The sequence below is a fragment of the Natator depressus genome, chromosome 5 (genome assembly GCF_965152275.1).
Source record: "Natator depressus isolate rNatDep1 chromosome 5, rNatDep2.hap1, whole genome shotgun sequence".
Taxonomy (NCBI): Eukaryota; Metazoa; Chordata; order Testudines; family Cheloniidae; genus Natator; species Natator depressus.
This window is the reverse complement of record NC_134238.1, coordinates 97,825,497-98,113,854: the sequence shown is the minus strand read 5'-3', so window position 1 is coordinate 98,113,854 and position 288,358 is coordinate 97,825,497. Positions and strand designations below refer to the sequence as shown.

Sequence of the window (288,358 nt, the reverse complement as noted above, 5' to 3'; positions counted from 1 at the left end):
TCCCAGGTCTCAGTACCAGCTCAGTGCTCTATCCAGGAGACCAGGGGTCGTCAATTATTTTTTTTTTCTCAAGGTCTGGACTTCAGAGAAAATAATTAAAAAATAACAACAATAATGATAAAAAGATTTCGGGGTCTGTTCAAAAGCATCTGGTGGTCTGGATTTGGTCCATGTTCTGCCTATTGTACAATAGACTGTACTGCCTCTCCCATTTGCTATGGTTCAGGATGCTGTTGCATGTATTTCAACATTATACAGTCGGTGAAAATCTATTCAGAGTAAACCATTGCTTGGTACTATGTGCTCATGATGTTTTGGATTGTATTTTAGCATAAGAAAATTCTGGGCTCACTGCTAAAAATCTTATGTAATCAAAGTGGCCAAGGAGCTCTAAACTAGCACTATAAACAAATTGATAGGTTTGGTATCTTGGTCTTTAAAGTATAATGTTGTTCTTAATGTAGTGATCTCTCGGCAGTGAGTTTTTAACCTAGTCTGTCACAGTGGCTGAAAAAATTTTTCACTTTGTGAACTGTAATCAAGTGCCAGTCATAACAATTCATCTTAAAGTTTAGCACATTTTCTCACTCTACTCTTACATTAATATAAACTACTTTAAAATTTTCAGTTCCGTTTGTGTTGCATCTCTACACTGAAAAAGAATAACCTGCTTTTCCGGGCAGAGTTGAAAACGTGTAGCTATCTGGTAGTGGTTCTTCTGTAGTCATAGAAGCCAGACTAGGAGTAGCCACAAGTGCCCTCTGCAGTTCTACAGTGGCTGTTATCCCATTGACACAACAGATTATGATGTGTGATGAACAAAATCAAACATTGTACACAGAGACCTGTAATCTCTGCATGCTGTGTCTCTGCATTAAAGCTGAGTGCAGCATCAGTATGGTATGTCTTGTAGCTTGTATGTTGCACTTCTTTGGGCATTCCTGCACTAGCTAGTCCCCTAAGCAGTGCTGAAGGCTCATTCTATTGTATGCCTTCTGCCCCCCAAGTCACTATAAAAGATATTAATAAATCCATCACTTTCAATCATTAAGGCTAGACACTGTTTTACGTATAATTTGGAATGCTGTTTGCCATCAACCTGTAAAATCTATGATGTAGGGGAAGGGGGCTAAACAGCATGGTATTCTTACAAGATAATTGATAGCACCTTTCATCAGAGGATCTTAATTAATTTTACTGTGGTATGTGTTAGCCCCATTTTATGGATAGGGGAAACTGAGAGACACAGCTGACCTGCCCAAGATTATATAGGAATCTGAGGAAGAGCTGGGAATAGAACCTAGATCTTCTGGGCTAAGATTTTTAACACTAGATGCCTAAAATTAAGCTTCTAAGTCCTTATTTAGGTGCCCAAATAAGTGGTCTAATTCTCACAAGTATCCAGCTGTAACAGAATATACCCCTGTAGTCACACCCTACTCACTATTGTAATAATCTTTATACAAAGTATGCCTTGTAAGGTATCATTTGAAAACTCATGAATTGCTGGCCAATATTGTCCTGGTAAAATGTGTGTGACAACATAGTATATGAAGTTATAAGATCCCACTGTATGGTGTTGTTAACACACATTCCAAACCCCACAGCCCTACCCAAGCAGAAGTTGGCAAACAGGTCTGTCCTAAACAAAGGAATGTGTGCTCTGGTTCATTTGCATTTAAGCAGTAAACAGAGTCATCAAGCAGGAAGGGAATACAAAGGAAGTTAAAGCAGGTGAAAAAACAAGCAGGGAATATCCTTCCACATAGCCTCTTTGGCTCCTGGTTATCAGATGGAGATGTTTTTCAGGAGAGAGACTGAAACTATAAAGAGGGGGGACAAACACCCCTCGGCATCCTTCTCACTCTCTGCCCATCGCATTTACTGCACCTAAGAGACAAATGGGGAGAAGTAATTGGACGCTGGTGGAGGAATCCTGACCTAGAGAGTTTGGTCAGTAATCTGCTGGAGCATATGATGAGAAAGTTTGCATTGCAACTAAGAAAGTTTCTTAAGTAGATACTAGTAAGAGTTTTTTATCTTTTTCTTGTAACCATTTCTGACTTTGATGCATCATTACTTAAAATCTCTCTTTGTAGTTAATAAACTTGTTTTGTTGTTTTATCTAATCCAGTGTGTTCAAATTGAAGTGTCTGGGTAACCTCATTTGGGGTAATGTGTGCATATTATTCCCTTTAAAGGAATAATGGACTCAAATACAATGTATTTGTACTCTCCAAGAGAGGGTTGGGCAGTATGGGACATATATGTTTCTGGGGAAAATCTGAGACACGGAGTGTTTTGGGGTCACCCTGTGGTGATTTTTAAGGCTGGTAAGAGCTAAAGTGTAGCTGACTGGCTGCACCACACACAGAGACATAGCTGGGAGCAACTTACACGCTGAAGGCTGTTTGTGAGCAGCAAGGCATTGTAAAGGGCACCTCCAGGTTAGAGGGTAGGGATGACACAGCTACTCATTAGTCTAGATTGTACCCTGATATGTCACACTGGCATCTCTCACTGAAGTGTTCCTAGTCCCCTGATTTTACCACTATATATATCATTGCCTGGTAATCATGACATTGACATAAATATTACATGTAAAAATACATAAATATGTTTGTTGGAAAATCCAGGAAAAAGGCACAGTTCAGAAATGATAAAATACAGCATAATTCATAACATAACAAATAACCACCTGGTTTTGATTAGTACAACCAGTTGCCGGTCAATGGGGAATATTGTTTGGCAGGAGTGTGTGTGCTGATTACTACAAGATACAAATTAAAAATAATGTTAAAATGTTACAGTCTGGAGTGTTCTTGCTGAAGCTGGTGGCTGCACAATTCCTTCATTCACAGTAATATTTGATAATTTGCAGAAATAATAACGGGTTTCTCATGACCATGTGCTCCAGCAAGTCATCTCTCTAAATTGCTGCTGCACAGAATGTAGATTGTTCGCCTGTGGTCAAATTCAATGTCTGCTTTGTGTATTTAAACTAAAGAGCACAATGGGAGGTGAGGTTATGGAGAGAGTTGTTTGCACACTTGTCATATAGTTCAGTGATGTTTAATTCTCTTAGGAATGGGATTGATTTTAAAATATCACTCCTTGCAATGCCCCTGTGCACATGGAGTTGCAGCGGTGGCCTCTTCATCTTGTTTGGCATGTAAAATAATGACTAGATTGTGTAAGCTGTGGTTCACAGATATCCCTTCAGTCTCCTCTAGAACAGACAGTGAGAATGCTATACTATTATTTTGAAATGGTAGTTCTGCTCTTGCATAACCATTCCCACTGCAGTATTGCATGTAAGGGGGGGACAGGCGAGTGTTCCCACTTAATGATTTTCAGAGAGTTAGGTAACATTCCAGCAGGGCATGCTGCACTCCCTCAGAATATTCTCTCTTGCAGGTCCCCAAGGCACTGAGACCTGTGAGAGGGAGAATTAACTGTGGTGTTAGGAAGTGAGCAGGAGAAGCCCTAGGTGTGAAGCTGACAGTGGCTTATGTTTTGACTTAGTCGTGGGTCGGTGGGTGTGTTAGTTATATGATACAGAATGGATCCCATTGTGGCCGGAGAGACACTTATGGTCCTCCAGGCACTAAATTGGGGCCTTCAAGGGCAACTTGTGAGTGATATACACGTTTTCTTCCTATGTGTTAAAAATATGCTCCCTGAGACATGCCCTCAGACCGTGTGGCTTTGCTTCGGCTTTGATTTATCACTATGCGGAGACTGGGAGCACTGTTTTGCTCCACTGCTTTCTCTGCTGCACCCAGAGTAGCTTTGGTGTGAGCCAGGAGTGACCTGAGCAGTTGCTGTCCCTTCCCTGCCATTCAGGGTCAGCACATCCCCGGCACTGCAGAAGAGGGAAGAGAATGGTAGCTGTGGCTACTCCGTTGCCTGCTTACCAGCCAGGCTGAGGGAGCTCCTGGGAGAGCAAGATAGGAGCTTGACTAGCTCTGCCTGAGCTTAGGAGGGGACCTAGCAAGGGATGGCTCGCCTCCCACCCGCTACCCTCCTCCACCCAGGGTAGTCCAGGAGTGGGGAAAAGGAAGAGAAGCTGAGAGCAGCATGGGGTCTTCTCTAACTTGTGCCAGCTGGCTATGGTCCCCAAGGGACCACCTGCTGGCTGGGGATAGCTGGAGCATGCTGCATTCCTGCCCTTAACAAGCCTCATGCTCTATGCTTGCTGGGGATTGCTTACCCTCCCCTTACCACATAAATTCCTGGCAGGGGACTTGCAGATGATTTCTCTTCCTTTTACAGTACAGAAAATGAGAGAGAAGGGACGATGGGCTTCCTGAAATAAGTTTGTCCCTCAGGATGAAAAGATTGGACGTTGTTTCTATAAAATATTTGGCTGCAATTTTGCTTTGTTGTTCTGCAATGGAACGAGCTGAAGACAAGTGTGTGTTCTGAATTTAAGTCCTCATTACAAATTTTGCCCTTTCAGGGTGCTGCTGCATAGCAGTACTCTCTGTGAAGGATAGTTTAGAAAGAAGGATTTGGAGACTGAACTAGAGAAGAATTGAGTTACAAGGCTTGGTGTACAGCAGCAGTTCTCAACCAGGGATCCTTGGCTTATTGGGGGTCCGTGAGCCTTTTTGGGGGGCTGCCAAGCAGGGCCGCCCTGAGCCTGGGTACCTGGCAGCTGAAGCTTGGAGTTGTGAGCCCCGCCCTGTGGGGCTAAAGCCATGAGCCTCAGCACATCCTGCCCCCTGGGCAGAAGGCCTGAGTCCCGACTCCCCGTGGGGCAGAACCCCAGAGCTCCAGCAGAAGCTGCCCCATGGGGCTAAAGCCCCAAGCCACCCCCCACCCCATGGGGCAGAAGCCCCAAGTCCTCAAGACCCCCCCTCAGCCCTGTGGAGCAGAAGCTCCCACCTGAAGCTGAAACCCAGAGCCCTTCCTCCACCACCACCACCTGCAGCTGAAGCCTGGAGCCACCCCTGCCCCTCCCATGGCCGTGGTGTTTTTACAGTATGTTGCGGGCGGGGAGGAAAGAAAAAGGTTGAGAATCCCTGGTGTACAGGAAATCCTCCATTGTTTTCTCTGTAAGCATGTGGACACATCAAACAAAGTAATACATTGTTTGCACTTTTCTGAAGTGTTATTACATCTGTATGCTCCCTGTATTACTCAACTGCTGTCTTCTCTTCCCTTATCTGTGCATCTTATATGCACAGGAGGCCTCTCTGTCTGGGGTAGGTGTGGGGTGGAAGCAATTTTTTTTAAGCTTTAGTTCTTTGCAACCAACTTTTGCCCCATCCTCCTGGAGTTGCGTTGCTCTGGTGGTTGAATTATAGAGCTGGAGAGAGAAAATTACAGTCCCTTTTTCTGAATCAAGCCGTGTGATTTCTGCCGGAGTCCTCCCTTTCAAAGCTTCTGTACGTTCCTTTCTAGTTTCAGCAAGTTTCTGAATATACTATAGAGAAAATATGCTCTTTCACTGCATACCATACCAGCTTTAGCTTTGTGTTCTATAAACTCTGCTGGATCTACATCCTTCTCATAGATTCCAAGGCCAGAAGGGACCATTGTGATCATCTAGTCCAATGGTTCTCAGTGTTTTTGGGCTCAAAATGTTGATGCCCTGTTGCGATCCAGTAAATAGTCTTGGGGTGGAGGCCCTGATGTGGTTTCTGAGGGGTCTTGCCCAGCACTCATCCCACAGCGGCAGCTTCTGCAGGTCCTGTGCTTTGGGGTTGGCTCGGCTTGGCTCTCTGCTCCTCCAGGGTTGCAGCGCTGTTCAGGCTTGGCCCTGCCCCCCGCTCCACCCCCCAGACTTGACCAAATTTGTGTGAGTGGAGATGTGACCTGGCTTACGGGGTTGCAGTGCCGCTCACTCAAATTTGGCCTACTCAGACTGCTTTTGTCATGACGACTGGGCCACCTGGGTGGTGCTGGGGCCCCAGAAGTTGCAGTGCCTGGAGCAGGGAGGCGAGCCTAGGCAGCCCCATGGGATAGGAGCTGCCACGCAGTGCTATAACTAGGCATGGTATGGTTTTGCCACCCTTACTTCTGCGCTGCTGCTGGCAACGGCGCTGCCTTTAGAGCTGGGTGGCCAGAGAGCAGCGGCTGCTGGCCAAGCACCCAGCTCTGAAAGCAGCGCTGCAGCCAGGCAGAAGTTAAGGGTGGCAATACTATGCTTGCTGCAGGGCTTGTCTCTCTCTCTTCCCCCCCCCCCCCCCGAGCTTTGCACCCTGGGTGTCACCTTGCCCTAGTTACTGCCCTGCATCCACATGACCCTTTGAAATATTCTGGCAACCCAATTTTGGGTCCCAACACATGGGTTGAGAAACCTGTGACTTCCTGTGTAACATAGGAACAATTACGGGGAAGTTCTATGGCCTAACGCTAACCTTTTAGAAAAAATACAATCTTGTTTTAAAAATCGTTGGTAATGGAGAATCCACCAGGATCTTTGGTAAATACACCTCTACCCCGATATAACGCTGTCCTCGGGAGCCAAAAAATCTTACCACGTTATAGGTGAAACTGCGTTATATCGAACTTGCTTTGATCCATCGGCGCGCACAGCCCCGCCCCTCCCCGGAGCGCTGCTTTACCGCGTTATATCCGAATTTGTGTTATATCGGGTCGCGTTATATTGGGGTAGAGGTGTAGTTCCAATGGTTAATTTACATTCACTGTTAAAAGTTTATACCTTATTTCCAGTCTAGATTTGTCTAGCTTCAACTTCCAGCCATTGGATCATGTTATAACTTTATCTGCTCCATTGAAGAGCCCATTATTAAATATTTGTTCCCCATGTAGATATTTATAGACTGTAATCAAGTCACCCCTTAACCTTCTTTTTGTTAAGCTAAATAGATGGAACTCCTTGAGTTTATCACTATCACTATAAGGCATGTTTTTTAATCCTTTAATCATTCTTCTGGCTCTTCTCTGAACCCTCTCCAATTTATCAACATCTTTCTGGAATTGTGGACACCAGAACTGGACACATTATTTGAGCAATGGTTGCACCAGCGGCAAATATAGAGGCAGCGCTGGTGCTAGCCAGCTGGGGGCCCAAAGCAGGAATATCTTGCCCCCACCCCACATACTAATAATTAATAGGTGGCCCCCTTGAATGGCTCAATGTCCTAAGCAGTTGTTTAGTCTGCTTATGCCTAGTGCCAGCTCCATAATAGAGGTAAAATAATCTTTCTACTCCTACTCTATATTCCCTTGTTTGTGCATCTAAGGATTGCATTAGTTCTTTTGGCCACAGCATCACACTAGGAGCTTGTATTCAGATGATTATCCATCACAACCCCCAAGTCTTTTTCAGAGTCACTACTTTCCAAGATAGAGTCCCCCCATCCTGTAAGTATGGCCTACATTCTTTGTTCCTAGATGTATACATTTACAGTTAGCTGTATTAAAACCCATGTTTGCTTGTGCCCAGTTTACCTAGTGATCTAGATTGCTCTGTATCTGTGACTTGTCCTATTCATTATTTACCACTCTCCCAATTTTTGTATCATCTGAAAACTTTATCAGTGATAATTTTATGTTTCCTTTCAGGTTATTGATTAAAAATGTTAAATAGCATAAGGGGCCAAGAACAGATCTTTGTGGGACCCCACTGGAAATACACCTGCTCACTAATGATTCCCCATTTACCATTACAGTTTGAAACCTATCAGCTGGCCAGTTTTTAATCATTTCATGTGTGCCATGTTAATTTTATGTTGACTGAGGTTTTTAGTCAAAATATCATGTGATACCAAGTCAAATGGCTTAAAGACTTCTAAGTAGATTATGTCAACACTATTACCTTTATCAACCAAAATTGTAATCTCAGAAAAAAAAAAAACAAGTTAGTTTGATAGGATTTATTTTCCATAAACCCAGGTTGATTTGCATTAATTACGTTACCCTCTTTTAATTCTTCATTAATCGAGTCCTGAATCAGCCACTCCATTATCTTGCCCAGGATCAATGTCTGGCTGACAGGCCTATCATTACCTAGGTCATCTCTTTTGCCCTTAAAAAAAAAAAAAAAAAAAAGTACTTCAAGACTTATTGAAAATCCACATTAACAGTTCAGTGAGCTCATCAGCCAGCTCTTTTAAAACTCTTGGATGCAAGTTATCTGGACCTGATGATTTAAAAATGTCTAACTTTAGTAGCTTCTGTTTAACATCCTATAGAGGTACTAGTGAAGTTGAAAGGGTATTACCATCAGCATGTGATGAGACAATATTATCTGTTTCCCACACCCAGTGCAGAACAGAGAAGTGTTCAATAAATATTTGGGGTTTTTCTGCATTATTATTGAGAGTTCTACCATTCGCATCTACTAATGGACCAATACCATTCTTGGGATTCTTAAAACTCCTAATTTGTCCTGTGACAGAGTGCAGGGGGTGAACTGGTGAGCCTGCACTCTAATCATTCAGATGTTAATTAGTTCCCCTTGAGAAAGCTGATGGGGGTAATCAGACAGTTGGGCTGGCCAGCTGAATGAGAGGAGGAGCCAATTTGCCCCATCAGACCAAGGCTGATAAAGAGGCAGGAAGGACATGTCAAAGAGGAGAGAGAGGGGACTAGGGCTAGTTGAGCTCAGCAACATGGAGGCCTCAAGGGTGGGAGACCTCTGTTCCCCTCAGGTCCTGGGGAGAAGGCCAAAAAGCAGAGTTGGTGCTGTAAATAGATTGTTCACAGGGGTTGTTGTAGAAATAGTGGAGGGAAATAAATAAAATAAAAGGGTACGGTGAATGCACAACCACTGCAGTCCATACAGTTTCTGCAGGGGAGAAGGCGGGAGTGGAGCCATGCCCTGTGACAGTCCTCAGCTCTGCTGGCCATAGATTTCTCCTTGCTTGCTTTTCTTATCCTTGTACTAGCCCATTCAATTTCTGAATTAATGTAAAAGTTTACATATAAAACAGCTGTCCATGTGTAAAGCATTTTGTTTTGTTTTATTTGTGTTTGTTCTGGATGGGGAGAAAAGTAACATTTTAGATGACAAACTTTATTAGGAAGGTTTCAGAGTAGCAGCCGTGTTAGTCTGTATCCGCAAAAAGAAAAGGAGTACTTGTGGCACCTTAGAGACTCTCGAAAGCTTATGCTCAAATAAATTTGTTAGTCTCTAAGGTGCCATAAGTACTCCTTTTATTAGGAAGAAATATCAAACTTTCTACATTTAAGCAGGCATAACATACCTGTGTTTGGCACGAAAACTATAATGTTGAGATCTCTGCTGTTGCAAGATATTACTTTGTGGAAAGTGGGGCAACAGTGAATTATTTAGAAATTATTTAAAACATATATAATAAAAGATTAGACACTGTTCCAGTAACGCTATTGCCCATCTAAAAGTCTGTCTTCCAGTGTAGATCTTGAATACATAATATCCTTTTCTAGTAAAAGATTAATTCTTTTTATTAAGAGGAAAAAAGCGATCACAGATGCTAGCCACTGTGAATATGAATGGGTTGCTCAAAAATGAAGTTTTACCAGATTTATTGTAGTCATTCAGGAGGAGCTTTGAAAACATAGGGAGGTATAATGATCCAAATCAGGAAAAAGAAATCCCCAGATCAGGAACACCTGATGTGGAAGGGGAGAGGAATACATTTAATTACAGTCAGTGGATGCTATTGATGACCACACAATGTGAGTTTTGGGCAATGGGAAGGAAGTCCTGGAAACGGTGAATTTTCAGGGAGGCAGAGAAGGGGAAATGTTTTTATAGACTAGAAATGTGCCAAAACTTTTGAGTGACTGAGTCATTTAAAAAAAACCCAAAACCCATAAGCTATAAATAACCAGTCAAATTTAGATTAGGCTTAATATGATGAGTGTAAATATTCTGCTAATAATAGGGCCACAAACTTCCTATTTGACCTTTGGCAAGTCCTTTTACCTCTCTGTACCTGTTTCCCCATCTGTAGACTAGGCAATACTTCCCTAGCCAGTGGGAATGTAAATACTTCCTTACCTCCGAGCATCGTTGTACAGCTTAATTGGTTAATGTTTGTGAAATGCTCTCAGGTCATCTTTTGGGATGGCTCTAATAGTACAAAGTCCTATTATTGGCCTGGGATTTCATGAGTAGCTTCTCTGTCTCTGACTCAGCTATTCTTCCTACTTCAGTATAACCGGGGCCAGGGCTTGATGGACAGTATGTCTCTGTGCGCAGCAGTCTAATTACTTTGCAAACTTCCTTAGAAATGGGGTCACCTGATCTGAAAGGGGGCAGCATTTCTGGAGCTGGTGCATTGAATGGCTAATTCGATTCCCTCCTCCCATCGTGTGAGGCGTAAAGCGAACAATTAATTTCCCGCAGGCGGCTCTCTCTGAACTTCTAAGGGGGAAGAAGAAATGTTACAATGGGAGCTGCACAGGGTTCCACCAGGAGCAAACCAATTGGACCTGCAGGGGGGAGGGAACAGGTCTGTAACAAATATCCTCACCCATCCCTACTTCCCTTCCAGCCTGATTTCCATTCAGCTCAGGGAGGCTTCTTTTGTCCACTTCCCCATAGGGTAAAGCTGCTGTAAAACAGGGAGATGTATGTGGTGAAGCGACACCCCGTGCACAGAAAATGGTAGTGACGTACAGTATAGTGTGGTGCCCCAGGGTGGTCGCACTTGGCGATGGAAGGGCTTTTAGTTACAGTTGCATCGTGGCTCTGGGATTAACAGCACCGGCGGAGGGTGCGGGGGGTTCTGGGGGTGGGATCTCGGAGAAATTATAGCCTTAAGAGCCTGAGTTTGTTTAGCCTAATAAAGTGCAGCTAAGAGACAAGCCACCCCAAAAGGGTGGTTGGGGTGGGGTGTGTCTGCCTCTCCCCTCCCAACTGTGATACCTCCGAGATGCTGGCCAGAGGAGATCACTTGCTGGACCCTGGGCGGGAGCTCTCAGTATGGCTCGGAGTAAGTTTGCGTCTCTTTTGGGATAATTTCTCTCTCTCTCTTCCCCCCCCCCCCCTTTTAAGGGGGTTCTGTGAAGCTGTAAGGAGTTCAGGGGACTATAGCAGAGATGCTGATCTGCTCAGCCCTGCTGTAGCTGGAACTTTCTCAGTTGGCAGGCACAGTTACATCTATAGCAATAATTCTTTCAATGAATAAAAAGCTGACTATGAAGTTACTTGACTGTTGACAATGGTAATTTTTGTAACAACAATATCCTGTCTTTGTTGACATAAATGCTGCCCTGGCCCTGTTTTCCTCCCCCATTGGTGGTGAAACTCCCTTGGGGATGCATTTGCTTTGTTAATTTCATGGCGCTATAGGTTTGCATGGTGCTTTAAAGTATACAAACAGAGGAATTGTGGATATGAGAAAAAAAGTTTCCAGTTATTATGGGCCTGAAGTTAGGCTGATTTGTTCTGCTCCACCAATTGTAGATCTATATTTTCTAACTCTTTAGCAGCAGCATGGGTTAATGTTGAAGGATTATGACATTCCTGGATTTTCAGTTTAAATCAAACCCTAATGGGCTTTGTTGTAATTAACATCCTTCCTGGAATGCTCTAAAATATGTTTTGGTTTGTTTTTTTGGTCTGAGACTCAACTTCAATTGCTTGACTTCATGCATTCTATATTTTTAAACATATTTGTGCTCTGGACAAAAGTAGGTCTTTACTGGGAGTAGAGAACTACTGTACATGTAAGCCATTAACTTTAATTTTTGTTAAAAAGAAAGAAAATAATATTTGCTTTTTTTGCACTCTCCCAAACTAAAATAACTAACTTAAGTGTCATACAATTAACTTTCTTTTTTGTTTTTAGTATAAATGGACTGTGGGACTTGGGGGCTCAGGTGATTATCAGTGTGAAATACAGTTTCTTATCTCTAGTTCCCCAGTTAAAATATGACCAGGGCCACAGTAAATAAAAGTAACTTCCATATGTTGGCTTGTTTAGTGATTTCTGAAATCAGTTGGTAGTCTAAGACCATTTCCTGTATGTTTTGTGGTAGGATTTATTTTGTTTTGTTTTTAATAAGTATACAATATGTCAGTATAGTAGTGAGGACAAACATCAGCTGTCACCTGAACTATCATTTATTTTTCTTTCCTGTTTAAAATAAAATAAAAACCACCCTTGAAACATTCAAATTATATACATAAGTAATCTGTGTAATGCTGCGCTCCCATTGCTGTTACCCTATTCTCCCCATCCTACTCTCTTTGTTGTCTGCTGCACCCATTTGTTTCATCTTTCTAAATGAAGTTTGTAGTTTTGGGAGAAGAGATGATCTTTCATAATATGTCTGTACAGCACCTGTCTGTACACAATATGTCTGTACACAATCCTGATGTGGAGTCTTTGGAGGCCCACTGTAACACAAATAACTACGGTGGTTGGTACCTGTGCTGCTAGACTGAGCACAGACACACAAACCCTTGTGAAAACCGACTGATTATCTTATCCCTAGGAGTGGTCCCTCTAGGCTCGATTAGAGCTACACTGATCAAGGCGAGTGTTGAAGCTTGACCTTGCACAGCCACAGTGTCTGTTCTGGTGGCACTGGGATCTGAAATCTAGAGATTGGCATTGTATATAACAATTGCTTTCACACTTAAAATAAATAAAACCATTGTGCATATTTTTCAATGTCAAAAATGAAATTATTCCTGGAATAAGACATTCTATGGTGAGTTTCAGCTCAATAGCTCACCCTTAAATCTCAGAAAAAAGTTCTGTGATGGAAAACTTTGATTAACTGCTGTAGAGCAGTTATGAAAGCACAGCTCGATTCAGCCTGTGAGAATTCAGATTTTTTTTTTTTCATGTAAGGAAACCATTTTGCTACGTGAATTATTTTACCTAATAATACCACATGTTCAAGGTGTTAAGGGGGCCTGTGGAGTTTTGCATTAATTTAGGGAATCATGGAACAGTTTCTCTCTTTTCCAGCCACTTCAAACTATTTAGATAGCAAAATGTGACCCTAACTGGCCAACCAAGAATTTCTCTAGTGCAGATTGCAGAAGAGTTCTCAGCTGGCATAAACCCCAAATACCCAACTACTACACCAACTTCCCCCTGGTGTAGGAAACAAGTTGGGGGGCGGGGGGATCAGAGCATATCTGTGCTACACCATTTCATAACTGGCGTGGCCCCTTAGAGATCATCACCAACTAGGGTAAGTTAGAGCAGCCCCAAAACTGTTCTAATTTACATGGATGGGCTGTGGCTAGAGCAAATGCATCATGAGAATCAAGGATGTGAAACTGGCTCCCTTATGCCCATCCCACACTCAACATGAGAAGGTGTCAGTACAAGGAGGAAACTGTGCGGATATTTGTTGCAAGACTACATGTACATTGCTGACACTTATTTAACTTCTGGTGAAATTCTTCAACACTGATTAGCTGTAACTGACCAGAGTTCAGGGAGGACCAAATCTACTTCTGTTGTCCTCATATTTTCAGAGCTCAGCATGTACGAAGCTAGATTAATGATTTTAAGTGTAACTGTGAGATTTACTGGCAAATTAGGGTTTGATGGGAGAGAAAGATTAAAAGAGTTTAATAAAATGGATAAAAATTTGAGTACTGCTTTCACTGGTGGGAGTAGAATTCTGGAGCTGTTGAAGTCCGTGGCAAAACTTCCACTGACTTCAGTGGCACCAGGATTTCACCCTTTGTCTTTATTTGCACTGTGCCACAAACTTGCTTTGCCTTCAGTATCTGATGTGGAGTCAACATCAGAGGAAAATTTCATATTGTCAGGTATCCATTGAATGAAGAGGCTGTTTGAAATAGTTATGATTAGAAAGCCAGTCACTCTTTGAATACACTGCACCCTCTCTTTATTTTATATATAGCAGGAAGGGACTAGATGGCTCAGGGATACAAAGTTTCTCATCGTTCCAATCCAGCACAGCACCATAATGACTTATGGCAGACACTAAGTAATGGTGGTTGGTCTCAGTCCAACCGCAGGTTCCCATGTCACCAAACTATCGTTTTAACCAGCAGAAAGAATGGAAGGATTGAGCTACCCTCTTGCCCATTGAGGTGATTCTTTTAAAATATGTTCAGAGGCTTGTGTTTCTGTTGTCCCGTTCTGTGGACAGAGAATAAAACTTAAGTCTCCAGTGCAATCAATCTGACACCTTTCATGAGCATATTAACTTACAATATTTTAAAAACTCATTGTTAATTATGTTCCTCATCTGCTGGTTATTAACGGACAGAATAACTTTTCTCTTGAAAAAAAGGCATCATCTTTCCATTTTGTGTTCCTTAAAATAATCTAAAAAAAATGTATCTGAAATTTTGTTCTCTTAATTTCATGCATATATCTCGTCCTTTGAAGATCTTTATTTATTTATTTAAAAAAGAGAAAAGGTGGCCACAGTTCCCAGGTATTTCTAACAATGAGTCACGAGAAAAGAGAAAACAAAACAACGGAGGCACCAGAGCACTCTTCAAACATTTTCAGGTCGTTGTACATCAGTGGTAAGCCAACTTCATGCGGGTTTTATGGAAATGATATTGTAGAATTTTTTAAAATTTGCTTTCAGATTAACTGAACTGTCTTTTTGAAAAAGCTGTTCAAAATCGTAAATCACTGACAGAATTAATAGGTGGACTTACAATACAAATACATTCATTTTAAAACAGTATTTTGTAAATACTTCTTTCACCTCAGAGAAACTCAGAGTTCTGTGTTTTTTCCTACCAGCATTCATGCCCATACCTTCCACTGAATGATTTGGTATGTATGAATGATCTCTACTTATTTAGATTTATAAAATAGCAAGAAGTGTCTTTCTGAATACTTTAAAAGGTTAAAGACTTTAAAAATAAAATAAATAAAAGAGAGAGGTAATACCAAATAACCAGGCAGCACAAAACTGAGTCAATTTCTTCATCTTCCAAAAACATAACCGCTATCAATATTTGCTTCCTCAGCAGCCCTCCACAATATATGTGCCTTGCAGATATCCTGTTGATCTACAGTCAAGAAAAGAAATTAATGGCAAGGAATATCTTTTAATAGATTCTGTAGTCTTTTGCCACTAATATTGCTTTAGTTTTTCACAACTCTTGTTGGGATGGCTGACCCCTTTTTAGATTCAGTAGCTTTTTAAAAAGATAGTCTTGATCTAATGGTTTCTTGATATAGCTGCGAGAAGTGAGATGCTTATATATTATTTCATTATACTGTAGTTTAAATAATGTACATATGCAGTATATGATGTTAGTCTTCCCTTTACTCTCTCTTCTCCAGTCTGTGTTGACAAGGCATTTCAAAGGCTCTCATCTGGTAAAATGTCACTTACGAAGCTTGAGAAATGTTGTGAGTCTCTCATGTGCTTGTTAGGGGGAACACAGGTCATCTAGTTATGCTGTCATACCAGGCTTCACAAAGAGATCTGTGAGAAGTAAATTGTTGGCTTTTTTTTTTTTTTTTTTTTTTTTTGAGCTGTGCTGCTTGCTTCCAGGCTCTGCAGTTGGCTCAAATTACACCTTGTTCTCTGTTCCAAAGCTGACACTGCAAAATCTGTTGACTATTGTGAAATTATTTGTTGTCATCTAATGGCCAGGGTTCTTCTGCGTAATTCAGAATATTTATTTGAGATGGACCTATCTCAGGAGATGTGAAATATTTTGGTTCCACAATTAAATGGTTTTATGGATAACCTCAATTTCACATGCAGTAATCTAGTTGAGTTACTCTAGAGGTAAAAATAGGGACGCTTTTAGATGGTCTGCAATATCAATTTATTTTTAAACAATTATTTACATTATTACCATGACGAGAGCTCAGCAAATCAATAGTGTATGTAACAAGTACGGTTTTGCATTCAAATGTCACTGAAACCTTACATTTCTATAACTAGTTTAACACGAGCATGTGAACTATGTTTATTGTTCAGTTTATCCTAATGTTGTGATAGTGATGCTACAGTCATAGCTGAGAAGACATTTTCATTCTAATCTTCTGTTTTCAAACACTTCTAACTTTCCAAGCATGGAATTATGTATGTTCTTGGCCCAGTGTTTAATTTGTTTGGCTGCACTTCTGTTAGACCAGTTACTGAGTGATCAGATTTCTGTGTGCAAATTAGCTCAAACAGGATATATTTTTATTTTTATAATCAGCCTGCCTTGTCAAGGACTGTTGTATCAGAGATATTCCTCACTGATGATATTCTGCTTCATAGTTCTAGGGGTGGGGTTCAGGCCAGAGGATTTCATTTTTCAAAATTGTGAATAAATGCTGTACTTTTTTGGTTTGTCAAATGAAAGGCACTGTGATTTCCACTTTTCCCCAGTCATGTCATTTTATTATGCTTTTTTCCCTATTTTGCTTTTTTCACTGATTTTTGGAACCCTAACTCATGGTGAGCAGTAGTTATTCATGCCAGTAGTCCCATACTACTGGTGTGAATAGGTACTACCTGTTGTAAGTAAGGCTTAGCTAACAGTGATCGAAATCACAGCCCAGAGAAGATGATCAAACAGAAAATTAATGTAACATTCCAGTCTGAAGAGGGGCAAGAATTTTATCCTGCCTATTGGTAGTGAACTTTACCCTCTCTTGCCCTTCTCTCCAATCCCTTGAGAAGAGGGGTGGAAAATTCTTGGATTTTCCATTCTGTTACATTACTCTTATATATCGCTCTCTCGCTCTCATCCAAAAGCACTAAGGAGGCTGTTAGCAGAGTGAGCATGTCGGTGAGTTGCCCTCACAGCCTCTCATGGAATATTGCCATAAGCTCACTCAAACGGAGGCAACCCTTGAAGTGATTTATTTGTTTAGAATCCTAACTTTAAATGTGGATAAGTTTAAGGATCAACATAATTTTAAATTGGTAAACAGGATGCTCCTATGATGCTGTCTCAGAAGATTTATTTCTACATTGAGCCTTTAGTCTAGGTAAGGATAGAAATGCAGGTTCACTGCTCCAGGAGGGACCCTGGGGAGGAAATTTTAGTCATGGTTCCTTTTCTGCTCCCCTTTGCTCATGGGGGAGAAAGTTAATTTACTGCAGCCCTTTATAGGGTGTGGTTCACTTAATCCCCCTGCTCCATGGTAGCTGGCATGTTGAATAGGAGGTTGGGCAAAATCAAAGCTCCATGCCTTTCATCCTTTCTCTGTCCACCTGCTTGGGAGGAGTGCGAGTAGCCAGTATGCAGACTCTGCATTCCCAAGCCCCCCACACCTATAGCCTTGATGAGGGATAATGTGATCAAGTATGGGGTGGGCTTGGTCCCAATCTAGCTTTTAGTCGGTGCAATCTAAACCTAGTTAGTTGGTGAGTATGTGTAAAACCAGGCTCAACTTTCACCACTTTGGGAATTCTTTCTTTGTAAACATGGACCGGTTCATCAGAAGCCAGGTAGATGTTTTAGTTGATAAATGATTGAGTCAAATTCATTGCTGACTCCCCACGTGCAATCCCAGTGAAGCCAATGGGGTGACAAGTCAGTGCTGAATGTGACCCTATAACTCTATATGTGCAGAGCAAGCCCCTGAGACACCTTTGGAGGAAAAGTAGAGCTAAGTGAGAGTTTTTTGGGGGGTGGGTCTGAACTACTGACTTGATGGGCCACAGATCACAAAATCCATGTGAGATGAGGCCAAGGAAGAGATGAAAATTCAGGAAGCAGTTAAAGAGCGGCAGAGCTGATTATAGTTGCAGAATGTGCTGACCAATGGAAACTAGCAGTTTGGTAAAGAGTTTGCTAATGTATCAAACTCATACACTGACACATTCACAATTTTATCTTCTTCCTTTGCCTAGACCCCGCCTGCTGTTGCCAAGATCTAACAATTGCAGCACAAACAGTTTACAGTGGTTGATAGGATAGACAAAGAGGTCAGTGTCTGAATTCTCAAAAATAGCAGAAGTTTTTTGTGTGGCTATTGCTCTAATTCACCTCTCTGTGAGGTGACTTAGCGTACTTCCATGGGTTCATAATTATTTTAATTGGCCATGTCGAAGTACATATAAAGACATTAACAAATTCATTTGATAGTGTCAGTCAAAATGCCAAAATTATTTTTTTCCAAAGGTCTGAATTATTTGAGCAAAAGAGAGAACCTTCAAGGTTGACAAAGTTGAGACTAAAATTTTGTCTTTACCTATGCTATGTGATTGGGGTACTGCCTCGCATGTGGTATGTATCTTTTGGAGACAACTGTGTTGTGACCCTAAGTTCTGGGGTGAGTATGTAGTATTGGGAGGAAAGAGGGGTGGCGGCAGACGTTTGTCTTTGAACACTGTAAAATAAAGACTGTCCAAACCGTGTAGAATTTGAGATTGTTCGGTATGCTTTTATCAGTCAAGAAAAGAGAGCTAAACTGACTGCTTATAATCTGTTTCTTATTGCTACAGGGGAACACTTTTATAACAATAGTAATGCCTGGAAGGATATGGCCTATCATTCTTCTGTTAATAGAGCTAGAACAAAGGATAAGAGAAATGTTAATGGGAAAAGAAAATCTAATTTGGCTGAGACCAAGCTCAAAAACTGACAATTGTTTTGAATTGTCTTACATTATGACTGGATGATTAGGTATAAATGCTGACCGGGCTGGTTTTATCCTAGCAATGAATTGTGCTTAAAAAAATCAAGTTACGTATAGTACTACACCAGTACCCAACTTGTTCTTTTCGATCTAGTGGTTTTACTTCTTGGATAATAATTTAGGCCACGCAGGGTCATAGGAACTGCGTAGATGCAACTTCTGGCCAGTAGCTGATCTGTGCTAGTGCTCGCTATAGTTTTAGTGCTTAAAGTATTGGATATTGATTTGTTTGGGGAGAGGGAACGTGCATTATTTTGTTTATTATTTAAGGCATAATATAATGGTACTCTCATTGCGCAAGAAAATCTAGTTCTGGAGTCGACATCATACCAATTGAGTAAGAAGAATCTAAACTACTATTGTGGGTCATGGACACCCATGAGCTATTATATTAACTGAGGCATGTTTGTTTTTATTTATATGCAAGGATAGCATCTGTTTAAAAACCATGCTCCTGTTTGAACATGGTTACTTGTTACAAGGGCAGGTAAACATCTAAGATGTCTATGAATTAAATAGTTGTGGGGTAGAAAAGTCCTTATTTCTATCTTAGTTTTTTACTTTTGTGCACTTCTCAGTACTCTGTGCAGTCAGTCGGTTTTGCTGTTTTCCCTGAGCAGTTAGGCCCTGGTCCTGCAAACACATACTTAACTTTACATCCTGACTTAAATGGGACTACATTCCTGCTTGAAGTTAAGCTTGTGTGAAAGTGTTTGCAGGACTGGGGCCTTAAGTTGTCTTCCCATTTTTTGTGTGGGGGTCTCTTATGCAGCAACAGGGAGAGTAAAACAATGCTAAATATTAGAAAATATACTTGCGAAACCACAAGAATTGACAGGGAGATGCAGGCAGTAACTGAAACTGCTTTTACCATTTGTTTTAATTAACTAGACTTCAAGTTTATGGTGTCCTTTCAATCATGCAACCTTGTTGCAGTACGTTTAAAATGAGATTTATACTATACTATTCTGCATAAGTGGTGCAAGATGAGATAAAGGTAAGGACGAATATCAAGAAAAAGGAAACAGAAATTAACAAAGAAAAAATCCTAGATCTTCCCCCTTTTTTACTTAAGGGGCTTAATTTATTTTCCAACACACATCAGAGTGTATTTAATTTCCAGGAAATCTTTCCAGGTATCTTGAAGGTTTGCGAACTCATCATTATATTCAGAAGTGTGTTTTAAAAAAAAAAAAAGGGGGGGGGGAGAGGGGGGAACCAAGCTATTAATTTTGTCAGATCTTTAGCCGTTTGAATATTGTATTACCTGGCATGCCCAAACTCAAGAAGCAGGCACTTTATTTTCTGTGCAACTGCAACAGCATGATATAACATGACATAAATAAACATGCCCAGGATTGTAAAAATACTACTTCCTTCACAGGAGTGATCCAGTACCTCTCAGGACACTTCAGACAATCAGTTCCTGTGATGATAAGCTACCATACACAAAAGAATAAAATTTTGAAAAGGGAATGTTTTAGTTCCCAGAGGCTTATTTCTCAAGAGGAAGAAATGAGCCTCTATAAAAGATAACTAATGTAAAATATTTTGGCTCTATTTTTTAAAACAGGATATAACTTTTTATTGGCTGAAACTCTACTGCTTTTTTTAGTTGAAGTTGTTCCACGTCTAGGTTTTAAACAATTGGTTATTTCCTGTTGGGGGAAATAGAGGAACAATTCCAGCATAATTCTATAATGGTTCTTGGTTAGAGTTTTGAAGAAATACAACGCATGAGATATTAGGGGTTGACCTGCCACTGCAAAAAACTAAGCCACGTTTTTGTCATGACTTTTAAAAGTTTCCGGTAGGTGTGATCTGTGTCCATCACAGCTATATTTGGATTCAACCTGCTCCATTTTTCCAGTTTAAAATAGTCTTTTATTTATATTGACATGGGGTATTTGTTGTGCTGGTATGTGATGCACATATACACACAGTAGAATTCGGCTGTTTCGGAGGTAATCTCCATTTTCCAGTTCTTTTCGAAATAAAAATCGGACTCAGTCTTTTTTCCCCCTTCTCCTCCAAATTGGGTGCAAGAGTGTACATGGATTTCTTAACTTGAAGAACCATTGCCCAGGTATTGGCTCAGATTTTAAATGCCCAGAGTTCTGTTTTCATTGTACCTGGGGTTGCAGGCAGAAAAAAGTACCAAACTCACATTTTCATGGTAAGAATGAAGACCAAGGCCCCAGCCCTGTGAGCACTTGAATTCAGTGGGACTACTCCCATAGGTAAAGTTATTCCCTGTGTGTAAGTATTGGTAGGAATAGGGTCTCTTTCAAAAGTTGCTTTACAAGCTTACAGTTAGAAGTAGGAACGCTTTCAGGTCATGGTTTTGCGGTGGGGTGAGTTTTTTGTGTTTTTCTTTGTTTAAAGTATTGAATTCGAGTATTTAATTTAAATGTAATCCAGAGCTCAGGCTGCAGCCTGAGGCCCCCCCTCCCTGAGTCAGCTGACGCAGGCCAGCTGCATGTTTCTTTATCCCTGTGCAGACATACCCTCAGAGCCCAGGTCAACTGACTCAGTCTCGCACTATGGGGCTAAAAATACAGTGTAGATATTCGGGCTTGGGCTAGAGCCTGGGCTCTGAAACCCAGTAAGGGGAGGTTGGATCTTGGAGTGGGGTTGCCAGGCATCCAGTTTTCGACCGGAACACCCAGTCAAAAAAGTACCCTGATGGATCTGGTTAACACAGCTGAATGGGCCGTTAAAAGTCCGGTTAGCGGTGCAGTGGGGCTAAGGCAGGCTCCCTGCCTGCCCTGGCTCCGCACTGCTCCTGGAAGCGGCAGGCGTGTCTGGCTCCTAGGCACAGGGGTGGCCACAGGGGCTCTGTGCGCTGCCCTGCTCCAAGCGCCAGCTCTGCAGCTCCCATTGGCCCGGAACTGCAGCCAATGGGAGCTGCAGGGGCGGCGTCTGCAGGCAGGGGCAGCGCACAGAGCCCCTGTGGTCACCCCTGTGCCTAGGAGCTGGACATGCCTGCTGCTTCCGGGAGCCGTACGGAGCCAGGGAAGGCAGGGAGCCTGCCTTAACCACACTGGGATACCAACTGGGAGCTGTCTGTGGTAAACCCCAAAGCCCGCACCCTGAACTCCCTGCCCCAGCCCTGAGCCCCCTCCTGCACTCCAAACCCTCAGACCAGAGCCCCCTCGTACACTCCAAACCACTCATCCCTGGCCCCATCCCAGAGCCCTCACTCCTTCCCGTACCCTTGCCCCAGCCTGGAGCCCCATCCGTCACCCTGAACCCCTCTTGTTGGAGCCCACACCTCCAGCCAGAGCCCTCCCCCTCCCCCTGCATCCCTACCCCCTGTTCCCGGCTGGTGAAAGTAAGTAAGGGTTGGGGAGAGCGAGCGATGGAGGGAAGGGGGGATGGAGTGAATGGGGGCAGGGCCTTTGAGAACGGATGGGGTAAGGGCATTTGGTTTTGTGTGATTAGAAAGTTGGCACCCCTATCTTGTAGGCCAGGCTCCAGCCCAAACCCAAACATCTACACTGCTATTTTTAGCCCCATAGCTCAAGGCTGAGTCAGTTGACCCGGACTCTGAGGGTATGTCTGCACAGGGATAAAAAAACAAGCAGGTGGCCTGGGTCAGCTGACTCAGGGAGGGGAGCCTGAGACTTCCTGCCATGGGTCTTTTTTGCAGTGTAGATGTACCCTGTATGACTTACATATGTATGGCTTAGAGCCTGGGCTCCAGCCATACATAGTATGACAGACGAGAGATAAATATGGGACTTGAGAGCTTGCTGGATGAAAAGCCACTTCAAAAATGTAGGGTGGGATTTGTCTTCCAGTGGGACTAATGCTCCTAAATCCTTAGAAGCTAGTGAAAACCTCACCCTTAAATTATAGCCACTGTATTTTTGGCCCAAAAATGTGGCAAAATCTGCAGATTAGTCCAAAAAAGATGACTTTCTATTTATTTATCAATTCAGGTTAAATGTAGTCACTCTAGAATGGATAGTAAAATACTAAGTGCTCCTTTATCAATCTGGAGGAATATTAGGTAGAGAAATAAGAAGAAAAGTTCATAGATTGGCCTCTTTTTCTGACATATAGCTTGAATAATTTTATAATACGCTATTCACTCAGCTACATTTCGAGTCCACTCTGTTGCAGAGATAAGTAAGGAAAGTTATCATTGCACTAGCACCATATTGAGGTATTCTAGCCATAAATAATATGCAGAAAAATCCAAACAAAGTGTGCATTATTCTGCTCCAAATCTGCTTTGTCATTCTCTTCAATGTGTTAACCCCACCCCCACACATACACACACTTCTAGTTTCCAACATAACTCTTCATATGAGAGAGTCAGAGTGTCCTAACTTGTATAGCTGTATCATTGCACCATCTAGTGGAATATGGAGTCTATAATGTACATGCTTTGGATTGGGACATGAAGCTGTGCTGATTTATACCTGCTGAGGATCATGCCCACAGTATACAGAAGTGATGTCTAGATATCTAATGGACCATTGGAGGGATTTGGGGTTGTTTATTCGATTTTTAGGGTTTCAGCATTTAACTCTATATGTAAGATGTCTGTTGCCGCCTTACTAACATTCAGTGGGGGTGTTTTGGTTGGCTAGCTCCAGTACTAAAAGGGGAAGGGTCTATGGGAAACCAGGACCCTGAGACTGATAGTCCCCAGGAACAATGGGGAGAAGCCAATGCTCCAGGCCAGCCTGAATGACAGGGCGGGCAGGCTAATCAGGGAGTCAGGAGGCCACGAATGTCCCATCCTTTGGATGAGCTGGATTTGCTTGGGTCAGACAGAGTGGGGCCGAGCTAAGGAGAAATCAGGGGCCCACGCTAAGCTGGGGAGCAGAGCTGTGCCAGATCCAGAGGGACCAGAAAAGCAGCCCAGAGAGAGCAGACCCTGTGCTGGGAGCAGAGCTGCAGCCCCAAGGCTAGAGCCACAGCCCAGAGAGAGCAGACTTGCCCTGGGAGCGGAGCTGCAGCAACCAGAGCCAGAGGGGCCAGAAAAGGAGCCCACGAAGCAGGTCAGTGCTGGGAGCAGAGTCACAGAAGCAGCCTGCAGAGCAGACCTGTCCTGGGAGCAGAGCTGTAGCAACCAGAGGCAGAGGGGCCAAAGAAGCCGCCCAGGGAGCTGGAGGCAGAGCAGCAGCAGCAATAATGCTGAGACAGAGTGGTGGAGCTGGGGCTGGAGCAGTCCGGAGCTGGGTGCGGTGAGCAGCTGGGGAGAGCGAGGGGGACCCTGGGCAGTGGGCCCAGCACAGGGAGACGCCTCAGCCAAGAGGCTCTGCAGGCCAGGCTTGGATTGTAACCCCGACAGGGCAGGGGTGACACTGGGAAGAAGGGTCCTACCACTTAGCACCTGAGAGCGTGTGGCCACCACCACAGCAAGTGTCCAACCCACAGCATCCCTACAGCACAGCCAGGGCCTGAGAAGAAGGCCTGGGACTTACAAGGAACAGACTGTGAACTTACCTGATATTCCAGAGACACACTGTGCACCAGGTGTAGGTGGGTAGGGCTTGTCAGGGTAAAGGTTCGATAGGTCTGCTTAACAGGGGAGCCCCAGCTGCTGCTGAGGGGATGCCGCATGCTGGGTTCCTGCTTCCCCCCGCGATTCACCTATTCCCTTTTTCTGCATCTCATCCCCCTCCCCTCACTCCCACATTCCCCTCCCTCATTTCCCCCAGCCTCACCATGGGCACTCAGTGTTGCACAGAATAGAAAACAGGAAGGCTCCCAGCACACAGAAGGGGAGCACAACTGGCACTAGGAGCCAGGAGGCGGTGTTCAGCTGCAGAGGAGCCTAGATGCAGCCTCCTTCAGCTGGGCAGCTCTGCGCTTGCAGAAATTGGGCGAGGGGAAGAGTGGCAAGTAACCCTGTGTGTCCCCCCATGCCTCGTCTCTGTTTGGGGGGCAATCCCCCCCAAAACTATGCCCACAGTCCTATCCACCCCTCCTCCCCCATGCGACTTCTCTTTGCTTCTGTGCCGTTTTCTGCAGGGAAACACGGGAATTCTGCGGGCAGGAGGTTATTTTCTGCGGGCGCACAGTCATGCAGAATCCCCCCAGAAGTAAAGGGATTATGTAGTATACACAGTAATATGGAAAATTATATAAATTGCCACCTTTCATAGTATTTTCTATTTGTGATTCTTTAATTAGCTTTATTTCATGTCATTGGGGAATAATTAATTTTTTATTTTTTTTAAAAAAATCTGAAAACTACATATTTTAAAAATAAATCCAAAATCTATGGTAACATTTCAGTGTGTTTAAAAGTATTTTACTCTGTATGAGCAGTGTATCTCTAAAACCTTTTTGACACTTGGAAAACTGTAAAATTTCCCACCATTGCTAACACCACTTCTGCTTTACCCGTGTTAACGACTCTGGATGTGCAAGTATAGATGGGTAGCTGGTTGTGCCAGTCTGTTAAAGATCATATTAATGAGCCCTGCTCTGAGCAGGATTAGATGATGTTTTTTTAAATCATAAAATAGTTTTAGCAACTCTAGGAAACTTTTGCAAAATTTCCGTAGTGCTCTAAAGGCCTAAACCTGATTTATAATGGAATAGGAAATGCTTTTCCCTTTGATCCTTGTTTACACTAGGAAAGTTGGGCTTCTTAATTCTCCACCAATGTTTGCAACAGTGGAGCTGTAGTGGAAACAAGACTTGGATGTTTTTACTTCAGTATCATCTAACCCCGCTCTCAGTAGCGTGATGACCGTACCCATATCCACTAGAGCCATTGCCCTATGTGTTCCGTAGCAGTCTGGTCCTAAATTCTGCCTCTCAGTCCCTGGATTCTGTGGTATAATTCTGCAGCAAGGGGTAGAAACAACAGCAAATTTTGTGGCTCTAACTACGGTTTCCATCATGAGTCCATGTTTCTTCCTAACTTTCCTATTGTAGATACAGCCTTTCTTTGCAAAACGTGACTACGTTTGCTGCTAGAAGGGAGGGAAGAAAGCTGGGCGGCAGCATGGTCCAGTAGCTAGAGCATTGGATTGGAAATAAAGAGGCCTGCGTTCTGTTCCTGGTTCTGCCTATGAAATAGGGTGTCTCTTCACTAAGCAAAAACGTGTGTCCTTAGCTCTTTGTTCGCTTACTTGAGTTAATTAACACAAGGTAAAATCCTAGTGAAGCCAATGCAATTTTTAGTCTTCATCCATGTTAGCAAGTTGAGTTAGACTGTGGGGGAGCCTAGGAATTAACCTGACCTGCTAACTTCTGTGAAAACTACAGATTTCCTTGGAGGCACTAAGATTTTTAACTTGTGTTAGTTAACTTGAGCAAGCTAATTCAAAGAGTTAAGGACACACCTTATTTGTCTCCCTGTAAAGAGAAGTCCATCATGGCTAAATCACTCCACCTCCCTATGCCTCATTGTCTCCATTGGTAAAATGGGATTTATAATACTTTTCTTTATAAAGTGCTTTTCCATGGTGCTATATGGGACAAGTCTTTAGAAAGATTGTGCACTTGAACAAAACTCTGTGCACCAAATTACTTTCCCTGTGAAAAGCATGTCTTGTTTCTCAAGGACTGGCATTCAGTTGCTAAATGAGTGCCATATAGTGGGTGTCTATTAATACTTGTATGATAAGTAATATTTATTATTTGATTTGATTATTATTTGATTTGGGGTGATATGACATTGAGTTTACACTGCAAGTTTGTGTACCCTTGTAATACATCTGTCTGGAGAGAAAGGTAGTTCCTTGCTTTGCTTGTGTGGCAGGTAGCAGCACCAATCATGTTGCATATAGCACTGTGCCATCATTACTTGTAATACTGCCTTGTCTTCTCCCCAGTCTTCTCTGCTTCACTGGCAATAGGTTCCCCGCTACTCCTCATGCTGCTTCTCCTCAACGTCTGTGAAGTTAATCAGAATGGACCAGCAAGAGAAGAAAGGCAAGCAGTGTTCCCATTGTGATCATCCTTCGCAAGCTACTTTTATGGGTCCAGTTTGTCTCGGTTGTCCAGGAACCTCTGAGCCATTCAGCGATCCGGGACTCTGCTTCTTAATGCCTGTCAGCTGCTCTTTTGAAGGAGTTATTTCAGCAGCACAGACGTCTGCACGGGAGGTAGGAAATTCTCCTCCTATTCCTCCCTCTGCTCCAAGATTATCTGTGGAAGATGTGACCTTGCCTCCCACTTTTTTGCCAGACCGTGCCTCTCTTATCACTAAGGCATTTGTGAAGACTCCTTCTGCTTCCCAAGCACTCCCTGTCAAGATTAGCAGACCAGTGACTTTACAAAGAGCTTTCACAGCTCCACCTTACACAAAAGCAATTCCTTTTACTTCAGCTCCTACAGCTCCAAAGGAAGCGAAGATGGATGGCAGAGAGTATAGAGGATTATCAGCCATAGGGAATTCAGTGCAAGCAATGTCCCTGATACCTTTCATAAATGACTCCTTTGAGGAAGGGGAAGTGATGTCCTCTGAGCCTGAGGAAGGGCCATATGAACCACATTCATCCAGCAAATCCCTGATGGAAGTAAAGGGGAGATCCTCTACCAAGGTTACCCGAGTCTCCTCTGACTTCATTGAGGAAGGGAAACTGGTATCCTCCGAGCCTGAGGAAACACCTGGTGAAACAGACTCATCTCGAAGATTCCTGATTGAGGATCTACCCTATCTGTGCAAATATTTTATGAAGCAACTCAGGCTAAAACGTTATACCTCACGAAGTAGCTCAAGGAAATTGCCCGATCTTGTGGAGGAGAAGCAAGATGATACCATTCCCCTTCACCCATCCATCAGTGCCTTAATTAAAAACATCTGGCAGGCTCCAGATGCTCAGTTTATATTACCTCCTCATCTGGCTAAGCTTTACAAACTTCCAGCTGAGAAAGGTAAGCTGTGGACCTCTGCACCAAGAGTTGATTCAGTAATAGCATCTCTCTTCAGTAAATCTTCATGTCCTGTTGAGGGAGAAACTGTTCTCACGGACCCTTTAGAACGTAAGGTAGATGAGGCTCTTAAGAGTGCCTATGAATTTGCTACCATCCAGCTTTCAGTCTCCATTTACTCCCTGTATGCAGCTAGGTCACTGGTGGAATGGCTAAGGAAATTATTGCCCCACTCTAAGAGGCCTGTTTCTAGGTCATCTCGCAAGGTGTGCACCCTTTGTGACCTGGCATCCCGCTATCTTCATGATGCAGCCCAGGATTCCCTCCACCTGGCTGCCCATAACATAGCAACTCTCACGGTGGCTAGGAGAGCCCTCTGGCTCTGTCCCTTAACAGGTGGAGAACTTTCAGCCAGACTCAAACTTGTTGGCCTTCCTTATGATGGGGGTCATCTCTTTGGGGAAACCTTAGACCAGGCCTTAAAGGATCTTTCGAAGAGTACAGTTATACCAGGAGATCACAAAAAACCTCAGGCCTCTAATTCCTCCCGTGCCGCCAACAGGCCTAACAAGGGTGTCAGGTATCCTCTTTCCTCATATAGACCTGGCAGGTACAGATACAGGTATCCGGTAAACCAGTCTGTTCACTTCCCTGGCTACAGGGGAAGAGGTCGGATCAACGAATACCAGCCTCACCAAGAATTCTGACTATCTTTCCCCTCAACAGAGGGTGGTAACAAGGAGGAAGCTTTTGGTTTGTGTCAATCAATGGAAAGAAACTGCCTCCAACAGCAGGCTTCTCTCCTTTATTTTCTGAGACCCTCTGGGTCAAGAACTTCCACCTCTCCCTTGTATTTTCCTCTCCTCGCTGCCCCAAGTCCTGGGGAAAAGAGACATAGTCCTGCTCATTGTGCATCACCTGCAAAACATTCACATCCTCATTCCATTCCACCCAGAGAAGAGGTTCACAAGCATCTAATTTGTTTATTTAGAAGTCCGCAAGGAATCAGGGAGCAACCTTCACATCCTGAAATGAGTACCTCAGTTTGTCTCCAAAAAGAGGTCCGAACTAGAATCCACATGAACTGTGGATCACCAAGATTCTTATCTCCACATGCCATCCACTTCCTAACAGTGGCAATTTTGCCTGGGGAATTATCGCCTGCAGTAACGGACTCCTTCTTTCACCATTGCCTTGGTCCCAGGTCTCTCTGGCAAGATGAAGACTGTCTTTGCAGCCCAGCTGAGAACAGGTGGTGTGGAGCTGTTGGTATATCACTTGGAGAGTTGTTTGTTTCAGGGAGCCTTCTTACCAGTGGCTTGGGGAGTTCCAATTGTGAAGATATTTTAATATCTCATTCTGGAGGTGAACAAGTCCAAAAGTCTGCTGTCTCCTACTCAGCATATGACTTTGGGTGCCTATTTCCTGATATATGTGGGAAGAGCATCCCACTGTTTTGCAGCAGAAGCATGAAAAGTCAGGCATTTTGTATAGATGCTTTTTTGCTCTGGCGGAATCGGTCTTTCATCTCTCTTTCCCTCAGTTACTATGCTGTACAAAAGGTTTGGCAAGACCCAAGCAAACAAGGCCCCCTGTATTGTAATCACTCCCCCTGGTCATAGAATCATAGAATATCAGGGTTGGAAGGGACCCCAGAAGGTCATCTAGTCCAACCCCCTGCTCGAAGCAGGACCAATTCCCAGTTAAATCATCCCAGCCAGGGCTTTGTCAAGCCTGACCTTAAAAACCTCTAAGGAAGGAGATTCTACCACCTCCCTAGGTAACGCATTCCAGTGTTTCACCACCCTCTTAGTGAAAAAGTTTTTCCTAATATCCAATCTAAACCTCCCCCATTGCAACTTGAGACCATTACTCCTCGTTCTGTCATCTGCTACCATTGAGAACAGTCTAGAGCCATCCTCTTTGGAACCCCCTTTCAGGTAGTTGAAAGCAGCTATCAAATCCCCCCTCATTCTTCTCTTCTGCAGACTAAACAATCCCAGCTCCCTCAGCCTCTCCTCATAAGTCATGTGCTCTAGACCCCTAATCATTTTTGTTGCCCTTCGCTGGACTCTCTCCAATTTATCCACATCCTTCTTGTAGTGTGGGGCCCAAAACTGGACACAGTACTCCAGATGAGGCCTCACCAGTGTCGAATAGAGGGGAACGATCACATCCCTCGATCTGCTGGCTATGCCCCTACTTATACATCCCAAAATGCCATTGGCCTTCTTGGCAACAAGGGCACACTGTTGACTCATATCCAGCTTCTCGTCCACTGTCACCCCTAGGTCCTTTTCCGCAGAACTGCTGCCTAGCCATTCGGTCCCTAGTCTGTAGCGGTGCATTGGATTCTTCCATCCTAAGTGCAGGACCCTGCACTTATCCTTATTGAACCTCATCAGATTTCTTTTGGCCCATTCTCCAATTTGTCTAGGTCCTTCTGTATCCTATCCCTCCCCTCCAGCGTATCTACCACTCCTCCCAGTTTAGTATCATCTGCAAATTTGCTGAGAGTGCAATCCACACCATCCTCCAGATCATTTATGAAGATATTGAACAAAACCGGCCCCAGGACCGACCCCTGGGGCACTCCACTTGACACCGGCTGCCAACTAGACATGGAGCCATTTATCACTACCCGTTGAGCCCGACAATCTAGCCAGCTTTCTACCCACCTTATAGTGCATTCATCCAGCCCATACTTCTTTAACTTGTCCAAGCAGGTGTGTCTTGTAGGTCTGGTTCTACTATTGTTGGATAGATCCTGGTTCCTCCTGCAAGTTTTTAACTTCTCACGGCTAGGCACTGTCAACCTATTTCAATTTTTATTACATTTTTCCTATTTAGTATTTACTTTGTGTTTGGAATGCTGTGGACACTCAAGCTGGGGACAAGAGGAGAGCCAAGACAGGGCTACCAGTGAGTGCCAAAATCTGTGCTTCCATTTAATGGTTCCTGCTGCCTGTTGCTTGAATAAAATAAGCAACAAGACATCAGAGATACAGAAACAATATTTACAGGTGGTAAATGTTCTTCTGGATGAATTTTTATTTATTTATTTGTTTTAAATTCTGTTCCTCCAAGCTCTGCCAGATCATTTGTACTTGCCCATTTTACTTTTATTTAACTCATTCTTCTACTTAAATGGGTCTATCCATGCTTTGAATTTGGGTCTCTGATCATTCTGTATTAGTGATGTCACAGTGTTTTTACCCATCCCAAACCTGTGCCCTCTTTTTGGATTTCTTGCAACTGACCATTTTGGTTGGTGGTTATTGTTGTTGTTTTTTTTTTAATATAATGTATGGGGGTGCAGCGGAATATGTGTATTTTACTTGCTTTTGGCCTGTTTTGTTTGTTTGTTTTGTTTTTTCCAGACTTGCTGAGCATGTAACTCTTCGGTCTCAGTCCTACAAGCTACTGAGCATTCTGGCCCTGATCTAGCAAAGCACGTGGCTGCAATGGGCCTCCTTGCATGCTTAATGTTAAGAGGTTTGCCAAGTCAGGCCAGAGAGCACAGCACCTGCAGGGTGGAGCCCCCATTTTGCTGCACATTATGGATGAACAGCATTTCTTAAAAATCAGGCCAGCTTTATATTTGCTATGCTACTAGTTGTTTTGGTGGAGGAAGAACTATGAAATTTCAAAACTATTTTGTGAACTAACATTTGTTTAAAGTATGAAGTTATTTTTGAGTAACTCCACACTCCTTTGGGATGCAAAGCCAAGCTCGTTAGTCCTAGGTTCATACAAAACAACTTTCTCCTTGTTGGTGCTGAAGGAACGGTCCTTGATGTAGTAGAATGCGTTGTTGGCAGTTGTCTTGGAAGCTCAATGTTGTTTCCATTCTAGCCCTCCTGGTGAGTCCAGAGAAATATAGGAGATTACGTGGGCAAGCTTGCAAAGCAGGGCTTTGCATTAAACCTGTCCTGTGGAAAAATGACCTGATGTTTTCCAATGTTGCATGAATCTTCAGCAGTTTACAAATGTGTTCCAACACCGAAAGATGAAATATACATGTTATTTTTTGTGTGTGTGTGAACATGTTAAACTTGCCACAAATGCCTGTTTCTCTGTGTTTGACATTTAAGTTAACTTTCTGTGAAGCCTTCTTATATAAAGCTTAGGAGGAAAGATTGTAGGTATATAAATCTGCAAAAGTTTACAGCATTCACTGATAATGGACTGATAGTTTATTTTACAGTAAAGTGATCTCTTTAGGGTGTATGGCTAACTTTTTGTCCTGTTTTTATTGATTTAGTATTCAGGAAAAAACAAAACAGTATTTGCAGTCACTGAGAGACTGGCATGAGGTTCCTCTTTAATATTTTGCTCACTTTTTGTTTGCTGGAGCTAAATAAGGCCCTAATCCTGCAAGCATTTATGCATATGAGTAATTTTACATACATGAGTAATCCCTTGAGATCAGTGGGATTACTCACTTGTGTAAAGTTAGTCAGGTCCATAAGATTTTGAAGGATTGGGGCCTAAGAGTTCAGCTTTAAGATTTATTCTGGTCACAGGTTATTACTATAAAATACTACTAGCATAGTCTGACTTTTTAAATAACCACAAATGCACATCTTGTCTTAAAGTTTCTGGTATATTTATAGGAAAAAAATATCGTAAGTATTAACGATTTAGAATTAAAAAAACCTCATGCATATTAATCTGTGTTGAGACATTTAAAGTTAATTGTCTTAATTTGTTTTTTGTGTCTCATACGTGGAGCTTGCTTAGATATTAGATTTTTCTTCTTTGTGTTTTGATGTGTTACTGTGTGAAATGACAGCAGGTTTTGTTGAGTATGTAGGCCACTATTGTATTAGAATTACATAACATTGTTGAGTGGTGGAAACTGATGAAAAGACTGGGATGCACAGATTATATACCCTGCAACAATGAAGACCGCTCAAGCTCTACAGAGAATGTGGGCACATGCAGTGAAAAAGTTGAGGATTTTAAAAGGGCACGTGAGTTGGTTTTTACATTATATCTTGTCCTAAGCCCTCCCTACACTTTCACACCCAGGTATTGTTTTTTATTAAAGTGTGTGTTTGGTAACTCAGTAATAAGAAATTGTATAAATATGTGATAATTATCAGCAAGGGTTGTGTGTTCTATACACAGTGTAATTTTTATTCTAGCAAATTGTCATTCAAAATTTCCACCCTTGAATAGTTTTGTAATCAAGGGGCTACTGATCTGTCTATTCTAGCTATTAATAAGGCATCTGTCACCTTGGTATCTGAGCACCATGAATATTTAAACAAATCCTGATACTGATATTTTAGTTAGAAGTATTGTACTGGCTGAAGTCACTACGGAACTCATATTGGCTAATTACAGTAAGTTTCATTTATATAGAAAACACCACAGTTCTAGTTGAAGGAAAACCTGAGTAAACTCGCCAAATAGTTACTTTTAGTAATCTGACCAATAAATAGGGTTCTTTTGTTTTGCTTGTGCCTCTTGTCAGCAGTTCTTTCTCTGTGTGTGGGTAATGCAGTAACCATTGTGTTCCTGTGAGACTTTTTAAAAGAAACAAAAACCATAGTCTCCCTTTGCATTTCTTTACAGCTAGCCAATGACATGAAAAAGTCTCAAGAATAAAAGGTGCTTTTTTTCTTGGTGCATTTAGAGTAGAGACCCATCTTCTGCTTTAGGATACTGATTTCTAACAAAGCAGGAATTTTGCTCTTTGATAGAGGGTTAAATCCTAGTTCTGATACAGTCAGAGCTCCTCAGCTGGTGATTTGTAACATTTGTAGTCTTTCCCTCCCTCTCATTCTCCTTCTTTCCATTAATCTGTCAGTATTGGTTAGCATCTCAGCACTGGCAAGCAGCAGTACATTTTATAATGTTCAAGAGATTATTAGTTGGAGATTTAGGGCACTGCAGATGTTTTCAGGGCCTGATAAACTACCAAGGTGACCATTCAGTACTGTACATTATATAGCCTGTGTAATTTTATCAGTATGTCAAGAACTAGTTGTCCTGTCTTGGTAATAGATTTTTCCTTCCTTGATTTCTTTTCATGACCAGCTAACATATTTCTAAGCATGACTGTCCTTTTCCACTGACACTGATCTGCTCAGTCTCCACTGCTGGCAGTCTACCAGATAGCTGTGAAAAAACTTTGCTGCTGGATGTTCAGCCTCCAGAGTCTGAACAAAGTCCAGGCACTGTCCCAGTCTTAAGGTCCCTAGGCACAGTCTCAAGGTGCAGATCCTGTCTAGCACCCTGTCCTGACAGCTGTGACCAGGCGGTCCCCAGCCCAGACCCTGGAACCAGTGCTAGCCCCTCCAAATACTGCTGTATCTTTACACACCTTCTCCCAGAACTCCACCCAAAGTTTACGTTTTGAAGGGGCCCCATGGTGGGTATAGCATATAACACACAGACACTTTCCACAGAAATCTAACACAGAATTGCTCTTTATTTAATCACAAGAAATGTACAGATCTGTAATAAATAAATTAAATTAAATTAAATAAACCCTACATGCATTTCCCTACCTCCGTTTCCTCATCACTCTAGACTCTAGAGCATTCTTTGGGCTAGGCTCAGGATTCGTTCAGCGTCCTTGTGTTGTAACTCATGGCTTGTGTTCTGAAACATGGAGCCTTTTCCCTAGGTCAGCTTGCTTCCTCTGACCTTGGCCAGTCTATTCCTTTCCTCTCCATCACTCAACACCGTAATATGCCCAGGGCCGGCCTCAGAATCTTGAGGGGAGGGACAGTAAGACTATTTGAAATATACACCAAATTTAACTGACTGACTCATTTTACACTAAAAATGTTTTGGCTGTTGGTGGGAGGAGTCCTTTCAGATTTTACCACGACTAGCCCACAGCCTGTTGTTGCAGAAATTGAGCCCAGCTGCTTGTCCTTCCAATTTTAGAGATCATTTGATATCTGCTCACATTTTTAAGGCTCTCTTCAAGGGAAACTGCAGGATGGAAATGACAGCTGAGATCCCCCTGCTCCCAAGCCAGTGCTGCATATAGTTTTAAAAACCAACCAACCAAACAAACAAGAAGAGCAGAACTGAAAACGCATCAGTTCCCAAGGATTTTTTTCTGTGCAGGGTTCTCCCACATGTTGGAAGAAGGTAGAGAGAGACAACAAAGTGGCAACTAGCAGCAGAAATTTAACTGTCTAGTTCTACTGGCCAGCTGGTGACATGGGAATAGCTGGAAGCACCATTATTTGACAGATGATGATTTCACTGACCATGTGTTTCAGCAAGTAGGTTAATCTACTCAACCCAGGGCAAGAATGCTTTAATAGTAATGATTTTAACTCCATAACTCTTTCTCTGTCTCTGTCTCACTAGGCTAGATGAGAAGACAGATGTTTTAAAATATTTATTTCTATAGGTTTTAACACTACCTCCTCCCTCCATAAAACCTCTGCTTTGACTTTTATAGTGTATTTTTGTTAGTTGTAGTTCTAGATCTTGATTTGTAGGATCTACTAACTTCAGAATTAGAAAATTGAGATTATCTATCCATTTTTAGAGAGACAGTATTGGTGCATTATTAATATAAAGATGTTTGTATTGATGTATGCTAAGATGTATTTCTGTATTATAAACTGTTTGATAAGAGTAAGGAATATTTTGGGTGTTCCTTAAATAATGTTTGGAGCAGGGACTACAATCTTTTTTTCATCCAGTGACCCCCACAGTGAAACACGACCACCTAATGCAGGTATACCCAGAATCCGCTGTCTGGATTCTTTCCCTGTGATGCTTCATGGGGTCTTTGATCATCCAAGAGAACAGAAACAACTGTGTGCTTAATGGTCTGCTGCTGCAATAAAACAATGGTACTGGAAACATTGGGTACACTTCAAAATAGCTAATTAAGATGGGGATAGCCTAATAGAGGTGGACTTATTGTAGTGTTAACTATACTTCTAAAAACACTACACTTATGCACTTCCTTCCTTCACGTCTACCCCTTTCTTGATTAGTTGTTAAAGCTGGTCAAAGTTCTATTTAAACTATTTTTCTATGGAAAACTGGGGTTTTGTGTAACAGAATTTTTTGCAAAAAGTGTCTGCTTTCCATGAAACATGTCTACTTTCAGTAGACAAACTGAAGTGAACATCGTTTTTGTTCATAAACAGAAAATTTCCATTCAGAAATGCTACCTTGGTGCCCCATGGGATTGTTATTTCTTTTTTCTCTGTGGGCCAGACACACTGCAAGATTACATGTGATTCCTGTGATGCACCACAGCATCTCAGCAAGAAGGGAGACTGTTGTGCGTTATGGGAGATGTAATCCAGCCAAGTCTGTTACCCTGGCTCCCTAATATCAATGCTGAGTTTTTCTTATTTACTTAGGTTTGGATGTTTTTCTTCTTCTTCCTAAAACTTATTGCTGCTAAGTTAGCATCTTGGGGAGGGGCTTCCACTTGTAAATACTCTTTAGCACTGGAATCTTATTAACTATGATGTAGAATTCAAAGTCAGATTTCCAGTCATTTATTAGGAATGGATTCTAAATTGCCCTTGGTCTTGAATTTGCAATATTTTGTCCATTTTCAGAATCCAGACAGTTAATGGCAATATGTTGTGATTTATTTTGTATTGGCCTTGGCAGTGTTCCCTGCACAGGGTGTTACCAGAGTGTATGTACGGGTGCACACACAAAGGTGTGCATATATATATATAACCTGCTAAATTCAAAATATACATTCCCTCTCCAATTTTTTTCATTTAGTCTCATTGTCATTTGACATAAAAACAAATGTGTTCTATAGCTGACGCCATCGAATACTTAAATTAGTTGTTTCAACAGTTTCTGAAATGGAACCTTCCAGATTTTATTTTGGGGTAGTTATTTGTTTATGTTGCTTGTTGGTTAATTGCTTTTTGGTTTTGGTTTTTGTGTAACAGGCCCCAGGCATGGAAGAGCTGATATGGGAACAGTACACTGTGACCTTACAAAAGGTGAGAGCGTGTGTTTATATTTTTAGTTTTCAGATGCTCTATTGCTCCTTTTATTTTAAACATGTGCTACTACAATTTTTATTAACATATTTGGAGCTGAAACTTGGTTATTTTTGTTGACCAAAATGGATATTGCTCATCTTAAGGTTTTTTCAGTGCTGGGTAATCACAAAATTCTCATGATTTTTTAAATCTGTTTTTAAAAGACTCCATTAAAATGCCATCTTTATTACTGTTCGGTTTTGAGCAATGACGGTCTAAATGCAATATGTACCAGCCAAATAGATAAATATGTAATCGACTAAAAAACAGGATAACCCTGTTAGCAGATACAGTTACCAGGGATACTTCATAATCTCAGATGTGGAGCTGCATTGCAAATACATTGAGAAATCAATGGAAATGTATACCACTATACTGAAGAGTAGAATCTGATGTAAAAATTATTGTAATCATGATTAAGGCTGCGATTCTGTCATGGCGGTCGTGGAAGTCATGGGTTCCGTGACTTTCCACGACCTCCATGACTTCTGCAGCTGCAGTGGCTGGTGCAGCTGACCCTGGGAAGCGCTCAAGCACCAGCAGTCCTGGGGGCAGCCCAAGCAGCGGCCCCAGGGATCGCCCGAGCATCCATCCCAGGGGCGGCCCTGGGGATCGCCCAAGCAGCAACGGCCACAGGGGTGGCTGGGGCGGCGACCACAGAGGCCATCGGGAGAGCCGTCCCCAGGGGCCTCAGAGCAGTGGGCCACCAGAGGCAGTCAGCCCGCACTGCTGGAGCATGGGGGCCCAGGAGCAGAGATTTAGTAATAGGTATTTATAGTAAAAGTCATGGACAGGTCACGGGCTGTGAATTTTTGTTTATTGCCTGTGACCTGTCTATGACCTTTACTAAAAATACCCATGACTAAATCTTAGCCTTAATCATAATTATCAAATGCACGTGCTGCTATTACATGAGAGAATAGTACAACATGTACGACTCTCAATTTTCCTCTATTAAAGGCAATGTCAGATATTTCTATCTTTTGAAAACAAATTTTATTTCTGTACATTTTGGGGACTGCAAGGATGGTTCTACACACTTTTGCATTGCCTGGACATGCCAGGCCCTGGAGCAAAATAGAGCAGCTCTGATGTTCTCTCTCTGTCCTGCCTGACTCTGGCCCCCATAGGCCATTTGGATGGCCAGGGGATCAGCTAAAGGTTGCAGCTTCCTTATCCTACAATTTATTGCCTGCTCTGCTCAAATGAGGCAGAGGTCCTACAGACAACAGCCTCCTTCACAACACAACCCTGATTCGTTCACAGAGCATCATCCCTCCTGTGCACTGAATAAGGCAGGAGTCTACAAAAATAGCATGTTATCTTATAATTGAAGATTGTATCATAATACATACATGCAAGGGGGCAAATTAAGGTTGCACAGGCAGCCTTAATTCTGGTTTCCTAAATTTTGAGTGGTTGCCTTTGCAAACTTAATATTCTTTTAATGTAATTTTTTTGGGAAATAATGTATCTTATATGCAGTGACCTGCTAGTTTTCATTATCTGCTACAGAAGACTGAGCACACATCTGTATGGCCCCACAAAGGGAGTGTGTGTAGCTTTTTCGTTTCTTGGAGATGTAAAGGCAGATTTAAAATCCAGAGGACATTCCCAACCAGATCAGCAGTGGTTTCAGTTCTGAAGGGGGGGGGTTGTAACGCACGTAGACAGATTAGCAATGACTTTATCCTCATTCATGAAGAGGCAGAATAAATTACTCATGCTAAATTATTATTTTCCATGAATATAAATGTAATAATAATGTTGTGCTAATTATTATAAATGCAAAACCACTTCAAAAACCCACTCTTAAATACAATGATTAAATTCAGTCAAGAAATGCAAAAGCTGGGAATTGGACAGTAATGTTTACTTAAAAAGAAAAGGAGTACTTGTGGCACCTTAGAGACTAACCAATTTATTTGAGCATAAGCTTTTGTGAGCTACAGCTCACTTCATCAGATGCATACTGTGGAAAGTATAGAAGATCTTTTTATACACAGAAAGCATGAAAAAATGGGTGTTTACCACTACAAAAGGTATGCATCCGATGAAGTGAGCTGTAGCTCACGAAAGCTTATGCTCAAATAAATTGGTTAGTCTCTAAGGTGCCACAAGTACTCCTTTTCTTTTTGCGAATACAGACTAACACGGCTGTTACTCTGAAACCTAATGTTTACTTGGCTGCACTGCACATCCTATGTGCCTTTGATGGTACATAGTACATTTAAACTTTGTTATATCCACACTAAAGTACACATTTGACTGGAAAAACAGGAATAGAAAATATTGTAACACGCAACATGGTTTAGTTAACATTGTTCCCTTGCATTCCCTGATTTGCTGATTAAGTTACTATGTAATAAATTTGCATTTATTAAAAAAAAATGCAAAGGGCCTGATTCTTAGCTTGTGTAAATCAACACAGCTCCATTGGGCCAAGTTGTGTCAGTTTGTACCATCTAAGGCTGCTGCCCAAATGGTCTCGAGCTTGTTGAGATAACAAGCTCCATTAGTTCTCTCAGTGGATCAAGTCTTAATTCTGTGCTGTTTTTAGCTTGAGGCCTCCTGAACCTGGCCAGTGTCAACCAAGGCTCAGTGCGTCAAATCAACTTCATAAAACTATTTATTGGCCTTCCCCTGCTCCTACTGAGAGAACTGAGTTTTGCCACTGCTGTCAGTGGGAGTATGGCTAGCACAGGAAGGGCTGTGAAATACATAAATTAAACTGAAAAAAAATGAAGAGAAATTTTTTTTTTCTTCTCTAATGTTTCAGTTTGAGAACTTTGTAACAAGTAACTTTAGGTATTTTTAAAAAAAGACAGAAATGTGACTAAGTATACCAGATGATACTGGCTCTCCAGCTGTACTAAATGATCAGTCAGAATGTACACACACACACACACACACACACTCCTGAGTGTAGAGTGTGTGTGCACGCATGTGTGTATGTGTGTGTCTGTTTTTATATATATATATATATATATATAAAAATAATACACACTCTGTTGTACTTCAGGATTTATTGGTGTTCTGGTTTAGATACAAGTCTTGCTTCCTCTTTCATTGCCCCAGTATGTGCTTTTCTGGTTCACATTCAAGCATCCCAAAAGCCCCATGTTATGACAGCCTACCCTTTCTTCAGAGGCAGGTTTGGCATAGGTACCTCCATGATCTATTAATGCACTGCTTGCGGGTGGTGGATGGTGACACCAGACACTTATGAACTTAGTACACGTTTGTAGCTTTTTTTTATCAGCAACAATTTTGCATAGTCCATTTCATGAAGTAGTAATTAGAATTTAGATAGCATTGCATGTTCAGTTGTTAATTGCTAGAAAAACTGCTCCAGGGTCTTGAGCATTCACTAATCAACTGCAGCTTTCTACTTGGCAGTTAATTCAGTGTGAATTGTTAGCATTGGTGGGGGAAAAACAAGAGATCACACAGGAAACGGCTAGTCCTCTCATCATTTTTATTGGTCACAGGATGACGTGCCTGCTTGGTTTTTGACTTTCACAATGGAAACCTCAAATTGGTTACTTTGTGGATTGTTTTTTCATTCTAGTTTGTGCAACGGTACATATGAACTGCATTTTTCTATCTAAAGTGAGTGTCGCTGTGATGACAGTCTATTGGCTTAATCATAATCTCTGTCTCCATGTTGAAATGTAATAGTGTTCAGTTTTATGTATGTGTGGGGGGTATTTTTTTAGGATTCAAAAAGAGGGTTTGGGATTGCAGTTTCCGGTGGCAGAGACAACCCTCATTTTGAAAATGGTGAAACATCCATCGTTATCTCCGATGTACTCCCAGGTGGCCCAGCAGATGGATTACTTCAGTAAGTGTGCTTCCTTATATCCTCCATGACTGGAATGTTTTGCAGATAAAGGGAATGAATAAAGCCTTCATAAAGGTGCAGATTTGATTTGAGAGCCTGCCCCAGCGACTTGATCCAGGGTGTTTCTTTCTGTAGACTTCTGTGTCAACTGTCCATATTTTAAATGAAATCATACCTCTTTTTCCTTTATCTCATAAACAAGTTAATCTACTTTAACGGTGGTATATTGTATTGTTCTATACATAAGCATGTCTTATTTGTGTGTTTTTTAAGAAAAAAAAAAACTTTAGCAGGACATTACTTCTCATGGCAGCCTGCTTCACACGCACAGTGTCCTTGTTATCAGCTTTCAAATGCTGGCTATAATGTTGGCCCTTAGCACAACAATATCCGAACCCATTTGCCTCCACATCTAATATGTTTGCATGATGTCTTCCTTTAGGCATTGTCTGCACTAGATCTGTTTTCCTGACATTTTCCATTATTTATGCTGCTTGTGTAGCTCTGCCAGCCATAGGAATGTGGGGATGCTAATGTAGTCCAGCCAGCAGTGACTGCCTGTTTTAGCGACTGTATCATCTAGAACTGCTGTGACCAAGGTCAGACAACACAGAAGTTAAAATGCCAATGGCTTTATCTATGCTAGGGCGACCTACTTATGGAGCTGTAGTGGTGGGAAATTTTACAGAAAAAAGGTTTGTTGTTCACATTCCCCTAGAGATTAATCTTTTTTCCTCTGTAAAATTTACCTCTGTAATATTCACCTAGATTAGCTAGGGGTTAATGCCCAGAGTGTGACTTTTGGCTAGCACGGTTGGTTTACAACAGAAAAATCTTCTTCCAGAGTGGGCATGAGAACTGTACAATAACCTTGCCCAGAACTGTAAGCAAACAGTGCTTGACAACATTTGTGGAATGTTGTTGTGGCTATAACAGTTCAAGCCATAGCATCAGGCGGAATAAAGGCTGTAGTTCTAATGTGGCTGTGGAAACCTCTGCTGGAGGTAAAATTCTTAAAATGTGTGTCAAGGTTTTAAAAGAATGCACCCACTGACCCTTAGCAGATTTTGTAAGTTATTGTATACAGTGTTGTAGCCATGTATTCATGGACTGAATAGACACACTGGATTTATGGCTTATTACAACGACCTATAATCCACTAACACACACACACACCCAGCTGTCTTCTCCCCTTCCCCCTTTTTTTCCCCCCTATAACTGGAGGGGTGTAAATGGGCCATTTGACCTTGAATGGTACCTTGGAATGTATGCTTATGCTAAACCATCTGTTCCACCTTATATTTAGCTGTGACAGTCTGAATATCTATCCCAGACCTGAAAAAGAGCTCTCTGTAGCTCAAAAGCTTGTCTCTCTCACCAACAGAAGTTGGTCCAATAGACGATATTACCTCACCCACCTTGTCTTGTAAGTTATTGTCGATCCTACAATCAGCACATCCATCAATCACGCACAGAGGCATTTAAACCAAGAACCACAAACAATCAATGAATTGCTAAAACTGGAAGAAGTCTTCAGCATGTGGCCTTATTTAAGCTCTCCCAGTTTATATAAACTAATATGTATGTTTAAGCATAGCTTGTGTTCTGTTTTTGTTAGTGAATGCACAGGACATTCAGAACAAAAGTGGAATTCAATTTGAAAATTAAAGGATGTACCTTCTAATTGATCATGTGCTTTTTTTGTAGAGAAAATGACCGGGTGGTCATGGTTAATGGGACCCTGATGGAAAATGTTCCCCATTCTTTTGCAGTGCAGCAGTTAAGAAAAAGTGGGAAAGTGGCTGTCATTGTAAGTGAACAATTACAAATTCTTTGCATTATAGTTGTACCTATAACCCCAACCAAGATCAGTACCTACTGTGCTAGGTATAAAACCATCCCTGCCCTAAAGAGCTTGCAATTTAAATAAAAAAGCCAAAATCTGTGTGGAGAGAGGAGAATATTATCCCTGTTTTACAGATGGAGAACTGAAGCAAGCGGGGAGGGATCAGGTGACATGCCCAGTGTAACACAAGGAGCCTGTCTGTGGCAGAGCAGGAAATGAGCTTAGATCTCCTGAATCTTAGTGCAGTGTCTTAACTATATAATCAACCACAGTTAATGTTTCTGTTGTTGCCTTATTATTAGGATGGAGACAACATGCTGTACCCTGTACAAGACACACAACGTACACTCCCTTTCCAAAGAGCTTACGTCTAAACAGGCTTTGCACATGTCTTACCTCCCTTAACTGGAGAGTATTGTTTGCTTGGGCACAGCACAGTTTTTAGAAGCTTTTTAAGAAAAATTACTTTATCAACTTATGCAGTTAAAGCAATTAAAAAAAACAACAACCCACTCTTGCTCTGTTTACATGGATGAAATTAAGGGGATGTTTCTAACAACTGACATAGAATTTTAACCATATCACGTCACAGTGTTTTGAATACAAAGCTTCTTGAATAATAAGCTGCTTAGAGGCTCTTGCTTTTATGACCTAGCATTTGAGATTTTCAGCATTTGGAATATGATTTAAAATGGATGTTGAGAGAGGTGCTGGTTCTCTTCTTTTCTTTTGTTTTTGTTTTGTTTTTTTAATACAAACAGGTAGTGAAAAGACCACGGAAAGTGCAGCTCACCGCTCTAAGGAGAAGCCCCTCTCTTGACTATGATGATAGAGCTTTCGATGTACTGGATGACCAAGTAGAGTTTGATGGCAGGAGTGCTCGAAGTGGCTATAGTGATCGGAGCTGGCATAGCGGCCATGGAGGGCGCAGCCAAAGCTGGGGAAACAGCCCTGATAGGAGCTACCGAAGAGATCAAGATAGAGGGCGCAACTATAGCAGAGACCACAGCAGGGAACGCAGCTACAGCCGGGATGGACGTCGTGGCAGGAGCATCGACAGGGAGAGAAGCTTGGACCGAGAACGCAGAAGAGACCGGAGCAGGGGCAGGAGCATCGACAGGGAGAGAAGCTTGGACCGAGAACGCAGAAGAGACCGGAGCAGGGGCAGGAGCATCGACAGGGATGATAGCTATGAACGTGGCGCTGGTGACTACAGTCCAGCCAGGGATTACAGTCACAGACATCAGCCTGACCCTAGATATGACAAGGAAGCAAGGAGTCATAGTCGAGACAGACTGAATTCCCACAGCCCCTTGCCTGAACCACGACACCAACACGAGTACCCGGGACAACAGTACCAGGATAGACCTATTGGTGTTCTCCTAACAAAAAGCAAACCCAATGAAGGTAGCTGTGGCAGGAAGGGGGAAATGCTTCTGGTGAAAGGATAGATTTTTAAGGGGAAAATGCTGTTCTCCCCATTGGCTATTGGGTGGGTGGCTTTAATACTCTACATACAACCGCTTACCTACATTCCTCTTCCACTCACTTACCATTGTGTATAGATGCCATCCAGTGGTGAGCTGGAGCCGGTTCACACAGGTTCGCTGGAACCTGTGAGGGACAACTGGTTCTAAAAGGGCTTCTAAATTTAACAACCGGCCAAAAGTGGCGCCTTAGGTGCCAACTCTGTCAGTGCTCTGGGGCTGGAGCACTCATGGGGAAAATTTGGTGGGTGCAGCTCCCCGCCCCGCCCCAGCTCACCTCTGCTCCGCCTCCGCCCCTGAGTTACTCTCCGCCCCGCTCTGCTTCTCTCCCTGCCCCGACTTCCTGTGAATCAGCTGTTTACGCGGGAAGCCTGGGAGGGCTGAGAAGCAAGCGGTGGCTTCGCGCTCAGGCCCAAGGAGGCGGAGCAGAGGTGAGCTGGGGGGAGGGGGAGGGGTGCGCGCAGGGGAACTGCTCCCCACCCCAGCTCACCTCTGCCTCCCTGGGCCTGAGTGCGAAGCTGCCGCTTGCTTCTCAGCCCTCCTAGGCTTCCCGCGCAAGCAGCTGATTCGCGGGAAGCCGGGAGATGGGGGGGAGAGAAGCAGAGCAGGGCGGAGCGTAACTCGGGCGGAGGCGGAGCGGAGGTGAGCTGGGGCGGGGCGGGGAGCTGCACCCAGCAAATTTTCTCCATGGAGTCGGTGCCTAAGGCGCCAATTTTGATGTGATCAGTAGAGGGAGCAGGTGCTACCCCGCCCCTAGGAGCCAGAGGGACCTGCCGGCTGCTTCCTGGGAGCCACCCCAGGTAAGCACTGCTGGGACTCCCTACCTCGCCCCCCAGCAGGGCCCTCTGGCTCTTAGGGGCGGGGTGGGGTGGGCACCCACTACGGTGGCCCACGAGACCCTCCTGCCCGGATCCTGGGGCAGACAGGGAGGGGGGTGGGTGGGGCAGGCTCTGGGGGGTGGGCCACGATCCCCTCGTGGGGTGAGGAGGGAACTGGTTGTTAAGATTTTGGCAGCTCATCACTGGTGCCATCTACTCTTTGTCCTTGGACATGGGACTTCCTCTTTGCCTGTACCATCCACTGCTCTAGTCTCTCCAGGTCACTGTGCACTCTTGTACTTTCCTACGATGAGCTCATTACCCTTGTGTTGGAATCCACAACTTTGATCATGGTTAAGTTTACACCAAAGTTAAATTTATGCCTGGCTCTTATAGATTAAAGAGAACCTGCTGCATCCTGTCTTTTAGTGTTTGGTTTAGTTTAGGTTATTTGCTTTAGTGGAAGGCAGGCGAGGTTTCCAAAAGTGTAGTTTGGGTGAAATGCGTTGATACATGGACCTCTAATGGCTCAGGTTCTGGTTCAAACTAGAACTGGTTCATTCATCACTAGAGTAATTAACAAGTAAACTTTTAACAAAACATTGGAGGCTGCATGGTAGGGGGTGTGTGTGCGCGTGATCTTAATAGTGTTGCAAAAATACATGTTGTGCAACAAAACTATACTTTAGATTGGGTTGTGTCAGCATTTTACTTTATAAATCCTGTCTTTCTGGGATTTATAGAAATCCACTGCTTGGGGGCACTTGACATATTGCAAATCGTCTCTCCACAGGAACAAACCTGTTCTTCTAATCTGGAACACACCACTGCATCTATCTTAATAGCATTGCAGAAGGGGGGAGGCTTATGTTTTGTTTTGTTTTTATAAAAATTAATTTTGTACATGACAGGATCACTTTCATTATGAGTTTACAAAAAAAAAAAGATGCTCCCATATGTAAAGCTAATGCACATGGAGATACGTACCGTGTATGTAGAGAAAATCTGTTTAGCGACTTTGCTGAAGAAGTTTGTACATAGATAAGAGGTGGTACAAAAACACCATGACCATTCAGAGCTGTAGAAGCCTGTTTGGTGATGGGACTATACTGGCATAAAGCCAGAGGAGCCAACTCCCTCCCAATCCCCCAACATAGGGGGTGTATCTGAGGAGGGGAGGTGCCATGGCTCCACTCCTCAAATACTGTAGTCTCTTGGGGCTATGGAAAGTTATCCTGAGTTGGTGCAGCTAACATTGTGGCCATGACGAGCCACTGCCATTTGAGAGTGGGGGAACCATAAATGCCACCCTGAGATGCCCCCACTGCCTTCCCCAGCCTCCTGCACTAGCAGAATATGGCACAGGAGAGAATATGACCCATGAGGTACAAAAACCTTCATTAAAAAAGTGAAATGTGAGACTGTAGGCAGTGTAGAACTGATGTCCCATCCTTGAGTCTCACCACGTTACCTCTGCTTCTTAAGGTGCCTGATTCCCTTTTACTATAAAGTGCTGTGTTGCATGTGATTGTGGATGATGTGTACTCAGAGTAGTTATTAGATGTAAACACTTACTCGTTCTGCCAACCTACAGGCTGTGGATTTTTTTTCCTTCCTTTTCCAGAGTATGGTCTCCGACTTGGAAGTCAGATTTTCATAAAAGAAATGACCGGTACTGGCCTGGCAACTAAAGATGGTAATCTGTATGAAGGAGACATAATACTCAAGGTGTGTTGTGGACAAAGGCAGGGCCAGCTCTACAATTTTTGCCTCCTCAAGCAAAAAAAATTTTGGCAGCCCCGCTTTTTTCTCAAGCCCCCCGGCCCCGCCTCCTCCCCCGGGCATGCCGCATTTCCCCCCTCCCCCTTATTGCTTCCTGCGGCTCCCCACCCCAATCCTCCGCCCTAGCTCACCTCCGCTCTGCCTGCTCCCCGGAACACGCCACCGCTCCGCTTCTCCCCCCTCCCTCTCAGGCGAGGGAGGGGCAACATGTTCAGGGGAGCAGGCGGAGCGGAGGTGAGCGAGGGTGGGGGGGAGCACAGGAAGTAACGGGGGGGGGGTAGAAGAACCGCTCCCCGCTCCAGCTCACCTCCGCTCCACCACCGCTGCCTCCCCCGACCGCGCTGCCGCTCGACTTCTCTGTCCCGGCAAGCCTGGGAGGGAGGGGGGAGAAGCGGAGCGGCGGCGCGCTCAGGGAGCAGGCGGAGGCGAGCTGGGGCGGCGGGGGCACATTTCTAGGGGGCGGCAGGGCCGGCGCCGGAATGCCGTCCTTAGAAATGTGCTGCCCCAAGCACCTGCTTGTTTTGCTGGTGCCTAGAGCCGGCCCTGGACAAAGGCATGCTGAAGCTGTGTACATTTATTACAATGTTTCTTTCTGTGCTGAGGTGTGTGTTTCTTTGTTTGTTTGTTTTTTGTTTTTAATTTGAAAACCTAATTAGAAAATCTGCTCACTGGAAAGGGGATGAGCAGGTTTGAGCTTTGAGATGACTTCTTATTGCCATTTGTGTTCTTAATTTTTTGCTTTTAATAGTACTTCTGCCTTATATGTACAGATTAATGGTACAGTAACAGAGAATATGTCGCTAACTGATGCCCGAAAATTGATTGAGAAATCACGAGGAAAACTCCAGTTGGTAGTCCTGAGGGACAGAAAACAGACACTGCTCAACATCCCTTCGTTGCATGACAGTGACTCAGAAATAGAAGGTGAGGCGTCTTAGGGCCAAAAGGTAATGTCAGTTCTACTCCCTGTATAGACAGAAAGTGAAGCTGTTTATATAAAGTGTTTCTCATAGGATGGTGGTAATGCAAGTAACATATTTGATTGATACCTATATTGCAGCTATTCTTTAGAAAGACAAAGAAGCAGCAAACCCTTTTCCTTTGGTGTAGGAAGAACCTTCAGTCACTCAGCAGGCCTTGTGTCATTCAGTGACCTTTCTAGCTGATTCATGAGTAATGTTGACTAAACAAAGCAAAGTCCAACTCCCCGTGGCTAGAAGGAAAGTCATTTTAATGCAAGGCCCAAATCATGACAATGGTGGGATGAGCTCAGTTTCATTTCACTCTAAGGACATTTCCGCTCTTTCCAATATTCCAGGGAAGGAGACAGAATTATGCAATCAGCGGTTAGTTTAGCCTTCTCCTACCAACTTCTTCAATCGTTTTCATATGAATAGTCCCTTTCAGCATAACCTGCATTGGGAAAAGTGCTGGTGCCTCACTGGAAACATGATGCTGTTAATTGATTCAGGAAGTGTGTTTCTGGTGTGAGAATATTCAGTGCAACTTCTTGGAGCTTTTCCTGCTGAGAATGGGTCATGGCTTGAATTTGTGGGCTACACGGAAAATTGTTTGCTTCTTTCTTAAGGACATTTAATAGCTCAGCTTCATGTTGTTTTAACAGTGAACCCTCTGGACTTTCAAAGGAGAAATTGGGAAGGGCAATGACAGACAAGCCATTTTCTTTTTATTTAATCTTTTACTATGCAAGATTCAGTTGCAGTTCTTGGCAACCACCTTCTCTTCTTCATTTTACAGTTCTCTCATTTCTATAACAATAAAAATAGGCCTCTGTGTGGTGTGTTTTTCTGGCGAGAGCTCAAACCTGTGGGATGTTAATACTAGTTGGGAAAAGTTTACACTTGCTTTTGATGCTCCTTGGAATGTCTTTCTGGATGTTACAAAACCTTCCTGAAAAATTTTGTGGGAGACACAGGCTCTGAGAGGGGCAGGTCACTTTTCTTAGCCCCAGGCAAATCTTTTTTCCAGAGCGGGGATAGTTTATAAATATTTTGTATCTTGAGATTATTGCAAGTAAGTAGGTGTGGATAAATGTGCAATGAAATGGAAGACAAATCTCTTAAACAGACTTACCATAACTGTTCTCTCAATAGATATTTCTGAAATTGAGTCAAACCGATCAAGCTCCCCTCAAGATGACCAAAAATTACATCACTCTGATTTCGACTCTCATTCCTCCAATGAAAAACTAAAGGAAAAGCCAAAGTAGGAAGTGTTACTCTTCTTTTTCTTACTAAAGAAGACATTTTTAATGTGTACCAAATTTTGTTTTAATGTTCTCAATTTGTTGTTCTTTCTGTTAAGTACAAAAGAGGATCCACCCAACAGGTTGTCCAGGATGGGAGCAATGCCCACGCCTTTTAAATCAACCAGTGATATAGCTGCTGCTGCTGCTGTCATGATCACCGACACAAACAAAGAACCAAAGTACAAAGATGACCCGCCAGGTCAGAGCTACAAATGTCCCATTTGAGATGTTTTTTCCCTCCAAACAAAACCCATTAGCTGCGAGAGGAGAGAATTCCAAGGGGTATAAACCCTCATGCTTCAGAATTAAGCCAAGCACTAACTGGAGGGAGTTAGGAAGAAACTTTTTCTATGGCTCCCCAGATTATTCCATAATTGTCTACTACAGGGTTTCTTGCACCTTACTCATCTGGTACTAGCCACTGTCAGAGATGGGATGCTAGACTAGATGGAACACTGGTCTGATCTGGTATGGCAGTTCCTGTGCAGAGCAGCCTGCAGTTCTTCTTATCTATAATAAAGAACTAAATAACCAAGTCCTTATTCCATTGAAAAGAGAGGACAGGAGAGAGCTAAAGATAAAGCACGAAGGTTAAATGTACGTTGAGTGCTCTTATCCGCAAAAGTGAATCTATACAATTGTACTGACAAAATCCTGGCTTTGTTATCTCCCAGGAAGGTAGGGTCTGAAGGCATCTATCATCCACATCTTCCCCAGCTGATTGACAATTGGCACAAATTGGCTCGAAGGGAATTCATATCCAGCCTTCTTGGCTGGAATAGACTGACTGGCCTTTGGGCAGACCTTAAAAGAGGACAATTGGAGCAAGAGATTGAATATCAGATTCCTGACAAAAAGAAAATTGGAGAGGAAAAAACCATTTGACAAGGATTACATAATTGGGAGATGAGCCTGAAATCATAAGTTAATTTACTGCCTTGACATTTGTTCTTTAGTTACTTTTTAGTTTTGGATACTGCAGTCAGAGTGCCTTGTGCTTTAGGCTGCAGATCTGCACTCTTTGCTGGCATACATGATATTGTTGTAACTGCTGCCTGTAACTGAAAACCTTTCATTCTTTTATGTCTTGTTTGTCCAGTTAGATAACTTTATGGTTTTTACACACAGTGTCTCAACCAAAAGTAACCCCAAGAACCTTTCTTCGGCCTAGTCCTGAAGATGAAGCAATATACGGGTATGCTTTCAACACCTGGTTTTTCTCACCGTCTATCCATATTGCTTTTTTTGTTTTCTTGGGCTGGTTTCTTCATCAGTGGTTTTCCCCTATACAGTCCTATGCCAAGAAAAGATAACTTGGGTTCTGTATTAAATAGCTGACTGACAACATTTAGGATGAACTTAGTTTTTAAAAAGGAGGCCTAATGTATATGCACAAGACTGCAGGCCCCCTACATTTGTATGTACAGTCTCTGATTTCATAGTCAGACTGGTTCTAAATGCAGATTGCTAGTTAAATACCCACCTTTGCAATTTGCAGGCACAAACACAGTAATTGCACTTGCAAATGTAGGTATGTATCTTTATGCATGGTTCTTGGCTCTCCTCTATTTTAATCTATGGTCTCTACATTTCTCTTTGCATCTTAGATTTTTGGATATTAATCTATATAAAGGGCATTGATAGCTTTGAAAAGGATAAAACGTTAGAGGCTGAATTATCATAAAGTAAGGCCTAAGGTCTGGGTGTGGGGTTTTGTGTGTGTGCCTGCCTGCCTGCCTGCTTTTGCGCACACCCATTCCACAGTTGTATATACACAAGCTGGAGATTTTTGCAGCTAAATGTCTATTTTCTCAATCCCTAGTTTGTGTAATGAATGCAGCTGTGGAATCTGCACACTGAAAAGCAGGAACAAAATGTCTGTGGACCTAGGACCTAATTTTTTAAATGTGATAATGTTGACCTCTAGAGCTTTGACTGTCTAGAGTCTGATATTTGAAATCACTAAGGTGCTTTATAAGAATACAATCTGGATGCTTTCTTTATATAAATTATTAAATGGGGAAATGGGCTGGTGTTGGGGAAACAGTAATAAATCAGTTGGAGATCTGGATTGAAGGGGTGAACCCTAAAGAAGGGGAACTGAAGATCTGTTTGTTCCAAACTTCCAGTAGAGAGTCAGGTTTAAAGATCTGAGAACTGATTAACTTCTGAAAGGCTGTCTCGGGGTCAAGTCCTGTGTATTGTAGATATGGATAATGGGTACAAATTGATATGTCAGTGTTTAGTTCTGGTTCAGTTAAAGAGAATTTATGGGACAGGCTCTAACTGGTATGTTGAGCGAATGATAACAGAAAGGCAGTGCCCTCCAAGTATATGAAGGTCATCCAGGCATACAGCATTTCTGGCAGAGAAAAAGCTGAACTTACTCCAGTACTTGCTGTCTCCTTGGAACAAGAGAGGTTTGATTCAACTTACCAACTGGGCATTCTTGACACTCTGCCCACAGAAGAAAGTCTGAAGACTTCCATGTTATCCGACTCTCCTATTAACTACCTGATAGATTATTACACTGCATTCTGCGTAATGTAGAGAGGGGGAAAAAATCTGAGTGTGATTACTCATAATTCATTTAAACTGGTATATTTTAAAAACAGCTCTTCATGTGAGGCAGATGGCCCAGTGGTTAGGGTTCTAGCTAACGACTGGGGAGACCTGGGTTCAATTCCCAGTTATGTCACAGACTTTCTCTGTGGCCTTGGGCAAGTCACTTAGCCTCTCTTTACCTCAGTTCCCCATCTGTGCAAGGGGGATAATAGCATTACCCTACCTCACAGGGGTATTGTGAGGAGACATACATGAAAGACTAAGAGATTCTCACATAGTACAGTGATGGGCCATATAAGTACCATAGAGAGATTGACAGCAAGCATACTTAAGTTTACTTCCTACAAATGATTCATGTCATATGCATAATCTTTGGCCTGACTTTTTCTCTTTCTGCATGTGAATACTCTAGTCCTAATACGAAGATGGTAAAATTCAAGAAAGGAGACAGTGTGGGTCTACGGCTGGCAGGTGGGAATGATGTAGGGATATTTGTTGCTGGAATTCAAGAAGGCACTTCAGCTGACCAGGAAGGGCTACAGGAAGGAGATCAGATTCTTAAGGTATCCATGTAAATGTTCAGCCCTGCAACTAAAACTGCTTGTTCCTTGATACCATGTGAAAGAAATCGCTTTCTTTACTTTCATCAATATGAAAAAACCATAAATCCATACAACTTTATTCCTAGGGACAAGGTCACTGTTCCTAGAGCATGATTTTTTTTATCTGAATTCTTAAATTTTGACATCTGCTGTTGAAATTTATTAAGATTCAATAGGAGAAGTAGTTGGTTGAAATGTTACATGACACAAATGCCCCAAGATGGAAGTGGATACACTCACTAGTGACTCCTCCAGCTGAGAAAACAGACCATGGAGCATGAGACCAGAGTATCTTCCCCTCTCTCCCACCCATCATTTAGCTTTTGTCCCTCTATGACCTGATTATTTTCTCCCTTCCTTTACTCACATTTTAGTGAATAAAAGGTGATAGATGTTATTTTATCAAAACTCCTTAGGTTTCCCTCCTTGTTGTTGTTGTTGTTTTTGTTTTTGTTGTTTTTCTACCCAAAAAATCTCTTCTGAGACTGTGGCTCTCCTCTTTCTGTCTATCATGTCCTCCTCCTGAGTTTTCTCTCCTGTCTAAATCAGTTGGGCCTGATCCCAAAGCACTCTGAAGTCAATAAAGATTCTAACTGATTTCCATGGGGTCTGTCTCAGTCCCATAGTCCCCTGCTTCTCATGTTTTCATTTCTCCAACTGCTTGCTGGCCTGAACAGGTTTTGAAATAATTCCTTTTCTGAAGCACTGATTCTCCTTCCCTGTCTCATTTTTCTCTCTCAGCTTTCCTTCTGCAAATAGACCCTGACTGGCCCAAAGACCTTGCACTGGGAGCCACTGCACTCCAGTACAGCTCTTCCCCTAGTGCCTCAGAGTTGGTCCAAGGGAGTGAACATCACTTCTATGTCCAGATAAACAGCCGAGACACACATGGAAAAGGGGGTAGGGTGAGTGCAGTTGAGAGGCAACCACAGAAAGATGTGCTCACAACGCTAGGTGACCAGGATGCTGGATGATATTGAAACTAGGGTACAATCCTGTGATGAATTATAACCATCTGGAGCATACCAGTGCATCAGATTACTTGAAGTTCCTTGATTACTTAGCACAACAGTATACTTAGAATACGTGGGATTTTAACTACAGAACAGCATAATATGTGGAAACAGATATATCCTTACCTGGAAATGGACCTTTTCTTATGTGCCCTGGCCATCTGTGCACATGTTCAGGCATTTTGTAGCCCTTCACAGAGTGCCCTCAACATCAGGGTACTTTCAGAATGTTACTCGTAGTTATAGGTAATCCATCTTCTACATACCTATAATGTCCATTGGCATAAACCAATGAACCTCTGTATTGATGATGATATTTTTTTTTTTTAAAACCATAATAAAACAGCCTTTTCCTTTCCTCTTTTAGGGCTTTATTACACTAATAAAACATTTATTTTGCATCAGGTAAACATGCAGGATTTTAGAGGCATTGTGCGGGAGGATGCTGTTCTCTACCTGTTAGAAATTCCCAAAGGAGAAACTGTGACCATTTTGGCTCAGAGCAAATATGAAGGTAGGCACCTGGTACCAAAAGTGTGACAATGTTTGTTATGATTCAGTGTGACAGGCACTGAAAAGAACAGTAGGCCTTTCAACTCAGCTGTGTTTTGCTGGGGACATCACAAATGCTCTTTCTCATACTCACTTTTCAAAACACTTTTTAATTGCCCTCATTTTAAGTATTGTAGAAAATTATTGCTTTTGTGTCCAGCTGACTCCCATCCTGGACATGTGGAGGAGGAGAGGTGGGCTGGCTGCTTCACCATTCAGCTGGTCAGAGAAGAGCCCTGCTCCTCTACTCATCCACCCAGCCTGTAATAAGCACCTCTTGCTAGCTCTGAACCTCTGCCATTTAGTTCTTGTCCCCCATACCCAGTCGCTTCTACCTTCAGCAGCCAAGATGCTGCTCCTTGCTGCCTTCCCCTTCAGTCATGGGATCTGTAGGGGGATTGTTGTCAGATGTCAGCAATACAGGGCTTTTATCCATGAGGCAATAAGGAGCAAATACAAATGTTTGCTTGTTTGGTTTTAGATATAACCGCGCGCGTGTGTGTGTACTAGAACACTTAGTAATGTACACAATATTTTAAAATTGGAAATGTAGGGAGACCTGGGAAAGCTGACAGGGCTGCATGAGGAATCTGAGTTCAAATATCCAGTTCCCTGTGCTGGCAGTGGTTGGGAATGCTATGGATGCAAACCCCGAGGCAGGAAAAACAGTTTTGTGTTGCTCTGCAGTGCAGCGCACCTCTCACTTCCATTGGCTGACTGAACCAATGATGTTGACAAGTTCCAGAGTGAATCAGATGGAATGAAGGGCAGAGGTGGAGGAGCTTTTAGGGAATAAAAGGGCGGGCAGGCATAGGGAACATGCCAGTTCACCTTTTCTTTCCCATGCTGGGGGCGAAGGGAAGAAATTTCAAAGTTTTGTGACTAGAATAACAGCTTAATCTCTCCTTCACTAACCTTACACTATTTAAGGTAGTAGGCTTGAAGAGCAGGTGAGTAAAACACCACCCACAGCAACTATGTCAGAGCAAGGTATGGGACATCTATTTAGCAAAGTTAAACTAAATGATGTCTTCTCTTCCAGTGTATAGAGACATAATGGCCTGTGGCAGAGGAGATTCATTTTTTATAAGGAGTCACTTTGAATGTGAGAAGGAATCTCCACAGAGTTTAGCATTCACCAGAGGGGAGATCTTCCGAGTAGTTGATACACTGTACGACGGCAAACTGGGTAACTGGCTGGCTGTGAGAATTGGAAATGAACTGGAAAAGGGCATCATTCCAAATAAAAGCAGGTACATTGATTTCCCACCTGCCCACCCAATGTTTAAAATAAGAGATTCTCACCCTATTCACCGTTCACATAACCCATTTGGGAGAGGAAGGAGGGGAAAAGAACATGGACACCGTCCATCCCTCAAGCAATCACATTCATAACAATAGTGTGTGTGTAAAATTAACTTTTAAAACTGTGGAATTAGTCGGTAACAGCTGAGCAAAGATGACCTTGTAGCGAAGATACTGCACTCAGACCTGTGAGATCTGGGTTCTAATCCCAGTTCTGCTGTAGACTTCCTGTGAGATCTTGGACTAGGCGTGTACTTTTTCAATGCCTTAGTTCTCCATCTGAAAAATAGGAATAATACTTTCCTACCTCAAATGAGAGAGGAGAGGGTAAGATAAATGAATTAGCATATGTGAGCCACTCGGGAATTACAGTGATGAGTTGTCATAAATATAAAGGGAACCTTCCTGTATACAGTACTATAAAATCCCTCCTGGCCAGAGGCACAAAATCCTTTTACCTGTAAAGGGTTAAGAAGCTCAGGTAACCTGGCTGGTACCTGACCAAAAGGACCAATAAGGGGACAAGATACTTTCAAATCTCGGGGGTTTCGTCTGTCTGTTCTGTGAATGCTTGCCGGACACAGATCAAGGAAGCAAGCAATCCAACTCCATTAGAATTAGTAAGTACTAGCAAGGGAATGTGTTAGTTTATTTTTGTTTTGGCTTATGATTTTCTCTGTGCTGAGAGGAAGGTGTATTCCTGTTTTGGTTTTTTTTTGTTTGTTTTTTTTTTTTGTAACTTTAAAGTTTGGCCCAGAGGGAAATCCTCTGTGTTTTTGAATCTGATTGCCCTGTAAGATTATCTTCCATTCTAATTTTACAGAGGTGCTTCTTTTACTTTTTTCTTTCTAATAAAGTTCTGTTTCTTTTAGAATCTGACTGGTTTTTTTTGTTTTGTTTGTTTGTTTTGGTGTCCTAAAAAAACCCCAAGGTTGGTCTGTGCTCATCTTGTTTATTCTCAAGCCTCCCCAGGAAAGGGGGTGTGGGGGCTTGGGGGGATATTATGGGGGAGTAGGAACTCCAAGTGATCCTTTCCCTGAGTTTGTCTAAATCACTTAGTGGTGGCAGCGTTATCTAATCCAAGGTACAAGGGAGAATTTGTGCCTTGGGGAGTTTTTAACCTAAGCTGCTAGAAATAAGCTTAGGGGGTCTTTCATGTAGGTCTGTACCCTAGAGTTCAGAGTGGGGAGGGAACCCTGACATGAGTGCTCTGGAAAAAGCCTCTAATACTTTTCTGTATAGCTACATGTTCTTAGGGAACGTGTGTTTTCATGTCTTGACAATTTTAATTGTATTCTTGGAAGTACTGAGGGTGACTGAACTGTTGTGGGAAGTTTTTGGCTAAATTTGCTTTTACAAACTCCAGTTAATTCAGACAGATTTTTTAAAAGTGCTTGGTTATCTGGTGTGCTTTTAATGAAGAATTGCAGAGTGCAGCAAAGTCGTATCTAAGTGATATTTCTTTCAATATAGTCGCAGTTTTATTTTAAGAAAAAATCTTCAATTCTCCTATACAAAAGTTCCTAAAGTTATATGACTTTACAGTGTACTTCCATGATGTCCTGCTTGGTTTTCCTTTCCTATGTGGTGCACCTTAGTCTATTCCTTGTTATACTGAACTGATTAAGGGGGCTTTACCTTTTGGACTCAATTTAAGATATCTGAGGAAGAGATGATGGAGAGCGGGAGGTGGTCTTTAAGCAATTTGCCCATCATTTCATGATGGGTTGCTTCCTCTCTTTCCATCTCCACATACACCGCTTTTTCCTTGAGCAGCTACTTGGCATACATTATGTTTGTCATTTGCCTTAGCAGCCAGAGGATTGATTCATGCACAATAAACCTTGCAGTTGAGGCAAGTCAGAGCATCTCTCTGATATTAATTTTGTCTGCTTCAAGGCAAGAATCCCTGGATACCCCTCCAGATTGCCTACCTGCCGAGTTATCCATTGTAGTTACAAATTCATATCCTGGATTCTGCTGAGGTTCTTCCTTTACTGTGGCATGTTTTCCCTTTGATTGCATTTTTCAAATGGATTCCATGCTGTTCCTTTCAGAGCTGAGCAGATGGCCAGTGTTCAGAATGCCCAGAGAGATGGCTCGAGTGACAGGGCAGATTTCTGGAGAATGCGTGGCCAACGATCTGGAATGAAAAAGAATCTGAGAAAGAGTCGTGAAGATCTGACAGCGATTGCATCTGTTAGCACAAAGTTCCCGGCCTATGAGCGAGTTCTGCTGCGAGAGGGTGAGTGGAACTTTACAGAACTGAGCACCTATTCACATCTTGCTGTTATTGCCCAAGTGTTACTGTCATTTATGTGGCAACTTAAGTGTCGCCACCCGTCTTGGGTTCTAGGCTAAATGAAAAGTATAACAGAAAATGGTAACATGCTAATCTCCTGGTCAAGATTCTAACTTCTGAGCACTGTTCCCTCTAAGCTGTGCGCATGTGCGCGCGCACAGATCCTAAACCCTATGCACATGGCAAAAATTTGCACAGAAGCACAACAATTTGCACCGAAGAAATTTTTTGCGCACACGGCCTGTCAAAAATTTGAGGGAGCATTGCTTCTGAATGCAGCTGTTCTCTGCTCTAAAAAGTGTCACTGCAAACACTGCTTCTTGGAAGTCCATGTTTGTCTCTTCTTCACTTCTACATCAAATTTGTTCACTTCACAAGTAAAGAGATGTTTTGTTTTTGGTATTTTTTGGCCAGCCTTGCAAACATAACCTAGGATATGAAAATCTAGCTGTGTTCTTTCTGGCTCATTCATAGACACCTGTAATAATGATTCTTTAGGGCAAATGCAACCCTCAGTTACACTGGTGTAATCCCATTGCTTTTATTAATAGAGTTGCCTGGATGTAACAGAGGGAAGAATTTTTGTCCCTGTAATAATTCTCCTGATGTTACATGAGTCAGGATAGTTTCCATTCTCCTGCGTTGTGTTGGTTCTATTGGGCTAAGAGGAATAAAAAGTAGTAAAAACACTTTCAGGGGACACCGAGCACAATATGGCCCTCTCCCACTGGCTTACAAGGACCATTATGTTACTTGCATTGGCCTCAGAATAAGAACATTCTCTCCACTCTTTGCCACTGTAAAGTGCTCTGACCCTGCAAATGCTTAAGCATGTTTGTAACTTTAATCATCAGAGTAGTCTCACTGCATTTAGTGTGGCTTCGAGAGCTTGTCGTTTACTGCAGGGCAGACTAGGGAAATTGTACTATACATCCTCAAATGGCAGAGTCTGCTCAGCTGTTCTTGATTCTGAATAATGAGAAGGACTATCTACGTGTTTCTTATTTCCATTCTTCTCCCTTCCAACTTTTTATAAGTGTGGGTGGGGGAAACAACCCTCTCACTTTTCCCCATTGGTAAGTCATACATGAATTCCCTTCACATTAGGAAGGGTCCTGCATGAATCACTGGGAACCAAAAGATGGGAGGGGAGGGCTGAGTAGGGGTGGGGGGGGGTGTAAAATGTATAATATGGAGCTTACAGATACTTCCAGGATATTAGTCTTAAAGATTAAATTGAGCTTTTTCTGCATGTTTGTTTCAATATGTATTGCCATGGTGATTTTATATGTAAAGACCTTCTGTCTAAATATTTTTTTCTTCAGCTGGTTTTAAGAGACCTGTGGTGATATTTGGCCCCATTGCAGATCTAGCGATGGAAAAGCTGTCAAACGACTTCCCTGATCTGTATCAAACTGCCAGTAAGTCATTCATTACTTTTTCTTCAGCAGTTCGGCTCTTCAGCATTGAATTTTGGGGGAAGGGTAATTTGAACAGTCATTTCACAACTGGAAAAACCATCTGTTGTCCTTGCAGAGACAGAACCCAAAGATGCAGGTTCAGAGAAGTTAACTGGTGTGGTGCGTTTGAACACTGTGAGGCAAATTATTGAGCAGGTAAAGTATTTCTGTTTGAAAAACATTTGCTATCGGAAGCAGACTTTGTTTATTTATTTATTTATTTATTTTGTTCCTAAAAACTTGGAGAAAGAATTCTAACATATTAATATGCAAGAAAATAAATGTGTTAATGTGCATTTGAAATAAAGGCAGAACTGTGGGGAAACTGGATCACCATTCTTACTTGATTCTTGTTTTTCTCATTTCAGTAATTTCCTGTGAATATGTACTTCAGAGACAACATTAGAGAGGAGCCCACTTATGTTAGCCATGAATTTGGCCCTGTATTAATCCAATTAAAATGTTCAGATTTTTAAAAAAGCTATTTGTGGACCTGCCTAAGTTTAAACCACACCAGGATCCAGTGCTTGAACAGAGCTGGAATGTTCCAGAATGTCATCCTGGCTCTACTGTATGTATGGGTACATCTACACTGCAAGTGAAGTGTAATTGTAGAGCAGGTAGGCATTTTCACACTAGCTTTAACCTAGCTAGAATGGGTAACAAGAGTAGTGAAGATGTGACGGCCCCAGTACAAACCTGCTGAGGACTCTGGTTATGTACGTGAGTTGATAGTCCAGGCTGAAGTCTGTGCCGCCACACGTTCGCAACTGTTGTTAGCCATGCCAACTGGATTAAAGCTAAAGGGGGGTATGCAATACACTTCGTTTGTGGTGGAGACATACCCTATAACTGCCAGGGCCACCTTTACCTTCATCCTAAGCTCCAACTGCAGTCGTGTCCATTAAAAAGTCAATATTTGACAATAGTTACTACCTATGTATTTGAAATAGGAAATAGCTATGGTAACTGTGTGAAATGTCAGCAAATGCTGACTTTTTAAAGATTACCACTGGAACTCCAAAGTCCAAGGATGGCAACCAGGAAGCCTGAGGGAGAGAGAACCTGTGTAGGCAAAAGAAATATGTGCCGAGGTGAAAACATGACCCCATTGCAGTCTATGGCAAAACTCCCATTGACTTAAGTGGGGCCAGAATTTCACCCGAGAAGCCTTTCCCAGAGTGTAGTTTGCATGGGATGAGGCCTACGGAGGATATTTGCTTTAAGTTTTGGCAGTATAGTAGGAGGCTGTAACTAGTGGGAAGTGTGAGCTGTGTCCTGGCTTTTCACGCCACATGAATAGCAGCCCAAAGACTGGGAAAATAATTGTGGTGAGGGAAGGTGATGAGTGGGCAGGGGCACGGTAAAGAGATAGGCAGGGTGGGAAAAGAAAAGAAAATCTCTATGCAAATAAAAGGAAGATAATGAAAACAAGAGTGAAGGGAATAAAGAAATGGGAAACAGAGTAAGAAAGGTGCACACAATGTCAGAGTTAGTATATTTGTATCTGAGTTATAGATTCCAAGGCCAGAAGGGACCACTGTGATAATCTAGACTGACTTCCTGTCTTATGCAGGCCATAGAACTTGCACAAAATATCAGCTCTTTTGGATGTTTCTAATCTTGATTTAAAAATGGTCAATGATGGAGAATCCACCATGACCCTTGGTAAATTGTTCCAATGGTTAATTACTCTCATTGTTCAGACTGTATGTAAGATATACATTTTTAATTTATTTAGCTTCAACTTTCAGCCATTGGATCGTGTTATACCTTTCTCTGCTACATTTAATTGCCCAATATTAAATACCATGTTCATATATGGTTTTATTTGAATGTCCAAAAAATGTCGGTGAAAGGAGAGGGGAGGTCCCCATTGTAGTCCCAGCATGTGGTGGGATTTTGGGGAGAGATTTGGGCCCCTTATGGCCCTGGTTGGGAGGGCCATAACTGGCCTTTTTTGTTTTCCCAGCTCTTTCGTTTTCCAACTACAGCATTGACTTGGGCCTTGCTGCTAATAAAGGCTCTTTTCCAGACAACATTCTGGTTGTGCATTCAAATCTGTAGGCTCTACAGCTTTAGTCATTCTAATAATGTCAGACCATCTGCACCATCTCCCCAGCAGGAGGTTTTCCATTATCTTCATATCCTCTTCTTGTTAACAGAATAAACATGCTTTGTTGGATGTGACTCCTAAAGCGGTGGATCTGTTGAACTATACCCAGTGGTTCCCAATTGTAGTATTCTTCAACCCAGACAGTAAACAGGGTGTGAAAACTATGAGACAAAGGCTAAGTCCCACATCTAACAAGAGTTCCCGGAAACTTTACGATCAAGCAAATAAGCTGAAGAAGACTTGCTCCTATCTTTTTACAGGTAAGCAAGAATATATTTCTCTTCCGAAACAGTGGTGGATGTAGGAGGAAGAATGTGTGTGTTTGAGAAACTAAATTAATACTGTTCAGAGTAAGAGATCATCTTGTACAGTAACTTGTGGTCTTGTGAAAACCCTTCCTAGACAATTAGGAGTTCACTGTCTTGATGTATTTCATTATAAAGAAATGTTCATATTGAACCTTACTACTGTAATAAAACTATTGCTGAAAAAAAGTGAATAATTAAAGGGCTGGCATTTATTCAGCCCTTTTTTTCCCCACAAGCCAACAAAAATGCAAACATTGTCCTTTAGAAAGTGGTCTAGTAAAAATGACCATATAATTTTCTTGCATTGCCCAAAAGATTGGATAAAGTAGGTGCACTGAGATTTTAGAATGAATAGAAAAAATATATGAAAACACTAATGCATATTTTTATTTAAAATGACTACAGCTACCATCAATTTGAATTCAGCCAATGATAGCTGGTACGGCAGCCTCAAAGATGCAATTCAGCAACAGCAAGTTGAAGCAGTATGGGTATCGGAAGGAAAGGTATGTGGTCAAACAGCTCATACTGTACGTGCTAAATTGCCCTTCAGAGTGGTCAGATGGCAGCTCATCATCCTAAATACTAAACACATGTGTGTATTGAAAAGTTATACTAATCTGAAATCTTTGCAGTGGGTAACTAAGACAGAAAAATAGTACAGGATAAAAGTTTCTTTCTTATTTTTTTTTTTAATAACTTGATCGTGTTGCTCCTGTTATTAAAACCAAGGCATATAACTGCTGCTAGGGCATATATATTAATTTTTTATTGGAGCTATTTTCACGTTCCTGGGAGATCTAGAATTCTTGCAGTTTCATGTTGTTCTGTTTCTTAGGTGTTGTATACAATAAATTTTACTGCAAACTAAAATGGGGCATGAAGTCAAATCTAATCCTTCCACTTTTATAGATGGAAGGAATGGATGATGACATGGAAGATCGCATGTCATACCTAACAGCTATGGGTGCTGACTACCTGAGCTGTGACAGCCGCTTGATCAGTGACTTGGAAGACACAGATGGAGAAGGAGGTGCATACACGGACAATGAGCTTGATGAGCCATCAGATGAACCAAGTGTTTCCTCTATTAGCCGGTCTTCTGAGCCTGTGCAGCATGAGGAGGTAAAATATTTGGACTGTTGGCAAGACAGTTGACTTCCTGAAAGTCATGTGTGTTGTAAAGTGGTAATAGAAAATGTCCCTTGTAATTGGTGCCCGAGAAAAGTATATGATTCCAGCTGCAGCATTATGCTAACTCTGGTACAGAATTATAAAGTCATATTAGTTCTAGCATAAAAATTAAGCTGCTTGCCTAACTCTCTAGTTTCATTGATAGTGTCATCTGGAGTGCAGATATTAACTTTTACAGTGATAGTGGTCATGCCATTGCCAGTAATGTGACTACTGGTAATTGGCCCACAAGGCTAGGGTTAAAACAAGTCAAGAATTACTTGAATATTCTTGTGATTAACTTCTTATATTTTTGTAGAGTATAAGAAAACCCAGCCCAGAACCAAAAGGTCAAATGAGAAGGGCTGGTAGCAGAGAGATACTTAGAGATCCTAGCCCACCTCCAGCATTCAAGCCCGAGCCACCTAAGGTAATTTGTGGAAATCAATTTGAAGATAGAGTTCATCTTTCTAAAGAACCCACTTGGTGCTATACATCATGGGCTATGTTTCTTCTATTAGGGTAACCCGCTGTTGGAAGCTAAAATGCAATTTGGGAGGAGGAAGGCAGGGGAATTGACAAAGAGGATTGTGAGCTGTCGGAAGAGCTTTGCAGCTAGTTGGGAAGGGAATTCTTGAGATTTAGAAGTGGTACCATGTGTTTCGTTAGAGGGTTTGGTGACTAGCTGGAAAACTACCCATTTCTCTCCTGATCTCTTCCCCAGGGGAATTCTGGCATTCTTGCTCCCTTACCACGCCCAAAACAAAGATCTTCCTGAATGTCTCACCTGGGGAGAAGTTCAGACACACCTTAAATCATCCCTCCTTTGTAATTTTAATAAGCTGTCTGCTGGGAGCTGGTTCAAAATGGCAGCGGAATGGCAGGAAATCCTCTTGGCTTTTTTATTTTTACCTTTTAAGTAGTAGTGCCAAACTGTGCTCCAGTGTCACTTCAAGAAAGGTGTTGCAGCTATTAATGAAATCCTGTGTTCAACCCTCTGACTTTCTTCATGGACACCAGCATTGGTTTGCATTATGCAAAATACACCAACTAGACAGTTAAACGACCATCCTTTCAAATATGCCTTGGCAATAGAGGTTGGGCTGGGTAGCAGTACATGTAAATGAAATGATGATTGCAGGGAGAATAGGCATGTGTCCTGTGTAATAGTTTCAGCTTGGAAGAATATTCTCCTCCATATAATCCAGAAAAACCTTGTGCTGTTTCTTCCTGTTCTTTCTCTTTTCGTTCCAGAAATCTTTAAAGAATTAAATAGACTGGTCAGATTTTACTGCTCATTATAACATTGCATACAATGTAAGACTTAATGTGACTAATTGTGTCCCTATTCAAGTCAGTGACCAATATACCTAAATACTCAGTGCTCTGATCCCTTATGAACAAAGATGGGCAATACAAAAATGCACAAGCAATATAACCAACTTCAGCATCTTTAGATTAATATTTTCATTTGAAGTTGCTGCTATGTGTAAACTTCAGTGTGTTCTTAATACCTACAGAGTAAACTACAAAACAAAGAGGATGTTTATGACTTTCCCAAGAACTATGAATCCAAACCAAATAGCTCTAGCATTGTCAGCAATGAGACTTCCACCATATTATCCAAGGCAGCAGCACCTCCTGTTTCTGTGAAACCTGCGTTTGGGCGTCCTATACTGAAGACATCTCAGCCAGCAGTTCCAGCTGCAGAGGAGGAGGAAAAGGCAGAGGAAGATGTAAATGGACAAGAGAGTGCTCCGAAATCGGTACTGGGGAAAGTTAAAATATTTGAGAAGATGGATCACAAGGCAAGGTTGCAAAGAATACAGGAGCTACAAGAGGCACAGAATGCCAGGGTAGGTAGCGACCTACTTTTTCAGTCTGTCCTGTATATTTGTTTAGATATAATAATACAAACACACATTCTGTGCTAAAAGCACCCTCAATGTGGAATTTAAAAAATCATTAAAAAGAAAAACAGCAGCACATTTCTCCCTCTCCTTCCAATCTATCATTATACCAATTAGCAGTCAGCATACACATTAGGAATCAAAATTGCCCTCAACATCACATTATTCCTATAAATATATATATAGTTTTATTTTGGGAAGGAGTAGGTATGGGGGATACGGATATAGAATATGTTCTACTAAGCGGTTTCCTATAGTAGCTACTATAGGTTAATGGCTTTGTTCTTTTTTTTATTTCTGTTGTTTTGGCAGTACAGTGTTTTACTTTTAAATTAAAAACTATCTCATTGTGGGAGTAGGAAATAAGACCAGTCATCCATTTGTATTTTAGTTCCTTTACAGAGGAACTGAGCTACATTGCTCAGTCTAAGATCTCCTGACTGTATAAACTGAAAGGCTTTTTTTTTTTTCCTTCTGCTCTTTTTAAAGCTGGAAATGGCCCAGAAACACCCAGATATCTATGCTGTCCCAATCAAAACACAGAAGCCAGACCAGAACTGGCCCCAGCCCATGAGGTAAGACAGATCCATTTGAAAATACTCTTCTGGTCTATATTTACTACACCAGCAAGAGCAACCTGATTATGCAGCTCTTACTCATGCAAGTAGTGCCATCAAGCCCTGACACTGCCAAATTTACACGGTGTCAAAGATGAGAGGCTGTAGGGCTGACCTGCCTTGACAGTAGTCACTTCTGTAAGACTTCCTTTCAGAATCTTTCCTTTATATCTTTTTCAGACTGGTCCATACTGCTGCGCTTGAATTACTCAGAGAGAATCACACAGATTTCATATATTACTAAGAGATTCATGGCGCCAATTCATTTTGTGTCTCATAATTAGATGTACGCACAGGATCACTTGTACTTCAAACCTTCAAAGTTGTCCCTTATGTGTCAGAGATTGGATTGTTGTTGTGCTATACTAATCAATATTTGAAAGTGGTTTGACAACTTTCATGGCTTAGAGTGGAACTTCTTGGGGTATAAGGTAGTACTCAACGTCAGTAAGGGTGGTAAAGTCTGATTTTACACAGTCCATTATTATATGCATTTTATGGGTGAGGAAAATGGGGTTAAGTTACTTGCCCAATGGGAGACAGTGAGTCAGTACAGAGTCAGGAGAAGAACTATGGGACTGATCTGAAGTTAATGGGAGTGTTTCCATTGAGTCCAGTGAGTTATGGGTTAGTTCCCAGATATCCAGTCTTGGTGCCTTAAACACTTTACTGTGCTTATTCACTAGTATGACTTGGATAGTCGCCCAAGCAAAATCTTGCAACAAACAATTTGAAGGCTCTGTTTTGATTTGGAAATCTTCTAGTTCTCTCGCCCTTCTCATTTGTATCTCTTTTGGAGATGGGGAAGGCCTAATGAGTTGTGAGGTTTTTTCTTTTCCTTTTTTTTTTTTTACAGTCAGCTCCTTTGGTGGATTAAAGTATAATCAAATTGGGAAGGCCCCAAAACAGTCACTGCAGCATTTCCTTGATGAATTTATTATTGCAAAGCTATAGGAATTATAAGCTTATGGCATCTTTGGTTGTGTTTTTAGGGAGAGTAAAATATTTAGTTTAGCCAAATATGAAGATAAAAGAAACAAGCAACTGATAATTTAAAATGAGTATTCATAGGAAGTGTAATTAAATTGGGTAAATCAACACTATTAAACAGCATCGCTGCTTTATTCTAAGTCATTCAGGATCTTAAAATGCTTCCTCTTGCTAGTGCTCAGTATGATATCAATAGAATGATAGCTGCTGAAAATCAGTGAAATCCCCCTCCTTTCCTATGTAGAAAATTATTAACATGTGCTGTGTAGTGCTGTTTATATTCTATATAAATAATTAGCTTTATAATCTATATAACTTTTTTCAAACCACTTAAAAACATAGCATATAATTGGCATGTCCTCATATCTTCATGAACAGTTTGCAGTTGATTACAGGTTTGTGTTCTTCCACTTTTCAGAACAGAAATTGCTGACATCTTTACTCTCTTGTTTTTTGCTGTGCTAGTTGCAGACCTCCAGAGCCTCAGAAACCCCCTGCCAGGACTTACCTAGAAAATCGAGGAAGTTATGGCAGTGATGCAGAGGAGGAAGACTACCGTCGGCAGGTATCAGACCATTCCAAGCGCGGCTATTATGGACAGCCATCCAGATATAGGGACACAGAATTATAGACTCACTAGCACATACATCTGTAATACTGTTTTCAGACTCTTTTCCTTCAACAGCCAAAATAGAGCTCTGGTTAGTTATAAAGTTATATTTTTGTTGGAGGTCATAGGGTGCTCTACATGAACTTGGACATATCCACACACTGGAACTGGAGGACTTACTTTTTGAGACTATTTGTTTTGAGTATCTAAGAAAAGAAATCACTTTTGCCTGAATGTTGTTGCCTGTTTTATAAGGACCAATACCCATTCAAAAGCTTGTATTAATTCTTGGTATTTTCATAGTTTAATGTTTGTTAAAAAATTTAAACTTTTTTCCTCTCACTTAAAACTGCCTTTTTAGACTGTTCCGCTGTTATGAAAATGTGATCAAAGACATAACACTTTTTAATGCAAGAGAACTAAATTCAAGAAAGAACTGTAAGTGCCTTTAACAAGAAGTGTCTTAGATTGTTCATATTGATACCTGATACTTGTGCAAAGCCATAATTTACTAAAGGGTGTTTTACTCTGTTGCCTAACTTTTGTATCCATTTCATGGCTATAATTTTCCCGGCATGTTATTTTTCTAAGCTAATAGATCAGTGTTCTGCTTTTCATAAATATTGACTGCACAGGGGATAGGTGTGTACCTTTGTAGACTAGCTGGTATGAAGCCAGGAAGGGTTGAAATTGAGAAAATGATGTAGAAATTCAATTAATTATGTCTTTAAATTGATATGGACCACAAAATAATAAATGGATATATTCTAGACAGAAATCTCACCTATCTTTTTTATTTCAAGAAGTAAATATTTTGGTAACGCCTTGTATTTTTATTAACTATTGCATTTAAGGTGCTTGTTTGTTTTACGGCCTAGTCTTGCACTATTGAATTTAGGGGAGGTTTGCTGTTAATGTCATTGGAAGCAGATTTAGCCCCCATTGGGAGCCTCAGAACACTAAACAAAACCAATCTTCAACATGCTGAATCTGGAAAGAAGATACAGTGCTACAGTGAGACTTTAAATACGTAGCACTTGAACCTTAGGGCATTTTATTTCTCTCTCTGCTCCACTGGAAAAAAAAAATGCTTAGAGGGATAATAGAGAAGTTTCTTGTTTTATAAAATTTTCACTTACCCATAGAAAATGGTCTAATTTAAAACACACCAAAATATAACTTCCATAGTGTTTTGTTAGGCATGGCATTTCACACAGTAGAATTTCACTACTTTACTAAGGGAATAGATCAAAACAATCTTAGGTGGGTTGTGGAGGAGGGTTTACTATGTAGCTCAAAACTTGAAAGAAAAAAAAACCATTGCCAATGGTGAGTTAGTAAACTCTTCTGCATAATTAAATGCTTCCATTTAAAGATTTGAGCTGGTCTAGGCTTTTATAACAGTCATTGTACTTGAACACCTTGCATAACTATCAGTTCACTGGTTATAGTCCCTCATGTGATCTAATTTAGTTTAGTCCCCTTTTCTTAGGCGGAGGAATCCCATAAATATTAGTGAAGTCATTCTGAGTCTGAAGTCAAAAGGCCTTGGTCCTTTGTTTTATACAGGCTGGGAGACCCCAAAAGTATGTGGCACCATATACATCCTCACACAATAACAGCCCAGCCCTGTTAGTACAGTGTTCTTTAAATTATTTATATATAATTTACAAAAAAATTACATTAAAAGAATGTTAAGGCTGCAAAGTCAAGCACTCAAAAGTTAGCATATGTCATATTTGTGGTTGCCTGTGTAACTTAATTCACCTCCCCCTTGTGTGTATGTATTATGAGACCACCTTTAATTACATGATTGCATACTACTTTTTCCACAGGACTCCTGCCTTAGTCAGTGCACATGGTGTATAGTGCTCACTGAATGAGTAGTTATTCAATATTTATTTTTATCCTAATCATTCAGTGTGTCGCTCCAGGCCTTGTATGACCCTACCATTTATTTACTTTAATATTGGATTCAATTTAGTTTTCATTGCCTCAGATTCAGTGTGCTGTGAATCTTGTATGGGTGACCAGTAACTGAGGTGTAGAAGCTGACCGAGGAGCACAGAAGGCCTTCATAGCTGAGTAAGGGTCCATTAAGTCTTTTGGTGCCTAGAAAGATGAGGTAATTTGGTGTTTTGGTACCCAGGAGACATTTGAGGGTCACGTACCAAGCGGGGAATACATTTCCGCTTTCCCTCCCTCCTTTCATTTCAGCTTGGAAAAGAGATGACTGGGGGTGGGGGGATATGATAGAGGTCTATACAATCATGACTGGTATGAAGAAAGTAAATAAGGAAGTGTTGTTTACTCCTCATACCACAAGAACTAGGGGTTACCCAATGAAATTAATAGGCAGCAGATTTAAAACAAACAAAAGGAAGTACTACTTCACACAATGCGCAGTCAACCTGTGGAACTCTTTGCCAGGGGATGTTGCGAAGGCCAAAACTATAACAACAGTTCAAAAAAAAACCAAAAAAAAAAAACTAGATAAGTTCATGGAGGATGGGTCCATCAATGGCTATTAGCCAGGAGGGCCAGGGATGGTGTCCCTAGCCTCTGTTTGCCAGAAACTGGGAGTAGATGACAGGAGATGGATCACTCAGTTGCCTGTTCTGTTGATTCCCTCTGAAGCACCTGGCATTGGCAGAAGACAGGATACTGGGCTAGATGCACCATGGGTCTGACTGAATGTGGCTGTTCTTATGGAAGGGACAGAGATGGCAGAAAATTTGAGGTGTGGAGGATTATGGGATTTGAATTCGTTATTCTCCACCCCAGCAATTGGCTGCCCCACTGTACCCCCCACCTCAAGATCTGCCATTATATCCAGAAACAATGGGTAATCAGATGAGCTTAACGTTTTGGCTAAAATGATATCGGTAAAACATTTACTGTTGACTTTAAATTGTCGTTAGACTTTGGTCTTAACAATCCACTGAGATAAATGGAGCAGGTCAGATCTCTCGGAGCATTGTTTCAGGCACTCTGCAGATTCAGTTTCTACTTTGATCCATCAGTTTCTGGTTGGTTTATGTTCTGAACATTTTTTTCCTGTAACAGTGAGGGATATAGACTTAATTTTTTTAATTACAGTTTCAGTTCAGGAGCAGAGTTATTCAGTAGGTTAAGCAGCATTGAATTTGATCCACTAGTTTCAACGGAGGTGGAGTTGGTGTAACTGAGGTCAGAATTGACTCTGTTTTTAGTTAAAAGCTATTTAGTTCCAGGGTGTGAGATTCAGTGACATACCTCAGTGAGAGAATGTTAATGTAAGAGCTCAACTGTTTGTTGGCACAATGGGGCTCAACTACTGTATAGATGGAGAGCTTTTGCAAGAATTATGATAGATATTGTGAGCCTCAGTATATTGGATCATCTTTTGTTAAATACATAATTGCTATTTAATGTGCTTTTCTTTTACTCTAGCCAACATTTAAACTGGAAAATCCTAGCTGTTGCAAACTATGCACCACTTATCTCTATTTTTTTCAGGGTCCTGCTTATCTCAGCAGCTGCTTTAGATTCTTAGAAGGTTAGCGAAATTAAGGGGGAGAGAAGTGTCAAATGATGACCTTGAAAAATCCTACAATGCCTTCAAAAAAAACTGTTAGAAATTTTTTCCCCCACATTCCATTTGACTCTCTTTTTTCACCTCCCTCTCCAGTTAGGCTATTGGATTGCTAGATTAGTAAAAATTATTAAATATTTTCTGATTCCACCTGTTCTGTACAAAGGCTTTTAACTGATTTTAATTTTTTTAATTGTTTACCTGAAACTTCTAATAAGTAACACATTTTGGCCTGAAAAGGTGAAGATTATGTGCTAAATTTGTGGGAATAATTAAGAGAGAATGCATTAAGAGGAGTCTGAAGCAGAAACAGGAAGAATACATGGAAACAGGTATTCCTTTCTTCAAACAAGAATTGCTATTGTTATGGCTCATATAGTTGCCCTGAATGCATAACTAGACTTTTTTGAATGCCATGCAACAGCAAAATGATTGAGGCATCTTAACTATGCCTTGATATTTTTGTGATATGGAGAAAAAACAGTGTCAATTTTACTTTAGCATAATCAAGAAGATAGCTCTCGTATTGTCTGCAGGACACTACTCCAGCCAGATGATTCTTATCACAGACTGAGATATCTTTGGCAGTATGCAGGTAGATTAAGTAGTAATTCTCTTATTATTAACATGGAATGACTATAGTTCAGTTTGAAGATGGTGCTTTAATTCTAAACCCCAAATTTTAATTTTATTTCTGAGTTACTCAGAAATTACCCTTAAGAGCTAGTTTCACATGCCTGATAAACATCCATTTTTAAAAAAGGGGAGGAGGGGAACATTTAACAATTTAACACAGTTTTTATAATGAGGCAACTGTACTCCAAGGAGTGCTCCAGTGGATTATGGCTGCTTCTAATAGGCAGCCAAGCAAGTCTGCTTCCTGCCTCGGCCCCCAGCTTCATGAGCTGGAGCCATGGGGTCCCTCTTAAGTCAGGATGTCCCAGGTTTCCTTGTAAAACTTACCTAGGTGAAACCCAGACTGGTTCAATTGCCAACTTTTAGCTGGGCGCTCAAACTTTGCAATCGTCCTTTTGATTCCCTGGTTGTCTCTGCTGCATCCACATTTTTTGGCCAGCAGCTATGTGCCACCTTCTGTTTGGCCAATCAGGCAGCTAATCCTTGTACTTAGCTCTCCCCCCACCAGCGGTGAGATCTCTCATAGAGGGGGTCAGGGAGGAGTCCAGGGCAGGGAGCACTGATAACTAAGCCAGGAGGGGAAGGAGAGAAGGGAGTAGGGTAGAGTCACTTTATCACTTATACCACAACTTCTGAGCAGGGAGCACAGCCCAGTCTGTGTGAGAGGTTATTGGGAAGGCAGGAGGAGAACTGGGGGACTGGAAGCATGGATCAATGGGGGAGGGTAGAGAGGAAGAAATGAAGGGCTGAGGTAGGGGAAAGAGAGACTTAGGGGGAATTTGGGAAATTAAGGGCTGGTCTACACTACGGGGGCAGGGGATCAATCTAAGTTACACAACTTCAGCTATGTGAATAACATAACTGAAGTCGACGTACTTAGATCTACTTACTGCGGTGTCTTCACTGCGGTTTGTCAACGGGAGCCACTCTCCCATCAATTTTCCCCTTGCACTTCTCATTGAGGTGGAGTACCCGAGTCGACGCTAGAGCCATCGGCAGTTGATTTATCACGTCTATACTAGACTCAATAAATCAATCCCCCAGCTGAATTGATCGCTGCTAGTCGATCCGGTCGGTAGCGTACACAAGCCCTACCACACTGGGGAAGGAAAGAATTGATGAGAAAGGAAACACTGACTTGGAGAGGAGGGAGAGGAAAGGAGAGAAATGACAGAATGGCAGGGAGAGTTATAAATTTGTCTGGGGGTAATTGATGGATTTGGTTAGTGGGATGCCCAGTTTGGCTCTTGAAAATTTGCATTAAAATCATACATAAATGTATGCATTTTTCCAGGCTTTTAGTTGCACCATTGTAGGCAGATCTAATGACTTTGCAGACTTCCATAAAATGATTAATGGCTCAGGGTTTAAGGCTAAGCTATTTCAAGGGATGTCCTTGCTGATCATTTTGTCCAAGAGATAATCAATATCATCCTATTTAGGTAGAGAAGCACACTTAGCTCACTGCTTCGTTCAGGAGCAGTGGTAACAGAAAGAATTGAAGAAGAGTATAAAATGGCTGGAAACTGGAGCCTTCTGATTTCCTCACCAGGCCTTACATATGCACCTACAACATCACTGCATGTTATGACAGACAATACATTTGTACGTTTTGTGCACAAGGTTATCTGTTTGACTTGCAAAATATTTATGTGCAAACTTGGACACCAGTGTTCCAAATTTAGCCCACATAGTACAGATATAATTGAATGTTGTTTGCTCCATTTGCTAAAACAGCAGGGTTAAAGGACAAGTTAAGCACTCCTTGTTCAGGTGATATTCCCATTGTAGTCAATTATGAGTCTTATGAACTGAATAGGGCTGTAATCATAAAGTTGAATCCTGCAGATCAAGTAAAGGCTGAAGAAGGCCCTGAATGTAACAGAAGAGGTGCAGTCTATTACTAGATGCAGGGCCTTGCACAGCAAGGGTCTTTGGGGAAGAATGTATTCAAAATCTGCTAATTCACTAGGGAGAGGATTGTCTCCCAGACCATTTGGATTACTGTATATTTTGCTCAGTATAACAATGGACTCTGGAGGCCTCTGCTGTCTCAAAAGTATTAAAACATCTCAAAAAAATAGAGACGACTCTACTTTTCAGAATAGTAGAAAGTACATTTAAAAAGTTAGGTTTTGTTTTAATAATTAACCACACTTTCTGCAGATAGAACAAAGGTGTCCCACTTCTCTCCCTCCACCCCCCACCCCGCTTTTTTTTTTTTTTTGGACTGCATATATCAATCCAAGTATGGAAAGTGAATTAATTAGCCTGGAAAACATTACTTGTACCGACGAAGACAAAAGTAAGCAGCTGAGACTGAGTGAAATTTATCAGATTAATAGTGGAAAAACTAAAACTAGATGCCCCAAAACAGCTGCATAATACTAGTGAGCCTTATTTAATTATATTTATTTGTTTGGCATAATGGAATCACATAATTATTTAAAAAAAAAAAAAAACAAACCTCAGTACAACTCACAGACACACTAACTGGAAGTGTTATTCTGTAATAACAAGACTGGATATGGTATTCAAGGCCCAATCGGCAAACCCTTACTACTGGGCCTAGCACTTACTGCTGTGAGTAACCCATTGAAATCAGTGAGACGATCCATTTTAGTAAGCACTGTGCCTGGTTGTCTTTGTAGTGTCAGATGCTAAGGTGATTAATGGTATAATAAATATTGATACATATATAATAAATATCAAGGATCTGATGCAGAGCATTCCCAAATCTCAGCGAAGTCAAACACTACTCAAAAATAACTATGTTTATAGGATTTTGAAATCAATGGGGGTTGTGTGACCTTGAAGGGTTACCCTTGATAAGAGCCTGTTTTTCTCCTAGCTATACTAGATGGTTGTGACACTAAGCAATTCTGTATTCACACCCTGCACACTGTTGTAATACTTTGTGCAAAATATGCCTTGTGAGGTATCACTGGAAAACTAATAACTCACTAATAATTAATTTTCTTCCATGATGTATGTATGTGGTGGGTATTAAGAGTTATGAATATGCTAGAATTATGACTAGCGTGTGTGTAAAGCGGGTATGTCCAGGTAATTGTTAAACAGGTCTGTCCTACACAAAGGAATCTGTGTTTACCTCAATTTACAAATTAGCAATAAACAGGACCATCAAGACAGCAAGGAGAGGAGATGGCAGGAAACTTAAAAGTTTGCATTTCAGCAAACACAAGGAGAAAGAGCATGGAGCTTCCTTCACCACCAGACTCCATGCCACCTTCCTGACAGCTTGAATAAACTTTACTTTGACGGGTACCCTCAGAAGAATCCATTTCAAAGGTCTGTTGGTCTACTGCTCTGAACCTCAAGAGATAAGCAATGAATCAACTTATTGTATACAATATTACTATATTATAAGAGTGCATAGAGTTAGGACTTTTCTGAAAGCTTATGACCCACTAGTGATTGGTCTAATTGTGAAATGTATGTATAAACATTATATGAGGTAATATGGATACTTAATGATATTGTGTTTTAAAGTCTGTAGCCAAACAGAGAAGAACAGCTTTCCTCCCAGACAGGAGGGAAGCTAGCTATTGACCTGTCTGTTGTGGAAATTAAGCGTGGAGCAACCAAAACAATGGAAGCCCTATTTAAATACAAAGGGATGGGAAGACCAGCATGAGGCCATCCTGCCTCTTCAAACAAAGTCAATGAACTTTGCAAGATATAAGCAAAGACAGAAGCCATCTTTGGCACCCATCACTAGACAGACACAAGGGAACAGAGCTCTTGTAAGCTGAGAAAGATGGGTCCTTCAACCAAGGACGGGTCAAAGTCTCTGGAAACTGAAGGCAGGTGAGAAACCATTTTAAACAATGCCTGTACCGTGCTAGATTAAGTTTTAAATGCATGTTTTCACTTTAATTTGCTTGTAACCATTTCTAACTTTATTCCCTTTTCTTGGCATCACTTAGCCTATGTCCTATTGGTAGTAAATGTATTTTATTTTTACTATAAGCCAACTCAGAGCTGTGCTTAAATGAAAGGGTATATTTACCCGTTAAGTCAATAAGCTGTGATGTGCTTTTGTGTCTTTAGAGGAACAAACAGACTACATCATTTCTGCGAACTGCCCAGGAGGGGGCAGGACATTACAAAGCACATGGTTTCGGGGAAATTCAGGACTGGGAGTGTACTGGGGTCACCTTGCTCGTTATAGCCAAAGCTAGTAGAAGCCTGAATGGGGGTGTAGACAGGCAGCTGGGGTCAGAACTGCTGTACCAGGGCTGCCTAGCACACAGATACTGTGTGACTTTTATGCTTGTTGACTGACTGTGAGCATCCCAGGCTGTGAGCTACAGCAGCAAAGCATTGCTAGGCAGCCAGGCTTGCAGGGCAAGTGGTAACATAATGCCTCACTGGTCTGGATTGTACTCCACACTGTCACAGCAGTGATGCAGCATTTTTCATCTTCAAAGGACTTTACAATCACTTAAAATGATCATCCTGAAGAGTCATACCTAGTATGAAAATTAATTCTTTTCTCTCCAGGGCATGCCCCCGAGCTCACAAGATCTCCCAGCTTTTTTTCTTTTACTTCCCTTTAAAGCTATTGAATTGCAATAATTATGGAAGCCTGGCTGTCACTCCCTCTAGAGTAGTGGTTCTCAACCTATTTACCATTGTGGGCCGCGTATGCAGCTCTCTCTGTGTTATGTGGGCCACATCCACACAATATATATTAGGGGTAGGCAACCTATGGCACATGCGCCAAAGGCGGCACGCGAGCTGATTTTCAGCGGCACTCACACTGCCCGGGTCCTGGACACCGGTCTGGGGGGCTCTGCATTTTAATTTAATTTTAAATGAAGCTTCTTAAACATTTTAAAAACCTTATTTACTTTACATACAACAATAGTTTAGTTATATATTATAGACTTATAGAAAGAGACCTAAAAATGTTAAAAATGTATTACTGGCACGCAAAACCTTAAATTAGAGTGAATAAATGAACACTCAGCACACTACTTCTGAAAGGTTGCCGACCCCTGATAAATATATATATCAGGGGTCAGCAACCTATAACACACACACACACCACACCTGTGTAGCCCTTAGGACGTCACAGGGGTTGCAGCTGTTTGCTGTGGGCCACGGGTTGAGAACTACTGCTCTAGAGCCTGTACATGGTGCTCTGCAAATTGCCCAGGGAATCACTCTGGATGCTTATAAAACTTCTTGAACGTAAAGTTGAATTCAGTGCAGTAAAACTATCTGTTTCAGTCTTATGCCCTAATCCTGAAACTGTCTTCATGCAAGTAGACCTCTGTGCCCATGCAGGATCATGACCGAACTACACACGGAAACACTTTATTAAATCAAAGTTCTGATTCCAAGAATGAAGGCCAAGATTAAGAATATAAGAATGGCCATCCTGGGTCAGACCAAAGGTCCATCTAGCCCAGTATCCTGTCTTCCGACAATGGCCAATGATCCAGCCTGTCACCCATTCCCAGCTTCTGGCAAATGGAGGCTAGGGACACCATCCTTGCCCATCCTGACTACTAGCTATTGATGGACCTATCCTCCATGAATTTATCTAGTTCTTTTTATGAACCCTGTTATGGTTTTGGCCTTCACAGCATCCTCTGGCAAGGAGTTCCATAGGTTGACTGTGCGTTGTGTGAAAAAAATACTTTGTTTGTTTTTAAACCTGCTGCCTATTAATTTCATTTGGTGAGCCCTAGTTCTTGTGTTATGAGAAGGAGTAAATAACACTTCCTTATTTACTTTCTCCACATCACTCAATTTTATAGACTTCTATCATATCCCCCCTTAGTAGTCTCTTTTCCAAGCTGAAAAGTCCCGGTCTTATTAATCTCTCCTTATAGGGAAGTCGTTCCATACCCCTAATAATTTTTGTTGCCCTTTTCTGAACTTTTTCCAATTCCAATATCTCTTTTTTGAGATGGGGTGACCACATCTGCACACCATATTCAAGATGTGGGCATGCCATGGATTTATATAAAGGCAGTATGATATTTTCTGTCTTATTATCTATCCCTTTCTTAATGATTCCCAAGCTTCGGTTTGCTTTTTTGACTGTCGCTGCACATTGAGTGGATGTTTCAAGAGAACTATCCACAATGACTCCAAGATCTCTTTCTTGAGTGGTAACAGCTAATTTAGACCCCATCATTTTATATGTATAGTTGGGATTATGTTTTCCAATGTGCATTACTTTGCATTTATCAACACTGAATTTCATCTGCCATTTTGTTGCCCAGTTATCCAGTTTTGTGAGATCCTTTTGTAGCTCTGCGCAGTCTGCTTGGGACTTAGCCCTGGTCTACACGGGGGGGGGGGGGTTCCGACCTAAGATACGCCGACTTCAGCTACGCAAATAGTGTAGCTGAAGTCAGCATATCTTAGGTCAACTTAACTGTCCATGAGGACGGCAGTGAGTCGACTGCTGCCACTCCCCCGTCGACTCTGCTTCCGCCTCTCACGAACTGGAGTTCCGGAGTCGACGGAGAGCGTGTTTGGGGATTGATTTATAGCATCTAGACGAGATGCTATAAATCAATCCGGTGGGTAGTGAAGACCTGCCCTAGCTATCTTGAGTAGTTTTGTATCAGCTGCAAATTGACACCTCACTGTTTACCCATTTTTGCAGATCATTTAAGAATATGTTGAATAGGACTAGTCCCAGTACAGACTCCTGGGGGACACCACTATTTACCCCTCTCCATTCTGAAAACTGACCTTTTATTCCTACCCTTTGTTTCCTATCTTTTAACCAGTTACCAATCCATGAGAGGACCTTCCCTCTTATTCCATGACAGCTTACTTTGTTTCGAAGCCTTTTGTGAAGGACCTTGTCAAAGGCTTTCTGAAAATCTACGTAAAATCTTAAGATTTTCAAAAGTGACTAGTGATTCAGGGTACTTCATTTTTGGAGTTCCCAACTAGACACCTTAAAGAGCCCTGAATTTCAGTAGGTACTGAGCACCCACCCTCTGAAAATTAGGCCCCTTTAATGTCTCTCTCAGTGGGCACCCAAAAATGAAAGCACTCACATATGCTGTATCTTATTTAGTTTTGAGATGCAACATTTGAGATATTCCATCCCCGCGGCCTCCTGAGATCAGTCTTCACTGCTATGGTATCTGACCTGAGTTTCCTTTGTGGACTCCATTTCTGGACTAAAGGAGAACGGAGATGCTCCAAAGGTGCACTGAGTTCAGAGGGGCTACATGTAGGCACAGGGCTTTGCCCATCCAGAAAAACTTGCATGATTGAGGTCTAAGATGATAGATGATTTGTCCAAACTCTCACAGCAGATCAGGGAGGGAAGTGAGATGTTTTGATTTCAAATCCTTTTTTTCAAGTCCCTAGACACCACGTTTTTCCTATATATTACGTCAGTTGTCATTTAGTTTTCAATTTTTTAAAAAAAAGGGAGGGAAAGTGTGCTTTTAGAAAAGCCTCAGATCAGGGCAGGGTCTCTCTGAAACTGTTCCATGCTTACATTTGATTTACATAAGGGATTGTAATGAAACAATGTTATAATTGTTAATGAAGTTTTGTATCTTAATTTTTTTATACAGACCCAAAGTTGTTCTTGCTTTAGAAATGTTTGATGTGTATGTTCTAATGTGGTGGTATGAAGGAATATATTTAATGGTTTACTTATTATGAGCATGATGCTTTATGTAAAATGTTATGCATTCTTTAATTGCATAGTAAGGGTGCCAGAATGTGGTCATGGTGAAATAAATCTGCTCTTGAAAGAGAGATTATATCAGCATGTAACTCTTAGTGTAGGCGTACCTTTTGTCTCAAGAAAACATAACCAGTATCATGGCAGATTGACCTAACTCAGTTCTTTTTAAAAAGAAGTAAGATATACTGGTTTAAGTTGAACAAACTCTGTTTGTTCCAGGACTTACATTTGGCCATAATGTTGGGTCTTCTCAACAAATCCTCCCCTAATTTCTCTGGAAAACAGAGGTTTTAAACTCACATTGAAGTTGGGGAAAAGTCTAGGAAAAAGTTGAGATTAAACAATGATTACTTCTATAAACTAAGAGTTAAGAAGAAATATTTTTAAGCAGAGTATTAAAAATGAGGAAATATTTGTAAAATGTATTAATGTTTACTGTCAACTAATGCCTTTATTTAGAGGTGAAAACTTCTTGTTCTTATCCTTAATAATTAGCACAAACTTGTGCAGTTTTTTCTTTGCTTTGTAAATTGCGTATTTTCTTAACTGCAAATATTTCACTTCTCACTGTAAACATTCTTCACTTAGTTGGTGTTATTTCAGCAACTACATTGGCTAGAAACCTAGAACCAAAGATGTTATAACTCAAGTATCAAATGAAGAAAATAATAAACTGTTTGAATATGTTGTATATAACTTTAAGTAGGGAATTTGGGAGAGGGGGCATACTTATACATCTTACTCCACAAGACTTAGAAAGAGGCAAGATGTACCCTGAAGAATAGTTTAAAAGAAAAGCCTACCCTTTTGAAAGACTAGATCAGTAAAATAAGCTTCTAAAGTACTATACTGTATCTAAAGATCCAAAGGATAGTGTGCTTAGACCATCTATTTATGGCACTTGCATAGCCCCATTACTGTAGTATCTGAGTACCTCCCAATCTTTTATTTATCCTCTCAACATTCTCTGTGGTAGGGAAATACAGTTATCCCTATTTTACAGATGGGGAACTGATGCACGGAAAGACTCAAAGGATGTGTACACTGCAAAGAAAAATCCATGGCACCTAGTCTCAGAGTCCAGGTCAATTGGCTTGGACTCAGGCTGTGGGGCTAAAAATAGCAGTGTAGACATTCCTGCTTGGTTTAGAACCCAGTCTCTGAAAACTGGTAAAGGGGGAGGGTCTTGAATCATGGGCAGGAATGTCTGTACTGCTATTTTTAGCCCTGCAGCCCAAGCCCTGCAAGCCCCAGTCAATTCACCTGGGCTCTGAGACTTGGAACCATAGGTTTTTCTTTGATGTGCAGACATACCCTAAGGAACCTGCCCAAGGTCACAGGAAGTCTGTGGTGGAGCTGGAAATTTAATCCAGGCTAGAACTCTAACCATTGGCTAGAACTCTAACCAGGCTAGAACTTGGTGGTTGGTTGTTTTTTGGTGGTGGTAGGTAGGTATATTTATTCAAAATTGCTCATTGCTTGTGCAAATAGTGTAGAATTAAAATTATATTTTAAAAAAATGAACTAAATAAGAGCTTTAAAGGTAAAACCTTAGTGGTTGCAAGAGCCATTTCTGGCTAGGACAGAAGGTCATACATTTCCTTTGTCAATAAATGTATTAATCCTTTTGCATAAGCAAAATCCTTTTTCTCCAATTCAGCAAAACATTTAAACATGTGCTTTCCTAGGGCTAGCTTCACTAACTGGAGAAATAGTGAAACCAGACCATAAGACTTGCCAATGAGAAAGTGTAGGTTTGCATAGGCCCTTCCTCAGAGTCCTGTCAGTAGAGGCTGCTGAGGGGTGCACTACATCAGCACATCCTACCCACTTTTGCCTCCTCACCAGTACTGTTTATTTTGAAAGCAATGGTAATATGGTCTGTGTTAAAGGAGGAAGTTAGATATTTATACCCCTAAACTCCTTTCTCAGAAAGACCTTCTGCCCATCAGAGCATTTCTGCCAAGCAGAAACTGGTGCAGACCTGTGTGAATTTAGCCTGCCAGTTGTGCAGAAGCTCATTTGGAATAATATACATACCTTGCTGATTATGGCAGCTGTAAGTAATGCAACTGTCCCATCATCTGATAATAAATTGAGTGTGGTAGTGGTTGGTGGGGGTGTTTTCTAAATTACACAAGTATGTCAAGCTAGGGACCTATCTTTATAGTTCTGTAATGTGACGGACTCACTTGTAATGCTGTATATATAAATAGCTAATGGTGCCATAAGGTTTGATAATCAACCCTGTGTCAGCAAGGCAACTTAACCTCCTGACTCATGTAGTCATTCCAGTTGTACACAATTTTTGCTTAGTTAACACTCACACAATAGCCTCACAACAAGGCAAGGCAGCATATAAATGTCTTCCTTCATTACCGATCAACACATTACACTGGAATGTGGGTATAGTGATGTTTCCACTGTAAAGAAACCACTACCATCTCTTCTATTTTCCACTGCAAAAATGTATAGTCATATTCATCATTGTCTAAATATAGCCTCAATCATAAAAAATGTAATTTTTCTTTTGATAATAATGTATTGTGGTCATCTGAAGAATACAGCAGTAAAATGCTTGTTTTCTGGAGGTAATTACTTGATAAATATTAGAACACAGGCTATACAGTGCAATATCTATCCCACCTGCAACTGAATCTCTTGGTTATCTTCCAAGTAGGGAGACAACACACTGACATTTCTAGGGTTTAGTGTTTGGGGTAGCAGAGAATTTGCTTCCATGATAAAAAAACCTCTAGCAATCATTTCCTCATTTAGTGTAGGAGTTTTTAAATGTAAAGTACTAATGATGTGCAATTTAGTGCAGCCCAATCAAAGCTTTGCACAAACTCCTCCCCACACCCACAATTATGATGTATAAAAATGGGATAAAAAGTCATCCTGAATATATTATGCCATTATATGTCTGGCTGTATTTAGATTATCATCTTCAGTTCTGGTCCCGTTTCAGAAAACATGTAGCAGAAATAAAACTGAACTAGAAATAGCTGACAAAAATGATTAAAGGGACAGAATGTCTTTCATACCATAAGAGACTGAAAACAGTGGGTGTGCTTAGAGAGTTTGGACTGGAAATTGCTTGTTGGGGACCCTGCAGAATACTGCTCTCCTAAGCACTGAAAGCCCCACAATGGGTGGTGGGACTGGAGGAGCTGTGGTGGCTGGCACCCTGCTATTCTATTCACTCCCCCAAGACTCGGGCAGCGCTGGGAGTGTGATCACCCTGCAACCTCTCCCCAAAAATACGAACAAGCACGTTATCACATCACTACCACTATCCTGAGCAACAGAAGACAGGGACAGAGAAGACTTCAAAAGCCATAAAGGGGGAAGAAGAAGAAAGATCCTCATTCCAAGCTGACTAAAGCTCCTGCCTAACTCTCCAATGGGACCAAAGATACCAAGTTGCCAATAATTACTCCAAAACAGCCAGGAGGAGAGGGGGAATAATCAAACTTTGTACCTTCTGTAGGCCAAGCTCACTGCACACACATCAAGGGCTTCTTGTGTGCCACCCTCCCTGTTCCCTTCTATTTCAGGGATTCCCTCCAATATACCCCCCCCCCCATCCCCATGAAGGGGTCTGTTGCAAAATCTAGTGTTGGCATGTTTCAGAAATCAGGGCTCCTTTACCCAGAATTACTGGTCCTCTGCCCTCCATTTACCTCTGTCTGGAGTAGCATCCAGCCCAGCTAGGCCAGGAGGACAGTGGCTATGTATTTACTGTTACTTCTTCCCTATCCCACCTCACAACAAAGGCACTTTGATACCACAGTGATGAAAACTGGATGGATGGATGGCAGTGGTTTAATATGCAACTAAAATCTTGCCTGTGTTAGACATATCTAAAGTTTTTAAACTAGGAATTCAAACACTGGTCTTGAACAAATGAAATCACTGGAGAAACCACAGAGTGGGCAGGTAAAGCCATTTTAAATCCAGTACATTATGATCTTTACATGCTGCTGTTAATTGACTTTGTTGGAACATTTACATGTTTATTTTGCCTACCTACTTTCAGATGAACCCAGTTTCAACTGCAGTCATTCTACCTCTTGAAATGAATCTCAGTTAAATAGTCACCTGACCTCTCTAGGGCTCCTAGGTGCTGGATACCTTTAGAAATGGAGATAAAACCAAAACGGCCAAGCAGAACCACTCTTTTGACCTTGGGAATGGAGTCCATATCACTTAAAAGGTTTATATCAGTTTATAATTGCTGGTTTTTGCTTTTACTCTTTGCTCTATACCTGGTTTTCCCGCTCTGTCCCTCGATAAAATGCCCAGTAGAAACAAAATATTTTTGCAATGCTGCCAACAATTTCTGTTCCCTGCTATATTCCTGTGCAAGCATTCCGTCTCTTTCTTTAATTAAAAACAAAAAACCACAGGGGTGAGGAGGGAAAAGAGATTCAGCTATTCAAACTTTAGCGAGATTTCTTGAGACATTTTCTCCTTTCACTTGCACCGATGAAAATCTGGAGTAACTCAATTGACTTCAGGGGAGTTTCTCCAGATTTACATTGATCAGAGAACAGAATTTGGCCCAGGCTTGTAGGTCAAAAGCAGGAGCTGATAGTTGATGATGGCAATAACATTTCAAGAGAAGAAAAAAAAGACTGGTGGCTGGGTCTGTAATGTCATACCATAACTACTTGAGCAGCACAGAGGCCTACAACTGTATATGGAGGGCATGGATGGGGCAGCAGCAGGGAATGTGACTTACCCTTCGAAACAGCTCTTTAAAAATAGTTTAAGAGGGTTGATTTTAACACCCTGCCTACCCTACAAAACAACAGTTATGGCAAAGTGTGTTATAGCATAGCTTACTCATTGACACCAGGGTTTAAACATGGTTACAAACTGTTGAGGCGGGGGGGGCGTGGTGTTATAACCCGTGTAGACAGAACTATTTTATAAAATTGTTTGACCACAAACATGTTACACAACTTTGTTCAAACATATTTTTGTAATATTGATGGGGCCTTAAAAGGCACCAAGTAAAAAGAAAAGGAACAGGGGCAGGACACTTGAATTTTAGAAGACCAGTTAGAATTACCTAATCAGAAAGCAGAGGATGGGGAAGCAATTCCTACCGAAGGTGATGTGGGGAAGACATAGGTGACTCCATCCTGAAAGGAAACTTTCAGGGTCTTCCACAATTCTTAAGGTTTTCTCCTCCATAGCTTTTGTTTAATTTTATTCATAAGTTTTGGAGAATACTGAATATTTATGACTCAAAATTTCACTAGATCAGTAAAAAAAAGTGGGGAAAAAAATCCACCAGTGATTCTGTCACTAACTCACCATTGACAGCAGAGAAGCTAATCCAGAATTCTACTGCATGGGAGGGCTGGTATAGCTTCTAGCCTGCCAGCATCTGTTAGGGTGATAATTATGATTGCAGTGAATTAGTAGCAGTGAGTTTCTCTCGCTCCTTCCATTAGGGTCAGTGTTCAGTCCTTCCAAAATTGACACGTGAAGTGGAAAGAAGCAGAACGAAAAAGATATTAAATAAACACACTTCTGTCATGAGTCAGCAGAAGTCTATTGTGAGAGAGCCTCCAACAATGCAGCAGTTAATCAATGAATGTTACAGCAGAAAAGTTCAGTGTGAACCTAAGCCATGTGGAATAAAAACAGAGATGAAAGAAATGGTGCTGCTTTTGCAAACTTAAAAAATTCCATCTGTTCACTAGCAGCAATTAGTTTATGGGCAACAATGTATTTTTCACCCTGGGTACAATCTTTAAGTTATTTTACTTGCCATTTTCCTTAGATTGTCCACCAATGTAAAAATTTTTTCCCACTTAGCATTTCCCCCCTCCTTTTACCCTCCACAGCCATAAGTACTCTCACACACATACCTTCTGCACTTGGTTTTTAAATTGTTGCTCAGATCTACTTGGTAATTAAGGATTTGTTATTAGATGAAGAATTTGTATTGTACATTAGCACTTACGCAGTAGATAACACTTTCAAAGTATTGTACAAACACTGGACTAGATCCCCAATGGGTGTGAATCAGCACAGCTCCATGAGGTTCTACTGAGGATCTAGCTTCTTAACTAATTAATCCACCTGACACCCTGTAAGAGAGGTAAGTGATTGTTATCATTCTATAGATGGGGAAACAAAGAAAGGTGAAGCTGTTCATACAAGTCGTCAGTAGCAGAGCTGGAACTGGAACTTTGAATCTACTGATTCCCACTCCTCTGCTTTACCTCAAGACCACACTGCCTCAACAGTAAAATAACCTGAATCTTAGTCACTGCATAACAGCAGTAAAATATGAAATATTTCATGTACCAAAAAACCCTCAGACAGGTAGGCAGGAATTTTATATCTCTTAAGTATCCTGAAAAATAACCACAGAAGAGCATGACAGGTTGTCCCATTAGAAATAAAAGCAGCAAGATTAGCATGGCACTTCTAACGTTAGCTCTTCTAGTGCCTGCTGCTAGTCATTAGAAAGTGTTACCAGAATTTGACATCTATCATTGATAACAAGAACAAAGAAACTGGTGTACTAGATCAGACTCATGGTCCATCTAGTCCAGTAACATGTCTTCAAGAGGCCTGCACTAGAGGCTTCAGAGGAAGGTGCAAGAAACCTCACAATAGGTAGATGTGCGATAATCTGCTCTACTAGTTAGAGGTTAGCTTAAACCCTGAATCTTGCAGACAAGGTCTTACTTGTCTGTCGAAGAGACAACTCAAGCACCAAGATGTAACAGAAGCGACAGCAGTAGGGTTGAACTGCCTGACTTAAGGGCCAGGATTTTAAAAATGGGCACCTAAATGTAGTCTCCTAATTCTGTATTTAGGAATCTAAATAAGATGCTTGACTTTCAAAAATGCTGAATACCCAGTAGTTTCCCATTGTTAATTTTGCACAACACTTTTGAAAACTAGGCCACTTATTTAGGTGTGTAAATATGGACAACGGAAAGTAATATTAGGCACCCATTTTAAAAATAAAAAAGCTTATCCAAGTCATGAAAATGATGAATCAAAGGTCTTGTTCACTCTTTGTACATTTGTAAAGGCACTTAGATGTCACAGGGATGACCGTGGTATATCTAGAGAGATTAGACAGCATAATTCTGAAGAGTTTGGATTGCAAATGTAACCCCAAGCAAAAATCACTTTGTGTTAGTTATCCATTCATCTGCTCTTCCATGAGGTGCTATATTGTTGAACTAAAATGGAGAATGTAGCTGTAAAGGCAGCTAGCTTCCTCTCTCAAAGATGGTGGGGAGACAGAGAGAAAGGCTGCTCAGACGATTCTCAGGGAGATGGGTATGTAATAGCTTTGGGCCTAGAAACTGAGGTGGAATTGTTGTGTTTGGATGAGCTGCAGTGGTTTATGTTGTGTGTGTGTATGGAGAAGTAAACGTTGCGTTAGACCAAAAAGTAATTTTCTGTTTTAACCTATATTTTGATTATATAGACTTTTGTAATTATGCCACTATGGCCCTGTTATATTTGGTATGGTTTTGTGTGTGATAGTGCCCACATAATCCATGGCATAAAGATTAACCTAGCCAGATCCCACTGCAGTAAGGTTATAATGTACTCTTTTCAAGAAGGGCTAGGGGATCTTTAATTTCCAGCTGGACAACCCACAGAAAGAGGCAGAAAAGGCTCTCATCCAAAGGGCACCACCTCTAATGCTGCAGCTCCTCCCCTCTTTGCTGCTACTACATTGCAGTGTCAGCATCAGGTCTGCACCAAAGTCCTAGCTGAGTGTTGAACCTACAATTTTATTCTGCAAAGGGATAAGGGCTGCCAAAAGAACCAATGACACCTTTGTAGTGGTATGTTTTTCTATCTAGCTAACAGCTATATTTTTCATTACTGAGATTATCTATTTTTCTAAATCATGTTCAGACATGCCCAACATGTTCAAATTGTAGTGACTGAACTGGAAAAGCAGCACACAGGCCTAAACCTACTCTTATCCCACATTTCAACAAGCTGAACAGAAGAACAAACATAGTCTGAGCAGTGGCACACTGAAGCTACGACACACAAAGGAGATACTGAAGGTATTTCACTTGAAAGATAAATTTCCCTACCCTGATCCTTATTCAGGCAGCATTACATAGTATGTGTACACACACACACACCCTCTGCCAAACCTCCTCCTCCTCTTGGGAAGAAAGCCAACAATGCGAAATGCAATCCAGTTGCTTCCCCCATCCCTCCTCCCAAGGGGAGTTATTTTAAAACTTCAAGCTCACAGTGTAACACTGACCAAAAGGGGCGGGGGGGGGGAGGGAGAGCAAGGGCCTGTGGGGTTTAACACAGAGAAACAAGGAGGAAAAAAATAGTAGAGAAGAAATAATGTTGGACAACAAAAGGGAAAGGCTAATGCTAACCAGTCATCAGTGTCACTGCACAGAAGCAGAGTGGTTTAGTGGGAGGAGGAGTGGTTAGGGAAGGGGTTGCAAGCAGTAGCAGTAAATGGGTTAGTTTGAGAGGAAGCAGACAGTATAGGTTGAACCTCTCTAATCCAACACTCCCTGGTCTGGCAACATCCGTGCCGACTCCATGGGTGCTTCGGGGCTGTAGTACCCACAGGGAAAAATTAGTGGGTGCCAAGCTCTCCCCCGTCCCCCTCCCCCCATGCCTCTCATGCGCCAGTGGCTCGAGGACCTGGGGCCAACGGCTGGGAACCCAGGTGAGTGGCTAGCAGCTGGGACCTGGGGCCAGCATTGGAGCCCCCAGGCAGGGGGCCAGCGACCTTGCACCAGGGAGCCACGCTGGGTGCAAAGCCTGGGGGTGCTGCAGCACCCCCCCTACCCCTACTTCCCTCACCTATGGAGACCCGCTGGCACTCTGCACTGACCTCCCATGGTTCGGCAAATTCTCTGGTTCAGCACTGGTCAGGTCCTGAGGGTGCCGGACTAGAGAGGTTCAACCTGTAGTAGAAGGTAAGGGGCAGGTTAGAGATGGGGTTGGCTGCAATGGCAGCAGAGTGATTGGAGAACAGGGTAAGGAAGGACTTGGCACCAGCACCTGAACGTGGTTTGGTACACCATTAAAGAGGAGTTTGGTGGTCAGGCGGGGTTTGGCAGTGGCAGCGGAGTGCTTTCTTTGGCAGAGTGTTTGGCATGGCAGAGTGGACAGGGACAGGTTAAGCACTGGCAGCAGGGAATAGTTTGGGGGTGGGGTCTAGGGAGAGATTTGACACTAGGAGGAGAGTGGTTAAGCCTGAGGTGTGGGCTGGCATAGGCATGGGGGGGGCTAGAAAAGTGGTTTGAGAGAGATTAAGGGGGTGGCCTGGCACAGAAGGCTAGCCTAGGAGGTTTAAGGGTGGGGGAGGGGGGTTAGCATGGAAAGTTCAAGGGGGTGGCACAGAACGGGTACCACGGAGGGATTAAGGGGGGTTAGCACAGGGATTAAGGAGGTTTTGGAGAGTGGCTCAGGGAGTGGCAGGGAGTTAAAGGGGCATTTGGGGGGTAGTCCAGGGCAGGTAAGGGGACGGTATGGGGAGTAAGGCTAGCCTGGGGTGGTTAAGGGGGTGGTGGAGGGGGGTTAAGGGGGCATTTGGGGCTAGCCCGAGAGGGTTAAGGGGGCGGCAGGTGGGAGGGTTAAGATGGTGTTTGGGGGCTAGTCCAGGATGGTTAAGGGGGTGGTGGAGAGAGGTTAAATGGGTGTTTGGGGGCTAGCCCATGGTGGTTAAGGGGATGGTGGGGGATAAGGAGGTGTTTGGGGGCTAGCCCAGGTTGATTAAGTTGGTGACAGAAGGGTGAAGGGGGCATTTGGGGGCTAGCCTGGGAGGGATAAGGGGGTAGTGGGTGGGAAGGTTAAGGGGGTGTTTGGGGGCCAGCCCTGGGTGGCTAAGGGAGTGACGGAGGGGGGTTAAGGTGGCATTTGGGGACTAGCCCAGGAGGGTTAAGGGGGGAGTGTAGGGCCTAGCCCACAGTGGTTAAGGTGGCAGGGGGGTATTAAGGGGGCATTTGGGGGCCAGCCAGGGCGATTAAGGGGATGTTTGGGAGCCAGTCCAGCACAGTTAAAGAGGCACGGGGCAGTTGGGGGCTAGCCCGGGAGGGCTAAGAAGAGGGCAGTGTGGGGACTAGCCCAGGGTGGTTAGGGTGGAGTTTGGGAGCCCGTCCAAGATAGTTAAGGGGCGGGGGGGTATTAGGGGGGCGTTTGGGGACTCGCCCAGGAGGATTAAAGGGGAAGTGTGGGGGGCCAGCCCTGGGCCGTTAAGGGGGCAGAGGGGTATTAACGGGGCGGGAGAGCCAGCCCGGGGGGGTTAAGGGGGCAGTGTGGGGGGGGGGGGCAGCCCGGGGCGGTTAAGGGGGCGGCCCAGGGGAGCCTGAGCACTGGCGGCAGCAGCAGCGCGCCGTGGGGAAGGGCTTGGCAGCGGCAGGAGGGAAGCAGCTCGCGGTGCCTGCCCCCGCGCCGCCCGCCGCCGGCGGAGCGCCCACACTCCGCTCCTGCCCTCGGAGCGGCGCGGCCGCCGCCCCCCATGTCGCTGCCTGTGGTGCTGCCGGGCTCCTGCTGCCCCATGGCCGGGCTCTCCGCGGCGCTTCAGGCAGCGGCTCCCGGCCCCCTCACCTCTGCGGCCCCGCCGCTGCAGCCTCTCCGGCGCTTCCAGCACTATCGGCCTCCCCCGGCGGCGCTCTCCCCTCTGGCCGCCCGCCGGGCCGCCGCAGGCGGGGCCCCCGGGCTGTTGCCGGCCAGACCGCTGCTGTCCCTGGGGCTGCTGCAGCTCATCCTGGGCTGCTGCATGGTGGCGCTGAGCTTCGGGGCGCTGTCCCTCAGCGGCTCCCCGCAGGTGAAGAACTCCTGCCCCTTCTGGGCTGGCTCCTCGGTAAGTGGCCCAGGGAGCTGGGGGCAGCAACAGCTGCTATTGACACAGCCATGGGACGGGACAGCGGAGCCTGGCTAATCTATTAGATATCATATATGTGATTGCTCTAATCTATTATCTATCTAGCCAGTCTATTACCTATCACATGTCTGATCAGGCTAATCTGTTATCTGTCTAGCCACTCTGTCAGCTATCAAGTCTGATCGCTTTAATCTATTATCTATCTAGCCAATCTTTTAGCTATCCTATCTGATCTTCTGATCTATGATCCATCTAGCTAATCTATTAGCTATCACATATCTGATCGCTCTAATCTATGATCTATCTAGCTACTCTATAAACCCTCACATGTCTAATCTGTTATGTATCAGAGCCATCTAGCTATTAGCTACCACATTTGATCCATCTAGCTAATCTCTTAGCTATTACATGTCAGAACAATCTAAGCAAAATATTCTCTCGCTAGCTAATCTATTAGCTAACATATTTTGGGGGAAATTCTATGGCCTGTGTTACACAGGAGGTCAGACTAGATGATCACAATGGCCCCTTCTGGCCTTGGAATCTATGAATCTATATATCTGTCTAATGTCTCCATCTATGTAGCTCTCTATGGCAGAGACTGTGTCTTCTAGTTGTTTTGTAAAGTGCCTCAGACATTTTAGGCACATCATACATAATAATAATTAATTGTCTGTTACTGCTAACATTCATAGGGTGTAAGGCTTTTCAGCATAAATGTTGGATTTAAGGGATTAGCTCCTCTCTTTTATTGTAGAAGATTTATTGAATTTAACAAGACTTGCAAAGTGTGATCTCAGGCCCTAATCCTACAAGGAGCTTTACATAGCCAGACCCTTGCAATGCCTTATTGACTCTTACCGTGTTCCAAATGGGTGCAGGGATCTTCCCACACAGAGCTTCTTGAAAGATTGGGGCCTAGGTGATTAGAGCAGGGAAATGGTAGTCAGGATGCTTGGGTTCTATTCTAGTTCTGCTTCTGACTTGCAGTGTGACATTCAGCAAGCCACGTAATCTCGCTATGTGTCGGTTTCCCTGTCTGTAAAATAGGAAGATTAATAATTCCTTACCTCAGAGGTGTGTCATCAAGAGTGTTCATTAATGTTTGTAAAGCACTTTGAAATCTTCAGGTAAAGGTGCTATAGATATGCTAAGTATAAAATTACTTTTATAACAAATTACACCCTTCATTGACAATTTACAATTCAGTTATCAGAAGCTATATATTTTTATTTGTTCAGTAAAGAAGCTAGAACACTATTTTGTCCTGCAGAAATAATAAATAGTAATATAAATAATATTTAATACTGTTGTCTATAGATCTTTCTTTAGTAGCAGCACAAATTCTAACAAATAGATTATTACAGAAAAATAAACAAATATAAAGAGGAGGCCAAATTGACATTTTATAGCTGATTATTTTAAATGTTTTTCCTTATAAAATCTTAATCAGTCTATCAAACCTTGTATACAATAAGAAACAACACTTCCCACCTGTAATAGTATATGCACATATTGCATGCAGCATTTTCCTGCATTTTAATACTGCTACTTTGATAAGACTGGAGAAATAAATAGTGATATTCCTAGAAAAACTGCAAGGGGGAGAGAATTAGGATTTTATTATGGACAGTAAGGCAAGTTATTACTGCTATTGATTTCTATTTAAACTTCACTTTTTCTGTGCAAGTGTTTTTAATTAGCAATTTGTACTAGGGCATGAAAGCCCATATTGTAAGTATTACATGTAAAGGAACAGAGACAAGTTTACTGTGGAAACCTGATGAAGATCCCTTCAACTCTAACCTTCCCATATACATGTATGTGTAGTCTTTCACATGTTTACCCCTGTAGGTATTCACAGCCTTAGACCCTGCAGTAAGGAAACAAATGCACTCTCCATGCTCACTACACCTCCTTTTAAACACCCATAACTTTATTAATATAGTTCAAAACCAGATTGCTTCAAACATGGCTAAAACAGTGTCCCACTTAGGACTGCATATATATCAAGCTTGCACTTATATAACAAATTAAGTTTTGAATTATTCTAGTGCAGAATAAATATGTGATCCATTGCTCAGTGGAAAAATGCCTTTTCCCTCGTGTTCCTACAGCTCCAAAACAACATTACATTCGACTATGAAATTACCCAAAATCATTGTTTCAGGGCTGGCAGCAGGCATGAGAAATTTTATCCCAAAGATAATTCTTTAAAAAAGTCATAAGCAACTACAGTTAGGGAGTTAGGATGTGGATGCCTTCTCATCTGTGACTATAACATTCTAATCATGATGCTTTATTAAACCACAGCCCAGGAAAATTATGAGTAAGGCTATTTAATCAGATGCTTCAAAGTTGTAATAGACATTAAACCAATCATTCAATCTTTACTAAGGCAAAACACCCGTTGACATTGTGACAGATATGGCAATTTCCTGCAATATCCCGGACAAACCTGAATGATTTAAGTTATGTATCACTGTGGGTCAAATATTGTATGTACTTTCATGAGGAAGGTGGACCACAGGCCTCCAGGAACTAAAAATAGTGGGAGCAAATTCACTCTGGTTGTAACATCTCCTGAGAATTACAACCACCTGGAAAGGTTTGTATATAGGGATTCAAACTGGATTCTCTTGAGAAAGGACTTTTGGATAAATAGCCTGAATTTAAACTGACTCAGGGCCTGCTTTCTGATCCAGCAAGTGGACAGGACCTTCTGTTCAAGGGAGGCCCCAATCCTTCCTGGGAAGGGTTGGAAGGACTTGACCTGTTCATATGTATGCTTGTTGTAAGCCAAGGCAGTTATGAACTTGTAATCACAGAAAAGTCCCTTGGTGGGTTTGCAGGACTGTCTCCTACTAGAGTCCTTGCTGGGGTTGTAGTAATCTCTGATAAGGTTATTAGCATGTGTGTAGGTTCTTTTATTGTTTTAATATGTTTTCTCTACTATGCTTTCACCTTGAGAATAAATGTGCTTGCTTAGGAAAAGCTGTGTGGTGCCTTAAAACTGTGGGCAATTCTGCTGTTCGTAGCATCTGAAGAGAAAAGCAAAGCAGGCATACTTAAGCAGTCTGACTTTCTGGGAAATTCACAGGTTTCAGAGTAGCAGCCGTGTTAGTCTGTATTCGCAAAAAGAAAAGGAGTACTAGTGGCACCTTAGAGACTAACCAATTTATTTGAGCATAAGCTTTCGTGATTCACAGTGTAGGCAGGGAACCGTGCAGCCTCGAAATACTCGAGTCAGAAAGGAGTGAGATGTGTGTCTCTACCCTAGAGAGATATCGGCTGCGGAACCAGGACCCTAAAAGTAGATGCTCTTGCTGGACCATGGATGGTAATACAGGTTCAGTTGCCCTGAACTGTGACAGACATCGGTGATGTGCTTTAATTATATCATCACATGATTATTTTGCACTTAGATAATTCACAAACTATTTTGTTACAAAAATGCAAAGTTATGTATGTAGTTTTGAAAGAGGAATGGTAATGTCAATGGGGGTTTTGGCCAAATCATGTATGCACACGTGCTAGGCCAGATTCATCACCAGACCAGAAGTCATTGGAGTTATAGAAGGGATTTACTTATTTAAAAATGCTAATGGATGCAGATTTGCTCTAGCCTACCCTTTTCTGGTGCAGGCTATCATCTTGAAGTTCTATGTTCATTAACCTAGTCACATTGGCCCAGATCCTCAAAGGAATTTAGGCTTCTAGCTTCTATTGATTTCAATAGGAGATAGGAGCCTAAAATACTTTGAAGATGTGGGCCATTAACTGTAAATTGCAGCAAGTTTCTGTTGTCTACAGGGCACAGCCGAAGATCTGTTCTGCCCTAAGTTTCCCCCACACACATCTACCCACACCCCTGATAATATGTCATTAAAATGTGTTGTCCTCTCAGTTCTACAGCAGGATTTATTCCTGATCTGACTGAATGGAACAAGCTATGTATATATGTGTCTATAAATTTTAGCCATAGTTCCTTCAGAGGTGCTCTCTTGATTGAAATACTGAATTAAATGGTAAAATAAGGCAACATAATACAAACATTTCTTTGTCTTTTGGCTCCCCTCCAGCAAAACGATTGAACATGACCATAACTTTGAAGATAATGGGATTACCCACATATTTAAAATTATACATGTGTGTAAGCGGCTTGCTGGATAGGGGTCTAAGTTAGTGGAAATGTTGCTTTGTAGTTCGCTGAGGAGGTTGAGTTTACTGAAAATTTAGGAAAAAATGTTGTGTACATTTCTGGAAAGTTGTGTATATGGACTAAAAAATAAAAAGAAGGACAATGAGAAAAAATCTGATTACATTATTAGGTAAGACATTATTATAAGTGAAGTGTCTTATCAACATTGGCTCTGATTCTCCACCCATTTATGGCAGGGTCACACTGGTATATTTCTACTGAAGTCAGTGGAGTTACTCCTATGTGAGAGGAGAGTCAGACCCATTCTCTTAAACAAGGAATTCCTTCTAGAACCCTAAAGTTAACAGCGTCTTTCAGTGTATTAGTGTTGGGTGATGAGGGCTGTAATGGGGCTCTGCCAATATGGCGGTTCAGTCTTGCATAATCGTTTTTTTGTTCTTGCAGGTGATCTTGTCGGGAATCATAGGATTAACTACGTGGAAGAGACCAGTGGTACTTTTGGTATGTATCTGCTAAAATGTGTTGTAAGGGAAATGTCACAAGATGCTCTTGATATAACAGAGATACTGATAACGAGGTTAATTTCCTTCCCCTTTAAAAAATGCTGGAATTATTGAATGCATGATCAATGCACACAAAGGGGTATATTATTCTCTCTGTGCACACAGCTCTTGTTAGCAGGAATAGGAGTTACGGGACTCTACTGAGAGGAAGCAATACTATTGTAATTTTTATAGAGCTTTTCACATTCATGTAGGTATTTCCTAACAAGAAGTTATAGGTTTAGAATAACCATTCAAATCTTTGTATCCCGTGTTGTTTCCTGGCCCTATATTTTTTCCACTCTGCTTTGTCAGCACTCCAGCAGAGTATATCATTTGTCATTTGTGGGTAATGCTATTCAAGTTTCCGTAAAGGGAGTGGTTTCAGGACTGATCACTCAGCTGTAATATACCGGTGACTACTACTACAGCAGAGAGGTCACCCTAAGTACTACTGTCTTATATAATCCGATTTTGTTCTGCTACAGATATTTAAGAAATTAAGATATCACACTCTTTTGACAGAAGTAAATAAATGTACAGGGTATGTAAGCTGTACCTAGATATAATAACTCAAGTGCTCTTTGTGTCTGTGGGTCTTGATGTCTCAGGGGCCTGGAAATGGGATATGAAGCCTTTCATCACTAGATCGCTGTTTCAGCTCTGTTTCAGGACAAGAGTAACCAAAAGTGCCACGTGACACTTTTTTGGTGGGCTGTGTAAAGTGGGGTGGTCTCAGTCCAGCTCCGTTGGTGTCTAGGAAGACAGGCCAAGGACTGAATAGGTATGTAGAGTGAGTTACTTTCTCACATTGGTGGGACAGTGTGTAACTTGCTCTGCTACTGTCTAGGTCGTACCAGTTCTGTGAATAAATAGAGAAGTTCAGTATCCAGGGCTCTCAATCTGGCAGTTTACACACGCACTAAATTTGTTTAAAAATAAATATAAATACCATCTGTCTTTAAAAAAACAACAAGGATTCCGGTGGCACCTTAAAGACTAACAGATTTATTTGAGCATAAGCTTTCGTGGGTAAAAACCCCACTTGAAAAAGTGGCGTTTTTACCCATGAAAGCTTATGCTCAAATAAATCTGTTAGTCTTTAAGGTGCCACCGGAATCCTTGTTGTTTCTGTGGCTGCATACTAACACGGCCACCCCGTGATACTTGACATCTGTCTTTAAGAATTTCAGTGCTGTAAGGAGCTTGGTGTTTCTGTATCTGAAAAAAATGATTGCAGCAGTTGAGGTCTACTACAGCTCCTTATTATCTCCTTCTCTTCTACTGTCTAATCCTTCTTTCACATTCTCCTTTCTATAGCTTACATGGATGATTTCTTGTTGTACCTGAGCACTGAATCAGCACATTTACCCTTTTATTTACATTCATAACAAGTATGGCTCTTCAGTATTTTTCATTTTTGTATATGTGTATGTTTTATTGAAGTGTGATCTCCTCCCCTCTCCCCAAGATCCAGGACAGACAGTTAATGGTTCAAAAAGAATCAACATTCATACCATATGGGTTCTTTAGTGCAGATGGATTGATTTCATACATTGTCAGTAGATAGTTTTTGGATTGGACACCAGTACCATTCCAGAAATCAGGACAGTCTCAGGTATATGCTTTGAATTGCCAGGGGTTGTATTGCATCACCAGTTTATGTTAGCATTTGAACCATGTATGTGAAAAGATTTGGGACAGTGTGGAATAGTTATAACATTAGTTGTTGTTGGGCTAATGATGATCATTATTCTTACTTCTATAGCTGTGTCAACATTAAAACCCTCTCTCATGCACATGAGCTAAAAGCTTATTATCATCTTTCTTTTTATGCATAACTATGCTTCGAGCTGCTATTTCTTCAGATAATACTCTACCATTTTAAATGCTTTTAAAATTCTCTCTTCTTCCTGAAAAACAAGTGCTGCAGTTGTCTTGAAGCTTCCAAACCAAATGTTAAAGGTGATGAAATTGTTTAATTTGATGTACTGGTAGATTAGAAGCTCTCAAATGTAGTAATTAAAAATTGTCCAAAGAGCTATTTGGGCTTATTCTTTTCATATTAATAAAATAAATCTTTATTTCCTACTGACTGCTTGTATTATTCTGCTTCTGCAGCTCGTTATCACTTAGCCATATTTAGGCAATCTTATAAAGCAGCACACATTTTTCCTAACTCTCCTTTCTATACACACGTTTAGGTAAATGTCACTGCCTCGGTGTTTTATTTGTATGTGACCAAATGAGGATAAATTTGACACAGGTTTCTTAGGCCCCATCTATACTATAAACAGAACTGTGAGGGGTACCCTGTGTGACAGGGTGGCTTATCCTAGGGGCTGGAAAGCCTGGTGCTAAGACAACTTGATCACAGAATGAGCCCCACCTGCGGGAAAACAGACAACTTGCCACAAAGAGCAGAAGGTGAATACAATAATGGGAAGGAGAGCTAGGCTTAAGTGATGATAATGAGCTGGAGTGAGAGCTAGGTAGGAAACTTGGAGCAGGAAGGAAAGCTTTCCAGGCAGGGAGGCCTGGGAAGAGACCTTGACTAACCCGGGAAGTGATTGCGAGACCCAGAAGAGATCTTAAGAGGCTAGGTAGGAAGTTGCGCAGGGGAAAACTGGTGCACAGGTAAAGGAACACCTATCTGGTCAGTACAGGGCCCTGGGCTAGAATCCAGCATAGAAGGTGGTACTGTGTTTCCCTACCAGCCCCAAAGAAGGGGGTGTACAAGCCCACTGCAAGGGATATTGAGCCCATCAAGGGAGCTAAAGGCTAAGCCAAAGACAGGTTGAGGAATTGCTCAGATTGGGTGGAAGGATTTTGTTTCTGTTAAAGACATTTTTAGACTTTTAAGTTTGGACAGTGGTGACCCCAGAATGGGTAGACTTAAGATGGTAACCTGGCTGGAGGGCTGAGTTACTGACAGAGAAACTCCCACTGTGCTGTAGTGACCATTGGCAGGGGGTGCTGACCCAGGGACAGAGCTGCTATGCCATGCCTGGCCATGAGGGAATACCTAGTGCTGAGTGAACTGATTTACATTCAGTTACAAATTGGCAGCACAGTTGTCCCATCCCCCTCCCCCATTCCACTGTTTAGATGGGAGCTGCTTGTGATCCTGAATCATGGAGATCGCGATACAACCCAAGCTTTAGCACAGATGGGGAACATAGTAAAAGAATAAATAAAAAGCTAGCTCCCATACACACTACAACTATGTTGTAACTGCGTTCCTGGAGATGGGCCTATTTGTAGAGTAGGCAAGGCCTTCAATGGTATATCAGCGAGGATGCTTTGGTAGTCTGAAACATACTGTGATTTTAGCTTCAAGTCTTTCAGTTCTTAGGCTCAGTCACCAAACATCTTTGCAATTCAGTTTTTAGCATTTGACGAGTGGTTTTCCTGTTTTGTGGGGGGGGTATTTCCCCCAAAGTTGGCAGGAGATGTTGGCTTCCACAGTACTGAGTTAGGCATCGCTCACATCTTTATGGAAACTATTCCTTCCTGTCATGAGCTTCTTCCTCCCATGAGCTCTTACATTTGACCTTTAACTGAAGTGTTTTTTTCTAAAATCACATCAGTGGCTCAACTGGTTTGGTAACAGACAAGCAATGTGGTCAACACCCATCTCTAACGCATCACACTGGTCGCAGCAACAAGGTCCTCTGTCCTTACGTGCGCGCGCACTCTCTCTCTCTCTCTTTACTGCTTATGTTTAGCCAGTGGTTTTTTATCTATGGCCCATAGACCAATGGTGCTTTATGCAGCACTTTCAAATGATCCCTGTAGCTGTCTGTGTCCTATTGGTGAAAGCATCTATCCATTTTCAAGCAGTGATGCATAGTGTTAGTTGCAGTCCTGTCCAGGATGCTTTCTAAGACTTTTCCTTGGCTTGTCGAGCAACTACAATAAACTGCTAAAATCACACACATCTCTGCATACTATGTGGCTGCTTTGTCAATCTTATTGTTTCGATTTTCTCTCAAGGAAAAAACAAGCCTGTGTTCAAATATACAGATGACACTGCAATTGGAGGGATTACAGACACATGAGAGGACAGAACCAAACTGCTAAGTGACCTGGAAAGATTAGAGCTGCAGGCAATGGAGGGAGATTCAGTAAAAATAAATATTAAGTCCTATGCCCAGGGAGAAGAAATTAACAGTATAGATGCAAACTGGGTGGCTGTAACTGATCCAGGCAACTCCACCAAACACATTACGGTTCTTCTAAAAAATGACTGTAAAAATGGCATTGTATGCTACTGTATGTAGTGCCAGTCAGTGATTTCCATTTCAGATGTGCTCAGCTTTAGAATCATAGAATATCAGGGTTGGAAGGGACCTCAGGAGGTCATCTAGTCCAACCCCCTGCTCAAAGCAGGACCAATCCCCAATTAAATCATCCCAGCCAGGGCTTTGTCAAGCCTGACCTTAAAAACTTCTAAGGAAGGAGATTCTACCACCTCCCTAGGTAACACATTCCAGTGTTTCACCACCCTCCTAGTGAAAAAGTTTTTCCTAATATCCAACCTAAACCTCCCCCACTGCAACTTGAGACCATTACTCCTTGTCCTGTCATCTTCTACCACTGAGAATAGTCTAGAACCATCCTCTTTGGAACCACCTCTCAGGTAGTTGAAAGCAGCTATCAAATCCCCCCTCATTCTTCTCTTCTGCAGACTAAACAATCCCAGTTCCCTCAGCCTCTCCTCATAAGTCATGTGTTCCAGACCCCTAATCATTTTGTTGCCCTTCGCTGGACTCTCTCCAATTTATCCACAACCTTCTTGTAGTGTGGGGCCCAAAACTGGACACAGTACTCAGATGAGGCCTCACCAATGTCGAATAGAGGGGAACGATCACGTCCCTCGATCTGCTCGCTATGCCCCTACTTATACAGAGGTCCTTGATTCCCTGCTTGCTCACCTGCTGAGGCAGGGGCTGCTGGAGACCTAACTGGAGGGATGAGCAGTGAAAATGGAAGCTATGGACATAGGCCCCAATCCTGCAAATGCCTATGCAAGCACTTAACTTTTAAGCAGGAGTAGGTGCTCAGACTTAAGCATATGTGTAAATATTTGTAGTACTGGGGGAAAGGGTGAAGTGTGTTTGTGCTCTGTGTTCATCTGCATTTAGGAAGCAGATATTACTAAATTAGGTCAGTAAAAATCTGACTCCTTCCTGCTCTGCCATCCAGAATGCCTATTGATATCAAAGGGAGTTAGGTTCATATAAAAGCTGCAGGACTGATTCCTATGTGCAATAATAAATATAATTTAGATGTATGACACACTAAAATATTTTACATGTAGTTTGAACTTATTTTTATATACTCAAATTATTCCACACTTAAAAAAAATACCCTTCACCAATTGATTTTAGGAGTCTGGCTACTGCATCTAAAATATGGCATAATATTGCTTTTAAAATAAATTATTTATTTTATACTTCTGAATTGTGGGGTTATGGCCTTATCTTGTAAGTTATTTCTGTTACTTGGCCTCTTCCTGCTCTTGTTGAAGCCAGTGGCCAAACTCACATTGACTTCAGTGACAGCAGGACCGGCCTCATTGGCTGAGAGAATTTAGATCCATCCTGTGTGTGTATGTTCTTTTTTGCTGGAAAAATCATTCAACCAAGGCCTTAATATAATGCATTTTATTTTCATATAGTCTAATTCATGCAAAAGTACCACAACACTTTTCACAGCTTTGTACAATCCATACATATCTAGTACTAAAAGGATTAAGGGCAGTAGACCAAACTGGGCATGCAGCTGACGCCAGAATTTGGCATGTTTCTATTTTTATCACTGCAGTTCAAACTTGGTCCCTATGTATTTTGACTTTTAAAATAGCTTGTTTATCTTCAACAGTGTTTTCCATATGTTAACTCTCCTTTATTCAAATAAATTTGCCTTCTCTGACTGCAGAGAAAGGGGGACTACCTGGGTTTGATTCATAGCCCTACTTACCCTTGTGTACTGAGATCCAGTTAGCCCATATAAAGGGCTTCTTTCTTCCTTGGGTAGATGCATAGTCCAAGTTAAATTTAGCAGTAAACAGTCATAGAATAATTTGCTTGAAAATTGTAATCAATTAGTTAAGTGTCTTGGCACTTTCAAAAATTTGCTCCGACCCACCTTTAACCCAAGTCAAATTATGGTCATGTACTAAGCCAAGAAGTAATTAAGAAGTGAGGGTACATTTCAAATGTCTTTCTGGAACTTATCAATCAAACTTCACTATCTTCAAGATTAAAATGTTTCTTGATGCTCCTTCTCACCAAGAGATGCTCATTCATCTGAAAAAGAAAAACAAAAAAACATCTTGGACATTGGCTTTTGGAGTGCACCCTTTTTGTTGTGCTTGCAAAATGGATGGAGCATTACAGTGAGTAATATACACCAAGCTCTGCAGGGAGCAGGAGGAGGTGAATGGAGTTGCTTCCTCTCTGGACCAGCTTTGATAAACTCTTATTTCTACATGCAGGTGACTATGTTAGTGAACGTCATAGTTCCAGCCCGGATAAACTGAACGCCTCACTGTAACAGATTGGGTACAGTAGCTAGTTTCTATAGTCATAAGAAGATTCTATGCACGTAACAAAACCCAGACCAGAGCTGTCTCCATGTAAACTAGGATTTACTGAGAAGACTTTCCAAAGTACATGCTGGTATGCTTTTTTTGTATATGTAAAAGAGTAAGATTTCTCTCTTTGACTGATCCTTAATTATTATTTTTAACTTCTGTATTTCACTACTCCTTCTGAAACTGGAAACCTGCATTTGAAACTAGGAGGAAAGGGTTAAGCTTTTACTGACTAAGATTTGATGGATTCCATGCAGAATAAGCAATTGAGTACTAATGTATCCTTGGCATTGTCCGTGTCGAAGTTAAGGTCACTGAAGACAATGAATCCTGGCAGATTCCAGTACCATGCTGAAAAGCCGGTCCATTAGTTGCTCCAGGAAATTGGCATGGTTTTCATCTGAGGCCTGTAGATCACTGGGAATGTTTTTGTTTGTGGGGTAGAATATCTGCTGTATCTGAGCTTGAAGAAGAAAATGAATTCTGTTTCACCTCCTCTTTTCTCCTTTTGACCTTGCCCTGAGGTCTTTCATGGCTTGTCACCATGGGCAAGTAACGTCATCCCTCAGGGCCTCAGTTTCCCCATCTGTTAAAAGGGAATAATGATACTTGCCTCCCTTTGTAAAGTGTCTTGAGATTTATGGCTGAAAAGTGATACTTGGGTGCTAACTATTATTATTTCTTTAAGAAACCTTAATTCTTGATTTTTGGAGATTTTTCCTTGAAGCATATGTCATTTGTTTCTTTTTTTTTTTTTTAATAAAAGCAATTGAACCTGAATGACCTCACTTTAGATGGACACATTTCACAAAAAGGTTCTTAAGTGACACCGCTTCCACTTTCTTTTTTTTTAACTTGCTGTAGATCACCCCATTTTAAGGGATAGTTTTATTTGGCATTTTCCCTCTTTTCTGTGTGTGTGTATATTTGACAGCACTCTGGGTTAGAAGCACAAAGGGCACTTAGACTCAGTGTTGTAATGCTTAACTTTTAGGTGCCCTGCTACCTAGTGGAATCTGCAGTCCTGAGTTAGGTGCCCAGGCTGCCTAGAGAATGCATGGGGAGAGTTAGCTGCCTAAGAATAGGATTCACAGAAGCCTGTGAGTTGGGTGTGGGTTCGCCTAAGCTAGCCAATAGGAAGTGCTGAAGAGAGGAGTGTACCTAAGCCCCACATTTCAAAGGGCCTGAGGTACTTAAATCCAGGTTGGAGTGAGACACCTATCTCTGCTTGAGATTCACAGCCATGAAGCCTCTCCTGGAGTAAGGTGCCAAAACCCTTTCTTGCTAAAAACAATAGGTGGTGGTGCCCTCCTCCTTGTAGCTTTTAGCCCAATGGTCAGCGTAATGACCCAGGATGTGCAAGACCCAGACAGACCTGCCCCAGAACACCCTATAGCCCTGTGGTCAGGGCACTCACCTGCAAAGTGGGAGACATGCATTTAAATCCCTGTTCCACATTAGGCAGAGGGGGAAACCAAATACATGTCTCCTACATCCTGGGTAAATGCTCTAACCACTGGGATAAAGGTTATAAGTGGAGTGGCTGCAGCACCACCACCACCACCTCCTCTGGCTGTTTTGTTTGGGGCCTGATTTGTTAGGCAGCCTCTGAGCATGTCTACTGTATCAGGTCTTGCAGGTGAAGTAGGTGAGGCGATGCCTAGTTTGAGGATCCCATAGGGGCTTAGGTGTGAGCGAGGTGTCTGGACTGAGGTGGCTGTGCTTATGTCCCAGGGTAGATTTTTAGGTGCTTAAGGGACTTTATCTCTGGAAACTTAAGAGCCTAGGGACTTTAGGAGCTTACAGGGTTAGGTGGCAGCAGAGCAGGGATTTTGAGGGTCTAAATATTGGATTAGAATGGCATTAGGTAACTAAATTCTTTTTTGGAACAACCCTTTTTTGTAGAGTCACTTTGTTTTCCCAGTGTAATGAGTCAGTTTTGCTTCGTGTCTGTGTGTGTTTCACATAGCAACAGTGGAATGAAAAATAGGAAAATTCAAATGTAATACTATAAAAATTGGCAGGCGGTCTCAAGGGCAGGTATTTTACATGGAACTACTTTTAACTCGTTTATTAAATTGGCTAGGTTTCCAGTGTTCCTGTAGCAACTGGAATTTAAAAGCATATTTTGTATAAGATGACTGTGTTTTTCATGTTCTCTGATTCAGTTTTGAGTTGAGGTAATTTGGGTAACCTTGATGAATGTATAGGAAGTGGGTATTGATTCAACACAGCTCTTAGTAATGAGTTAGTTACAAGTAATGTTTAAATCAATTCAGTATTGGGGTGGAAAACAAATAGATGATTTTTTCTTATGTTCTTATGATGGTTTTACAGATCAGAAGCATTGTCTGTTATGTGAATGGAGGGATTCTATTTTTGGTAGTAGAGGGGAAATAAAATATTAGAATTGAAATTTTTTGAATGTGTCTGTTTCCTAGTTGTATTTGCCCTGCAAAACAGTTTTGAAAATTGCCCGTGTTGAATAAATGGTGCTGCAAGATGTTTCCGCCTCAAATTTCCTAATGATCCAGTTGTGTTGAGAGGCTAATCTAAAATGGAAGTTGGGAACTCTACAAATCACTGCAGGAACATCCTTCAACTAGTCAGGGTGCTGGCCTTCTAGGGCTTTTAGACAATTTGCAGGAATCAACTGAAAATATCTCTCTCTCTCACCAGTAGAAAAATAACCTTTTAAAACTGGTTCAAAAGCTCTTTCAGCTCTTTTAAATTGCACTAAACACCAAAGTAACTAACTATTTCTTGCAGTGCTAATAAGAGAATATTACTGTACCTATAGGTCTCTGTACTTGACCTGCAGGGCATATAGTCTGCTGCTGTACAGACTCTGAGGAAAAAGGGGTAGACAACAAGTTTTGCACAAAGTTCGTGTCCAAAATAATTGACAAGGTCAGTCCTTTTTGACAAGAAAGCAGGGATGAAATCCTAGCCCCACTGAAGTCAATGGGAGTTTTGCCCTTGACTTCAATATGGCCAGGATTAGTTCACTTATTAGTTCACTATAGTTCACTTCATTATCTTTTTTCCATTGCTGTTAACTATGTTTTTCTGTTTCAGGTTAACCTGTTTGTTTTGCTGTCTGTTGTCTGTGTTCTCTTGAACCTGGCTGGATTTATTCTAGGATGTCAAGGCGCTCAGTTTGTGTCCAGTGTACCAAGATGTGATCTGGTGAGCAGACTTGGTAACTCCTTGACTACATATCACATACTGCAGCTGGCATTGCTGGATTTCTAAGTGTGCTGATAGATTAATCTATGCAGCAAATCAAGATGTTGTGAAGTGCAACCACAGAATAGCAAAAATAAAAATAATACATATTGACTTAAACTTTGATTCAGCAAAACACTTAAGCATATGCTTAACTTTAACCATGTGACATATTTCCTTATAGCATGGAATACAGCCATTCCAAGTGAGATTAATACATGCAGCAATTCACAAGCTTTTCACAGAGTCTAAACACTAAATTCGTTCTTATAAAACATACCTATTTTGACCAAAACTAACATACAGGTGAGCTGTTTTGGTTTCCAGCTACGAGTTTGTTAGTTCTTAGCCAGCACCTACGGCTTTGGCCAGAGCTGGCACTTGGTTTACCAGTGTCACAATATCACTGGGTAGAGCTCTTTAAAACTAGTTTAAAATAAATAAAATTGGCTATTGAAAAGTCTCAGACACAAATCTTAATAGCTATAGGACTAGGGGAAATATTTAAAAGTGTGTTGTTGAAACAGTCGTTGCATTGGCCACATCAGGGCTGCCATGCATGCATATGATCCAAGTTCAGGCTGTTGGTCCCTGGGCTGGTCGTGCTGAGGAGGCACTGTGCTCAGTCCTTAGGCAATAGGATGCCCCTTGCTCTTTAGCAAACCCCTGTGGCTGGCCCAGAAGTGGCTTTCTTGGACACAGTAGGAGCCATGTCCTGCCTTTTACAGCCTGAAGTACAAGTTGATTCAACATGGAGCTGGTCAGTCACATTTAGAAGCGAATGTGGGAAGGAATCCCAGAGATACCTCTGCCTCTGAAATGTTGGTGAACAGCACATCCTGACAGGCTGATATACTTATTTTATATAGTGGATAACAGCACGATTGTGATAAAGGGTTTGTTTTATTATCTGGAGAGAATATGCAGTCTGAGAAGCATGAAAGAGCAATCAGGCCTAATTCTTATAAACTAGGAAAATCATATTTAATTAAGATGATGTACAAGACAGTGTTCTTTTTTCAGTTCATTACACTTAGTAGAACTCATAAAAATAAAATATTAAAAGGTGAGACCAAATAAACTACATATTAATAATTGACTTGTTTTACCAGATACTCAGAACAATGACTATAAAAGGGGGGAGCATTCTGTAGAAAGATGGGGAGAAGGCAAAAGAGCTCTCTGTAATGTAAAGAAACAGCAAAATGATCTAAACTAAACTGAAGTGTATGGGACAGTGGAGATCCCACAGATTTGATAGGTGTTGATATGTTGGGACTTATGAAGATTTTGATCCCCCGCCTGCCCTAGATTTTATTAACAACATATAATCCTTTACTTCACAGGAAGCCAATGTAGCTTCCAGAACATATCAGTTGGAGTAATGATATCAGATTCTGGTGCTTACAAGCAGTTTGGCAGTCAAAGTCTGCACAAGTCCCAACCTATTGAGAGAGATATTGGAGAGGAGGAGAATAATTCAGACAAGAAATTTTAAATGCTTTATTGAGAATCTCAGTGCTCATCTCTTCAAGAAACCATAGGCTGCAGCTCAGAAATGTCCTGGACATAAGATAACTATATGATCTGGTACACATGGGGAAATACCTCTAAAGTTGTGACTGGGGAGAGTTAGGCAGTTAATTAAAAGTATTGAAGAGAGCTGCCTATATAAATTTGTACTTGGAAATTGAGGTGACAAAATGAACCTGAAAGTTCCAAACACAATTATGGAGCACAGGTATAATCTTACTGAGTTGTCAAGGAAAGAAATATTTTTCTTGGTGTCCGAAACATTTATTATTGGTGTAGTGTTGTGCTAATGACCGCCCAATGGGAGCGTATACTACAGATACAAAATATGGATTACATGTTAGTTTAAAAAAAAGACTAGCTGCTCCAAAAGTAAACCTGCTAGTGCAGAATCAAAGGAGATCATTCAGATATTGATGTGATTGTGAAGAATAAGACCGTGATTAAATATAAATTCAAAAGACTTCATTGATAAATTCAAAGATATCTTTAGTTAAGAGAGAAACAAATATATCTAATGTGATGGTAATGGAACAAATAAATCACTGGCATACTGAACTATGCAGATTTGATTTTGTATGCATATGATTAGGTAAGTCAGATATATTGTAGAGCATATCCAGCTGTGTATTAGACATGAAGATGTGTTGTGGGAAATTGCTCAGTAAATTAAATCATAATTCACATTATTTTTCTTACTGTTCAAGGTGGACCTGGGTGAAAGCAAAATTTGTTTCTGCTGTGAAGAATTTCACCCAGCCAAATGCACAGAGAAAGAGAATGCATTGAAGCTGTACCCAGTCCAGTCATGTAGCGCCGTTCACCTTCTACTCAAGGTACTGTGAAAGCAACACCAAAGAACTAATGCTTCGAGAATCTTTACATCCCAGGGAGAAAATACAATATTAAAGTGTATTGGCGTTTGCCATGTAGCAATTCCCATTGACTTCCAGCCCATTTCCTTGCCCAGGAACTGTTCTGGCTCCAGTGTAGTTTGTTCTTGATCTGCAGACTATGCTGGTGACAAGCACCTCCTCCTCTCTCCTGGTTCTTGGACTAGTTAGGAAAGCATGTGAGTTCCTAGCCCAAGGAACGAGGGAAGGGTTCCCACAGCAAGTTGGTGAGAAGGGTCAGGACTCCTGCTTGGAGAAGATTTGACCCTCTTTTCAGCAACCTGAAACTCCTCTGATTTCCCCCTCCCCTTCATTCTGTGCCCCCTAGTGGATCCTAATAAACCCTTAGAAATTAGCCAGATCCCACAGATCATCTGGAAGATTGAGTCAAAATATAGATTGCAAATATTATTACTGTCATCCTCCTCCTTCGACTTTCACAGATGTTTGATGTATAACTTTCATAATCTTTTTGCTCTTCAGAAAGTTCTCTTTGCTCTGTGTGCCCTCAATGCTCTGACAACCACAGTATGCTTGGTAGCAGCTGCCCTGCGTTACTTGCAGATATTTGCAACAAGAAGATCCTGCATAGTAAGTGAGTGCAAGGCACTATCTAATAAAATACAGTAGTAATGATCATAGAGCTGCAGAACCAGTAGCCAGATCTTCTATATAATCTGTTCATGCTTATTTGTACATTATACCACGTAGAGAAGTTTGTTGGTTAACAGAGATTGTGTTTGATTAGGATGAATCTCAGGTGTCTGTAGAGGAAGTTGAAGAACAAGGCCGCATTTCAGATCCTGAGGACTTTATACCACCTGTGCCACCTCCATCATATTTTGCTACGTTCTACTCTTGCACACCCAGAATGAATCGCAGGTAAAAAGCACGAAACCATCGTCTTTTCTACGTGTCTCTTATGGCAGGGGTTCTCAACCTTTTTCTTTCTGAGCCCCCGCCCCACCCCAACATGCTATAAAAACTCCCGGGCCCAGCGGAGGGTGAGGGGGGCTCAGGGTTCCTGGCTTAAGCCACCGGGTGCATGGGAGCCTCCAGGCTTTAGCCACAGACTGGACGGCTCAGGACTCCAGACTGCAGGCCAGGGGGGAGGGGACAGCTCTGGGCTCCGGGCTTCTGCCCCATGGCTCCAATCCCAACTTTAGCCCCACAGGGAGTGCTGTGGCTCCCAGCTTCAGTCCCATTGAGAGCGCTGGGGCTAAGGGCTATGGGCTTCAGCCCTAGAGCTCCATTCCTGGTTTCAGCCCCACGGGAGTGCCAGGGCTTGGGGCACCGGGCTTCAGCACTGTGCCTCCTCTCCTGGCTTCAGTTCTGCTGGGACACCAGGGCTCGGGGCTTTAGTCCTGCAGGGATCCTGAGGCTCGGGATGCTGGGCTTCGGCCATATGGCTCCTCTCCTAGCTTCAGCCCCACAGGGAGTGCTGGGACTCAGGGCTTCAGCCCCATTAGGGGTGTTGTACTCGGTACTTTAGTGCTAGGGGGAGTGCTGGGGCTCGGGGCTTCCCATGGCGCCGCTCATGGTTTCAGCACCTTAGGGACGCTGGGGCACTGGGCTTCAGCCATGGGGCCCTGCAGCTCCCTCAAACTGGCTGGGGGGCTGCAGACCCTTGGTTGAGAACCGCTGTCTTATGGAACACTGCTTAACCTCATCTTCTCAAAGACATTTCTTGCTGTAACTCACTGTACAGTACTGCCATGCTTTTGAAAGGATGGATGATGTAGGGCAATATAGCTACTGTAATTCCAGCTTGGCCTGAGGGCATAAATTTGCAGTTTTCATCTAAGTGTCTGCAAGCGCTTGTCTCAAAGTAAGAGAAATACTGTAATCTGACATTATTGAGAATATCTGTGATGATGTGTAGATTCTTAATTGAGCCAGGCCAGACTGAGAGCTAGACCCAACTGCTTTGCACCACTCCTGATGCACAGAGTAGCCTTAAAGACAGCTCAGCTGGTCAGCATTGATATCCACCTTCACAGCTCCCCCTTGTGCAGGGAATATGACTAGGGAAAAGTCCCCTTGTATTCTGGTGATCTCTGGCTGCCAGAACTGTCCCCGTTGGGGGGTCACTACAGCTGGTATATACTAAAGTAGCCCTAAGACCACTTCACTGGAGAATTAACTAGCATGATTGACACCCAGGCCTGAGTACCTGGGTTAGCCTAGCCTAGCCTAGCCTAGCCTGGGTGTGACCTACAGTGCCAAGCCCTACCTGCGTTATTGGGCCCACACTGGTTCATAGAATCATAGAATATCAGGGTTGGAAGGGACCTCAGGAGGTCATCTAGTCCACCCCCCTGCCTGCTCAAAGCAGGACCAATCCCCAATTTTTGCCCCAGATCCCTAAATGGTCCCCTCAAGGATTGAACTCACACACCCTGGGTTTAGCAGGCCAATGCTCAAACCACTGAGCTATCCGTCCGTCCGCCCTCCACCCCGGTTTTGCATTCACTTGTTTGTCTCTGGGCCTTCTGGGGTGATAGCTCATAGATTTCAGTGCTGCAGTAAGATGAATCACTCCATTCTTGCTAATGAATTGTGGGAGAACTTATCTGTCCTTCTAGGCCCACGGATGGAATTGTGTGAAGGCTTAGGAGGGCTATCAGCACAACAGTGGTTTAGCCTGCATCCTCCCTGCATAGTGCACAGGTTGCCAGCCACAGCGAAAGCAGCATTTGGGCTTTAGCCTATAGCTTCAGATGAGCCAGCTAGCCCAGAATAAAAGCACCACCAAACTTGGGAGAAAGGGCTTTTTGTGTGGACAGGAGGGGGTTAGCAGCAAACCCTGAGTAAGAGCCTAGCTTAACTCTGCTATGAAGACTCACCCTACATTGGCTGGACCAGAGCCTGGCAGCGTGAGGATCAGAGAGTTGCAAAGGTACCAATATAGCCCCTTTCCCAAGATGTGCCAGGCACCAAATGGACAATTCTGAGGACCTGTGAGAAGAGCATGGCCTGAGGCCTGCTGTAGGCCATAGAGATAGAGACTAGTCATCTCAGTTCAGTGGAGGGCTTTGCATTTTATTGCCTGCACAGCACCTTTCCCAAGCACAAAGAGAGGATTTCAGTTTCCAGGGCTGCCAAACTTAGATAAAGAGACAGTCTCTGCCCTGAAGGGTTTATAATATAAAAGACCCAAACAGACTAAGGGAACACGGATCTAACATACAGTCAGAAGAAAATGATGTAGAACTGGAACAACCTTGTTAGATACATCTTTTGTTGTTGTTGCGCTTTCTTGTTGGTTTAATTATTTATTGAGGGTAGAGGTAGGGTGAGGGGAAATGGCAGACATGGAGGAGTTAGTACCAGGGAGTAGGAGAAGGAAGGAAGGGGAAGAGGAACAGTCGTACCTCATCACCTGCCTATCCATGTTCATTAGGCAGGGTTTAGAAGGCATTACAGCAAAGGTGAGTCTTAAGGAGGATAAAAGGAGTAGCTGTGTGGCTTTTACCAGGGAGTTTTCCCATGGGTAAATGTCAGAAAGAGAAAATAGGAAGGTGTTCTTTAGTATGTTCGCTTCAGATCCATAAGAATATAAATTGTCTCTTTCACAAAAGTGTGTTAAAAATCATGTAGTAAATCCAGCAAGTTTCAGTTTTGTTTGTAGGTTTCAGGTTTCCACCCCAGAGGCCAGTTTATGCTTCTTATTGTAGGATTGGGGCCATAATCTCGCTGTGCCTCAGTTTCCTTTCTGTAAAATAGGGACAGTAATACTTCCATTCTCCCACCGTTTGTTGTCTTAGATAGTAAGCTCTTCAGGGCAAGAGCTGTCTCTCTCTGTACATACAGCACCTGCTACAATGGGGTACAATGTTGTTTGAGGCCTGTAGCCATTACTGTAATACAAATAATAGATATCCTAGGTGTTTAAAAAAAAAAAACCCCACCTGTGAATATTTGTAATAGTCACAGATTTAGAATATGGAAAAAATTCCTCTCCAAATTGCAGCAGTTTAAGATAGATCACAGTATGGCACTAAAGGATAGAGTACTGCTGGAGATGTTGTCTGTGAGATGATAGATATAACCAAGGCCGTGACTCTTGCAGCTATTAAAGATCCTATGGGATGATCCCATGTACTTTTCACAACTGGGTGTATATTAACTCTTGTGTCTTCTGCAAAAGCAAACTAGGTTAATTAATTCTTAGAAGAAATTAGGGCAGGCCCTAAAATAGCAGTTTCTGGCACCAGTATTCAGTTGAACATTTCCAGGCAGAGCTTCAGATCCTTCAGTCCCAAAATAGTGAGGTTTTATTTTTTGTCATTCTACAGTAAGGATTTTCATTAGGTAAATAAAATATTCTTATTGCTATTAATCTGTTCTAGAGATGGGCTTCAGGCTAGCAGAGAATGGAAATGTAATTACATGTCTTGCTGATGAAAAGGGTGATTCTGTGGTGTTACAAGGGCTGTTTTCAGTTATGGTGTATTTTTGATGGTGTAGTGAGCTCAGAAGTAGAAAGCAACAGACAGATTTAATTTCCTCTCTTGGGAGACTGGGAAACATGACTCTCCTTAGATCAGATCCACAGTGTCCAGCAATGTGTGATTTAGATTTGACCTGACCTTTTCTCCTCCATTACCCCGTCCCTCCCCCTGCTTGCGTATTGAATGCCAAGTAGGTTCAGTGACCTGCTTTTCTATCCTGGAACTACAGTGGGTTCAGCTTCCAAAACCAGATCAGCCTTGTTCAGAAGTGAATAGATTGGGAGCTACCTCCAGGCGATGTAAATGCCATCAGTGAAGCACATTTGGGGAACTTCCAAAACGGAGATACTCTAATATAAAGGAAACATTGCAGAGACCAAAATGCATGCCAAGGACGCATTTCGAATGAGCACACATCCTCCTCCACCCTTCAAATTGCAGAGCCAAATCCATTGTTGTTGAAGCCAGTGGATTTTTGTTTGTTTGTACATCCATGCGATGTGCTCTCCCTGAAACCTTTTTAATTTCTTATTTAATGCCAGACACAGACAAGAAACTAGCATTAGAGATGCGGTATGTTTTACTTCTACCTGTAATCTTGTTGTTTTACAAGGAAGCAGACATAGTAATTAAGTAATTTTTCAAGATTAGCATAATAGCAGTAACTGTTGTAGATTAGATGGGACCTTCCACAGGAAGAATATGGTAGAAAGTAAACACCCAGATGATATTTTTCTGGGTGTGCACTTAGGGGCTGGACGGAGTTCTTGCTCAGGGGGCCATTAACTCCATTGATATTTGGCTCTAAATTTTATTTGGGGGTTGGAGGGATTCCCCACAATGAAGAGCTGGTTATTTAAAAAAAAAAACCCCTCTGATATTAAAAACCCATCATGCATTTTCAAACCTCAGTCCACGTCCTGGTGACTGATGTTATTTTCATGGTCACTGGACTTGCTACCATCATCAAATCTAAAGAGATTCTGGGAAGTCAACGTCCCAGTGACATGGTTCAACTGAGAGTTTGACAACGCCACCCTCAGGTTTGGTTTTGCAGATCTTGAACATGCAGCCAGCGTGAGTTAAAGGTCACTAGAGAGATGACAGTCCCTGGCTTTTTAGAGCAGTGGTTCTCAACCTTTCCAGACTACTATATCCCTTTCAGGAGTCTGATTTGTCTTGCATACCCCAAGTTTTACCTCACTTAAAAATTACTTGCTTACAAAATCAGACATAAAAATACAAAAGTCACAGCACACTATTACTGAAAAATTGCTGACTTTCTCATTTTTACCATATAATTATAAAATACATTGATTGGAATATAAATATTGTACTTGCATTTCAGTGTGATACTTGAGCCTGTTTTTCACTTGTGAGCCTTGTCTGAAGTCCAAGCCTTGCCACCTGGGGCTAAAGCATGTCACTTAGCTTTGTGTGGCACCCTGTGGCGTGGGGCCTTGGGCAGTTGCCCTGCTTGCCACTCCCTAATGATGACCCTGCACTTATGACCCCCTCCAAACCTGTCCCATGACCCCTTCTGAGAGCTGCAATCCTCAGGTTGAGCAACACTGATCTAGATAAATTGAGTACCCCCTGGAAGACCTCTGATTACCCCTTGTTGAGAACCACTGACCTATGGTGCTTTAGTCATCAGCCATGCTCTAAGAGGAAAGCATATAACCATGGCAGTAGAATCCACAAACTTATAAATGAGGCAAAGAATTGCTTGAAACGGATGGCACTTGGCCACTGCATGAACAATGATGTTCTCCCAGAAGATGAGCTGAGACTCATCTTAGAGAAAGCTCAAATATTCAGTGAAGCATTTGAAGATGTGGAGAAGGCACACAGAAAAGAGAATTGAAGCACAGAATGGTCTGGCAGCACCCAATCACTCCATCATTATTTGCTAGAGCTTGTTTAGAGCTCTTCTCACTCTGCCCCTCTCTCCCCAGGAGCACAGGATGTAAGGGGAGCTCCAGAATGCCTCTCACAAACCTATTTGGACAACCCAACCCTCAATCTCAGGGCTCTGTGTCTAGGGCATGAATTGAGACTGCTTGTTCTCAATTCCCCACCCTGGTTTTGGGTGTTAGGCTCTGGCATGAACTGATGGTGTCTATTCTGCATTCCCCACCCTGATCTCAGTGCTTGTGGCATTCACAAAACATGCCCGTTCTCAGGGACTTACCAATGTGTCTGTGGTATCTGAACTGAACAGCCCCTCTTTGGTCTTAGGCTTGTTTGCCTGAGTCATGCTCGTTCTCATCCCCCTTACAGTCACAGTGCTGTTTGCCTGTAATATGGACCAAGTAGACCCGGTCTCAACTCTTCTGTCTCAGCACTAAGGGACTTAGGTGGGATCCTGACATTTGTGCTGCCCCAATTCATAGTTAAATATAATGGAACAGCTCCAATAGGAAGGACTGAGGACACATTCTGTTCAAATGAAATGCCTTTGCCTGCATGTAATTTAGCTTTGCATGGCCCCCTGTGGCATGGGGCCCTGAGCAGTTGCTCTACTTGTCACCCCTACTGCCAGCACTGCACTTGCAACCCCCCCCAAACCTAGCCCATGATTCCCCACTGGGGGTTGCAACCTCCAGGTTGAGAAACACTGATCTAGATGAGTTGAGTACCCCCTGGAAGACCTTTGAGTACATGGCTGAGAACCTCTGTTTTCGAGGAAGGAGATGACAAAGGTTGCAAACCTTTTTGCTCTAAAGCCACAACCAATACAGAACTATGTCATAGTCTGGGAGCAGTGTACCGGCCCTAATGACCATACAAAAAAAAGTCCTGGGGCCAGTACACTATTATTTTTCTACCCTCATGTAGTCCGTACTCAGAAACCACTGCCTTGTGAGTTTTAGTGTAAGATTTTACTGCAAATGAACATCTTAATCTGTAAATGTCTTCCACCCTTGATGCTCTCACTGAGATAGTCTGATGGCTTCTCCAACTCACTAAAATCTTGGGACAAGCCCTGTGACGACAGGCATTTGTACTGTGATGCAGATGCTGGTAAAGGAGAATAGAAGGAATCTCTCTTGATGGACAGGGAAATATTGCCTTGAATAGAAGGTTGGATGAATAGTGATCCTAGTTTCTCACTTAAACTGATACAAATTCCATGAGTCACTACTACATGAATTCCTCTTACCACCATAAAAATAGAGCATGGAAATAAAAAATCATGAACAAACTAAAGAACAAACAAAGAGAACCTGCCCCCCAGCACTCATGGGAACTGCTTAAGTATTAAACAGACGAACTCCTTTTTTTTTTTAAATGCTTTTTTAATCCTATGTCCCCAAGTAAAATTTAACATAATGTTGAATCCAAGACTCTATATTAGCAAATGCTATAGGAGCACCTTCGCTAGATAAGATTAGATTAGTTTCAGAAGAAAACTGAAAGGTTCAGTAAGGCCTTTCCTTACATGAAGTAAATATACAGGGGACACATGTTCCATTATCATGGGTGATATTAAAACACCAGATTCAGTGTACATATGGAATACCTGAGAATTGCACAGTGATCATGTAAAATTAGCCTCTTAATGTTCCCTTCCATTGTTTAACATAATGACAACTCATTATTTTTAGGGATGGCTGTAGTAGTTTGGTTAAAATGAGAACCAGCTTGAACTTCATGCTTTTCCCCAAAGTGAACTGATCCCAAACTTTTTTAGTTTTATAAAGGTTTGGCAAAGGGGCCACCTTGCTTTTCTTTCCCTGCTTCCCACTCTATCTCCTTGACCAACTAAGGAATCACCAACTGATTCCTAAGTTTCTTTCTCCTCCCATGTTGCAAGCAGCTGACTATGTTCCTCTTTTCCCCTCTGCAACTCTTTTTAGGCATTTCCATTCCTGCTCCAATTCATCTGGATTTCCTCAATAACACTTTCACAGGCATTTCTCATCCCCCACCTGTCCCACAACCCACTGCTGCCTCCCCCCCTCCGCCCCCCCCCCCCGCAACACGCTCCCAACATTCAGGGTGAAATGTGTCAAACATACAGATATATCTCTGCCATAGTCAGCTAGAGCAGCTCAAGCCACAAAGTTTGGACTGGATCTGGAGGGCTCCGGTTTTGTTTTAGGCACAAACTCTATTGTCCACACACCATATAGGGGATGCTTGTTGAATTCCTTTTTTTTTTTTTTTTGGTGATATAAAATTATGTTCCCACAATCTGGAAATAGAAAATGTGAATAGCAGTTGGAGGTCAGTGAAAATGAGGGTTTTAGTGGAGATTTCAAAACCCAGTGACTCTCAAAGTCAGTCCTTAGTGCTTTGTGAGGAAACAGCCCTTGAGATGTCAGTCACTAATGTTTGTTTATTCAGATGTTAAATGTGGCAGGATAATAACCTGCAATCAAAAGTAACATTTACAACCACAGACTCAGCAGACATAGAAAACAGAGCTCCACTCCCTTATCCTGGATTAGATATCTCTAAGGGAAATGTAGGAGGGAAGGGCTGATAGAGATTTCTGTTGTAATGTTGGGTTACTGGGATCTCCTTGCATCAAAGACTCAACAGTGAGCTAATAGGATTCATCAATCATATCTGCGTCTATTCACTGACTAAAGTGTCAGGGACTAACTTTTCAAAAGTAGACTCTAAGCTTGGTGCCAGTTTCTGTGTGCCTGTATTTAGATAATCTAAGGCATGTGGTCATGAGCACCTCTAAGAGTTGCTGAACTCCCACTGACTTCAGTTAGAATTAAATTCAGATCACAGATATCTAATTTTGGCTGCCCCCATTTTTGGATGCCCAACCTGAGAGGATTATTTTTGAATGTTTATATCCAAAACTCTCATATCTGGATGAACTGGATTCAGTATTAAACTGAGAGGGATTCTCTTGGGGCAGTCTCTTCTTTGGCTGTTTCAAAGTCCTTGTGAAGATTCTGGAGAGATGAATCCAAGATGTTTGTTTCCCATGGCATTCTGGAAAAAGCTTTTGCTGGTCTCTGCGTTCATGAACTTTTACTGTGAGCCTGCACAGCAGAATCAATGAAATTCTCTAGCTAATCGTATCTTTTTGCAGGTAGAAAGCTGCCTGGAGGAGGAGAATAATACAAAATTATTTTTCCTAGGATGCTTGGATCAGATGTTATTCCATTGCCACATATTTATGGAGCTAGAATTAAAGGAGTTGAAGTGTTCTGTCCTTTGGATCCCCCTCCTCCATATGAAGCTGTGGTGAGCCAGATCAGTCGTGAGCAGGTACAGTCCATGGGATTCTAGCAACCTTTCTTTACTACAGAGATAAGATTGAACTGAGAGCTAGAAGAACTGAACTTGTACATCTAGTACGGCAGGATAGTACCTTTGGGTTACACAATCCTGTATCACTGCAAACATCAGTAGATAAAGTCTACCGGACTCACTTTTGCAGATAGTGGGAAATCCAGCAGAGGCATTTTCCTCATTTGGATTCTTAAGCATTTGTGGGGGGCATTTTTTAAGAGCAAGTAAAACTGGATACAACTTTGAAATGGATCATTCCTAAACATGAATCCATTAGCCTTTCACATATTTCTCCTCATTGCTGTTAGCATGTTTGATAGTGACAGCAGCTGTTTTCATGTAAAGCAGGGTATGCTGCTCACAGCCCTCCTCCTCATCTTATAATGAAACAAAGTCCACCTCTTCTTGTAGCTCCTTTTTAGGTAAATATAACTCTGCAGCCATTCGGGGCGGTCTTCTGTAATGCAACCACCAGGCTAAGGAAAGGATTTGCCTTGTGGAGGAATGAATTAAACTGATCTTGGAGTGTTCAGCACTAGTAATTGAATGTGATTGTTCCTGACACTTGTACCACTACTCGTGCAAATAGTGATCAGCAAACAGACCTACTGGCCCTCTGCTTGTACATGCAGAGTACCGCAGAAACAGTGAAGTCATGGCTGGAGAGGAGCAGAAGTGGAGATGGGAGTTTGAGCTCTGCTGCGTGATCCCACTTCCTCCAGAGCCTTTGGAGGCCCTACCACAGGGTTGAAGCACCAGGGGGTTTCTGGGGGGTGGAGTGGGGAGGAGCTTCTCTGCACAACATTCCCTCTCGCTAATTAGGGGATACCAATGGTTGCCACTGCTTGAAACAGTAGTAACTCAGGTTCCACACCAGCAACCTTCCCGCTAAAAAATTGTATGCACAAGCATGGCAGTATACCAAGAGGGAAAGGGCCTAAAGGGCAGCATGGTGGGACAGCTCCTCAGTGGGAACAGGTAGTTTTTTCCCTGGAGATCCATGGGACTGGGAGTCCTCACCCCACAGCCTCACTGCTGGCCTAAATTCTTCCCACATGAAAATGTTTCAAGGAAGCTCTGCAAGGTATAATCTGATCCTAAAATAGCTGTATAATAATATTGTCTGAACTGGACAATGGATGTCATTTGTAAAAATGTATCAGTCTGGTTGTTGCAGAGAAATACGTACATACAGTATGTGGTTATTTTTATAAAGCATTGCTGTGCACTGTTAAGCTATAGTGATTTTACTGTGGTAGATGCTGATGTCTCTACATGGTAAATGTTTGTAAAGTGCAAAGGGAACTTTTCAAAGGAAAGAGATTAAAATTTTTTACCATTGCTAATTTTGTATGCCAGGGAGGTGCATTCCAAATTCCAGATATGGCAGAAGCTGTCGTTGGCCCACCAGAACCAAACGATACACAAGTCTCCCAAGGTAACTGAGGACGACCTTAGACTGGTAGAACCGTTTTAAGTAATCTAAACGATCTAGCCCAGAGTTTCACACCAAAACTAATTGAACACAGCCACAGCAATATCTTGCTATGTGCTTATTGCTTTGAGGATGGGCACAGATTTACAAGCCTACAGATATAGAATGGCACATAATAATTAATATTCTTTAAAATGCAGGCAAGTTACCTGTTATCCACACACTAGAGGGTGAGCCAGGATTAGCAATTGAATTAGAAAACAATGTGGTGGAAAAGCATTTTCCTTTTTTATAAATATCTAGCTTCGGTGTTCCCCTGTCTGTGCCATGGCATGGGTGGTGTCCGGATACTGCTGTGGTATGTATAGCCCATTGTGGCTCATTACAGTGCAGTGTCTCTAAACTGGGACTTCCTCTCTGGCTTGGCCTGCACTGGAAAAATGACCCATTGCTGACAATGAGCATTAGCAAGGGGTGCAGCTGCACTGGTGCTGAACATGGCTGGACCACCAGTGTAGGCCAGGACAAACTCTATTCAACACTGTTTTAGAAAACCGTGGTTGAGAGTTGTTCGAAGTAGGTTTTAACCTCGTTTTACTAAACCAACTCTGGATGTGGTTTCTCTTGGTCTAACTTGCAGTTAAACCACATTCAGTACCAGTTCATCTACACCCTTGCTGACATCCATTCAGCAGTGGGAAATTTTTCCAATGCAGCTCAGCTTTATGGTGTCAACCTCTACGTTGCTTTGTCTCTTTAACCCACCATTATAATGCAGATTATATTTTGTGCAGAAGATGGTTGCACATTCAAGCAGTCTGTGGGCCCATCTACATTAGTCACAATAATACCAAGGAACCCATTTGAAACACAGATCCATTGTGTTGCATAGAGGAGACCTGTGTTAAAGCATTGGACGTGAGAATGACTGATGGCAAGTTTAAAAAATATTTCATTAAAAAAAAAAAGTCCAAAACATCTACCACGTATTATGGGGAGCAGACACATAACATCCCGACAAGAGTTGCTGAGATACCATGGTGCTGAAGCAGTATAAAACTTAGACCAATAGGTGCTACCCACCCATCTGTCATTAAGAGGTTAAATCAGATGAAAAAGTACTGCCAACTAGCTGCTTTTTGTTTCATTCAGAGATTTATATTTTTAGTGTTCCTCCTGTCATAAACAGGTACTGAAGGGAATAATAAGACCATAATTGACTATAAGATCAGTCTAAACTGTAGTTTTGTCTCCTTGTTTAAATATTCACACCGTAGTGGTCTTAAAAGTCACTGGTAGGATGAATGGGAAGCAAAGCAAAAGGAATCTTTATTATTTTTAAGAAGTGTGACTGAGGAAAAAGTAGGATATTGTTTGGAGGGGGGGAATCTAGGTCAAAGTTGAAGCCACACCCAAATTGCAAATATGAAAGTTAACTGTTTATGTGTTGGGGGGTGGGGGCGCGAGGAAATAAACCAAGCATTAATAGCTCCTTAGTTGGAATCATGAATACTGTAATAAAAGTTCATTGTGAGCAAGTGGTGACCAAAAAAAAAAAAAAAGGTTGATTCCCTTAAATCTGTACTTCTGTGTGATTATTTTTCTCAGATTTCCTCATCATCACAGAATCAGAGGACTGGAAGGGACCTCAAGAGGTCTTCTAGTCCAGTCCCCTGCACTCAAGGCAGGACTAAGTATTATCTAGACATAAATGTACCAGTCAGTCTGGAACCCCTGAAAACGAGCACTTAAGCTCTTCTAAGACATGCTGTGTAGCAGTGAGATGAACAGAGAGAAATACAAAAGACTGGTAGTGAATGTATGAGGCTAAATCCTGAGGTACTTACATAGGCAAACTACTGTTGCTTCCCAATGGCATGTTGCCTGAGTACAAACTGAGTGAGGATCTTGGTACTTCATTGCATTATGAGCAACCAAGCTCTGAGAACAGAGCACAAGAAGGCTATAGTATAGGTAAGGCCAAGATTATGTCAGTCACAGACATTGTGGAATCCGTGACGTTCAGCGACTTTGTGACTCTGGGGGGCCCCACAGCTGACCAGCCTCTGCCAGCAGTGGGGGACCCTGCAGCAGCCCAGCATCTGCGAGTGGCAGGACCCTTCACAACTGACCGGCTGCTGTCGACCCCTGAGCTGCCCAGCCGCCACTGCTGGCCGGGGTCCCCCCTGCAGCGGCTCAGCCGTCGCAGCAGCCAGCCAGCCCCCTGCAGCCACCCCCTGCAGCTCCCAGCCAGTGGCAGCAGAGGGACCCCAGAACTGCTCAGTAGCCGTGGTGCCCCCCCCCACCTTCGCAGCTCCCCAGCTGCCGCTGCCACTGGCAGGGGGTCCCTCTGCAGCTGCTCAGCAGCCGTGAGCAGCTGACGGCGGCAACGGAAGGGATCCCAGAGCTTCTCAGTGGCCGTGGCCTTCCCCCACCCCGCATGTCCCCAGCCCCCGCAGCTGGCAGGGCTCCCCCACCCCGCAGATGCAAGCAGCTCTTCCCCCTCCCTCCCAATGCAGCTCCCAGCTGCCAGCAGCTGCAGCAGGGGGACCCTGGAGCTGCTCAGTGGCCAGGGCTGGGGGGGCCCCCTGCAGCTCCCCTGCCACTGCGGTGGTGGGGGACTCCCCTCCCTCTGGCAGCTCCCAGCCCTGCAGGGTGGTAGAGGACCCCTCCCAGCCACTGGGCAATGGGGTCCCTGCCACTCCCAGATGCTGCAGGGGCGGGGACAGGATGCTGGACCCTCCTCCCTCACCATTTTGTCAAGGATATTTTTATTAAAAGTCAGGGACAGGTCACAGCTTCCGTGATTTTATTTTGGTTTGTTTTTTGTTTATTGCCCATGACCCAGCCATGACTTTTACTAAAAATACTCATGACAAAATCATAGCCTTAAGTATAGGCAATTGGTATACATAACATGAAAGATCATTCTGTGTGTTGCCTGCAATGTCTCCAGAAAAGAAGCTGTAATCAATTTCTTGATAATATTTCAAATCCACTTTGTAAGACCCACTACATCTGTAGTCACATGGACATGTTCTAATATGCACGGTTCTGTGATTAATAAAGAGTCTCAGCCATTTAAACCTCAGAATGTCTTTAAGTTCTTATACTACAGGAAACTGAGCCACAGATCAAAGGTATTTAGGCACATAACTCCCATAACTCTGCATAAATACCAGGATCTGTGCCTGCCTGTCTTGGTAAAGAAAGGTGTCAATTCCACTGGCAGGAGCCTGTGCTTTTAGGGTAAAGTTTCTTCTCTTTATTGTTGTGCAGACGGAGGAAGATGTAATATAATGAGGTTTGCTAGTTTCACGAAAGAATCTGAGTGGAATGATTTTGTGTGATCTCTCAGTTGTCGGAGGAGAACAAATAGACATAATGCTGCATTTACACCTGGCTTACTGTAGCAGCTTCCAGAATAAACCCAGCAGTCAGAAAAGTGGGTGGTACTGGCAGGGAAGAGGGCCTGGTAAAGGCAGTTGGGGCATGTGCTAATTCAGTGCATTCCTTTGGTGGTAGTCACCAGCAAGATTGATTTCTCCCTTCCCCTTTCAGCTATGGAGTCCCTGGTGGAAATAGTTACCCACCCCTAGCAGAGCCTCTGAGGGAGGCAGCAGTGAAGCATCACCAGATGGTGCAGCAGAGATCTGTAGGCCAGCTAGTGAGTATTTGGCCCATAGGGCCTGAGACTCCTCCTCCTGAAATAAATGGGAGTTTTCCAATTGATAGCAGCGAGAGCAGGCTCAAGCCCTTTACTGACAGCTGATGACATGTGGCAGTTACCCTTCATCACCATATAATCCTAGAAGCAAGTATACTTCTGCTGTCATCCCCACTTCTAGCTCCTGTAATCTTTTACCTTGGGAATTTAAAAGGTTGAAACTAAGATTACAGATAACTAGAGATCAGAGAGTCACTAGACCAAATTAATCTCTGCTTTTATTTAAAACACATTTCACTGCAGTACTGCTCTTGTAAATTGCAGGATCATTAGTGTACTGTAATACGCAAAGGTTATTGTAACTCCACTGGCTTCAGTTCAGTTACACCGGGGAGGGGCTTGGCTCTTTGATCCTACACCATTTCCTGATTCTTTTTCTGTTATAGTTTGTTATTGTGTTGGCTCTTGCTTTTGAGCTGTCCCCCACTCCAACTTTCCAGGTTGATAACTGCTTTTATGTGCTTCACCTCATCGCTTCCTCTTGTTATCTGGATTTCCTAGGCTGCGATCAAGTACCAGACCAGATGCTCCAGTCAACAAATAAAAACAAACCCCTGGGATATGCGTTTTCAGTGATTTCAATCTCTGTGGCTTTTCTATTAGCAAGACAAAGTGATGAACCACCGTTTCTCAGGTTCTAAAAAAGAGATTTACTCTCTTCCCCCACACAGACAAGAATATGTTGTTTCCTTGCAAGGTACCAATTGCTGACAGAGATGGTTACAAAATGAACATCCAGGAAAAATATCCAGCTGCATCCTCTTTCAAATTGTCTGCAACATAATAAATTGCACCACTTGCTGTCACCATCATATGGTCTGTATTATAGTGGCATCTGAGTCCATGGAGCAGGGGGCCTGATGTTTGATTAGAAGGAAAGAAAATGAATGAACAGAAATATTTTCCTGGGCTCTCTGTATCTTAACTAAGGAGAATATGAAACTGGATCTTAAAATATAGCAAACTGGTGTGCAAATGGCTGGCTTATAAATACAAATCTGTAAACATAAGTATTAGGTTCTCTGGTTTCCCACAATACCACATCAAGTGCCATCATACTCAGGTATAGCCACCGAAATACAGGACTTCAGCTAAGTATTTTATTTCTCTCTCTAAGAAGGTGTGAATCTTGGTATGTTCCAGGGGTGCTGAACAGTTTGTTCTGGTCTAAACTTTCAGTTAAACAATTTGGCAGCAGTTCAGCTGTGCCCATTGGTGAGTTTGACTGGTTGTAAGAAGTGGGTCTTTTTTTGACAAGGCCTGTGAGGAAGATTTTTTAGAGATGTACAGGCTTCGGAATTTTTTTTTCTTTCAAGCCTTGCAACTTCCATTGAGCTCAATGGCAATCACGAATGTGACCCTTAAGTGCAAGTTTAATCTGTTATTGGCTGGAGGATATTGCATAATTGGTTTATTCTGCGTTGTTTTCCTTCATCTTTACCTGCAGTCGGTGGGGATAGTCCTGACTCTTCCAGTAGAGAGAGCCTTTCAACTTCAAATCTGAGCTCAGTGCCTGCAGAACAAAAGCCTGCATGCAAGAGAGCCTTCAACCCTCTGAGGAAGAGATCAAAAAGTGATCCTGTGCTACACGGCTTGCCACCTAGAGGTGATCAATTTTCTATATCAACACTATCATACATTGCACTCGATTTCTTAAGTCTGTGTTTGTCAGACGATGCCAGTGCCTTGAATTTGATATAGCAATCTGGCAGATGTTGACTGTATCATATAGAGGCTTTGGGGAGACCCCAAGAAAACAAGTGTCTGAGTTAAGAGCAAACATGTACACACCCTTCCAAAGACATGTATTAGCACTTTTAGCTTCTACATCTGGTTGGTTGGGTTGGTTTTTTTTTTTTTTTTGGTAGTTGTAGCTACTAGTAAAAAAGGAGAAAAAATACTGGGTGGTTTTCCCCTTTCAGTGTATTTATTTTTCACTTAAGTGATATTTGCATCTAATGAGCATGTTCTGTCCTGCGCACTTTGTTTCACAGGGATGTCAGCACTTTCTGAGCCACCATCTCCTGCCCACTTACTCTTCCCCACTTTGTAATCTCAGAACCCTTTCATTAACAGCATCTACATTCTCACTGGTCCAAGACCCACGTCTAGATTTCCGCTTAGGAGCAGTAGGCACATGCCTAGGGGCGCCGGCGCTCTAGGGGTTCCTAAATGTTACAAATGGGTTAAAAGTTTCATTTTTTAAGGAAAATATGAAGGTCAGCTGTAGGCGGGGGGGGGAGGCGCTGAAGATGCTGTGCCTAGGGGTGTGTAAGGTGTAAATCCAGCCCTGTCCAAACCTAAGGAGACATGTTTCCATGCGGACATCTGCTACAGGACTGGGTGCTCTGGGATATGCTGGCTACAGCTCATTCCCCTCTGCAGTTCTAAAAATCCCCACCAGGGCCGATGCAAGGATATTTTGCACCCTAGGCAAAACTTCTACCTTGCGCCCCCCCTCCCCCTCCCCTCGACAACCTCCCAAAACTAGTAAACTTAAACAGCGTGTCAGAACGGGTAACAGCTGTTGCCATGTTTCTTTTTTACCTTTAAGGTGTTTCAATTGCCTCTGATGGTGTCCCATTCAAAGTCTTACTGTTGTGTAAAGCTAAACAATTGAGCCTTCTATTGCATCACCAGCCAGGTTAGGCAGGGTGACAAATCCCCCTTGCTCCAAATGGCCATTACCCCCTGGTGACTAATTTCTACTCCAAGTCTATAAAGCAGACTTTTAAGGTAAATACATTATTCCTTCAATATTACCTATGCACACATTTCACAAAGATTCTCACTCTTGACAAGTTACCAGCCTTGTGTAGATGCCTTCCAAGTTCCTCTTTGTGGGTAAGTGTCCTGTAAGACACGTGTGGGGTGCCGTGAGTTTGTCAGGCCTGTGGTGACAGCTGTTTGTGAAGATCAGGGGGCCCTTTGCCAAGGGGTGCTGGTGTCACAGTGAGCTTGGGGTGGCTGACCATGTGGGGCAGGGCACAGAGGCTGGTGGGGCAAGTAACACCCACTGGGCTGGGGGGCAGGCGCAGAGGCAGGTACCTGTCAGTCTCCAGCGCTCGGGCCACACCAGGGCCAGCAGCCTCTGCACCTCGGAGTCTCCCCCGCTTGCCCGGGGGCCACTCCTCCTCTCAGGCTCCCCGGCCGCTGCTGCCACGGCCACCTGGGAGGAGGCGGGCGGGGGGCGCCGCCGCGAAGGAGACACAAGGGGCCGGGCACAGTAGCAGCGCAGCCTCTCCTGCCCCATGGTGGGCTACACTCCCCGCCTGCCCCTGCTGCTGCGGAGGCTGCTGCCGCCCTGGGCTCAGGCGGCCCGGCTCCCCCCGAGCGGCACCCAGTTCCTGCTGCTTTCGGCCAGCAGGTGCAGGGCCCCAGCCAAGCCCGGCCCCTTGTGTCTCCTCTGCGGCGGCACTTAGTTCGCCTAGTGGTTACACCGGCCCTGATCCCCACTAACTACAGCCTCCCAACTTTCAGTCGGGGTTGCTGGAATTCTACCAGGAGCTGCTGATGCATATTAAATTCTCAGAAAATAAATGATGTGTGGGTTTTAATAATGGCTGCTTGCTTAGGATAATAAAATAAGTGCAATTTCTGTCTGTCTTTAGCAGTGAAGGAACCTGTCACTGTGTCGTACTTACCAGTCTATATAGCATTCAGCATATTCTCATCTGATCATCTCCCCCCCCCCCCCCCCCCGACCCCCAGGTTCATGTTCTTCTCCTGCATGCATTTTTTCCATTCCGTCTTTTTTCCTCCTCCCCTTCTTTCACAGTGCTCCTGAAGCAATGGTTAAATGGCATGAAACACTCATCTATTACTGGCAGATTAGATATGGTGGAAGCAGGGGATGCTCTGTGCTGCACATAAAAGCCGCTTTTAAGCACTTAAAAACATGCCATCAAGAACCCAGTTTGTAATTGTTTCTATACAATGTGGCCTTGAACCACCTGAAAGTGAAATACTTAGCTGCTGCAGAGATGGAAGTCAGCTACCAAACTAACTAGGGAAGTCACTTCCGTGTAGTTTGAGCTCCCTTGATGAGAGGTACCGGAGTTCCTCCTGGAATTATTATTATCCCTGGCATAATGCTTGCATTACAGAGTTACCTTATTAACCTGTGGGTGCTTTTCTCATAACCAAAACACAGTAGTAGCAATTTTTATTTACACAATATGCCTCAGAATAGATTTTTTTAATCAGAATACAGTGGGAGTGGGGGAAAAATCAGTGGTACTTATGTTAGAAAGGGGAACTACTATTCACAAATTATGAAAATCACTGTAGTTTAGAAGGGATCATACAGGCCCTGAACAGTACTTAGACCCCATGAAGGACCTTTGGTGTAGAGCAGTGGTTCTTAAACTTTTGTACTGGTGACCCCTTTCACATAGCAAGCTTCTGAGTGCGACACCCCCCTTCTAAATTAAAAACACTTTTTTATATACTTAACACCATTATAAATGCTGGAGGCAAAGCGGGGTTTGGGGTGGAGGCTGACAGCTTGCAACCCCACCCCCACCCCCCTGTAATAACCTCACAACCCCGTGAGGGTTCCCGACCCCCCGTTTGAGAACCCCCGGTGTAGAGGTTCTCTCTAATGTGCACTCTCTACTGGCGTAAATTTGACACAAAGCACCAATATTTATCTGGGGTGGAGGGGGGAATTGATGCTTATTACCACTGGTGCTAGCATGGCAATAATTAAATTGCACTGGTTACCACAATGTCACATTTATTTGTGCAGCGTATCAGTGTTGAATTACTGTCAGTGCTGACATCTCATTTTGACATTGTTTTTTCAACTGCTCAGATAAAGTAAATGGGCTTTGATTATTTTGTTTTTGTTTTTGCCTTCAGGTCCGGTACTAAGCTGTGAAGCTGCAACTCAGACTGAATTAAAACCAAAACTGGCCACTGTCATTTTGAGAAAGGGTTTGAGAGTAAGAGCTTTGAGAGCAAGGCCCCGGTCTTTGGTAGACTACAAGTCATACATAGACACTAAGCTGCTTGTGGCAAGGTTCCTAGAGCAGTCCTCCTGCAGTATGACCCCTGACATACACGAACTGGTGGAAAACATCAAATCTGTTTTAAAGTCGGACGAAGAACACATGGAGGAAGCCATCACCAGCGCCAGCTTCCTGGAGCAGGTAGCTTATTATTATTGTTGCGATGAACTGGAGACCTAAATATTTCCTCACTTTGTTAATTGGCTTCTCTAGCATACAAACAAACCACTGGTACAGTTTACAGCTGCACTCTGGATAGCAGCAAGAGTCAGCGTTTGACCTCTAGCAGGGTTTGCTGGTATGTCAGGTTGGTTCTGGGAAAGAATGAGAAGCCAAGCAGTGATGTATCTGAAATACATTTGCAAAACACAGAGCTAACCAAGATTCAGGGAAGGGGAAGTGGAACAAGAAAACATTTTTCAAAATAGTGTGAACACCATGCATACATAAAATTAAGAGGCAGATGAATATTAGCCTCCTCCCCACCTGCAAAAACAGGGCAAAATCCCTTGTGGCAGAAACATGGACTACAAAGTGACATGAGAATATTATACTTCACACAGAAGAAAGGTTGTAGAAGATTATAAAACAGAGTAAATTGAAATTATAATTTATTACCCCATCGCAAAAAACAAACAAAAAAAAACCCAGTGTGGTATGTGTCCAGAGCTAATTAAATTTAGTGAAGATATAAAAATGTTAATTACTGCCACCATCTAAGAATATAACTAAAATATCTGTTACCTTCAGGTTTTACAAGTTACTGTAAAATAGCTAAGCCTCTTGGTTTCTCTATAATCAGTTGTTTCTAGTGCGAGCTTTCTGCTACACCTTCTTAAAACTCCAGTGCTATTTTTAAAGCCAATGGGCTAATTCAGTCTTGATCACATTGACTTTATTTGTATTTTACAACTCAGCTGCAAATCCCATTATGCAAAAATAAGTCTGCATTCTAAAAAGAGGCCCAGACTCATCCTTATTTCCCCAAGTCCTCAACCAGGGCTGGAACTGTCAGCAGCTTTCCAAAATTATTAGTATTTATCTGTATTACCATAGCCCCTAGAAGTCTGAGTCATGGCCCAGGACCCCACTGTGCTAGGTGCCGTACAAACGCAGAACAAAAAGACAGTCCCTGCCCCGAAGAGCTTACAATCTAAGTGTAAGGCAAGAGCCAACAGGTGGATACCAACAGATAGGGGAGTACAAGGAAACAATGAGCCAATATTGGGCAGTATGGTAAGCAGTGCGTTCTGCACACCAACAACTTTACCACTGTCAAGCTTTTTTTATAACTATCACAGAAAAGGAGAGTTTTAAGGAGGGTTTGGACTCTACTGCTCAGCCTCTATCAGAGGACCAAAACAGCCTCCTAGAGAGGGAGACTTGTAAGCAAACCCCCTTACTTTCCAAAGCAGTCACTGCTCTGCTGTCCCAGTTTTAGATAATATAGGGTAGTAGTCTGCTCCTCTGGTGAACTCCCCAAGGTGGTTTGGCCTGGTTCCGCCCTACCAGTTACAGCCCTTACAGGGCAGGTATATGTGGCACTCCTTTCTGAGTTCCAAGGCTGCCAGGAAACAGCAAAGACTGTTGCTGAGCGTATAGTTCAGACTCACTGATCCACCGCATAGAAGGCTAACTCCCCCCAGTCACTGAGAGAAGAGGGATGCTGCAGGTCTGTGAAACAGAGCCTGTGAGAAACATAATAGGGTAGCTATCAAATCATCGTCCTCCTCCTCCCCTCCCCCCTGAAACTGTGCACATGAATCTGTACTAGTCCAATATCAACAATCAGCACACTTTAGTTTCAAAAGACATGCTGACAAGGCACAATGGAGTCATAACAAAATGTCTAGGGCCAAGAAAGGCATAAAACAATCTCCTGACTCCCTGGCTTCTGCCTCAAGACTATCTTTCTTTTCCTCTATCCTTTATTCTCAGGGAAGAAGCTGTGTGTTGTAACTTCTAGCAATCAGGTAGAGGATTACTCAAGAAATACATGATATAAAAACCCTACCAGAAGCGACCTCTCTCTGTTATTTATCCAGGGAATCTTGAACCAAATACAAAGTAACCTAGAGGAAAAGCAGACAGTGTGGAACACATCCTTATAGTAACAGGAAGAGCACCCAGAAATTTTTCTTATAATTTGATATAATCCACATATAGGCCAGACACTCTCATGAAATGTCTTGGGTACCCTGGAGACACAGAATGTTCAGGCGGGTGGATCTACCGCACAAGTGATTCTTTATTAAAATGGTGGAAAAGTCAATGGTTATAAGAAAAGGAGTACTTGTGGCACCTTAGAGACTAACCAACTATGGTTATAGTTCACACAGGGTTTATGCAACTCTTTGGTTTGCCTGGATTCTTGCCCCCAGCATTTCGCTTTGTGTTTTAGGATCAAAGGAACTGTGTGAGATTTCCCTAGCTTCATGTTGAAGCTGATACATGGCTGATGGTTTCACCGAGAGCCATAACCTTGCCCAAGTTCAAGGAAAGGTTTGAGAAACTCTGCAGAAGTAACCAAAATTGTGAAACTAGGCAGTTTTCTTTACAAAGGTTTCTTGCAGCTTTGGTCTTTACATAAAAATGGGTCTTTCAGATCAGAGCAGCCTTCTCAGAGCTGGTCTGAAGGATAGCTGGTATAGAGTGATAGCTTTTGTAAGAAGGGAAGGCTAGAAATAGTGAAAAATGGGAAATAATCACTCTTGGACCATTACTGAACATTATCTTGCACTTTGGGTGAGCTAATATCAGAAGGACACCTATGTTTAGAAAAAATTTTGGGGGGGAGACCAGGAGTGAAAATGCACTAATCCTGCACACATGCTGTGGGAAGTGGGGAGGAAGATGTTCCCACCCCAGATGGCCCACGCCCCATCAGTGATTGGGCCTATGTACGCCTTTCAATGTTGTACCTGCCATATCATGATATACATTAATGAACTGTCAGCAAGTCTGGCATAGAATCAGAACTGGAATGGACCTTGAGAGGTCATCTAGTCCAGTCCCCTGCACTCAAGGCAGGAACAAGTATTATCTAGACCAGGGGTCGGCAACCTGCGGCACGTGTGCCGATTTTTACTGGCACACTGCTGCCAGCCGGGGTCCCGGCCGCCGCCCCGGCTCAGCCTGCTACCGGCCTGGGTGAACGGAACCCCAGGCCAACAGTGGGCTGAGCAGTGCCAGCTGCCGGGACCCCGGCTGGCAGGAGCCGGCGGACGGAGCCCACTGCCAGTCTGGGGTTCTGTCTGCCAGTGCAGTGTATTAAATTTCTCCCCGTAGGAACGTGCTACTTGCGGAGCACCAGGACTGGCAGTCGTAAGTAGTATACCGTACGTAGCACATTCCTGTGGGGAGCAATTTAATACACTACACCCAGCCCCGCTCAGCCCACTGGTGGTCTAGAATTCTCAAAATATGTTCTCTCACCCCTTATCAAAAATTACACTACAATTAGCTTAAAAACTTAAACTTAAAAACTTTGTGTATTACAGTAATCGTTAAAAAGTGTATAATGTTAATAAATACATAGGTTTGATGAAACAAAGTAGTTGTACTTATGTGCCTGTGCTTAATTTGTGTTTTCGATGATTTACCTTCTGAAAAAATCTTGCATGTCTCGCACCCCCCAGAAAGGGCATCTCGCACCCCCAGGGGATGCGTGCACCCCAGGTTAAGAACCACTACACTAAACTGATAAGATCTGCATTTTAATTTAATTTTAAATGAAGCTTCTTAAACATTTTTAAAACCTTGTTTACTTTATATACATATATATAGTTTATATACATATATATAGTTTAGTTACATAATATAGACTCATAGAGAGAGACCTTCTAAAAACATTAAAACGTATTACTGGCATGCAAAACCTTAAATTAGAGTGAATAAATGAAGAATCGGCACACCACTTCTGAAAGGTTGCCGACCCCGATCTACACTATCCCTAACAGGTGTTTGTCCAGCCTGGTCTTAAATATCCCCAATGATGGAGATTCCACAACCTCCCGAGGCAATTTATTCCAGTGCTTAACCACTCGGACAGTTAGGAAGTTTTTCATAATGTCCAACCTAAACTGCTCTTGCTTCAAATTAAGCCCATTGCTTTTTGTCCTATCCTCAGAGGTTAAGAAGAACAATTTTCCTCCGTCCTCCTTGTAACAACCTTTTACGTACTTGAAAAGTACATGTGGTTATCCGAGAAATATTAGTGAAAGCTGCAGCTTCCTACCCCCAGGAAGTTGGGCCAGGGGTGACTTCAGTAGAATATATTTTAAAAAGCAACAACTGAGAAGCCAAAAGAAATGAAGTTTAACTTTTTTCCATTTCTTTGAAGGTTATGACTCCAGCTCAGCCATCGACATCAAGGACACATAAACTCCCGTTTAGAAGACACCCAGGGCTGCTGCACCTGGAGAGCTGTGGAGATCTGAGTACTTTCACTACATCAGAAAACCAGGTAGCAGAGAGGAGAACCCAGAGACTAGAGCACGAACGGCCCCATAGTCTCATTGGAGTTGTACGGGAAACTGTGCTCTGATTTGGTCTTGTTGCTTATCTGAGTTCCTGGGTGCGACAAACCAACAGGGCTGGAAAATCATCTCTGACAAGCAGGTTGATGAGACTATCACGAATAAATTTTTTCATGCTTTTGGAACCCCCCCCCCCGGAGACTCTTTGACAAAGTTAATTCTATAAAACTTTTCTCTTTGTTGTTCTGGTTCCCAGCTGGCTTTAAAACAAGGATATCCAGGTGCAATTAGTATATTCCCGGATCATTGTTTTGGTGCACTGTTGTAGTTTTTCAGTTCTTGGAATTGATTCATTCTTGTTACTAAATCACATGTTATACAGTGGATAAAGTTGAATGACTATACCTTGACTTTCAAGGTAGGCATGGTTATGCATAAATTCATTCATTTTTGTCTTATTGGGGCATATGGGCCAAATTCTAATCTCATGTCTGTATAAAACCATTGAAATCAATGGAACAGCTCCTCAATTGAGTTCAGCTGAGCTATGCCAATGTATACGTGCAGTGATACGGCCCTATGGATTTACTCCATACTACAGCTGTGCAAATACTGCAGAACAGTATATACTTTCACAAGTAGCTTTGGTGAAAGTGTTTTGTGCTGCCATCTTGAAAACTCTTTGTGGGCTTGGGTATCAGTCATTTAGTCAGGGAACTGAAATACTATCCTGGGCTTTTGGTGACCTCAGTCACACAACACAAATAGTGAATTAGGAACAGCAAATACTCAAAGCACAGTGAACAGTTCATGAGCAATCCACGAGCTGAAATACACTGGCATCAAATATTTGTCATTCTGAATAATGTACAAATTCATGAGTCGGTCTGTTGTTTGCAGATGAGTGGAAAAGGCACTAAATTTGTAAAATTGCTGACTACTAATAGTTTGGCAAATTCTATTGCATTTATGCTGGTAACTGAGAACAGAATTTAGCCCCATTTCTCTATTGTAGAAGGATACAGATCATGATCCAAAGCCCTCTACAGCCACGGGGAGTCTTTTTCCATTGGCTTTAATGGGCTTTGGGTCAGGCTCATTGTTTGTAGCATTAAGGCTATTTATAGCAGCTTCCTGTATTGCAGCAAGATACAAGTTGTCCTTTAAGTCAGATGAAATATTCCTGCTGTTAAAGCTTTACTTAGGGTAACTATTAAATCACTTTCCTTGGGAAAAACTAAAAGCTGTACACTGTAAGTTCTAATTAAGCTTGATTAGAAGAAAGAGTTGAATCAGTTTATTCTTGCTTGAAGGAAGAGAAATAAAGTGTTTAATTTGTATATCTGGAATCCAATGTTTTTTGTTTTGTTTACACAGCTTGTTCATGCTAATGTTGATCACTAGCTAGAACATTCTGCTTGGGGAAAGCAGCTGATGCACTTAGGCAGATCCCTGCATCCATCTGAAGCTCAGAGCAGGAGCAGCATCTACCTTTTTAATAATAATTATCAAGCAGTAAAACTGTGTCCTTGATTTTGCTGTGGGAAGATATAGTCGTCAATGGAACAAATTATCCCCACCACACCCCAACAGCTGTAGAACCAATCAATTATGAGCACCTTGGAAGCAATTGTCTAGTGTCAAAGTCATAATTGTTAGGTCATTAATCACTTAACTTTGCCCCAAGCAGTTCACTTGTAAATGATTAGCATCACTCATCGTGTTTCATAGAGATGTGTATGTACTGGAGCACCTGGGCTTCAAGGGAAATTTCTGATTACCATAAGAGTGCCTTCCAGGAGTAAGACCTTTGAACCATTTTGAATGGAATATTTTTTTAATAGGCTCGGTTAGCTTCAGTACTGCAAGGTGACAAGGATTGGTAGCAAGGAAGGAAACACCACAAATGCAGTTTGATAGAAGTGTGGCCTGCTTTATTCAGCCAAAAGAAAATACAATGTAGGTGTGGTGGCAATTAACCTCTCATGGTTTATGGCTTCTTTTTTGTGACTTCCTTGACACATAATAGCTCAGGGTCAATTCTGCCCTCTTATCCCTTCAGGGAGGGGGGAATAGATTGGGAAGTCCTTAACACCTGCACTTTGCATAGCTGGCTGAATGAGAGGGTAGGAGGAGTTGTCTGAAGAGCAAAGATGGAGCCAGAGACTATCTACAAATCTACCACCCAACCCCCTCTGCATAGGAGTGATGGAAGGAAATAGAATTGAAGCTCCGAGGTAGTTTTGACCATCGTGCACTGCAAGTTGAGGAACAACCTGTCCCCCTGAATACTGCAGAACCTCACTGCACCAAACTTTGGACAGGGAGCAGAATTTGGCCACCAGTAAATTCCTGAGGGTAATGACTTACTAGACCAACTGTCCTACGCAGTGACAGCAAATTCACCTGTGGTAGGTCACATGTGCTGTAGCAAAAGCTTTAAAGAAATATGGGAATCATTCAATCTCTCTCCCATTTCCCTAACTAAAATATGTTGGTCACGGAGAATAAGCAAAGGTTTTCACCTCATCTGCCAAAGAGAAAGTCATAGCATGATAGCAGTGGAATAGGGGCCTTCTTAGGAGAACAAGGCATTGAACGGGGGAGTTTTGTACGTAACCAGAGTCTGATGTCTTGGGCATAAATGGTTGATGACAAGCAAGTCAAATATCTTCCAGCCAGTTTTGAGAAAGCTGCCCCGAGCTGCGTTTTCATCATCTTACAATGTTTCACATGCTCAGAAGAATTAGGCTAGCACTCTACTAGAACGAGAGATTGTCTCAGATTTAATGGCACTTGCTTACATGGGGCCAGATCAGTCTTGTTGCTCCTGTGTACTCGGGGGCTGAATTTGGTTCTCTAATGTGGGGAATCCTATCATCTGCAGCTAACGTTCCATATGGACTGAAGGTTAAAATGTGTGTGTATATGCTAGAGAGGATGCACCTTTAATGCCAAACTGTCAGTAGGCCTGCTGCAGACTGACCACTCAAGTGTTTTTCAGAAACTTGCTTAGAGAAGTATAGTCTTGTCAGTTTTTTTTTTTTTTTTTGGGGGGGGGGGGGGAGAGAAATAAAAAGCACCTAACTCACTAGCTTTACTAACATGACCTTCATCATCCATGTTGGAATCCAGTGACAGTTGGGAGTCAGATATCCTCTCCTGGGATTGAAGTTGGAAATATCCATGAATCTTAATAATTTCTACAGCAAATGTAGCTTGAAGGCAGAATGGGAGGCTTTGGGCTGTGTGGCAGGAGTAATTTGTCTTGAAACAAAGCTTGTCAGGTTGAAGTTCTGATACATCCCTTCCCTATAGATCAGTCCCTGGCTACAGTGGCTGGTCATCTTTAATAGCTATAGCAAGGTAGCGTGTCTCCCTGAACAGCAGTGTCAGCCTTACACATTATTACATGCCACACCATAATGTGTCAGCCATTGAACAGGAAAGTAAGAGTCTAATCCTGATCTCTGGATTCAGACAACTAAAATCAGTTACCACACAGTTAAACTGGTGCAGCTGGGAGCAGGGTCTCGCTCTGCTACAGCAGTCACCAGTACCGTTACCATGGCACTGGGCCCAGAGTCAGAAGGGGCCCCGGCCAGCCCTATCTCCCGGCCAGCTGAACAAGCCAGGAAAGCTGCCCCAACCCCTGCTCTGCCCCAGCCCCACCCCTTTCCCTGCAAACACCCTCCCCTAAGCTACGCGGCCCGGCACTCACCAGCCTGCTCCACGCAGCCGGCTCCTAGCTGGGAGCCAGGACCCAGCAGAGCAGAGCAGAGCAGGCTGGGGCCAGGTCACTCCATTTCCCGCCACCCAGCCCTGAAATCACCGGACGCCAGGAAGTGAAGCCATGGGATGGGGAAGAGAAGTGGGCAGGGAAAGGGTCATGGGATGGGGAAAAGAAGGGGCTAGGGGAACTTGGAGCCCAGCACGTGGCATCCCCTTGGCAAAAGCTGGGGCTCCCGTTAAGCAGGCCCATCGAACCCTCACCCTGACAAGCCCCACCTCCCCTCCATCTGTACCACCCTGCTGACCTCCCCCAGACACCCTTCCCACTGAACCCCTGCACCTGGACCCCCCACCCAAATGAACCCAAGCCCCAAACAACTTCACCTGGATCCCATGCAGTGTCCCATTGCCCCTGGGACCCCCACAATGAGCTTCTGTGCATCCAGATCTCCCAGGGAACCACCCGCACCCAGCTTACCCCACCCTAAGTCCCTCTGCACTTGGATCCTGCTGCCGAGCTGAGCCTGCTCATCCGGGGGGTGGTTAGGGGCGGGGGTCCCAGGAGGGGGCAGTCGGAGGACAAGGAGCAGGGGGGGTTGGATGGGGGTGGAGTCCCTGAGGGCACGGTTTGGGGGGATGGGGTCCCAGGAGGGAGCGGTCAGGGGACAAGGAGAGGGAGGGTTCTGAGGGGGGCAGTCAGGGGGTGGGAAGTGGGAGGGGGTGGATGGGGGGCAGGGGCCAGGCTGTTTGGGGAGGCACAGCCTTCCCTACCCAGCCCTCCATACAGTTTCGCACCCCAGTGTGGCCCTCGGGCCAAAAAGTTTGCCCACCCCTGGCCTAGACCAAACAAATTAGTCCAGTGTTGCCAACTCTCATGATTTTGTCATGAGTCTCATGATAATTATTGTTTTCCTTAAAGCTCCAGCTCCTGGAGTCAAGTGGACATGCTGATTTCAGCCTTCATTCTTAAAGAAAAATTAAGTTTCTAGCCCTCGTGGCTGTAGAGAAAGCTTCAAAGTGTGACCCCCCACGCACCCTAAAGACTCAAAAAGCAGATAGCAAATAAACACGAAATCTATTATTTTTACATAATTTCATGATTTTAAAGCCAATCTCATGATTTTTAAACATTTAGGGTTGGTAATAGTATAATACACAACCTATTTTATTATTATTTCCATTATGGTAGCACCTAGGCACCCCATTAAATGGTGGGGCCCCTTTGCGCTAGGTGCTGTACCAACATAAAAAAGGTAATTCGTCATCTCTCAGTTATAGACTTCAAACAAAAGACTTGACAGTCCATCGCAAAGTGGATTTGGGTTTAGAATGTTCCCCTCTAGCAGCATCTATGGTACCCTGTGTCTCCGCCAGCCCATAAGGCATTAGAACGAATACAGAAATTGGAGCCTGCAATCCTTTCCTTTTTCCTAGATTTGCTTACATGGAGTCTCACGCAGATCTAAGCCAGCAGGTATTCCATCTGCACAACAGCGAACATTCTTAGAACTTATACTATGCTATTTACGTTCAACTTCCTTTGCAAATATTAGCTAAAAGTTACTCACCTACCCTTGTCTCAGGGGTGTTCTGAATTATCTGCATTTTCCAAATGGGAAAACAGGCAGAGAAGTTAAGTGTCTTACCCAAACCTAGAGAGGGAGTCAGTATCTGAGTTGGAATTGGATACCAGAAGTTCCTGTTTCACAATCCCATGTGCAAAACACTGAAAGATGCCAATCACAGTAGTTTAGCTAGGCTATGTCAAAGTCCACTGAAGTTAATGGTAAGTAATTCCCAGGATTCTTCCGCCAAATAATCAGTACCACGTCTTTTCCTCAAATCCTTTGACTACATCCCAAATAGCCACAATTTTTCAACTATAGTTGCCAGCAGTTTAGTAAAGTTCATTTCCTAATTCTCTTTAGCCAGACACCTCCTTACCTGCTTTTAATCAACAACCACATTGATTAAGCTTTAATTCCTAATTCTCCACTACACCCTTTTTTCTCCATTTTGGTTGGAAAAGACAGATTTTTTTTTTAAAAAGGAAAAACCAAAGATTGCGCTTCCCCAGAACAATCAATACATATTAAAGCCACCAGATAGCAGAAATCCTACTAAAACAGTGTACACAATTTATTAATTATCAGGGAGAAGAGACTCACTTTTCCAAACTCTCTCTAGCACATTGTTCTGTCCAACATTTATAGATAAATCCTAAAATGGAAGGTCATGAAACTATAAGAATAGGTTTATTGAAGACCAACCAGATGATGTAGCATGTTAAGAGAAGGTGGAAAAGAGGTGAGCTACAGCTAGAGAGAATAAAGAGTCAAAGGGACACTTGAGATGAGAAGGCTGGATCAGCTGCTTGTTTCTCTTTCTCAGGTTTCGGAAGTGACATTCATTTAACTACCTTTGCAGAAATTCTAAAATACTCATGGATTTCAAGAGCTCCAAACTGTCCAACAGCTAACTTCAATCATACAGTTCTGCCCCATCATTAGCTGCCAGATGAAGTACTTAGTGAAAACAGATCAATGTTTATCACCTTAGATTTTTTGTATCCTACCTTTACTACTGCATATGGGCCAAGAGGAGGAAACAGTGCAGCTGTTGGCATAGAGAAAAACTTCAAGAAGTTTTTGGGTTTTTTAAAACTTTTTCCAGGCGAGGGTTATACAAACCTTGCATATGCTAAACTTCATTTTATGAGTCTGATCTGAATCTGCCAATGCCGCCTTGCTTTAACCTCTCCCAGACCAGGCTTCTGTAACCACAGTTAATAGCTCTTTTGAGTTTAAGAAAGTTAACCTCATACACACATTTTTCTTATAGCCTGGCTGAAGCTACAGATGTGCCTCTCTGTGACCACAAGGGGGCATTCATTGAAGTGGTCAAATCAGTGCCCTTTTCAGAATTGGAGCAGTTTTCCTCAACATTTCTGCAAAATCAAAATGAAAAAAAAAAAAACAAACACACAAAAAAACCAAAACCAACCGAACAAAAAACTACAATCCCCCTTCCCAGCCCCCCAATAAAATAAAGCAGCAGTTGGAAAAATGGGCATTTGTTTGGGTGAGGGTGTAATTGGATGCTATATTTACACAGAAACGTTTCAGCTATTCAAGTGGGTATGGCCTCCTCTCCTCCTCCTACCACCTGAGGGGGACGGAGAGATCTAGAATGCCCGTTCTCCCCAGATTTTCCCACTCCCATAGGATGGAGCAGAAAGCCCTGTCAGCACTGACCCACCCCTGCACTCCACACACAGAGTGAGAATAAATGCAAAGGAGGCGATGATCTCCTCGGCTTCTCCCCTTAGCTGGCAAGGCAGAGGCATTTGTCTAAGTTCCTTAGATGTGAAGGGGGAGTAACAAAGTGTCCTTCCCCCAAGGACTGAAGTGGAGGGAATACAAGGAACATGGCGAGACAAGGAAAAGAGCAACAATAAAAGGGGAGGGGAGAAAAAGAGAGGAAAAGTGGAGAAAGGCCGAGGAAGCGTACAGCTAGGGAGGGATCAGGGAGCATTGGAATGAGAAAGAAGATGGGAACTGGCAGAAAAACCACACACACCTTAACGTTCAGCCACTCGCCTGAGCCATGTGTAACATATCTCACCTGAGCTAGTAACAGCCGGACCTGGCTGTGCATTAAGGTATATTAAAGAGAACACAGCTCTTGTATGACAGAGGACCTGTAGTCAGGCCAAATGTGGTGCAAACTCTGACCTGCTAGTAGCAGCCCTGCAACCTACTGTGGACCAGGCATGCATGACGTGGTCAGAAAAAACTGTAGTCTAATGCAACTGTACACTACAGAAAAGCAATGGAACCAAGGGAAACAAAGGGTGTTGAATATTGAGAAAGATTCCCCCAGTTACCCTAGGCAGTAAGGAAAAAAGGGCTAAAGAGCCACTAAGGAGCTAACTGTGGCTACACAAATATTAAAAACAGACTACAAAGAATTGTTCTCTTTAGCCCACACACTCCTGCAGCATCGTGACTGCAAGATGCGTCACCCATGGGAATTATACCAGCATGTTGGGGTAATCCTGCTGTTTTGATGGACCCCATTTGGGCTTCAGTTAGGGTCTGCTCCTGCAGTCAGTTTGTCCTATTGAGTTCAGTAAGAGCAGGCCCTTATCGCGCCATGGCAGATGCCTCCCAGGAGTTCTGTTCGGGCAAGGGGAGGTGGGGGTGGGGTTCTGACATCTTCATGGTTGCCTCTGACCAAGCATAACAGACTACTTCACTTTACTGAGTGAACCCTGACAATCTACTCAGCCCCGGTACAAGAAACAAACAGAGACAGCCCCTGTCCTGTGAGGAGAATGCAAAATGTCAGTACAACTTACATTTTACACCCTTGCACCCCTTAGCTTGGGTTGCTGCTACCTAAACAGACAGTTCAGCAATGCAGCAGCTAGTGGCCAAAAGGTGAAAGCTGCAAGCTAGGCCGTCTATTGCAGCCTTTGCTGCACAAGACCAACCTTGCCATAGCACTCTCGAGAGTCCTTGGATGAGCCAGACGACATATGGCTCATTCCCTACGTGCACAACAGCATCCCAGCACAATTCAGCTTACATGGTAAGGACTAATGTGATTAGCACTAGAAAGAGAGAGAACTGAAGTTAAATTCAGAGAGCCCAGGGTAATAACATATTTTTAATAGCTTTAAAACATCCCAGTGCAAGACAGGAGGAGAACATAAGAGTTTTGGTGCTGAAGTAAATAAAAAAAACCTACCCAAAATATTCTTGTTATGACAAAAGATCTTTCATGTATCAGTGTTACAGCTCAGAAAGGGAGACGGTGTGCTGCAGGAAGTAGTGCATAGGACTGGGAGGGGATTCTACTACTAACTCTCTGTGTGACCTTGGGTAAATTGCTTCACCTCTCTCTCCCGCAATTTCCCCATCTGCAGCAAGGTGCTCAGATATGAGTGCTCCAGTGATGAGTACAGCATAAAGGTTATTGCAGAGACAGAACAGAAATATTAGTACAAATCATTCATGCATAGTTTGGCGGAACCTGAGAGGAAGCATTTTTATAGACTTTGGGTTTCACTATTCCAAATGAGGAATTCGGGAGATATGGGTGGTTCCCAGAAAAGGAGTTGTATTAGTTTGTCAACAAAGCTGACTGAGACAGGGGTGTCCACAAAAGACAGAGGAACTGATTTTTCCCATTTGCAGTGTAAAGTATACTATAGAGGCACAAGAGTTAAGGTTGAATTGAGTTTTACACTTAGAGCAGCACTGAAACTCTTTATATCTTTCATACATAACAATGTATCTTCCCCCAAGTGTACAGCACTTGCAGTCTGTGCATTGAGTGAATTTTCTAAGAATTTACAAGTATAGTTGTTAATGAGTTAAAATGGGTCCTTTTATCTCCTATCAGCCTAGACCAGTGGTTCTCAAACTTTTTTTTTCCGCAGATCACTTGAAAATTGCTGAGGGTCTCAGCGGACCACTTAATGATCTTTCCAAATGTGGTTTGTACCATTAGCTATTGTAAAGCGCTTTGGATAAAAGTACTATATAAAAACCCCAATAATAATTAACTTTTTTTGTTCTACAAATAAAAGCGCACAACTCATATTTTAATATCAGTAGTCTTACCTTTCTAATGCGATGGATGTGCCCTCTCCCCCCTGCTGCGGCAGCCCCCGAGCTCGGACTGGGAACGAAGGGGGTCTCTCCCTCACTCCCCTGCTGCGGCAGCCCCCGAGCTGAGGCTGGAAGGAGGGGGGTCTCTCCCCCACCACAGCAGCCACAGAGCTGAGGCTGGGAAGGAGGGCCATCTCTCCCCAGCAGCTGCAGCCCTGGAGCTGGGGAAAGACGCCTCTTTCTCTGGCTGCCGCAGCCCTGCACATCCCAAATTCCCCCACCCCCTCTTCTCACCCCACTGCCCCCTCCCACCTGTCCCCTATTCCTCCCAAGGCCACTACCTCACCTTACATGTGCATCTTCTCCAGGGTCCAGGCACTTAATTAGTGGAGCCACGCCTGCACGGTTCCACTAGTTAGGTGGGTGGCCCTTCATTCTCTCATGTGCGGCCACCCAGGGACACACCTTAGAGGGAACTATCCGCAGACCACCTGAATGGAGCTCGTGGACCACTGGTGGTCCGCGGACCACACTCTGAGAACCTGTGGCCTAGGGCATTGCCATCTTCCCTGAGGGCAGCCCACAGCCTAAGTTCAATTGAGAATAAGAAATCGTGGCCATTTTGAAAGAGGGCAGTTCTTTTTGAGTTTCTCTGAAAGAAGAGATTTTATGTGGAACAAGAAAAATTCTAAAGTGTCTTTAAAAATCAACATTACGTACTCTGGGAGTATGAACACTAAAACAGATTAATCATACAGTTATTGCAATTGCGTCACTATAACGGTGTCAAGGGTCTTGGGTGCCTAACTGTGCATTTCTATACCTTACATGTTTTCGTTTCTTTTAAGTTTAACTTTAACTCTGAATTTCTGGGTTTATAACGCTTGTGTTTGGGATAATGACAGCAGGTCTGGAATGTATTTTTCCCTAAATTACTGAAATATACTCTCAACCTCAATCCAGTTTTATACTTTTTGCCTTTGAATAAAAGATTTTTTTATATGGGACTGTTGCTAGTGGAAATGGAATTTGGATGGCATGCAGCTAAAAAAGTAACACCACAAAGATGCCTGCAAAGGACGTAAAAGGTGCAAGATCCAAGTTTTTCCATCAGAAAATTAATAAAAAGATTAGAGAAAGCTACAGAAGTTCCAAAACCTGGCGACAACTCACCTGATGAGTTTCATAGCAGCACTGATGGTTATAAATACTGGACATTGTAAGGAGGCTTGAATGCAATGGCTCTAGTAGATGGCTCTTGGCTTCAGAATAACAAAAATCTCAGTGAAGTAGAATACTATGTGAAATGAGATCATTTCAATCTGTCCTTCAGTCCATGAGACGTAAATACTCTTACCCGGAACGTTGGCTGTCCGATTCTTTGGTTTCTTAGGAAGCACTGTCTTTCTCCAGAAAAGTCAGACAGCTTCATGGATAATCTCTTTATACATAATCCTATTTGCGGCAGAACAATCTTATCAGTAGCCCACTCTGCAGTCAACAAAAATTCCTTGGATCCCTCACATGAATGGCTCTCAGCTGCACATAAATAGATGACCTAATAAAGTTGCCGGTCTCTCCTGAAATCAATGAAGTCTGTTTTCTACAGCCCTTGCAGTATCTCAAAAGGAACAAGTACTATCTGCAGAGGATGCCTATCCACAAACAAGTCAAGCAGCCTGCACGACTACTTGTGTCAGGTATAAAAGTGAAATGTATTCCTAACTGCGTAAACTGGCCCTTTGCAACTCGTATGTAAAAATCATGAGATATCATACTAGCAAGTTAATGAGGTTTAGGAATATTAAATAACACTGTGAGTTTTCAATTTTACAACTTAAAGGAAATGTTCCTTCGCTTCCAGTACCAAATATGTATAGTCACAAACCAAAAAAATCGTTATTATGATGGATTTAAGTTTGTAAATATCAATGTTTTTAAAAAAGGGATTCATGCATCCGATGAAGTGAGCTGTAGCTCACGAAAGCTTATGCTCAAATAAATTTGTTAGTCTCTAAGGTGCCACAAGTCCTCCTTTTCTTTTTGCGGATACAGACTAACACGGCTGCTACTCTGAAACCTGTCATTAGAAAGTTGTAATTTGACTAAATACAGCCTGGAAGTATGCCATGTCTTAGCTCTGCTCTTTTGTCACACCCATCCTCCTTTTACTGGTGGGAGATTACTCTTGCTCCAATTATCACACAAAAGAAAGGTAAAATGTTCCCCCCCTTGCATATGTGAACTAAAATACTACTGGTTTTTGTCATACGATATAACCAGCAGGCTCCCTTCCGTCCTATATCAGGTACAGTGGTATCTCAGGCTCATCTAGATTGTTGCAAGGTATTGAAATGTCTGTCACCTGTGTTGGATGTACATAGTAAAAACTGACTGCTAGCTTGGGTGAGGCCTCTGGCCACAGCAGAGAGGGTGAATAAGATAAAGAGTGGGATCTCCAGTCCACAGAGTAGTGGACGGGAGAAGAAATCTTCTGTGGCCCATATGAGGAAGGTAACGTGAGGTGTTGTGGCCTATATCCAATACAGGTAAAGGCAAGGTTAGACTTCCACATTAACATTAGTGAATCAATGTCTGAAGTTGCAAAGTCAATTTTTCTTCTACAGTCTCTCTGGTGTATAATACTTCTGCAGATTCAAGTTCTCATTAGAATTTGTTACACACAAAAAGTTCTTTGAAGACTTAGGGCTTGTCTACATTTAAAATGCTACAGTGGCACAGATGTGACACTATAGCTCTTCAGTGTAGACACTACCTGTGCTGACTGGATTCTCCTGTCATCAGCATGGGTAATCCACCTTCCATCGAACTAGTGTTGTCTACACAGGGATTTAGGTCACCTTAACTACACTGCTCAGGGGTGGGGATCAAGCACGCCCCCCAAAAATATTCATTCAATATTGGTGGTCACATCAGCAAACTCTCAGACCTGCCCAATTTGTTTTTGTTTTTTATTGTTGCAAATCTTACCGACATTAGCGCTCCATTAAATAAAGGAATGTAGCACAGTAAATACATCACAACAAAACAGCTGGCTAAAAAAAAAAAAACAAAAAACAATCAAACCACTGGAGCTGCGTTACAGACAGAGGGTCAGAGACCTGTGACAAAAAAAGTCAGAGGAATTACATTCAATAGATGTGCAGTATCAACATTCCAGGCTCACATATATTTATATATATATTTATATTTATATATAGAGATCAAGTTTAGTGTTTACAAAGAACAATATTGTTACAAATACAATACTATACTTTTCCCAACGCTTTACAATAATTTCTATTCACCCTCTTTACAGAACAATAGTAAAACTTCATATTCTAAGTACTGTGCTAAATATATACAAGAAATCTCACCCACACCGCCATCTTCATAAACAGATTTAATTTAGAAAATTAAAAAAAAATCTGCATTCAAGAAATACAAACCAAGCCTTAAATTATAAACAGATTCAAACGAGTAAGTGTGAAACCTACCAATAAAAAAATAAAAGGACATTTCATCCTTAATGTAAACACTGAAAAGTTAGTAATATTGTACTAAACAGTGAAGGGACAGCTTTGCAGGACCTTCATGGAAGAGAAGGAATGTAAAATGGTGGGTTATTCCTTTCAACCCATGGACAGTTTCACTCATCTAAAATACTAACATAAACAGCTGGTCTAACACCTTTTAAACATCAATGGAAAAAACAACAGACTACAGAGGTGTCAACTCTCCCTTTTGAGTTCACTGTATTTCTGAAACACGCTTTCCCTTTCCAGACTAAGCTTGTGGGACTGTTTACATTAGGAGCACACACCCTGTCTGTCCCTGTTCAGAAATCACAATGCATCTGTTGTAATAGAACAATTCACATTCTCAGTGAGGCTCCAATCCGGCACTCACACGTGCAGTCCCAATGAAGTCAATGGGTCACTCAGGTGCCTAAAGTTAAGCACACATGCGTTTGCAGGATAGGGCCCTTAGTTTCTAAGGATCAGTCACTGTTACAGCCCTATAGTCATTTGCATACTGAGGGCTTGGTCCATCTTCCGCTGAAGTCGATGGAAAGATTCCTCAATGGGAGTTGACTAGAGCCACAAAAGCAGAAAATTAATATGGGAGTTAAAGCTGGGAACCAGCAGTGTGGTAAGTATGTCTGCAAGAGTAGCTTTCCACACAGGTAATTTATGGAAAGGCTGCACTGTATATAATCTTCTAAATGACACGTGGTATATATCATATTTACATATATTACTATACATATGGGAAGTTATGAAAAAAAATTGTTCCTATGACCTTTATAAACCAGATGCCTGACAATAAAAACTCTACTCACAAGTAATTCACAATCTATTTGTATCTGTCTGATGGCAGAGTAAATACTAATCTGGATTAACACCACCATGCCCTTGTAAAGTTTGTTATTCCACAGATTGGGATTTGATTACCTAACAACAAGAACTGCTGTACGTCAAATAATTGTACAGTACTCATATTCATTTACTACAACAGCTTACTCACCATTCCACTATCTCCCTCAAATAGTTCCAGTATTTGCTGCCAGTTGAAATAAAAAGTTTATCTTCTTTCTCTCCACTCAGTCCATTGTTTTTGAAGGGAAAATTGGGCCCCTGATCACAGATGGAACTAAGTGATCAGACAAAGGCAGAGTTTTCACAGCTCACTTATTAACGGAAATGCACACACATGTATATCTAATCTATGAAATCTCTGGAGACAATTCCAAAGTCATCTCCAGTCTGCAACCACAGTGCTTATATTGCACAGTCCATCCCTCATTAAATGAGAGACTGATGTTAATGGCTATCACCCCCCCCCCGCTCCCCCCCCCCCCAAAAGAATGAGATTTTTGTTTTGTCCTGCTCCAGTATTTTCATTACATTAAATCTTTGTGTCGTAATAAGATGCAGCAAAAGCTGCTACTTTTGATAAATTTAAAGGCATCCGACTGGTCAAAATTCACAGTTATATATGAGTTTAAATGTGAGTACACAGGACTAATGGAACACAACTACTGTACATGAATAGAGAGGTCTCTCCTTCTGGAGAGAGGAGAGTCACTACTACTATTACTATCTTCTTCCCCTCCTCCCCCCGCTCCACTCTCCAAAATTTATAGATAGGCAAATCCTTGATATCATGCACCCCACCACAACATTTCTGAACCCTCTTCTTCATTGTACAAGTACATAAAAACCCTTTAGTGTCCTACAAATGGAGAACCATCGATTAACTTTTATATATATATACTTTACAAATAAATTAATTTCTCCTCACTCCCATCCGACCTCCCCCACTGTTATCCAGATCATGAGCAAAAGAAAAAAAAAGTAAACAGTCTTTGGACCAAAGATATGTTAATACTGGCTCAGAGTAATAAAACTACTTACAACTGTATGTAGACCTATTTTTGTTCAAATTTCATAAATATCAAGCACATAGTTTTAAATATATATATATATACACACACACACACACACCCCACACTCACCAATGAGAAATTGTGTATTTAAGAGTTTTAAAAATTTAGATTTTCAGCAAAAGCCCCCAAAATATAATTCCTGCTGTATATTTACAGGCCACTTCACATTCTCCTACCTCTGAGTAGGGAGGGGGATATAAAAGATATCCTACATCTAAAAATGAGGAAAGATTTTTTGGGTGGGGAAAAAAAGACTCTCATACCTGGGAGACCAAATGGTGAAAGTACCTCCTCTAGTATGCGCTAGTGAGGACAATGACACACTTACGCATTTCAGCAACATACAAACCACCTTTGAGATTACATGATCCTGAAGAATAAACATTAAAGACAATTAAAAGGTGCGCATTTGAATTATGAGTTTTACCACAACATCACTTACTCATTAACTCATTCTTCATATGCTTTTAACATCTCCTTTAGGGCAAAACTATCCCCTTGGTTCTCTGCTCTCCCTGTGTATGTTGAACTCTTTCTTGGTAATGTTACGCTCAGCGTGCACAGAGAGAACAGTATAATGGAGTCAAAAATCTTCTATGTTGAGTCCAAGAGGAGAACTTTACCCTGTGGTTTGATCTGTTTGTAAAGCAAGCTTTCTAATTTAGCAATACTTAATGTATTTGTGTTGTCGAGTTATGGCCATAGAAATACGACTGATGACGGAGCTTGAAGAAGTGCAATCAGTCCTTTGTTAAACTAGCTGTGAATAACTAATTTTTCTATTCTGTGAGGAATTACATAAAGCTTAACTTGTAAAAAGATGCAACAAAAAAAAGTCTAATAGAAATTTTTTTCCCTGTACACAGCAAAATGTTGGAGAGAGAGAGGAGAGAGAGAGAGAGAGAGAGAGAGGAGGAGAGAGAGATGTCTCTGCAGACACAAAAATGCAGTACTAGAAACACAACCACTGACGAGGAGAAACATCCTCCATGCATGTTGTGAAGGTGAGGTATCGGCCTTAGATGTAAACTGGCTGCTCCTGAGCAGTCAACAATCTGTACATGGCCGCTGGCATGGTCTTCATATGAATCTGGGTGGAAACAAAACAAATCAGTCAATGCTCCTCATAGACATGATGCAACGCTTTGGAAATAAAAGGGTTTGTGTGCTTTCATGCTTAGAGGGTATGTATGTGTAAGGGAGAAAGTGGCCCAAGACGAGGAGAAGGAAGTAGCTGCAGTGACATAGTACAGGGGAAAGATGTAACCAGTGAGTTTTCATGCCTCTGCTAAGGTTTATTGCAGCGCAATGCTGAGAGGTGTTGAGTTCTTGCAAACCTTGCTTAGGTTAACAGAAACTGGGCACTCAGCACCCCTCACGCAGGCTTTCTATTAAAAACTATGAAATCACTTTAACAATAAAGCCTGGTTTATCCTTTTCTCATTTCCAGTATTTATATTTGGCTGGTGGTAGGCAGCGAGAGGCAATGGTGCTGAAATGTGTAATATCATCCATCCAGTTCCTACCTCACCAACAGCATTTGAGAGAATGTGAACGATCTTTTCATGGGGTGTTGCTACAACGCTCTGTCCGTTGATTTCAATGATCCGATGGCCCACTCGTACTCCTCCTCGCTCTGCTATACCTCCTCTCATAAGGCTACAGATCTTGAAAGGAACGGACAAAGTTATCAATGCTAAGAATGTTAAATTGTAAAACAACAGAGGTTTGTTCACAAATGACAAACTCAACATTTAAATAAACCAGTCTCCAAAGTGTAAAAGAGTTCTTTTTTAAAATACAGTGAAACACAAATCAGGGTAAAATGGACTAGAGTAACTGTTACAAAGTCAGTACTTGGCTTATAAAACATAATGAACACCACCTCCTCTAGGTGCATAAAAAACAAACAAAATAATTTGGCCATTGAAAATTACTAGTATTAACCCTTTGGACACTGGCATTTTGAAAATTTAGGAGATTGCATAGGTCCATAGTCTCTAAAGGATTTAGAATATATGCCTTTGACTTTCTCTGATTGTAAAGAAGACTCTTTCTTATAAGACCTTTAATGGCTCAGTTAGATATACGACTAATGTAGCCTGTGAACAACTTGCCCCTTTTGGTTCTTTAGCTTAAAATCTCTCTCCTATTCCTACGGTTGACTTTATACTCTAATATGACAAAGTATCTTTTCCTGCTTTTGACTTGGAAAGGAGGATCAGCCATAGGGGAGGTAATAAATTTTCTGATAAGTCAGTTTTTATGTCTTACAGTCAGAATGTGTGCATAGCCATTGATGAGCCGAGAGGTTTGCAAAAAAATTTCACAGCTATAAAAAGCAACACAGTAGAAACCCAAGGATTGTGAAAGCTACTTACGATCCCATTCTGTACACTGAAACCCAGCTGATATCGGAGGTCAGGTCTTCTGATCAAGACAGTAGTTACTGGAGGACATCTCACTATATTCAGTTTAATCCGGGCCTGGTTTTTCAAACCCTTTAAAAAAATATATATATACACCATGACAACTATGGGTGCAGGTGGGCTGAGACAGCTGAAAACTGGCACTGAAATAAAACAATAGTTTGAATGCTAACTTGGAAATAATACTGAGCAAGCAGTTTGCTATGTATTCATCATTACAAAGTCGGATTCCTAATAAGTACCAGATACAAGCAATATGACAACCTGTTAACTGAATGATGCAATGTCAACCTCTAGTTGTCAACATTTTGACATGGTCATTTTAAACTGCCAAGAAATTAGATTCCTGTGGGCAATTTCTTTATTTTGGAACACAGAACGTTGTTCTACAGAAAGCTGGGGGGGGGGGGGGGGGGAGGAGGTGAAGAAGTAGGTCTGTGCAATTAAACTGAAAACTGTCACATATTTTGTTGTAAAAATAAAGTCTTAAATATGCACTTAAAATGGCTGCAAACAGGTACCTTTCCTGGATATGCGCATTCAATTCTGTAATGCAAAAGGCAGAACTTACTTAAGTCCTGCCCACTGAATGCTTGTATAAGCAACGCTCAGAGACTCCCTCATTCTAAACTGAGAATATCACATTCAACCTGTAATCCTGGTTAACCACAACAAAGCACTATCAAAATAGAAGATGACTGCATATGTCTGACCCTTACATGGTTTGAAGTTCTCACCACTCTTTCCTATAGACCAACCCACCTAATCTTCTCAGTCTATCTTTTTTTTCCTGTAAAGTGTCCATAACGGAACATACATTTCTCTACACTAGAATACAGTGTAAACGTCCAGGCAATACACAGACAACCTCCAACAATCACAATTCCCCCCCAAAAAAGAAAAGCTGTGTTAATGCCTGAGAAACCTGTGGCTACTTTTAACATTCCAGTATCTGTCTGATTTACTCAAAGAGTAAAATCCTGGTCCCATTAAAGTCAATGGAAGCTTTGCAATTGAATTCAATGGGACTAGGGTGTTACTCATAGTCTGAAAAGATTTCCTGATCTGTACAGGGAGTTATACTAAAGTTCCCAAGCTTTCAAATGTTTTTTTCTTGCTGATTTTGTAGGACCTCTCTCTACAAGACCCAGTACTTCTGTGTTTGTGCCATTCTGCTGGGGCAAATAGCTTTAGAACAACCCCAGAGTGCATGGCAGTCCATTACCAAGCAAGTAGAGAAGCCAAAAATGAGGAGGAAATCTTCATTCACCTATCTGTAGGGGGAAAAGGTTGAAGTGGCGTGGGATAGCAAGGGAAGGGAGGGAGGACAAATCTGAACTGAATCAACCAGCTTCCCTTCAGCACCCAGGTTAGTTTGGAAGTCAGTCCATGCCTTTGTTCTAATAGAGAAGATGCCCGAAGCCAACCTGCTAAGTCTAAGACGTTTTTGTTAATTGATCCTTATTGATCTACAGACATAACCCACTGTTCTTTTTAAGGGGAAGTAACCAAAGTATCCCTGTTGGGCTAATGGTGTTCATACTTACTGTTTCTACTAGTATGCAGATGCAATCAAGTGCAATTTAAAACGGCCTCTTAAACTTCTCTCTCCTTTAATGGAGGAAAGAAACTGGCTATATTAAATTTGATTCTAAGTAAGGAAGGGGGTGCTTACTTGGGAGCTTATGTTAAGTACAGATCCATTCAACCCTCTCACCCATCGCCCCAAGAGGGTCTATTTGCCTGACAACTATGTCTAACTGCCTATTTATATTTATGGCAGTTGTATGCACCCACTCAGGGGTGGGAGGACAAACCATGAGGAAAGAGTGCCAAAGCATTTCATTTCTTTGGTCTCTGCATAGCACTGCACTCAGCATGGCTTGTTAATCAAGGCAACACAGGCTGGCTATAAGTGAGCATGCTGCTTTGGGAACCAAAGCAAATGAGATTATGAAGTGAGAAGAGGCAGTTCCACAGCCAGCTGGCTCTCAGCAAAACACAAGGCCCACTGTATTTTTTGCTCTACTTCATTCCATTTACTTCCATGTATTTTATTTACTGTCTGCGATGCATACACTAATCACAATCAGTGATCATCGACATACCATAGAGCAATCAGCCTTTATGGACTAAATACATAGAAACAAGCAAATAGTAAGTATCCAGTTTGCATTCATTTGTGCCAAGTATGTCTGTTTGCAACTCCAAGTGTGCACTGCACATGTATTTTTGTATGCTCCTTTTTAAAAGAAAGAAACACGGGCTCCTAGTGAGCAATTTCTAAATTTTACAGAAATAATGCAACCCTTAAACATAGTCAGTTCATAATATTTTATATGTCGGGAATCCATGCCAATAGGAATAGAAAAAGTGCTATACTAGATTAGTCCAGGGGTCCATGCACACCAGATGCTTGAGAAAAAGGTGAAAGCAACATAAGACATGGAATAGCCATTGCAAACAGGAAGTTTCTTCCTAATCCCGTCAGTTAGCACTTAGTTTATGGTTGATTAGTATGAAGGTTTGGATCCCTCATTTAAAAAAAAAATCCTCTATAATTGTGAGTATTCTCATTATTCACAAACATCCAATTGTTTGTACAGTAGCCTGGTTCATAGCATGCTAAGGAATTTTTGCAATGGTAAGATCTTTGCACATTCTCTGAATATCTATTTTGGCCGATAATATACATACTGCTGGCCATTAATCTTGTCCTTCCAAGGAGGAGATGACCCATACGTTTGCAATGGTTTAGAGCAATCTAGCTGGATCTGTTCATACATTAGTTCTGAATCACATGCAATATATATAATATACATCTTTTTTTGCATGTGATTCAGAACTGATGTATGAACAGCTCCAGATAAGTTTGCTGAAAAGAACTGCAATCTATGGGTCATCGTCTCATTGGAAGGACAAGATTAAAGGCCAGCAGTCCCCATGACAACAGCCAAATGTGGCAACAAAAACGGGACCGAAGCATGTGTGTCAGAATGAGATCTCCATAGCAACGAGATAGTGGCGGTGCTCTTGTTGGAGAAGCAACCAGGGAGATTCTCAAGACACCATCGCAGCCGTCCATTTGGAAGGACTCTGGAAGAGGAGGAGTGCGCTGAAGCAGACATTCTATATGCCAGGCCTGCAAATAATTACACTTTTGGAAATAACTGGTGTGGGATGGGGAACAAGCAGAACAAAAGTGAGAACAGTAAGAGGTCTGGTAACAAAATAGCTGGTTCAGGTTGGTGTAATTGGAATTCCTTAACAATTGCACCTCTCTATGCCAGCTACAGACCCTTGCCCTCGAGGTAGGCATTTAGCCCCAGGAAACACAAGGCTATTTTTGCTGTCACCCCCTTTCCTTTCAGGTGGGAGGAGACTTAGTTTTCAGCTGTGATCTCCTTAGTTGCCTCAACATCAGCAGAGGCTAAATCAAGCCCTGGCTTCCATCTTGGTGAGATCCTCCTAATTTTGGGCTTCCAGGGGGAAGGATGCAGCCAGTTTCTCTTGCTCCAATCTTCCTCCATCTGCAGGTTAGATCTTCAATCTGAAAGCGTCATGAATATGCCAGCATAATCCTGGGCTGAATTTGTCCTAATCATTAAGAAACAGTCTGAGCTTGGAATATGTAATTACATTTAAAGAGGGCCTGGGTAAAGGGAATAAAGCAGCTATAACATCAAGTTTCTAGGTATCCAAGGTAAAAAGCAACAGAAAGTTGATTTATTAGACATACGTTTTTTTCAGGAAACCAGGCTGCTTTTACCACGGTTGACTGTATTGCACTCAGACAAGGAGTAATGGTCAGAACACATTAAATGTTCACGTGCTAGGCTGAGTATTTTCAGATACACATATTTTAAATCTTTGTAGCAATTTTTTAGTTCAAGTGCTAAGAAACCAACCACAGCCTACACACAATTTGGAAGGGGCACATAGACATTTATTTTGTGAACTACTAGACAAAATAATTTTATTTCAAAACAATCTAAAGAAAATCTCCTGGCAAGAACTCAGCAAAAAGGAGTATAAAAATCCAACTTTACTCTGCATTTTGCTGGGTTGTTTTACGAAGAATTTATAGATGTCAGATGTATCATTTCAGTATGTGACCTACAAACCATGTAGTGCAGCAAGTTGTAGGGTAGCTATTTGTTTCAATTTAGTTGTGCCTTTGACATTCTCAATGGATGCAGTATTTTCTTTCCATGAAACAGAAATGATTAAATACCCGTTCTCTTATAAATTGCAGCTACTCGAGAAGTTCTTCTTTTCCACTTGACATGCCTGCTTTTTGCAATCACATACTCATGTAAATTAGAGGAAACTTGTCCCAATTAAATGTCCCATAGCGTTACTAGGTTGAAATAAAAATGTACATTTCAAAATATTCACAAGTTAACGCCATGATCATGTAGAAGACAAACATGTTTTATAGTTTAAAAATATAAATTATCCAGTTACTACATTTGTTTTATCAGTCTTAGCACTCTGGGTCAAATTCCAAGATCCTTTTCTTCAGTCCTTACTGAAGCTAGGCTCCAGTTGACTTCAATGGAAGTTTTGCTCAAGACTGAGATATGGCTTCAAGATCTGTCCCTTTTTCTCTGAATAGTTTTGCACTTTGTGAATGATGAAACACAAAGTAAGGCCAGGGTGGCAAAGATGGTCTTGTGGTTAAGGCCCAGGACTGTGGGGGATCCAAGCTTCTATTCTCAGCTCACCATAGACATCTTGTGTGAACTTACGCAAGTCAAAGCTCTGCATTTTCATTTCACCCTCTGTAAAATGGGGATGATATTAATATTTCCCATCTCACAGGGGCCTACAAGGCTTTATTAATTAGACTTTGCAAAGTGCTTTGAGATCATTGGATACAAATTGCTATACAAATGCAAATTATGAGTGTTTTTAGAGAACGTCTTTAATATACATCTTTATTGTCTTCTGCTATTCCCATACAGTTTTTAAATGTGTAACATTTAAGAACATTCCCTGTACCTTTATAATACTCTGGCATGTTGAGAGTGGTAAGCCGACTAAGCTGGTACCATTAATTGACATGATCTGATCCCCTATGTTCAGCTTTCCCGACTTCTCTGCTGGTCCTCCATGCATCATGTTGGCTATAATAACTGTGGGCAAGATGGATCCCCAGCCAGATTCCACAATCACGACACCTAGAATTTCTCCCTTTTGCTTTTCAATGTAAACCTGAATTAGGAGATAGAAATATCGTTTCAAACTGATATTATTCTCAGCTACAGAATACAGCCCGTGTGGACACATACATAAATATCAGGGGTGGGCAAACTACAGCCCAGGGGCCGCATCCGGCCCTTCAGACATTGTAATCCAGCCCTTGAGCTCCCATCAGCGAGAGGGGCTTGTCCCACTCCAGCTAGGGAACAGGGTCGGGGGCTTGCCCCGCTCTGCGTGTGCCATGGCTCCACGCGGCTCCCGGAAGCAGCAGCATGTCCCTCCTCTGGCTCCTATGCGTAGGAGCAGCCAGGGGGCTCCGCACACTGCCCCCACTCCAAGCACTGCCCCCACAGCTCCCTTTGGCAGGGAACTACGGCCAATGGGAGTTGCAGGGGCGGCACCTATGGACAGGGCAGTGCGCAGAGCCGCCTGGCTGCGCCTCCACATAGGAGCCAGAGTGGGAACATGCTTCCGGGACCTGTTTGAGATAAGTGCCACTCGGAGCCTGCAACCCGACTCCCTCCCACACTCCAACCCTGTGCCCCAGCCTTGATCTCCCTCCTGCCCTCTGAACCCCTCGGTCCCAGCCCGGAACACCCTCATGCACCCTCAACCCCTCATCTCCAGCCCCATCCCAGAGCCCGCACCCCCAGCCAGAACCCTCTGCCCCCCCCCACACCCCAACCCTCTGCCCCGCCCAGAGCCCCCTCCCACATCCTGAACTCCTCATTTCTGGTTCCATCCCAGAGCCCGCATCCCCCTTCCGTACCCCAACCCCCAATTTTGTGAGCATTCATGGCCCACCATACAATTTCCATACCCAGATGTGGCCCTCGGTTCAAAAAGTTTGCCTACCCCTGATACGCATAGACACCAATACAGAAACACACACAACCTCTCTGTCTCTTTCTCACTCCAAGGCAAAAACAATGAAACAGATGTGTTAACAAATTTCTAATTTATTTCTAGCGTGAAATAAGTCAACATATTAATGATCAGCTAGTGACTCACCCCTCCAGCAGAACCTGCAGCGACTCAACCCTCTGGCGTGCTGCAGCAGCCTATTCCCCGCCAGGGCCCAGATCAGATAGCCCCAAGGCACAGGTATTTCAGCTTCACAGCAAGTTAGTCAAGCCTGCCCTTGATCCTATCCTATGCTGGTTCCTGCCCCCTGCTTTGTCCGTGCCCTGTCCTGAGGCTGCTCCAGCTCGCTCCTGACCCTGCTCTAGCCCTGCCCCCGACTCCTGACCCCCAGGTCCCTGGACTGACTCCACCCAGCTTCAATCTTTGGCCTGCTTCCTGACTCTGAGTACGATCCTGATTTGGCTTGTCTATGGACTCTGACCCATGGACTGTCTCCAGTTTCAGCGCTGTCCTCAGCTCTTTCCCGACCCTACGACCAGCTTCGACCACCACTCCAGCCACCAGGTCTGACCACGTAGACCCCAGGGCCTCACAGGAGGTGGTGGTGATGGGGTGGTGCAGGCAGGACTACAACAGTGAGAATGTGCTGGAGACTGGATTACATACCCTATACACTGCAATGGTACACTGGTTCATCTTTATTAATAAAACAAGCAAAAAAAATACACTGCTTTAAAACAAACCTGGAGACAAATGTGTTCACCAACCCTAATGTCTCCATAAAAGGTATATTATTTGTTAAATCAACAGCTTGTTTTAAGTTCCTTTTACTGATGTGCAGTGTCCCACGTATTTGAAAATTGTTTGGTAAAACAGCACAGAACAGATGGCAAATCACTGTAACACTGATGAACTGACGGGTTCCCTGTTCACTCTTCAAACAGAATTGCCACTGAGTGTCTTACCAGGGAGAAGAGTGCTCCAGGCTGACCTGAAGAAAGTCATTTATGGGAAACGCTAATGGCTTTCTAATTGCTCCCAGTATTAGCTTGCATTTGGGACAGACCAGCCTAATGCTACTATAATCAGAAGACTGGTACATACGTCTTTGCAGTTTTCAGACTTGGAAAAGTGAATGAGGTCATCATTGTACATGTCTTGGGTGTTGAGCAGGTCACTGTACTCCTTCTGGCTCAGGTCTTCTGGATTTATTCCATTTGCCCTCAGGAATTCCTGGTAGGCCACACTAAATGCTTGACCTATGGATTGTGCAATCAGCTGTGCCTGCAGCAGTTCCCCCCAAAAAGGAAAGGAAAATATCAAATACATAGCATTGCTGATGGTCTTGTTCGCTGACGCTTGAAGTTATGATCATGCTGAAAATAGTTCCCCCATATTAATAAGCCACTTCAATCAATTCCAGTTTTTTTTCCTTTAATATCGTTTATAACACTAAAGACCAGGTTCCAACTTGTCCTGTATTAGTTTATTTTGATTTCTGTGTGAATAAAAAGAACCTCTATCCCAAGCTCTAGGCACTGGACAAAAATTACACACACACACACACAAGCAACAACAAAAAATCCCCAACAATCTTATCCTCGACCGATATGATTATTTAACTCAGCAAAGCAACATGTTACAACTGAAAAGGAAGAGTAGTGGGCTTTCCTTTCACTGATGAGAACTGCTGAAGTAAACACAAAGAAATCCTTCCTTCATTGTTTGACAATTAGGCTGGAGAACAAGAACACTATATTACATTAGCTGTCTTGGATGCCTATTGGGTAACACAGATAATAACCGGGCTCTCTGCCCTTTAGCCACAAGCAGTATCATCATTCTCTTACAAGCCAGCATTACCTGAACACACCTATAGGAAAAATATGACTCTTAAAAGAATATTTGTTCCTCTTTTTTTCTTTTGAAGTCACCCTGCTTATATTTATATCTGCTACCTATTGTCCATCTGATAAAGACTGACTATGTTACACTACTCTCAAACCGGTGCAGATCTCATTGATGACAACAGATGATCACTGGCACTTAAGAGGATGTGGTCACAATTACACACACGTGCGCGCGCACACACACACATATGTTGGGCCACATTTTCATAAGAGTTCAACTCTCATTTAAGCACCAAAATAAATGGATAGATTTTGGGCACTGAGCTCTTTTGAAAATCTGGCCCCAACTGTAGATGCTGAGTAGTTAGGAATCTAGCACTGAGATCTTTTGAAAATTTGTTCCATTATCAATAGTTTAGTCTCCATTGCTTAAAATATCTTATTAGAAACCCAAAAATAAACTCTTTCCCTATCGATTGTCCTTTCCCATTTAAGTATTTAACTCCCCATCTTCCTGTGTTTAATGGAGCTGAAATTAAAACACCACTTTAATTGTTTGGGCACAGAGTTCGTAGACCATAGCACTATAATTTGGAAGAAATTATGTTAGTTAATTGCTCCTGCAGAAGCAGCAGAAAGAGTCACATAGTTTCTTGTGATTGTTGCTTGAACATGTCAGTCTCTCTAGGATTTGCACATTATATTCCTCAACAGATTAGGGCAATTTAAAGCAGGGACAAGTTTTGGCCAGCATCCCAGTGTTTGATGATGTAATGATTGCCAGTTAGCTGTTGGGTAGAGTAAGATCATTCTAAAACTAAACGCTTATGGGGCTACCTAACTGTCCTTCTGGAGAAGAGAAAATGAGATTATAATACACACAAACAGACACAAGATTAAGATAATATACCCTGTGGAGCATCAGGGCTCTTTACTTCTAACAGATAAAGTTGCGATTTTTTGCTAGCTCTGTATTTTTTCCAGTTTATTTTGAATTCTTAATCAGAACTTTTGCAGAATGGTTGAAATAATGTCATGTAACCCAAAACTGTTGATCATGTCTCCTCAAATGTCTCAAAATACTGTCAGACCACCTGACTGACTGCTGATAGGTTTTTCATCTCCTGACATTTAGGACTTTCCAAGCCAACATTTACTCATGGGGGGGATGATCATGATCTGCATTAATGTGACCTAATTAAACCTCATTAGGTGACACTTGTGACTTCAGAAGGGGAGTGCCCCATTCTGATTTGCCAACAAACTCCTAAAAAGTAGCTCTGAGGGGTAGCAGTCAGCCTTGTCATCACCACCTTCATAAGCTGAAGGAAAAGAAAACTGCTTCTGTCCTCTTGCCATGTGATGCCACCATGCCTGATAAAGAGACCTATGCTTCTTCCGCCCTCAGTTGGTCAATGTGGGTTACAAGTCTAGAAATGCTCAACATCTATGTTTTTGACATCTATAAGCAAGCAGCCTATAACCAGCCAGCAAGTCCAATTGACAACCAGATGAGCCGAGAAAGCCACTGACTGAACTTTTTTCAACCATATACCAGTTTCCTGGAGTTGAAGGAAATCACAAGAGTCACAACAGCCATCCTGTATAAGTATCACCTTTGTTTGTTTTCTTTTTCCGATTTTCATTAGTAGAGGAATGCCTCTACCTCAGCATTCTTGCACTTGTCTTTCTTTTTAACTCTAGCAGGTGACTGGTAGCAGGTCTGTGCATGTGGACAGAACCCACAGAATTTATCTGAGAGTGGTGCCTATGGAATAGTTTCTCAAAGACCTAAAAACAGACCTTGGTTTAAATAACTTCGCTGTCTAAAAGATCTCACACACATACATTTTATGTGTTGGGAGGTGTGTTATTTTCACCTAAATGTAACCAGCTGTGTTATTCTGAATTGTTTTGGAAAGTCTCCTATAAACCTATGTTCAGGGGGCAGGGAAAATAAATAGATCATCACCTAACCACTCATCATTTGGGCATGCTACGTTAACTAGCAGAAGAGCTGTGGTCTAAACATTAAATTTCAATGTAGGCGTGATCTGACACTCCCTGTAGCAATCATCTGACTGAAATAAGTTTATCAGTTACCACTGAAATTGAAAATACCTTATTATTCTGCAGGCTGACAGCTAAACAAGATATACTGACTTCCCATATTCCTAGATAAAGTTCACAAAATCGTTATCTTATTCAGCATTAACGTGATAACAAGATTAATTTATTATTTGATATTAATAAATTTTATTTTAAATTTGATTTGCCCATGTGTTTAATTTTATTTTACATTTTTTCTTTAGTTATTTAGCTTAGTTAAAAAAATTACATAAAATTGGAGAATTGTGTGGACTGATGTATCTTCCCCAGATGTTAGGGCCTAGAACAGCGAGGACACAATGGTAGATAACAGAGACAACTTAGTATGCCACCTAGTGGTGGATCACAGAACCTGCCTTCTACAGTCCTCACAGTGTCATGAACCCAGTTTAATTGGCTAACTTAAAATGGGTTTACAGATGCTTTGCATCTTTCAAAGCAGCGTAAAGCACAATGTTGACTCTGGTCCTGAATCTACAAATTCAACTGAGATTTTCAAAAACTGAAGAAGTATGGACAAGGTATATACCCTGCCACTACAGGTGTCTGCTTGGAGGTATCTGCATGCAGGCCACTTCAGAAGTATACATATATATTACATCACTGAATGGGTTTCCTAAAATGCTTTCAGCGTATCCCTTCCAACTGCAGCATCCTCAAGGACAGGAAAGGCCTAGCTGCATAATCCTTATGACATGCATTTATGATCCTAGCAGCAATGTTCATGGGTACAAGTCCCCCTGGAAACAAGTTACTGTGACGGATGCTGACTCTCAGGGGCAGATACTCAGCTGGTGAAACTAGCTGTGACAGCAGCCAATATTTGAGGCTCTGCCCCTCAATGTCTGTTAAAGGTATTACATTAAGAACAAAACTAAAACACATAAAATGAAAATCTGTGTTTCTAAATGCAGTTTCTTATTTAATAATGACAACCAACCAAAAAGGACCCAATATGCAAAAGGCAGAAAAGTTCCTCTTTTTAGACGAATTCTTTTTATGTAACTAAAAATCAAACAGGACCATCAACCACAGACTTCAATCCTATCCTGACAAATGGGTATCATATTCTCAAGCATAACAAAGTAATGAAATAAAATAGCTCCTTACATCCTCAGATTCAAAGACATGGCAAATCATTTTGTATTGCCTCTTCCCATCCTGAGAGGGGTGAGATGCCTCCACATTGTCCTGGGAATTAGATCGAGGCATTCGCCGCCGAGCCATCAGCACAACGATATTTCCTATATCAGCAATGTAGGAAATGGTCCTCAGAGGATGATCCATCATAGTTTCCTGAGGAAGAGAAATCCTGAGATCAGTGCTCGCTTTGAGCAAATGCTTAGCATGGTTTTGGCATCATGTAAATAGATACTAACAATGTAAGAACAACTGGCAGTAAATATACAAACACAGGCTAACTTTATGTATTCTGTATGAAAAGATGTGAAAGAAAAGGGAACCAGCAGTGTCAGTTCCACCAAATGAACTGAAATTCCCATTAAGAAAAAATTAATGGCTATTATATTTACTGGGTAAAAGAACTCCAAATACAAAGACCCAGATCAGAGGGTTTGAACATGCACTACACAGAGGATTAAGGACTTGGAATTAGCTACCTCAGCCAAACTCTCTAAGCATTATAGTGAAAAATATCTGAGACACACTGAGAACAGACATATTAATGGCACTAGACTATCTGAAATGCTGTACTGTGATACCTTTCAATAACAGTTCAATAGAGAGTGAACCACTACTACAATATTGACAAGGTCCAACCCTGACAAGGGCTCATCTTTGCCTATACCTGTGTATCTGCATTCAACACTTTTATTCTCTGCGTAGAGATAAAGAGGTCCACCTCAGTCATGGGCTGAGATTCACCTTCTGGGGCCTGCAAATAAAATGGATTAGAGTCAGCAAATGCATCAGAGAACAGCCTTAATAATGATGTTAGATCACAAACAGGGGCGCATCAAGACACAGTCACCAGAACAGCAATGCAAAACAGAGTATTAAATTGCAGAAGCTAAAGATAAACACAAAGATATGGAAACTATATATAGGGATGAAAGTGTGTTAGATTCAGTATTATTTATAAAACTGTTAATTCCATTCAAACTCCCTACCCTCTTTCTGATCAAATGAAGTTATAACCCACTGCAGCACGAACTGTATAATCATTCCATGGAAATCAAAATGATTTTCATTTTAACATGAATGCCACATTAAAAAAGGCTTTTTGCATGAGCAATGTACAGGACTAAGGGCAATTCTTGCCTGCAGGATTTCTACAGGATTCTAATTATTACAGTGACTGCTCAGGCTAGTGAGAAAAAATGTACACATCAGATGCAGATTAAGCAATTATAATGCAGTTCTGGTAAGAGGGTCTTTACGGTCAGACAACAGAATATTAAAGCACTAACCCACTCCAGAAGATGTACATTTGTAAACATATAGAGCAAATGCTTGCACTTTAAAATGCATCAGATTTGTTCCACGACACCTAAGAACTCCATGAACAAAATTGACTCATATTTTAGTAATCTCAGTGTATAAAGTGAGTGTACATATGTAAACTTTTTTTTTTTTTGCATCCAGCAATTTGACACATCTGTAAGTTAACCAAAAATAGTCTTTAGAAAGGGATAAAATAAGAGTCATTTCTTTTTAATATGCCATTTTATAGAATTAAAACCTTTACCATGTCATTCCTGTTTATTTGGTAGGTATTTCTGGGTTCGGTCTGTTTACATTTGATAAATCCAATATTTACCCTCGTTCTAACATGAAATGGCTAATGATAAGCAACAAAAAATGGCCAACCAGGCAACTGATCTTTGGGAAATGTCAACTTGTGTGGTGACTCTGAAATAAACCTGAACAAAAACTTGCTGGATGCAGAAAATAAAAACACAAAATCAAAAGTAAGAAAGGCAAAAAATAGAATAAAAATAAAAATAAACAGGCATAACATCAAGCTGATGGAGGTTGTACTGCACCTTCTTCCTGCTTTTGGCTAATTTCTGGGCCATCTGCTTAGCATGGAATAAACAGAGATAGGAGAATGGTTAGAGAAGAATTTGCAGAGACTCAAGTCAAGCAGGGATTTACACACTAATGTCCAGGATTTGTCTAGTAACTGGTCTAGGTTAGTCTCTGCTTGGATTTCTCTCTTTCGTTCTGGTTAAAAAAGAGTTTCACGTTTAACACAATAGGTTTTAAAAAGTAAACCTGCACCAGAAAAGAGAGAGAAAGAATACGGATTAGTTTTATTTAATTTAAAAAAAAAAAGACAGCTAAGTTTAAAAACATAGGGCAAGATTCTGCTCTCATTTACATTCGTACAAATCACTCGTTGCTCTTTTCAAATCATTGGAGTTACACAAGTGCAGAACTGGTGTAAGTGAGAGAAGAATCAGAACCTTAATATTCAAACTCTCTCAGATCTTAAGGTCTTAGATTCAGGTTACTTAACAATTTTGCATGTACGCACAGACTTATAAAGGGAAAAAATGTCAAAAATGTTAAATGATCCTAAAAAAACCAAAATGACAAAAACATTTAAACAAACAACCCATCTGCCCCAATGCATACACACCCATGTGCTTACTAAGTTTAGACTCAGGCATTTGGGGACCACAATTCCCCATGCCAATTGCACAAGGACATTTTCCATGCCTCTCGCATATACCCAAACATCTTCCCTGGGTAGGGGTGCGTACTCTCCAGATGATCCACCTGTAAATGGGCTGCTGTCGTGGAGCTTTTTACTGTATTACTATGTAAGTGTTCAATATCAAAAGAGATTCTATCGGCTACCAATGAGAGACAGCGATAATCATAATTCTTGTCACTCCATTATCAAGCACTTATAAATCTTCTGCAAATAACTCCAGATGTAGTTTAAAAAAAAAAATCCACAGACTTTGGTGACTTTTCTTGTGGACTTGCTTATTGGACAAGTATGATACTCACCTTGCTGGTAGACTTCCATTTTAGTTCCAGTAGTAACATGTAATTAACTTAATGTGTGTGCTGTGTGGTCAATTATGCCAGGCTTTATCTATAAATACATTACTAATAGCTATTAGGCCCACAGAACAGGAACCTGGAATCACAGATGCACTGAACATTGGTCACCGGTGCTCACACATTAATTCTGCAGGTTGTGCTTTAAACCAATCTGAAAGTAGCAGTTGATACTGAAATGTTGCTCTTTAGTTACAAACAAAATCAGACGTTTCAGCATCACTTGCAGTAACCCTTTACCAATTATAAAACATATTCAAGTCTGGTAAATGTAAACTACTGCTAGTGGCAATGTGAACAGGATCATGCTGAAATCTTTACACTAAAGTATGGTCACTGGCATTCAGAGAAAATAAAACTACTCTGAAATAGTAACAGCTGCATAAATAAAAAAAAACCTTAAAATAATGCCTCAAGTTGGCATATTTTTCTAACCGTGTTCAAAAACATAGCTTCTCTGCAGTCAAAATTTTTCAATACTGCAGGGCACTAGGTCTCACAAAAGGAGTATGTCTGTCACAAAGGGAAATGAAAAAAAAAACTGCTTGAGTCAGAACTAGGTAATGCAGATATGGTACGTGAAAGGTGAGCCAGAGCAACCTCTTCTGTAGTTTGTGATTCTGTTCTTGACTTAATGGGAGCAGAATCAGGACCGCTGTCTTATTTGACCTTCTTGGAATACTATTTTCAAACATTTAACAAAACCCTAATGTAATGGCTTAGAATACACATTCATGTTTAAGAAATGATTAACACTCCAGAGAAGGTGAACATGAAAGGGGCTGGAATCTGTAGCTGTTAAATAAAGGGAAAAAGTCCATGAAAACGTAACACCAATATGCCTTTTATGCAAGAAACAGTATCAGACAAGCTCAGTCATACTATACAAATAATTCTAGCTACATTAGTCAAGCGGTTCTTTTCACACCATTATGAGTAAAATATAAGACAACCTTAGTTTAAACTTAATATTCTTTAGTAAATACACTGAAGACAGACAAGTCCTAAGTATTTCATTTGATTGAGATGTATTTGGTCTATCTATGATTTGTTTACAATTTAAAAAAAAATTCATTACCATTATTTTTTAAAAGAAAGAGACATTTTGCTGCTATATTGACTACCAATATCTGTACACATTTTAATAAACACTGTATCTATTGCAGATTGTTAATTATTTGTGACAGAGACTGCATCTTCTTATGTCTTGTAAGCACACTGATGGCACCTAAATAATAATAATGGGTAGGCTTTTAAACAATCCTCGGATATGGATTGTGTCAATGCCTTTCAGTAATGGGGTCAACTGGTATTCAAAAAAGTGCAGGCCTCCTACACAGATCAAATCTGCTGGTGAAATCTAAATTAATCACTGTTTTTTCTCCAGGCTGTGAGATTCATCCTCTTATTCCAGATGTTAACAACAATTAAAATCTGCTTAGGTTGGGAGGATGGCTAGCTCCGGAGATTAGTAGAGACTAACAGAGCCTTTCAACTCTTAGGTCGCACAGTCAATTCTATCTCATTCTGGTAATGAATGAAAGTCTTGGCTAACAAAGGCCAAATCCTGAATACACCACCTGCTGTAGTTTTAGTTCTGTGAATAGCTCTCATTGACTACTAGTAAGGTTTTACATAACTGGACCTTTAGATTCAGAGGTCAACAAAATTATTACTTGATGGTCTCACCCAGTTCAGTGGACAGCTGTCTACGTCACAAAAACCACCATCTTGCTGAAACTACCTTTGTGGCAGTCTCAGCAAAGAATTAATAATTCTCAGCATTTATATAATGCATCTTAGCCTCAAAGTGATGTGCAAACTAATGAACAGAGTGAAATTCATCCTTGTGCAGAGGGCCCACACAAGATCTGGTTTAAGAGTAGCAGCCGTGTTAGTCTGTATCCACAAAAAAAAACAACAACCCAGGAGTACTTGTGGCACCTTAGAGACTAATGAATTTATTAGAGCATAAGCTTTCGTGGACTACAGCCCACTTCATCGGATGCATTGAATGGAACATATAGTAAGGATATATATATATACACATACACACACACATATACAGAGAAGGTGGAATTTGCCATACAAACTGTAAGAGGCTAATTAATTAAGATGAGCTATTATTAGCAGAAGAAAAACCACTTTTGTAGTGATAATCAAGATGGCTCATTTAGACAGTTGACAAGAAGGTGTGAGGATACTTAACGTGTGGAAATAGATTCAATATGTGTAATGACCCAGCCCTCCCAGTCTCTATTCAAACCCAAGTTAATGGTATCTAGTTTGCATATTAATTCAAGCTCAGCAGTTTCTCGTTGGAGTCTGTTTCTGAAGCTTTTCTGTTGCAGAATTGCCATCCTTAAGTCTTTTACTGAGTGGCCAGAGAGGCTGAAGTGTTCTCCTACCGGTTTTTGAATGTTATGATTCCTGATGTCAGATTTTTGTCCATTTATTTTTTTACAAAGGTCTGGGTATCACTTAAGTTCCATCCAAGCTCTATTTTGAGGGCTTAAGTTGTGCATAGGCCTGGTACATGAAGATGAATTTTCCCCACAGGGACTGAACTGACCTATCATCACTAGAAGTGGTTCTCCCAGGTCAGGATAACAAGGGGAAGTTTTCACTGTACCAGCTCACATTCCATCTACCTACTCAAGCATCTATGCTGTGCTCACCACTTGTATCAGAGCCCCTCATGTTGCCTTTGTACTATGAATAAACAGACTTTGTTCTCCAGAGTTGTCTCCCCATTACCTTTCATTAATACTAAATATACTTTTAAAATAATTTTTGTTCTAAAAATCTCCCCTAGTCAACCAGATGGTCAAATGGATGACTTCAGTGTAATTCCTGTTCTTTATATCTAGACAGAGGTTTTCTGTATTATTAAAGATACTCTATGAATCCATATTTCATTCTGTGTAACCATAAGATGATGGACTATTGCTTGACAAGAGTAAATGGAAAAGTGCCTTTAAGTGTAAAATAGGAACAACCTCACCAGGTCACCAATGTTAAGATGAATATCTTTAAAGCAATGCAATGGTATAACCTGACTGAACTTAGCAGGGAAAAAGCCTGGGGGGAAATTATTTCTATATATAACAAGAAAGGTACATGAGCAAAGCAGAACTGTGTCTGAGATCTGCAAAATCTATCTAAGGACAAGCTGAGAAAATGTGTGGTCAAAAGCCATCTCTCTCTACTACAGGAAAACTTTATCAATGGTCATTAAACAAAAAAGAACATTTTCAGACCTGGGATCCTGAAGCAAGGCACTGACTTCAATGGGAGCTCCATGAGCTCAGCACCTTTGAAAAATCAGGCCGTTTATTTATGTTCCTAGCTTCAGGCACTTGAGTTTTTAAAAAAATAGCCTATCAATTCACAGTTTTTGTTACACTTTTTAACAGGAAAAGACATCAGGAGATTCTGGATGTAGGTTAACTACAGGATGTTCAAAATGCATTTGCCTTTCTACTTTAATCAAATCTTTAAAAAGCTGTTTTGTCTGTCTGGTATCGGTGTGTGCACATAACACTTTACTGCACTAAACCTGTCAGTGCTATAAAAGGAACGAGGAGCAGGACACACACTAACAATAGTTTCTAAATGACGCTTCAAAATTTTGGGCCAAATCCTTCCATGACCACAAAAGAAATGGGCAGCAGAGATTCAGGTGGGTCATCTGTCACAGAGAATCTACAAACGAGCCAGGATTTCATGGCAAGAGCCAGGGAAGATAAAATATTTCTAAGGAATCTCAGACCCAAACTACTTAGGGCTTTATATAGATTAACATCACCACTTTAAATTTCACCTAGAAATAAAAAGGGAGCCAGAGTAGCCATACGGGCGCTGGTGCAATATGTTCCCTGCAGGTCAGTCCTCTGTACAAGTAGCCAATAGTTCCTGAAATTTACTTCAAGGCTTGTCAAAGTTCCCATGGTCCCATGTTAAAGTCTTAAGTGAGTCTTAAATGGAATGAGAGCCTTTATGTGGGCCTCTACACTGGAGCAAATGTCACCAAAGTGAGTAACTGTGTGCCTTGCCTTGTTTACTTGTTGGCATACAAACACCGGGCCTGGTGTTCACCATGGGCAAGCCAAATAGGTACCTCAGTACCAAGTGGGTTGTATCGGGTATTGGGCAGAATTTAGCCATAGTTAATACTGTATTTTAATTATGAATAAGAACACCAGGAAACAAATATATCTACAGAACTATTTATTTAAAAATGACAACCACTAATAAATGTAATATTTTTACATTTCATAAATTAGCTATAATACACAACTTAAGAACTAGGGAATAAAAAAAACACACTGTGGAGAAGGAACTATGTTAACTTTGAAACTGTACAATGAGATGCTGGTACGGAATAAGTATGGTTAGGCATGGGACAAAGGCCAAAAATAAGATAAGCCACTGGCTGAACAGAGACACATAGGCATGAACTCCTGAACAGAAGCTCCATCCAGACTTCTTGTTTGGAACTCTGGAGGGTTTTGAATTTGAAGGGTGGCCATCTGGCTCCTGGGAAAAGGGGAGCAGGATCAGAGAGGAGACTGGGGAGCTAGATTGTGGATTTTGAAGAGATCCTCAAGGTCCTCAAAATACAGTTAAGAAAAGCAGCCAAGATTGTCCAGTATTTGCGGGCAAGTGTCCTGAGAGGAAGGTTAGAGGAGAAAAAGGACCATACCAGCAACCCAGACACATCACTGTTGAACAAGGAGTGACACTTCCATTCATGAATTGCAGTAAAAATATAATGTTTCTCAGGGTGGGAAGGAATAAGAATGATGCTCTGAATGAAAGTTTCTGCAATGACAAAGTATTCTGAAAAATCAGATCCTAAGGCATCTTAAATTGGACATCCACAATTAGTGAATACTTATGACCTTAATCACTCTGTGCTTCACGTCCCCATCTGTAAAATGGGAATAATACCTCCCCTTCATCTCGCAGAGGTGTTTTGAATTAAATAATGTTTGTGAAGCACTAAGATACTGTATGGATCAGTGCCATGGAAAAATCTATGAGGAAATTAATTCTGTCTTCAGAGAAAGATTTGAATAGTATACAGTAAATAAGGCCTAGGGCCATATAATGAACAACAAGAAAAAAACAAAATACTGAATAGCTGCTCATTAAGTGCATACCATTCAAACTGAACACTGGATGAGGCAGGGGTCCTGTGGAAAAAGTAATATGTGATCATATAAATAAAGACTGAATCATAATGCATACACAAAAGGGTGGCAAATAAAGGTTGCACAGATAATCTTATTTCTGGCAATTCCTAACTTTTGAGTGCTTACTTTTGCAACCTTAATAATGTTCTTTTAACATAGTTTGTGTGTATAATGTCCTAGGTTTATAAAAAAGCAAAACTGAAAAGAAAAAAAAAAAAAGAGAGGGAAATTCCATCATGCAAGGTTGAACCTTTTGATCCACCACACAGACCTCTGCCACTTTTGTACATGGAGTAACAGATAACAGCAGCAATTTGTCATCCTCTATGTAGACTAGTGCTAGAGGGGGATTAGAGACACACTTTTTCAGCGGGTTTCACAGAGATTTGCTCACAGCAGAGGAACAGCAAGACTCAGGAAACGACAGTTACCTTTTTCTCGTAACTGGTGTTCTTCGAGATTTGTTGCTCATATCCATTCCATTCTAGGTGTGTAAGCTTGCCAATGCACCGGTGCCAGAAGTTTTCCCCTCAGTGGTATCTGTAGCGGACTGGCTCTGGCGCCCTCTGAAGTGGCATGCATATGCCACGGTATAAGGGGCACTGCTGGCTCCCCCCACCCTCAGGTTCTTCTTGCTGGGAACTCCGACAGTGGGGAAGGAGGGCGGGTTATGGAATGGACATGAGCAACACATCTCAAAGAACACCAGTTATGAGAAAAAGGTAACTGTCTTTTCTTCTTTGAGTGCTTGCTCATATCCATTCCATTCTAGGGGACTCCCAATCAGTACCGCCAGAGGTGGGTAGGAGTTCACGGACATGTAGACTGCAACACAGCCCTGCTGAACCCAGCATCGTCTCTGGCCTACTGGGTGATGGCATAATGAATGGTAAACATGTGCACTGAAGACCACGTTGCTGCCCTGCAGATGTCCTGGATAGAGACATGGGCTAGGAAGGCTGCCGAGGATGCTTGCGCTCTGGTAGAGTGGGCTTTCACAATCCACAGCGGTTGGGCCTGAGCCAGCTCATAGCAGGTACATATGCAAGAGGTGATCCAGTTTAAGATCCTCTGAGAGGATACAGGAAGGCCTTTCATTCTTTCCACTACTGCTACGAAGAGCTGAGTCGATCTGTGGAAAGGTTTGGTGTGCTCCAGATAGAAAGCCAGCACACGTCGAACATCCAACGCAGGAAGCCGCCTCTCCTGGCAAGAGACTGCGGATTAAGACAGAACACTGGGAGGATATCGTCCTGGTTGATGTGGAAGGAGGACATCACCTTGGGCAGAAAGGCTGGATAGGGCCACAGTTGAACCTTGTTTTTGTAAAAACAGTATATGGTGACTCCAATGTGAGGGCCCATAGTTTGGAGACCCTCGCTGAGGTAATGACCACCAGAAAAGCCACCTTCCACAGAGAGGAAGCATGAGGCCAAAGGTTCAAAGGGGTGAGCCTTGAGAGGACCAGGTTATAATCCCATTGGGCAACCAGGTCTCCGATCGGCGGGAAGAGCCTTTCCAGGCCCTTCAGGAACCTGACCATCATGTCATGTGAAAACACCGACCGACCTTGAACATGTCAGTGGAATGCTGCCATGTGAAGCTTGATGGAGGAGAAAGTGAGGCCCTGATTCTTCAACTGGAGCAGGTAATCCAGGATGGATTGGAGAGATGACTAGGTTGGACAGATACCCCACTCCACCGCCCAACAGGAGAACCACTTCCATTTAACCTGGTATGTCGCTCTAGTTGAGGGCTTCCTACTTTCCAAGAGAATCTGCAGCACCTGACTGGAGCAGGCTTGCTTCTCTGGGTTAGCCATGCAGCAGCCAAGCCATGAGGTAAAGCAGGGTGAGGTCTGGGTGCAGGAGCCAACTGTGGTCCTGAGACAGGGGATCCAGGTATTTGGGCAGTAGCCCCGGGGTGGCTATGGCTAGGTCCATAAGCGTCCCATGCCAGTGTTGGCGAGGCCACGCCAGGGCCACCACGATGACACGAGCCTTGTCCCTCTTGATCTTTTGACAGGACTTTGCTGATAAGAAGGATTGGTGGAAAAGCACACCGCAGATCCCCTGCCCATGCCAGGCTTGGGCATGCTCCATTGCTCAGTGGAGTCTCATCAGCAATAGGAACCGTGAGAAGGTGAAGCATGCTCAATCAGGACAAAATCTTCTGAAATTGTAGCTGTTAAAATCAAAGCCTCTACTGAGCATGTGTGAACTTTTCAAAGGCTTATAACTTGGCCCTATTTGGGAGGACTTTCATAGAGATGGCAAAAGGCTCATGCTGAACAGAAAGGCCACTGTTCTGCCAAATTTCAAGTCCCTACTCTCAAGCATGAGCAGGGACACTAGAGCTTCTCAAAGAGAAGTCACCAGAATTTTTTAACATGACCACAACAACATATTTTTCCCTAGCTTCATTCTCAGAAATGATCAAAACAGTTTTTGCTGAAGTTTTCCAGAAAAAAATTCAGCTTGAGGCAGAATTTCAGCCCAACTGAGTAAATCTTGGCAAAATTAGAAGCAACTAAAAACAGAGTCTTATTGTGGGAAGTGTTGGGCAACCTTAATAACAAGTGGCACTACCAGCCCCATTTACAATGTTATCAAACACAGCCTGTATTGGGTGTTCATTATTTTGGATACCAGCGACCTGTGAACGTTTTGATATTGAACTGATGAAAATATATTTTCTGATCAGATATTTGGCAACTGAATTATTGTAAGCAATATGAAATACCATTATGCAGCAGTGGAAAAAGTGTCTCTCAAAACTACAGCATCCTTTTAGAAAAGTATTTAAGAAACAAAGCACGGCACAATACACATACACACCCACACACGTGAAACTTAAGATCATACCCAGTGCTGACAATGCAGACTAGTACTAGAAGGGTCCTGCACTTTCAGAACTACCTTCCTTAGAATGAGACAATCAACTGTCCATCTCAGGTGGCCAAGTGGAAATTAAAGAATTTATGGCATCTTCAGTTTCAAATTAGAGAATAAGCCTGGTGACCTGGCCAATATTTATTCTTTCACCATAGGTTCTGAATGTCCAAGGTTTAATGTCCGAGGTTGCATGAACTATTTCTTACAGCATTCTGGCTGCTGTGATTGCCTACATGTGAAGTGGTCTGAAAACGGGTGTTAAAGTAGCATAACTTTCACCGAATGCCAAATTAGAGCATGGGCAAAAGAAGCATACACAGTATAAAATTTCCAGCTAAACCTATTTTCTCACATCTTACATCTATGATATAACTTACACCACCATTTAGATCACCATAAGCTTTGATGACTAGACTATGAAAGGCGTATTGAACCAAATTATCCAGTGAATCCTCCTTCTCGCTCAAGTCCCAAGACCAGACTAAACAGATCAGATGAATCTCTTTCAGAAGAAAGGATAAACTGGCACCTAACCTTTGAAACAATATGTAACAATAAGGGAGGAATACCTGGGTAAGCATGCAACACCTGTATCTACAGTTTGAAAACACCAAATCACATGAACAGCAAGATACATTCCTCACCTTGATTCTGCTAACAGCTTCCTGAGCCTGCATCATTCGCACATTCTTGGAGGGAGTTTTGTCAGAAAGGAGTTGAGTGGAGCCAAGGTAATTTGCAGCAAAAATAATTCCATCAATTAAGTCTTCAGGATCACAGGGTCCAGGAACTATAACACAGAAAACCAATTGCTGAGCAAAATTATGTTTCACCATGGAGAGAAATAGCACTTGCACTACTTAGCCTGCATCTGATGGCTATAAATGCTGCTCTGAGCGACTTAGAGGTAGCATGATGCCAGGACAACCAACACATTCAATCAAGGCAAACAAAAACACTGAGCAAAGTACTTTCAACATCTCTACAGTAGAAATCGCAATTGCTCATCCAACCTGCCTCCCACAATAGTTTGCTCCATGAGACAAGGTTAACTAGAGCAAAATAAACAATGTATTTTCATTCCTACAAAAAATACAAAGCGTTTTCATTTCTCTCTCTCTCTCTACATCCAACATCCTTATGTTTTTGACTAAGATAATCATATCTTATCATATCTTTAGCTAGAGTCTAAAATAAAAAGAACAATAGGAACATAAACTCAGTATCAACCAACAGCACCTCTATTATTCAAGCACGGACCATTATTGGAATGATGAGCAGTGGAATCTCCTCAGAGCATTTTATAGGTATGATTTTTTCCCCCAGAGTGGAGTTAAAATCGGTCACATCACATTGAAAAGTATATAGTTTTATGCCAGACCTACTCACAAAAGCCACACGGGGGAATTGATCTCTTCAGGAGGGATAATTTTGATTTAGATAAAGAAACTCTCCGTGCTTTAGGCTCTGAATCTAGATGTGCCAAGTCAGGGATTTATGCTTGGGCTAATATATACTATTGACTTGGTCCTGCAAGTTGCCATGAAACCTCAACTCCCATTGGTGTCAGTGCAAGCTTATGATGCTGATCAGGAGGCACTCAGTTCCTTGCAGGACGAGTCCCTATAATATCTACATGATCTACGGTTTTTCAGACTGATCACTTTAAAATTGAAGCAATATTCTCCCCTTGGACATTTCATCTACTAGGAACTGGATTTTTCTCTTTAATCTCTTTGATCTCGAAGGTAGCTTCATGTAACACACTGCTTATCGGTATGCAAGAAAGAAAAATCTGGTTTCAAATTTAATTAAAATATACATAGCATTTACTTTTGCGAGAATTCATTTTTGCATAATTATCAACATTTTATTGTCATAAAATTTAAAGTAGTAACATTTTATTTTTCTTATGAATATGAAAAAACCCACTCTGAGGACTTACAGTATCTACCTCAAAGACTGAATCAGGTTTCTGAAATTCTGTAAAATGTATTTCTATTGTACAGCCTTCCAAATACAACGTATTGGAAAACAATCCAAGGAATCCCAAGACAGAAATCTGAGGTTGGCTTCAACTCTCATCTTTATATAAATCAAAAGGCCAACTGCAAGAGTTTTAAGGACAAAGTAGCAAAATTAACTTAGAATTTCCCTGCTTGTTCCATGCCTTCATTACCTTTATATTATTTATGTTTAATGGCATGCAGCTGAATATTTATGTGTACACACAGAACATACAAGTATGAATGTGCTTATGTTAATTCTAGTGATGGGTGAACCTCTTATATATAATTTTAAAAAAATTATTTATCCACTGGGACAGGTACAGCATGGGCAATGGACATTCCCCACCACCACCACAGCCCTGCCAATAAAGCTCAAGCCTGGAGAGACCATTGATGTTTTTAATTTATTTTAAAGCCAAAAGGGACCATTATGATCATCTAGTCTGACCTCCATCCTTCGTCATCAGAGGGTAGTTCAGCCTCCATGCACATCCAGTGTGTTGTGAATTCCAAGAAAGGTGCTATGGATTACTGAAAATTCCAGTGGTGCCTTATGTGATGTTGTCACCCATCCCTTAGGAACTGGGCTGGGACCACTAATGAAACATTACAAAATAAAAGATAATTACGCTTTTCTAACTTCCAAAAAAATAGTTCTGGGGTTTGGTTCAAGTTCTGGATTGGTTCATATTTGATCTAACTTCCAAAAAAATAGTTCTGGGGTTTGGTTCAAGTTCTGGATTGGTTCATATTTGATCTAACTTCCAAAAAAATAGTTCTGGGGTTTGGTTCAAGTTCTGGATTGGTTCATATTTGATCTAAACAAGTTCACCCAGCCCTAGTTAACATTTACCTTCACAGTCCATAGACTTCTTGCATTTTTACTTGTACAAAAGAATTCTATTATAATATGGACAGCGTTATACTTTCAAAATTATATTTTTCACTGCTTACCTTCAACATAGGTTGGGAATGAAGCCAAACTTTTTCTGGACTGTAATTAAGACAAACAGGATTTCAAACAGCACAAAGCATGCTCAAATATGCATTAAAAATCGTTCCATGCAAAAACAACAAAAACCAATAAAACCCCAAAACATAGTGACAGTTAATTAGCAAAGGACAACTGACAGCTTATTAGGAAAAATTTTAAATATCAGCAATTATTAAGGAGTTATTATCCTGAAGTGTAGTCTACATCATTATCATTTTCATATATTAAGCAGTTCTACCCGGAGTCTGGTACTCGACAGCACATTTCTGAGTGCCAAGAGGTGCTCTGATCTATATACGAACAACAGGAATAGTGCCTAATAAATCACATTTTTAACTACTTGGAATTCCAAATTAAAAATAATAATCTGGGAATATTTAAAAGGACTTGCAATATTATCAAAAAGAACAGGCGTACTTGTGGCACCTTAGAGGCTAACAAATTTATTAGAGCATAAGCTTTCGTGAGCTACAGCTCACTTCATTGGATGCACAGAATGGAACATATATATATATATATATATATATATATATATATATATATATATATACATACATACATATATATACACACATACACACACACACACACACACACACACAGAGATAAGTTGGAAGTTACCATACAAACTGTGAGAGGCTAATTAGTTAAGATGAGCTATTATCAGCAGGAGGAAAAAAAAACACTTTTGTAGTGATAATCAAGATGGCTCATTTAGACAGTTGACAAGAAGATGTGAGGATACTTAGCTTAAGGAAATAGATTCAATATGTGTAATGACCCAGCCACTCCCAGTCTCTATTCAAACCCAAGTTAATGGTATCTAGTTTGCATATTAATTCAACCTCAGCAGTTTCTCATTGGAGTCTGGTTTTGAAGCTTTTCTGTTGCAAAATTGCCACCTTTACATCTTCTACTGAGTTGCCACAGAGGTTGAAGTGTTCTCCTACCAGTTTTTGAATGTTATGATTCCTGATGTCAGATTTGTGTCCATTTATTCTTTTGCATAGAGATTGTCCGGTTTGGCCAATGTACATGGCAGAGGGGCATTTCGATTTATAACTTCTAGAAAAAAGCCCAATGAAAGGCTTCATACACCTACCAGCTCTAACTGCAGTAATACTCATCATTTAGTTACACTTAGAAATAAGCCTAGCTGAGGATATTTGTTAAAGGCAATTTCTATGTCAGAAGTATGTAGGGTATATAGTGCACTGCAACATGTGCTGCTATTACATATAAAGAAAAGGAGTACTTGTGGCACCTTAGAGACTAACCAATTTATTTGAGCATAAGCTTTCGTGAGCTAGAGCTCACTTCATCGGATGCATTCAGTGGAAAATACAGTGGGGAGATTTATATACACAGAGAACATGAAACAATGGGGGTTACCATACACACTGTAACGAGAGTGATCACCTAAGGTGAGCTATTACCAGCAGGAGAGCTGGTTCCCCCCTACCCCCTCCCCCGCTGGTAATAGCTCACCTTAAGTGATCACTCTCGTTACAGTGTGTATGGTAACCCCCATTGTTTCATGTTCTCTGTGTATATAAATCTCCCCACTGTATTTTCCACTGAATGCATCCGATGAAGTGAGCAGTAGCTCACAAAAGCTTATGCTCAAATAAATTTGTTAGTCTCTAAGGTGTCACAAGTACGCCTTTTCTTTTTGCGAATACAGATTAACATGGCTGTTACTCTGAAACCTCCTATTACATATGTTTGTGACAAGAATTCTAGAGAAACCAAGGATTACAAGATGTTGATATGCCTAACCCTAATTCCACAATGAAGTACATCAGCATTCACTCCACTGATTTCTCAATAGAATTATACCAGTGGAAAATCAGTGAGAGCTCAGGATCAAGCCCAATATCTCATATGAGGTGCAAGTACTTTTGAATGTTCACTTACAGTACATAGGAAATTTATTATCCCTTTTTATGCTGAGCAATTTACCCGGTATTATATGTATATAAAAATGTAAACCAAGCTCTCAGTCAGGCAATTGCACCTAAGTGGCAAGAAGATGGACTAAAGGACCCAGTAAATCTTTTCCATTTCTTACTACATAGATTCTCTGAGTAGTAGTATTTTACAGTTTATTACACTGGGCTTGTTATAAAAACAGCTGTTGTGGCAGAAAAAAAGTTAATCAGGGCATGATATAAGGATATCAGGGCAACATTGAAATACTTGCTTTCTTCCTCTGAGAGATAAAGCCAACAGAGGACAAAGTTGTCACTGAATAATGGCCTCCTGCTGCTAAACACATTTAAGGAAAATTAAGTGTTGGGAAACATTTATTGTCAAAGCAGGAGAGGTTGCCCTGAGATCATCCTGTCTATTACAATGACTATTTTTTATTAAACCCATGATAGATGTTGATTTTGATAATTTTATCTGATTGCTGTCAGTGCAGTACACAACAGCTTGACTGGCTGCATTCTGACAGGTACAGAGACAGACCGATTGTGTGGTTCAGAAAACAACAAGCTTATCCATGCAAGTGCAGTTTTAGTGTATATATTTTTCTAATTAACAGACTCAAGGGCTCGACTGACTGTCTGAAGTTTTATTTAGTTAGTTTTAACTTTAATCAATTCATGTTGGTAAGCCATCGGGGAATCTGATTGCCCCGCAGAGTTTCCTTTTGGGATAAAGTTGAGTAAACAAACATCAAATTAAATGTCTAACACATTTATTAACTGCAACAACGTTAAAATTAAAAAATAAAATAAAAAAATCTTTAATTCTAGTAGTTTTATTTGGGAATCTTTTGGTACTAGAAATAACAGGCGGCATCACCTGATGTCACTTCAACACAGAAATATGTATCTTTAAATCCTGGTGTAGAAAATATAATTTCATAAAAGAACTAGGTACTGTTCGTTGGATTAATCTTTTTGTCTGTTCAACAAAACATTAGATTTCTTTAAAATTAAGGTTTTGTTCAGACATACAACTATTTCCCATAAGCAAAGAGGTTTACTCTTACTATTGCTATTTGTAAGGGATGTACAGAAGAATGCAACGCTGATTTAAAAAAAAAAAATCTGTACTTTAATGAAAGCCAAAGACTATAATGAGCAAAGAGTATCACAGATCAAAGCACAAAACTAACACTCTCAAAGACTTTGGTATAGCTTTAAACCTTCTGAAAGCCATCACCTCCCAAAATGTAAATAAAGATTTAAAAAATATAATTCATAAATCATAGGCCTATCCTTTTTCTTTGTCAAATTTGAAACAAAGAAAAGATGGATATGACTATTATTACTTGGAATTTCAATTCTCAGCCAGTTTCTATATCTGTAGAAAACTGACCAGTTCATAGACACTACAATACAAATTGATAGTTAGATGGTACCTGCTTTCTACAATTGAAGTTTTTCTTTGTTTGCACTGTATTTATTAAAGTTAGAAATTAAAAAACGAAGATAACTGCAATTTTTCTGTTCGTATAGTTCCCCAGGCACAGTATGCAAAGACTAAATACACATGATAAATTTTCCACATTCTCAGTTGTCCCATTGACACAAACAGGACTATTCACAGTTTGTAAAGTTAACCATGTACAGGTTAGTCTTCGCATGATAAAGGCACTTTTGAGGGTCCAATGTCAGGAACTCCTGGATTCTATTCCCAGTCCTGCCACTGAATCACTGCCTGCACTTGGGCAAATCACTTCACGCTTCAGCGATTCTACTTCCCTGCTGATGAAACAGGGAGCAACACCAATAGGAACAGTGCTGTATTAATATGTATTTATTTTGGCAGGCCTATCATCCTGACTAAGACCATGCCTACACTTATATGCTTATAGAGGCACCGATGTACCAGTTCAGCTGTAAGATCATTCGTGTAGCGGCGATATGCCGACGGGAGAGCTCTCCTGTCAACATAACAAAAACCAGTTCAACGAGCAGCATTAGCTATGTCGGCGGGAGAGCGTCTCCCTTTGACATAGTGCTGTGCACATGAGCGCTTATGCCAGCAAAATTTATGTCGCTCAGGGGGTGTGTCTTTTTCACACCCCATGAGCGACAAAAGTTCTGCTGACATAAGCGCTAGTGTAGACATGGCGTAAGAAATGTAACCTCCTTTGTAGCAGGACACTCTGTAAAGAGAGGGAAAAGAAAATATTGCCTCCTCTTGCCCCAGTACAGAGGGGACATTGGCTGCTCTTAAATAAATCAACTCTCCAAAGCCTGTTACACAAACATCACTGCAGAAAAGAAAAAAAAAAAAAGCCATCAGAAACAGCGGTGTTAAATTAAGGTTTCAATCAGAGACACATAACATGAGGGAGAACAAAACAATAACTTATGCCAGTTTTGTTTTTTTCATATACAAGGAGGGGGAAGAAGAAGAAGATAAAAAGACATGAGCAGTAAGTGGAACAGGACTGTCTCTCTTAAAAAGACCGCACTCTACCTCTTTATTAGTGGAGGGTTCTGCTGTACCACAGACATCTTGGTGATGTTGCCTACTTGACGATTCAGCACCACGGGGTGAAGAGGAATCAGGAGATGGAGACTAGATATGGTAAGAAAAGAGAATTAAATAAAAAAACTGAGTGACCATTGTAGAAATCTCACTCTGTTTTATTTGGAAGTGGGAATAAGGGATTAAAGATGAAAAACATAACAGCAGCCAAACACTGTTTACATTGTTACAGCCTCTGTTTCGTATGGTAATGAACATGCAGAACTCTCAGTATGCCACTGTTTTTTACCTCAATAGTTATGTTTATGGGGAAAATTAAATATTTTATTTGTCCATAAACTACAAAAGTTGAAAATTGAACTAAAATTAAATCCAGGGTAAATAACATTCACCAAAAAAGGATGACATGAAAACATAATTTTGGAAGCTGAAGGGGAAGGGAAATTATGATGTTTGGCATGAACATTTGTGACTTGCATTTGATTTTTCTTGTCAGCCATTCAATTAAGTTGCAATTACAGCACATCTCCCCACACAAGTAGTGTATGCAAACAAACTATCCAATTCGCTTATTGAAGGCTGCAAACAATTCAGCCTAATATTTTGAAAAGAAAAAAAAAACAAGAAAAAAATGCATGAAGTCAAGATGGAAATTGTTACGAGAGAGGAGTGAAGAAACCCTGAGGGCCTGATCAGAAAGTGGGGGTGCAACTTTAGTAAGGTTATTCATCTTGAACTTATAAGTAGCAAATTTAAAGAGTCAGATACTGAGTCCTAATCTGCCCCTTTAAGAAGCAGGTGTATGTACAATTGCGCAGGAGCGATTTGCCAGAAGGGTTGGCCTCAACTGAACAGAAGCAGGCTTCCATGGTTGCTTCTAACCATTTTTCAATTGCCTTAAGAAACTAAATAAAATAATAATAAATAATAATAAGGCTGTCAATTAATCACAGTTCTCATGCGATTAACTAAAAAAAATTCATCACGATTAAAAAAATTAATCGTGATTAATCGCAGTTTTAATCACCCTGTTAAACAATAGAATACCAATTGAAATTTATTAACTACTTTTGGATGTTTTTCTACATTTTTAAATATATTGATTTAAATTACAACACAGAATACAAGTGTACAGTGCTCACTTTATATGATTTTTATTACAAATATTTGCACTGTAAAAATGATAAACAAAAGAAATAGTATTTTTCAATTCCCCTAATACAAGTACTGTAGTGCAATCTCTTTATCGTGAAAGTGCAACTTACAAATGTAGATATTTTTTGTTACATAACTGAACTCAAAAACAAAACAATGTAAAACTTTAGAGCCTAAAAATCCACTCAGTCCTACTTCTTATTCAGCCAATTGCTAAGACAAACAAGTTTATTTATATTTATGGGATATAATGCTGCAGGCTTCTTATTTCCAATGTCACCTGAAATTGAGAACAGGCATTCGCATGGCACTTTTGTAGCCGGCATTTAAAGGTATTTATGTGTCAGATATGCTAAACATTCATATGCCCCTTCATGCTTTAGCTACAATTCCAGAGGATATGCTTCCATGCTGATGATGCTCATTAAAAATATAATGCATTACTTAAATTTTGACTGAACTCCTTGGGGGTGAACAGTATATCTCCTGCTCTGTTTTATCCGCATTCTGCCATGTATTTCATATTATAGCAATCTCGGATGATGACCCAGCACATGTTCATTTTAAGAACACTTGCACTGCAGATCTGACAAAACGCCAAGAAGATACCAATGTGAGATTTCTAAAGATAGCTGCAGCACTCAACTCAAGGTTTAAGAATCTGAAGTGCCTTCCATAATCTGAGAGGGACAAGGTGTGGCGCATGCTTTCAGAACTCTTAAAAGAGAAACACTCAGATGTGGAAACTACAGAACCCGAACCATCAAAAAAGAAAATCAACCTTCTGATGGTGGCATCTGACTCAGATGATGAAAGCGAATGTGCATCGGTACGCACTGCTTTGGATCGTTATTGAGCAGAACCCATCACCAGCATGGAGCATGTCCTCTGGAATGGTGGCTGAAGATGGTGGAAGACAAATCTTTTGCGAATCTGGCACGTAAATATCTTGCAACACTAGCTACACCAGTGCCATGCGAACATCTGTTCTCACTTTCGGTGACATTGTAAACAAGAAGAGGGCAGCATTATCTCCTGAAAATGTAAACAAACTAGTTTGTCTGGGTGACTCACTGAACAAGAAGTAGGACTGAGTGGATGGTAGGCTCTAAAAGTTTTCAGGGTGAATAAAAAAAATCAATGATTAAAAAAAATTTATTTTTTAATTTAAATCTGATTTTTTTTGATAAAATGCTTTTTGAGGAAAAAAACCTATCTAAAGATAAAGATACATTATAGCTCAAAGATATCTCATCATGGAATAGGGATTATAAATTCTAATTCTATAGTATGAGACAATATATTCATGTAACGTTTAAGAAAAGTTTTGTAAATGAGTTCCAATAGTTCATGGATTACGGACTCAATCTTATGGGGCTCCAGGGGCTTCTGTATAGATTATTTAGGTTAATCTTTCTATCTACCCAATGGGACTCAGTGCTCAGTCTGGAAGATACCATCAGAGATTCTTAGTTTTGCAGTTCTCAAACAGTGGATTTGTGTCTCCAGAGATAACATGCTTGTTAACAGCAAAAATGTTTTTAAATAAATAATATATAGAGGTGAGAAATAACAGACCTCAACCCTATTGTCTCTTTGCAAATTAGTGTACACACAGTCAATTCCTTACCTGTCTCTAAAGGTGCAAAGTTTCAAAAAGTTCAACGAACAGAAGATTGATGGGGGCGGAATAGATCTGGACAAGGAGAAGAAGTCTGGAGATAAATGTGAGAAGGGAGGGACAGGCAGTAGAAACAAAAGTGAAACTGTTTGAGCAGCATATTCCAGAAGTCTTGAGGTCTTTCTGAGTGTAGCCTTCATTGATTTGAGATCTACCATACCATTCTCTCACTAAAAGGGAAAACCTATAATGGCAGCGGGCTGTAAAAGAGACCCAGTTTGTGAATAAGAACCATTCAAGAAATGTATGTTTTTGCTGATGATGTTTTAAAGAAAGTCAAACCAGTGAACTGGTGGAAGTCACGTAAGCACTTGGATTCAGAGGCTGTTGAAGTGATAATCTCACTTTTAACAGCAGTAGCTTCTTCTGCTGGTCTAGTAGAAAGAATATTTTCTTCCTTTGGACGAATTCATTCCAAATGGAGAAATCGTTTGAGTCCTGAAAAAGCAGGAAAGCTGGTTTTTCTTTTCCAGATTATTAACAAACAAGAAAATGAAGGTGAAGACAACTGAGTTAGCTGCAGAAGCCAATATTTTAAGTTTCGCATGTTGACCTGGCTGACATAGTCGATTTAATTTTTTTTTTAATATTTCATTTAACTATTTTAGTTAAAAACAATTTTAACAAAAACCAACCTGATTTTAAAAAACCTGAATGTTTAACTAAATTCAAAAATTCATATGCTTGTTTTGTTATGTTTGCTGTTGAAGAAAAAAAATCCAGAATACATAATGTTGTTGTTTCAGTTAAATAAAACAATTTAAATGTCTGCCTGGTGATGTTTTCCTCCTAATACAGCAAGGTAAGAAAATCCTCCAAATATTAATGATTAACCTGTTGAATTGGAGATATTGGGAGGTGAACTGACTTCATAAATATCTGCTTCTATTACCTTTGGTAAATGAAATAACCAAACAATCATTCATTTTCTGATATAGCTGTAAATTAATCTCAAAAGTTTTCAAAATAAATCACTTAAAAATGTATAGTGTGTACCTTCTAAAAATGAAACCTACATCTATCTCTGAGTTGTGAAGAATATGTATTAAGGTTAAAACAACTAACAAGAATGCACTTTTATGTAGAAATCCACAATTAAATTGAGTCTTCCTGACTAGTGATTTAAATCAATTTGATTTAAATCAAATCCACCCTTAAAGTTTTACATTGCATTAAAAATAAAACAGTTTTTTTTGTACATAATTCTACATTTGTAAATTCAACTTTCATGATAGAGATTGCACTACAGTATTTGTATAAGGTGAACTGAAAAATACTATTTCTTTTGTTTTTTTACAGCGCAAACATTTGTAATAAAAAATAAATATAAAGTGAACACTGTCCACTTTGTATTCTGTGTTGTAATTGAAATTAATATATTTGAAAATGTAGAAAAATCCCCAAATATTTAAATAAACGGTATTCTATTATTGTTTAATCACAATTAATCACGATTAATTTTAATTGCTTGACAGCCCTAACAAATAAATAATAAATAATAACAATACTGTCATTTATTTATTATTTTTATTGTAGTAGCACTTTGGAGCCCCAGCCACAGACCAGGACCACATAGTGCTAGGCGCTGTACAAACACCGGAAGAAAGAGGCCCTGTCCCAAATGTTACCTCCGTATTTGTAGTATTGTCTAGACCACAAGTTTTCTAATTTTCTTTTCTTTTCACATTGTGGATCCATCCTTAATGGAGAAACAGTCTCATGGACCACCTTACCTCCCAATCATTAATCACGGGGACTTCTTCTTGCTCTCAGTTATGGTCATGTAACCGGCATGTGCCAGCCACCAACAGCAACTGCTTACATGGGAAAGTAATATTAGGTAACCAGTTGTTGTATTTTAACTCTTTTCAGTGTGATGCTGGTGAAGAGAACAGCAAAGAGAACCAACATGATGTGATCAACCATCTCTGTGGACCATGGTTTGGGAACCATTATCCTACCTAAAAGGGAGTAACCGGGAGCACTGCTAATACTGAAGAAGCCATATCTAGTTCTCTAAGGCAAAACTGGAAAGGATTTTAGGACAACTACTATACTGGAAATACAAAGGGTGGAATCAATGGGGTTGATTAAAATGGAATTGTATTAAGTTGTAAGTGAGCACAGAATTTGATCCATAGAGCCCTAATTTCAAAAGCACCTTCAGATGTACTTACAAAATAAGTTTTCACAGGTACAATAGCGTGGCTATATAGGTAAGATTCTCCTCACACAGTTATGCAAGTCGGGTTCTGAGCAAACACTGGAATCTTACACAGTCCCCTCTAAAACACAGACACACACACACACACATATACATACATTTGGGTCCTTACATAACTTTATCAGCCCATTCAAGTTTGCCACATTGAGCAGGCAACACCAGATATTTAACACATTTGATCACTAGTTTCCTAACTTTTAAAAAAAACAAAACAAAACAAAAAAGACCTTCCCCACTGCTTGCTTCTTCTTTGGGCCAACCAATGTCTTTACACTGTGACAGGGCTAGGCTCTGTTTAGGGGCAGCCATATCTCTAACCAACCTGGCTCTTTTCACTGGAATCCTCATTTCGGAGACACTGTCGGACTCTGCAGAGGAACTTGAATGGATTCCCTCTGCCTCCAAATGAGATGAAACTTGGTTTCCAGAACTATGTTATGAAAAGGGAGTTCTTACACAAGCAGTAGGTTCTTACAACATTTCTTGTTTTCATATTAGCCTTAAGGACAACTCAAAGGCACCCATGCAGATCCTGGGCTACAAGGTCTAACCTCTTATCTCTCTCTCTCACACACACACACACACTCCTAAAACATTAGTACAAGTCATACACACACCCAATAAGAGGACAGAATTAGAGGTCCTACCAAATATTGTGGTATAAAAAATAAGCTTCTGCTATTTTCCCCTCACAGGTGAGCAATAAAGCACCAGGAACCACTAACTAAAAACACCCCTTCGTTAAGATCTTCACTAGGTAGGGACAGGATGGTATTTACCAGGTATTTACCAAAGGCAGTATTTACCAGGCAGTATTCTATGATTTTTTCACCATTCCGTGAAAATCTAGTTAGTCCCAGTTTAAAGGCATTTTCTATTTTAAAAACTGTTTCATTAATGCATACCACATTACACTTAGTTTTAGTTACATATTCAAATTGTAGTTACATAAGGCAATAGATTCATAGATTTTATTTGAACAACCCTAAATTGAAGTAAAACTGCAGTGGGTGTAATACTTATATATGTAATTATAATACTGAACACTGGAATGTTTGTGTAAATTTTGGTTGGATATTTTCTCATAGAACCTACACGTCAGGATTAATTTCAATTTTTAATATTATACAAACAAAAGTCTGATTGTATGAAAATGACAATAATTCATTGTTGTAGACTTGAAGCATTAAACAATCAGAAGCAGGCAGAGTTGCAGACAATTAGTCCAGGTCCATTTGCCTATGCAGCATTCTACAACAGAAAACCAACTTAGATGTAGCAGATAGACCAAGCGTGTTCCTCAGTTCTGAATGGATGTAACCAAAGTTTGAAAAGATTCATTCTATGCTAACTTGCTGGACATGGATGCAATTAATTTCCCCAGTTTCCCGGTTTTAACTAGGTTTAAGCCGGTATTTACCAGCGCCCTCTGTAAATTAGTTTGTCCCAGGAAACTGCCAACCCTGCTGCTAGGTAAGCCAGAAGTCCTTGACTTCACATCCACTAAATCTTGCTCCAGAAAGTTGACTGTACAGTAGAAACTTTTATTATGAGTTAAAGTATGGACTAGGAAGCGGGAGACAGGTGAAGAGTCTTTCTAAAAATGGACACCAAGAGCGGTGGAAGATACTTGAGCCTTCAGGCTGAAGTATTCTCGGCTATGCAGCTCTGCTACCATGGTTTGAGGGGGGAAAATCTTCCCCTACCCAAGAAAGCTCCCCAGCGTTCAGACAAGTTACATGGGGAGAGAGTTACATAGATAGTTAAGAGTCGTACACTAAGTCAGGAAATGCAAAAGTTACAGTTCCACTGGTTAACTCAGCTGTGTTGTTTTTCCATTCCTGTTTTTCTAACTAAACTTTACTGTTTCTGTTTTTATTTGTGTTAAAACAACATAGCCGGTGTGCAATGCTGCCAGGCTAACAATGGTGCTAGTGGTAGTTTTGTGTGAGCAAATAATGTAGGAGTGAGTCTTAAAACAAAAAACCAAACCAAACAAAGACACTTAGAGCAGATTAAGCATTGAATGTTGTCCCCAAAATAGTTCTTTAAAATGCTGTCAAGGCATGCTCAATTAGAGATAAATAAATAAGCCTAGTTGTTAGTGTATCATCCACATGTAGGAGTTCAGACATGTTAAAATTTTTTGTGCTGTTGCTCCAGTAGTTATCGGCATTACAAACCCGTGTGGGTGAACGCATACTAAACTACGCACATCTAAAAAGTACTGGAATTATTCATCTATTAAAGACCACATAAATGCCTTCTATTTGGAACGTTTGCATTCTTACTGTAAGATTTTTTCTATGATGATGACTGCAGTCTGACTGAAAACACTACAAGAAATTTATTAAAAGAGCAGACTGCATGCAATATACAGCTTGCTCTACTGTATGCAACGTTAGGTACCCCCAAACAGCGCCTGTATAGAGGTGAAGGGAAGTTCAGTCTAGGAGAGACTCATACATATTTGGCTTATTTAGCATCACAAAGCAAAAGGTACAATGCGCAATACGGTGTGCAACTTACAATATATAGGTAGCTCACATGCTAGGACAAAAAAAAAAGAGATTCAATAAGAAATAGCAGGAAGGGCAGTTTGCTCAGCTTCTTCCAAGTGATATCTTTTATAACATATGATTTAAAAAGAATGTGTGGTAGCACTGTTCTTATAATCTTGAAACTAGTTAAGAAGCCTGAACCAAACTCTGGCAAGACAAACTATACACGTGTCCCCTGATCTATTGTACCAACGTTAATGTTCATTAGAATTGTGAATGGCTGTATAAAAGGGAGTAACATGAAAAAAAGGGAGCAGCATCCCCACTTCTCTTCCTTCCTTTTCCACCTACCTGTCTTTTCTGATATTCAGCCTGGTACATCCAGAAATTCTCCATTAAGTTTTTGGTGTTGTCCAGGTGTAACTAAAGCATCCTCCACTTAAAACCTGAGAATAAGCTAGTGCTTCACTGTTATTTTGTGCTTGGGTTTAATAATGAAACTGGTAATAGGAGATGCGACAGCATTGCATTGTGTCACACCTATCCAGCTTAACCTGCTATGTAACTGAATATCCTGTGAAGACCTACATCAGGAATACTGGAGCTTCTTTTGTCACAGCGAACTGTTCTTGTTTTAGAAAAGTGGTGTTGTTTACCCATTCTTAGCAGCAGTATACCTAGAGATTTCATAAACAGCTTATTAGCACTGTCACACACAGGTTTGGGGGGGGTGGAGAATCCACAAATATTTGATCAAAGCAAAATTCAGTAGTGCCATTTGAATCAAGGGTCAACTTTTCTATGTCTAAGTCTCCAAGGGGGTTAGATGAAACCTGCTAGGTCTCAGCTTGCATTTTCTTTGCACTTATATTTTTTGGAGTGGGCCTTTGACTCTCTAGAAAAAACCTCACTCACTTCTGCCATATTGCCTATGGGCAGTAAATTAATAATTTTTCTCTCTCACCCCAACACCCTGAACAGAACCCTAAAGATATGTACCTGCCTCATAAGGGTAACCATATGATCTTATTATTGGAACCCTGGCTCTTCCTCAACTTCTCCCTCATCTATCTGTTACAATGTATGGAAATTAGATTGGAAGAGCTTTGGGGCAGAAACTTTTCCTCTTATTTGTTCTGTAAAGCACCTAGGACAGTTGAGTGTTATACAAAAAATAAATAGGGTACCAATAGCAATGTTAACTCAGTTTTGTTGTGCATCCTGTAACATTGTACAGAATATATTTAATGTCAAATCACTGGGTGCTGTCATAACTTAAATAAGAATAATGTTGATTTTACAGTGAGAAAAGTGTAGTTTTTCCACTTCTCTTCTCACTAATGTAAAACAGCTGAAGAGCTTTTGCTTGAACTTTCCCAAAACAAGAAGAATCCCTTTTGGGCAGACAGTAATCATGAAAATTTCAGCCCAAAATGTGAACACTTTGGAAAGTTACAAGTATGTGGAATATGGGGATTATTATGGAAACTGGTAGTCAGAGACATCAGACACTACAACAGCTCCCCTTCTTCCCCCAGTACAGGCAGAACAGTTCAGTCTAATACTCTGATCTGGCCAAATGTGAGTCTCTTTGCTGAGACTGCCAACAAGGGGTCAGTTAATCTCCACTGTGATTTGTGCCCTGCCCATTAAAAACTACACTAAAACCATTCATTTCACACAGACCAGGATACAGGTGTTAAGATGGTGAAAACCTCCTATCAGGACTGGATTGGAGATTGAAACCTATCAGTGAAAAGTTCCTTATTCCATAACTCATCCTCAGTATGCATTTTAGATGGTTTTGTTTTACTACGTTAAGGTAATGATATTGTTAAAAGGCAGCTACGACAACACCACTAACAAACATGTACACATGTATTAAGATGTATACTTTACTTATATATGTTGTAGAGTTTCTCCAGGAAATAATTTATCCTCCAATAAATCCGACCCAAGATATTACAAGAAAGGTCCCTTGTCTCCAGCTCCAAGTGTATATCTCTTCAGAAATCTTCAGAGATAATTACACACACTTGGCAGGTACTGACTGTTTACATTCATTAAATCCTCAAACCACGTTAATACATTATTACTGAATTTTAAACAGTCATACATCAGGAAATGCAAAGTTTGGGCCTATTCAGCAATGGTAGCTCTGGCTCCTTGTGGAGAAGTACTCTTGTATTACAATGCATGTTGTAGATTTTTATACCCACATATATATTGTTTTTGGGGCAGGCAACATGTACCTGTGTACAATACTGTGTACCTATGTATATATTTTAAATATCAGTAACGATAATAAAATAGTACAGTATGTACAATATGGCTCAGTTATGGCAGGTATAGGAATCAGCATTCTGTGTTTCCTGACTTTGGTCCTTTTGAATTTTTATTCATACTTTTGCCTTAAGAGTATTTTGTATTTAACTTTCTTGTTTTAAAAACGATAATAGAAAAGGAAAGAAAAAAGATACATCTGTGCCTGTATCTGAATATTCAGATAGTGCTTGCATTTTCAAAGACATGCACTGCTGGATGCACTCTCAATGGCTCCTCCCGCATGTGCTAAGGAGCAGGCACATAGGCTTAGACATTAAAATAAAGATATAGGGCAAACCAAATTTTCAGAAATCTGTCCTTGCTGAAAACTGCCTATAACAACCTACCAAATACGTGCAACTGGCCTGCACAGAACACTCCTAAAACTAGTTGTGCAAACACATTTTCAGGTATAATTTTGACCTGAATTCTGAGAGTTTGCCCCAGTAAGTTTGGTGGGAATAATCACAATGAAATAAATGCAGCTGTACCTGTTGTTGCAGATGCTCTCTATGCAGAACTTCCTCCACTGACTTCAAAAGGACAGGGGTGGATTATCCAATGGGCCCAGGGGCCCTGGCCAATTGGGGGCTCTGGAAAAATGGGCATTGCAGCAGAAATCCACTGTGGGGTGGCGGAAGGCTGGAGTCTTGGTAGAAGCTTCAGGGAGGGCAGGGGAAGCCCCAGTGCCCTGACCCCAGTACTCAGCAGAAGCCCCAGCACCCGGACCCCCCCGCAGCAGTCTTGGGACTGGATGAGATCTCGCTCCCTGCTATGGCCTCAGGGCTGGAGGAGCTCTCACTCCCCGCTGCGGCCCCAGGGTCATGGCAGGGGGATAGAACGTCTCCAGTCTTGGGGTCACAGTGGGGGCGGGGGAGAACCATGGACTAAACGGGGGCAAGGCCAAGGGGGAAGGGGCAGAATGGGGTGGGACAGTAGGTGGAAGGGGTGGGGCGGGGCTACAATTCTGTCACCAGCTCCTCCCTCCCCCCACTTGCTCTGTCCCAGGGTCCCAGGAGACCTTAATCCACCTCTGAAAAGGAGTTCTTGTGCAGAGTACAACACCACCACTGCATGCACAGGTTCCACTCGTTCAAATCTGAAGGATTTTCTTTGCAAGCACAAAGGCTAGAAACGTCCCTTTAAAAATTAAACCTCAGATTCTACAGAATCCGTGTTTCTTCTGCAAACAAATAAATACATTAAGAGGGTCAGATCTAGCCAGCGGACTGGGTGCTTCACACCAAAAGCTGGCATTGCAGAATTCCTGGAAACTGGCTCAGTTCTGGCTATTTATCTCTCTCATTATGTGAGATTTTCCTCCACTCTTAATGTCTGTAACCTGAGTTTAACTTGTCTTTGAATCTCAACGGCCGCACACCATGTGTCAATCTGAAGCAATAACTTCAGTTCTTCTCCATGTCTTCAGGAGACTTTCTTCATAACGGTAAGCATCACAGGCAGTGCTCTGGTTTACAATGAAGAAAAATCACTCCCAGTTGCCTTTATCTTTCCAGAAATTATTTAAAAACTGAATAAACACACAAAAATGATTCACAGGCTTCTGAATCAAATATTCACCATAATTTAACTATCCTGAGCTGTTTTAGGGAGCGTGTGTGTCTTCCAACACTATAATTGATAAACATCTCCCTTCTCCTACATGGTTGATGAATCAGCATAAAGCCTTCTGCCCTTGCAATTAAAATGTTCATGGTTACTGGGCCTGCTGTATAATTTCAAGACTTCATAATATCTAGAGGCCACCCACTGAAGACTTGACTTCTCAAATCAGTTCCAAAAAGCAGCTTTAAAGCCTTTGCTTAGAAAAGAAAGCACTAACAATAGCACATGAATATAGTCAGTCACTTTTCCTTCTGTCTTTCAAAGTTCAGTCAGTACCTGAAACCTGCTTAAATTATTTAAAACAGACTTCTCTATTTCCTCATTAATAATAGACTACTCCTGCTGTGGAAAACCTGAAACATGTTTTCATCTCTGTGAAGCTGCTCCAGTGTTGGCGTTACCAGAACTAACAAAAACCAGTGACACAGAAATTTAAGGTTTAAACAAAACGTCTATGACCCAGAACCAGAAAGACATGAAACACTGCAGCTCAGCTCCCCTGTATGTGAAAGGCTGGTCTTCAAAGGCTGGACTGGTTTTGTGAAGCAGAATCTATCCATCTGTGTAATTTACCATTATAACAAAACCAATATTCATTTCAGAGTAGTCCTCACTGTCTGAACATGGCATACAAAGGAAAAAGTCTCATGAATGCAGACTTTGGACACCAGTGATTGAGATGTCTGAGAAACTGAAGATTTGGAATCACAACAGCCAAAAATGCTTCACTGTCAACAATACTTGAGTTACTGGTCTACGATGCACTATGGACGTGTGACTGAGGTGGAAGAGAGCAATCCCCTCTTCCTAGAGCTGAACATGAGGGCCTCAGTCAGACACTAATCATCGTTTCTTACCTCCAGTGACAAGAGGCAGAGAGGGCAGCATGCTCCTCTTCTCTGGCCAAGAGGAGACAGAGGTGCTCTTCTGGAAGGAAACAACCTGCCAACCTATATGTGTCAGAGTGACAGATGCATTCTCTGACCTTCTGCAGCAGGATCCAGTAAACTCACTGCCCTCCAACTGAGGATCCTGTTACTACTTTGGATTTTAAGATGTGCTATGGGGTCTTCCACACAAATTACACACCGGAGTGGCTGAATTTTAAAATCCCTCGTATGCAAGATCACAGCCTACTACTCTTCAAATGGTCCACATTTGCCCTCTGAGATCCATGCACTGAGGGGACCCTCGAGACACAGTTGTCCCCCGTTATTGTGCAGAGGAGCAGAGTCAGTTGTCTCTGTGACACCTCCCTTACCATAGCCAGATAGGGGAGTCCCTGACAGCTTGGCTCCATTGGAGAGACACTGCCAGGGAACTTTGGGATAGAATGGGTCTGTAGGGGTCCACAGCAGCACACAGGCCTCTGCACAGATGGCCCTGGCATCCTACCAATCTACATGTATCTCTGGGGATCTACAAGGACTGAGGCAGTACCCATCGCTCACTCTCACCCCTCTGATAATATACATGTTAGTGTCTTCACGAGCAAATGCGTGTGGAGATTTTCTCCTTTAGAGTCCCCTGCCACGGGTTTTACTGCAGAAGGGGATGATCTGCACCTACAAGACGAGGCATTCTGAGCAAGAAACCTAACTCTGCTGCTCCATGGTATTCTCCATGAAGTGTCTCAGTTACTCGGCGTCACAGCTGCAGTGACTGTGCAGGTTCAAGAAGAAAAAAAAAAGGGGGTTAAACAGGAGGCACCTATAGAGCTCTGTCTAGCAATCAGATATGGCTGTACATTCTAAAGAAAATTTAAGGATTTCTGCTAATAGAAGCAAGAAAGATACTGAAATTGCCAAACACGCAAGCACTGATACCAGGGAAATCCTACTGCATGTCTTTTGAGGTCCAAAGACAAAGGTGCGTGAAAAGCCAAAAGATGTGCTGTTCTAACTACCTGATTTGCACCTGAAAATCCAAGTCTTGGGGCTGCACCAGACATTGGACATCCAGAAGTGCAGATCGATTCGCGTGCACGTGCATGTGTGAAAATTTAGCTCGTTGTACTTAAATTTAATGGAGCCAAATTCTGGGCCCACTTGCTGTGGAAGCACACTGAAGTTAATGGGATTGCACAGGGCGTGTATCAGCACACAGTTTGGTTCACTCCTTCTTAAGTGGAAATTTGGGTATTTTATTCATTTTTTTATTCACTGCTGATAGGTATAAATGTTAAGTTTGAAACAAAAAAATCTTTTCCCTCCTCTCTACATCACATGAGCATAACAGCTAGTTACTGTAGGGTTGCTCATAAGAGCTGGACTGCTGGCACTTTTATTCTGTTTTTCATATATAACATTAAGCATTTGTTTTGGGAAAAATACATATGAATGAATGGAACTTGCTACCAGATTTAACCCTGAGTATCCTGAAGACAAGCACACATATCCATAATTGGTCCTTCCTTCCTCTATCCCTCTACTAGCTGCTTATCCTTTCCATTACTTCACATAATCTCCATCCCTCTTCCCAACTGCTGGCTAGTTCCCCACTCTAAGCACCCCAATGTGAGCCAGCATCTTATCTCTGCTGCTGAACCCTTCTACTTTATCCCCTACAAAGCATCCAATCTTAACACTATCATCCAAATGCTCAGCACTACAGGGTGACATTTACTTTCCCTTGCCACTAAAAAAAAAAAAAAAAAAAAAAAGCAAAACCTGCTATATTTAATACCGTCACCTGCAGATCATTCTGCTGTCTCCATGGCTTTATCACCTCTCAGAGAACTGCTTGCTAAGTGACACAAGTCTATTACTCTAATCCTAAGGTTTGGTCAGTATTTGGTTAACATCACAAAAGGATTACAAACATTTTACAAGAAAGAGTAATTTTGGAAATGAAAGCTGATTTCTACAGGAGCTGTGAGGGAAAACAGATCATTTGTAGGACACACTTGAAAAGAATGTAATATAATAAGGGCCTGATTTGCTGGAGTGCTGACCATGGTCAGAGTACTAAGATTTTCAGTACTTCTGAAAATCAGTCTAAGTAAAATAAAACCTCCATTAATCAAATCCCCTCTTAGTTGAAAACCACAGTTACAGATTAAATTGAGTTACATTTTTGAAATGCATCAGTTATATTGAAAAACCCCTAATTTTTCCAAAATCTTGTTTGTCTGGGAAAAAAATTCTATGGTCTTATAAATAGGGTTCTACAGTATTTTTATTGTAAGAATTGATCCACTTAGTGAAGGCAATACCATTTTGTTCAGCAAGCTGCTAAGCAGTTCAATCCACCCTCTGTTAAAGAAGATGGATTTACTCAGACTTCTGTGTGTGCCAAGTGATACCTGAGTGAAGCATCACAAGCACTGCAAGAAGTAGCAACTATTGTTACTGAAAAAAAATCCAACCCCCATTCTCATCTCTTCAAGTGGGACGTACATCTTTCAGTTTGCCACAGATCTTCTACATTGCTAGTTTGAATCACTCTTTCTGCTTCTCAGAATTTAGGCTGCCTGAAAGCCTATCAACATCTAGTTGTCATATGAGCTTCGGCTTCTATCAGCATCATTTATTATTTGTATTACAGCAGCACCAAAAGACACCAATGAGGAACAGGGCCCCATTGTGCTAGGTGCTGTACAAACACAAAGCAAAAGATGGCCCCTACCCCAAAAAGCTCAGTCTAACGAACTGTAATATCAGTTGCAAATAAGGACCTAGAGAAACACCTGCTTTCATCACTATACAAGCGCACCACATTAGGATCCACAAGTGCAACATACATGGTCCAGATCTGCAAAGTGCTGAGGATCCTCATGAGAAACGCAGTCAAATGGAGCATAGCAAGCTCAGCACCTATTACGAAGAACTCAGCCCCTTTCAGGATCCCTTCAACTTAATGTGTTTGAGGCCATCATCGGTATTTTAGGATAGTGAACCTGAAGCCATTAGAAAAACAAGGAGTATTTTGTGTGACTGCTGTCATGGCAGATAGAAAACACAAAGAATCTATTGCTCAAAAGCTGTAATGAGATGATGCATGGACTAATGAGAGAAAAATAATCATGATTTTTTTGATGATTTAAAAACTCACATCATAAAAAATAAACTAGTGTTTTACAACACATGCCAGAATGAGTCACCTTAGCTCTTATGTATCCAGATATCACAATTCTAGTGTCATATGCCGATTGATGGACAATGACACACTCTATCAAGCATTACAGGCTTGATTTTAGAGGTGCTGAGCAGCCACAGCTCCCAATGCCCTGTTCCTTTTAAGAAAGAGATACACAGATATAACTTTAAGAGTTTCCATGACTGTATGTGGAATCCATATGTACAAAGCTAGAACACACTTGTAAGACCAGGATGTTAACATGGAATTATCTTTATTTTAGGCAGCAGTTGCCAAATCCTGCTTCTACCTTTCCTTAAGCAAGTAGTCCCCCTGCAGGCAATGAGACCGCAAGCAGGAATGAGATTACCAGTATCTGACTCTATACTGGGATAATATAAATTAATTATTGCAATTAATCTTCTTTGTTACATTGGCATTACGTGATGTGACATGGTCCAGCTCGCAATTCACTTACAAGTTAAAAGTTTCCGGATTTCTGACGGTCTTCCAAGAAAGAACACCACCACGAAGGCTACTTATCTTGGCCAGATCACATCCCTTTTTCATATTCCAAACTCCATGCTGATATTACAGCAAGGCTGAGGTGTTCAGGGTTTAACGGATGGAAGCATGTAAGGCCATTAATATTTAATTTTTATTTAAACTGGAAGCTAGAAGATTAAACTATACATGGTTTTACCACCAAAAGAAGCAGACACCAAGAAAGGATTCCATAGGAATTAAAGAGAATTGACACACACACACAGTTTTAGGCCACATTCATCCCTGGGATAAAACTTGGCTGACATTAACTGTATTACTTCAGGGATGACTTTAGCCTACTGATTTTATCAACTGGCCCCCTCCATTTCAGGCATACATTTTAATAAGATTAAAAGTTGCTTCCAAAACTATTAAAATAAGAGGAAAATACAGAGAAGCCATAAATTTAACACAGACAACTAACTGTACATGGCAACGAGTATAAGCTGAGCAGTTCTGGGCTGATTCTGATGCAAGTTGGGTACGTTGTCTAAAGATAAAGTAGATCAAACCCTGTAATAGACTGTACACTTTAAGAAATAACCTTTAACATATAGTTCAAACATGAGGGTGATTCGATTTTACAATTAAACTAACAGTGTTGTAAATTTGCACTTTCTTGTAGTTGGCAAGCCCATAACTGATGGGAGCCTGCAGAATCTGATAGCCCGAGATAAACTGAATGGTAGCCATTCTAACCAATCAGTTAGTCAACGAATGTTGGAAAAATGTAATATCACTTGTTTCTGCAAGAGAGCAATCAAACCTTTTGTGGCAAATTCATCTCTGGTGTAACTTTACTGATGTCTGTGGCGTTTCACGAAGGATTAACATGGCCCATCGATAAGACATAGGTCCACTGGAAGCTAGAAGATTAAACTATACATGGTTTTACCACCAAAAGAAGCAGACACCACTCCTTTAAAAATACAGAATTAAAATAGGTAAAGCTTTAAATACTTAACAGGAACAGAATGAGCCATACAAGCATAGTGTACCTTACCATGGGTGTGAGAGAGTGCATGTGTGCGTGCGTGTACACAAGAGAGAGAGACAGACATATGTATGTTGTGTACTCCTCATTCCTTCACTTGTAGCAAGTAAGCTAATAGCTTCATATACTTACATCTCCATCTAGTGGCCTCTGATCATCACAATCCCTGGTTGGGCTGATGTCCTGTCTCATCACCCAGATGGGTTCTTTTGGTTCATCTGGGGTGTAAGGAGAACGAATGGTCCTTGTCTTCACTTCCTCAATAGCCTCTTTAATATCTTTAATAGCCAGAGATATCGCATCCCTTTTTTCCTTGCTGTATCTCTGCACGGACTCTCCTGAGTTGACTGTGGGCTTGGAGCCAGCTGGGAGCTGACCATTGCTCTCGAGAGTCCCACTACCGGGAGTATGGGCACATTCCAAGTTCTGTTCTGCTTCTGGCATATCTTCAGCGGCCTTGTCCAGGCTCTGAGAACTCATGCTCTGTTTGACCTCAGCCACAATTTGATCAATATCTTCCTCTTGTTCGTAACTATCCATCCTTGGATAGGGAGCAAATTCCGCCTCCTTCTCAGGGCTGTCAGACTCTCCATCGGACCGTTCATCGTAGTGGTGAAGGCGGGCACCCAGAGCTTCCTTGCGATAGTTGTCAGCTTCCTCCCTCTCCTGCTCATAGAGCCGTAGACCCTCCCTGACATCCAGGTCAGGTGTATCTCCTATCTCCTCATACACGTGCTCCTGCAGTCCATAGTCAGCGTAGGGCTCAGCATACTGTTCGTCCTCCCCTCGGTGGAAGAGCCCGTGAGTGTAGACATATCCCGAGTAGGCAGCATTCATGGCTTCCTCGTGTTCAATGGAGTGAAAGTGTAAGTGGTTAGGTAGAGTTCGGGTCTGAAGGGCCTCAGCATGCTCTGCCTCGGCATTTTCTGTGTACTCTTCAGATTCAGGTCTATACTGCACTGCATAGGCGCTCTCATCCTCATTTTCCTGAACTCTGTCTGTGTCATAGCCATCCTCTGCTGTGGCTATGACATCCCCTTCAGCAGTATCAGTGTGATTGTGGAAGCCACTCTCAGTACTGGCTGACCGAGCCAGCATCCCCTCCTCCTCCTGCCCAGACTGTCCTTCTTGGCTGCCATTGGCATGTCTCGGGTAATAAGCAGCATACTGCTGCTGCTCCTCCTCCACCTCAGAGTGCTCCAGGTCAGCCTCCACTGACTCGTTCACCTCTCCGTTCGCTGGCTCGTCATTCACCTTCCCCTCAGGTGGTCCCTCCAAATGGTTCATGGCCAGGTCTGGAATGTAGGCCACTTATTCTATTGACATTTTGTCTACCGAGGCTGGAAAGAAAGAAGAAAAGAAAGTTGATTATACAGTACCACGGTGATTACAAAGTCATGTGATTTGATATATAATGTTGTGGCAACAAAAGGCATCTCTTCTTCTCCAGCAGACACATACACGGCCTTCTTGGCTCCAGAGTCAGTGGATGGTAATGCAGACGGTCTACACCAGCATCATACACCTGAACTGTGGTTCATGACCCCAGGGGAACTGTAGAATTTACATTTTTATAGATGTATTCTATGGGAAAGAATTTCATCTCAGATACACCACTGTAAAAATTTATTAATTCTAGTTATTGCAATGTAATTACATTGGTGCAAGTCTGCAGTATCTGAAACCAAAATCTGACCCTTCAGATGCAAAAATGGGAAGTTTTCTGTTTTTATTACATATAGCACCGAAGCACAGCTCTATCTTCTGTGTTCTGTTAGACGAACAAATTCTATCGTTGTTCAAAGAGTGAGAGCATGCGCTCACAGCGTACGTAGCACACTGGCAGTCAGCATGTTTGCCAGCTCTCCCAATGTTTTGTCTCAATTTTATGTGGGTTTTTTAGGAATTTTTTTAAGACTGCACTTGATCTGCTGCTGTCCTGTAGCTTTCTTGTCAACTTTTGCTCATATTCCATATGGCTGCCATCTCCCACTGCTTTCAACAGGAGAGAAACAAGGCTGTCTTCAGTGAAGATTGCTGGCCCCTGTTCTCAATACATGGTGTGAGTGACAGCGAGGGGACAGGGAAGTACTGTAAGTGTGTAGGATGTGGTGATCTGGACAGTGATGGGATAGCAGGAGGGTAGGGCAATGTGAAAGGCAGAAGAGAAAGAGAGATGAACAGGGAAATGTGGGGAGGAGAAGGACAGTGAGAACAGCAAGAAGGCAGAGGAACATGAGGAGGCATAGAGGGAGGAAGTCTAACAAGAAACAAAATATTATGGGGAGCAAAGACAGAAAATATGAGGGGGCAGAAGTATGAAAAGAAAGGGAGGAAAAATGTGAGGGACATTTGAATCTAAGGGGCAGATGGATGAAAGAGGAGACTGAAGTAGAATATGTACAAGGGAAGAGGGCAGGAGGGTGAGAGAGAGCATCAGGGGACAGAGAAGCATGAGAATGATAGGGGAAGAGGATGAGGAGAAAAAGAATGACCATTCCTCCAACTCAGAGTTTAGAAAAGTTGCTTGTGATGGTGAGAGCCAAGGCTCAGCAGCCTCGAGCGCCACTTTCGGTTCATGTCTTATGTTCCTAAAAGCTCATGCTCCAGAGCTTCAGCCAACCGCCTGCAGGGGTCAAGAATAGATTTCCGCCCTCCCGCACCCTCAGTGTATTCTGGGGTTTTTTTGGTCGCCTTCCTCTGAAGCATCCAATATGGCCTTGGCTGGAGATGGGACATTGGATGGGGTGGGCCAGTGTTCTGAGGTGGGACCAAGCATTCTCTCTCTCAGGTGCTGGCTGGCTGGTTCTTGTTCACATGCTCATGGTCTAACCGATCATCATATGTGAGGTTGGGAAGCAATTTTCCCCAGGTCTGATTGACAGTGACCTTGGATTTGGATTTTTGTGTGTGCCTTTTTCTGCAGCATGGTATGTGGGTCACTTGCCGATGTTAATCTAACTTAATTAATTCCTTCTCATTGCAGGGGCCTTAGGCACTGGTGCACCTCAGTCCCTCCTATTCTCTCCCTATGGTACAGAACAGTGTTGTCTCCTGTAGGCTGTAATACTTGGTCTAATTTTGGTTATTGGGTTTAGTGTACAGGTGTTTGGTGGTGGTGGCCTGTGATATACATGAGATCTGATCTGGAGGTCCCTTCTGGCCTTAAACTCTATGACACTATGAGAGGGGTAAGTGGGGTCCCTGTCCTGGTTAGGAGTTAAGGAGCTTAAAACTCAGAAGGCAGACCAAAAGACAAAGCAATATTTTTCAGTATGATTCATGATCTTTAAGCATTTTGTAACTGGCAATATTTCACCAGATGCTGGCCCCTGCCGCGACCAGTCTGGCAGCATAAGCCAGCTTTGTGGCTCGTTTAGTTAGCTCTCAATGATTCATGGCCCTATGCCAGCCCATCCACCATTTCTCTGGCCTGGTGGCATTTTGGGCAGCTCTTGTGGCCACAGGGGAAATTGGAGCAGTTAACTTGTGCTAGCGTATAAAAGGGCCCCCAAACCAGTCCCAGAAATGGAAAGGCATAAAGGGAGCATATCACCTTTGAACACCATTCTCTCTCCCTTGGGTGCTGTACCAAGCAGAGCCCAGTGAGTCAAACCAAATGGGGACTGTGGCAATGTAAACAACACAAGGATTCTGCTACACTGCAGTATTCTAGTCTCAGTGTATTTTCTAAAATAAGGAGTGGTCTTAATTAAATCCATAACCATGACACTTGCCATATGAAGCCATACATCACATTTTCATTTCATGGATTATTTTTGTGCCAAACGCACACAATCACATAATTACTAGAGAGGCCCGCAAATAAATAATAAATAACTATTCAGAGCCCAGAAAAGGGGAGGGGGAGGGGAGGAGAGGAAGACGCTCACAAGAATGCAGCCTAAGGGGGAAAGATGCCCATTAGCCAGAACATTTGTAATTTGAAGGTACTATAAATGTGTGTCAGATATCAATAAAAATATTTCACACACATATAATGTAGAATTTGTGCCAAATGTACTGAAGCCGGTGCATGTGTCTCAAAGTGGGAACCTAAAAGATAAGGCACCCAAAAAATTAGCCATTTGAAAAAGAATCTTGGCCCTGATCTTCGGACAGACTTTCTACCACCAGAGTTTATGCCAGTGTAAGGCCTGAGCGAATCTAGCATGTTGTCTTCAGCCTCCAATGTGTGTTGCTTCTACTTTAAAGAATAAGTTTAATGTTAAGTTATAATATAATTGCAAACTAATTGTTAAATAGCAATTTGTAAAGAAATCATGTGAAACGTGGTTGAGCAGGTGAAGATACCACATACAAAAATAACCCCATTTCGTCCAAAAGAATTTTAAACACAGCAGAAAAAGAAAAATACACCACGCAAGACACTTTTTCATTAGAAATATTAGAAAATGCAGGAGTGTTAGTCAAAAGTATGTGAACAAGAATCCTCCAGTGGCAAAGGAATGTATTTTCCATGTATGATTTCTATGAATCTAGGACAGAAAAATCTGTAAAACACAGAGAATTAGATCCACATTAGTCAAGGAAACGTGAAATTGATAATGGACATCTTTCCGTCTTAACCATGGATACAAAATAACTCTAATGAAACTGCTTCACGCTTTTGAAAATATCACCTGAAGTTTTAACCTAACTCTGCTCTTTTTGAGTCAATGGAACAACTGTCACTTATTTCAATGGGAACAGAGGAAGGCCAACACTAAGTGGTTTTGAAAACACCCCCCTTAATCTGTAGATTTCAAAGTGCTTTAACAAATGTGAGTATGTCATACAGAAAAAGTTAGTGAATTAGGTCCCTTTTTCATCTACTCCTGTTTCAAGTGGAGTAGATCAAAGCTCACTAGGAAACTTTTAGTGTGCAACAGAAGGATCCAGATGGACAGTTAGTGCACGGCCGACTAACGCAAGGTAGACTTACTCCCAGTTTGCTGCATGCTGTTTGTCTACACAGGCCCTCAGACAATATCTAATAACTGACTTCCATTTTAAATGCACACAGTCCAAATCAATTTCAATATTCTGGGGTACACCAGACAGAATCACTGACAGGTGCAGCTATAAGAAACAGCAATTATTTAAAAAATACAAAATATCACTTGAAATGTTGTTATAGGCCATTCTGAGGCCCCAAAATTTTGCTTTTGTGAAATGGAGATTTCTGAAGTGAAGCTTGTGAAACTGTGTTTTGATATAAAAAATCGATCTTCAGAATAAAATTTCATATGTTGAAATTTTGAAAGCTTTCATTTCACGCAAACATATGACTGTTTTTGACTGAAAGTGATTTTTCGCTCAAAAACGGTCCCATTTTCACTGAAAAACTCATGGCATTTATTGATTTTATTTGCTTTGCAAAATTATCTCAGTTTTCCCCAAGTAAAAAGAAATATGGAAACCACAAACGTAAAGCTTTTTAAAATTTAATCGTGAATATTTCACAGGGTCTTACTGACAAAAACAGCAGCTTGGGAGTAACATTTTCAAAAATAAGTAAGTTACTTCGGAGCTCAAGCCTCACTGGCTTTCAGTGCGACTTAGGCTTCTAAGTCACTTAGGCCCTTTTGAAAATGTTACCCTAGGTCCTTAGCTCAGAACTTAATTCAAGCCAACACAGAAAGTCACTTTTGGTGGCTAGAGGGCACAGTGAATAATCAGATTTCTGGTGCCAGCAACAAGTTTCTCCCCATGCTGATACAAGCCGTTCTGATTGTTCTCATTAGGTTCCCACAAGAAAAAAACTTCACCTCCAGACACCCACTTTAAGTGAAATGCCACAGTGTTACAGGACAGGAGAGAAGAGAAGCAACAGAGGTCCCACGGCCCTGGAAATAAAGACATGCTATACTCCTGAAAAATGCAACAGTCTCACATTAATTACCCAGAGGAGCAGCTGTGCTCTAATAATCAGGTGCATATGGGAAAGTGCTTCCTAAGCACTCCTAGCTCTGCACTCAAACCCTGATGGATGGATTTGTCTCCGTAACAGAGAAATCAGAGTTTGATTGCTGGTGCAACTGGTTTCTCACTGAAGGTTAAGCTATGTTCTCAACTGTAAAACGAAAAAATTAACGAATAAATCTCTACACATTTTTAAAGCATTTGGATGTTTCAAAGAGAGATTGTGATAAAACTCCAGTTTAGCGCTCTGCTATTTTATATAAAAGAATTTAAAAAAAAAAACAAAAACAACAGCATTGATACACTTAAAACTAAAGGGTGTGCTGTCATCTCAATTCAAGGTAACGTCAATCAAAATGCTAATGACAGCAACAAATGAACCGAGAAAAGAACAGAACCCCAAATGGCCACGTAAAAATATTTCAATACCTGCATTTTTAATCCTTTCTTCCATCACACACACAAACAAGTGGCATAGAAGCATTTTGCTCTATAGTAAACATGGCTTTCCTTCAATTCAGGATTACTTTCATGAGAGCTCTCAGTTTGATATTTAAAACAGCCCTTTTTCGCTCGTTTGAAGCTACACTGAATCTGCCCATACATCCTCCCTCTCATGAGGATAGTTATTGATTAAATGGAATCAAGAATTTATACACCCGCTCCCATGTGCTCCCCCCACTGTGAATGATGAAAAACTACCTGGGTTCAGTGCATTGAGGTTTTGCATATTAATAAGCTTGTTTCCACCACAGATATTCACATGCTTGTATTATTAAATGTTTTCACTTGTAGCACAGAAAATGTAATCATTCAATGGACCTATTTCTCAATGTGTCTCACAGGAGAAGTGGTTTAGTGCACTAGCCTGGCTGAGTTTGCAGGTAAATAGGACTTTGGTATTTCTAAGATTAGCTCCTTTTAGTGCATATTTATCCAGAACCACAAATCACGCTATCCCAGGAAGGACCCTGGACTGGAAGAGCATGGATGTTAGAACTCAGGAGCAAGGTAAATTCGCCCAGATGCCCAGGGAATTTTGCAAAGCAGCTGCCTGATTTCTGCTAGGCTCCAGCAGTATCATCAGTCCTTCACTTTCATAAGCAACAAAATTCATCATCTTCCACAAAAGACAGATATTTTGAAAAAAGGATCAGTTTCTTCAACAAGACAGTTTTACATTGTATTATGCCCTTTAGTGCAATGGAAGTTTTACTTATATAATTTGCTTTAAAAAAAACAACCAAAAAAAAACCTGTTTATTTTTTAACCAGGAATGTAGCTATTTAAAAGTATGTCAGTGTGTTTCATCACCTCTGGAGAACACAAAATATTTCTTTAACAGGACTATTCCTTCAATGAGTTTTTTTTTTACTTTCCTTTCCTTTTTCAAAAGGGGGTTCACTTGTATTTATCACCAAAATGAAGGTAATTCACTGGCTGAGAATTTTATAGTATCTGCAATGACTCCTTTGATGGAATTCTAATGAGTTTTTCCTCTACTGTTGGGTAACCTCTCTCTCACCTCAAATGACTACCTATTTGGGAAACCTGATTGCTTTCTCCTTCTGTGTGACAGGTCAATAAGACGATAAAAGGGATCACTTCCCAAAGATACCTGAAGTAAGCCTGTGGAAATTTGACCCCATTCACCATGTGTCAAAAACATAGCAACCTAGAAATGCATCCACCATAATAATTATTCCATTTTAAAAACTTAGTTTGAGAACATTGAGGCTGCACAGTTATGCACCTAAAGGTCAGAAAATGATAAAGTAAAGTAAAGGTTGCACATGCAAAATTTAAGTGGCTGTGCACATAAAGTTTTCCACAAGAGCTGGGGAGCGCCTGGAACATGTTAAATCCAGAACTTATATTTCTCTACATTGTGGAAAACCTAAGGCAGGGCACAAAGTTTTCTGTGCTAACCAGTCTTCTGCCTCAATGGCTCCCACCCAAATCCACTAGCTTCCCTCAGTTCCTGGGGCTCAATCTCCTCTTTTCTGTTTTTTTCCCCATCAGCTTCTCTTCTGGACCGGAGTAGAGGAAGAGCTTAAACCATTCCCTCCCCACTGATGAGTAGGAAAACTTTATTGGGTCACTGTCATCAATTGCTGCAGAATGTAAGTTTCAATTGGAAAAATAAAAAAAAAAAGTTTCTGTGGACTCTGACACAATGACAAATAAATGGGGAACAAGAAAAGGAGAAACAGGTGCAGGAAAGGAGGAAACACACACTGAAAACAAGGCAGGTAGAGATGTACCAAGATCAGTTATAGGGAAAAGAAAAGAATTAAAAATGGAGTAGAGAAAGAAAGGGAAGAAAAGGTGAAAAAAAAGGAAAAGAGATGTCGTAAGTTAGATTTTAAGTATGTATTAAATAGAAGGTTAATTGACTGTTATAATTAAATGCACTAACACAAAAGTAATACAGAACTGGTTTATGCCTTAAAAATTGCAGAGGGCTTGCTGGCACATGTACATTTAATCATGACTATCAGGTTTAGACCATAGGCTAGTAGGTAAATTATTCATGTCCTGTGCAGGAACCCTCTTTTCCAAAGGCTGAAACAGTGAAATCCTGGCCCTTTTAAAGTTTTGCCACTGACATCAATAGGGTCAGGATTTCACACAGAGGCTAAGTGACTCCTTGACTCAGATCATATGCACCACAGACTTCCTTAGCTGTGAACTTTACAAGCATAGGAAGACCCCACTCAAAATGTACTATGCACACATTGAGAGTGGTTTTCACTAGTCATAACTGAAATCAAAACCAGTTTTCATCAGAGCACTTAAAGGTGGTACTTCTCAGTGAATGCTGTTTTCCTGCCAAATTTCAGTTTTTATCCTCAGTGATTTGGGGCTGCAAAGCTCTTGATAAGATTATGGAAAAAGTGCATTTTCTTATACACTCAGCTCACTCAAAAACAGGTGACCTATTTTTGCTCAGAACTTTCTGAGAAGAGTCATCTTTGGGCAAGCACTGAAAATGTCATTAAATTATAATGAAAAGAGGCAGGAACCAATTACGCAACCTTAACTACAGAGGTTATTCCCACTATTATCTGTGCATGCATGCGTGTGTATAAAATATGTACTTGCTGTCAATGTTATTCCTTCATGAATCCTAAAACAAATAAAAAAACCACCTGTAATTTTTTTTAAAACAGAGAGCACTTTAAATGCACATAACCCTGCGCATTAATTTTCCTGACACATTTACCAATTATAAGACAGCTCTGCCCTCCTCCTACTAGACTCTGCAGTCATAATGTTAATCCTGACTGACCTCAGTCATTGCACACTTTCCATGGAAACCGAAGGGTGTTGCAACACCTAGTGAGAGTGGTATAATGGTCCTTATCTGAGACAGCATTACTGCCAAAATCGGACTCTGATGACTAGTACACGATCAGTGTTTTGGCAAAGCTCTCATTAACTTCAATGGGACCATGTTTTCACTTCATGTCTTAACTTCACAGGGAGGCAGGGACACACACACACACACACCTCTGAATACACAAAAAGGAGACAAAATTTGGCAGTGGAATATTCAAAAGATATATGGACGAATGATCCTTCAAATAGCGAGCTATTTGAATGAATCCATACAGGCCTAAATTGGTACATGCATGAGAGAAAAGCATAGCAAAATCTGGCCGTTCCCACAGGAAGGTAAGCTGGTATCTGGGCCTAGTTAATGACTGGTAATTTCCACATAGATAATATGGTATACACTGTATTCATAGCTACTGAGATCAATATACAATAACAAGAAAGTGAATTGTACCGGCTGCACTGAATTGGGAGTGAATTGAACTATTTGTAACATACATGTAAATGTTTCAAAACACAAACTGCACTTAAAATTCCATTTCCCCACTCATTCTAAGTCTATTTTGACTGTAACCAGGGTATAAAATTCCATGGTGGGAAAGGTTACTTCCAGTGATAAGATTTAGCAGCAGAGTCCCTAGAGAACGTGTCACATGCTAACCCTTAATTAAAGGGAATTTAAATTGAATTCCAGGCTTCAAATTTAAAAATGACTGCTTAGACCTACTCCTAAAGTCTTGTTTTGTTTGTTATAATGCTCGTTCAAATGAAAACAGCATGAGTCACCCATCCCTGCTCTGTAGTGCAGAATTGTCAGGATTACATCTGCGGTGGATAATGCAGTTCCTGGGTTTCATCATGTTTGTACCAACTAGCATTTTTCACAATCGGTTTAAGTTTTACACATTTGCTGGTACTTCAGCCTGCATGCTGATCTGTTTGACAATCCAGACTCGCCCTTGTTGTTACAGTTCAAACGTATGCTCATAAATGCATCTACTGCATCTGATAATCTGCTTAAATTATTTAGAGAAAGTTTAGAAAATACTGGTTTGTTTGAGCAATTTCTCTCTACCTTTGTAAAGTGCAAGCAAAACACCATGAGGTAGAAAGGGAAGATATATTAAAATCACAGCCATTTTCAAATGTAACAGCTTATTAGAAAGATAGACTTTTCAATGCCTACACAGTTCAACCCTAGCCCCTTTTAATATGAATTTAGAGCAGGTGAAAGGAACCAGATTGGCAACGCCGACTTCACAAGGCAGTATATCAACTTTTAGACATTTAATCATTTTGCAAACCAGCTGTAAGCCTGTGATCAAAAAGAGGCAGCTAAATAAAATGTCCAAAACAGCTGATGCTGGTACAAGTTTGCCAGATCTGAGTAGCTGATTAAACTGTATGCTATGCCAGTGCTTTTTCAGCAGTAAGGTTGCTAGTGAGAGTCAACATCAGAGACAGGCGCTACATTTTCTATTTTTGCTGTTTTTTTTTCTCCTTTTTTGTGTGTGTGTCTTATTTTGTCTTTTTAGGAAACGGGACTGGACTTCAATGACAGCTCCAGAACATCTCAAATTACTGTCAATTTGGGGGGGGGGGGTGAGGGGGAATAAGTTGTTACCAACTTCAGTACCATCTAAGACATTGTCAAAGAAGGGATTTTTTTCCTTCTAAAATCTCTCCTGCTAAATGGAAAAGGAACAAGGGATGTTGTTAAAATGAAAGCCTTAATCTGAGCAATAACTATGTTAATGTTATAAAGAAAATAGTATAAAGTTGAATACAATTGGGGTGATCAGTAATAGTTGTGTTCTGTACTTTAAAACAGAGGAAATAAAGGACAATAAGAGGCGAGTGAGGGGATTTCAAGGTTGGAGGAGACTGGAGAAAATAGAAAGGAGAAGGGGAAGAGCCTTTAAGAGTTTTCTGTAAACCCTCTCCTCCCCCTAACTCAAATGATCAGATGGCAATCCATCCCTAACAGAGAGCCTCAAGGTCCCATTGGTGGAGAATGTACCTTGTTTGGACTGCAAGAGAAGCAGTCCAAGTGCTTATGGGGAGCGTACAGGGGTTTGGGGTTCAGCAGAGCACAGTCGTTTGGGGATTGTTTTACATATTATGCTGGTAGTTCATCTGTGGATTTAGAGTAAGGGTAATGCAGAAGAGAGGAAGGAAATTTGGAGGCAAAGGAAGATTAATACAAAAATTACATATGAAAGTTTACAAACAGAAACCAAGCCATATTTTGGTTCAGCTAAAACGAGAAAAAGAGAGTGGGCATAATATTTGCTAAACATGTACCTTTTGACAAACATAAATTTAAGGCTAAGGAGAGACAATTTGTATTACTGAAGGGCACAATTGCCGAGTTATTAACAACAGTTGGCTCAGTGCATGCTCCCAACCAAACACAAAACACTTTTTGAAGGACTTCTTTACAGCACTGCAACGCTTTGGGAAAGGGAAAATTATACTTAGAGGAGACTTCAGTTGCACACCAACTCCTTACTGGGACAGATAAAAAAAAGACATGGGAGATAGGGAAGCAGGTGCAGCATTGACTTCTCTGTGCCAACAATTCAACCTCTCAGATTGCAGGAGAGAACTACACCCTGAGGAAAGAGATCACACATTTTATTCATACCCTCATCAGTTATATACTAGAATAGATTTAAAGCTGATCTCTAAATCCTTAATGAAGCAGACAGGATCTGCAGAAATTGGCACTATTACAATGTCAGATCACGCACCAGTGGAAGTAATATTCGATAGCTGGGTTGGGTCCCAAAGATTACTTTACTGGAAAATGAAAACATGGTTACTAACCTTCCGTAACTGTTGTTCTTTGAGATGTGTTGCTCATGTCCATTCCATATTAGGTGTGTATGCTCACCGAAAGTTTTTGCCTCGGTACTATCTGTAGAGGACTGGCTCTGGCACCCTCTGGAGTGGCACGCCACCCTCCACCCAGTTCCTTCTTGCCAGAACTCCGACAGAGAGGAAGGAGGGCTGGTCATGAAATGGACCTGAGCAACAATCTCAAAGAACAACAGTTACGGAAGATAAGTAACCATTTTTCTTCTTCGAGTGCTTGCTCATGTCCATTCTATGTTAGGTGACTCCCAAGCTGTATCTCCGGAGGCAGGTAGGAGTTCATGGATGTGTTGATTACAACACAGCTCTGCCAAAGCCAGCATCATCCCTGGCCTGTTCGGTGATGGCGTAGTGGATCATGAAGGTGTGCACCGACAACCACATTGCAGCCCTGCAGATATCCTAGATAGGGACTTATGCCAGGAAGGCTGCTGACGACGCCTGAGCTCTAGTTGAATGGGCCGTCACTATTGGTTGAGGTACAACCTATGCCAACTGGTAGCAAGTACAAATGCTGGTAGTAATCCAAGATGAAAGCATCTGAGAGCCTGTCTGACTTCCAAGGTGTGCAAACTTCTCTCCTCGTTGGACGCATGAGGCTTTGGGCAGAACACCAGAAAGAAAATGTCCTGGTTAACATGGAAAGGCAACATCACCTTTGGCAGGAAGACAGGGTGGAGACACAACTGAACCTTGTCCTTGTAGAACACCATGTACGGGGGCGCCGACGTGAGGACTTTAATCTCAAAGACTTGCCTTGCTGAAATGATAGATCAGAAAAGCAACCTTCCACAACAGATGTGAAAGAGAACAGGAGGCCAGAGGCTCAAAGGGAGGGCCAGTGAGCCTAGAGAGGACTAGGTTAAGGTCCCATTGGGGCACCAGATCCCAGACCAGTGGGAGAAAGCCTTTCAAGGCCCTTAAGAAACCTGATCATCATTTCATGTGCAATTACCGATCTGCCCTGGACTTGGGGATGAAAGGCAGAGATGGCTGCCAGGTGCACCTTGATCAAGGCGAAGACTAGGTCCTGACGTTTCAAGTGAAGCAGGCAGTCCAGAATGGACTGCAGAGAAGACTGAGATGGGGAGATCCTCCACTCCAAAGCCCAGCAGGAGAAGCGCTTCCACTTTGACAGGTAAGTCACTCTAGTGGAGGGTTTTCTACTCTCCAACAGAATGCGCTGAACTTGACCAGAGCAGGCCTGCTAGTCTGGGTTCAGCCATGCAGCATCCATGCTCTGAGGTGGAGAGAGGTGAGGTTCCCGTGATCAAGAGAGAGTAGATCTGAGCATCTGGGAGGTATCCACGGGGGTGCTGCTGCCAACTCCATGAGCATGCTGAATCAATGCTGGCAAGACCATGCTGGGGCAATCATAACGACATTGGCTTTGTCCCTTTTGATTTTTAGGAGGGTCGGCAGGAAGGTATATATCAGGTCGTCTGCCCAAGACCAGAGAAAAGCATCGGAGAGCGATCCGCTGTCAAGCCTTTGGAAGGAGCAGAACCAGTGGCACTTCTTGTTCCGTCTGGTGGCAAAGAGGTCAACTTGGGGCGTTCCCCCCCTCTGGAAGATCATTCTGGGGACCTCTAAGTGGAGGGACCACTCGTGGGGAGAACAGAATGACCTGCTGAGGCGATCCGCCAGTGTGTTTCGAACACCAGGGAGATGTAGAGCCTCGATATGTATGGCGTGCAGGATACAGAATTCCCACAGCCGGAGGGCTTCCAGACAGAGGGCTGAGGACCATGCTCCTCCTTACCTGTTGACATAGACTATAGAAGCCATATTATGTGTCCCTCCTGATGGGATAGTTGCAGGAGGAACACTTCGCAAGCCAAATGGATGACCCTGAGCTCCCTTACATTGATATGCAGCAGGGTGGATTTCATTTAAATCAAATTGATTTAAATCACTAGTCAGGAAGATTCAATTTAATCACGGATTTCTACATAAAAGTGCATTCTTGTTGATTGTTATAACCTTAATACATATTCTTCACAACTCAGAGATAGATGTAGGTTTCATTTTTAGAAGGTACACACTATACATTTTTAAACAGTGATTTGTTTTGAAAACTTTTCAGATTTGTTTTACAGCTATATCAGAAAATGAATGATTGTTTGGTTATTTCATTTACCAAAGGTAATTGAAGCAGATATTTATGAAATCAGTTCACCTCCCAATATCTCCAATTCAACAGGTTAATCACTAATATCTGGAGGATTCTCTTGCCATGCTGTATTAGGAGGAGAACATCATCATTTAAATTGGTTTTATTTAACTAAAACAACAACATTATGTATTCTGGATTTTTTTTCTTCAACAGGAAACATATAATATTTTAACAAAACAAGCTTATGAATTTCTGAACTTAAATATACAAGTTTTTTAAAATCAAGTTTGTTTTTGCTAAAATTGTTTTAACTAAAATAGTTAAATGAAATTTAAAAACAAAAAACAAAACAAAAAAAAATTAAATCGACTATGTCAGCCAGGTCAACACAAGAAACTTAAAATATTGGCTTCTGCAGCTAACGCCGTCGTCTTCACCTTCATTTTCCTGTTTGTCAATAATCTGGAAAAGAAAAACCAGCTTTCCTGCTTTTTCAAGTCCCAAACGATTTCTCAATTTGGAATGAATTAGACCAAAGGAAGAAAATATTCTTTCTACACTGGCAGATGAAGGTACTGCTGTTAAAAGTGAGATTATCACTTCAACAGTCTCTGAATCCAAGTGCTTAAGTGACTTCCACCAGTTCACTGGTGTGACTTTCTTTAAAACATCATCAGCAACCATATATTTCTTGAATGGTTCACTTTTAGCTCTGAACTTTATTATAGTTGGCAATATGGAGGAATGATTGCTGGATGTCCATGTCATAGCCAACTCCTCTTCGTCAGCAATTAAGGTTTGACCCTGGTACCGAGTACTGAGAATATTTGCAAGAAAATGAGCTGGAGATAGTGCCTGTCCCATTTGTTTTCTTAATGCTTGTAATTTAACTCTCTCATTGCATATTTCTCTTTTTAAGATCTCACTCAGTTCCTTCCAAATTTCAACAGCATCAGCAATAAAACCGCTATTTCCCTGCATTTTGTTCAAGGCTACAGAAATAGGCTTCAGGGTACTCAGCATGTGTTCAGCATTTCTCTTAAGCCCAATGTTAAGAACTCTGGCTGTGACAGAGCCATCTATTTTTTCATGATTTTGTTCACAAACTGTCATCAGATTAGGCCAGTTCTTGATACAATGCTCAAAACAGTCCACTACTAAGTTCCATCGCATGTCTTGTGGGAGAATTAGCTTGGTTCCTCCCACTTTTTCCAGAGCAGCGGCTGCAAAGTGGTTGTTATGGATGTATTTTGCAATTTCAACAACATTAGCCTTTATTTCTGGAACACCGAAGTTTTTGGCTAGGAGGTGCATCAAATGAGCACTGCGACCGTACGTTGTTAGCTTGGGACTCTCTTCTAAATAATTTCTTCTCATCTTGGATACATTTGGAGCATTGTCTGTGACCAAGCTGCGTACTAGAGACATTTGAATTTTTTTTCACAGTTTGCTATAGCTTTTACTGCTACTTCTTGGAACTGTTCTGCTCTGTGTGCATTTCCTGATATATCAGTTTTTCTGTAAGGAAGACATTCCCTTCTTCTGTTGTCACACAAGCACATACAACAGGATCATTGTGGACATTGCTCCACCCATCAAGACTCAGGTTAACAATTTCACCCTCTAGACCTTTTGCACACTGCTCAATTTCTCTTTCATATACTTTATCCAGCAATTTGCCTGCAATATCTGCTTTGCTGGGTGGACTGTATCCTGGTCTTAATGACTGACCCATGTAAATGAAGTGTGGGTTCTCAATCATACGGAAAAGAGAGTTTGTGGCATTAACAAACCAGACAGTTTTTCATCAGTTTTTCTTATCACAAACTTATCTATGGTTGTTTCTGGATGATGGAGGGTTTTTTTTTTCTTTTTGCTACAGGTGATAGATATACTGTGGTTATGTGAGATACATGATGTGACTGAAACATGATCCTTGACAGATAACTCTGAAACTATAGAAATTGATGGCGATCTTGAAGGTAGATAAATCTTCAGAATCCTGTATGTTGAGGATGGATTCTCCTAAACAAAATAAGTCAATGCAGTTATTTAATTATTACCATACTGCTCATTTAGTATTACTCATTGCATTCACTGACACTCAGCAATACTTAGAGGTGAAATTGTAAAAGGAAGATCTACCTATTTCAGCTATTTATTTTTTATCACAACTGCATCTAAAATGATAGTACCATAGAGTAACAACTATATATTTTGCTCAAACATGAGAATTCATGAATAGCCCAGAAGACAGACAGGCAGGCCTTAAGAAAGAAGTATGAAATAAAAAAAGTTTACCAACCTGAAGATCCTGCATGTTCAGACATGTTTCTTTCATTATCTTCAATGCAACTTCGTCCTGAGAAAGAACACAGAGCTTGGCAGATTGGCAATGGTATACCTAGAGCTCTGAGATCCCAAAGATCGGTGCCATGAGTCTGGTGATCTGCTTCTCAGCACCAGGTGACCGGTCTCAAGGTCCCGGGGATAGGCATCCTGGTCCCGGTGGACTTCATTACCCTGAAGAGTGATGCTCCCGCTCTGGCGACTGGTGCAATGATTCCAGAGACTGGTGGCATGCTACGACTCTGCGCTGACCATGGGAAGAGCGATGCCACACCTCGGGGGACTGGTGCCAAGAGTCTGGTGAAAGGTGCCAGGAACTCAGATCAGTATGGGCAGATCGGAAGTGCATCCCCAGGGATCGCTGCTTCGACATCAACCCCAGTGCATGAACCCCAGTGCCGGCTTCCCTCTAGAGATGACTATGTCTTGATGGGGTGTCAGTGGCACTGGCAAAGACATGATGTCTTTTGCAGTCTGGAAGGCCTCCGGCATGGATGGCACCTCCAGGTGCCAGGGACCTTTGCCACTACCCGAAGTGGTTGGTGGGTCCCAACGAGGGCTGGATAACTTAGCCAGCAATGGAGGTGCCTGGTTGGGCTCCGGAGATGTACTGTCTTGCACAGGCCTATGCTGCTCTCCAGACGGGGGATGCCCTCTCCCGGTGTACTTCCTTTGCTTTTTAGCAGGTACAGGGGACTGGGATCAGCTTCGGGAGGCCGGTGCCAGAAGTGCATTTCGAACCGATGCCACTGTGCTCAGAGCAGAGTCCCATCTCGGCGGCTCGGAGACTAGTGCGAGGGCCAACTCCATGAGGACAACTCTTGGTCTTATAACCAGCTCCTTTTTAGTTCTTGGCTTCAAGCTCTTGCAGATGTGACACTTATTGCTAGTGTGGGTTTCCCCCAGACACTTCAAGCAACTTTGATGAACGACAGGAAGAACTACTGGGTAGGAGCACATGCCGAAGCAAGGAGATGGTCCCGCACCGTCACTGGCGGTAAGAAGGAACTGAAGGGGGAAAGGGGGTCGCCCCTTATACCAGCGCATATGCGCACCACTCCAGAGGGTGCCAGAGCTGGTCCCCTACAGATACCACTGAGGGAAAAACTTCCAGCACTGGTGCACGTGGTGAACACACACACCTAACATGGAATGGACATGAACAAGCACTCGTAGAACCACCGTTTCCTTCTCCAAGACAAAGACCAGGTGGGTTGCAGCAGTTAAGAAAGCATTGTTCAATACTTACAGTTCAATGATACAGACAAACTTCTCTAGAAGGCAGGGAAAGCAGTATTTGGGGGTAAGTTGATGAGCAGAGCCTTTCAATTGAAAAAAGAAAGCTCAAGAATAAATAGAACTAGAACAGGAGATAATACAGGTTCAGAAAAAATATCGACAATTAACTAATATTAGAGAGGAAGTTGAACATGTTGATAACAAACGCCACCGAAAAAGCCCTTACAGGTAACAAAGCAGAAGTTTTAGGAAAAAGGAACTGAAAGTGATAGGCTATTGGTTTGAAAGCTTAAAGAGATTCAAGAGCTATGTACTATTCCACCAATTAAAAATAATCAGCAAAAGATACATGCCCTAATGAAGTATGTGCTACTTTTGCTACTTATTACAAAAATCTCTCTCTACCTCAGATTCTGCAAGCTCTGAAGTTATTCAAAAATATGTGGAAGGAGCAGACTGGCCAAAGATAAGCAAAACTGATAAAGAAACTTTAGATAAAGAAATAACAGAAGAAGAAATCCTAGAGGCAATAGGAGGTATGAAAAATGGTAAAACTCTAGCATCCGATGGCTTTTCAACTGAATTTTACAAGCTATTTAAGGAGGTATCAGTGAGTCCCTTGAGAGGTTCCGTCAATGCTATCTAGTAGGGGAGGAACTTCCATAACCTATCAAAGAAGTTACTACTATTGTTCCCCCCTAAAGATGGAAAAAAACCTTACATTATGCAGTTCCTACAGGCCCATATCTGTGTTGACAGTATTTTAGCAAAAACACTAGCTAGCCGATTACAGTCTACGCTCTCAGCTTATATAAATTCAGATCAAACCGGATTCATTAAGGATAGACAAATGTCAGACAATATTTGGAGAGTAATTGGAATCATTCAGATAAAAAAAAAGCTCAATTTCTCTTGTTATCAATAGGCGCAGAGAAAACCTTTGATAGAATAGAGCATAGCTTTTGGTTTCTAGTCCTGTCCCATATGGACTTTGGCCCCCTGTTCCTTAAATGGATAACCGCGCTTCACACCAGCCCAAAAGCAGCTGTACAAATTAGTGGGGTTAAATCTCCCCTTTCTGAATTACGCAGGCTGGGATGTCCATTGTCTCCTTTACTTTTTGCACTAGTCATGGAGCCTTTTGCATAGAGGAAGAATGGATTCATCAAAAGAATAAAACTATCAGGAACACATCAGAAAATAGCATTATATGCAGATGACATACTATTATTTTCATCTAAATCAGATATTTCCCTAAAATTAATTTGTAAAGAAATCCAAGACTTTGGGAAAGCATCTGGATTCGCACTAAATTATGCCAAATGTGAAATGCTAGCTTTGCCAGACTCTGAAAAGTCACTCCTCCAGAAAACATCTGGATACAAATGAGTGACAAATTCCATAAAGATACCTGGGAATTCAAATCTCAAACAGCCTAGAAGAGTTCTATGATTTAAGTGTCAAATCACTAATTCAGCAAATGAAAAAAAGATGTGGCATGCTGGGGGAGGTAAGCAATATTTGGTTGGGAAGAATAGCCACAGTCAAAACAAATATTCTTGCCAATCATGTCTTTCTTGTTTCAAAATCTTTGTGTGAGTATCCCAGATAAAATCCTGGAAGGAATACAGGACATGTTGTTAGATATTATAACGAATAAACAAAGACCAAGAGAGTGAGAGCAGATACTTTGTACAGATCCATTAAACAGCGTGGACTACCTGTTCAAAATATTCTATGGTAATATCAAGCCAGCCAGCTCAAAGCAGTAGCGGATATAACCCAGCCAAACACTGGGTCTTTATTGAACAAGAAAATTGCCACAGTGTAAACACTGCTAGACGACCATGGACGATTTAAAAAAAAAAAAAAATCACGCCCTCCAGAAATATATGCACATCCTTTAGCAAAGACTATGCTATGCATTTGGGATAGAACTAGAGATACGGTCAGTTCTTTTCCCTCACCAACAATACCCATTGCAAATAATCCAGATCTTAACCCAAATCACAAACCAGAGAGCTTCAAAGATTGGGAGAGCTATGGAATACACATGGCTGGTCAGCTATTCAGTAAAGAAGCTTTTCTGGAGATCAAAACTAACTTTAACTGGCCCACTCTCTCTTAGTACCAGTACTTTCAAGTCAGACACTATGTTTCTCAACTTTCTAGCAAACTTGCTTTACACAGCAAGCTAACCTTAACAGAAGCAACGGCATCTGGCCAATTAGAAAACAAAACAATTATAATGAATTTACATCAATCTTTGCAGATAGCTTTCCTAACAAAAGAGCGTCCAAAATAGCGGGAAAGCTGTGGATGTGATATATCTTGACTTTAGCAAAGCTTTAGATACTGTCTCCCACAGTATTCTTACCAGCAAGTTAAAAAAGTATGGACTGGATGAATGGACTATAAGGTTGATAGAAAGCTGGCTAGATTATCGGGCTTAACGGGTAGTGAACAATGCTTTGATGTACAGGGCTCAACGGGTAGTGAACAATGACACTCGATCAAGCGGAGTGTCCCAGAGGTCAGTCCTGGGGCCAGTTTTGTTCAACATCTTTATCAATGACCTGGATGATGGGATTAATTGCACCCTCAGCAAGTTCGCAGATGACACTCAACTGGGGGTAGAGGTAGATAAGCTGGAGGGTAGGGATAGGGTCCAGAGTGATCTAGACAAATTGGAGGATTGGGCCAAAAGAAATCTGATGAGGTTCAACAAGGACAAGTGCAGAGTCTTGCACTTAGGAAGAAAGAATCCCGTGCACCGCTACAGACTGGGGACCGACTGGTTAAGGAGCAGTTCTGCAGAAAAGAACCTGGGATTACAGTGGACAAGAAGCTGGATATGAGTCAGCAGTGTGCCCTCTCTGCCAAGAAGGCCAACGGCATATTGGGCTGTATTAGTAGCAGCACGGCCAACAGATCGAGGGAAGTGATTATTCCCCTCTATTCGGCACTGGTGAGGCCACACCTGGAGTACGGCGTCCAGTTTTGGTCCCCCCACTACAGAAGGGATATGGACAAATTGGAGAGAGTCCAACGGAGGGCAACGAAAATTATATTGGGGCTGGGACACATGATTTACGAGGAGAGGATGAGGGAACTGGGGTTATTTAGTCTGCAGAAGAGAAGAATTAGGGGGGATTTGATAGCAGCCTTCAGCTACCTGAAGCAGGGTTCCAAAGAGGATGGAGCTAGGCTGTTCTCAGTGGTGGCAGATGACAGAACAAGAAGCAATGGTCTCAAGTTGCAGTGGGGGAAGTCTAGGTTGGATATTAGGAAACACAGTTTCACTAGGAGGGTGGTGAAGCACTGGAACTGGTTACCTAGGGAGGTGGTGGAATCTCCATCCTTAGAGGTTTTTAAGGCCTGGCTTGACAAAGCATTGGCTGGGATGATTTAGTTAGGGTTGGTCCTGCTTTGAACAGGGGGTTAGACTAGATGACCTCCTGAGGTCTCTTCCAACCCTAATAGTCTATGATTCTATGATATATGACACGCCGGGAAAAGGACATGGATAAACAAATTACCCCAGTGAAATGGGGTTTGATCTGGAAAAAAGAGAGGACCAGACAACCTCACAATAAAAGAAAATTTCTTTAACACACTGTTTCAATAGTACCTCACATCAGACAGGATAAATGTCGGAGAATTTGTGTTGAAAGAGAAGATTTTATGCATACATGGCGGACATGTCCAGTCATTAGAGAGTACTAAGATGCAATCCATAACCAAATATCACAAACTGTTGGATATTTATTATCAAATGATTCTTTGGTAATCCTCCTGGGGCTTCCTAGTAGAAATGGTTACAGGAAAGGAAGAATTAATCTCTCATCTGCTAGTAGCTGCTCAATTATTGGTAACCTGCCACTGGAAAAATGCAGACTTTTTAATGGTGACCACTGTATGCAAAGGATAGTGCCTCCATATATTAATAATAATGAAATACAACCACCACATACATTCATATTGGTTAAAATTGTAATTCCTTCACCCCCATGCCTCTCCACATAAATAATATGCTGGAGAACACTGAGCTCTAAGCTATTCTAAAAGAAACTCTCCACTTTCATTTAGGTGACATTAATGGTGGTGAAAGGTGTTTTAGTGAAAGCCCTGGACAGCGAAGTCCTGTTTCTACAGGAAAAGTGCAGGCCACAGCTATGTAGTTTTCTTCATGTTGACCCAACCATGTACATCAACCCTGATCTGGAGTGATAAGAAGAACTGTCTCCTATCTCCATTCTAAGTCTCTGATTTTTCTTCCAAATCTACCCATAAGACTTCGGTTAGCATCAAAAGTGGAGGCAGACTTATTTGGTCATCTGTCCACTTGGACAGAGACTCTGCCAACTGCATCCATGTCTACCATTGAACAGTCATCATCCAGCAATGATTTTTGGTCACAACTGAACTGGACTACAATTCATCCAGTGACGAATCTATGAGAAACTCTATGTTCTATTATCAAATCCCTGAGCCACTCAGTTCTCCCAATTCTGTACCTTTAACAAATTACACGGAGAACGGAAACCCTAAATCAGTAAATAGCGTTAGGGAAAAAATACACACACACACACACACACACACACTCTTTCCACAAAAACTGTCTCATTTTTTGACCAGTTCTATTTGTCAACAGCCAGAGGGAAAGCATGTCTCCCAGGAGTACTCTCTCAGCAAGGGAAATAAAACAATCCTCCAAGCTGAAAAGTAACATCTGAATAGACAACTTGGCTAAAGCACTATAAAAAAGGAATTTCTCCATAAACAACACAGGCCAGTTGGTTTCTTTAAAAACACCTTCCTCCACTGGTGACTAACCAAGTGCAGGAGGCACCAGAACACAGTTAGTTTTAAGGACATTCTCTCAAAAACATGCAAACCTTGACAGCATCCACACCACAATCTGTACTAGATACAGAATGTGATAATCTGGTGTCATAAGTGACAAAGACAGATAGCCCTTTGGATGCTGCTAAGACCAAGTCCATAAGCAAAGAAAGCTCTGCCAAAATATGTAGAAAGAACTTCAGCAGGTGAGTAGTAGAGTGGAAAATTACAATATTAGACTGATCAGGGTCCCTGGGTTGAATGGAATAAGTGGCTCAATGCCATTCTTTGAAAGCTGAATACCTTACATTTTGCAATTGGGTACAGAGTAGACAATCAAATATACCTACATGTGAATGAGGGAGAGCAAACATGCAATGCAGGGTTAAAAGAATCTTAAGGAGGAGTTCAGGAATTCATTTTTATTTTGTCAGAGACAAAATTTGTGACAATGAAATAATTTTAGCAGTTGTTAGGCAAGTGATACCTTCTGTACAAAATGCGACTGAGTCTTAGCTTTCCCAAAACTTAAATTCAGGACACAGGCAAAAAGGAGTGAAACTGACCCTGTTAGGAAAGCCTTAGAAGACAGGAACATTGAAACACCAATACATTTCCTTGATATACTCTGGGTCAGACATTCTGTAAAAGAACACCTCTTTTAGGATATTGGTTGAGCATGCGAACTTCATACTAAGTTTAATAAGAGGGGATATCACAAGGATTCAGACGATTATAAAGGCAATTAAGATCTGATTCTCCTCTCACACCAGTTTAACACTGATTTAATGCCACTAATTAGAGTGGAGTTATTCTTGAATTATTCTGATGAAGCCAATTAAGAAAAGACAAATATAGAACTTCTTTATCTTTTGTGTTTTAGTAAATAGTTAAAATGTCCTATTGCCCGGAAATTCTAATACTCAGATCTACAGAAAAAGACTTTACAACATAATATAACCTTCATCTATGTACTGATACGTATGTGACTGCACTTATCCAAGCCATAAAACAAGCCCAAACTCTTAAAGACACTCAACATAAAGAATATTAAAAAAAACAAAATAAAGCCCATTTCAAGGACTTGCTTAAAGCCCAGAAAAACAAGCACCTCAAAATAAAAGTCCAGCCACTCTTATTTTAATTATGTTTACACTTAAGCACATACTCATAAACACCGTTTTTGCTAATGACTCTTTCTAGAAAGGCCTGAAAGGGCTATGTATGTAGGAGTGTGGAAAATAAAATTATATGGGAAAGAAACTGATTAGGGACAAACAAATCATTTCCTTCCCTTTCTCCCTCCCCCTTCAAACAACAAAAGTAACATTTCCTTGTTGTCACAGTTAGAGCTCCTTTTCAAGGATCTGACATATGCTTGGATTTATGTTGCCGAGACCCAGGTTTTAACACTATACGATTTCTCTCTTACGTCAGTGCCAATAAGACTCAAAGGTCTGAGCGTGTCTCATCCACTGAAACAACATAGGCAAATGAGAGCATTTACGTTTAGATATTTTTAACCCTTGAAGAGAAAAGATTAGAACTCCGAACTGGAGCCCCAGTCTCTTTATGTAGCTCAATATGTTCATGAACAAAATCTCTCCATTAAAAGCCCAACTAACAACAAAATTAGATTTATAAAAATCGTGTTTTAATAACTACTTTACAGTAGCTTCAAACTCCAAGCTTTCTAGAATTCAGCATTGTTGAGAAGATCTGATTCTGCCTACATAAACTCTCACTCTTAGTGCCCGCCCCCCGGAAGGAACAAAGAATGGGGAACAAAACACTATATGCAAAAAAGGGAGAAGGGAGAAGATCAGACTAAAAGGAAGTTACAACGTCTAGCTCCTCTTTATAGTCTCCCCCGCTATTCTTATTGCTGTATTTTATAGTCGAATTTTAGCTGTTATTTCTTTATTTCAGATACACCAATCCAGGTCTAAGGGGATCTGCAGATCAATCTTCTATAACCTCTTCCATCTCAAAGACAAGCTGCTGACTCAGTCTGCATTAGAAACCCCAGATGTGCTGACTGGTTCATGTGACTAACCAAACACTTAAAATGGACTTGATCTCCCCTACTAAACGACAGTTGCACCCCATTCTCAGCTTTGGGGAGAACACACCCACTATAAGCCATGTACAATCTTCCCAAAATGCCATATGAAGTGGTCAGGAAAGAAATTAGCAGCTGAATACGCACTTCATCCATTTCTGCCACAATCTGGCAGCGTAGCTGTCATTTGCAGCATCAGACGCGATGCACCAGCCACCAGTGCACCTAGGATTTTGAACTGCAGGTCAGCAGCGGCAATCATGTTTCACCTTCATGTACCACATTTTTGCTTGACCCAGGCACCAAACAATAGGATTTTCCCTCAGCGGTTTACTAACAATTAATTTCAGCATCCTGAGTGTAATTCCACAGGTGAAAGGCACATAAACAGGTTCATTTTCAGAACTGATTAGGAGAGGAGACAGAGTTCTTCAAACAAGGACGGAAGTCAATAGATGGGCACATCATCTTTCTCTCACAATAAGGAGGATCTTGATCCAGATCTCTTTTTCAATACAAAAACCAGTCAATTTTCTGTTGGTGGAATTGGTTGCTCAGACACAGCTAAACACCAAATCTGTTCTCTCTCTGTAATTAAAACCTTAATGAAGACTGGCATTTTCCACATTTGCAGCTTATAACAGAACCGAACGGTATTACTGAACGTGCTGTGCACAGTCAGGGCACCAGATTCATCGCATAGATACCACAGTTTCTTCAAAAGCAGATAGATCAGAGGGAGGGGCTGACAGGTTAATTTGCTCGCGCCCCCCTGGCCCCGCCCCAACTCGACCCCTTCCACGCCCCCATTCCAACCCCTTCGCCAAAGTCCCCGCCCCAACTCCGCCCCCTCCCTGCCCCATTGGACCTCTTCCCCAAATCCCCACCCTGGTCCCACCTCCTCCCCGAGCCCGCGTTCCCCCTCCCTCCCAGCCGCGCGAAACAGCTGTTTCACAGCGCAAGCACTGGGAGCTAGGGGGAAAAAGTGGGCACTCCCTCGAATGATCAACATTCACTCTCTTTCTTGAATGATCAACTCTTCTTTGGGGAAAAATAATAATGGCAAAATCCTGGACGTTTTTAAATATTTAAAAATTTCTCCCAGACGGTGATTTAAGAACCAAAAAGCCAGACATGTCCGGGAAAATACAGACATATGGTAACCCTAATGTTAGAGAAGCCTCTGGCTGCTCTAACTTGTGCTAGGAGCCAATCGAACCCCAGAATCAAATGACAGAAATTCACCTATTCCCCACCCCCCACATATCACCTGAGGATCTTGTCCAGCGTGTCAGGATTTCACTGGATGTGCACATACATACATAGAAGTATCACGAAATTTTAGATTAAGCAAATAGGAGATTGTTGAATATGATTAGACTTGGAAGAATTTGATTTTTAGTTGGTCAATGTTGGTAAATGGGCACACACAAACTGACGAAAAATATTTCCATTGATGATAAAAGAAATTCACAGATAGGCATAGTAAGAAAAATGCTGCTTGAGATCTTATTAGAGTTTGATTTAAGGATATTTTCTTTGTATAATTTGACATGTGATGCTGACAATTTGTGTTTTAATGGTTATAAAGCTTTCACTTTTTGAATCTCAATGTCTATTGTCATTAAATAATTATTGCCTGCCATTTTCAGCCTCACAGCGGGAGCCTGAGTCAGTTGACCAAGGCTCTGAGACTCGTTGCTGCAGGGTTTGTTTGTTTTTTATCCTGAGACAAAAAAGGTTTATAAGGTCATCTCCCTGAAAATGCAGGATTCTTTCCTGCAAGACATGTTCCTAGGTTTTCTCCAGGCTAGTTTTAATAATTTTGCACAACTCTGAAAATGTAAATAGATTTCAACTTTTTAAAAGTTTAAGAACAAACAATATTATCCATCAAAATTATTTTAAAAAAACAAAAACTATGAAATAACAGTCTGCCAAACCTAAATATGATCAAGGTACACACAGAAGGAGCTACCGCTCCAAATTATGAAATTCTGAAAGAAACACAGGCGTGGCAGTGAACAGAAAATTAGACACAAATTTGCAGAAGTAATATTTTCCCTTCTCTCTATGTCACGATCTTTAATTTCTGTTAGCAGGACAATGTGCATTATAAAAACACCTTTATAACAATTTTTAATTTTTACTAAACCTTGAGGTGGACAGTTATAAGGCAAAATATATTTCAAGTGTGAACTTAAATGTTGAATAATATAACCTTGAAATGCTTTACTATTTAACATTAACACCTACATATTTAAATAATTTAAAGAAGATAATTGTTTACCTTTTTCCTGCTTTTTTGGTTGCAGAAAGGTTCAGAATCAATAGCTACTTTCACAGATCCTCAACAATTATTAATGAGTAGGGCCCTACCATGTAGGGCTATGAAAAACACGTCACAGACCGTGAAATCTGGTCTTTTGTGTGCTTTTACCCAATACTGTAGGGGTTTCACGGGGGAGATCAGCATTTCTCAAATTGGGAGTCCTGACCCAAAAGGGAGTTACAAAGGGGTCAGTTGTAAGGGGAGGGGTTCAATGGTTATTTGCGGGGGGGGAGAGGGGGTTGCAGTATTGCCACCCTTACTTCTGTGCTGCCTTCAGAGCTGGGTGGCCGGAGAGCGGTAGCTGCTGGCAGCACAGAAGTAAAAGTGGCAACACCATACCATGCCATCCTTACTTCTGCACTGCTGCTTGCAGCGGCTCTGCCTGAAGGCAGCGCTGTCCCCAGCAGCAGCACAGAAGGAAGGGTAGCTGTACCACAACAATATCCCCCCAACAATAACCTTGCGACCCACAACTCCTTTTAGGATCAGGACCCCTATAATTACAACACCATGAGATTTCAGATTTAAATAGCTGAAATCATGAAATTTATTATTTTAAAAATCCTACGACCGTGAAATTGACCAAAATGGACCATGAATTTGGTGGGCCCTATTAATAAGCAAACATTTTAAAAGAAACCCGTGACCCTTTTTTTCCCTCCAGGAACTGAAAATCTTAATTACTTTGCTTTATTATGTTTCATAAAGAGAAAAAGAAGAAGCCTCTTAACAAGGTTCCATTGAGTCTGGATGAAACGGATATTATGGAACTAGAGAATGGTAAATTTAAGACATTTCACTTCTCTTTTTGTTCTTTTTCCAAGAAAGGATAGCCCTTTCTACCATGCCTCCTTTCTTTCAGTCTCTAAGCTTAAACACTGTTGAAACTTTAAATTTGTATTCTCTAGTGGCATTTAAACTCACATGAAAAGCCATGCCTGGCCTCTTCTCTGTATTATATGCAAATCTACCATTCACCCTCTCTTTTAAACATTTAACCTTTGTCCAAGTGTGACTTTATAAAAATTCTTTCATCTGATTCCACCTCTCAGTCTTCTTCCAGTGTATTAAAGCACCTACTCTTTTATTTTTTAATGTTAAGGCAAAATTAATGGGGATGTGATGTATGCCCTATGGAAAACTGCTCTTCAATTTATACAGGGATACCATTAAGAGGTTTCTACAGAAATTAAATAGGTTTCTATAGAAGCTGCTCCAAAAAGCTATGAATGCAGAAAGGAATTATGTATTTTCTATGGCTCTTTAACCAACCTAGAGAATTGACTAGAGATTATATCCCTGCTCTCGAATATTATGGTTTGGTTTAAAATTTCTGTAGAAAGGTTACCATTCCTTATTAAATTCTGCAAGTCTTTTCTGTAAGTGTCACGCTTATGAGCATAAAAGGGCAACTGTTAGAATTAGACAGTGAGCCAAATTTTCGAAGGGCAACCAGGACACAATTTGTACACGTACAAGAGTTGCTTGTGCAATTTTTGAGCTCAAAATAAAATAGAGTTTATATTTTGAAAATGTAGCCCAATGTGGCAGGCAGATGTTTCAGAGACTTCCCCACTACCCTACACTGCTCTGTTAATGCACAACAGTCATGACCTGGGAACACTCCTGCTATTTCAGCCACATACACTAAGCAGAGACTTTTCGATTTTGATAATTTATGAGCAATCCAGCAGTATGGAAAAGCTAGGCTTACAAGGAAGATTGGATAATGTGCACCCAATATTAGCAACTGACTATTTCCTTCTGCAGTCCAGAACCAATGAAAGAGGATGTTCATAATTGACATTTACAGAAATAAGATAGGAAGAAAAAAATAAATAATATTTGAGGCAGACATGTTTTTGTGTCTGTTGAAATTGTTAACTGAATCCTTCCAACTCCAATTATATTTCTTTCACTGCCTTCAGTATTTTCCAACCAGAAGCCTGCAATATTCCATTAACCACATTCAAAAGGGGCCATAGCATTAACAGGTTCTTTTTATTAGAACTGTGCCAGCATAATATTTTATTTATGGTTGAGAAGGCACTTTCATTATTTACTTTATGAACAAAATTACCTTTTGAGCTGAAAGCTCTTATTAACTGAAAGGTAAGCTTTAGTGTGCATGTATGCACACAGAGATTTTAAGGCCAGAAGGGACCATTACAGTCATCTAGTCTGACCTTCCACATAATACAGGACAAAGAATTTTACCCAATAATTCCTGAATTGAGCCCATGTTTAACGAGAGCATATTTTTTAGAAAAAAATCCAGTTTTGAGTGCAAGACTCCACATGATACAGAATTTATCACACCCCTTGGTCAGATATGGACAAATTACCTTCACTGTTGAAAACAGCCTCACCCAAAAAGTTCTTGAGCTCAATGGACGTTGGATCCGCCCCATAGTTAGGCTTCTGCTGAGAAAGCTGAACGTGGGAAACCTAAGTGCTTCTCACTCTTTAGGAAAATTTTAAGACACATTTGTGTGTTTAGAATATTCAAAACCAGCTTCCTTTTTAGAAGGCGTAAATTGCTTGGCTTTGGTACTGAATACTTCTGCAGACCTTTCTACAGGACTAGGCATGCAGAAGTTTGAAGAATCAGGCCCCTAGTTCTCCATGGTAATAATTGCCTTTGAACTATTGGAGGAAATGTTTTAGAAATAACTGTGTGTTAGAAAATTCTTTCACAGTACATGCATATGACCCTACATTGTTTGTAATTTGCCCTTTTTAAAGGGTCTGATCCTTAAAACTTTTAGCAGCAAGCATGGACTGCAAGTCCCTCAAGACAGGTATTGTCTCTTTGTGGAGTGTTTGTAGAGCCCCTGACACAAAGAATCCGTGGCCTAGAACTAGGCTACGGCAAAACAAATAATAAACACACCACCACCATCACCACAACACAGTGCTTCCTCACAGTGAGACAATTAATGGACAGTAAGCACTACACTCACAGGCAGGGATTTCCCTACACCCCTCCTGAATTTCCCCGATACCCGCCCCCCCAGTGGTCAACCATTACATGCAGTTGCCAATTTAGTCATTGGTTGGAAATTTGAATTGAAATTGAAACATTAAAATGCTTAATAAATTAATAAAACATTTAATAGCATATGCAGTGTATGATAAAATACTTGTACCTGAGAAAACATAATGGGTTTGAAAAGTATGAACAAAGACTAGTTTCCTCCTTATGACAATGTCAGCGCATTTGTTTTGGCTATATTGGCCAACCTAATAATTTCAAATTATGATTTATAAGCAAGGCCTGAGTGAGCTCTCCCTTGACAGCTAGTGATGAGCTAGGGGGTGGATGGAAAGGCTTCAGGACCAGACTGTATTTACATGAACACACCTACTCTACCTAGGTATCCAGCGGACAGAACTGTGTTGGCCAAGTGTTGGGTTACAAATCACTTTAGTATTGAATATGGGGGTCATGAAATGTTATCTTTATTGCATGAGTAAAGGGCAGCAGAACTGTGCTTAGCCTGCTGTAATGAGGGGGTCTCTCTCAGTGGTTAATTTGTGCTAGGGATTGCCAGGGCTGAGCCCCAGCACCTCTAGGCTTGGCAATTCATAGCCCTGAAGCCTCTGGGCTTCCCACATCAGTTATGCAAGTAACAGACTTGCTTGAGCCCTGGCATCTCTTTCATTACAAATTATGCACTGGTCACCCTCAACTGAACTGCATTCCCTAAGCAGGAGGTTCAGATGCCAGATCCTAGTGGAGAAAGAGAGAGAGGTGTTTTGCTTGGTGGTGTGGGCTCGGCCTAAGAGGCACTGGCACTATTTGACCTGCCACTCTCCCCTGTTAAAAGATAGAGCTGATAGGCTCCATAGAGAGTCTTTTAGTTTAAGTGACCACTGGAGCTGAAATCACTGATCATCTGGTCTAAGTGCTTAGACCTACTGCGGGACAATTTTTCTGTGGAAGAGACAGCCCAGCCTGCACTAGCAGTGAGGGACCCCCACTGAGAGCTGAAATCACTGAAAGCTCAGTGGAACTTCGAGAGACCGACTCGCAGAGGTCACCGTGGCAAATGGCTGCAGAAGGTGACATTGCAGGGCCATTGGGGATGGAGCAGTGGAGTGAACGGTGGCACAATGAACAACAGCCAGAGCGAATGGCCAGAGGAAGCGGTGGGGGTGCTGGAAGAATGAGCAAGGTGCCTTCTCCTCCCCCAGCACTCAGGGTGGGAGGTGAACTCATGTGAAAGCTGTGACATTGCACTCCATATGCCTTATGAAAATATGCTTATGAATGTGAATATGATGTAACTGGAATATGCTTTATGCAAAAAATGTCTTATAAGGTATCATTACAAAGCTTATACTCTACTGAGTGTGTTTGCATATATTATTTTTAAGTCTGGAGTCAGGAGAATGAGATATAAACTTGTATTACTGATGTAAACATATTCAGTGGAAGCCATTAAGGGTGCTTCAGAATCAATGAACTGTAAAGGGCTCTGTTTGCTTGCAAACCTTCCTGTGTACATGTAGGCCAGGGTCTCAAAGGACATGTGCTGGAGAGGTAACCTGCTGAGCTGTTTTTGGTTAAAGTCTGCAGCTTTGCAAGCATGGTCCAGAGCCTGAGTTGGTGTTGCAGCAGGCTAGCGTGTCTGGCTCAACAAGGCAGGGTTCTGGAGTCCCAAGCTGGCAGGGAAAATGGGCTCAGAGGTAATTTCAGCACATCAGGTGACAGTCCCAAGGCAGTCTCTGTGACCGAACTGGTCACAAAAGCATCTCTGTACTCTGGGTCTCCACTGACCGAGGACAACAACTATGAGTGGGGTGCAGTGGAGGGAGAAGAGAACAACAGATTAAAGGAATATTTGTTTGTTGGACTATATTTTGACTTCACTCCAGAATGCTAGATTTGTGACTGAGAAACATATATAAATATATGTTTCCTAATAGACCAACATTTTAAAAATGCATTATTTGCCAAGGTCGTTATCTCACATCATCGCTATCTCGAGAGGTCGTTAATTTGGGGAGTTTCTGTACTACACTTTATTATAATTTAATTTTTACATAAGAACCACCATACTGGATCAGACCAATGGTCCATCTATCACAGTATCCTGTCTTCTGACAGTGGCCAATGCCAGGTGCTTCAGAGGGAACAAGCAATCATCGAGTGATCCATACTTTGTCGTCCACTCCCAGCTCCTAGTGAACAGAGGCTACGGACACTCAGAGCATAGTGTTGCATCCCTGCTCATCTTGGCTAATAGCCAGTGATGGACCAAACCTCCATGAACTTATCTAGTTCTTTTTTTAACCCCGCTATAATTTTGGCCTTCACAACATCCCTGGCAAAAAGTTCCACGGCTTGACTATGTGTTATGTGAAGAAATACTTCCTTTCGTTTTAAACCTGCTGCCTATTAATTTAATTGGGTGACCCCTAGTTCTTGTGTTAAGTGAAGGGGTAAATAAAATTTCCTTATTCACTTTCTCCACACCAGTCAAGATTTTATAGGCCTCTATCATATCCTCTCCGAGTCGTCTCTTTTCCAAGCTGAAAAGTCCCACTCTTTTTAATCTCTCCACTTGTACTCCACTATGTTCCATATCCCTGATCATATTTGTTGCCCTTCTCTGTACCTTTTCCAATTTCAATATATATTTTTTTGAGATGGGGTGACCAGAACTGCATGCAGTATTCAAGATGTGGGCATATCATGGATTTATACAGTAAATGTGGAGGAGCTTGGTTTGCCAAACTGACAACCTACATGAAAAGACTGCAAGACACCATGCCTCTGGACTGCATCGACACAAAGAAAGCCTTATAAACCAGTCACTGTCAAAGCCAATTTTAGAAGTACTTAATGAGGCTGTTAAGAATGCTAGAGAGACAACACAGTTTATGTGAACCAACATGGCTGTTGCATCATACCTTCTATTTAAGCAAGAGATACCACACACTACAAACTGTAGGCCAATGTTAAGTGCATTGTCACTTGTTAATCCTGAAGTTGGACACTGGTTCTGAACAAGACTGGCAAATGCTCATTATCTTTCTGCAAAAAAAATCAGCTGACTGGCTAGAAGCATGCGGTTCAACAGTGAAAGACTCAGTAGTTGAAAAAGTTAAGAACTGCATTCAAAAAATGTGAATACCTGGCTAAATAGGCATCAGATATTAAGTCATTGCGTACATTATCTTGTAGGCTAGTAGACGTATTCTAGATGTTCAGGTTATAGATGACACACCAGCTGCATCTGTGACATCTTAGAAGAGCTAAATGCTTATAAACTGAACCCCAAACAGATGGCTGCTTGTGCATTTGATGGAGCTGCAAACTTCTCTCAAAGAAGAGTATAACTCTAATCTCTTCTATACACACTGCAGAGGCCATCTACTCCAACTAGCACTAATATGAGCTGCAGAATCTTCAAAAGACATTAAAAAGCCATAAATGTAATGGCTGTTATACTCTTTTTTTCAGAAAGAGTCCAAAAGGACTGAATGTCTTGGAAAAAAATAGAAGATATTTTTAGTTCAAATTAGTCCAACCTGGGAAAACCTGCTGGCTTTTCTCATGAGCGATCCTTGGCTGTTGTCTTAAAATTACTGCAACCATCATTACTGGCTTTGGAAAGTATCTACGGAGATAGGCCAGCTCTAACTAGTGCAGCTGGCAGACTACTTTTGCTACTGAGTTCAGAGAAGACTATTGCCATTCCCTCTCTTGTAAGTCTACTGTTGAAACCACTTGGGTCATTAAACAATACCATCCAGGAATCTGCTACAACAGTAGTAGATCTTTGTCCAGCAACAGAAGCTACTCTTGGATCAATCAATCAGAGAGATATCCATTGAAAACATACTGGAAGAAGCAAAGACTTCACTATAGAAGTTGACTAATAAAGGTATTTATACTGAATCCTTAAGTGAAGAGGACAAGAAAGTGTTTGTTAAGCCAGCTGAAAAAGTACACTGACTTGATTCTTACAAAAATACAACAGAGATTTCTGGCTTCTACTCAACCTCTACGTAGCTTTTACAGACACCTGTCTTATAAAACACCTACAGTTGAGAGGAGTGAGGTAATACCAGCAATGAGGCTGCTATGTGATCAGGACAGAACAGAGAATTATGAACCCAGAGTGGAATATCACATGACAAACGTACGAAGATTTAACTTCAACTTCTTCTTCTTCATCACCACTAGTGGCTCGACCCAATCTTTGTGCTGTTTCCTAAGATGAAAGAAGTAGGAATTCATCTCTTGCCACTCCCAGTCACAACTGCTACAGTTGAGCATTCTTTTTCCTTATTGAACAGAATTTTTGTTGTACCAATAAATTAAAAACCAGCAGGATCTTATTAAAGGGAAAAAGGCAAAATACCACATTTATTGTGAATACAGAAAGAATCATAGTGAACAGTTAGTTACAGCTATAACATTCCATTCAATCTCATATTTATTCATACATTCATTCACACACACACACACACACACACAGGTTCTGCAAGGTTGTTATCATAGTTACCAGCCTTAGAGTTGCTCATGCCAAGCCACTGGCCAGGTGGCCTGGACATGAGGAGGGAGCAGGGCCTTGTCAGACGCTCATCTGATGCTCCTGGAAGTTGGTTTGCAGAATCAGACCCCAAAGTTCTCACTTTTTAGAGTCTATTTTTATAGGAATTTCTTCCTATGCCAGTCTATGGGAATTGCTTCATCATGCTGTTGCTGAATCAATCAGCAGATAGCACATTCCTGACGGCTCCAAGAAGTTATCTTGTTTTTTGGTTCTCCCATTCTTGAGGCTGTTGGGTGGATTCCAGTCTGCCCTCCGGGGGTCCTCTGGTTATTTCCACTTGACGCCTTCTTCAGCCGATGGACACTGGATTCTTAGGCTGGCACCTCCCTGATCATTCAGTTATTATCCACACCAAGCATCCATCCACATACATCCTCTATCTCTATTTTAATCACAATTGTTAATACAACAAAAGGGCGGGGAGTCTCTGGGTGCTGTTTCTGTTGTTAGAGTATTGCTTTGAGTCTCTGTGAATTGCTTTGAGAACAGACTCTGTCTTAGAATGTACTAACACAATTAGCAGCTTGCAAGTTTCACACATGGAGGGAGAGAAACAGTACCAAAAACCAAGAGACCTCTTAATTAGTAATACCCTGGAATTTAAACTATGGGGAATCAAACTCATTTGTGATTTTAATACAAAACTTCTTTAATATGATCCAACATTTTCAGGTCTGAACGAAGTCGCCTTCTGCCTGATCGGGAGCATATCATGAAGGACTGGAAGTAATGGACACACAAGAAGCCACCAAATATGAATGCACTGCATTCAAGAAGTTCAATAACAGAGTTGTTCAAAATTACAACAAGAAAACAAGAAGGATGTAGATGAAGTGCTTCACAGTAGGCTTGAGTAGCCAACTTTAATTTCTGTGAGGATTTTAAAACACGAGTTATATATTTAATAAAATGGTCGTGAAACATTTTTCAGTTTTTACTATGATGCCATACACCCTACCTTTGCCTGCATGGTCTCAACCCTCGTCGGCCCTCACCCCCATCTGTGTATACTCGAATACTCCCCCCCAATTTCATTTCTTGGGGAAAACACTACAAGAAAGTGTTCTTAGGAGTAGGAGATTGAACGTAGATTGTCCTTTTTCATTTGTCAAACACTGCCAATTCTGCATTTGCAAAGGGGCTAAAACTGAAATAGATCTGTTTTTTTCTTTCCCTTGTTTGCACACAAGTATCCAGCACATGTTAAAAATGTTAAAAATACCAGCACAGCTCTGTAGATGCAATTTGTTAGTTAACTGGCACTCGCTCTGCTGGCTGCTCTATGTAGTAGACCACAACACACTGTAAGCTTTCCCTATATAGATAATGGCTGTATTTTAAATTCTTCATTGACAGAAGAAGGGGGTTCTTTTTAAATTGGATGTTTACAGTGCAGAAGCACTGGAAAGACAAATTAAATACATCTGGCCAGAAGCTATCTAAGAGTCTCCCTTTAATTTCAGTAACAAGTTGGATTCTCAAACTATTTTTCCTTTATTCCTTTCTGATGTTTCCTCCTTACTTACCATGACAACACCTGAACAGCAAAACCAATGTCAGTATTTTCACACTTAAGAAGCACAACAGTGCTGCTCAGTCTATACCTTTCCTTTCTAGGCACTCCATGCACATGACATTGGGTCTTTAGCCTGTACTGACCCTGGGGCCTGCAAAACAGCCTGCTTTTACTTTTCAAAGAACATTACAGGAAATAGATGTCCAATACTGAAATTTGGGTATTATGAACATCACAGTAACTCATCAACCTTTAGGTATGCAATGTGCAGATGTTATGCTGCCTCTTAAGCAATGAAAATAGCTACAGCAATTCATCATGCCAGGATCCCACAGGCTCCACTGATTCCTTATTTGTTGCAGGATACAATGCAAGGTTCTGGTTGTCAGAGCTGACACTAGGCATGAGCAGAATAAGCAATTACTTAGGGTCCCCTATTAATATGTTTTGGAGGGAATATTCCTGTGTAGGGCCCCCAGTGGGCTAGCACCAGGAGTGCTGGTTGTAATCTCTAAAAGCCTTTTTGGGCCATGACAGGGCCATTTTAAAAATGCCTCTCCATCCCTCTAAGATAGTTGTGATCAACAGGAATGCTAACACTGACAGTCCAGTCTTAAGCTCTTGTGAGCAAGGGGAAGAGCATCCTTGAACTTGAATTCCTTACTGGGAAAACCAAATTAAACCTGATTGATTTCACAGCACTGTGGAAAACCCATCACTTCCAAAAAACCGCTGGCCAATAATGAACATGGAAGAACTAATTAAAATCATAACTAACACCCACAAAACACAACACGAGTACTTGCAGCTGAACCTAGGAATTGGTGAAGACTACTAAGCTGCATTGCAGTCAAATCTAATATTTTAGTCATTGATTTTTACATTTGGCAACTGGACAGGATGACTAATCAGGAGCATTCTCAGAGATGCCTAAAATAGACAGATATGCCACGCCACCAGGATACCATGAGGTTCAGTCACCAACTGCTAGTGAACACACTCGTGACACATTCTACTCCCACTGAAATCAACATAAAAACTGCAGATGTCAGTGGAAGCAACATCCTGCCCACAATTCACAATCTCTCTCAACTCTTACAGAACCCCAGCTTTTAACTAGCTTAGATAATAATGCAAGCACTTCAAATATATTTACTAATTAATTCATACTTGCATCCTCCAATGATATAGGTTATCCTCATTTTACAGATGGGGAAAAAGGAGGTACAAAGAGGCACCAAATGACTTGCTCAGTGCCATATGGTGGGAACCAGTGGCACAGCTGGTATACAACTAGGGAGTTCCTGACTCGGCCCAATCCTGCCATCGGTGCACTTCATCACATTGTTCTCTTCTTTTACTTCAATCATTAACTCTTACAATCCCATCAGAACAATATTACATAAATTAAGGCATTATTTTTTTCACCCAAATTCTATACAGAATCTTTTCTTTGACTTATGTTTTTAATTCTTTAAATCCTTAGTCAGGATTACTGATGTAGTTTTGGGAAAGCAAGGAGGGGAAATTTCCTTACAGATATACAGTAGCCTACTACTTGTCTCATAAAATCCCAGACAAAGATGTGAAAGAAATTAATTGAGAAGTCTTCCCTCGGTAATCACAGAGGAGGGGCAGGATGGTCATTCCCTGCTAAGGAAAACTCAACCTCCTACTTCTCCACAGTTTTCAGATCTTGAGGCAGAAAGAAAAAAAATTGGAAGAAATTCCCATCACTCCAATGATGTCATTTTCTTTCCTTTTCATGGTACCAAATGCCAGAGGATAGAAAGAGAAAGGCAGGCATCTGAAGAAATGCACCATATCCAACATAGTCATGCTCACCTTTGAACTAACTGCATAGCTTCTTCCGGCACTTCAGACCCACACACAGCATTCGGTGGGGAGAAAGGCTCTTGTCACTTCTGCAGCACTGTGCCAAAATCAAATTATTTCCATTATGTCATCATCAGACAAAACTATTTCATTCGTGAAACTTCAGCTCTTTCTTTAAGTATTTTTCCTTTTATTCATCTATCAGTATTTTCTGTCTTTTCTCTTTGTTACTAAGGCAACAGCTGCATGAAAACAGAATCTGTGTGTTGTAAAAATTCACAACTCAATAATCTACGTGGGATGTCACAAAGAGGCTGTATATTCAGATGTAGATCATACAGGAGCAGATGAGTGCTTAAAGCAAAAATCTCTCAATATTGTCTCAAGCAACTTTATGAAAAATGTGCATACTGTATCAAAAATATCAAAGAATATAGGCAGAAATGAATGGTCTCTAAGTCACATAGGCCAAATTCATAGGTCAGTAAAGCACAAAATTTCCTAGAATACATCAGCAGGGGCTTAAACACAGGACCAGTTACTTTATAGCACTGTGTGATTTTGGGGGGGAGGGTAGGGGCAGGGCACTCTATGTGGGTCTTTGAATCATTATTTACCAACTAGTGCAAACATCTTCCTTAAGCGAAGTAAAAACTCAGTTGTTGCCAGCCAGGGTTATAATATTGTTTGACCAGCCAGGATGAACAAGACCAGTGTTCTTGTCTTAAGGGCCAAATCCTGAAGTTCTTTATTAGTTTTTTACTTAGCCTCTGACCTTGAGTAGGGACTGAGTAAAAAGTGAGCAGGATCTCAGAATTTGGGCCCTATCTGGGATTAAGCATTTTTCAAAAGCTCTCATAACATTGTATGACTCCATGCACACTAGCTGTTCAAATTGTGTGATAAACTGTATGGCAATGTATGTGATAAGCATGACAGCTAAACATACCTGAAAGCCCAATGTAGACAGGACCTTAAAACTTATTAAGGATGGAACATGAAGAGGACAGCAAAACTCTGATGCACTGCTTTAAATTCAATTTAGTAGAAACTGCAGATGGTTCCCTGTCTTGGTTATTCCCAAACAGGCAGAAGTAAAGACCGCTGCAACTACTGGTGGTTCTCAGGCTGATGAATAACAGTCAATGTGAAGAAAGAAAATCTCTAGATAATCAATTTATTTCTGGTGAAGCTGTGTTTCCTGAATGGTAATTCCAATAATCAAAGGAGAAGATACTCCGTGTCAATCTAAAACCATTTATTTGATCTTTAAAAATTGTTATTTTCCTTTGTTGAGAACTTTTATTTATACGGACACATTGCATGCTACCTCATACCAGGTTTCAACACAGACTGTCAACATGATGGTTGAATCCATGGTAACTATGAACACAAAACCATGTTCCAACCAGGACCATATTTGAAAATGTCTTCAAACACAGTTCCAAGCCTCAGTGTGAATCTGGGCAACAAGTCTAAGCTAATTTAGAGGCAAACAAAAAATCCATTGTTGGATATAAAGTGGTTAATGTAATACCACAATAAAATACAAACACATCATCTGCTCTTGGCAGATGTTGGGAAGACACTAATCAATCCATATGACATTAGAAATCTATTTTAACGAATGAAATGAGAGAAGAGTCCCAACAGCACAACCTGTCTTTATAGATCAGAAAGAGAGTGTGCAGACCAACCTGAGGGCCAGATCTTACCATCCCACAGACCAGCCATCTCAAGAGAGATAGAGATCTCAAAATTTTCCTGTAAACACTCTCATTATGGGGGAGGAATTTTGGAGGGTGAAGAAACAGCATGGGGTGGAGATGCCAAATTCAAGAGATCCCTAGAATCCACAGGAAAAGGAACTATATATTGTCCTGCTCTTCTGATCTCTTGGCTATTCCTGGAAAGGCCTTGCCACACTTATGCCTTCATGGAGTAGAAAGTTCCCAGCAAGAGTTAATGCTGCTCACAGCCCCAGCTGTGTGAAGTTATTGCGGAAGTGGCAGGTTTGAAACCACTTTCCCCCACTGTTCCTTCCAGGCCTTTTCCATCCTGTGTCAGTCTTCTTTGCTCCCTTGTACGTCTCGCATCAGAGAGGAGGATATGGCACCAGGTTTTTGCAGTTTCTCTTGCATACTGCCAGAGTAGACAAAGGAGGTGTAGTGATTATTAAACCAAGACTGTCTGGAAGCATGCAGCAATACTTTGCATCAGAGGTATCATCTGAGGTGCAAAGTCATAGAGGAGAAGGCAAATTAGCACACAGACTGAGAATTCTCTCCAGAGAAAAGAGTGTAAAGGTACATGAAAATACTACAGGCTTGAAAGAGGTTACATACAGGAACTTGCACAGATCAGTACAGGGATCACAGTTTTTTATCAAGTATATGGGAGGCACAGCAGAACAAGTAAAAGAAACATTGCAGAAAGAAGGATATGTGAATAGCCGGGTTAACAAATTAAAGACAACTTTAATGCAGATAAAACACAGGATAAACTCAGGAGCAAAAACCAAAAGGAGGGCATCTGCATTGCATGAAAAGTTGCTACTATGGATTTGAGTCATTATAGAAATCCCTTTGTTTCATGAATATACAGCTGTGAGGAGGCAGGCTTACAGGACACAGAGCTGCTTCTTTGTTCTAGAATATTTAACTCTTTGTTGTTTGGGAATCAGACTTCAGGGAAAAATTATTGGCACATAGCAGGAGGAATGTCAAGCCCACAATGCAGGTAATGAAATATGGTGAGAAGCTAAAAGCCTTATTTACAATATTTCATAAATAAGACGTTTGTAAAACTGACAGTGATAGAAGAAGCAAGGAGAAGGGTCTGGCATTGTGTATAAACACATTTTGTAAAGAGAGGTTCATACAGAAAGCTATGCAAATTAAGATATTATGGTTTACAGTAAACAAAAACAGCCAACCTATAATCTCTATTCAAGATATACCAATGCAGACAAAATCACCTGTCAAGATCAAAATCAAAAACAATAATCCACATTTACTGCACATGCTCAAACCAAAGAAAATATGAAAGTGGAAAAAAGAATTAGTTCAGACCCCAAAATAAACTGTAACATTTAAATGAACACAAAAAACAAATAACATCAAAAAGGCTCAGAGCACTGAAGATCTGATGGTGTCTTTGGCTCTAAGCCATCACCAGCATGCTTTAATCCCTACTTCATAAAATCCATATACAACAGAACCTCAGAGCTATGAACCCCTTGGGAATACAGGTTGCTCATAACTCTGAAATGTTCGTAACTCTACACAAAACATTACTGTTGTTCTTTCAAAAGTTTACAACTGAACATTGACTTAATACAGCTTTGAAATTTTACTATGCAGAAGAAAAATGCTGCTTTTAGCCATCTTAATTTAAATGAAACAAGCACAGAAAGTTTCCTTACCTTGTCAAATCTTTTTTTTTTTTTTTTTGGTAGTTTACGTTTAACACAATACTGTACTTGTATTGGCTTTTTTATTTATTTGTGTATTTTTGTCTCTGCTGCTCCCTGATTGCATATTTCCAATTCCAAATGAGGTGTTGTTGACTGGTCAGTTTGTAACTCTGGTGTTCATAACTCTGAGGTTCTACTGTAGGTCCTACAAGGGCAAATTTCCTCAATGACATTCTATATCATCACATCCCAGTTTTCCACATCTCAGGCTGGTTCTTGAATTTTAGCAAATTCAGATGTAGCTTCACTGAACAAAGGAAGACTGGTGGTTTAAAATCCTTCCCTTCCTTCAACCCTATAATTTCTTATTACCACCATCCCAAATACAATTAAACCCTTTGCTGTTTGTTCTGCTGACATGGACCCATACTCATTTAAAATTAAAAACATTGATTTCCCTTTTCTTGCCAGTCAGTGATACTCCTGACTTTTGGCCAGGTATAAGTGGTGTAAATTTCGCATTTAATGGGCAGGATTTTTTCTGTGTGTCAGATTTTAGGGGCAGTAAATGAAGAAGCTACAGCAACAGCTTACACGGAAAAATATGTAAGTCTTTCATACATTTTCTGTTGTCTCTAATGCAATACAGCAACCGGGGACAGCCAACCTCCTGTGAGCAGCCTACTCCCTGCAGACCAGGGTGGATAAAAATCAATGATTTAAAAGAAAAAAAAAAAACTGATTTTTTTTGATAAAATGCTTTTTGAGGAAAAAACCTATCTAAAGATAGCTTTAATTAAGATACATTATAGCTCAAAAAAAGAGATCTCATTATGGAATACGGATTATAAATTCTAATTTTATAGTATGAGACAATATAGTCATGTAATATTTAAGAAACACTTTGTAAATGAGTTCCAACAGTTCATGGATTAGGGACCCAATTTTATGGGGTTCCAGGGGCTTCTGTATAGATTATTTAGGTTAATCTTTCTATCTAGGCAATGGGACTCAGTGCTCAGTCTAGAAGATACCATCAGAGATGCTTAGTTTTGCAGTTCTCAAACAGCAGATTTGGGTCTCCAGAGAGAACATGTTTGTTAACAGCAAAAATGTTTTTAAATAAATAAATAAATGTATAAAGGTGAGAAATAACAGACCTCAACCTTATTGTCCCTCTGCAAATTACTGTACACAGAGTCAATCCCTTACCTCTCTCTAAAAGTGGAAAGTTTCAAAAAGTTCAATAAATAGAAGATTGTTGGGGGCAGAACAGATCCGGGCAAGAAGAAGTCTGGAGATAAATGGGTGAAGGGAGGGACAGGCAGTAGAAACAAAAGTGAAAAACTGTTTGAGCAGCATATTCCGTAAGTCTTGAGGTCTTTCTGAGTATAGCCTTCATTGATTTGAGATCTACCATACCATTCTCTCACTAAAAGGGAAAACCTGTAATGGCAGCAGGCCCTAAAAGAGACCCAGTTTGGGAATATTTTAATGAAGTTCCTCTACCTGCGGGTAAAACAGGCATGCATGCAAAATGCAAACAATGCAACAAAGAAATGCAAGGCCTGGTTGCCCGAATGAAACATCATGAGAAATGTTTCTTCTCAGGAGGAAGCTGCATTGAAGATAATGAAAGCTGCGTCTGAACATGCAGGATCTTCAGGTTGGTAAACCTTTTTTATTCCATACTTCTTTCTTAAGGCCTGCTTGTCATTCTTCTGGGCTATTCATGAATTCTCATGTTTGAGCAAAATATATAGTTGTTACTATCATTTTAGATGCAGTTGTGATAAAAAATAAATAGATGAAATAGGCAGATCTTCCTTTTACAATTTCACCTCTAAGTACTGCTGAGTGTCAGCGAATGCAATGAGTAATACTAAATGAGCAGTATGGTAATAATAATTAAATAACTGCATTGACTTATTTTGTTTAGGAGAATCCATCCTCAACATACAGGATTCTGAAGATTATCCACCTTGAAGATCGCCATCAATTTCTATAGTTTCAGAGTTATCTGCCAAGGATCATGTTTCAGTCACACCATGTATTTCACATAACCACAGTATATCACCTGTAGCAAAAAGAAAAAAAAACCCTCCATCATCCAGAAACAACCATAGATAAGTTTGTGATAAGAAAAACTGTCTGGTTTGTTAATGCCACAAACTCTCTTTTCCGTATGATTGAGAACCCACACTTCATTTACATGGGTCAGTCATTAAGACCAGGATACAGTCCACCCAACAGAACAGATATTGCAGGCAAATTGCTGGATTAAGCGTATGAAAGAGAAATTGAGCAGTGTGCAAAAGGTCTAGAGGGTGAAATTGTTAACCTGAGTCTTGATGGGTGGAGCAATGTCCACAATGATCCTGTTGTATGTGCTTGTGTGACAACAGAAGAAGGGAATGTCTTCCTTACAAAAAAACTGATACATCAGGAAATGCACACAGAGCAGAACAGTTCCAAGAAGTAGCAGTAAAAGCTATAGCAAACTGAAAAAAAATTCAAATGTCTAATACGCAGCTTGGTCACAGACAATGCTCCAAATGTATCCAAGATGAGAAGAAATTATTTAGAAGAGAGTCCCAAGCTAACAACGTACGGTCGCAGTGCTCATTTGATGCACCTCCTAGCCAAAAACTTCGGTGTTCCAGAAATAAAGGCTAATGTTGTTGAAATTGCAAAATACATCCATAACAACCACTTTGCAGCCGCTGCTCTGGAAAAAGTGGGAGGAACCAAGCTAATTCTCCCACAAGACATGCGATGGAACTCAGTAGTGGACTGTTTTGAGCATTGTATCAAGAACTGGCCTAATCTGATGAAATGTATAGTGTGTACCTTCTAAAAATAAAACCTACACCTATTTCTGAGTTGTGAAGAATATATATTAAGGTTATAACAACCAACAAGAATGCACTTTTATGTAGAAATCCATGATTAAATCGAGTCTTCCTGACTAGTGATTTAAATAGTGATTTAAATCAAATCCACCCTGATTAGAATGTAGAATTGTTGTTAGAGCCAAGTTTGACCTAGCTACTTTACCATGTCTCTTTAATAAAACTTAACCATCCAATCTTTTGCTAGATGAATCTTGCCTTTTATTTAAGTGATAAAACCTGATAAGAATAATACAATTTCTGTCAATTACTAAGCAGCTTATATACCAGAGTCCAGTCCAGTTTATGTAATAAGACCAATATTTTTGTGAATTAGTTGTTACATTATCAGTCACTAAGCCAGTCAGAAAGCTACTTTTCATTAACGCTACAGTGAACAGCTGTCACTCTGCTGCACCAGAAACCATGTTAAAGCTTCATATAAACATGAGCCATCTGATGCACTGAAATAAAATCACTAATAAAATCTTGAAAAATAGACAATGCCCACACTGAAAATTAACACCTCAGCTTCTCGTGCATTTTCAAACAGCTTACACCTTGGCCTTCATTTAACAATGAGACCATTATTCTGGAGCAATTTTATATTTCAGTGACATCATTGCTAGAGCCCTGCGCAGATAAAAAATTTGCAGTCCACAAAAGTGGTCCGTGGATCTCCACATCCACAGATGCAGATATTTGCAGGTATAAAGCAAATATGTACAGATTTGCAGGGCTCTAATTATTGCTTCAGTAACGTGCAGCTGCCAAAACGTAAGTTCTGAGACACCTTATTCAGAATTATACCCTTACAACAGTTGTGGTCCATGTACGATTTCTTCAATGAGCTCTGCGTGGAGGATCCCTGCACTAGTGCAAAGCCCCACTAACTTCAGTGGGGTTCCATGTGGGCACAGCAGCCTGTCAGGGCAGAGCTCATTGCAGGACCAGGGCTCAGGTCTCCACAGCATAAGTTTGCAGACGAATGAAGAAACTCAAGCCAGTGTCCAGTAAATCTGAAGAGCGTCGATTGAAATTCAATTATCTTTGTGTTATCAGTCACAACATGGGATAGGTAACATTTTCAAAAGCACCTAAGTCATTTAGGACCCTAAAGCTATGTCTACACTGCAATAGGGGGACTACGGAGGTGTGAATTGCAGGGTGCACCGAAGTGCTGCACTGTAACTGCTCCATGTGTACACGACTGGCATGCACTACAACACAGAAGAGTTACAGCGCAGCACTTTGATGCGCAATGCAATTCACACTCCCTTAGTCCATACTGTGGGGCCATGTGGACAAGCCCTAAGCCCTACTTTCAAAGGCAATAAGCAGATATAGAATTACTTGGCTACTGGGACTGCTGCATGTATTAATTAACGAATTTTGGAATCAACTTTGAAGACGAAACACAAAATTTGTATAAGGTATTCTTAATGACATAGTATTTTCCCCATGAAATAAGACTGGGGAAGAGGAAGGGAAGCAGTTAATCTGAAACAAACCAATATAACCAGAAGGAAGAGTCACACCATTATTTCCTAAGACTATTTCATTTTTGCAGCAGGGACAAAGTGACTTAAAAGAAGACAGTCTGCTTGAATTTTCAGTTTCGGAATAACAAGATGCCATCTCCCTAACACCAATCCTCTTCTGAAGGCAGTCAGGAATTTGTTGGAAATTTATTCTTGGCATATAAGAAAAGCTTGACTACAATAACAGTAATAATTAAACACCATTCAAGCACCTTAATTATGTGTGATGTAAATTTTTTCACTGCTAGTTAGACACATCATGGTTGATGGAGACACTTTGATGTCTATATATAGAGACCATGAATTTAACTATAAAACATTCTGTCAAATTCTGTGTCTTTTGTTGTTTTGGCGGGTTTCTTTATTTTTGTTTTAAAAAAACATGGACATCTCCTTGAAATCTTGTATGTTTATAAAGTCATGAGAGATGTCAAATGGAAAACAATAATCAGGAGAAAGTTATATGTTGTGATTGCAGAGCTGAACACCTCCTAAGTGTCATTATTTTTGAGACCTTGGAGCAAGTTGTAGTGGTATCACTGTTCCTTCTTTAAAAACAACGAGGAGTTCTTGTGGCACCTTAAAGACTAACAAATTTATTTGGGCATAAGCTTTCGCGGGCTATAACCCACTTCATCAGATGCATGGAGTGGAACACACAGTAAGCAGGTATAAATATACAGCACATTAAAAGATGGGAGTTGCCTTACCAAGTGGTGGGTCAGTGCTAACGAGGCCAATTCAATTAGGGTGGATGTGGCCCATTCCCAACAGTTGACAAGAAGGGGTGAATATCAACAGAGGGAAAATTACTTTTTGCAGTGACCCAGCCACTCCCAGTTTTTATTCAGGCATAATTTGATGGTTTCAAGTTTGCAAATTAATTCCAGTTTTGCAGTTTCTCATTGAAGTCTGTTGTTGAAGTTTTTTTGTTGAAGAATGGCGACTTTTAAGTCTGTTATTTAGTATCCAGGGAGATTGAAGTGCTCCCCTACTGGTTTTTGAATGTTACAATTCTTGATGTCTGATTTGTGTTCATTTATTCTTTTGCATAGAGACTGTCCAATTTGGCCAATGTACATGGCAGAGGGGCATTGCTGCACATGATGGCATATCTCACACTGGTAGATGTGCAGGTGTCGTTTATGTGGCCACACTCATTGGGTAAACGACAAGGTTTCTATGTTCATAGGGCTCCTGGCTATTTCACTGGACCAAATGCAACCCTGATGTAACTCCACAGAAAGGAAAATACAGCAAGTCTCAGGAAGGGCACGTTGGTATAAACGCAATTTTTTATATATTATGGGAAAGATTTTCAAAGGTTGAAAGGGCAATTAGGCATTTAATTCCCACTGAAAGCCAATGGGAACTGGGCATCTAAATCATATTTATGCCTTTGAAAATTTACTCCATATTAGGTCCAAATTTTTGGTTTGGCAAGTGTCCTACCCATATCCCTTGACATTACCAACACCCTCTTAGAATGGCTGAACCAGGCATCTCTTAGGCTCCAATAATGCACTGAGATCCCTCACTGGCAGTCCCCACAACTTATTCAAAGCCCTACTAAATTTCATGCCAGCTCTGTCTGAGTGGAGAAACCTGTTTGTACAGAACTCATTGCAGGATCAGGGCATCTGAGTTCCATTAAGAATATCAGTTGTTAGATAAAATGTAGGTGGGACTTTGCCAGTAAACTATCTATAAATTGTATTATTTTTGGAAGCTAAGAGAAGTGATCACTTCTTTTATATAAACACACAGATTTTGCTTGTGAAATGTTACTGATATGAAAATATTTTTATTCTTGGATTAAAAGATTTAAACAGTATTTTTAGTTGGGAGAAAAAAAAGCAGCATTCAATTTCACTGTACTAAAAATAATTAAGATGAATCTCATTCTCAAAAAATATACTACACAGAACCAATGTACCCTATGCTGACATCTCCAGTAAGGGATCAGGGTTTCTTTTTAATAAACACTATAGTTTTAGTGCAGTGGTCCCCAAACTGTGGGGCATGCCCCTTAGGGGTGTGGAGGAACATTCGGGCGGGTGTGGTGGGACCTGGGCCAGCCCCCACCGGGGTGGGGAGGAAGCACCACCCAGCCCTGCTCTGCCCCCAGCTCTGCCCCCCGACCACAGCTCCTGGGGGGAGGAAGGGTAGACAAATTCCATTATGGGTAAGGGGGGTCGGTGTGTGTGTGTGACATAAAATGTTTGGGGACTACTGTTTTAGTGGCTAGTACTTCTGAATCTCCAGTGAATACAAGATATTTCCATAAAAAATAGCAATAGAAGGCTGCTCTGTTCTGAAGGCATACAAGCCAACATAGGGCCAGACCCAAAACCCGCTAAGGCTCTGACTTTTGCCCTGCAACTACTAGGCATTGAAAAACTCCCAGCATGTGGAGTAGCCAAAGGTTTGGGTCCCAAATGTGATGCTATGCAAGGTGACTTGATGTTTTAAAAGCCACACACTACGCATTTTTTCCTTTAGAAAATTACTTTGGAAAATGCTAACACAATCCAGACGAGACTCCTTTATTAAATTGGTGTCAATAACGGTGATCTATTAAGACTAATAGTCTATTTAATTTGAATAGGGTAACAAACAAGGAGAAAAGATGATGAGATTGAGATTCCAGTCATAGGATTTGCTTTAAACATCTTGAATAGGGGGAAAAATAGTTTTCAAGACATGGGACTTCCCAACCCCAAAAATCTCACTAACATTTTAGTTGCCAAGCACCAGAGGCCCATTTTACAATTTGAAGGTTATCAGTCCCAGTGTCACCTACTTTAAGAAAAACCTAATTTTTTAATCCTTTTCTTTGGATCCTGAAAAATCTATCACTCTCTTTCCAAATAAGGTCTACAGATAAAAATCTATTTCCCAGATACTTGACATAATCCCAGGACACTGGGTTTCTGCATAGCTGCATATGCCTGCCCCCATTCTTTGTCAACAGGCAAAGTAGAAACTTGTACTAAATTTCTCTCTCTGACATCATATTTCCTACCGTGCAAAGTGATTAATACCAGATGTAGGTACCTGCTGAAGGTAATGTGACAACTCAAGGAGCAAGCCAATAGTCAAAGCCAATAACCAAAGAAGTAATTTGCCTGGTAAGTCTAACATCAAATTAGTTGAAACAATAGTAAAGAATAAAATGGTCAGACACAGAGAAGAACATACCTTGTTGTGCAAAAGTCAGCATGGTTTCTGTAAAGGGAGATCATGTCTTACTCATCTATTAGAGTTCTTTGTGGGGGGTCAACAAACATGGGGACAAGGGGGATCTACTGGACGTAGTGTACTTCGATTTCCAGAAAGCCTTTGACAAGGTCGCTCACCAAAGGCTCTTACGTAAATTAAGTTGTCATGGGATAAGAGGGAAGATCCTTTTATGGATTCAGAACTGGTTAAAAAACAGGGAACAAAGGGTAGGAATAAATACTAAATTTTCAGAATGGAGAAGGGTAACCAGTGGTGTTCCCCAAGGGTCAGTCCTACGATCAATCCTATTCAACTTATTCATAAATGATCTGGAGAAAGGTGAGGTGGCAAAGTTTGCAGATGATACTAAACTGCTCAAGATAGTTAAGACCAAAGCAGATGGTGAAGAACTTCAAAAAGATCTCACAAAACTAAGTGACTGGGCAACAAAATGGCAAATGAAATTTAATGTGGATAAATGTAAAGTAATGCACATTGGAAAAAATAACCCCAACTATACATATAATATGACAGGGGCTAATTTAGCTACAACTAATCAGGAGAAAGATCTTGGAGTTATCGTGGATAGTTCTCTGAAGATGTCCACACAGTGTGCAGCGGCAGTCAAAAATGCAAACGGGATGTTAGGAATCATTAAAAAAGGGATAGAGAATAAGACGGAGAATATCTTATTGCCCTTATATAAATCCATGGTAAGCCCACGTCTTGAATACTGCGTACAGATGTGATCCTCTCATCTCAAAAAAGATATACTGGCATTAGAAAAGGTTCAGAAAAGGGCAACCAAAATGATTAGGGGTTTGGAATGGGTCCCATATGAGGAGAGATTAAAAAGGCTAGGACTTTTCAGGTTGGAAAAGAGGAGACTAAGGGGGGATATGATAGAGGTACATAAAATCATGAGTGGTATGGAGAAAGTGAATAAGGAAAAGTTTTTTACTTGTTCCCACAATATAAGAACTAGGGACCACCAAATGAAATTAATGGGTAGCAAGTTTAAAACAAAAAAAGGAAGCTCTTCTTCACTCAGCGCACGGTTAACCTGTGGAACTCCTTGCCTGAGGAGGCTGTGAAGGCTAGGACTATAACAGGGTTTAAAAGAGAACTGGATAAATTCATGGAGGTTAAGTCCATTAATGGCTATTAGCCGGGATGGGTAAGGAATGGTGTCCTTAGCCTCTGTTTGTCAGAGGGTGGAGATGGATGGCAGGAGAGATCACTTAATCATTACCTGTTAGGTTCACCCCCTCTGGGGCACCTGGCATTGGCCACCAATGGTAGACAGGATACTGGACTGGATGGATTTAGGTTAGATATTAGGAAAAAACTTTCTAATTATAACGATAGTTAAGTATTGGGAAAAGTTTCCAAGGGAGGTTGTGGAACTGCTGTCATTGGAGGTTTTTAAGAACAGACTGGAAAAACATCTGTCAGGGAGGGTCTAAGTTAACTTGGTTCTGCCTCAGTGCAGGAGGCAGGACTAGATGACCTCTCCAGCCCTACAATTTTTAGGATTCTATGATTCTACTGATGTTGAATTTCCAATGGTCATTCACTTCATCTGCATAACTGTGTGTTAGGCTTCTATTCTTTGTGAAAACTAAAAGTATCTCATTTGAAACACTTCCATAATTTTAACTCCATGATCCTCCTGTAAGTTAAAACAACCCTGACACCCAGTTGGAGGCAAGATGTCTCAATACCCAACTTGGGAAACACTGAAGTTCAGCATCTAGAATTGCTGAGAGATACTAAGCATATTGGTTATGAATTAACTCTAAGACAGTCCAACACTACAGAGATGGGCTCAGTTTAAGAACCTGAGTAGAATAGAGCATGTAATTTGTGTCTGAAAACCAGCACTCAAAACAACGCAATTCACTCTCACTTTCTGCACGCACAATTTCCATTTGGGTTCTCTCACGGAAGCTATTATGAAACAGCTAAATGAAATGAAATTTTTTTTAAACTTCTATTTGTGACGTGAATTGAAATATACTGTGATTCTTTACTACTCAGGGATCTGACAGTATTTTGCACTGAACCCAACCTTTTGTAAAATTCTTCATTTCCTCTGTGAATCACCCTGGACATTTTCTGTAATACACAATCATCAAGGAGCAGAAGGTGAGCGCAGAACAGAGCTTTGTAGCGGCACCTGAGTCAGTGAGTGACAGTGAAAACAGCCTGCAAAGGTTTTTATTTTAAGGCTACATTTTGGGGTTTTGACATTTTAATTTGTAGGAATCTATGCTTTAGTCTTAAACTAAATCACACAACCTGAAGGATTCACAAACAACTGTGAAAAAAAGCCAAAAATCACAACCCACTGACAGGTTTCAGAGTAACAGCCGTGTTAGTCTGTATTTGCAAAAAGAAAAGGAGTACTTGTGGCACCCTAGAGACTAACCAATTTATTTGAGCATAAGCTTTCATGAGCTACAACTCACTTCATCGGATGAAGTGAGCTGTAGCTCATGAAAGCTTATGCTCAAATAAATCGGTTAGTCTGTAAGGTACCACAAGTACTCCTTTTCTTTTTGCAAACCCACTGACAGCAAGCCTGTCCTCTCCCAATCATGCGCCATGTTTCACACCTACACACCAGACTACTTACTTAATAGCCATATTGTATCTGTGTCAGGTGAAAACACTATGTGGAGAAGTGAAACTGACTTAGGCTCCCGCAGGGAAGCTCACATAGTTTCATAATGTCCTGGAATTTCATATTTAGATGAAAAACATATGAAGTTGCATCTCCCTAGAGCCTAGGAATATGAGGACGTTTGTATGTGTTATGTTTTCTAGCCAATATAAAAGATGCCTAGCATTCATGAATTAGGCTACAGATAGCAGTTATTTGTACTGTGTATTAGGGTCTAAAATTTACCTATGGAGGGCTTAAAATTTCCACTATTAATCATAACAGACTTTTTTCCAGGATCCTCAAGTACTTTTGACATGTATGCATGTGTCCTAACTTGCATCTTGGGTATTTCTAAGGCACTTAACATAGTATCTGGGGGCTTGTACATATGTTTAAGTCGCTCAGCAGTGTAAATAAGCCACCCCCGTGAGTGTTGCAAGTTACACCACGCTAAGCGCCAGTATGGACAGCGCTATGTCAGCAGGAGAGCTTCTCCTGCCAACATACCTACCACCTCTTGCATAGGTGGTTTTACTAAGCCAGCAGGAGAGCTCTCTCCCATTGGCATAGAGCATCTTCACCAGACATGCTGCAGCCACGCCGCTCTAGTGCTTCTAGTGTAGACTAGCCCTAAGTTCTCTGTTGCAGATCAGCAGGAGACAGGCACAAGTCTTGGGCAGAGGAAGCTGCTATTCTCTCAAATCCCGATGTTATTTCGGTCTTTTGTGCTAGGCATGTGCAAACAGGGTGACCAGATGTCCCAATTTTATAGGGACAGGCCCGAAATTTGGGGCTTTGTCTGATATAGACACTTATTACCCCCCACCCCTTGTCCCAATTTTTCACACTTGCTGTCTGGTCACCCTATGTGCAAATCACATATCCCAATCAAGTCCATATGGAGGAAAAAACATCGATCAGGAAGACAAAGCGACCAAGAGTTATGCAGTTAGTGATAAATAAGATAGCAACATAGATAGCAGTCCTGTGAACATGCTGTAAAATATTTTGGATTATTATTCATACATTGTAACAAATGGGCTGAATTCAACCCTGCTGTAACTTCACTCAAGTCAATGGAGTTACAACAGGGATTAATTTAATCCAGTGACTATAAACATATGACTCGATAAATCCATAATTAGGTTTGCAATACTGATTATGTGGCAGTTGTTACTCTAAGGGTAAAATATGTTTCTGTTTGGTGTGTTTTGTAGTATTCTTTCCTCAAATGTATTGCTCAACTATAAATCAACTATGTAGATCACATACTAAATTGTTCTTGGGAATCCCCTGGAAATCTAGTGGAGAATGTAAAGTAACTCCTGTAAGAAAGTATTACCATTCATTTAAATCTGAATAAACCGTGATCTGAGGTCAGCAAGATTTCTAGAGACAGCTTTGGGCATAAAATGTCCTGACTCACAGTGTGCAATTTAGAGGCAATAATGAGACTGAAAATTAGTTTCCTAACTGGGTCCTAGGTCTCGTGAGTTCCTACAGCGTTTCTCAAACACAGCCTCTCCTAGATTTAGCACCCTCTGCTCTTTTTACCTTGCAGAGCATTCCCACCACACTTCATTCTAGGGACAGTCAACTCCCTTCCCTAATGGAGTTCACCCAAACTTCTCACTAGGCATAAGCACTGAAGAAGAAATTTAAAACAGAATAAAAACTGGTCAACTTTTTTCCGCCAAAAAAATAAAAAAGCAGGTAAAGAAGCAGAAACAGTGGTTGCTACAATACCCAGGACAAACATACTATCTTCTATTACACAAGCAGGGAAAAGTCTAGAAGTGTAAATAAACTAATCAATCTTTAAAATAAATCCATCCCTCAACCAGAAGGAGAATGATAGAATTAATTTTGGACACTAATTATCCTTGAAAGATCACAGAAGAAGAATAAAAATGAATAAAGTTATATTGGCAAAGCTTTCACACTATTTAAAAAAAAACGCTCTTGAATTACATGATCTCTTCACCTTTATCCTGTGTTTCAAAGTCAACCCTTCAATTCACCATCAACATTATCTTAAACTAGTTAACATCTCTCTAGCTTTATAACAACAACCTTTAAAAACATTAAGTCCTATCAATGTAGGGCATAAGTAAATTCACACAAATTAGATCTGGCCAAATTTGAGAAATCCTATCCTTTAAAACCTCACAAATGCAAATATTTTTGTTTATTATCATAAAGAGAGGATTTGTTACTTTAGTACATAGGAACATTGTTAGGGGGCTTATTCCTTCACCCACTTACTTCCCTGGTCCTTCTCGCATGAACAGAGAGCAACAATACCCGAAGTCCAAAGGTGCAAACAATTTGATGTTTATTGGGGTGAACTTCAAGCAAGCATGATTCTAGTTTCCGTCTTTAGTGTCCCCCTTCCCAGCTCTGACACCACAGAGCCTTACACCTGTGTCCCTGTTCCCATTCCTGCCCTTAGCCAAACATGATTCCAATTTCCTTACCCCTATTCCCTGTTCCCATTTCCCCCACACCCACTCACTTCCTGATTGACTGCAGACTATATAGTAAAACTTGAGTTCTGCTCACTATACTTTAACCAATCATTTTCCTGAAATTTAACTAACCAATCCTAACATATTGTAACATGATTATGTAACCAATTATATCCCACCACCTTAATTAGTTTACACCCAGCAAAATTAATTATACAGCAGACAGGAACAATCACAGAACCAGACAGAGATTATACAGACAAACAATAGCAAAGTGGGAACTATAATGACAAAACAATACAGAAGTGAGGATTTCACATCCCAGTATTGATAAGTGAGTTCTTGCCAGACAGGATGCTATCAAACTAAGTTTCCTTTTACATTTTCTAGGCACTTCCCTTTCTCTGGAGGTGACAGGCATTATCAGGACAGGATTGTATTCCTAACTGCCCAATAGCACCTTCTTTCAAATGTGACCAGTTTGGAATGTGAGGCTGTGACCGGTTGCTTCCCAGCTTATGGCTGCCTCTGCTGCTTAGCCAGAGGCCTTAGCCTAAGACCAAGGCCTGAGCCTGTCACAGTGAGAGAAGGCCCTTACACCAGCAGACAGTGATTTTGATTCTTTCTTTTATACCCCTAACTAGCCAAGTGATAAGAATACATCTAAATTCTTAAGAGTACAGGCCTGAATATCTATATCCTAACAAAAATTATACAGAAAACAAACACTAATTTATAACTGCTAGCAATACCATCATTAAGCAACCATCCATCAGGACTTATCTGTCAAGGTGAGGCAAAAACATGCATCTTGCATGTGTGTTCTGGTGGTTAATTCAGACTCTGACAGATTATCTGAGGGAGCATGTTACACAGGTGGGGATCCTCCACTAAGTATACCGTGGGTGAAATCCTGGACTCATTCAAGTAAGAGGCAAGACTCCCATTAACATCAGTGAGGCCCGGATTTCATTCCTTGGCCCTAGCTCTCAAGAACAGACACCTAGGAATGGTCACCAAATATAGATTTGTTGATCATAGTTTACAGAGAGTTGTCTCTCTACAGTAACCAGGTCCCAGACTACACAGGTCTATACATTTGACAAAAAACAACCTGAACTACACCTGGAAGTAGATGGGAAGATAGTGCAGTGCACGGAACACACGTGTAACATGTTGATACCAACCTGCTCAATCGGTGAGATGTTACTTGTGAGCTACTTGTGTAGCAACCTTGTGTGCTAGCTGAAACTTCGGAGCAGTTTAAAGGTATCCCCAAGATTAATGAATTAACATAGTCCAACATGAAGGTCATAAAGTTGTGGATGATTGCAGTAAGGAATGCTTTAGCAAAGGAAAGCCTCAACCTCTTTGTTAAGTACGGATGAAAACAAAATCTAAATAGAGCATATCAAAACGTTTCAGATTTTCAAATTTAATGAAAGGCACTTTTTAAAACAACATTTTCTTCAAAAATTCTTTTTTGACCAGCTCTAGGTACAAGCCACTGCTGCTGCCTAGTACTCCAACAATAGCTGCAAGTCCAAAAGCCGCCTGAGAATGCAAATTTATTTGATAAGGGGTGGCACATCAATACTATCAATGCTTTCTTCTCCCTGCCAAAATTGTTCTCATCTTATCGGTTCATTTGCTGCCTGGATGGTTGAAAAAGGAGACAGAGCTGAGCAATATCAGCAAGCTAATGGTGAAGTAGCCCCTAAATGCATCATAATCCTCACTGTACAGGAGGGATGTGGGACTGAAAACTTAATCAAGAGTAACCCTCAGGATGAATGAGCAGTACCCAACACCACCTTTCCAGAAAAGACGACGCCAATCCACCCTTTCCAAATCCGAACAGGGAATTCAGCAAGACCCCTTGGTAAATGGTATTAAAGGCTTCCCATATCATGCTGATAGGCCCAATACAATCAAAAATCATAGACCTCTAAGCTTTGACTGCTGCCAGAAGATCAATTGTATTAATGTAGTCTCCATATCGTACTACGCCTCAAACAAGACTAATAGGGGTCTAGGAATGGTACCTGACAAATGGCAAGTGGTAACTGACAAGGTCATTAACAACAAATGAGGGTTTATTGAGATGACCTATTCACCACTTGGGTAAGAACAATGGGACACAGCAGCCATTTTGAATAAAGAGGGTGGTAAAGAAGGGCGGAAATCTACAGGTAAACCCAAGTCTTTCTGAGATCACATGCAGTTTCTTTGTTCTAGATTCATGATGATGTTGCAAAAGTTGGCAAGTTATAGTGTGGATTCACCAAGCTGCTCACCATAGACTTCAGAATGCCTACCCCATTTCGTTGACTGCTGCAATAGAATTAATACTGAATAATTAAGGATTTGTAATCACAATTGCTCATTAACCACTTTTATTGGAACAAGGGCCTGCTCCTGCTCACATATAAGTCAAGGGAAAAATTCCTATTGACTTAACTGGGTACAGGGGATCTTGCCCAATATGTGTGAGCTAGCAGATAGCAATACTGCTTGCAGTGGTAATGCTGTCCTATCCTTTTTATCCTGAGGATACACAACAGTCTATAAATGCAAAAACAAAAACAAATCACACCTCTTAAAGAACATTAAGGATGTGATGCAAACCAAACTCATGAAAAAACAAAAATTAAGTCTTAAACTCTGCCCTTAATCTGCCCTGTTGTAACTAGATATCACAGCACTTGGTATAGATCAGACACTGAACTGAAAATTCTGCATTGCCTGTGCAAAACAGGTCAAGACAAAGATGGCACAGAAAGCTAAAAGGTCAAAGTTTCCAGTATAAGTTTCCAGTATAAATATATTTCTATGTTTAAATTACTTCCTCTAAGAAAAATCTTAGGACAGAATTCTTGTAAATTTCACTTTAGAGTTTACATAGAACAGAGAGGCCAGGCGCAGGGAGCAGGAAATGCTGTCATGTATTGTATGAAAGGGGCATTCATGCTGAAATAATATTCATTAGTCTGTTATTCTAGGGTGAAAACAATGTTGGCAATAAGATGAATATTGTGAATAAACTGATGTACAGTATTTACTGGACTACCAACCTTGATAGTGAGTTCTGGATTGCCAACTCCATAAAGTAAATAAAATGCAATATAAGCTTATGAGGGGAAGGGGGAAAGACACATGAAGAGCAAAGATGGAACAGATGCAGAAACATGAAGAAGCCCAATCATAGCTGCTCTGGAATGAAACTTGCAGAGACATCCCTCTTGCCCAGAGTGGTACCCAGGTGTAAATGCAGAAGATAAAGGTAAGGTTTATGGAGCTGGATGATGGATACCATGCATCCCATCTGGCACTGTGCCCAGCCCAGCAATTCCCTTCAACTCCATCCAGTCTCCCTCAACATGAACACCACATGTTCAGAAAGGGCTCTGCTAGGTTCTGTGGAGGGAGAGTGCCATGAAGGTAGCAGAGCCTCCCTTAGACACAGAAGAGGAAAGATTTGCCTGTGAAGAACTCCTCTGCACAAGGATCAGGTGAGAACAATCTGACCCAGCAGCAGATAGCCCAGTGATTTACCAAGTTCCATCATCGGGCTTGGTGTGGTACAACCTGAGGAAGACATGGTCACTGCCAAAGAAGCTCACAATCTAAGTCCAAAGTCAGTAAAGCTGGCACACACTGTGGTGCAGGTCAGAAAGGTACAGTAGCACAATCTCCATTATGCTGAGATGATTGCTGGAGACTGATGCAGCTCAGCAAGCCAGTGGCACAAGCCATGAAGGGGGCACAGTCAGAGACTGTACAGACTTAGGAATTTCACTGGGTCATTCACAGTGAGTGATGGGAGCAGACAAAGTGCTCTCCCTCCAGTGGGAGTCAGAGGAGAGGGCAGTGATGGCTCACATCCTTGGAGTAAAGGTGCAATTAACCACACTCTGAGCCAGATCTTCTGAATCTGAATTCCATCTTAAAGATTTTGATCACTTCTGATTCTGGCCTGGTATAATATTAAAGGGGAGTTATCAAAAATCTGCTGCTTTATACTCCTGCATGCTCATTTTCTGCATGACTGTTTCATTAGAGAAATACAAGAAAAACAAAAAGGGGTTGGATACTTGAAGTCAATGGAGCTCATCCAATTTTAAACCAATGTAACCGAGATCAGAATTTCACCCATTGCTTTGACACAGCTATGATGGATCTGGGACAGCGGAGGATAAACAATATGGGTGCTGAGAGCAGAGGCACCTCAGTCAACTATACAGCATGTTAGGTTATTTGCACACCTTAACCTTACTGATTAAAAGGTTAATTAAAGAGATTTTGTAAAAATGCCAAGCTTGCACTGTTTAAGATGTATGCTGCATTCTGCAAATGATGAGACATCTTACTTTAGAAGCCATTTCTTTCATAAACTACTTCACGGTGTGGCTTTAAATTGAGGATGGCTTCTACTACAGTTCATTATTTCCCAGCTGAAGCTTATAGAGAAACAGCAATGGTACCAAACAAGGGCAAACTGTGTTAAAAACTGTCGGCTAAATGTGGGGCAATTTCATGAAAGCAAGTTTCTAAATAAATAAATGCAATATGGATAGACTTAAAAAGGGACAATTAGTTGATAGCAATTCCTTCCCCATTGACTTGTCATGGCCACCAGTCGGAGTACAAGGTGGGCCAAGGAACAGGACTAAAGATGCACTCCCTGTAATAAACATAGAGGATTTGGCTATCTGACAGCCTTATACAATTGCAGGTTTTTACAGTGTTATATTTTACTGGGTAATGTCTTGTCCGGGAAAGATATAGGGTACATTTTCAGAGACCCCTCTACTTGCCCTCCACATGTGCATTCAAATTTGAACACAGAGTTTGGGAGACTGGTGACTGAAAATTTACCCTGCACTATAAGGAAATGGAAGTTACACTAGTCCAAGTTTTAGGGCTTGCCAAATTAAATCCCAAACCTATACTAAAAAAGTCCTGCTAGTTAAAGCAACCAGCAACAACTGTAAAGGTCCAGGTGGGGAGGGATAGCTCAGTGGTTTGAGCATTGGCCTGCTAAACCCAGGGTTGTGAGTTCAATCCTTGAGGGGGCCATTTAGGGATCTGGGGCAAAAATTGGGGATTGGTCCTGCTTTGAGCAGGGGGTTGAACTAGATGACCTCCTGCGGTCCCTTCCAACCCTGATATTCTATGATTCTATGATCAGCAGGGCTAGAAACAAATCCTGAAAAAGAGAGAAAAAGGTGGGTCTTCTAGTTTTCTAACTGTATATAGCGTTTGCTGCCAGTCATGAAGATCTTAGCTTACAACCTGCTAATTTAAAAAATTTTGATCAGGGTGGATTGATTTAAATCAAGGCAATTTAAATCATGATTTAAATGACCAAGTGGAAAGCCTCCATATAAAACACTGATTTTAATAAATTTTTCCATTTATACTTCAAAGTACATTCTATATAATATAGTATAACTATTAAAACATGTTGATTTACAACTAAATAGAGCCTTTATACTAGATTTGGTACATCTTTTTGCTACGTATGAGGGTACACTATAACTACATACATTTATTTAAGCAATTATATAGCTTAATATTTTCAGATTCTTATTAATTGTACATTTTAGTATGTTAGAAAATGGTGAATTATATACTGCTAATTTACTAAATAATTAACTTTTATTCATGATCTGTTTCAAGCTGCATTAGGGTGGTAACTGGAATTTAATTAAATACACAAAACAGCATATAAAATTTATTTTTATTAAACAAAACAATCTTAAATGTTTTGGATACATAAAAAACTATTCTCACCAAAACATGTTCCACATTACAACTACATGACAAGTTTAGGCCTTAACATATTTTGTACTGAATTCAGATTTCATTTTAAACTGATTTATTTTTAAAAAGAAAAATGTGTAATTTAAATAACAAAATCAAAAATATTGCATTTTTAATTTTTTTTAAATCATCAATTTTTATCCACCCTGATTTTGATTAAATTCTTGTCTCTATCTCCCATTTCCATCATGATTTTAGCAACCAATGTAACCAACTACTAGAGTTAGAAACTAATGCGTTAGTTTAGGCCACTGAAAGGCCAACAATCCAGCAATTCACATTCAGGAGATGCTACATAACTTCACTGGGTCCGATGCAAAGAAAATGCCGAACTTGAAGAAAAAAAAATGAAGCCCAATATTTTTTCAATATAAAACTTTAACGGGCTCAAATTTTAAATTTAATGTGAGTGTAACAGTTACACTTCTACCTTAGCTCTTGACCCCAGTTAAACAGTCTCATGCTATATCTGAGATTATAAACAGTTCCATTTCCACATTTGAGAGCTGTTACACACACATACAATGAGATTATAGGGAGCAAATATCACAGTACATAAAAGTAAGAGATGAAAAAGTTATCCAGTCCATTCCTCTGCCAAATGTACAATTATCCCCCTACAATATGTTTTATATGACTTAATTCTGCCTAGTTAAATGTGCCAACTGACCATGCTTCCAGAACTTCATTATGTCACAGCCTAACAGATCTCACTTATAAGAACTGCACACTAATACCACTGCCCCTGCCCAACAGACAGCATTTTCTCTTTCGTAATTACATCCACTGTCTCCTAGGCACCTCTATGCAGGACAAATGTAGCCACTCTAAATAGGAAAAAAGAAAAGGAGTACTTGTGGCACCTTAGACTAACAAATTTATTTGAGCATAAGCTTTCGTGAGCTACAGCTCACTTCATCGGATGCATTCAGTGGAAAATACAGTGGGAGATTTATATACACAGAGAACATGAAACAATGGGTGTTACCATACACACTGTAACGAGAGTGATCAGGTAAGGTGAGCTATTACCAGCAGGAGAGCGGGGAGAGGGGACCTTTTGTAGTGATAATCAAGGTGGGCCATTTCCAGCAGTTGACAAGAATGTCTGAGGAACAGTGGGGGGTGGGGGCGGGGAATAAACATGGGGAAATAGTTTTACTTTGTGTAATGACCCATCCACTCCCAGTCTCTATTCAAGCCTAAGTTAATTGTATCCAGTTTGCAAATTAATTCCAATTCAGCAGTCTCTTGTTGAAATCTGTTTTTGAAGTTTTTTTGTTGAAGTATTGCCACTTTTAGGTCTGTAATCCAGTGACCAAAGAGATTGAAGTGTTCTCCAACTGGTTTTTGAATATTATAATTCTTGACATCTGATTTGTGTCCATTTATTCTTTTACATAGAGACTGTCCAGTTTGACCAATGTACATGGCAGAGGGGCACTGCTGGCACATGATGGCATATATCACATTGGTAGATGTGCAGGTGAACGAGCCTCTGATAGCGTGGCTGATGTGATTAGGCCCTATGATGATGTCCCCTGAATAGATATAGTGGACACAGTTGGCAACGAGCTTTGTTGCAAGGATAGGTTCCTGGGTTAGTGGTTCTGTTGTGTGGTGTGTGGTTCCTGGTGAGTATTTGCTTCAGGTTGGGGGGCTGTCTGTAAGCAAGGACTGGCCTGTCTCCCAAGATCTGTGAGAGTGATGGGTCGTCCTTCAGGATAGGTTGTAGATCCTTGATGATACGTTGGAGAGGTTTTAGTTGGGGCCTGAAGGTGATGGCTAGTGGCGTTCTGTTATTTTCTTTGTTGGGCCTGCAGTTGTCACAGAGTCCCTGGGCGATGCTCTGGAACTGCTCCCTACGAAGCCAGTCAGGACTCTGGGGAAGTCTCCTTTCTGCGAGCAGACTGTCTTCAGGACACACAGCTCACACAACTTCCACCTTCCTGGGTCTGACCTCGGAGCATTCAGCATCCTCTGCCCCTCCATGCACTTCCCACAGCAAGTCCGCCCAGGTGGGGTCCTGGGGAAGCCAGAGGGTCCTGCACCCCAACTTCTCAGTCAGACGTGTCTCTCAGCCAGCCAGTAAAACAGAAGGTTTATTAGACAACAGAAACTTGGTCTAAACCAGAGCTTGTAGGTGCACTGAACAGGACCCCTCAGCTGGGTCAATTTTGGGAGGCAGTGAGCCAGACAACCCCGTCTGCACTTCACTCCTCATCCCCAGCCAGCCCCAAACTGGATGGAGATAATCAGAGAGTGGCCTGTTCCCCAGACCAAGAAACAGGTCAAGGCCTTTATTGGGATGGCTGGGTACTACTGGAGGTTTGTACCCCACTTGAGCTCCCTAGCTGCCCCCATCACTGAGCTATGTAAGAAGGGGAAGCCAGACGAGCTGGTCTGGACCGAGCAGTGCCAGAGGGCTCTCTGTGCATTGAAGGAGGCTCTAATCCAGGGCCCGGTAAATCTGGTAAACCCCAACTTTGTCAAGGCCTTTATAGTGTTCACCGACACCTCAGACACAGGGCTGGGTGCGGGGCTGATGCAAGCCAATGCTAAAGAATGGGAGAGATGCTGGGGCATCCATGGAAACGTTGGTGGGGTCGAACTTCCCCAGGTCACTGGCTAAAGTGACCTCGCTCAGTTTGGTCTCGAAGGGGGGAGAGATGTGATGAAGCGGGACTGTTCTTAGTGTTTCCTCTGAATATTGTTCGGGTGCCTCAGTTTCCCCTACGCAGTTCTTAAGTATCTAGGTGGTGGGATAAGGGTGTATGATCGTTGCAGAGCCCTAAAGGGCAGGTATGTGCAGGGGTCTGGACACAGAGAATGGCCGACACTCTGTTTCCTGGCAACTGATGGCCTGGCCCTTCCCCCCTGCAAGGTGAGAGCTAAAGGGTTGGAGAACAAAGGAATCCGGTGACCTCCTGGCCCGGGAAAGGGACAAAGCCCAGAGGAGGAGGGGCTGGAGAGGGGGCAGCCCAGCACCCTCTTCACCTGGGATACGTACTGTTCACTTAGGGTATGTCTACACTACGGAATAAGGTCGAATTTATAGAAGTCGGTTTTTTAGAAATCGGTTTTATATATTCGAGTGTGTGTGTCCCCACAGAAGTGCATTAAGTGCATTAACTCGGCGGAGTGCTTCCACAGTACCGAGGCTAGAGTCGACTTCCGGAGCGTTACACTGTGGGTAGCTATCCCACAGTTCCCGCAGTCTCCGCTGCCCATTGGAATTCTGGGTTGAGATCCCAATGCCTGATGGGGCTGAAACATTGTCGCGGGTGGTTCTGGGTACATATCGTCAGTCCCCCCCTTCCCTCCGTGAAAGCAAGGGCAGACAATTGTTTCGCGCCTTTTTTCCTGAGTTACCTGTGCGGACACCATACCACCGCAAGCATGGAGCCCGCTCAGGTAACCGTCACCGTATGTCTCCTGGGTGCTGGCAGACGCGGCACGGCATTGCTACACAGTAGCAGCAACCCATTCCCTTCTGGCAGCAGACGGTACAATACGACTGGTAGCCGTCCTCGTCATGTCCGAGGTACTCCTGGTCGCCTGTGTGAGGTCGATCAGGAGCGCCTGGGCAGACATGGGCGCAGGGACTAAATTTTTAGTGACTTGACCAGGTCATTCTCTTTAGTCCGGCAGTCAGTCCTATTGAACCGTCTTATGGTGAGCAGGCAGGCAATATGTCCTTCTGCACCGTCTGCTGCCAGCCAAAGATGTAAAAGATAGATGGAGTGGATCAAAACAAGAAATAGACCAGATTTGTTTTGTACTCGTTTGCCTCCTCCCCTGTCTAGGGGAATCATTCCTCTAGGTCACACTGCAGTCACTCACAGAGAAGGTGCAGCGAGGTAGATCTAGCCATGTATCAATCAGAGGCCAGGCTAACCTCCTTGTTCCAATAAGAACAATAACTTAGGTGCACCATTTCTTATTGGAACCCTCCGTGAAGTCAACCCTGTAAGCCGTGTCCTCAGTCGCCCCTCCCTGCGTCAGAGCAACGGCAAACAATCGTGCATCTGAGTTGAGTGTGCTGTCCAGAGCAGTCACAACGGAGCACTCTGATTGGGCTAAAACATTGTCGCGGGTGGTTCTGGGTACATATTGTCCGGCCCCCGTTCCCTCCCTCCCTCCGTGAAGGCAAGGGCAGACAATTGTTTCGCGCCTTTTTTCCTGAGTTACCTGTGTGGACGCCATACCACCGCAAGCATGGAGCCCGCTCAGGTAACCGTCACCGTATGTCTCCTGGGTGCTGGCAGACGCGGTACGGCATTGCTACACAGTAGCAGCAACCCATTGCCTTCTGACAGCAGACGGTGCAGTATGACTGGTAGCCGTCCTCGTCATGTCCGAGGTGCTCCTGCCCACGTCGGCTGGGAGCGCCTGGGCAGACATGGGCGCAGGGACTAAATTTTTGGTGACTTGACCAGGTCATTCTCTTTAGTCCTGCAGTCAGTCGTATTGAACCGTCTAATGGTGAGCAGGCAGGCAATACGGATTGCTAGCAGTCGTATTGTACCATCTTATGCCGGGCAGGCAAGAGATGACGATGGCTAGCAATCGTACTGTGCCATCTTCTGCCAGGCAGGCAAGAGATGAGGATGGCTAGCAGTCGTACTGTACCATCGTCTGCCGAGCAGCCATGAGATGTGGATGGCTTGCAGTCCTTCTGCACCGTCTGCTGCCAGCCAAAGATGTAAAAGATAGATGGAGTGGATCAAAACAAGAAATAGACCAGATTTGTTTTGTACTCATTTGCCTCCTCCCCTGTCTAGGGGACTCATTCCTCTAGGTCACACTGCAGTCACTCACAGAGAAGGTGCTGCGAGGTAGATCTAGCCATGTATCAATCAGAGGCCAGGCTAACCTCCTTGTTCCAATAAGAACAATAACTTAGGTGCACCATTTCTTATTGGAACCCTCCGTGAAGTCCTGCCTGAACTACTCCTTGATGTAAAGCCACCCCCTTTGTGGATTTTAGCCTCCTGAAGCCAACCCTGTAAGCCGTGTCGTCAGTCGCCCCTCCCTCCGTCAGAGCAACGGCAGACAATCATTCCGCGCCTTTTTTCTGTGCGGACGCCATACCAAGGCAAGCATGGAGGCCGCTCAGCTCACTTTGGCAATTAGGAGCACATTAAACACCACACGCATTATCCAGCAGTATATGCAGCACCAGAACCTGGCAAAGCACTACCAGGCGAGGAGGCGACGTCAGCGCGGTCACGTGAGTGATCAGGACATGGACACAGATTTCTCTGAAAGCATGGGCCCTGCCAATGCATGCATAATGGTGCTAATGGGGCAGGTTCATGCTGTGGAACGCCGATTCTGGGCTCGGGAAACAAGTACAGACTGGTGGGACCGCATAGTGTTGCAGGTCTGGGACGATTCCCAGTGGCTGCGAAACTTTCGCATGCGTAAGGGCACTTTCATGGAAATTTGTGACTTGCTTTCCCCTGCCCTGAAGCGCATGAATACCAAGATGAGAGCAGCCCTCACAGTTGAGAAGCGAGTGGCGATAGCCCTGTGGAAGCTTGCAACGCCAGACAGCTACCGGTCAGTTGGGAATCAATTTGGAGTGGGCAAATCTACTGCTGGGGCTGCTGTGATGCAAGTAGCCCACGCAATCAAAGATCTGCTGATATCAAGGGTAGTGACCCTGGGAAATGTGCAGGTCATAGTGGATGGCTTTGCTGCAATGGGATTCCCTAACTGTGGTGGGGCCATAGACGGAACCCATATCCCTATCTTGGCACCGGAGCACCAAGCCGGCGAGTACATAAACCGCAAGGGGTACTTTTCAATAGTGCTGCAAGCTCTGGTGGATCACAAGGGACGTTTCACCAACATCAACGTGGGATGGCCGGGAAAGGTACATGACGCTCGCATCTTCAGGAACTCTGGTCTGTTTCAAAAGCTTCAAGAAGGGACTTTATTCCCAGACCAGAAAATAACTGTTGGTGATGTTGAAATGCCTATATGTATCCTTGGGGACCCAGCCTACCCCTTAATGCCATGGCTCATGAAGCCGTACACAGGCAGCCTGGACAGCAGTCAGGAGCTGTTCAACTACAGGCTGAGCAAGTGCAGAATGGTGGTAGAATGTGCATTTGGACGTTTAAAGGCGCGCTGGCGCAGTTTACTGACTCGCTTAGACCTCAGCGAAACCAATATTCCCACTGTTATTACTGCTTGCTGTGTGCTCCACAATATCTGTGAGAGTAAGGGGGAGACGTTTATGGCGGGGTGGGAGGTTGAGGCAAATCGCCTGGCTGCTGGTTACGCGCAGCCAGACACCAGGGCGGTTAGAAGAGCACAGGAGGGTGCGGTACGCATCAGAGAGGCTTTGAAAACCAGTTTCATGACTGGCCAGGCTACGGTGTGAAAGTTCTGTTTGTTTCTCCTTGATGAAACCCCCCGCCCCTTGGTTCACTCTACTTCCTTGTAAGCTAACCACCCTCCCCTCCTCCCTTTGATCACCTCTTGCAGAGGCAATAAAGTCATTGTTGCTTCACATTCATGCATTCTTTATTCATTCATCACACAAATAGGGGGATGACTACCAAGGTAGCCCAGGAGGGGTGGTGGAGGAGGGAAGGACAATGCCACACAGCACTTTAAAAGTTTACAACTTCAAAATTTATTGAATGACAGCCTTCTTTTTTTGGGGCAATCCTCTGTGGTGGAGTGGCTGGTTGGCCGGTGGCCACCCCACCGCGTTCTTGGGCGTCTGGGTGTGGAGGCTATGGAACTTGGGGAGGAGGGCGGTTGGTTACACAGGGGCTGTAGTGGCAGTCTGTGCTCCAGCTGCCTTTGCTGCAGCTCAACCATACACTGGAGCATACTGGTTTGGTCCTCCAGCAGCCTCAGCATTGAATCCTGCCTCCTCTCATCACGCTGTCGCCACATTCGAGCTTCAGCCCTCTCTTCAGCCCGCCACTTACTCTCTTCAGCCCGCCACCTCTCCTCCTGGTCATTTTGTGCTTTCCTGCACTCTGACATTATTTGCCTCCACGCATTCGTCTGTGCTCTGTCAGTGTGGGAGGACAGCATGAGCTCGGAGAACATTTCATCTCGAGTGCGTTCTTTTTTTTCTTTCTAATCTTCACTAGCCTCTGGGAAGGAGAAGATCCTGTGATCATTGAAACACATGCAGCTGGTGGAGAAAAGAAAAGGGACAGCGGTATTTAAAAAGACACATTTTATAAAACACTGGCTACACTCTTTCAGGGTAAACCTTGCTGTTAACATTACATACATAGCACATGTGCTTTCGTTACAAGGTCGCATTTTGCCTCCCCCCACCGCGTGGCTACCCCCTCAACCCTTTCCCCTCCCTGTGGCTAACAGCGGGGAACATTTCTGTTCAGCCGCAGGCAAACAGCCCAGCAGGAATGGGCTCCTCTGAGTGTCCCCTGAAGAAAAGCACCCTATTTCAACCAGGTGACCATGGATTATATCTCACTCTCCTGAGGATAACACACGAACGGATGTTGCTTGAACGCCAGCAAACATACACTGCAATGCTTTGTTGTACAATGATTCCCGAGTACGTGTTACTGGCCTGGAGTGGTAAAGTGTCCTACCATGAAGGACGCAATAAGTCTGCCCTCCCCAGAAACCTTTTGCAAAGACTTTGGGAGTATATCCAGGGGAGCCGCGAATGCCAGGGCAAAGTAATCCTTTCACATGCTTGCTTTTAAACCATGTATAGTATTTTAAAAGGTACACTCACCGGAGGTCCCTTCTCCGCCTGCTGGGTCCAGGAGGCAGCCTTGGGTGGGTTCGGGGGGTACTGGCTCCAGGTCCAGGGTGAGAAACAGTTCCTGGCTGTCGGGAAAACCGGTTTCTCCGCTTGCTTGCTGTGAGCTATCTACAACCTCATCATCAATCATCATCATCATCTTCTTCGTCCCCAAAACCTGCTTCCGTATTGCCTCCATCTCCATTGAAGGAGTCAAACAACACGGCTGGGGTAGTGGTGGCTGAACCCCCTAAAATGGCATGCAGCTCATCATAGAAGCGGCATGTTTGGGGCTCTGACCCGGAGCGGCCGTTCGCCTCTCTGGTTTTCTGGTAGGCTTGCCTCAGCTCCTTCAGTTTCACGCGGCACTGCTTCGGGTCCCTGTTATGGCCTCTGTCCTTCATGCCCTGGGAGATCTTGACAAAGGTTTTGGCATTTCGAAAACTGGAACGGAGTTCTGATAGCACGGATTCCTCTCCCCATACAGCGATCAGATCCCGTACCTCCCGTTCGGTCCATGCTGGAGCTCTTTTGCGATTCTGAGACTCCATCATGGTCACCTCTGCTGATGAGCTCTGCATGGTCACCTGCAGCTTGCCACGCTGGCCAAACAGGAAATGAGATTCAAAAGTTCACGGTTCTTTTCCTGTCTACCTGGCCAGTGCATCTGAGTTGAGAGTGCTGTCCAGAGCGGTCAAAATGGAGCACTCTGGGATAGCTCCCGGAGGCCAATACCGTCGAATTGTGTCCACAGTACCCCAAATTCGACCCGGCAAGGCCGATTTAAGCGCTAATCCGCTTGTCAGGGGTGGAGTAAGGAAATCGATTTTAAGAGTCCTTTAAGTCGAAATAAAGGGCTTCATCGTGTGGATGGGTGCAGGTTTACATCGATTTAATGCTGCTAAATTCGACCTAAAGTCCTAGTGTAGACCAGGGCTTACAGAACTAGCATGGAGACATTCCTTTCTCAATAACCTTGTCTCCCCAACAAGCTGGCCAAACACAGCCACTTGGTTATAGGACTGTTTAACTTTCTTAACAGCTTTCACTCCATCTGAGACCTTCTCAAAGCTATCCACACTGGATCTTTCAACAGGAAAGTCAGTGGCTTCATTCACAACCGAAAATTTCTGGCTGTTAGGAACTGAAACTTTCTTGATTAAATCACTTTCACACCCTTCAGTTGCAGTACACTGCTTGCAAAGACTACCATGAGGATTTCTTTCCCTAGGGGCTTTTCTGTGCAACAATTCACCCTTCACAGAAATTCTGCCCTTGCCCTCTCTCCTAGGGCTTGCTCTAGAGGAACACTTTACTGAGCAACAACAGACTCTTTCTGGGTCTCACTTACATCCAGAATTACCTCTGGCTCATCAGGCAGAATCCTACACAATCCCCTTTCAGGCAAACTTACAGACTTCCTAGATATAAGGTTAGAAGCATTCTCCTTCCCTCTGCCACACACAAGTTCAGGAATCTTTTCCTTCTTGCTACAGATTTCCACAACCTCAGTAGGTAACACAATCAAATCACCTTTATGCTCTCCTTGTGCCCTGGCTAAGATCTCACCCTGATTAGACAGAGTTGCTACAGCCTTTCCCAACAACACACTAGCAACAGGCAAAATACAAGCACCAGAATTGTCTGGGCTCTGGGATTTTGCACAGACACTAACTGGATGCGACCTAGTTACAGGGCCATTCTCCCTAGCTGACACAAACTTAGGACCATTCCCTTCCTGGGCTTTAGTTGAATCCAGAACCAACTCTGAGACAACTGCACTACCCTCAACCATCACAGGCTGAAAGGCCCCTTCTATCTGCTCCACAGACAAAGAAGAGCCGGACACACTTCTCCTTTACCAGACACACAGCTTGGGATCTCATTCCCCTTGTCCCAGCACACAGGGCTGTTCACAGACAACTGCTTGGAGATCAGGGTAGCTCCCTCCATAGGCAAGTCAATACCCCTGACAGACACAGGCACATACTGGAGGAATAGTTCACTGGGCTCTCTAGCAACCATCTTCCCAGAGAGAAGAGCTGTGCAAACAAGGCAAGTCTTGCACTGTGCTCTGAACATTCAAGCTCAGCTGATATCATGGCACTGGGAGGTCTACAGCCAAAGACACCCTCCTTAGAATGCTTTGTCACTTGCCCTTGAAAGTTTCACCCCCAGATAACTGCCTTTTTAGGATATTTCCTTGTAAAACTCCTGGTATCTAGAATGTCACAGAAGGATGCATTCTGGGATCTCTTCAGCCAAAGAGAAAGTGTCAATGAATTTCACAGGAAAGGATTTTTTTTTTTTAAAAAGATCAATTAAAAGCTTATTTCTGTGCTGAATGCTTTCCCACCCTACATACACAAGAGCTGGTTGAGTGAGAATATTCAGCACATAAATCTGGGTTTAGCACAATTTTCATGTTAGCTTTATAGTTAACCTTTAACCAGGGGAAAAAAAAAACCACGTTCCTTCAATCTTTAATAATTAAAAATAGCCTCATGGAATTCTGCCAGACTCTCCCAAACTCTCACCATTGGATGGAGAACAAATGCGAGAAGTTCTTTGTGCTTTGATGCACATGTGTTTTTTAAAATGTAAAGGTATTTAAATATACCTTCTCAAAGCAGCAACAGTATACTATATACCTTCTCAACTAGCATAACAGTATAATGAACACCCAAACTGAGAATATTATAAGGTTGGATTTTTATCTCCAAGCTCTGGCAGCACGTACAAAGCTTCTTTCTCATGATGCCTAGGGTTAGCATAAAACAGTTTTCTTGCTGTATGGCTGGGCACAATATATGGCTATAGATCTAAACAGGCTATGGTACGTTCTCTACATTACATAAATGAAGGGGGCAGGTGGGAAAACCCTATATATTTTAGGCACCTCAGAGGCTTTACAAAGATGTTAAAAGATTAGCAAATAAAATGAAATAAAAAAAAACTTATCTAAGTTAGATTTAAATCAAGTGTCTGCAAATCTTAAATAGGAATGGCTAAATCCAAATTATAATGCTTTTCCCCGCCTAAGTCCTTATAGATATGATCCAGCTCTAAGTCATATTTTCTACATCCTCCAGAAGATGGTTTGACCTTTGCAGACTGTAATATTAGGCGAGAACAACTTTTAATTGTTTCTAATGGAAATGTTTCAATGTGTTGTTTTTAACATTTATGGCCATCTTCCAAGATGGCCACTGTTTTCTCATATATAACCTAGTCCCACTCTTGTCAAAAATCAACAGAAAAACTCCACTGACTTCAATGAGAGCAGGATAAGAGCCTAACTATACCACACACACTTATAGACATAACAGTAAATGAGAGAGAAAGACCAGTAATAGGGTCATTTTCTCATCTTTGAAAAAGAAAAGAGACAGTTTATAAACAATCCTACTCATGCAGCATAAATTTCTCTTCCCTCATTATTTATTACTAAAGGCATTGGTACTAATTTGCATATTTGCTTCTTAGTTCATCTCTTTCCGCATCTTATACCTCTGCACCTGCAGTCAGAATCCTCTATTTTTGACCCTACAATCCAGAACAAATTGTGATGCCAGAGCTATGGGTCATTTTCTGTTCCCAGTTACATTACTGTAAATCCACAGTGCAGGTCCATTGAGTCATTTTGGATTTAAACTGAGAGCAGAATATGGTCCTATGGCTTCAAGTAGAAATGAACTAAGAAACAGATTCTGTTTAAAACCAATGTACTTAAGTAATGAACTACAGGAAAAGAGAAGCCTAGAAAGTGACATAGTGGAATGGTTTCCAAGTAGACTACTGTTTCTAAATAGAATATTTTTCAGAGAGATCTTCAATGTCAGTGAAATTTCAATTTAATACACAAATAAGTTATCTGATAAGCACAGAACAAAGAACATGTATTAAATACTATGGGATATATTATTCTAATGGCTTTGATTGTCAATTGACATAGCTGCAATGAATTCAACATAGCTTTCAGTCACTGACATAATTTCAGGCTGGGGTGCAGGCTCCGGGGTGGGGCTGGGGATGAGGGGTTTGGGGTGCAGGAGGGTGCTCCAGGCTGGGACAGAGGGGTTTGGAGGACGGGAGGGTGGCTCAGGAGTGTAGGCTCCAAGCAGCTCTTACCTCAAGAGGCTCCTGGAAGCGCAGCACGTCCCCCCTCTCTGGCTCCTACACGGAGGTGCAGCCAGGCGGCTCTGCTGCGCTCTGCCCTGTCCACAGGCGCCGCCCCTACAGCTCCCATTGGCCATGGTTCCCAACATGCGGAGCAGAGCCCCCTGGCTGCCCCATGTGTAGGAGCCGGAGAGGGGACGTCGCTGTTTCTGGGAGCTGCGCAGGGTGGCCCCTGACCCTGCTCCCCAGTTGAAGCACCGGAGCGGGGCAAGCCCCAGACTCCACTCCCAAGCTGGAGCTCAAGGGCGGGATTAAAATGGCTGGCGAGCCGGATGTGGCCCACGGGCCATAGTCTGGCAACAATGCATTAGTGCAGGGGTGGGCAAAGTTTATAAACTTGGGGTCATCAGGAAAGAAATGTTACTTAGGGCAGAGTTAGCTAAATTTAGAACAAATAACACAGATAATGCCCTTCACTTTCACTAATTTCCACCTCAATGCTTCTGGATGTCATTGCTTAAAAGCATAGTCTCCGCTGCTATTCAGAACCCTCTATGATGTTGTGCACTGCTGGCCTGTTCATTACTCTGAAAATATTAATGCACTGAACTCTGTGGGGCATTTCTACCAGAGCTTCTAAAGTAAGCAATTAGTGAAAATGTAAACAGAAAATACATAATAATTACAATCCAAAAAAAACTAAATGTTTACATGTGGGACATTACCTTTAATTTCAATTATTTTAAAGCAAAATCAACTAACTGTTTTCCCTAGATGTTAAATCACAATGCATCTTCAACTCATTGCTTATGGGTTTTGATGCACAAAGAGAAAAATTAGCCAGAGATTCCTTGAAAATTATTTTCATTACCTACATCCAAGGGCTATGTAGTATTCTCACGGTGATACTACATATTCCTCAGACTTTCCGCTTGTAATTTTGAATAGGGATGTAAATAGTGGTTTTAAAAAGTAACCGTTTAAACTATTAAAATTGTATTGGTTAAATGTTTAACTGTTAACAAGTTCACAACACAGGCACAGGAACTACGGGTGCAGGGGGGGCTGCAGCACCCCCACATTTTATGTGGGGCTCCGCTGCCAGCCCGGCACCTGGAATCCCAGCTGGAAGTAGGGCGGTCTTCACAGTAGTCGTAGTAGCCTCAGCCCCCTTACCGTTTACTGAATACGCTACCAGCAAGACTGATGCTTATCAGTTAACCAGTTAACATTTCACATCCCTAATTTTGAATACACTGAACCTCATTTTTAGACTAACAGACACCATGAATCTGAAATTTAATAAGTTCTAACAAGTGAGTTTCAAATACTGTACCTGGCTGAGTACTCATGCCAATTTTTGTGGCTTTACAGTCATTTTCCTGTTTTAAATATGTTTTTCTCTCCACTGTTACTGTGTAAAAGACCCACACAAACAGGTAAAACTGACTATATACAAACTGCTGTCAAATGCACTAAATAAAACTGAAAAAAAGACCCATGCATATCTTTGAATGATATTAATCTTGGTTGTTATGAACAAACAAACAAAAAAAATCAATCATGCATTTTCAGACAGACAGGGTTTTGGAGTTGATAATGTACCCAATGGTGTTTTTCAATCACAAAATACTCATAGAAAAAAATGGCTAATCCTACAGTGCATGATACATGAAGGGTTAATACGCATAACCCCTTTAAGATTTCCAGAAGTTGTATACTGAACAAAACTGTAGGCCACACCTTGATTTTCCAGACTTAACTTCCTCAATTATGGACCACAATCTAAGGAAGATATGGCATGTGTGAAATATAATTGAAAGACTTAATTGTCAATAAATAAAAATATCATATGAAACAAGTTACCGCATTCTCAGTGAACAGACTCCCACATCACAAAAACCACCACCACAACAGGTGGCAAACTTGCTGGCAATCTCAGTGGAGGGGCCCAGGACAGCCCAGGACAGCGTGGGCCAGGGAGACTGAACTATCCTCTCCAACCTAGACGTGATCCCTCCAACGCTACCAATAATGGGGAAAAATTTACCCTACTACTTCTGTCTCCAGTTATTTGGTTTGGCAACCTAAATAATTTCCTACAATGTTTTAAAAGGCAAAAGTGGAGATTTTAAACAACTATTCCTGTGTTATTTGCATACTCCAGATTAATTCTGCTTTGTTCTGAAGTATGCAACGTTTCACTCCCTGTTGCCTTGGAACATGCAACACCCTCTTCGGTGCATAAGAAGCAAAAACCTTATCAGAATTTTTGTTAGATTACTACATGCTTGAAGAAGAGGGAAGAAAAATCAAGTTGCTCCATTTTTTAAAATGTTTATGGAATTAGCCAATGTAGTAAAATGCTCTAGAACAGTGGTTCTCAAAGCCGGTCCGCCGCTTCTTCAGAGAAAGCCCCTGGCGGGCCGGAACAGTTTGTTTACCTGCCGCATCCACAGGTTCGGCCGATCGCGGCTTCCACTGGCCGCGGTTCGCTGCTCCAGGCCAATGGGGGCTGTGGGAACGGCGACCAGCACGTCCCTTAGCCCGCGCCACTTACTGCAGCCCCCATTGGCCTGGAGCAGCGAACTGCGGCCAGTGGGAGCCGCGACTGGCCAAACCTGCAGACGTGGCAGGTAAACAAACCGGTCCGGCCCACCAGGGGCTTTCCCTGAACAAGCAGCGGACTGCCTTTGAGAACCACTGCTCTAGAACTATTTCCTAATTTTTTACTAGACCTGGTGCCAAGCCAGCAGCTTAGGTGTAGTTCATTACTTTACCACGCAATAGACCTGAGCTTGATGCTTACTAACTGTCTTTTAAGCCTGGACTAATAGGGCTGCAATTGCTCCAAAGGTAACGTACTCTGCTCCAGGAGCTTAGATACTATGGTGATAGGTAGCTGCAAAACAACCAAAATAGACAGATGGCTGTGGGAAACTGCCACAAGTCACTCAGCGGAGAATCGATCAAGATGATTAGCAAGTGGCAGTGATAGACTCCAAAGAAATCTCCATAAGGCTTGGTTACCTAGAAGACTTGGTTGCCAGAATACCAGAGTTTAAAGGGGTGGGAATAAGAGGAGGTGAGGTGCAGCAGGAAGTGGCAAGGGAGAAACTCAGGGCTCCAACAGAATGACTAAGAACTGTCCGCAGGGATGTGAAAAGACAATTTGGGTTACCTCTCAACACGATGAAATTATTAGAACTACTCAATGTATTAAAAAATTAATGCACAAAACACAAAGACAACAGTGACAAACTGAACATATTTAGTAAAACGTACTGTCCCCACCACCTGGAGAATGCCCATAGGATCAGAGAGGCTAGGGCCAGCAAAGCTCTCAGCTCATCTAATCTGACCCCTTGAGCCCTACAAATCATTTCCCAACATAAACCCTAGTACTGCTTCACCTAATCTAGTTTCATTATAACAATTTCTCCAAGTGTCTAGTATGATACTCTCCCCATTTTCAGCTTTAGGCCATCATTCCTTGTCTTACCACATTCAGAAAACGTGACTAATCCCCTTCCACCCTGGGTATTATTTCCTTGAAGGCATTTGTACAGTATTATCATGTCTCCCTTTAATCTCCTTTCATCCAGTCTATGTAAATTAAGCTCTCTTAGTTATTCATTGTATGTCCTCTCCTTATCATTTAAATTGCCTTTCTATAAATTCTAAATTTTCCCATACTTAAAAAAAATGGGGAGGGGGAGGAGACAAGAGGTGCACACAGGACTACATATATGAGGTGTTTATAAAACACCAACAGGTGTTTATAAAAATGTTAGCGACACACACACCCCCCCCGAAGAATGCCACTGATTTTTTTACATCATCATTGCATTGCAAGATCCAAAATCCCCAATTAGATATCTTTCTGACCTATCTGTACTATTGCAATCTCCCTTAGACAGAATGGAAAGTCCTAGTATTTTAAATAAAATGTAGTAAAGTTTAAAAATATATACATAAATCAAGACAACAACAAAAATAAAACAAATCACATCTGCACTTGGATTCTAGAAGCAAGCAACCAACATTGTTTCAAGAGCAAAACTAAAATGGAAGATAATTTACGAGATAACAAAAGGCACGTAATTCATGGAAAAACCCAACAATTGCAACTCCGTATTGATATCTGGTGACAAAGGTCTTATAAAAAACACAGTGAAATCATCCCTGATTACAGACAGCAGAGATGGAAAAGACCTATTAGGTCATTCAGTTGAACACTGTTCTTTATAGTATTTTCTCCAGTGGTCTGTACAGTCTAGTATTAAATTCTCTAGCAAATGTTGCTTCAACCAATTCCCTAGGGAGATTATATCACAGTCTAATACATCTCAGTCAGGATGCTTCTTCCCCACCCAAATATTTTTTCTTTTCTGAATTTCATCCCACCATTCCTAATTATTTCTCCCCTACACATGTCCACAATTAAGTCTTCCAATCCTTTTAGCAGTTGACTGGGACTTGGGGGGAAAGGGGATGTGTCTAATCAGCCTAAACCAGGAGTTCTCAAACTGGGGGGTCATGATCCCTCAGGAGGTCATGAGATTATTACGTGGGGGTCACAAGCTGTCAGCCTCCACCCCAAACTCCACTTTGCCTCCAGCATTTACAATAGTGTTAAATATTTAAGAAGTCGCACTCAGAGGCTTGCTGTGTGAAAGGGGTCACCAATACAAAAGTTTGAGAACCACTGGCCTAAACATTCATTCTTCTCATACATGATTTAGAACCACCCTATCCTCTAAACAGACTTTAGAAGAATATTCCCAGACAAAAAAAAATGTTATAAAGACACAAACCAAAGGTTATGGATACAAAAGAATACATCCCTTTTAAAAAATTAAGTATTAATAGAATGTTAAAGTTTAATGCAAGACAATTAGAAAGTTTGTTGTTAAAGTTCCAACACCAATTTTAGCTCAGCCCCCTCTACCCTTGGCCACCTTTCATCTACAAGCCAAACACACCCAACAGTCGATATGTAAAAAGCCCCTAAATTTACCATAAGTCTGATCTATTGCATATCTGAATTAAAAGAGTTGAACAAAACTGCTTCTTTGTTGATGTTCTAACCTAACACCACCTTTCCAGGGGCAGGAGGAGCTCCAGCATTACTGGAAGAGCAGTAAGGCCTCATGAGCTAGGTATCTTGTTTACGTAGGGGTTTTGGGAGAAAGTGGAGCTCAACCTGTCTGGAAACATGGGAACTAACCCATTCTGTAAGGGTCAAGAGGACAGAGTTGTGGTTTCCAGCCCATACTGGGAGCATGCACAGTGCAGTGTTTTATTTTTCTCAGCATTTATGCAACACTTACTGCCAAAGTATCACTTTACAAAGATTTAACATAAGCAAAGTAAAAGTCCTTCACATGGTCTGATTTGCTGCTTCTTTGCCCAGAGACACTTAGAGGGCTATTCCCCCCTCCTCCATGCCCTCTCTCTTCCACCTTTCTTTCCAGTTGTTTACACTGATTATTTTGGGAGCACTAAGCTTAAGCAGCAAGTTTTACAATATGCAAAGGCAAGACTCTCTTTGGCCAAACTACTGTCCAACAGGATGGGGCTCAGCATGATAGTCTCTCAGCAGAACTGGAGGAAGGTCCGGCATCTGGGATGTAAACAATCAGTGAATGGCAGTTCATCTGCCAGTATATATCATGACAGTCGGAGTCTTTGGATTGAAATGGAAAGGTAGATAGAGAGAACAGGTGGAAACATGTCAAATGCCTACAGGCAGATTGTTGCCAGGGATCTAGGAGGTGATTGATATTAGAATCTTAATTACTCATGTTCTGACTTTCCAATATTCAGTTTCTGTTTTAAGCTATATCATTTCGCGACATTATTTTTTGTGAATTTCACTTACGTAAGTAGGAATAATATTCCAAATTCTGCTCATGACCACTATTATTCTCTTCTAAAACAGTACAAAATATCCAAGAGGAAAAAGGAGGTTTAGTAGACATTGATACATCACCAGAATACTGGTAGCAATCAAAATCGTGCCCACTGCAGTATCAAGCACATACACAACCACACTAATAACAATGAAGGAACTTCCTTCATTTACCTAATAGTGCAACATGCCACATAGTTAGCATGATTAGACGACAACATTAGAAATGACGTTTATGTTTGTCACAATGGGATTCTCTTTTTCTACAAAGTCACTGAAAAAACGTCCTAACACAGAAAAAGTTCACACCATCTGATTCATCCAACACTCAAATGTGTACACATGCTGTCCAGCTGGATATATTCCTCATTATTCCAAGGAACAGACTCTCTTTTATTTTGGATAGCAAAGCTTTACAGAGTGACAACCGCACACTGCCAACTCTTTGGCATGAAAAGGGACAAAAACATTCATTTAGACACATTAAGCCAGTGGCTCCCAAATTGTAGCCCATGAAGCAGGGCTTTTGTCACCATGGTGAAGTGTCTGCCAATCTTTAAGCACTAATGCTTCTGTTAGCTGTAACCCAGTCCAGGACTCTTATAGGATTTCCATGAATTTTTTTTAAACCAATTAAATGTAAAAAACAAAACAAATACAACCAATCACCTCCACACACTTCTCTGAGATCTCTACAGCTTCTTGTGTCTTCCTTTGCCTAACTATTTCTCAATCCCCACTTCCTAACACACACACTCCACAGGGAAAGTTTCCTACTTAAAAGTGGACATTTCAGGTCATATAGACAAACTAGGAAGAAGTTCAAGAGGCTGGAATGAGGGTAAATGAGGAGAAAGAAACATCCTCTCCATGATAGAAAAAGGAAAAAACAACGATAACGCTTTGCAATCTGGGGGTAAAATTCTGGCCCCACTGAAGTCAATGGCCTAAACTCCAATTCTGAGGCTCTCAATACATTATGCAAGCATTTAAGCCTCCGAGAACCCCTGCAAAGTAGGTAAGCAGTACCCCCGTTTTACAGATGAGGAAAATAAGGCACAGAGAACTTAGCTGAGTTGCTTAGGTCCCAAAAGACATCTGTGCAAAGCCAGGAACAGAACCCCGATGTCCTACCTACCAGTCTGGTGATTTAGTCACTAAACCTTCCTTACCCTACCAGCAACTTTTTCACACTTTGTTTTGTTCCTGCTCTAATTCATATATAAACTCTAGCCCTAGCACTATACACTACAAATTAATTTTAAGTACTGTTTCTAACTTTCCTGGCTCCATTTAATTCTCTAATTTATCTATCTCCTCTTATATCTGCTGTCCTAATATCTCTGGAGTACCTGCAATGATGTTATGGTTCCAAATATAAGAAATGTAGAATAAAATGTGAATCTGTACTGCCTTTCTACCCTAGTAGGTCACGGGCATTCTGCACATTTAAATGTTGTGATCATGCACAGCAATGGCTAGAAGGACCATTTGAAACATTTCTAACCTATTTCTGAGAAGCAAACTTGACAGCCAGTCCAAAGGAGAATACCATGAGGAATGAAAAGTCAGATTTTTCATGCCATATCACTGGGTAAGGAGGAATAAAACTAGAGAAATAGAAGCTATGAGTAACAGATTTGTAGCTCTACTTTTGTTTTCTAAATAAAGGCTAAAAATTAAGGGACCAAGACTTCCGACCTTACCGAGCCTTTAAGAAGGGCCCTGAGGAGAGTGAAATTCAAAGGGAGGCTTGAAATCACTGCTGGTGGATTCATGAAAACTTTAATCCACCAGAGGGAGGACAAGTTGGAAGGAGGTCAGTAAAAGCTGAGGATCATGCTGTCCCAAGGCTACAGTAGCAGCTGTGAGGCATCTCTCTGTCATAATAGGGAAGATTCCTTTGTGGACCGTTTTAGTGAATGGCAAGTTTACTGAGGCTGTGCACCAAGATGAGGATACAGCCTTAACAAATATCTGGTATATAATGTCTATTTATTACATTATAGTGCTGTGGCTTACAAGCAGAGATAAAATTATGTCAGGCAGAACCTGAAAAAAAAAATAATCAGCTCATCAATGGCAAGTAGGAACTTTCCCTTCCAGGCATCTGAGTGTGGGAGGAGGGGGAAGAAGAGGAGACATTATTAATTATTATTATTATCTTAATCTTGCAAATATGAACCAATTCAGTGCTGTGTTCCTGAGTTTGCAAACAGAACCCTAAACTACTTCTACAGCTGCTCCTATTTTCTCCAGCAGCAGCAGTTTGAAATTGGCAAGTTTCTGGTCAGTTCCACTCCAGCTATTCAAAACAGAGTGGGCACTAGTGAAACAGCTAAGAATCACATGAATTCACTTTCCTGTTGTTTGGTAGAGATATCAGCATCAGCAAGAACAGGCACTGGAACTATCAATCCAGAGGAGAACCCAAAACACCAGAGGCTTCAGAAAGGTCAGAGTTCCATGTTCTTCCCATTATCTGTCTCTTACCACAACACAGATCCTATTTAGCAGACAGAGGAAACAGGAAGAGCTCAAATTTATCTGACACCTGCTAGCCAGGGGTTATCATGAAAGGGGGAGATCTTCATCAGAAAACAATCCAGAACGCTGCAACGGAGACTGGGTTTCAGCTTGGTGTGTTGCCCCTGCATCTCACGGATAGCCCATCCACTTTATTTGTATACCAGACTCTAACTAGGGGCTTATTCCTTGGCAAGTCAGGGTGTGGGAGAGCTTTTTGCATTCTGATGTTATACCTGCTCAAGATGGTCACAGATTCCATTAATTTCATTTTTAAGAAGTTGTAGCCATGATGTTTGGGATTTTCCCCAGGAGACTCAGTGGGTGAATTCGACGCCAAACAGTTGTAAAGTTCAAGCCTAGGATGTATACTCCATGGGGCAGGGACTGTGTCTTCCCGCATGCTCCAGCACTGGCAGTGTGTCTGGCGCTGTATGATAAACAGGCTTGGCAGATTTGATTTTTTTTTATATTTGACAGATTGATAAAAATGCTTAAGAATAAACTATTACATTTTCACAATTGCAGGAAATTACACGGGGTCAAACAATTATTTAATGACAGCAGATATTGAGATTAAAAAAGTTAAATCATTATAACCATTAAGGAAGAAATTGTCATCATGTCAAAATATACAAAGTAAATAACCTTACATCTAACTCGTAAGTTCTCAGACAGCATTTTTCTTACTTTTACTACTTGTACTTTTCTATTATCATGGATTAAAAATAAATAAATAAATCGAATCCTTCCAAGCCTAATGATAAATAGCAGCAAGTGTGGGAGGTAGTAGTTTACCAGAACACCACTATGGCAACCAAAAGGAACAGAAGGAGGGGGTTGATTACACAAGGGGACACGACGTTTCTCCTAGCCCCATTTCCACGTAATTTTTATATTTTAACTTGGAGAGCAGGGTTGGATTAATAGAGGCAGGTCCCAGAGTGGCAATACCTATGCTCAAAACTAAGCACGGTTATCAGAGCACAGACACTCTTCTGGTTATTTGTACTAAAAATTGGGGGAAAGGTTTCAGTGTCTGAAAGATAATGACCTTTGACCTAATATTTAAAATTACTGCATTGCCAAAACACTTGGTCTTTTTACCATGATGAACACAGAAATTTTGTATAATGGGACTTAGACAAAATAAGGTTTAATTTTCAATAGCCTACTCCTTTCTTCAGTCTCACTCTTTTCTTTCCTTCAATAAATACCCTGAACACAAATGATCTTCAATAGCACTGACTAAGTGAGGGACCCACATCAGTGTTTTATTCCATCTGAATGTAAACATTCTAGTTGCAATGCTATCGGTAAGTACTGTAGAAACACATACAAAGCCTTGAAAGGTCACTGATGTTTTACCCATTAGTAAAGTCAAATTCTCTGGGTTCTACCTGCTTACTTTCTTGAAAAGAAAGTAAATAAAGAGATACACCACAAAAAATATGTTTTTTTGATAGGATTCCCCTCCACAGAATCTGCAAAATACTGTAGCTGGACTGAAACCCCCAAGCCTAATTTTCTTCCCACCAAACTACATTGGTGCTTTGCCTCTTCTTCACTTGGTGACACTAATGGAAAGCCCCTGGGAAACCAACATAACTAATGGCAGGTTTCAGAGTAGCAGCCGTGTTAGTCTGTATTCGCAAAAAGAAAAAGAGTACATGTGGCACCTTAGAGACTAACAAATTTATTTGAGCATGAGCTTTCATGAGCTACAGCTCACTTCATCAGATGCAGTCAGTGGAAAAGGTATTATACTCAAATAAATTTGTTAGTCTCTAAGGTGCCACAAGTACTCCTTTTCTTTTTGCAGCATAACTAAGTTGCTAATGCAATTGTCTAGAGAAGTCTCTTCTTTGTACTATTTATCTTTTCTCCATAAGCAGTATATTCCCTCTTTCCATAAACTCATTAAAATTCACTTGTTTCTTTCATGCTGTTCAAACTAAGGGTAAATGACACACAGCATGTCACTTAAATTGTAACATTTTTGTACTGATGTACTAAGGGGATGCGAATTTAGCATTACTACTTTAGGTAAACTAGGCAACATTTGTACCCCAGATATTTGAATGCTACTGGGAACCACAAGCATGGGAAATTTAAAAAAAGTCTCTTGTCTGATGGGTGCCTAGGGGCACCTCTTCTGACCTGGTTGTATCTACAGTCTTCTGAATTTTTATGTTTTTCCAATGGCTTCCAAACAGGAATTGGACAATTTTCTCTGTTCAAGGGAATGATGGAGCATGTAAAGTATTCAATTCACTAGTTTATAGTGTAAAGATTTACACAACTCACTGAGAAAACCACTTTGTCCTGGAGATTTGCCATCTGGAAGGTTTCTTATAGCATTTTAAATTTCATCTGTTGATATCTCTACTTCAAACTGTACTTTTGTCCTTCTATAGTCAGCAAGATTTTTAAGTTATCCAAAGAACTGTGTATTTGTGTTACAGTAGGAATTCATCTGTATATAATACAACTTTAAAAAATTCATTTGACACACACAACGATATCCTGGACAAACCTTATTGAGTGAAGTATTTTAGGAGCTCATTGTACAAAAATACCAATGTTTTGAGGGATTGTATTCCATGGAGGAGTGGGACCACAGCCCTCCAGGAACTAAGAACAGCGAGGGGTGATTAGGCCCATTCACTCAAGTTGTAACACCTCCAGAGAGCTACCGCCACTTCCAGCAAGACTTCCATATACTGTTTTAAACCAAATTCACTAAGGAACAACAGACAAAGAATGGATTTTTGGTTAAACAGCCTGAGTTAAAACTGACTCAGGGCCTTCCTTCTGATCCAGCAAAAAGACAAAACCTCTAGGGGAAAAGGGGGCCCCAATTCTTAGGGAGGAGTTGGAAGTTTTTGGCCCATTGAGGCTTCATAGGACTTGCATGCTGGTTCCGAGCTGAAGCGGTGATGAACTTGTGATCACAGAATAAAATCCTTTGTGTGGTTTGAAGGACTAATCACCAACCAGAACTCCTACTGGAGTTTGGGTGATCTCTGGTAAGCTTATTAACAGGGACGTAGGCTCTTTTATTGTTTTAATAAGTTTTCCTCTGTAACGCTTTCACCTTAAGAATAAATGTGTTTGCTTAGAAAGAGTTGTGTGGTGACTTACCGCTGGCACTGTCTTTTGAGGGGAGAAGCAAAAAGGCCAGTTTAGGACAGTCTGTCTTTTGCCGGGGAATAACACAGTAAAAGCAGGGAATTGTTCAGTCTGGAAATACCCCAGGCAGAAGGGAGAGAGACGTGTGTCTCCACCCAAAAGAGGTGACAGCTGAAGAGCCTGGAGCCTAGGCTGGGTGTCCTTGCTGGAATATAGAGGGTGAATTCAGATGCAGTTGTCCTGAGTTGTGAAAGCATCTATTGTAGCTTTTTTAAAAGTCAGTTCTTATCTTATATTCCTTTACTACTACAAATACAATGGCCAGGACATTTTTTTCCCCTCCAAAAAAATTTTTAAAAAAAACCTGGGGTGTATGACAGCAGATTGTTCCCTAAAGGCAATAATGTTGTCATTATTGCAACTGAATTTATTATATTATATATATTATTAAAGCTTTATTTTATTGGGAAGTACCACTGATCATTTTTTTGCTGCAGAGATTTCAATTTCCTTTTGAAAGATGCCTGCTCTGCTAGAAGGGCTATTTCGGATAGCTTTCATTCCTCTAATGCACACTTTCTACTACAACTGCGTGGCAACTTCCCCACTGTCACTTAATTCAAAATATTGCTTAATATTATCCAAAATGTGTGGATACTTTATCTAATTTGGGCTTTAACACAGCACTAAAATCTCCTTTAAGACAGAATTCATTGTGTATTAGATAAGAGTAATTAGTGAATAAATCTGATAGAAAATCAAGATATGCAGGAAGGGCATAGAGATAATGTCCCTTCTCACCTACAATGAGGTAACCATTCCAATGAGAACGAGTTGGTGAAGGGAAGTAGCCATAATAATACATCAGGTGGCATAGTATGCAGCAAATACATGTCCCAGTCCCAATCAGTCTTTAGGAGGAAATGTAAAGATAAGAAATTCTTAGATTCCCATCCCACAGTTAAACTGAGTAACCAGTATTTTGCCACCTGAATGATTAAATGAAAAAAAGTGTAAATTTAATGTTTTTCACACATTAAAACTGTATACACTACCCTGCTGAAGGTAAAGTAAGAAGGCTGCTTATTATAAGGTCATGGTTAAGGACAGAACAGGAGTCCAGGCATTAAAACTATAATTGAACCAGCATTATTAAATATACAGTAATACTCTCTTAGTAGTTCCCAGCCAATTGTCAATAATAAAATGAAGCAAGCTAAAAGACAGCTCTCTTCCTCTCTTCTTTTCCCATATTCTTAGTATATTTCTTGGAAAGGAAGTTTTTCAAGACCTATGAAATGTGCTCACTTTGTTTAACATTAAATAAAATTAACCATGAAAAAAAAAATCTGAATTATGTCACTGGAACCTTTTAAAGGTTAGGCATTATCAGCAAGGCAAGCCATGTCCTTGAGTGAGAGCAGAAATCTGAGTTTAGCCCTACTTAGCAGTTTTAGTCAGGTAGAAAGATCAATAGTAGGGAACATCAGGACCATAATGAAAGTACAGGATATTAAAAATGTTCACTGAGTTCTATCTACGTGAAAAGGATATAAGTGGTATTTTGTATAGATCACCTTATTCAGTACATAGGCTACATGGACAGCGTAGGCTCCTCTCAGGTCAGGACCATAAAAAGTTAGGTACTCATACAAATATTACCAGAGAAGTTCCCTATTAATTAAAATGTAATCACTGAAGCTAAGCATATACCATATAACTAATAAGAAGGATTAACTGCTTAAATCCTTCATTTAACAAATAGCATTGTAATTTTAATTTCATACCAGCATTAATTTAATACAAGAAGTTGCCCAAAGACTTTTTTTAACTGAATTTTTCTGCTCTTAAGTTCTTGCAAAATTCAAAACTTCTTCAGGGTTTTTAAACATGAAAGTTGATGTTTCTTTGAATCATCATGAGGGTTACTGAGACTAAGGTAATAAATCTAATACCCCGAGTACCTTTTTCTGTGTTCTGAATGCAGTCATCCCATTAGTTTAAGAAGGGATTTGCCAGAAGCTGGGATTTGGCAACAAGGGATGGATCACTTGATGATTACCTGTTCTGTTCATTCCCTCTGAAGCACCTGGCATTGGCACTGTCAGAAGACAGGATACTGGGCTAGATGGACCTTTGGTCTGACCCAGTATGGCTGTTCTTATGTGATAAAAATCCTGGGGAAATGTTAGCTTTTTCCTTTTAAGTAAGCTAGCTTTTTGTTTCTTTCCCCCTGGCAGTCTGTAAAATAGATGGCTTAACTTTAAAGTTTTGTAGGCTGATAATTATAGGTCAGAGGTGAGGGCCACCTCTCTCAGCCACATTTAGCACTTTCTGGGCTATATTTTTAAAGCTTTTACTTGTTGTTTTGGAATCCATTCAGAAAAAGCAGATCACTGGTTTGGGGTTTTCCATTCCTTCAATGAGGCTCAGAAGTCCTGTATACTGAGGGCTTGGCTACACTTGTGAGTTACAGAGTAATAAAGGAGCCCCAGGCGCACTAGCTCTCTACCCGTCCACACTGGCAAGGCACATAGAGCGCTCTGACTCCATGGCTACAGCGCTGCTGGTACTCCACCTCAGTGAGTGGAATAACATTTGCTGCGCCCCCACTGGAGCGCCGCGGTGCCAGTGTGGACGAGGTGTTGCATTAGTGCGCTCTGATCAGCCTCCGGAAACGTCCCATAATCCCCTTAAGTCAAGTGGCCACTCTTCTCATTGTTTTGAACTTGCTGTAGGAATGCGGATATGCCGTTTGAAAGCTCCATTTCTGACAGCTGGCTGCTTATCTGCCCCGAGACAAAGCAACCATTAGTGTGGAATGCTGTGTGTGAGAGAGAGGGGCGTGGGGGGGAGGTGGGGTCTGCAGCTGTCTGAACTTACAAGACAGCATGCTGACATGCTCTCAGCCCCCCAAAAACCCACTCTCTCTCCCCCCACATACACACAACACACTCCCTGTCACACTCCACCCCACCCACCCCCCATTTGACAAGCATGTTGCAGTCACTTGCATGCTAGGATAGCTGCCCATAATGCACTGCTCCCAATGCCGCTGCAAGTGCCGCAAATGTGGCCACGGCAGTGCGCTTGAAGCTGTCAGTGTGGACACACTGCAGCGCTTTCCCTACTGCGCTCTACGAAGGCTGGTTTAACTCAAAGCGCTCTACATCTGCAAGTGTAGCCATGCCCTGAGCGTGTCTTCTATTTTCATTATATTCACCTTTATCTTCAAAGGGTTTATCCAGACTAGGATAAAAGGTGCATTTTAAAAATGTATTAGCAAAAATGTGTTAACAACCTAGTGTAGACAGTGTGAGTTGTGTTTCCCCCTGCTAGGGCTCACCTTGACCAGATAACTCATGTTCAAATAAAACTTGGCTTTCCTACCCTAGGGTTTTAAAACGTGTTAAAAATGTAAAATGCTCCTTTTATTCATATCTACACAAAAGCTAAGTAGATGAATTTGGGTTTTCCATGTATTGTAGGCAGGCATCTATTGTTCTTTGAGCTCTTTTATATATTGCTGTTAATTGATTTTAAAATCCTTCTGTTATTCCAGTTAGTTGGTCTAAGGAGGACTGATTATTATTTATATAGCTGTTGCACTTCAGGTCCTATCTGAGATCAGGGCCACTTTGCATCAGGCATTATACAAACACACAGTATGAAAGAGTACCTGCCCCCAACAACCTTACAAATGAAACAGCAGACCTGGTTTAAAAAAAAAAAAAAAAGTATATTTCATCAAAACAAATTGAAAAAACATGATTTTTTTTTTTTGTTCATTCTAAAATTTCAGTGATATTTTTCTTCCTTTTCTCTTTTTTGACTAGCTGTACCTATGAGCAAACATTCCTAACAGGTAAACAAGGAACCAAGGACAATATGGGGAGGGTCAGGGACATGACAGCTACCTACAAGTACTTGAAAGCAGGGTTGGTGTATAGAGTTCCTGGCTATGGAGCTAATGTGATTATATCCTAGTAATGTCATCGCCTCAGCCTGGAGTCCATGAAGAGCAGACTGCCCTAAAGCAGGACACATCTATTGCAGGACCAGGAGATATCCAGATGGGGCAGCCCTTCCCACAGCAGCTCTGCTCACCTTAGAGAGATGGGGGAGGCTCTGGCTCTTCAGATAGCAGTGGGTGTAAGGCTAACCACCATCACTAATCTTCCGGTGGCTCAACCTTCAGGTAGCCACTACTATTTGGGCAGCAGTGGAAGAGGAACTTCAGCTGCTGCTGCTCCTCCCCCTCCTCTTCAGGCACTGGGGAGAGCAGGCCTGGCTGCCACTGCTGCTGGTAGAGTGGCAATGAAGGGAAGACCCCAGCTACCACGAGGGAAGCCAGAATTGGAAGGGGTCTACCATAACCTCAAAGCAGAGGGCTGTAGGGGGGGACCTCAGCCACCCCATTAGAGGACTTTGATAGGGTGATGGTAGTAGGGTGACCCCCTACTCAGAGCCCTCTGTCGGGGAATTCAGATGAGCAACCTATAGAGGGCCTTCTGCTGTGGTAGCAAAAAGTTGGGAGCTCTCCCACACACAGGGAGAGTCCTATACTTGGGACAGAGGGACTCACGTCCTCCATCCTCAGGAATGGGACAGGGAGTGATAGGCAGGGAATGATGAAGGTTCCAGTCTGTCCAAGGAGCAGCAATGGCAAGCTGTCTGCCCCCAGCAGGTGGTTCTTGTGTAGGTGGGTCCTGTCGCCACCACTTCAAATGGGAACAGGGCCACAGCGGGGACAAGACAACATGGGCCTTGCAAGCGGTGTGTACCTTGGACCTTGGATTGTCTTAACTTAAGTTTCCCTGAAAGGTGTCAACTTCAAGAAGGAAGCAGAATCTTTATTGGTGATAAAAGAAGTTAAGTTAGAGTGGTAGAATGGAAGTGAAGCTAAGAGTAATGATGTGAAAGTAGGAGAAGGATCACTTAAGACTGCAAGACTGGATCTGATTCACAGTCCATCTGTTGCACTATCCTGTCTCTGACAGTGCCTAGCAGCCAATGATTCAGCGGAAAGTGCAAGAAATCCCATTAGGCAGATGTGAAACAATGTGCTCCCCACCTGAAAACTCTTCCTAAACCAGTCTTTAAGCATTAAGGATTAAGCTCTGAAGCAGGAGATTTAGTATCTCTGCCAAAATGTATGTAACCACTAGCTCTGGATACTCTTGTCATCCATACTGATGTTCAATCCTCTTTTTGAATCCTTCTAAGTTTTGCATCTCAATGATGTCCTGCAACGAGTGCAACAGTTCAAATATGCATTGTGGGTAAAATTATTTCTTTTTATCAGTTATAAATTTACCACCTTTTAATCTCACTGAATGTCTCCATGTGCTTTTGTTATGAGACAGGGAGAACATTCTATCATTTATTTTATATATTTTTATCTTGTCCCTTCTGATCAGTTTCCTTTCTGAGTTAAGTTAGATCTGTTGGAAGAGTTAGCCACAGTCAAACAGAAGTGGGGAAAGCCCTTTGACTCAAGACATTCAAAACCAGACTAGATAAAGCACTGGAAAATGTACTGTAGGGAACAATCTTGTATTGGCAGCAACATACACTATGTGATCTACAATGTCTTTTTCCATCCCTCATTTCTATGACTCTATAATGATATTTGTCCTTGTTTCAACTTCAGTAAAATATAGGAAGATTGTTTTAGAATTAGGAGAAATGCCATCACCATCATGCAAGTCTCCATATGAATTACTCATGGAAAATGCAAAAGGAAAATCCTTAATTTCCATTTTAGAAGCAGCACACAAGGACACTTCCCCAGGCCCTTCCAGTAAAAACAACAAACATGCAGCCTTGTATGAGCATAATTTCTCACAGTGAAAATAAACAAATGCTGTTACACTGCTCTTAGCTGCTGGTTCATCAAATCGATCAATACTATGAAGCAAGATTAATCAATCCTTTGTTTTTGAACACTCCTAACCCCAATACCATCTGCATCACACACAATCTATTTTATTCCACTTTGGAAGTGAATGAACAGACAGTAGCCTACAAACCTCATATTAATTAAAAGACTGGCAACTTTTGTACAATAAAACCACTACCACAAAAATATGCTCCTATAACATTAAGAGTCTAACTTAAATCCAAAGTAGCTAGGAGTCAGAGTTAAATCTCTCTTAACTAACTACCGTAATACTGACCCTACATACTTCAGTACATAGGATATATATGATCATCCATTGTTTGGATACACATAGTAGGGCCTGGTTCCCATCTCACTTACTCTTGATTTACTCTGGGTTAACTCCATTAAAATCAATGGAGTTAGTCCACTATAAAATATGCATAAGAGAAGGAGAATCTGACCTGCGATACCTGGGTGTAAAGATGTGAGTTGAAAGCTTCAGCTTTCATTTTGATTTTCCTTGGTTTTGTCATTTTGAAGACACACTATGAACTTGAAATCTATAATCATTTTAAAAAATTCAGAATTAGTTTCAGGTTCTAAACCTGTCCTCAAACTTACACCGTACCACAGTGAACTTAGTAGGGTGCACTGCCTCCTGCTAACTTTTGTAGTTTTACAATCATAGTTTCCTGATTATATCTGTCCTGTGGCTGTGTTAAAGACCCACTCAGACACAAGGGAAAACTAAAACAGTGAAACTGAGTTTACATAAAACACTGTCAAATACACAAAAAAGATGAGAAATAGTTTTCTCCTCTCATCCCTTTCAGTTCTAGTACTATTAGGTATTACTTTTAACAACAATAGGTTAAAAATTTTCGAACAGAAGTGTAATTTTTCAAGCTGACCAAAAACTTTTTCAAGTTTGTTGTGGGTTTTATGGTAAATATTATTTTACGCTACAGACATGTATTAGAGCTGACATCAGAAAAATCAAAAGTCTACTCCTTTTCCCATTGAAGTCAAAGAGCCCTGAATTAACTAACACCACATAGAGCTAAATCAGACTCTGGGTTTCTCATAGTTTTCAATCAGGTCCCCACATATTTTAGCCAAGGAGACCAAGGAATAAACAAACATTCTCTTGCTTAGAGTGTTATGGAATCTTTAATATCCACATAGAGCACACAAGACCACCATTTTTAAGGTTTCATCCTAAAGATGCATTCACTGTGAACTACATGTAATTCAATTTATCTGTCTCAGAAGAATGAAGCACTGAACTGAACACGCCAGTCTTTTTCACCTTTGGTTCCAGGGATTCTAGCGATTTCAAACACAACCTGACCACATTACACCATTGCATCAAGTGTCATAGAACGTAATGGCTCCTTCAGAGCTATTAATCTATAGCGAAAATACATCCTGAGACCATTTTAAAAACAAATACATTAAACAGATCTCCCCCACATCCTCCTGAAACATGAATTACAAAACCCATTATAGCTAGATATCTGGGGGGGAAGTCACTAAGTACAGAATACAGTGGAATTGGTTTTAAGTTAAGTAATTATGAAACAGAAAGAAGGAAGCCTAAAAAAGGATTTCTGCTTCTCCTCCTCCTCCCCTCTCAAAACAGCTCTCATTCCTAGCTAACCAGCACCTTGCAATAAAATCTACTTCTCCCAGCATTCTTTCACTGTATAACCAAAGGGTCAATCTATGGATATTTCTTCTTTAACAGCCTTCTAAAAGGCTGGCCTTTGCATCTGCTAGAAAATGGAATAATAGTCAGAATGGCATTACTTCTATTTTAAGCGAAGACAGCACATTATTGCAAAATAAATGTACTGCTGCAAGCTACAATCAAAAAAAAGGGACAATAACTCAGGCCAGTGAATTACAGGATTTACCACTAGCCTTGCCTACCCATTACTTACCAAATCAATTCAGACTCACAGCTTCCTTACTTCATGCTTTTTTTTTTCCAGTAAACACAATGCTGCTCTTCTTTCTTTCAACCAAGTTCTCAGTATACTTTATACTTGCTAATTAGAAATGAATTTTAAAAACTCAGAATGGATGAAAAATGCTTTATTTATTGCATTTGTACAATTTCCCATATTCCTTCATTTCAGTTACTAGAAATGTAACTTCTCAGCATACATACATACACACACACACTAGTTGGTTGGTAAACAATGCTTTAAAAAAAATAGACAGGTTGCTCTTAAGTGGCAAAGAAGAGCTTCAGAAAGGGGAAAAATAATGACTATTTTTTAGATTATAGTTTTAGACAATAATTCCACAGAACTAGCATAAGAACACAGACCCAACATTTAAAAGATGGCATCTATATAAAATGTATCCCTAAATCTTTGATAATTACACACAGTGACATTTGAAACAAATTCCAAATCAGAATAAAAGAAGCGTAGAAGAGGAAAAATAAAAGTTATGCTATGGATTGACTGGGCAGAGAAAGCCTGATCTGAAGCACTGGAAATTAATGAAATACAAAATGATAATAAGCAGATTTCTGACACCAAGAGTTTCTAAACTGACTCTCAGATTTAAGTGAAAAGTACAAATGACCCTCACTTTTGGATATCTATAAAAAGATTTACCCTTTATTTCTCAAACACTGATGATGACAATCTGTTGTGTATTTGTTTCTGGAGGTACGACAGCCACAGGCTGCAAAGATAGGGGGACACAGTTCAGATTTTGACAGCAATGCAGTGGAATTTAAAGTATTGTGACTGGAATATTTTCAAAAGCATGTTAATTGAGACTGTATGAAACATGTTAACAAAGAGGTATTAAAATACTTATGGTAGTATGTGTTCTCATCACCTGGTATAAAGTAATGTGCAACGAGGGTAGAATTTAATGACATGTCTCATTTGTCCCACACCCCCTTGTTAGCTCATCCTTAATATATGCAAAGCCAGGCAAACATCAATGCCTTCAGTCCATTTTCTGCACCATTGCTTTAGTTCATGGGCCGTTATGACAATCTTAAAGATCTGTAGTGCACATTATAGCAAGCTGAAATCCCCCATTCTAATAAAACCACAAGAAGTGGAAAGGCAGGTCATTTTTCTGGAAGCTCAGGTCTAAGTCTCCAGTATCCTACCTAAATGCAGATTTCCACATGACGACACCAAAACAAGCCTCAGTGAACTGCTACTGGCAAAACCAAGCTTCCCAGAAAGAAGGTGAAAGATACAGATACAGATCTGCGATGACTGAGAGTGTGATTTAACCAAGCCACAGCCTGACTGCACCAGGATCTATGAAGATACTGCTTAGGACAAGAACAGATCAAGAGGGTTCTGCTCCCTAAAAGTGGTATTCAACAATACCAGTTTGTCATCCCCATCCCATTTCGGACACAGAGAGCTAGAGAGGCATGTGTCAGACCCTGGGATGCACCAGGGATGGGCTCAATCTCCTATTCCTGGAAACTCCTTACAAAGCAGGAGCAGTGAGGAGGAGACCAGCAGCACCTTCTGCAGGAGGAGATGTCATCTTCACCCACTGTTCTGCCAGGACCATGTGCTGCCCGTTCAGTTGCTACCATCTCCTCTGGCCCCCTCCCCCCATCTTTTCCCGCACTCTCAATCAAAGGAAAGTAATCTAGTAGCTCCAGTAACAACACACACCAACATAAAAGGGTTCATAGAGCAATACATTCCCCTCACACAAAAAAAACCCCACTTATAATTACTACTGTTATTGACACTGTTTACAGCAAGACCTGGCCCCTGGGGCATTAATATATCTGTGTAGCTTTCATTGCAGTTTAGGGAGACATGCAAATCTCACTTGCTCTCTCTGACACTCTCTCTCTCTCTCACACACACACACACTCTCCTAAAACCTGCTGTCTCCCCTCCCCCCACCCCACTCCCCCTGGTGCATGGTGCAGACAGCAAGTGCCTGCCACACCACTGTGCACTTCTGATGCTGGCGGCTGCCACCACCTCATTTTTTCATTCGCAGCATCCTCAGCTGCCAGCAGATCCCGGGGGGAGGGGAAGAATCATGCCATAGCCCCCTGTCTATCTCACCCAGGTTAGCTCACATCCCCTGCTCCCCACACACACGCTGAGCCCTGTGCAGCCCGCCAGGCCCTCCTGCAGCCAGGCTTCTAAGCGAGCCCTCATCCGCAGGCGGGCTCAGCACCTGCCCTCAGCACCAAATGCAAATTCCTTTGGGGCCAGCCGGATTTCTGCCCCTTCCTTTATTTCCCCTCACTTCAGCCCAGCCCCAGCATCCCCCTCCCACCGCTGGCTGGGGAGCTGGCAGGGAGCAGCCCCTTTACCTTGGCTGGAGTCTGCGCAGGCCCCTTCAGCAGGCAGCGCGGTGCAGCGGAGCCCGGGGAGCCGGGCAGGCAGCCGGGGGACGAGCGTTCACTTCAGCGGCGCCTACCTCCAGCTCCACCATCTTCCTCCTCCTCGCTCCTCCTGCCGCTGCTCCCTCCAGCTCTGCAGGCACCGGCACGCAACGCCGGGGCCAGCCCCATCCTGCTGCTGCTCCGCCCCTGCCCCGCCTCCCCCCGGCGTGATGACTGCCCGGCGGACAGGCGGAGGCTCGGGCTCGCCCAGCCAGACAGGGAGCGGGAGGGAAGCAGGCTGGGGTGCGAGCGGCTACTCCTCCGTCAGCGCAGATGCGCGGGAGCAGTCCCTCCTGCATCAGCGGCAGGGGTGGGCATGCAGCTGCTTGCACCTCGAGAGCAGAAGCAGCAGGTGCATCCGTGTTGCAACCAGGCCCCTTCTCTCATCCACAGCACAAGCATGCACCAGCCCCTCTCATCAACAGGAGCTGCCGATGGAGATAGGAGTAAGATAGGCAGCGAGCCACGCTCATATCAACAGCAACCCCCTACACCAAATTTCCACCTCTTCCCCACCAAAACCCTCTCCACAATAACCCAGGTTGCGTTACAGACTAATG

The 288,358-nt window shown here is 41.7% G+C and overlaps 3 protein-coding genes and 1 long non-coding RNA gene across 13 annotated transcripts in view; 2 read left to right on the top strand and 2 right to left on the bottom strand.

Moving 5' to 3' along the window:
• TJP2 (tight junction protein 2) overlaps window positions 1-66,713 on the top strand; it is a 91,680-nt gene extending 24,967 nt beyond the window's left edge. For 5 of the 7 annotated variants that reach the window (XM_074953278.1, XM_074953276.1, XM_074953274.1 and 2 more), the window contains 22 exons: window positions 36,284-36,337; window positions 40,099-40,223; window positions 41,931-42,033; window positions 42,831-43,476; window positions 45,999-46,102; window positions 46,927-47,080; window positions 48,271-48,382; window positions 48,482-48,624; window positions 49,554-49,620; window positions 51,403-51,553; window positions 53,011-53,119; window positions 54,200-54,410; window positions 56,520-56,707; window positions 58,090-58,185; window positions 58,301-58,380; window positions 60,390-60,600; window positions 61,054-61,154; window positions 61,561-61,773; window positions 62,141-62,251; window positions 63,342-63,677; window positions 64,221-64,306; window positions 65,804-66,713. In XM_074953278.1, coding sequence (XP_074809379.1) covers window positions 36,293-36,337; window positions 40,099-40,223; window positions 41,931-42,033; window positions 42,831-43,476; window positions 45,999-46,102; window positions 46,927-47,080; window positions 48,271-48,382; window positions 48,482-48,624; window positions 49,554-49,620; window positions 51,403-51,553; window positions 53,011-53,119; window positions 54,200-54,410; window positions 56,520-56,707; window positions 58,090-58,185; window positions 58,301-58,380; window positions 60,390-60,600; window positions 61,054-61,154; window positions 61,561-61,773; window positions 62,141-62,251; window positions 63,342-63,677; window positions 64,221-64,306; window positions 65,804-65,969 — 3,558 coding nt within the window. In that variant the 5' untranslated portion in view covers window positions 36,284-36,292 and the 3' untranslated portion in view covers window positions 65,970-66,713. Of the gene's footprint in view, window positions 1-10,724; window positions 10,899-36,283; window positions 36,338-40,098; window positions 40,224-41,930; window positions 42,034-42,830; window positions 43,477-45,998; window positions 46,103-46,926; window positions 47,081-48,270; window positions 48,383-48,481; window positions 48,625-49,553; window positions 49,621-51,402; window positions 51,554-53,010; window positions 53,120-54,199; window positions 54,411-56,519; window positions 56,708-58,089; window positions 58,186-58,300; window positions 58,381-60,389; window positions 60,601-61,053; window positions 61,155-61,560; window positions 61,774-62,140; window positions 62,252-63,341; window positions 63,678-64,220; window positions 64,307-65,803 lie in introns of those variants that run through there. The other 2 variants (XM_074953272.1, XM_074953277.1) reach the window with 2 other exon arrangements.
• LOC141987691 (uncharacterized) lies at window positions 39,452-88,609 on the bottom strand. The gene is made up of 7 exons (XR_012639603.1): window positions 88,454-88,609; window positions 86,736-86,808; window positions 62,734-63,079; window positions 56,397-56,605; window positions 48,251-48,365; window positions 45,950-46,075; window positions 39,452-43,323 (listed from the first exon to the last, which is right to left on the bottom strand). It is a non-coding gene; the product is annotated as an uncharacterized LOC141987691 (long non-coding RNA).
• On the top strand, window positions 88,365-131,400 carry ENTREP1 (endosomal transmembrane epsin interactor 1). 2 transcript variants are annotated; one of them, XM_074953280.1, is made up of 12 exons: window positions 88,369-88,449; window positions 88,563-88,709; window positions 93,337-93,393; window positions 103,114-103,224; window positions 105,504-105,632; window positions 106,173-106,280; window positions 106,438-106,571; window positions 115,255-115,384; window positions 116,768-116,846; window positions 122,018-122,176; window positions 125,434-125,723; window positions 129,925-131,400. In XM_074953280.1, exons 2-12 carry the CDS (start codon window positions 88,626-88,628, stop codon window positions 130,126-130,128), a joined length of 1,485 nt encoding a protein of 494 aa, XP_074809381.1. In that variant the 5' UTR covers window positions 88,369-88,449; window positions 88,563-88,625; the 3' UTR covers window positions 130,129-131,400. The 2 variants fall into 2 exon arrangements, with proteins under 2 accessions (XP_074809380.1, XP_074809381.1); XM_074953279.1 differs by having other exon boundaries at window positions 88,365-88,709.
• A 12,885-nt stretch (window positions 131,401-144,285) lies between these two features.
• APBA1 (amyloid beta precursor protein binding family A member 1) lies at window positions 144,286-288,145 on the bottom strand. 3 transcript variants are annotated; one of them, XM_074953269.1, is made up of 13 exons: window positions 287,727-288,145; window positions 194,160-195,367; window positions 176,887-176,988; window positions 172,407-172,446; window positions 170,088-170,233; window positions 160,322-160,354; window positions 159,124-159,210; window positions 158,427-158,612; window positions 154,462-154,641; window positions 152,293-152,505; window positions 147,241-147,360; window positions 146,386-146,526; window positions 144,286-145,949 (listed from the first exon to the last, which is right to left on the bottom strand). In XM_074953269.1, exons 2-13 carry the CDS (start codon window positions 195,312-195,314, stop codon window positions 145,878-145,880), a joined length of 2,475 nt encoding a protein of 824 aa, XP_074809370.1. In that variant the 5' UTR covers window positions 195,315-195,367; window positions 287,727-288,145; the 3' UTR covers window positions 144,286-145,877. The 3 variants fall into 3 exon arrangements, with proteins under 3 accessions (XP_074809370.1, XP_074809371.1, XP_074809372.1); XM_074953270.1 differs by lacking the exon at window positions 287,727-288,145 and adding an exon at window positions 232,044-232,110; XM_074953271.1 differs by lacking the exon at window positions 160,322-160,354 and having other exon boundaries at window positions 287,727-288,144.
• Between the last annotated feature and the right edge of the window lie 213 nt (window positions 288,146-288,358).

What these genes read in the sequence shown, in the direction of transcription:
- ENTREP1 (XM_074953279.1), top strand. Translation starts at nt 88,365, where the DNA reads ATGTCGCTGCCTGTGGTGCTGCCGGGCTCCTGCTGCCCCATGGCCGGG. An exon ending in CAACAAGAAGATCCTGCATA is followed by an intron (nt 106,281 to 106,437) that starts GTAAGTGAGTGC and finishes GTGTTTGATTAG; the next exon opens with GATGAATCTCAGGTGTCTGT. An exon ending in CGATACACAAGTCTCCCAAG is followed by an intron (nt 116,847 to 122,017) that starts GTAACTGAGGAC and finishes CTTTACCTGCAG; the next exon opens with TCGGTGGGGATAGTCCTGAC.
- APBA1 (XM_074953269.1), bottom strand. Translation starts at nt 195,314, where the DNA reads ATGAACCATTTGGAGGGACCACCTGAGGGGAAGGTGAATGACGAGCCA. An exon ending in AGAGGCCACTAGATGGAGAT is followed by an intron (nt 176,989 to 194,159) that starts GTAAGTATATGA and finishes TACCATATCTAG; the next exon opens with TCTCCATCTCCTGATTCCTC. An exon ending in AACCCTCCACTAATAAAGAG is followed by an intron (nt 172,447 to 176,886) that starts GTAGAGTGCGGT and finishes TCTTAATTACAG; the next exon opens with TCCAGAAAAAGTTTGGCTTC.